Raw genomic sequence first — 239634 nt, 5'->3', positions numbered from 1 at the left:
ATAGCTTCGTTTCACATTTTATGTAGCCAGTAAAACCAGGCTTCTTAGTTATCTTCATCCAGCTTTAGAGACCGAGAGTGCCACTATGAACAGCGGAACGAGTTCGGCGGCCGCTGCATGAAATAACATATTAGACAAATTGACAAAAAATAAATGTAACAGTTACAGTAAAGCATAGACACTGCCATCTTGGGCTTAAAAGTAATTTTTGCTGTTTTTTGTGTCGTAATTAGCCATGATTATGGTGAGACGACGTTGAATGTAATGGCCCAGCGTTTTGATGCGTGCGAGTTCGCCATAGCGCAATTCGAATATTCATACGGATGGAAAACGGCATCATTATCAGTCCAAGATGGCAGCCTATAATTGTGCCCGAAACAGGGCGTATGTAAAGAAGAAATGAAGTGGTAGCAGTGCAGCACGAATGCAGCGCGTTATATGAAGGGAGGAGGAGGAATAAATGAGGAAGGACAGGGAGGTTAGGCGTTAGATGAAGAACTACACAAAACCCCGATGGATGAAATCGAAAGGGAGAAGTTTAATGAAGATTAAAAGCGTCGAGGCATAAAACATGCTCGAACCTACTCAGGGTATATCAGCACCTGTCCGTGGTGTTAAAGTTGATAATTTTCGAGGATGACCACTTGCAGTGTCTGAACATGCTGCAGAAAATGTTCACTATCTGTTTTATTCTTTAACTTATCTGTTTGTACCAGCCTTTTAAGACATTGGATACCCGGGATGAAGATGCCAAGGCAGTAAGATGGCAAGAAAGAGAAAGGAAGGCTGAGATATTAACCATATCTTGGTATCCGGTTTGCTGCCTAGCACTGAGGTTTGAGAAATAGGGGCAAGAAAGGGCGTGTAGAGAGACAGAAAAAAAAACGCATGTGCACTCAGGAGTAAGATGGCAAACTTAACTGAGGATTTATTACATTCTGTACAGACAGGGCGAGAGGTCTCTTGCGAATGAGCTGGGTGGCTCACTATAAAGTGTACGTTTTGACTAAATCAGGGAATGGGTCCAGAATGCGCTGTTGAATCACGAGACACACACACCATTTCTGACGGTGCCGCTCACACTCGCTCAAGTGAAGGTCTTTGATTGGGGCGTGGCCACCACACTGCACCTGTGACACCAAGAAACCATTGTGGTCGTCTCATCGAACGTCTTATGGTGTCGGAATGCCACCCCACTTCCCGGCTAAGATGGACAGTACACGGCGGACAGCAGGCTGGCAGCCCTTCGGTGACTTGTTTGATGAACAAAGAACGCGGCCCTCCCCCGTCGGCCCAGGCGCCGCGCGTAACAACGGCTATCCAGTGGTGAGAAGAGGCTTAATAAGCTTGTCTGAGACCACCAGTTTTAAAAAGAACAAAACAAAATTAAAAAAAAAACTTGCCAGTAGACAATTTACAAAAGACGGCTGGATTCAGCGACATGTCATATATGACATAGTTCAGCAAACTGGTTTTCATCACGTAACTTGAACGGACCTACTGGCACTGGGAGAGGTTAAGAATGATTGTCGCTGACAGATGTACTTCTGTTGCGAAGTTAATGCTCAGAGTCAACCAAATACAAACTTAACATTATATTCAAGTCTTGATAAAAAAATAAGTCAAGTTAGAAAGCTCCTCAGGTGTCCAAATAATACTTTACTTCACCATACTTTATGAAGAAGTAATTTGCAAATAAATAATGCAACCGCTGTTTAATTGACATTCAATGACGTGACCGCAATCAACGGTGTGTCGCCGCTATAAAACTGGAAAGTTGTATGTGGACACGATCGGGCGAATGCGGCGGAGAACGAATATGTCACGTAATAAAAGCGATGTGATGTTGCACATTATCATCTTTACAACTCCGTGCCCTTTTGCTTGCTCGTGATGTGTTCGAAGGAGCTAGCCAAGTCTCAGGTAGAAGTGAAGCAGAGTAGCCGGGGCTGATAAGAGCAACGTTTATGTTCACTATTTACACACTAAATGTAGCATCATGGAAGCTTGATGAGAGCTTCTGAGAGCTGGTTCAGAGCGTCTCGGTGCTCCCGTTTTAAGCCGTGGTCTTCCTAAAATTCTCTGCAGGAGAAAACAATAGACAGCTTGCAATAATCTGCAAGGCAGCTTATCTGTAAGGTTAGTTTTCCAACCATAAACTCTCGTTCACAGACTGCTTTTCTCGCTCATTTTGTTTTTTGCCATTCACCTTTTTGAGATCTTGTTGTGCTCGCGTGCCTTTGCTGGAATTTGGAGAGGTGACATTCTGTTGTACTCGCGTGCTCGCCTGCATTCGCTGGAATTTTAAGAGGTAAACACACAATGATGGAGAAAAGCAGTCTGTGAACTATAGTTTTTGGCTAGAAAATAAATCTTACAGAAAAGCCGCCTTGCAGATCACTGTAAATGGACAGACTGCATGTCCATCCAGTCCAGGGCAGTCCAAAGAAATTGTCGTCGTCATCTCCGTCCCCCACATGGTGGGGGTAGTGGTTAGAAGGCGCCTAATTTCTGCAGCCCAGCAGGGAGCACGGCGCAGTGAATAAAGATAAAAAAACGAGAAGGAGAAAGAGAGAGAAAGTCAAACATTGCCTTCTTTTCTACCCAGGAAATAGAAAGGATGCGTGTTCAGTTCGTCACACGGCGAGAGAGAAACACAACGTAGGTCATAATGCAATAATACGCACAACACAGCACAGTGCAATAACGTTGCATCGCACGTGCAGAATAGGGTCTGCAGCGCTAGGGCCTGGGGGAGTGGAAGACTTGAGAGCACCACAGAGTGTGGGAAACATACCTGACGATGGATCCCAACCTCTCGGCTAATTATTCAGCGCGTCTCGTGGCACGTCGAACAAATCAAGCTGCCTCTATTTCCGACAGCTCTTCCTAGGCCGTCAGTCAGTCAGGCGTGTCCAAAGAGTTTTTGACGAGGGGAGCCCACAGCCCTAAAGAATTCGAAGTATGACTTTCGTGTTGTCGCCTTTTTTGGCGCACCTCGAGAGCGTTGACCCGGAACAAATCAGGGTAGATGAGGTGACTATCCGCGAACCTTACCTGCTTTCCAAACCATTTACTGCATGCAAGCTTCCCCTGAATGGATGAATGTGTGGTTGAAGAAAAAGAAAAAGACACTACCTTTCCTTGCGAGACCACGGCTCAGTCCGTTGAAGGGAAAGGGGAGAGTGGAGAAAATAGTTTAGAAGTAGGTAGGAGGAGAAGGTTTGGAAGAACGTGACGGCCATGGTTGCTAGAGCAGAAAGAGAATAGGGGCCGTCGGCAGGGCAGTCCGAGTCCTACGACTTGGAAATGTGGAGCTGCAACCACATACGCACATACCTATAATCATTCCCACGAGAAAAAAATGTTCTGAATCACCTTTCTTGGGCAAGAATACAGAAAACTAGCTGAACGAGAAAACTAAAATAAATAAAGAAATAACCGATAATCTAACCTCCAATTGTCACCACAGCTGCGGAAGGAAAGAAGGAAAAACGTAACGCGTCACCTTGGCACCAGCGGCTACACAGAGGCATTTATTCGCAGAACACTGTGTATAAGAAAAGACACGGGAAACACGACACCAATGGCGCCGCAACGACGCCGCGTGTCGACCAAACTTGAGCTCACGGAACAGTGAAGGAAGCGCAATGGCAGAACACTGCGAGACCACTCGCAACAAGTTTGCCCCATACCAGTCACGATGGCACAGTGTAGAGCTCGTTGCGTTGTTTTGTAGTCTTTCTGCATTCCTTGAAGTGCACAAAGAGCGTGAAAGCTTCGGTACGAGAAACCTGAGCGTGGAAACAACTTTGCCATCAAGCCTTTTGCTGTGTGGACTGGACGAATGCAACGACTTGCGAGGGGCGACGGGAATTTCTTACTCGCTTCAAAGATGTCTATGAATGGAAAAGTGTCTAAATGGGAACGAAAAAAAATCTACAAAAACACGGTCATTGCTATGTTGTGTCAGTACAACAGAATTGCAAGCCTGTTGGAAAAAGATGGCAGCAATATCTCATAAAGAGACTCGAGAATTAAAAACCTCTCTGATTGCCGAGAGGTAACAGAATTCTTCGACCAGGTAACAGAATTCTTCGACCAATAAATTTTTTTCCGCGAGTGATAAAGGATCACGTACGACATGAACGGTGCGTTTCTGCCTCCTTCCTTCTTGAAATATGACCGCGACAATTTTCGTGGTACCTTAAAATACGCCGCCGCTGTTTAACTGGTGGCAAATGACATGACAAAAACCCATGGTCTGTGCCATTGCTACATTTTAACAAAACTTGAAATTCAGCCAGATGGCGCATTGCTATCGGGAAATTTTGAGCGCAAACTAATGCTTCCACATGACGTTCACAAGCATCTGTCCTGTCACTCTCGTTCTTGTTAACGTCTTGTTTGGCGCTCACAACTTTCCCAATCGCCACAATTATTCAAGAAAAAACTGAAGTGGCATCTGATGGCACAAGCAGTTCAACGCAATCGAAAGACAGAATGGGTGCTCGATTGCTCGCGAATCGTGCTGCTTTCTCGTCCTTGAAGCCACATTAATAATGAAACCGGAGCTTAGCACTCATACTCCGTTGATTAGGTACAAAATCAGAGATTAAGCTCAGTGTGGATTCAGATTTCACGTAATAAATGTGACCTGCAGTGCCACATGCGTCACAACATGCTGCAGAACCCGATTTTAGGCCTTCGTACCGTCATGCTCGTTTACTACAAACGTTTGTAGGTTGGACTACAGAAACAACATTAAAGACCGAGAATTATTTAATTCTTCCGTTCATTAGTAACGCACTTCGTTATGCATTCTTCTGTTCTCTGGGAGCAGGTCACGTGAGTTTTGTAGCATGAATTAACATAAATTGCTGTTTCTATTTTACCACAGTCACCCAACGGTGTACTCTATAAACACATCACCTGCATTAAACTTCGTGTCAGCACAATGTATACAATGCTCAATTACATCGCAAAAAATACGTGTTTCATGTAAAGAATTTCCTAATGCTTCGTTAGTTATTCAACCGTTAAAATTAAAAAATAGCACCACTGTGAACGGGATTAACTCCGTGACCAAATTTCCGTGCAAAAAGCGCTTAAATAACTGCCCCTTGCAGGTATGCAATATACATTGCATGAGGTTTTAGATGTGTGGTGACTTCATTAGTTCAGGTTACATTGTTTTTGTAGAATTAGCTTTTTAGTCACGTTTACAATACTTTTTATTTTAATATTTCACCTCATCAGATATTTAGTGATGGTCATTTCATGTCCACATCCTTAATAGAGAGTTATGAATAGTTAATATCCAAGCATTTTTTAAAGATATATGACTGGTTTTTATCAAAGGACCAACCCTAGAACGAGTTCCGGGGAGGGGGGAGATATCAACAGTCTTATAATTTGAAAAATAAAAATTTCGGCTTTACAAGCCGGAACGTCAATACGACAACAAGGCACGTCATCGTGGGAGGTTTTAAATATTCGGAACAATAGGTCGGCAAAATAAATGGAGCCCACATAGACTCTCTCAGTAAATGTGCTTTTATCTTAGGACTCGATATAGGGCCCATCCTATAGCCGCAATTTCCGTCACATATAAAAATATTTTTCTCTGCAAAACATTTTCGCAATAGACTGCTTTCAATAGAGTAAATAAGCGCGACATTTTTCGAATACACCTGAGATAGTGGAAGGACGGATCAAACTTTACGTGAATACCTATCACTTTTCGTCTCCACTGTCTCTTTCCAAGATCGTGTTCTTCCTTTCTTGACATTGAACTTCACATTTAACACATCCGCATCATATTGGTTCTATAGAAGAAAATAGCTTGTGGTATACGCATCTCAAATCAAGCTTGGGCGTGCACTTACGCCCCATCTCACTGTTTCGTATCGATCATTTCAGCGTTCTCATTTCACTTACGGCAATGTCACGTGGTTGCGACGGCAAAGAATATGGTACGTGGGTTGCTCAAGACGACACTTTTTATTGAGTGAACATGTGCATAGGAAAGTGCAAAGTACTAGAAATTCGTGCTTTACACAGATAGCGGTAATTAGAGCATTGGTCGTCGGTAAAATGATCTGCGTGAAGGTACGTCACCATTTATACACGTAGCATCCATATCGTAGGTGTCTCAAGCTTATAAGAAGATTCTAAAATAATCTAGAGTTTTTGCAGACGGCCAAGCGTCCTTTGTGCAAGGCAACTGATTATTGTGTGGTGTTTAACGTTTCAAAACCAACACATGATTATGAAAGATGCCGTAGTGGAGGACTCCAGAAATTTTGACAACCTGGGGTTCTTTAACATGCACCCAAATCGCAGCACATGGGCCTACAGCATTTTCGCCTCTATTGAAAATAAAGCAGCCGCAGGTGGGACTTGATCCCGCGACGTGCGGGTCAGCAGCCGAGTACCTTAGCTACTGAACCACTATGGCAGTGCCTTTGCGCAAGACAGTGACATAAAAATACAAGCGAGCGTGGCAGTATAATAATGTTGCGATAAAGTTTCAGCAGATGCAACGTGTTTCACTGTGGATGCCATTTTCATACAGAACCGTCAGCGGGTGGCCACGCGTTGCAAGGTGGATCGACGTCTTTAGGTATTTTGAGTAGGCTAAATTTCTACCTAAAACATACGGCGTGACGACAGCACTGACGTTGACTATAAATATTAATGAAACGAAGTGCACGCTTCGGTGGGAAGATATGCATATCATTAAGAAGCTGTTGTGTATTTCTCAAAGGTCGAGCGACCCTTCCCTATCACGTGCTGGGTGAAAGGAATATATCCATGTAATGTCTACAGCTAGCCTATACACCGCAACAACTGACAGTGTGGGCCGACATCACTCCTGTAAGTCTATTTAGTGATGTTTCCGTTACAGTAAAAAGTAACTAAATACCTCACTCGTTACTCAAATAAGAAAAAGGGGAACGTTTCACGGCTCCACGTTATATAGATACATAGAAAAGGTAACGCATTACCGTTACCGTAACTGAAAAAAAAAATAGAACGAGTGTTACCTCTGCCGTAGCTCCGGAGTCATCAGTTTTAATCAATGTGTCTTTGCTGCAGAAACCCACAATGATAATTTTAAATCTCAAATTTATGTTTCACACATACTAACCCAAGCAAAGATTAAGCTCAAAATGTTCAATTAACGAGAATTATTTGCACAAATGTACTGAACCTTAGCAATGTCATATAGAAGCTTAATGATGCCTGCACATGTGATGGCTTCTGACTCTGCAGTGACACAGGATGAAACCATTTTTTTTTCATTGGAGCATTATACACAAAGTGAGGTCCAATAATCCACGGTATTCATGAAGAAACTATCCCTGAACTCTCAAGAAATTTACAAATATCGGCCTTTTCTTGATCCTTCAGCACCTCCAATAAAGCAAATCAAAATCGCCACTGTTGGACCTAGCCACCGGAATGGCCCGCCGCGCGCCAATAGGCAATCACGGAAGCTTACGGAGGCCTACATTGGTGCCTTTTTATTAGAGAGGGGGGGGGATCGGGAGATGTCGTGGGGAAAAGGGGGGACACTTACAAGTTTGTGACACCAGATGTGCCTTGCAGAGACGTAAGTCTAGAAAAATCACGTCTTGCAACACACATCTTGCAATAGCAGCCTTTTTTAATATGTTGCAGGTTTTATTTTTGTTTATATAAGAATTCAAATCATGCCTAGAAATCAAATGTACAAAAGAACAAAGGTTCCCAGCACTCGTAATTGCATTGTTCTATTGTGTCTTTTCCGGAACAAGTCGAGAGGGGCAGTTGCTATTTAGATTTCTCACACATCTGATGGGTACTGAGCACGTGAACACGCTACAAAAAAAGCATTGAAAAGTTGAATGTTTTATACATACTTATCAAGCATTCTTATTTGTGACGTTTTTAAGAGAAATTTTAATGGGGCCCACTTGCAAGAGGTGTTCCCCTCCCCTGACCAAACACCAAGGGGTCGGGGAGTCAACGTTCTCTGCAGGCGTGGTCAACGGACGCCCAGCTCGTGACCAGTATGGGCTGTGTATCTGAGCAAATATTGCATTTGCTTTCATCTGCACATATGACCATCGACAGGTTTTTGTCTTGGGGGGATGCAAAGCCTTCTTTCAACTTGCATCACGACTGAGGGAGTAGGTCGTGTTGGTGTCGCTAGAGTGGGTAGCAAGTGCTGGTGGAGCTTGAAGGGTTCAAGTGTCCTTTTTGCACCACCCGCCTCGCCCACGCCCATGTCTACACTTCATTCATTGAACACCACGCTGAGAACTAGTTGAATAAATGCGCAGATTTGTTTCCTTCCGTATCCTATACCACTGCATAAAAGATTCTCACATTGTGAAAAGTAGGTATTTTGATTCGTTTGAAGAAAAGTTACATTCAAAGCAAGACGGATACTCAAAAAAGCGGTTTCATGCAATCTTAATAACAAAACTCGAAGCAGAGGTTCTTCTTCTTTTGTGCAGCATACAATGTAAAAGTAAGATCAGATCCGGAAAAAGCGAAATGAGTGACGTGCGTCACTGCTTGCTCATTGTTCAATGAAAGAAGGTTTCATGAAGTATGACGTTGCCAACAACAACAACAAACTGATGCATCTTAAACTAAAAAAAAGCAAAGTGCTGCACATTTACCATAGAACATGGACATAGATAGAAATACGCGGTATTTTTTCATGAAAGCAAAATAAATACTATTTTACAAAACGCTTTGCATTCATCGGGATGTCAACACATCTGTGTAGTGCCATTTATGCTATTTGGATTAAAGTTCTTGAATTTCAAAAAATTCAGTAACTCGTGGCAGAAGAGCCTTTTTGATTTTCAGTTTCGGTTTCTGCGCCGCCGGCGCCGCCGCCGCCGACGAAAATTGGCCGCGCGGCGCCGCCGATGAAAAAACCGGCGTGCGCCGACAACGCCGCCGCCGCCGACTCTGTACGACCCCCACGCCGCCGCCGGTCGAAATCGCCTCGGCGCACACCTGTAACCACGGCAACCCGATCTAAAAGCCATATCCATCCATCCATCCTGCGTAGGAAGCCTACATACGCCTAGAGGTGTGCGCCGACTGGTCGGCGCGCCGCCGCCAATAGTTTTCGCCGCGTCGCCGCCGCCGACGCGAACTGATCGGCGCGCCGCCGCCGACGTTTTTCATCGGCGCAATCGGTGCGCCATTTATGCGCCAGTACTGACTTTTCAGAGTGCGGCGATGGCGTAGTGGTTAGAGCATCCGCCTCGCATGCAAGAGGTCCGTGGTTCGAATCCCGGTACCGCGCAGTTCCCAACCGGATTAAAAAAAAAATCCGCGTGTTGATGGAACTGCATTAAGAGGCCTGGGGTGCGGCCTCACCGGCAAACACCGCCGAGAACGCACTCCCTCACCAGAGAAGGATTGGCCACCCTGGTGCAGTATCTGGCCACTACCTCCCACATGATTACGTCAAATAACTCACGGCCCTCAGTCCCCAGCAGCTGCGAAGCAACTGACCACGGCGGCGGTCAGATCTGCAACGCAGCAGAGGGTACTGTTGCGAAAGACGGCGACGCCGACGCGGTCCCGGAGGCGCCACTGCTTTCGACCCCGCCGGGAAGGTCACCAGCCGTTTGGTAGCGTATGTTTCTCAGCTCGCGACTGCTTCTGCGCAGAGCTGAGGAGACGAGCGGACGAGACGACGGTGAGTTAAACAAGGTTTATGTACAGCATAGATACAGAGGCGTTACAATTTCGGCACTGGGGCCGGCAGAGACTCGAAGAGCCGAGCTCCTCTCTCTAACACATAGGTCAGCCTTTCGCCTAAAACCGCTGATCGCGACACGCCGCAGGGCTTCTTTTATTTACACCGGGCCCAACTAAAATGTCCAATCAGAAGCGCCGCTGGTCTTCAGAGCAGGCTCCTCCAATGGGGTTCGCCGCGCGATGCGTCAGGCCACCAGACATGAGGACGCCGGCTCGCTGTCACGTGCGACGCTGACTCAATGCACGTGGGCCACAGATGCGCCGCGCGTGTTCACGCCGTGGAGTTGTTCGCGCCCGGCGGGCTGCGGGCTGGCCTTGACCCAGATTGCCTGTTTCAGAGGCACGGACGTTTGACGAGGACTCGCTGGCATAACAGCACCCCCGCCGCCAGACAATGCACCGGAAAGACGAGCTGCTTCCACGGGGCTCGGATGTCAGGTGCGCTCGTTCGCCAGGTCCCTCCAGGTTCGCCTCCAGGGCCATGGGGAGAATACAGCTCCAGACTGTTCCGGGAACACATCCCATCATTGACGACGGATCCCCGCTCCACTGGCTTGTCGCCACAACTTGCTGGCCAACTTCGCTCGTCTCTTCTGACCATTTTCGGTTTCAGCACTTGTCGATGGTTCTGCAACTTGCTAAGAACGGTTCGACAACAGACAACACACGACACAAGCAAGTGCCCTCGGTCACCCGACAGAACACCAGACAAAGTATAGTACAACATATACCTATCTACGTGTCTATCGGAATTTTGTTCCCTCTACATCAAGAGGCACATGTGGGACAAAAGACCCTTAAAATGACAACTCAATTTTTTTTTTGTTTCCACGTACAACAACGTAACGAATTAGAATACCACAAAGTTGGCCCCTTGAGATCACTCTGAACGAGAGCGCTCAGCCCAGGTCGTGATGAGGTCAAAATTTTGCCCCGAATCGCCAACGAGAAACCGAAAGGTTGAGAAGTTACTAGCTGGAACGCACTGCTCAATGCACCTGCATTAGCGTTTACCTTTTTTTTCTTTAGCGAACGTCAAAGTTGCGCTGTGGAGCAACATGCTCCACTTCAGTAACCGGCCACTTTTAGGCGACGATACCTATGCGGCACCAAGAGCGGCTCACACTTTCGACGTTGCACAGGGGAACAACGATACGGCTTGCTACGGATTGACTCCTCACCGCTTAGCTCGATATCGTGTTCGATCACCCTCATGTTTCCGGGGCGGTCCGAAAACACGTCTCCAAACTCGGAACCAATCTTTCTCAGGTCCTCTTTCTCAGGTCCTCCTTCACTTAAGCTAGGCTCTAGGTTTATCTGCTCCCGGATTACTTTCGATCCCCCTTCGATTACCTCACTAGAACTCAAATTTTCTGCTTCCTCTTCCACTGAAGCATTCAACAGCTGATTTACGATCGCTTGATGTTGAACGTATGGTTTCATCAAGTTGTAAATTTTGTCCGGCCGCCTCCCTAATTTCACTTCATAATTTGTATCGCAAGGCTTCGATAATACTTTGACGGGCCCTTCCCAATCAACCTCAAGCTTGTTCCTTTTGGGTGGCTGCAGCCGCATTACCTGATAACCAACTTCAAAAGCGCGCTTCTTCCCCGATTTCTCGTAGTGCTCCTTCGACAGCACTTTTGCCGCGTTTTTCTGGCTTTCCACGAGCGCTTCAATTTGGCTTTCCACTAGCGCTTCAATCGAGAGATCCTCACTCTGCCCTCGAATGAGCGTCTCTCGATCAACTCTCGGCAGCTCGCTCCAACTTTCCGCTACAGGCGAGAGCGTTGCATCCCTCTCGCTCTGACTCAAAGGCGCCACGTCGTCTCCCCCAGAGCATACCGCGCCGGCCGCTCCCGCGACGGGCCGCTCGCGTGACTGCTCACATGACTCATGCGGAAAATTTCCTTTTTGGGGTTCCGTCGACCCGCCGACAAGGTCACTTGAGAGTTCACCGCATGGAACCAAGTCCAGCTTCCGCGAAAGCTTTCGCGCTTGCGATCGCGTGGGAGCCATGCACGCTAAGTTGGGGAAGAACGATTTGCCCTGCTCTTTGAGAAGCTGCTCCGAGTTGTTGGAGAAAAGATAAGAAAAACGACCATTCAGCGCGGCAGACACAGCCGCTTCGGTGCAAAGCTTACCGAACGGGCCTTCAATGACAACGGTGGCGATTGGTAAGCGAACACTCTGCTCCTCGGCGACTTGCCTGATCCACGCGCATTCTCCTGTGAAGTCATCCGGAGACACCAATGAAGGATGGACAACGTCCATGGTTGCCGCTGAGTCTCTAAGTGCTCGGCACGTTTTCTCATTGACCCTAATTTCTTGGAGATACGGCTCCAACAACCGCATGTTTTTTTCTGATTCTCGGATCGTTGCGAAGGCAAACTTTTCCTGACAGTTTCTCGCGATGTGCCCTTCCTTTTTGCAGTTGTAGCAGATTAGCGGCTTCCGTGATTCAAACGCCCGTGTGGTATCAGTGCGTTGTTTAGAAACCTCACTCGATTTTTCCGCTTCTGTTTTCCCTTCCTCTACAGTGTCCTTCGTAAGAGACGGGTCCCTTTTGAAATTACGGTGCGGAGCGGGTTTCCGTTGATCAGGTTTCTTTGAAAAGCCCTCTTTTCTTTCATCCTTTTCAACGCGCACTGCCCTGCTATGCAACTTTCGGCGAGTATAATACTCCTCAGCTAACTCTGCTGCCTTGTTTAGCTGTACTTCACCAAGTTTGTCCTGCAGCCAAAGTTTGACATCCTCCTCGATGCAGCGGTAGAATTGCTCCAATGCAACGCATTCCACCACTTTATCGCGGTCGTCATAAACACCTTCGCCCTTGAGCCATTCGATCAAATCGGCTTTAAGACGAAACGCGAAGTCAACGTGTGACTCATTCCCCTTTTTAGCATACCGGAACCTTTGCCTGAAAGCCTCGGGTGACAACTTATAACGTCTCAAGAGCACTTCCTTAACCTCGTCATAGCTCTCAAACGCTTCCCTCGACAAGCAAGTTATCGCGTCGGACACTTCGCCGGGAAGAAGAGCTAGCAGGTTCCGCGCCCAAAGAGACTGCTCCAAAGCATTTCGCTCACAGACGTGTTCAAACTTGACGAGATACTTCGCCATGTCCTCGCCCACTACGAACGGTGGCAGTTGATCCCGAATTCTAATACCGCTGACCTGAATCGTCGGAGAAGCTGCGCTAGGCGCCTGCGAACACTGTAGGATTGCCAATTCTATTCGTTTCATCTCGAGGCGCTCCTGTCTCTCGGCCTCCTCGCGCTCGCGACGTTCGCGCCTTTCAGCCTCTTCACGTTCGCGAGCTTCTCGCCTTTCTTCACGTTCGCGAGCTTCGCGCCTTTCTTCACGTTCGCGAGCTTCGCGCCTTTCAGCCTCTTCACGAGCTTCTCGCCTTTCAGCCTCCTCACGTTCGCGAGCTTCTACTTCTCGCCTTTCAGCCTCCTCACGGCGTGCTTTAATATCCACCCAGGCCTCATCGACTTCCTCAGCCGACACTCCCTCATCCTTCATGATCTCAAGGATCGCTTGCTTTCGTTTCGCACGGCCCAAAGTAATGCCGAGTTCCTCACAAATTTCGATGAGTTCCTTCACTTTAAGGTTCTCCATCGTTCACACTAGCCTCTTGCTGTTTGCCCCTGTTAAGAATCTACTTGCCGTACCCACTATAAGCCTACTAGCAAGACGCGCAAGCAATTTTAACACTGCCGTGTTTACCCCCTCTGCATTAACTTTGGTTTCAAAGCGCTTCGACTTGGCTTGAAACGATCAAAGCTTACTTTAATGCTTCACACAGCCCTTCTCTAAACTACTACAACCTGAGCTAGAGTAGTCTGGTGAACTGAGGGGAAAACATCAGGCACTCACCGCATCGATGTCGCTGACGCCGGCCGATCCCGCAGCTGCCAACCACTGTTGCGAAGCGCCGGACCGATCCCGCCGAAGCCACCACTGTTGCGAAGCCACCTCCGAAATCCCACCGCTGCCACCACTGTTGCGAAAGACGGCGACGCCGACGCGGTCCCGGAGGCGCCACTGCTTTCGACCCCGCCGGGAAGGTCACCAGCCGTTTGGTAGCGTATGTTTCTCAGCTCGCGACTGCTTCTGCGCAGAGCTGAGGAGACGAGCGGACGAGACGACGGTGAGTTAAACAAGGTTTATGTACAGCATAGATACAGAGGCGTTACAATTTCGGCACTGGGGCCGGCAGAGACTCGAAGAGCCGAGCTCCTCTCTCTAACACATAGGTCAGCCTTTCGCCTAAAACCGCTGATCGCGACACGCCGCAGGGCTTCTTTTATTTACACCGGGCCCAACTAAAATGTCCAATCAGAAGCGCCGCTGGTCTTCAGAGCAGGCTCCTCCAATGGGGTTCGCCGCGCGATGCGTCAGGCCACCAGACATGAGGACGCCGGCTCGCTGTCACGTGCGACGCTGACTCAATGCACGTGGGCCACAGATGCGCCGCGCGTGTTCACGCCGTGGAGTTGTTCGCGCCCGGCGGGCTGCGGGCTGGCCTTGACCCAGATTGCCTGTTTCAGAGGCACGGACGTTTGACGAGGACTCGCTGGCATAACAGTACCAAGAATCTCTGGATCCGGACAGGCCGCCATTGGAACCTGAACTTGGCAACGTTTAACGCTAGAACCTTATCTAGTGAGGGAAGTCTAGCTGTACTATTCGAGGAGCTAGAGGGTGTTAAATGGGATATAATAGGGCTCAGTGAGGTTAGGAGGACAGATGAGGCCTATACGGTGCTACAGAATGGGCACGTCCTTTGCTACAGGGGCTTGGCAGACAGAAGAGAACTGGGAGTGGGGTTCCTCATTCACAGAAACATAGCTGGCAACATAGAGGAATACTATAGCATTAATGAAAGGGTGGTAGGTATCGTAATTAAACTGAATAAAAGATACAAGATGAAGGTAGTACAGGCTTACGCGCCTACATCCAGCCATGATGACGCTTCAGTTGAAAGCTTCTATGAAGACGTGGAATCGGCAATGAGTAAGGTAAAAACACAGTATACTATAGTGATGGGCGACTTTAATGCAAAGGTAGGGAAGAAGCAGGCTGGAGACCAGGCAGTAGGAGATTATGGCATCGGTACTAGAAACGCCAGAGGAGAGCTACTAGTAGAATTCGCAGAACGAAATAATTTACGGATTTTGAATACCTTCTACCGAAAACGAGAAAACCGCAAGTGGACATGGAGGAGCCCTAATGGCGAAAATAAGAACGAAATAGACTTTATAATGAGTGCACACCCTGGAATTGTGCAGGATGTGGAAGTGATCGGCAAGGTACGATGCAGTGACCATAGAATGGTACGGTCTCGAATTCGCCTAGACTTGAAGAAGGAACGACAGAACTTGCTACGCAAGAAGCCAATCAATCAGCTAGCACTGAGAGGGAAAGTACAGGAATTCAGAGTGTCACTGCAGAACAGGTACTCGGCTCTCAGTGAGGAAACCAACCTTAGCGTAGATACAATGAATGATAATCTGACGAGTATCATTATGGAGTGTGCAGTGGAAGTTGGAGGCAGGGTAGTTAGACAGGACACTGGCAAGCTTTCACAGGAAACGAAGAACCTAATTAAGAAGCGTCAAATCATGAAAGTGTCAAGTACAACAGACAAAATAGAACTGGCAGAGCTTTCGAAGTTGATTAATAGACGTAAAGTATGCGATGTAAGAAGGTACAACATGGAGAAAAATTGAACACGCTCTGAAAAACGGAGGAAGTGTCAAAGCATTGAAGAGGAAACTTGGGATAGGCAAAAGTCGGATGTATGCACTAAGGGACAAAGAAGGCAAAATAACTACCAATATGGATAGGATAGTTAAGATAGCCGAGGAGTTTTACAGGGATCTGTACAGTAGCCGAGACAACCATGACCTTAATACTATAAGAACTATCAGTAACCCAGATTACACCCCACCAGTAATGATAGAAGAAGTCAGAAAAGCTTTGGAGAGCATGCAAAGGGGCAAAGCGTCTGGTGAGGATCAGGTAACATCAGATCTGCTGAAAGATGGAGGACAGATTGTGTTAGAAAAACTAGCCACCCTGTTTACGAGGTGTCTCCTGGCGGGAAGAGTACCAGAGTCCTGGAAGAACGCTAACATCATCTTAATACATAAGAAAGGAGATGACAAGGACTTGAAGAATTACAGGCCGATCAGCTTGCTCTCTGTAGTATACAAGCTATTTACAAAGGTAATTGCTAACAGAGTAAAGAAAACATTAGAATTCAATCAACCAAAGGAACAAGCAGGATTTCGAACAGGCTACTCAACAATTGACCACATTCATACTATCAATCAGGTATTAGAGAAATGCTCAGAGTATAACCAACCACTATACATAGCCTTCATAGATTACGAGAAGGCGTTTGATTCAGTAGAAATATCAGCCGTCATGCAAACACTGCGGAATCAGGGGGTAGATGAAGTATATATAAACATTCTGGAAGAAATCTACAGGGGATCAACTGCTACCATAGTGCTTCATAGAGAAAGCAACAGAATACCAATCAAGAAGGGTGTAAGGCAGGGGGACACAATTTCCCCAATGCTGTTTACCGCGTGCTTACAGAAGGTTTTCAGAAGCCTAGAATGGGAACAGTTAGGGATAAGAGTCAATGGAGAATACCTTAGTAACCTGCGCTTCGCCGATGACATTGCATTGCTGAGTAACTCGGGGGAAGAATTGCAACTCATGATTACGGAGTTAGACAAGGAGAGCAGAAAAGTGGGTCTTAAAATTAATCTGCAGAAAACGAAAGTAATGTACAACAACCTCGGCAAAGAGCAGCGCTTCGAGATAGGTAATAGTGCACTTGAAGTTGTAAAAGAGTATGTCTACTTAGGGCAGGTAATAACCGCAGAGCCGAACCACGAGATTGAAGTAACTAGAAGAATAAGAATGGGGTGGAGTACATTCGGCAAGCACTCTCAAATTATGACAGGTAGATTGCCACTATCCCTCAAGAGGAAGGTATATAACAGCTGTATCTTGCCGGTACTTATCTACGGAGCAGAAACCTGGAGACTTACAAAGAGGGTTCAGCTTAAATTGAGGACGACGCAGCGAGCAATGGAAAGAAAAATGGTAGGTGTAACCTTAAGAGACAAGAAGAGAGCAGAGTGGATTAGGGAACAAACGGGGGTTAAGGATATCATAGCTGAAATCAAGAAGAAGAAATGGACATGGGCAGGGCATGTAGCGCGTAGACAGGATAACCGCTGGTCATTAAGGGTAACTGACTGGATTCCCAGAGAAGGGAAGCGGGTTAGGGGGAGACAGAAAGTTAGGTGGGCAGATGAGATTAAGAAGTTTGCGAGTATAAATTGGAAGCAGCAAGCACAGGACCGGGTTAACTGGCGGAACATGGGAGAGGCCTTTGTCCTGCAGTGGACGTAGTCAGGCTGATGATGATGATGATGACTGACTTTTCACAGATTTGTCTTCTTTTTCATCGTGATTTATAGCTTCGTTTCACATTTTATGTAGCCAGTAAAAACCAGGCTTCTTAGTTATCTTCATCCAGCTTCAGAGACCGAGAGTACCACTATGAACAGCGGAACGAGTTCGGCTGCCGCTGCATGAACTGACATATTGGACAAATTGACAAAAAATAAATGTAACAGTTACAGTAAAGCATAGACACTGCCATCTTAGGCTTAGAAGCAATTTATCTGTTTTTTGGTGTCGTATCAGCTATGATTATAGTGATACGACGTTGAATGTAATGGCCCAGCGTTTTGATGCGTGCGAGTTCGCCATAGCACAATTCGAATATTATACGGATGGAAGACGGCATCATTATCAGTCCAAGATGGCAGCCTATAATTGTGCCCGAAACAGGGCCTACATAAAGAAGAAATGAAGTGGTAGCAGTGCAGCACGAATGCAGCGTGTTAGATGAAGGGAGGAGGAGGAATAAATGAGGAAGGACATGGAGGTTAGGCGTTAGATGAAGAACTACACAAAACCCCGAAGGATGAAATCGAAAGGGAGAAGTTTAATGAAGATTAAAAGCGTCGAGGCATAAAACATGCTCGAACCTACTCAGGGTATATCAGCACCTGTCCGCGGTGTTAAAGTTGATAATTTTCGAGGATGACCACTTATATGCAGCGTCTGAACATGCTGCAGAAAATATTCACCATCTGTTTTATTTTTTAACTTCTCTGTTTGTACCGGCCTTTTAAGACATTGAATACCCGGGATGAAGATGCCAAGGCAGTAAGATGGCAAGAGAGAGAAAGGAAGGCTGGGGGATTAACCATATCTTGGCATCCGGTTGGCTGCCTAGCACTGAGGGTTGAGAAATAGGGGCAAGAAAGGGCGTGTAGAGAGACAGAAAACAAAACGCATGTGCACTCAGGAGTAAGATGGCAAAATTAACAGAGTATTTATTACATTCTGTACAGACAGGGCGAGAGGTCTCTTGCGAATGAGCTGGGTGGCTCACTATAAAGTGTACGTTTTGACTTAATCAGGGAATCGGTCCAGAATGCGCTGTTGAATCACGAGACACACACACTATTTCTGACGGTGCCACTCACATTCGCTCAAGTCAAGGTCTTTGATTAGGGCGTGGCCACCACACTGCACCTGTGACACCAAGAAACCATTGTGGTCGTCTCGTCGAACGTCTTATGGTGTCGGAATGCCACCTCACTTCCCGGCTAAGATGGACAGTACACGGCGGACAGCAGGCTGGCAGCCCTTCGGTGACTTGTTTGATGAACAAAGAACGCGGCCCTCCCCCGTCGGCCCAGGCGCCGCGCGTAACAACGGCTATCCAGTGGTGAGAAGAGGCGTAATAAGCTTGTCTGAGACCACCAGTTTTAAAAAGAACAAAACAAAATTTAAAAAACTTGCCAGTAGACAATTTACAAAAGACGGCTGGATTCATCAAAAATGCAGAGACCGACATTTGAGCGACATGTCATATATGATATAGTTCAGCAAACTGGTTTTCATCACGTAACTTGAACGGACCTACTGGCACTGGGAGAGGTTAAGAATGATTGTCGCTGACAGATGTACTTCTGTTGCGAAGGTAATGCTCAGAGTCAACCAAATAAAATTTAACATTATATTCATGTCTTGATAAAAAAAACAAGTCAAGTTAGAAAGCTCCTCAGGTGGCCAAATAATAAATTACTTCACCATAATTTATGAAGAAGTAATTTGCAAATAAATAATGCAACCGCTGTTTAAATGACATTCAATGACGTGACCGCAATCAACGGTGTGTCGTCGCTATAAAACGGGAAAGTTATATGTGGACACGATCGGGCGAATGCGGCGGAGAACGAATATGTCACGTAATAAAAGCGATGTGATGTTGCACATTTTCATCTTTACAACTCCGTGCCCTTTTGCTTGCTCGTGATGTGTTCGAAGGAGCTAGCCAAGTCTCAGGTAGAAGTGAAGCAGAGTAGCCGGGGCTGATAAGAGCAACGTTTATGTTCACTATTTACACACTAAAGGTAGCATCATGGAAGCTTGATGAGAGCTTCTGAGAGCTGGTTCAGAGCGTCTCGGTGCTCGCGTTTTAAGCCGTGATCTTCCTAAAATTCTCTGCAGGAGAAAACAATAGACAGTTTGCAATAATCTGCAAGGCAGCTTTTCTGTAAGGTTAGTTTTCCAACCATAAACTCTCGTTCACAGACTGCTTTTCTCGCTCAATTTGTTTTTGCCATTCACCTTTTTGAGATCTTGTGCTCGCGTGCCTTTGCTGGAATTTGGAGAGGTGACATTTTGTTGTACTCGCGTGCATTCGCTGGAATTCGTAGAGGTAAAGACACAATGAGGGAGAAAAGCAGTCTGTGAACGATAGTTTTTGGCTAGAAAATAAACCTTACAGGAAAGCCGCCTTGCAGATCACTGTAAATGGACAGACTGCATGTCCATTCAGTCCATGGCAGTCTTGTCTTGTCTTGTCTCCAAGGAGATCTTGGCTCATCAGGGCAGTCCAAAGAAATTGTCGTCTTCATCTCCGTCCCCCAAATGGTAGGGGTAGTGGTTAGAAGAAGGCGCCTAATTTCTGCAGCCCAGCAGGGAGCACGGCGCAGCGAATAAAGATAAAAAAAAAACGAGAATGAGAAAGAGAGAGAAAGTCAAACACTGCCTTCTTTTCTACCCAAGAAATAGAAAGGATGCACGTTCAGTTCGTCACACGGCGAGAGAGAAACACAACGTAGGTCATAATGCAATAATACGCAAAACACAGCACAGTGCGATAACGTTGCATCGCACGTGCAGAATAGGGCCTGCAGCGCTAGGCAGGCTAGGGCGTGGGGGAGTGAAAGACTTGAAAGCACCACAGAGTGTGGGAAACATACCTGACAACGAATCCCAACCTTTCGGCTAATTATTCAGCGCGTCTCGTGGCACGTCGAACAAATCAAGCTGCCTGGATTTCCGACAGCTCTTCCTAGGCAGTCAGTCAGTCAGGCGTGTCCAAAGAGTTTTTGACAAGGGGAGCCAACAGCCCTAAAGAATTCGAAGTATGACTTTCGTGTTGTGGCCTCTTTTGGCGCACATCGAGAGCGGTGACCCGGAACAAATCAGGGTAGGTGAGGTGACTTTCCGCGAACCTTACCTGCTTTCCAAACCTAGTTACTGCATGCAAGCTTCCCCTGAATGGATGAATGTGTGGTTGAAGAAAAAGAAAAAGACACTATCTTTCCTTGCGAGACCACGGCTCAGTCCCTTGAAGGGAAAGGGGAGAGTGGAGAAAATAGTTTAGAAGTAGGTAGGAGGAGAAGGTTTGGAAGAACGTGACGGTCATGGCTGCTAGAGCAGAAAGAGAATAGGGGCCGTCGGCAGGGCACTCTGAGTCGTACAACTTGGAAATGTGGAGTTACAACCATGTACGCAGATACCTGTGGTCCTTCCCACGAGAGAAAAAAAATCTGGATCACCTTTCTTGGGCTAGAATACAGAAAACTAGCTAAACGAGAAAACTAAAATAAGTAAAGAAATAACCGATAATCTAACCACCAATTGTCACCACAGCTGCGGAAGGAAAGAAGCAAAAACGTAATCCGCGACCTCGGCACCAGCGGCTACACAGAGGCATTTCTTCGTAGAACACTGTGTATAAGAAAAGACACGGGAAACACAACACCAATGGCGCCGCAACGACGCCACCTGTCGACCAAACTTGAGCTCACGGAACAGGGAAGGAAGCACAATGCCAGAACACTGCGAGACCACTGGCAACATATTTGCGTCATGCATACCAGTCAGGAAGGCACAGTGTACAGCTGGTTGGGTTGTATTGTAGTCTTTCTGAATTCCTTGAAGTGCACAAAGAGCGCGAAAAGTAGGGTACAAGGAACTTGAACATAGAAAACGACTTTGCCATCAAGCCTTTTGCAGTGTGTACTGGACGAACACAGTGACGGGTGACGAACGACAGGAATTCAGTTCTTATGGGCTTCAAAAATGACTATGAATGGAAATGTTTTTGAATGGGAATGAAAAAATCATAAAAAACATGGGTGTTGCTATGTTGGTGCAACAGAACTGCAAGCCTGTTGGAAAAAGATGGCAGCAATATCTCATAAAGAGACTGGAGAATTAAAAGCCTCTCTGATTGCCGAGAAGTAACAGAATTCTTCAATCACGTTACAGCTTGAATAAATTGATTTCCACGAGTGATGAAGGATCACGTATGGCATGAACGGTGCGTTTCTGCCTCCTTCCTTCTTGAAATATGGCCGCGACAATTTTCATGGTAACCTAAATTACGCAGCCACTGTTTAATTGGTAGCAAATGACATGACAAAACCCATGATCTGTGTCATCGCTACATTGTAACAAAACTTGAAATCCTGCCAGATGGCGCATTGCTATCGGGAAATTTCGAGCGCTAACTAATGCCTCCATGCGACGTTCACAAGCACCCGTCCTGTCTCTCTCATTCTTGTTAGCGCCTTGTTTGGCGCTCACAACTTTCCAGATCGCCACATTTATTCAAAAAGAAATTGAAGTGGCATCTCAGGGCACAAGCAGTTCAACGCAATAGAAAGACAGAATGGGTGCTCATTTACTCGCGAATCGTGCTGTTTTCTCGTCTTTGAAGCCACATTAATAATGAATCCGGAGCTTAGCTCTTATTCTCCGTTGATTAGGTACATAATCATAGATCAAGCTCAGTGTGGATTCCGATGTCATGTAATAAAGGTGGCCTGGAGTGGCACATGTGTCACAACATGCTGCAGAACCCAATTCCATGCCTTCGTACCGTCATGCTCGTTTAATACGAACGTTTGTATATTGGACTACAGAAACAACATGAAAAGACCGAGAAATATTTAATTCTTCCGTTCGTTAGTAATGTACTTCGTTATGTGTTTTTCTGTTCTCTGGGAGCATATCACGATAGTTTTGTAGCATGAATGAACATAAATTGTTTCTATTTCACCACAGTCGTTGAACGGTGTACTCTATAAACGCATCATCTACAATAAACTTCGTGCCAGCACAATGCATAAAATGCTCAATTACATCGCCAAAAAAAAAACGCGGATTTCACCGAAAGAAACTCGTAAGTCTCGTTAGATATTCAAACGTCAAATTTAGAAATAGCACTGTCATGAACGAGATTAACTCTATGGCCAAATTTCACTGCAAAAAGCGCTCGAATAACTGCACCTTGCAGGTATGCAATATACATTGCATGAGGTTTTAGAAGTGTGGTGACATTATTAGTTAAGGTTACATTGTTTTAGCGTTGAATTAGCTTTTTAGTCACGTTTACTGTGCTCTTAAAGTTAATATTTCACCTCATCGGTAATTTAGTGACGTCATTTCATTTCCACATCTTTAAATGAGAGTTATGAATAGTTGATATCCAAGCATTTCTTTAAAGATATGTGACTGGTGTTTATCAAAGGATTACCCTAGAACGAGTGCCGGGGAGGGGAGGGTGGGGGGGGGAGATATGAACAGTTTATAATTTGAAAAATAAAATTTTCGGCTTTACAAGCCAGAACGTCAATACGACACCAAGGCACGCCATAGTGGGAGGTTTTAAATATCCGAACCCATAGGTCGGCAAAATAAATAGAGCCTACACATAGACTTTCTCAGTAAATAGGCTTTTATCTTAGGACTCAATATAGGGCCCAGCCTATAGCTGAAATTTCAGTCACATATAGGTCACCAAAAATATTTTTCTCTCGAAAGAATTTTCGCGATAGACTGATTTCAATGGAGTAAATCACCCCGACTTTTTTTTCGAATACACCTGAGATAGTCGACAAAACGTTTAGGACGGTTAGCGGGGAACGATCAATCAAACTTTACGTCGATACCTATCACTTTTCGTCTCCACTGTCTCTTTCTAAGTTCATGTTCTTCCTTTCTTGACATTCAACTTCACAGTATTTTAACAAATCCGCATCATATTGGTTCTATAGAAGACAATTGCTTGTGGTATACGCATCTTAAACAAAACTTGGCCATGCACTTATGCCCCATCTCATTGTTTTGTATCGATCATTTCAGCGTTCTCATTTCACTTACGGTATTGCCGCGTGGTTGCGACGTCAAAGAAGATGGTACGTGGGTTGCTCAAGACGACACTTTTTATTGAGTGAACATGTGCATAGGAAAGTGCAAAGTGCTCGAAATTCGTGCTTTACACAGATAGCGGTAATCAGAGCATTGGTCGTTGGTAATATGATCTGTGCGAAGGTACGTCGCCATTTATACAAGTAGCATCCATATCGTAGGTGTCTCAAGCTTATAAGAAGATTCTAAAATAATCTAGAGTGTTCGCAGACAGCCAAGCGTCCTTTGCGCAAGGCAACTGATTAATATGTGGTGTTTAACGTTTCAAAACCACCACGTGATTATGAGAGATGCCGTAGTGGAGGACTCCGGAAAATTTTGACAACCTGGGTTTCTTTAACATGCACCCAAATCGCAGCACATAGGCCTACAGCATTTTCGCCTCTATCGAAAATAAAGCAGCCACAGGTGTGACTTGATCCCGCGACCTGCGGGTCAGCAGCCGAGTATCTTAGCTACTGAACCACTACGGCAGTGCCTTTGCGCAAGACTGTGACATAAAAATACAAGCGAGCGTGGCAGTATAATAATGTTGTCATAAGATTTCAGCAGATGCAACGTGTTTCACTGTGGATGCCATTTTCATACAGAACCGTCATCGAGTGGCCACGCGTTGCACGGTGGATCGACGTCTTTGGGTATTTTGAGAAGGCTAAGTTTCTACCTAAAACATACCGCGTGACGACCGCACTGACGTTGACTGTAAACTTTAGCGAAACGAAGTGCACGCTTCGGTGGGATGATATGCATATCATTAAGAAACTGTTGTGTATTCCTCAAAGGTCTAGATCCTCAATGGTGGAGCAACCCTTCTGGATGAAAGGAATATATCTCCATGTAATGTTTACAGCCAGCCTGTAGACCGCAACAACTAACGGTGTGGGCCAACATCACTCCTGTAAGTCTATTTAGTGATGTATCCGTTACAGTAAAAAGTAACTAAATACCTCACTAGTTACTCAAATAAGAAAAAGGGGAACGTTTCACGGCTCCACGTTATATAGATACATAAAAAAGGTAACGCATTACCGTTGCCGTAACCGAAAAATACAGAACGAATGTTACCTCTGCCGCAGCTCCGGAGTCATCAGTTTTAATCAATGTGTCTTTGCTGCAGAAACCCACAATGATAATTTTAAATCTCAAATTTATGTTTCACACATACTAACCCAAGCAAGGATTGTACTCAAAATGTTCAATTAACGAGAATTATTTGTACAAATGTACTGAACCTTAGCAATGTCATATAGAAGCTTTATGATGCCTGCACATGTGATGGCTTCTGACTCTGCAGTGACACAGGATGAAACCATTTTTTTTTTCATTGGAGCATTATACACAAAGTGAGGTCCAATAATCCACGGTATTCATGAAGAAACTATCACTGAACTCTCAAGAAATTTACAAATATCGGCCTTTTCTTGATCCTTCAGCACCTCCATAAAGCAAGTCGAAATCGCCACTGTTGGATCTAGTCACCGGAATGGCCCGCCGCGCACCAGTAGGCAATCACGGAGGCCTACGGATGCCTACATTGGTGCCTTTTTATTAGAGGGGGGGGGAATCAGGAGATGTCATGGGGAAAAGGGGGGGACACTTACAAGTTTGTGACACCAGATGTGCCTTGCAGAGACTTAAGTCTAGAAAAATCACGTCTTGCAACACACATCTTGCAATAGCAGCCTTTTTTTAATATGTTGCAGGTTTTATTTTTGTTTATATAAGAATTCAAATCATGCCTAGAAATCAAATATACAAAAGAACAAAGGTTCCCAGCACTCGTAATTGCATTGTTCTATTGTGTCTTTTTCGGAACAAGTCGAGAGCGGCAGTTGCTATTTCGATTTCTTACACATCTTATGGGTATTGAGCACGTGAACACGCTACAAAAAAGCATTGCAAAGTTGAATGTTTTAGACATACTTATCAAGCATTCTTATTTGTGACGTTTTTAAAAAGAAATTTTAATGGGGCCCACTTGGAAGGGGTGCCCCCCTGCCCTAACCAAACACAAAGGGGTCGGGGAGTCAACGTTCTCTGCAGGCGTGGTCAACGGACGCCCAGCTCGTGACCAGTATGGGCTGTCTATCTGAGCAAATATTGCATTTGCTCTCATTTGCACATATGACCATCGACAGGTTTTTGTCTTGGGGGGATGCAAAGCCTTCTTTCAACTTGCATCACGACTGAGGGAGTAGGTCGTGTTGGTGTCACTAGAGTGGGTAGCAAGTGCTGGTGGAGCTTGAAGCATTCAAGTGTCCTTTTTGCACCACCCTCCTCGCCCACGCCCATGTCTACACTTCATTTATTGAACACTGCGCTGAGAACTAGTTGAATAAATGCGCAGATTTGTCTCCTTCCGCATCCTATATTGCTGCATAAAAGATTCTCACATTGTGAAAAGTAGGTATTTTGATTCGTTTGAAGTAAAGTTACATTCAAAGCATGACAGATACTCAAAAAAGCGGTTTCATGCGATAGTAATAAGAAAACTCGAAGCAGAGGTGCTTCTTCTTTTGTGCAGCGTACAATGTAAAAGTAAGATCAGATCCGGAAAAAGCGAAATGAGTGACGTGCGTCACTGCTTGCTCATTGTTCAATGAAAAAAGGTTTCATGAAGTATGACGTTGCCAACAACAACAACAACAAACTGATGCATCTTAAATTAAAAAAAGCAAAGTGCTGCACATTTACCGTGGAACATGGACATAGATTGAAATACGCGTTATTTTTTCATGAAAGCGAAATAAAAACTATTTTACAAAACGCTTTGCATTCATCGGGATGTCGACACATCTGTGTAGTGTCATTTATGCTATTTGGATTAAAATTCCTGAATTTCAACTAATTCAGTAACCTGTGGCGGAAGAGCCTTTTGAATTTTCAGTTTCGGTTTCTGCGCCGCCGACGCCACCGCCGCCGACGAAAATTGGCCGCACGCCGCCGCCGATGAAAAAACCGGCGTGCGCCGACAACGCCGCCGCCGCCGACTCTGGACGACCCCCACGCCGCCGCCGGTCAAAATCGCCTCGGCGCACACCTCTACATACGCCGCACCGGCGTATGTAGGCTCTCTACCGCGGTGCACACGTGGCGGCCACGGAGGAAGGAAAAGGTAAGGAGAGGCCCTGACGTCACTCGTTGTGAAGCCGCGATGAAGCCGGAAGTCGGCCATATTGACTGGGCGAATTCTCCTCTCTTGTTTACATATGAATGCGAAGCAGAAGGCGCGACTCCCTCTCCGGCTCGGAAAGCACGTGGGCTGCGCAGCGCGTGTGTCGTGACGATCCGAAACTAATGGAACTGGGCTCATCACTCAGAGCCAGCGGGACACCTTCAGCGAAATCGCTTCGTCCGAGTAATAACAGGGAGTAACAGCTCGCCGGCAACGAAGCAACTACGAGAGAACGCGCGCTAGATGCACTGACAACGGCGAGTGCTTTCACGTCAATAATTCAGCAACTGTACAGACAACACGATCGGTCGTGCGCCTTCTACGGTTGCATTCCGCCACGCGGCCGACGCAGCGTCCTGCCACTGTGCCCGTGTTCTGCGTGAAAATCACCGGCGTCAGCATTCTGCGACCGTAGTGACTGAGCACGGTGCTGGTGACAGTTGAACGTGGTTGCTGTTACGTTGAGATTACATGCAATGCTGGTGGAGAGTGTACCAAGCGGAACAGAAAATGTGTTTTAATACGCACATGCAAGTTGTTACTGTACACACACAACACGAAACTACGTATGTGCACATGGTCCTCACGGCGTCTTGCTGGGCTCAACAGCGCCGTCCGTTGTCACAAGCAGGAGCACTGCTCAACCGTCACTGACCTGCAAGGCGTTCGTCGTCATTCAGCTTCGTCATGGTGCCCAACGCAATTTCGCTGAACACTAACTGCTTCATCCGCGTCATCCACCGCACGACACATTGCACTTGTTCTACGCACTGTTGAAACCCCGTGATGGACAAAGGGATTTGTAAACGTTGCTAAGAGTAATGTAACAGCCAGGAGAACACTGCGTAACCAATAACGCGGTGCAGAGCACAGATATTGTCCGCCACAGCTCAGCACGAGACCTGGGGAGGCACACATTCCGCCGCCAGCCGCGGCCGCTCACTGCTAGACCAGCTCCACTGCGCAACACGTAACCATAGCAACGCCGCCATTGTGCCTACTGAATATGGCCGCCATGATGTCATTTCCGCCACACTTTTTACGCCCTGCGCCGGCTGGGCATGCCCTCTCCTTACCTTTTTCCTTCCTCCGTGCGTGGCGGCGCATTTCTTCTTCAAACACCCAGAGTGGATCTACTAACCTCTCTCGCCACTCGCGCTATTGCACTTTTTTGTAGAGGCGCCTTCGTCGGGGCCAAGTTTTATTTTAAAATAATCAAATACTACATGTTTGCGTACCGCTACACATAAAAAACAATTTGTTTTTCTAGCAAGTAGTCTTTCTTAAACATGTGCTGCGTCATTAACCTTTTTTATTAGTTTTTGCTCCAGCTGACTCGATGTCAGTAGCAGCCTGTCGACATCATTATCCTCATTTCAAAGTTTGCGGCGGCCAACGGTTGCGACAGCAGGTAACGGCTCGCGGTACGTTCGGCTGTGTCTCGGACTGTTTCGTTTCGCTGTAAATATTTCGAGCCTCTGCCGACCGGCACATTCTTTCTCATCCTGTTTATTTGACTCGTTCAAATGCTTTCGCGAAGGGAATTCAAGCGACTTTCGGGGAACGAAGCGACCGTTGAAGCTTTCATCGGATGAACACCCGTTGCAAGCCCGGGCCGGTGAGTAGAAACCACTTCAATTTTTTAAGGATGGTTGCTTGCGGGGCTAGCTGGTTCATTTCAACATATGTAGCTTTTTTTTGCCAATGACTCCGTAGGCGTCACATGGTGGCAGCGCATTGCAGTATTAAAATTTAAAATTGTTGAACGTCTCAATCTGTAACCGGAAAAACGTGCGTTACTTGCGGCGTGAATGGCTTCATGTGGGAACGAGTCGCTAACTCAATAATTAATTCTAAAATTCTATCACCAGGTAACACCAACCAGGCCGTTGCTATAAATGAAGGCAAATAAATCATTGTCGCCTCGCTTGTGTCTTCTTAGCTAGTCCATATATTAGTGCGAAAAACCTACTAGTTAATAGTTTACTGCAGTCGCGTTTGAGAAACATCACATAATTATGGGTGTGGTTTTGCTATAGTGTGACAAAGGAAGTGTCTCATAAATTAGAAATACTTCTTTTTCTGCCACAGCCTCCTGGCCCACCTGACATGGAAGCAAATGTGTACAATGGGCAAGGAACCTGCTACATGACATGCCTGTGAAGAAGCAGCCCTGAGTGATATACGTGTTATGAGGTACCACCACATATATGTATAAAATACTGCTGTTTACTCATTAATTGAGTTTATTTGTTTACTTTGGAAAATTTCATGCATTGTCTGGTGATGTTACTTGTTTTCCAGACTGCCATGCAATGACAGGATGACTACCCCCGAATGTCCACTCTGCAAGCACGTTGAAACATATGAATGTCCACTACAACAGGTCCTCTCTAACCTCACACATGTACTGCTGTATTTGTGAATGTTTTACCGCGCATATCGTGGAGAGGTGCTTTAGATTGGCTACAAGCATTGCCTGCCTACCGTGGCATGGAATCTACACTTCAATAATGTTGAAACTGTTTCACTATTAGTTAGATTGTGTGGCGCTGCTGAGCTCAACAACACGCTGTTTGATCCCAGCCACTGTAGCTATATTTCGATGGGGGTGAAACGCTAAGACGCTTGTGTGCTTAAGGGTTTGTTCGATTCGCCTGCACCACATGATCCATTTTACAAAGTGCTCCACCTCGCCATTCGTTTCAGTGGCGCAGCAATGGCATCTTCTAAATCTTGCCATTCATTTCAAAAAGCGCAGGAGAGGTACAGCACCAAAACTATTTCATGACTTTCCTGTACCTTCTGCTCTGACGGCGCTGGTTTGGTGCAGCCGCTCGCACAGCTTAACAAACAACATAGCATTAGACGTAAGTGCTGTACCCACCCCTATAAATGCGGCGTGTTTTGCCAAGATGTTTGCACCTCATTAAATCAAGCGAACAAAAATAAGGATTCCATCTTGTCATTCACTTGTGATGCCGCACAGCTGAATTCCTGCCGCACAAGTTCCGAACTTCTCATGCACAGCTGTGAATTAGCTCAGATCGGTGCAGGTGAACTAAACTGACCCTTAAAAGATGAAAGCTTGAAAATATAAAAAATATGTTAACATAAGGGGTCAAAGCAAATTTTTCGACAAGTAGCCTTGTCTCCTGTGAGGCTACAATGTCATTTGTTTGAACCCCTGGAAGCCAGAATCAATCTAAATTTGCCCACTACTGTACGACTCACGATCACTTCATAGTTGGCATGTGAATCGTCGGAAATTATTAATTGCACTACATAACACACCTGCAGTGATGGGCATTAACAGGCTTTCAGACATTTAGTTGTGCCTTGTGACAGTTTACCAACAACACCCAGAACTGTTTTGTCTTAATTAACTGTGTTTAGCTCATACAAGTTTACAAAAAGATGCACCAAAGCTCATAAAACTGCACTCAATTGCTTTAGCTTTGCACATATGTTCAATGGGCTCCTAAAATAATAAATCATGATGAGCAGTTGCAGCACAGCTTCCTCAAAGACTTGAATGCTGTCATGAAGAGCAAGATTGTGTTCATTGCATGTGGTACTGTTTTTTTTTGGCAGAAAAACGTTCCAGATTTCTTTGTGCACATCTGCTTCTGTTTAAATAAGTTAGGTTGTCATAACTATATTGTCTACCACTACGAAGTGAAATTCTGTGCACTACGGTCATGAAAAAAAATCTAGGAAATTGCACAGGTAGCTGAAACATGATCTTCACTTATCTGCGGCCACACTGCAAGATAGTACGCATTTCAAGTCCTAACCTCTAAAAGCAGCAGGGAGAAAACAACTTCATTTTCAAGCACAAGTATACTGAAAAAGTAAACACAATAACAAGTGTCTAATAAATGTGACCTTTATTAATCCAGTATTCGGACAGATTGACATCATGTACCACCAATTGATTTCAGGAGTGCTTGCTTGCAAGAGAGTACTCAAGTTCTATGGATATGTCTATGCAAAAAAGGGATTGTGCTCAGGGCTGAGCAGATAGTGTGATGTAAGAGTGCCAACAAAGATGTACAGACAACAAAATTGTACAATGCATACCTGAAGCTTATTTTCTTAGAATCGGGCCTTTTCAATCTGTAAGCACACACCTCGTAAGTGTCCATTTAGCATACATGTTCGCTGCATACTCAGCAGACTGGTCATTACCTGCGACGAGAAATTCTAGCTGTAGTAACTGTGTAACTTAACTCTAACAATAAATGTAGCAAGCCTGAAATAACTTTAGGTCCATCCCCTAAATACATAATACCTATGATATGGGCTCACGGCTGAGTTATAAAACTAGTGCCTGTCCTCTCGACACAACACGACATTGCATAATTGTGAAGTACTCATTGCAGCATTGCAGAGCGAGAAAGATTCAGAAAAAATTTAGAAAAACTACATTGCTCTAACTACGCGAGCTATCTATCGGCAATGTGCAAGTTTCCTTCCCGATTCCACATCAGGTATTCGCTTCAAGATCAACACTACGGGGCAAGCGCCGAATCTGACGGCAGAATCGGACACTTGTCCTGAATCCACGCTATTAAACTCGAGCCCCGCAACAAAATGAGAGCGGCGTTCATTCAGCGATTTCGATGTTCAGTTATATGCATATGCTTGTTAGCTTTCAAGAGTCTTTACACATGGGTTGAAAGCTGTCGATATCTATGTGTGGCTTGTTTTGTTGGAACCGACCGCATCCATTGATTATACCGGCTTGGACACTCGAAATAAGCGATGCAAACCTTACTTGATTGATGTTGTTTTTGCCAGTCGAGGCCAGCTAGGTTCCCTGGCAATAATTACAGACGCGAAACGCGATTGGGCAACGAAAGAAGAAAAAACCAGAGGAAGCGAGCAGCGCGAACCAGCCGCAAGCCCCCCTCCCAACCTGCAACAAAAAAAAAAAAAACGTCTGTTTATTGATGATGTTTATTGACGATGATACTACTAGCGCCGTCTCGCCTCGCGGTATTGCAGTTCAGTACGCCGCCACTACGTGTTTGCATGTTATTTTGTGCCTTTTGATACAACAGCCCAAAGGTACAGTTTCCGTTCTCTAAACTGGTAGGTGTTCTGTGGTACGCCCGTAAACTGATGGGTCTGCAAAAAGTAGTGCGGCGAGATGCTTTATATAGGCACCCAAATCAGCCACGCAAGCACAGTAATGTTTCAATAATTAGAGCTCACAAAAACGTTAGGTTGTATTTTTTTATTTCAAACACTGTGAAGATATTTATGCAGCAAGGATACGTTTGTTTAGAATAATATACATTTCATTGTATTTGAAAAAGTTGTGCACTCTTTCTTCTAGCGCGCTTGGTTGTGACACCAGGGCTTCTACGTCACACATCGCATTCTTCCGCGTCGAATTGGCGCTGACGATGAGTGAGAACAGAACATACAAAGAAACCTGTGGTGCCTGTGGGATGGAGCCGGTAAAGTGCCTGGACGAAAGATGTTTCATTAGGTGTTCTCTGCTTTCATCAAGAACAGGTTACATCTATGGACCTTAGGTGTGGGTATATTGGATAAGGCGGCAACGCCCATAATTACGTGTGTCACGAACTGCGGGCTTGGTTTGAACGCAATGTCACACCCTTCGCTGTCTTCAACGCCTTTCGATGGTGCTCGTCATTCTACACACGTTTAATCCCTTTGTAATTGACATTGGCGATGGGCTTACGAGTCAACGAATGCAACGATATAGTCATATGAAATAGGTACTTCAGGGGAAAAGTCGTTGTTGTCTGAACATTTATTGTACGTACACAATGAAATACACTGCAGACATTTATAGGTATGTCGGCAAGCACGAAACGTGCGATCTTATACTCTCCACTCGTGAGACAATTCAAATTTCGTAGTGTTGAACTTGTAGGTATGAAAAAGAAAAATAGAGAAAAACAATGGCTGTGCTTATCTCGAAACCTCGGTTTTACCATGTTTTCCGTTGCCCCATTCCTTCCTCCGTGCGTTGCACCTAGCCTTATAGATAACGACCGCTTATAGAGATTGATTTATTTACCATTCGCATATGTGAAGAACAGTTATATTGATTATATCTTGTTACATCTTTTCAATTCTTCGCGTCAATAAGGTACATAAGTTAAGCACGTGGCGGGTAGAGTAAACATGCCAGAAACGGCATGGCTGGTTTACGAAGTTGATATTTTAAATTTTGAAGATCACCTGCACCACCAGCTGCAATTTGGCTCGTCAAAATGTTTTCGTGCTTTAAGTTCGTTCAAAGGGATCAATATCCCATTCTTTATGTCAATTTAATGCGTTGCAGATTAGGTAACTTTTTTTTCTTGCTCACGTACTCGAGGCTGAAGGGTTCTTTTACAAATCAAGCCTAGTTGCGACATGTAAGAAATTCTCTACCCCCTGCAACTGGTGGTAACCTCCCACTACATTGTACGTAGTACGCGTGTACACCAATGTTTGAAAATGTATCTATTGTAGATAAAGCAAAGAGAACTGCTTAATGCGTACCATATTTGCAAACTTACTCCGTAAAAATGTGTAAGCGCTGATTCAGAGGTTTTGACCCGGAAACAGCGAGACTTCCGTGAACAAGCGTTGTACCCAAAATAACTTCCGGTCACCTCATATACCAGCTCCTGACGTCGAAACTAAAAGCACGTTTTCAAGCGTAAGGAAAATCTCTTTCAAAGTCTTTCACATTAAATAAACGTGCGTAAAGTACAAGGGAATGTTTTAGAACTTTCACATAGCTCTAATATTTGAATTTATTTTGAGAAATATAAGGAAACTGGAAAATCAGCGTGCTAATTTCTGGAGCCCTCGTGGTCCACAATGCTATTAAAGCAAATTGTTGAACAAAACCGGGTCTCATCAAGGGGCTGTGTTGGCAAACAGTGGAAGGGTCTACAAGACAGGCACAGCGATACTGTAGGGCCCCTTTTGCACATGCTCTGTACAGACTTGGGAGGTGGTGTTTTATCATATGTTACCTTCTTTCGAAGATTTAGTGGCATTTTACGTCTTGAAGCTAAGAGCAGCAAAAAAAAAGTTCGCTGTTACAAACAAGCAGCCCCACAAATTCAGTTGCCTGGTCTATCCACGGCTACAAAAAACGAGAGAGAGCACGGAGCAAGACCCCAACCCACATGCATGCTTTTTCGTTGTTAAGACCACTGACAACTTGCATTAGACATGACAGGAGCCACTGAATGGCTAGGACAGATACTAAGTGCTTCAATATGAAGAATCAACAGATCTGGTGCAATGACAACTGCTCTTTTATTCCATGGCCCCGAGCAGGCGGGCAACGACGCCTTTCCTCAAAACTCCTCCCCACCAACATCTTCAGCACCCTCTGCAGAGTCGATGCCAACCTCCTCGTAGTCCTTCTCGAGGGCAGCCAAGTCCTCCCTAGCTTCGGCAAACTCTCCTTCCTCCATGCCTTCGCCAGTATACCAGTGAACAAATGCCCGCTTGGCAAACATGAGGTCGAACTTGTGGTTGAGCCGTGCCCAGGCCTCTGCTATGGCTGTTGTGTTTGACAGCATGCACACAGTACGCTGAACCTTGGCGAGATCACCACCAGGTACAACAGTCGGGGGCTGGTAGTTGATGCCAACCTGCAATACGAATCGGGTGTAGTGATTGAACACCCAAGAACGCACAAAGCCACAATGGCCCATTGTAAACACAAGCTATGTTCGAAGAAAAGCCACTGCTCACACACAAAACCACTACGAATTCTACAAGTCTTTTGAACTCTCTAGCATTTGAGAAAGGGATCAAAATGAAGTTGTGCAGCAACGAAAGACCAAACAATTAAGTTTCATACCGAGCTCCCTGAAGAGATTCGCATCTTTACAATAAATTCTAAGCCAGCGAAAAAAAATGAATGGGGGGGCTTTTTTGTTTTTCAATTTTCAGTTTGCACTAAAATTTGTTATGTGAAGTCCTACTCCGAAATACACAAATAACATCTACGTAACGTGCCAATATTGTTGTTTCTCATTAATATATAGTCCCTTTAGAACTTCCTGGTCCTCTCAATTACGCTAGGCTTGACGCACAAGGTAGCAGCAACTTACCTTAAATCCAGTGGGGCACTAGTCCACAAACTGGATCGTGCGCTTGTTCTTGATGGCCGCAATGGCTGCATTTACATCCTTAGGCACAACATCCCCTCGGTACAGGAGACAGCAGGCCATGTACTTTCCGTGACGGGGGTCACACTTGACCATCTGGTTGGTGGGCTCAAAGCAGGTGTTTGTGATTTGAGCGACAGTGAGCTGCTCATGGTAGGCCTTCTCGGCAGAGATGACAGGAGCATAGGTGACGAGGGGGAAGTGGATGCGAGGGTAGGGCACCAAGTTGGTCTGGAACTCTGTCAGGTCGACGTTCAGGGCACCATCGAACCGCAGAGAGGCGGTGATAGAGGAAACGATCTGGCCGATGAGCCTGTTGAGATTCGTGTAGGTGGGCCTTTCAATGTCGAGGTTTCGCCTGCATATGTCATAGATTGCCTCGTTGTCGACCATGAAAGCACAGTGTGAATGCTCGAGAGTGGTGTGAGTGGTGAGAATGGAGTTGTAGGGTTCCACGACTGCTGTGGAGACCTGCGATGAGAAGAGGTGGAGTGAGGACGAGCACACACCACTGCCAGGCACTTCAATTGAAACCCTACTAACCATGGCAAATACATTGAGCCAATAGCTGCCATTGTAAAGGGCACTCCTTGACTAGACCAGTGTTCTACTGAAGTATCAGCAGGATCAGAACAAAGTGGCAGTAGATCAGCTACGCCCTGCGTGAACTAATAATAACCGAGAGGCAACAGACGTGAATTTAACAAGAACTGCCAATCGGCACAGCATGCAATAGATGAGCATTTACAAAGCAGTGGAAGAAGGTGATGTCTCCTGCATGATCTCTCCACGGTGTACTCGTCCGATGAGACTACACGAAGAACAGGAATATGCAGGAGTGCAGCCCACACCAGCCGCACATGACTGGGGGCAGGTATGCTGTCAGAAACACTGGCGCGGACAACTGACATGAAGCAGCTCCTGGGCCGACAGGATTAGCCAGCAGCAGAGCCAGAAAACCGGGCCGCCGACACCTCCATAGTATCTGTGTACTCTACGCGCAAACCACAGCACAGAATGGGAGGCTATAGGAAGTAAGTACCTGTGGGGCTGGGTAGATGGCAAACTCAAGCTTGGACTTCTTGCGGTAGTCCACCGAGAGGCGCTCCATGAGAAGCGAGGTGAAGCCCGAGCCGGTTCCACCTCCAAGGCTGTGAAAGATGAGGAAACCCTGCAGTCCCGTGCACTGGTCTGCCAGCTTCCTGATCCGGTCCAGCACCAGATCCACAATCTCCTTGCCGAGCGTGTAGCGGCCGCGAGCGTAGTTGTTTGGTGCATCCTCCTTGCCAGTGATCAGCTGTTCGGGGTGGAACAGTTGCCTGCAGCAGTCAACAACGATTAATACATGTCGCGAGTGTCCCGACAAGAGTGATTAGCCACATCAACTGCACAAAATAGGGCTGGTACTTTGGCAACTGCAGTGAACAGCCACAAAGGCATCCTTTATTCTCAATGGCATATTAAACTTTCCTTATCGCAAGCCACATTAAAAATTCAAGAATTACAGTTACAAGCTATTATGTTGCCTCTTAATGACGTTCACCCTAAGCTGACCCCAGAACTTTACTCTGAAGTGCTTTACTACCCACATTATGCGTAGTGTATATTTGGAGTGACATTTGTAATTGTCATGCATTTTGAGAAGTACACATATTCTGAGCTGTCTAGAGTGGCCAGTTCAATGCTGTTCTGATGAAAATATGCCGATAGGCTCTATAATGACACCAAACTGCACTATCACTCAAACAAAAAGAAGCTTGTCGCAGCTATGGGCTGTGCAAGTGTTGATATCCACATGCTCCACCCCTCCAAACAAGAGATTCGAATGTGTCAATGTACAAAAATGGGTTGAAGTTTGTTGACCGACATTCAATTCCTGCAAAGCGGCTACAGCCAGCGAAAGACCCACAGAAGCTGTGCGATCAAAAGAAATCGCTGCACACCTGTAGGTGCCAGTACGGACTTCGTCGACAACCGTGGGTTCGAGGTCAATGTATACAGCGCGGGGCACGTGCCTGCCGGCTCCAGCTTGCTGAAGAAAGTGTTAAAGGAGTCGTCACCTCCGCCGATCGTCTTGTCACTGGGCATCTGGCCGTCGGGCTGAATGCCATGCTACAGGCAGTAAAGCTCCCAGCAGGCATTGCCGATCTGGACGCCCGCTTGTCCAACGTGAACAGATATGCACTCGCGCATTTTCACCGGTTAGCTGAGAGACAAAGAAACAGGCACGTCAGCAGGCACTGACAACAAGCTTCAAGGCAGAAAGTTGCGCACATGTATTGACAGGTCAGCACTGATTCAGACGACTGAGAGATTGTCATAATACTCTACTAGGTCCAAAATTATAATTTCTCTGTGCATCTACGCCAACATACCGACATGCACACTGGGTAATGAACCATATCACTACAGGAAATTGCTAGTGGAAATCCCGCGTCAAGTTCACCGGAGCTAAGCATATTTACGCCTTGCAGAAACAACCCACTCGAATTTACATCACATCGCTCATTTAGCAGAGCATAAGACAAACTAAGCTGTAACCACGCTCACAGGAAAGAGAATTTCAAGTTTGGCTCCATGCTAATGAATGAATGACACCTGTACACCGCATGGTCTTTCCCCAGTGCCATTGTCCAGAAGGACGGGCACGAAGATCAGGAATATGCGGGACCACCACCCACGCCCGACGCAGGCGCCAGGGGACGGCAGTTTAGGGCCAAACCTCATAAGCGCGAAAATGCACGCGACAGCGACGCGACGTAGATCTACGTCGCGCGATCAGTCGCTAGCGCAGGCAAACCTCATTCACGTGACGGCTTCGGCGAGCGAATTCCAGTGTTGCTGGCATGAGGCCGTCAACTCGCACCAAGAAAACCGCGTAGCGAGCGGTTTCCAATTTAAAAATAAGATATATTGTTGTGTAATGGAACGGAAAGTGTTTATTATTGCCTTGCAGCACTTTTTTATATGCACATGCGTAATAAACATTGCGTTAATTTTTGTTGCGCCCACGTGACTTGGACAGGGTCACGTGCAGTGGATCCTTGGCGCATCGTCGAAGCAAACAACCTGTGTAGTGTTTGACTGCGTTGTTTTGCTCGGGTCCGTCAATTTTATTCGTTTCTGACGTCTTGAAATGGAAAGGCAAAGGAAGATAGCTGCTCTGAAGCTGCTCATAATCCTTAAGAGACGGCGAGCTTTCTTGAAAAAGTACTGGGTCTGGCCGACATGGGCAAATCAAGCGGGTGAAAGCGAATTTTTCACAGCGGCAAGTGCTTCGAGACAACCGCGTCATAATTGTGGAATTTAATGCATGTTTGCTGTATTTTGCAGATGAAAGAAATGAAGAACGGTGACGAGTCACTGTTCTACACATTTTATCGGATGTCGCCGGCTACTTTTGACGTGCTGCACAGCTTGGTCAAGGAGGAGCTCACGAGGGACCAATGCCCCTCGAGGGAACCCATTTCTTCTGGGGAGCGCCTCGCGCTGACCTTGAGGTAGGACCACTTTGACTGTGTATACGTGCCTGCCCAGCTTTTCATTTTCCAGAAAGTGAATGTTGGTGATGTGCACTTGTTATACTTGAAAGTATTGTGCAGCGCGTGCCTGGGTTGTCGTGACACACTTCCCCGCATTTACATTGATTTGTATTACAGGTACCTGTCGTTGGGTATGCTGGTGAGGGACGCAGCCATGGCATTCCGTGTGGGCATCGAGACGGCGCGGAACATCATTCACGAAACCTGCGCCGTGCTGTGGGAAGTCTTGGCTCCTGAATACATGAAGGTATGCATACAGCGTCGAGCATCTGTATGCATCTGGGTGCTATATCTCATTCAAAGTTTAATGACATAACTTTGATATGGTTGAGTGAATTAAAGCACATATCATGGTACTGAGTTTGTGCCACTAAGTGATGTAATACCTTATCCCATGCACAGGAAAGGGCGGGCCCATAATGTTAAAAAGGCAGGAGTGCATTCACCTGGTTATGTTTGTAACAACATAATGTATAACTTGAAATTGCTGCTTTTTCAGACACCAACAGAAGAAGAGTGACGGGAAATCGCTGCTGGGTTCTGCAACCGTTGGCAATTCCCAAATTGCGTTGGAGCGGTCGACGGCAAGCATATTCAAATTAAATGCCCCCGCAATGGTGGGAGTTTGTATTTCAATTACAAGGTATGCAGCAGAAAATTGCATCAATGCATGTGGAATATTTGCTGCTAAAGGGTCATCTCCTTTATCAATAGGAGTATCCCAGACCTCAGTACAAGATTATTGCAATTTGGTGCCTAATGCATGCTGGGCAGTTTACAGACCAAAGTTTTCACCTTATTTTTCTGTACTTATCAGTAATGCAGCTAAGTGTTACGCAATATAAGTAGTTATGATGGCAAGTACTTTTGTGACAGTTGTTTCATTGCTTTCAGGGAGCCCATTCCATTGTATTGATGGCTGTCGTCGATAGCCAATACCTGTTCAGGTTGGTGAATGTGAGTGCACCTGAAAGGTTCAGCGATGGGGGAATTTTGCAAGATTCTCCCATCGGCGAGCGACTGCATGAGGGCGAGCTCAGCCTACCTCGAGCAGCCATGCTCCCAAGATCAGGAAGAGTTTGTCGTCATGTGTTTGTTGGCGATGAGGCCTTCCAGTTGCGCCCAGACTTCATGAGGCCACTACCAGGGAGCCGGAGTGTACCTGCGGAGGTGATCTACAACTACCGCCTTAGTCGTGCAAGGTCTGTACCCAGCGCCAAAGAACTCTGTCCTGTCCGCTAAGCTCAATTGTGTCCTTTTCTCTTACTCTCATGCCTTCAGGGTAGATCAACTAACGTGTGGCAAACAAATGTATTTTAGGTGGTTTCATATGCCATTTCCTCGTGCAAAAGTTGCTGCAGCCAGGAAGACTCTTTATAATCAGTTCAGCATCAATCTGAAACCTAGTTTTAGTTCTGCTTAAGTTATGAAGTGCAAGTACTGAAGAGCACCACCCTCAGCGCATGCTTGTCTGAAGCGATGATTTCCTATTTTTCAGTGATCAATACTTTATCAAAGCAAAAACTTTCCTATACAAAGAAATGTGCTAATAATTTTTTAATAACGTATCATTGCACCTTGAATAGGCAGGTTATGATAGATGTGTACTGATTGCAATTACTGTAAGTTTCCTGCTCTAGGGTACGCTACAACAGAAAAGTGTTTTTTTTACAGGCGCTGTGTGGAAAACGCCTTCGGCATTCTTGTCTCTCGCTGGCGGATCTACGAGAGGCAAATAAACTTGGAGCCGGAGAATGTGGAGGCCGTTGTGAAAGCAACATGCATGCTGCACAACTTCTTGTCATCAAGAGTGTTGAAGTGTTGAAGGAGTCGTCACCTCCGCCGATCGTCTTGTCACTGGGCATCTGGCCGTCGGGCTGAATGCCATGCTCCAGGCAGTAAAGCTCCCAGCAGGCATTGCCGATCTGGACGCCCGCTTGTCCAACGTGAACAGATATGCACTCGCGCATTTTCACCGGTTAGCTGAGAGACAAAGAAACAGGCACGTCAGCAGGCACTGACAACAAGCTTCAAGGCAGAAAGTTGCGCACATGTATTGACAGGTCAGCACTGATCCAGACGACTGAGAGATTGTCATAATACTCTACTAGGTCCAAAATTATAATTTCTCTGTGCATCTACGCCAACATACCGACATGCACACTGGGTAATGAACCATATCACTACAGGAAATTGCTAGTGGAAATCCCGCGTCAAGTTCACCGGAGCTAAGCATATTTACGCCTTGCAGAAACAACCCACTCGAATTTACATCACATCGCTCATTTAGCAGAGCATAAGACAAACTAAGCAGTAACCACGCTCACAGGAAAGAGAATTTCAAGTTTGGCTCTCGCCATGCTAATGAATGAATGACACCTGTACACCGCATGGTCTTTCCCCAGTGCTATTGTCCAGATGGACGGACACGAAGACCAGGAATATGCGGGACCACCGCCCACGCCCGACGCAGGCGCCAGGGGACGGCAGTTTATGTTCGACACCATGGCGGTGGACCGACTGCCAGCGCAGGGCAGCTCCGGGGGCCACGCCCGAGAGCGGGAGCGAACGGCCACGCGAAGCAGCAACTCCTCTCAACCACGCCTCAATATGTCGGTTATCCCAACTCACCACCATTATCATCACTACCTAACCGCAGTGTAAGCGACTGTCTCCGACTACCAAGACGAGACGCCTTTGACATGCGAGTGAGCGCGTAAAAACCGCTGACGTGGATGCACACTGGCTTACCAAAAAGATCCTAACAAGGCCTCGGCCTGGAAACTGTTCCGCACCAGGCACCCCCACTCCTCAAAGCTGGTTTCGGAAGACGCGCCGCCCAACACCCCTCACAATACACAGCCGCAACGAACGGTCAGGCACGCCGGCTGACGACCGTTATTATGCCTAGTTCATACTGAAACATCCGCTTTCTACAGCGACCGAAACTCCCCTGCCGTCGAAACGCAGCGTCGTTCGCACTGGACGCGCCCCGCACCGCCGAATATGCCATCTACTACGGGGCGAACGCGGGATAGATGCGCTGTCACCCGGCTGTTGTCGCGGCTCGCAAACGCTACTACGCTATCCGGTGGTGTATACTTCGACGATTCTCGTACGGAAGAAGCAAGAAAAGACAGTACTGCTTACTTTGCTGGCAAGTGGCTGTTTTGAAGAAAAAGAGCAGAAAAACCACCGACGCCAGCGGCGTGGGTGGGTTAGTTTTGCTCTACAAGACCGCAACAAGCTCGGTCACGCGAACAGCAAGCTCGGTCACCTCTTTCACGAAATACGGAGGCGAAGTAGGCACAGAGAAGGTTAAACTCCCGTTGGTTTCAACATTCAATTACGTGCACTGCGTCATAACAAGTGAGTAGGGCTTGGCCGTCATTTTTCAAAATTCCTTGGCTAGCGCTCCTATTGGTCCGTGGTGACCGATTCAGCAGCAGACGCCGCAAAAATCGGTCCGAGAGCGATCGTCGCAGAGAGGGAGAGCGATGGTCACGGAGAGGGCCCTTTCGGCGGATCTCGCCGCCGCCGAACCGGATTCGGAGCACTTTCAGCGGCCGGAATGCTCAGTGTGAACGCGAGACGACGCCATGATGAATTTTGAAGACGTTAAACTAGCCGGGCGGGGACGGGGGGGGGGGAATGTTGATCGCACAGGTGAACTACCTCCGCAAGCAAACTGCTCAGCTCAGTAACGCAGTCAGTTGAACCATTGGCTTAACTTCCAAACTAGATTAATTACCCCACACCCACTCAGCAACCAATCGCACCAAAATTAGGCCTATGAGGAGACGTTTACCGGCTACGACAGGACTTGTATACATTTGCTCCGATTACTGTAAGTGAACACCCACTCACTCTGCACTGCAGCTTGTTCTCAGTAGATTGAAAGGTACTTATCGATTCATAAAAAAATATTAATGAAATTTCCGACCATGCCGGCGCTAGGCTTACAAGAGCCGACGGAGCAATCCAAGCTATAGTGACACGGCGACATTTCCTGGATTACGCGCAAGAATAGAAACTTTCAACAAACTCATCGCACATAAAAGCGCCTCTCCTCTAAAACCAACTTATAGCTGAATAAATACATACTTGATGGGTTTACGGCCCAAAGCAACGTTTACTTCGACGTGGACAAGGTACGCCCGTAAACTGATGGGTCTGAGAAAGTAGTGCGGCAAAATGCCTTATATAGGCATCCCAATCCAACGTAAGTTGCAAAACTGAGCGATGTTACGCGGCGCCGCCGCTACCAGCGACACACGTGGCGTTGCTGTCTTATCCGGATTCACTCACTGCATGCTCGCTCATGTCACTCCTGTAACCTCCGTTGGCTCTGCATGTTGCAGTGCGTCTTTATCCGTGGAGGCTTCTTTCTGCGTGAACAGTTTTATGCTTCAGCACGCCCTGTTCTGCTTTGTATGTGTTGAGTGTTTTCATCAGGCCCAGATGTTGCGTTCTTGGCTATAGAGTAGCTACTGGAAATGACAGACACCACAACATTTCTTTTGTACCCACGTGTACCTGAGCAGCGAGAGGTATGGGACCACGCTATTCTTCGTGCAGATAAGAAACTGCCCAGCACCTCACGTGTGTGTGATATGCTCTTTCATGAGAAGGACATCCTGAATACCTTTACTCACGTCATATGGTAAAAAGGTACAAATCGCAAGAGGAAAGTGGGACCTCGTCGAAGGATGCGTTCCACGAATATTCCCGAATTCGCCCGCTTACCTTTCCCGCTTGCTTTTGTTGCGGGGCCCGCGACGAAGAAGCGAAAGCTGCCCGATAAGAGTGGGGTCTTTTCCAGAATATCATCGGCGAAAAAGAATAGACTATCTCCGAGCACTGAGCTCGAAGACAGTGAAATAAGTCCCGACATGTCGTCAACTAGTGGCGTCATTTCGCTTAAAGACATAGAAAACGTTTGTTTGCATGCTGGCGGAAAGTTGTTGAGGATGGCGAGACAAGATATCTTGTGGTGTTTCTAGGGCTCAAAGAAAAAAAAAAGCGCTATTTTTGCAGAAATGCGTTTTCGTCGCAGAAGACATGACAGTCACCATTAGCAGCCGTCACAATCGCTTAGCCAAGTCGCCTGGCAATGCAGATGCCATCACCCTATGGGTCGAACTTCTGGAACACAAAGAAAAGCGGCAAGTGTGTTCATGTTTTCCCAATGCATCAACAGGCAGACTCGTGAGTAATGACTATGAAGTGCTCACCGATACCCCAAAGTGTGGTCTGTGCTCGAAGCTTTGGCTGCAGCTGTGTTAAAAGGTTTCATTAGAGGAACTCCGTAAGAAGCAGAGGGACGACATACTCAAGAAAATGGCCGCACGCGTAGCTTTTCGACGGTCCAAGTTGCTAAAGAATGTGACTGACATGAAAAAAAAAAGCTGACTAGATAACCAGACAAAAGCTACGAGATTGCGCCACATAGTTGTAATTTATTTTCAAGACCGAAAAACACGGCCACAAAAAAGGTTGCCAGACATTGTAATTGGGTTTTTCGCGTCTAAAAATCTATTGTAAACGTACACTAACTAGCAACTAACCGACAACTCGTATGCCATGCTATATATATCAAGCATTGTTTATTGTGGGCAGTTCAGAAAACCAAAATTATACAGTATTTGCCTTACACCGCTTAATGTTACGCAGTATTTGTATCTGCGGCAACACAACAAATCTCAATAATATACTGTTGGCAAAGCTCTTGCAGAACGGCCACCACGGCGTCTTGCCACGACGACTACGCGTTTTCGTCTGCTAGCGGAAGCTTGTTGCGCCGCCAGCGCCACCAAACCGGAAGCTGTCCTGACGCCGTGTGACGAGTAGTCTGACGCGGGGAGTTTTGCAACTTACTTAGTCTAAAAATGTTGTCCCGATCTGCCGCGCAAGAGCGGTATTTTTTCAGTAAATATAACTCACAGTAACATCAAGTTGAGTTTATTTTATTTTTAACAATGTTTATAAGAATGTTGCAAGCAAGAATGGGTTTGTTTATAGCAGGATGTGCTTTTTTTACTTTGATAAACTGCGCACTCTTTCTTTTAGCGCACTCGGTAGTGACAGCAGGTGTGGCGCGAACCAGCCGCGAGCCCCCCCCCCCCCCCCCCCCACCTGCAAAAAAAAAAAAATGCGTCTGTTTATTGATGATGATAGTACTACTAGCGTCGTCTCGCCTCGCGGTATTGCAGTTCAGTACGCCGCCGCTACGAATTTGCATGTTATTTTGATACAACAGCCCAAAGGTACAGTTTCCGTTCTCTAAACTGGTAGGTGTTCTGTGACGGCGCTCTATGAGGAAGTTGTGCAGCGCTCCTCACATTCTTCCGCGGCAAATTGGCGTGACGATGAATGAGAAAAGAAAAAAAATGCAAAGAAACCTGTGGTGTGGTGCGGGCGCATAGGCAAAAGCGGCAACGCCCAAACTTTGCGTGTCACGAAACTGCGGGCTCGCCCTTCACTGTCTTGAACGCCTCTCGGTAGTGCTCGTCATTCAAAAAACGTTAATTCCGCCATTATCATATACAATTGTGCGCGCTTAATAATAGACATCTGCGATTGGCGTACGAATCAACGGATGCAGTTAAATGCGCTTATTTACAGATGCTTGATATATGTTCTGTACTTCGGGGCAAAAGTCGGTGCTTCTAATCATTTATTGTACGCACAGATGAAATACTTTACACTTCTGAAGACATGCCGGCAAGCGCAACACGTGCGGTCTTATACTCGCCATTCATGAGGTATTTCAACTTTTGGAGCGTTGAGCTTGAAAATATGAAGAAAACTTCCAAGCACTTCCCCGAGGGTGAACATGCTTAAGTTCGAATACACGGGGTGATGCTATGAGGGGTATTTATTAATTCGCACTATTATATTTATTAATCACACTATGGTGCCTTTATGGTGTAATGGTTCCTGGGAATCGCAATTTGATCACACGGGGGAGTTTACGTTAACTCACTGGCGAATGCCAACGGATTTTAACTTTACTCCCCCTCACGACCCGCTCTCGACGGAAGACTGAGAGAGAAGGCGGGCACGCGAGAGAGAGGGGTGCACGCGCAGCTGCAGCAAGCGAGGAGAGCGGAAGAGCGAGCGAAGGGGAAGGGGGTATAAGGCGCGTTACTGACACCGATATCAGCGTCGCGTCCGTGGCTTCTTCGGTAGAGCGTCGCGCTGCGGCCCGCCAAGTCCTCTTTCTTTTAAAGACAGAGAGAAGACTGCGGACGCCGCCGACGGCGGTGGATGGTTTGGGGTCGCTTATAAAGTGTATTCACACTTAAAAAGAACTGGTTCTCTGCCAGCGGGAAGGCTCTAAAGAAAAAAATTCTAGTTGGCGACTTCAATTCTCACCATACATGCTGGGGTTTTAGAACAGATCAATGTGGTCAACGGTTGTTCGTTAGACAATTTATTGTGCCTCAACACTAGAACTCCCACATTTATTCGAGGTCGTTCACGCTGCACCTTAGATTCAAGCTTTGTAAGCTCGGCTATTGCTAGTACATCATGGACAGCCCTTGATTGCGCCTCTAACAGTGACCACTTTCCTATAATGTTCAAGATCACTTGCCCCGTTAAGCCATCATGTTCAATTACCATACCCGGATCTTTATAAATTATCCAAAATTTAAACACGGCCTATATATAAGCTGCTTTAGACTCTCCTCAAGATAGTGATGGCACTATAGCTATGACATTAAGCGCAGTAATTAAGAGAGCATAAAAAAAAGCTGAATTTGCTGCTCAATCGGCGAAAAGAGTACGACGGCAGGCAGCTTGGGAGAAGATAATACATAATGAGTCCCCTAAGAACTGGCCCAATTATAAATTTCTTGCCCATTGCACGGTGGCCCAAGCTAAAGAATAATATGATAAAAGACATTTCGATTTTCTCTCGAAACCTAAAAATAAGAAAGCTTTATTTCGATATATGCGATCTCGTAAAATCCTGCCGTCTAATTAAATACTGATTATGAAAGGCTATCACCAGAAGAAACGACGAACTCTTTAGTGTCAATTGGCAGAGGTCTAGAAATTAGGTTTTCTTCGACTATGGCTTTCAACTGGCAAAAGTGTGACATACGCGCTGACTTCGAAAACGTAACGCTATCTGAAGTATCAAAAGTGATTCGAGATTTACCCTCGTCAGCTTCTGGTCCTGATGAAGTCACAGTTCCTATGATTAAAATTTTATTCAAGCTATCACCCGGCGAAGTCCCCAATCTTGTAAATTATTCTTTAAAGAACGCCTTGATACCGTATGACTTGAAAATGGCTAAGGTAATTCCATTAATAAAAAAAGGAAAAATTAGGCTTTCGCATAGAAAATATTAGACCCATCTCTCTAACTTTTAACATGATGAAACTCATAAAAAGGGTCCTAAATGGCCGAATAAACACCTGGATGAAAAATAAGTCAATATAAAGCCAAACCAAATTGGTTTTTGCAGTGAATGTTCAATTTGGTGTGCCCATGCGGATTTAGAGAGTCGAATACAGCTTGTTCGTAAAAAAAACAATACGCCGCTTTAGTAACTCTAGAGATAGCTAAAGCGTATGACAGTGTCGAGCACTCCATTATACTGAACAACCTACACAGCATAAATTTTTCTCATTATATTATTGAGTGGATAGCAGAATTCTTAAGACCAAGAGAATTTTATTACGTGAAGGATGCATGTTGTTCGCATAAATTCAAACAGAAACGTGCTGCTCCCCAAGGGCCCGTCCTATCTCCAAACAAACAAACAATGCTAATTGTAAACCCAGTAGTTACACCCCGGTTTATCGATAAAGGCAACGCAACGTATCTCTTTTAAGGTTAGGTTTAAGGATGAGAGAGAGAACAACCTTATTAAATATAAACGAATTACAGTACAGGTTCGCCACTAACAAAAAACAACAACAACAAAAAACAAGCATGATGATCGCGGGGAAGTCCAGCCACTCCTCCATGGTCGCAGATTTCAGATTTGTATGACAAATCAAACCTAAACTGTTATTTAGCAAACCTGAAAACTCTTATTTCCACACCCCTTTGCAGGGTAGCAAACCAATTTTTTTTAGGTTCCTGTGCCTTCCTTTTATTTATCTCTCACATAGCAAGCACACCGAGTTTTATCAATTTTATTGTGTTAAATCTACCTTCACGTGCTAGGTACAAACCTACTAGGTACAAAAATTAAGCACGAGCTAGGTACAGTGCACATCACAGAGATCGCATCGCCGATCATGATTCTAAAATTATTCTGTACGGAGGTGCAACTGGTTAAAATGTTTCTACGCTAAAAGTTTATTCGTACAGACGATATTGCACTATTTCGTATCTCATTTAGATACGTTGCATAATGGGTAAGCAGTCACTACATCATCTCTTTATTTTATTCTTAGGTTATTATTTTATTCTTAGGTTTAGGGGACAAGAGCTGTAAGAAAGAATAAAGGGCCGGCTGCTGGAAAAGCAGACGGGATGCTCCGTAGAAACCGGATGGATGCCTTGGGCCAAAACAGCCATGGTTGCCGAAAACACCGCCGGCGACGGAATATTTTGTAGCTGTTTGCGTTTCCCTGGCAACGGTCAAGCTTGCTGCGCTGGTTTGCGTCACCCCGACGTCCCGCCGACGCACCCTCCCCCGGTCTTTTACCTCTCTCAGTCGCCATAACTTGCTTTTTTTAGAGTGCACTTAGATCAAACACCAGCTAAGCCAGAAAACACCTATGACTATAGCTAATAGCCAGTTTGAGAGGGGGGAGGTCATTCAACCATATATGCTATTTGTGTGTTCTAATGTGCGCAAACAAATTTTAAAATTGGGCGAGTGGGGTTGAGTCCTCCTCCCCCGGCTACGCCAATGATGTAAAAGGGCCAGCTACATGCACAGGCTTTGTGCATTCATTGAGGTCAGACACGTATTGTTTGTTCGCACAGTGAGTCCCAGTCTATCCCACCCTACATAGTCTCAAGGAAGTGCCATAAAACACCTGTAGTACGGTAGTACCATAGAATAAAGAACCTTATTACCATACCGTAGTACACTCAGTAAACGCCTACTGTGAGTCATATAAACAGGCCGACACCTATGCATCGATTGCAACGATGCTTGTCGAGCTTCAAAAAAAAAAAACAATATTAACATTAAAACTTCATTAGGCGTGAGGTTTTGTCTGCAAAAAAGCAAGCAAGCGACAAAACATTTTTTTATAGTTTTCAACGACGTTTCATTGGAACCACAGAACACAAAGCTGAACAAAGCGTGGACAATGTTGTAAAAGATGTTGGCGTGGAACAAAGTCGTATGGGCGCCCACAAACAATGAGAAAGTGAAGATGGCGGCGCCCTGTGCGAAATGCGGCGAAATGGAAACGAAAGTTCTGTCGTCAAGCTGGCGTGCATAGGTAGGTAGGTGTTCTCTGTTTAGCATAGGATATGGTGTGAGTACAACTCGGTGATGAATAATACGTGCTTTATTTTCTTCCACAACAAAGTTGACAGATCTTCGTGGAGAGCCAACAATCATGGCAATCAAGCCCCTCATAATGCTCAGCGGCAGGAAAGACAACGACAGATCGCTCCTGCGTGTACCGCAAAAAACACTCGTCGCTCTGTTTACGTTCGCCTACTGTGAGATAGAAGACCTGTGTATCGTCTTGGTGCCACGCGAGCCAGCCAGCGATGGCGGTAGTGACTGTAACGACAATCCACTCTTCCATTTGCCTCTCAGTGTTCTTTCGAAACTCAAGTGCTTCGAGACTAGCGACGGCTCACCTACGCCGCAAGAACTACTCGACTGCGAACCTCCGGCTGTCTATCTACCCAACAATACTACCGCGACTTGCATCGGCGGGCTCGCGGGTGTCCTCCGATGGGTGCTGGGTCAGTTGGGGAGTCGAACCCGGGACCGCGAGTACAAGGCACTGCTGGGTTTCTGCGGCGGTTGCCTCGCAGCCTGCTCCGAGTCTTCTCTCTAGACTCGCTTCTGCGAACTGGACGTACAGAGGGCCCTTCTGAAGCTTCGGAAGTGCTTCTCTGCTGGTAGTGGGTTCGAATCTCCGCCGCTGAAGCTTCCCGAAGAACTTCACCTTCTCGAGGCTCACATGCGACAGCCTGTGAAGATGAACAATGTCCGGAGGAAACAGCAGCAAGTGTTTCGGGCGTCACGTCGTGACGGAGGCGGCTCGCCCGTGGAGCATAAGTTGGTTGATGGAAAACTGCCTCTACTGGAACACAGATTCGTCGAGGGTTTCGACCAGACACTGGCCGACGTAGTGCTTTTTCCCGTCCTTCACCTCATATTCACCGAGTTGGCAGCTGTTGCGAGTAAGAAGGCAATATCCGTAAGGCTACCTCTCACTTCCAAGTGGTACGAAACGATGTCTGCACAGATACAGACTCACCGTGCCTTGGAATCTTTGGAACTGAAGCACATCGAGCAGGTCGAACGAGATGAGTGCAGCAGGCTCATAGAAGAGTTCAAGCACCCGAAGGACAGCCTCTACTCATCTCATCCAGAACGCACAAAGCCTCGTATTCGGCACAAGAACCCAGAGTCCATCATTAACTCCCTCAGGGAGGCCCGCATAATGCCAGACTTGAAGCCGAACCCCGGCAAAAACTCCCTTCTCCTTCCCTGGGAGGATTTTCCAGAAAAAGTGCACCCTCTCGGAGGAGGTCTTCCAAAAACCAGGGTCCTGCGCAAGTGTCAGCAGATCGAGAACCTCGTCGTGTTGGCTCTTCAAAACGTCTTTGATGGCTGCAGGATTGTCGACTTCTGTTCAGGAGGAGGCCACGTGGGCATTGTCCTGGCTTACCTGCTACCGGAATGCCGGATCATAATGATTGAAAACAAGGAAGAGTCAATGCATCGGGCTCGGGAGAGGGTGAAGTCCCTGGGCCTGCGAAACGCTGTCTTTTATCAAAGCAACATGGACTACTTCGTGGGTAATTTTGACTTGGGAGTCTCTCTGCATGCATGCGGCGTTGCCACGGACTTGGTCTTGCAGAAGTGCATCGAACGCAATGCGACGTTCGTGTCATGTCCCTGTTGCTAAGGTGCCATGAAAGCGACAGACCGAATCAGCTATCCCCTCAGTCGTGCTTTTATGGATACGGGCATCTCGAAGGAGGTCTACACGTTGCTGTGCCACTACGCTGACCAAACTGAGGGCGACACGCCTACATGCCATAAGGGTCATTATTGCATGTCTCTGGTAGACAGAGATCAAGCTATGTGTGCGGCCGAGAGTGGCTACGAAGTAATTGTGACACAGATGGTACCGCATGATTGCTCGCCCAAGGGACTCGTGTTAGTTGGCAAACGAACATCAAAAGTTCACTGAAGTTGAAGATGCTTATTACCTGTTGTCAGGCGCACACGGCAAAACTTTCGGTGCACTAAAATAGACAGGGATGAAGATAGTAAAGACAGGACGATGCGCTTAATCCTCCTTTCACTTTCGTCTAAGCACATCGTCCCATCTTCACTTCTTCTGTCTATGTCCTTCTTGGTGTGCTGCAAGTTTTGCCTAGTATCGCCAGCCACCAATGAGCTCATTCTTACATACTTCCAATTTTAGTTATAGAGCTGTCATTGCATCCTCTTTGTGTGAATGGGCTTAGTAAGAATAGATGGATTGTATGAAATAAGTATATTTTGGGAATTTGCATTTGCCTGCCAATTCACAATATTGCCACTGCTACTGTCTCCAGAAAAAGCCATCCAGTGAAAAAAAGTCAGATGAATTAAAGGGAGTTGTTTAATAAACACCACCTCTGTTACTACATGTTGAAAGCGAATAATATTTCTAGGACGAAGTCAATATTTAACATTTGTGGCCATGCCTTGCTCAATCATGACCATAGTTAAGTTGCTTGCTAGTAACACATAGGCAGTGACATTACTTAGAAAAATTTTATATGGTTTGCTTCTGCCTCTTAAAATACTTATGTGTGGGCGACAGAAATGCGGAACTATTGATAACATTTTCGATAGAGCTATTGATAGTTTGATTGTTGAGTATTGATAATATAAAAACAATCATTTGAACTCATTCCAGCATATGCTTTGTTCCCCAGGTATGTGGTAAATGGTGGAGCGGGATGAGCAGGCTGTAGAGCAAGCAAGTTTACATGCTCGTGTTCTTTGACCAGAATGCTTCACTGACTCATGATAATTAAATTGAACTGCACATCTGTAGCAGAAAGGGATCCATGATGTATATAATATCATGGAACTGCGTGGGGCTTAAATCTATATAGTATTTTGTGAATTCAAAGTAAAAATATCAAGTAGTAATTGTTGGAGTTTTACATACTGACATAAAAAAAACTAAGTTTTTTATTTGTAGAAGGTAACTGATGGCTTTTTAGTATGAATATTTTAAATGGATATTATCCTACATTTTCACCCTGGAAATATTTTATTTCTTTTGCCAAAATATTCGTCATAATCGAACTGAGTATTGCTGATAGTTGGCTCCCATCAATGCTTTAGCATTGTCACAGGTCAAAAACGACATAATTATTCACAGGACTATCAAGAGTATTAACTTTGTTAATGCCATTAATGGTACTATTGATTACACTATCGGTAATACTATTGATAGTTCATCAGTTGAAGTACTGTCAGTAGTTTTAAAGGAAATATTCAAGCTTTCGATAGTCGTTTACCGATAGTTCTGCATCACTAGTGGGTGTACACTTCTCAGGATAACTTCGCATTTTTTTTTTTCAAAAATGATGCAAAGTTACCCGAAGTTTGCATCACTTGAATATTTACATAAAGTATGATGCCACTATATCTGATCCAGTGTCAGGAACACAAAGCGATTGATGGTTGTGTTGATTAATTTTCAAGCTGAAAATCTCAAGCGACACAGCAAAATGCAAGAAGCGCCACTGGTGAATGGCTGCAGAATTAATGTGAGAAGTTGAAGTTAATCAGATGCACGTTAACTTCAATATATACATGCAAATGTTTCTGTATTCTGACCACAATAACCAGAAATTTAACTCACGATTTGCGTACATGATAGCCGTGGGATGGCATTTCAGTCTGCAAAAGGTTTTCACTGACACCAACACCACACCGTGCTCAAGGGCACGAGTTTGATTCCTGACCACGCCAGCAGTTTCAGGGGGACAAAATACAAGGCCACTCTGTTGGATAGAAAATAACCAGGAGACCCCTGTTAGGGGTATGCCTCACAATCACTTGGTAGTTTTCACACATGGAATAAGAGACTTTAAAAATATATAATTTTCATTCATTGTTGATTCAAGGCCCATCAAGTAGATCGTATTCTCAGACCTCTTCAGCAGCAGAGAAACATAGGATAGCGAAGTTTTGAAACAATGTTTTTTTTTTGTTTTTGGCTCAAGGCCCTCTGTGAAAATAGTTCTGTACAGATACTAAGTAGGCTTTACTCTTATTTGAACATAATTCCTTCCTTATATTGCTTGTTTCAAGTAAAATTTTGTTGAAAATTTTACTTCATCATCATTATCAGCCTGACTACGTCCACTGCAGGACAAAGGCCTCTCCCATGTTCCGCCAGTTAACCCGGTCCTGTGCTTGCTGCTGCCAATTTGTACCCGCAAACTTCTTAATCTCATCTGCCCACCTAACCTTCTGTCTCCCCCTAACCCGCTTCCCTTCTCTGGTAATCCAGTTTGTTACCTTTAATGATCAGCGGTTATCCTGTCTACGCGCTACATGGCCGGCCCATGTCCATTTCCTCTTCTTTATTTCAACTATGATATCCTTAACCCCCTTTTGTCCCCTAATCCACTCTACACTCTTCTTGTCTCTTAAGGTTACACCTACCATTTTTCTTTCCATTGCTCGCTGTGTCGTCCTCAATTTAAGCTGAACCATCTTTGTAAGTCTCCAGGTTTCTGCTCCGTAGCTAAGTACCGGCAAGATACAGCTGTTATATACCTTCCTCTTGAGGGATAGTGGCAATCTACCTGTCATAATTTGAGAGTGCTTGCCGAATGTGCTGCACCCCATTCTTATTCTTCTAGTTACTTCAATCTCGTGGTTAGGCTCTGCGGTTATTACCTGCCCTAAGTAGACATAGTCTTTTACAACTTCAAGTGCACTATTACCTATCTCGAAGCGCTGCTCTTTTCCAAGGTTGTTGTACATTACTTTCGTTTTCTGCAGATTAATTTTAAGACCCACCTTTCTGCTCTCCTTGTCTAACTCCGTAATGATGAGTTGCAATTCGTCCCCCGAGTTACTCAGCAATGCAATGTCATCGGCGAAGCGCAGGTTACTAAGGTATTCTCCATTGACTCTTATCCCTAACTGTTCCCATTCTAGGCTTCTGAAAACCTCCTGTAAGCACGCGGTAAATAGCATTGGGCAGATTGTGCCCCCCTGCCTTACACCCTTCTTGATTGGTATGCTATTGCTTTCTTTATGAAGCACTATGGGAGCAGTTGATCCCCTGTAGATTTCTTCAAGGATGTTTATATATACTTCATCGACGTCCTGATTCCGCAGTGTCTGCATGACGGCTGATATTTCTACCGAATCAAACGCTTTCTCGTAATCTATAAAGGCTATGTATAGTGGTTGGTTATATTCTGAGCATTTCTCTATTACCTGATTGATAGTATGAATGTGGTCGATTGTTGAGTAGCCTGTTCGAAATCCTGCTTTTTCCTTTGGTTGATTGAATTCTAATGTTTTCTTTACTCTGTTAGCAATGACCTTTCTAAATAGCTTGTATACTACAGAGAGCAAGCTGATCGGCCTGTAGTTCTTCAAGTCCTTGTCATCTCCTTTCTTATGTATTAAGATGATGTTAGCATTCTTCCAAGACTCTGGTACTCTTCCAGTCAGGAGACACCTCGTAAACAGGGTGGCTAGTCTTTCTAACACAATCTGTCCTCCATCTTTCAGCAGATCTGATGTTACCTGATCCTCACCAGCAGCTTTGCCTCTTTGCATGCTCTCCAAAGCTTTTCTGACTTCTATCATTACTGGTGGGGTGTCATCTGGTTTACTGCTAGTTCTTATAGTATTGTCACGGGGTCGTGGCGTGGCCGAAGACAGGAGACTTCGTGTTGGGATTTAACTGTTTATTTGGGCGAACCTGTGCCCGGTAAACGGAAAGTCCAATTACAGCAGCAGTCTCGCACAGATAGCAGTCTCGGACTGATAGCGGCGAACGGAGCGTCGGCCTTCGATCAACAACTGACAAGCGGCGAAGCGCGTCGGCATTTATACTCCCGCCGTCGAATGTTCTAGCGCTACCGCTGGCGGCGGCGTACGTTCCAGAACAATCTGTACCATTCGCACAGTGGGCGTGATCTTATCGAAATGATCTACTACAGTCCGGAACCCTCTCGAAAACTGCAGGCGCGGTTTGCGCTGAGAAGCGTGTGGTGTTTTGGGACGATAACAAAAGCTTGGGAAGTGGAACGTGGCATTGCCCCCCTCTGAAAAAGGCATCGTCTCGATGATTTAACTAAAGATGAAGGTACAATAATAATGCAAGAAAGTACAATGAATAAATTACAATACAACAATAATACAAAAAAAGCACTGTTTCAGTTTGTTAACGCGCATGAAACGGCTTTAGGCGTGCGACATGGACGACTTCACGTCGCGATCGGCGTCGTTGAGAGTTCGTGATGCCGTCGGGGACAACCTCGTAATCAAGTGGGCCGAGACGTCGAACCACCCTGTACGGTCCGAAGTACCGTCGCAGAAGCTTTTCACTTAGTCCACGTCGGCGTATCGGCGTCCACACCCAAACACGTTCACCGGGCTGGTATTCCACGAAGCGTCGTCGAAGGTTGTAACGGTGGCTGTCGGTCGTCTGTTGATTCTTGATACGGAGCCGCGCAAGTTGTCGGGCTTCTTCGGCGCGATGAAGGTACTCGCTCACATCGAGGTTTTCTTCGTCGGTGGCGTTGGGTAACATGGCATCGAGCGTCGTTGTCGGGCTCCTTCCGTAGACCAATTTGTATGGAGATATCTGCGTCGTCTCCTGCACCGCCGTGTTGTATGCGAAGGTCACATACGGAAGAATGGCGTCCCACGTCTTGTGTTCGACATCGACGTACATTGACAGCATGTCGGCGATCGTCTTGTTAAGCCGCTCGGTGAGGCCGTTGGTCTGTGGGTGATACGCTGTCGTCCGGCGGTGGTTTGTTTGGCTGTATGCCAAGATCGCTTGAGTTAAGTCGGCAGTGAATGCCGTTCCTCTGTCGGTGATAAGGACCTCCGGGGCGCCGTGACGTAGGACGATATTTTCGACGAAGAACTTAGCTACCTCGGATGCACTGCCTTTTGGCAGGGCTTTTGTCTCGGCGTAGCGGGTGAGGTAGTCGGTAGCTACCACGATCCACTTGTTTCCGAAAGCCGACGTCGGGAACGGCCCCAATAGGTCCATACCAATCTGCTGGAAAGGTCGGCAAGGTGGATCTATTGGCTGCAGAAGTCCCGCTGGCCTTGTCGGCGGTGTCTTGCGTCGCTGACAGTCCCGGCATGTCCTCACATAACGAGTGACGTCGGTGGTAAGACGCGGCCAGTAGTACCTTTCTTGTATCCTCGCGAGCGTGCGAGAAACACCGAAGTGCCCTGCCGTCGGATCGTCGTGCAGGGCCTGCAGGAGTTCTGGTCGCAGAGCTGAAGGCACCACAAGGAGGTACTTAACCCGAAGCGGTGAAAAGTTTTTCTTTTGTAGAAGACCGTTTCGTAGAAAAAACGACGCAAGTGCGCGCTTGAATACTTTCGGGACTTCGGTGGTCCTGCCTTCGAGGTATTCTATTAGGGCCTTAAGTTCCGGGTCGGCCCGCTGTCGTTCAGCGAAGTCGTCGGTAGTGATCGTTCCCAAGAAGTAGTCGTCATCCGGGTCGTCGGGTAGCGGTTGGTCGACAGGCGCACGAGAGAGACAGTCGGCGTCGGAGTGTTTTTTGCCGGACTTGTAAATGACAGTAATGTCATATTCTTGAAGTCTCAGGCTCCATCGTGCGAGGCGACCTGAAGGGTCCTTCAAAGTGGCTAGCCAACACAAGGCGTGGTGGTCGCTCACAAGTTTGAAGGGCCTGCCGTAGAGGTATGGGCGAAATTTCGACGTAGCCCAGATGATGGCGAGGCACTCCTTTTCTGTTGTGGAATAATTTGCTTCTGCTTTGGATAGCGATCGGCTGGCGTAACTAATAACCCTTTCAAGTCCGTCAGCCCTCTGCACAAGAACGGCGCCAAGACCTACGCTGCTTGCGTCAGTATGTATTTCTGTCTCGGCGAATTCGTCGAAATGGGCAAGTAACGGAGGCGTCTGGAGGCGATGTTTAAGCTCCTGGAAAGCGTGTTCCTGTGGCGTTTCCCACTTGAACTCCACGTCGGCCTTGGTAAGGTTAGTGAGAGGATCGGCGATGCGGGCGAAGTTTTTCACGAACCGCCTATAATAGGCGCACAGGCCCAGAAATCGGCGCACGGCTTTCTTGTCAGTGGGCGGCGGGAAGTAGGCGATGGCGGCTGTTTTCCGTGGATCAGGACGAACTCCAGACTTGCTGATAACGTGCCCCAGAAACAAGAGCTCTTCATACGCAAATCTGCACTTTTCTGGCTTCAGTGTGAGTCCGGACGTCTTGATAGCTTGAAGTACAGCTTCAAGGCGCCGAAGATGCTCGTCGAAACTCGAGGAAAACACGACGACGTCGTCCAAGTACACAAGGCAAGTCTGCCACTTCAATCCTGCCAGTACTGTATCCATAACGCGTTGAAAAGTTGCAGGCGCTGAGCAAAGGCCGAAGGGCATCACCTTAAACTCGAAGAGGCCGTCCGGTGTTATAAACGCCGTCTTCTCTCGGTCTCTTTCGTCGACTTCGATTTGCCAATAGCCAGTCTTGAGGTCCATTGACGAAAAGTACTTGGCGTTATGGAGCCGATCAAGTGCGTCGTCTATTCGTGGGAGAGGATACACGTCCTTTCTTGTGATTTTGTTCAGGCGGCGATAATCGACGCAGAAACGTAGGGTCCCATCCTTTTTCTTCACTAACACCACGGGGGATGCCCATGGGCTCTTGGACGGCTGGATAATGTCATCCCGCAGCATTTCATCAACTTGTCTCTTCATGGCCTCACGTTCTCGCGTCGAAACCCTGTACGGACTCTGACGGAGTGGTCTGGCATTTTCTTCGGTTATGATGCGATGTTTCGTGATTGGGGTCTGCCGAATTTTCGATGACGACGAAAAGCAATCTTCGTATTGCAGGAGCAGGGCCTTGAGCTGTTCTTGCTTATCGTTCGGAAGTCTGGGATTGACGTCGAAAGCTATGGGAGGGGCTTGGTTCCTCTGAGCAGGTTCTGCAGAATCGGCGAGGGCGAAAGCACTGGTGGCTTCAACAATTTCTTCGATGTATGCGACCGTTGTTCCTTTATTCACATGTTTGTACTCATTGCTGAAATTCGTGAGCATAACCGTTGCTTTGCCTCCCCGCAGCTCTGCAATTCCTCTTGCGACGCAAATATTTCGGGTGACCAACAGATGCTGGCTGCCTTCAACGACGCCTTTGAAGTCAGGTGATTCAGGAGCGCCGACTGAAATAATGACGCTTGAGCGAGGCGGAATTGTGACTTGTTCTTCCAGCACATTCAAGGCATGGTGTCCAGACGGCGTAGCGGCGGTAGTGCTTCTTCTGTGGATAACGTTATCGACTTTGTTTTTAGGTTGATGACAGCACCATGGAGGCATAAGAAGTCCATGCCAAGGATGACATCTCTCGAGCAATGCTGTAGGACTATGAAGTCTGTAGGATAAATACGGCCGTTAATGGTGACTCTCGCTGTGCAGATTCCTGCAGGCGTTACGAGATGACCTCCGGCTGTGCGGATTTCAGGGCCTTTCCAAGCTGTCCTAACTTTCTTTAACTTCGCGGCGAACGACCCACTGATGACACAATAGTCGGCTCCAGTATCGACGAGAGCGGTCACACTGTGGCCGTCGATAAGAACGTCGAGGTCGCTAGTTCGCCGTCTCGCATTACAGTTAGGGCGTGGCGTCGGGTCACGGCTGCGTCAGCTTGTTCCGCTGCTTCCATGTTGCGTCGTCAGGCCACCTTCAGTAAGTGAGCTTTCGCCGTCAGGGCTTTGCCTGGTTGGCGTTGTGTTCGGAAAGCTCCGTCGCGGCGTCGACGTCGTCGGAGGATCTTCGGTAGTTCGTCGCACAGCAACCGCACCTCCACCGGTTGCTGCCCTTAGTTTCCCGGATACGGGCTAGGAGACCGGCCCGGAGTTGGGCCAGAGTACTGTCGGTGGTGCGGTGACGTGCGGCGGCTGGGCGACGGCGAACGCGAAGGGCTTCGTGGTGTCCACCGAGTTCCTGTCAGGTAGTCGGCGATGTCACGTGGTCGTTCTCCTGGCTGCGGACGTGGGGCATCGACGGCGAAGCCACGCAGTCCCATCTGTCGGTACTGGCAACGGCGGTAAGTGTGCCCGGTCTCGCCGCAGTGGTAGCACAGTGGGCGGTGGTCAGGGGTGCGCCAAACGTCGGTTTTCCTCGGCGCACTGCGCTGGCCCGCTGGTGAACGGTAGGTCGTCGGTGGGGGTGGTGGCGGCGGTGGTGTCTGGCGACGGATGTGCGACGGGGCGGCGTTTTGGCGTGGACGGGGAGGAGCGTTGTGGCGCACTGCAGCGGCGTAGCTCATAGTTTCTGGCTCGGGCAGTGGTGTATGGGGAATTCGAAGTGATTGCCGAACTTCTTCTCGCACAATGTCGGCGATCGAATCCACTTGAGGTTGCGCCGAAGGCAACAGTTTGCGCAGCTCTTCCCGCACGATCGCTCGAATCGTTTCACGCAGGTTTTCGGAGTCACTGGTTTGAGCAGCAGCGCATTCTGGAGTCAGGCGACGATTATACTGTCTGGTGCGCATGTCAAGGGTTTTTTCGATGGTGGTCGCCTCGGATACAAATTCTTGGACGGTGTTCGGTGGATTCCTCATTAGTCCCGCGAAGAGCTCCTGTTTGACCCCTCGCATGAGGAAACGAACTTTCTTCTCCTCAGGCATGTCTGGGTCAGCGTGACGAAATAGGCGGGTCATCTCCTCTGTGAAAATTCCAACCTTCTCATTCGGTAGCTGAACCCGGGTCTCTAGTTGAGCAGCGGCCCTTTCTTTGCGAGCGACGCTCGCGAACGTTTGCAGAAATGCGCCGCAGAAGACATCCCACGTTCGGAGCGTGGACTCACGATTTTCTAGCCAGGTCCTTGCGGTGTCTTCCAGGTAGAAGTACACACGCCGGAGCTTTTCTTCGTTGTCCCAGTGGTTGAGGGCGGCCACACGGTCGTATGTTTCTAACCAGGACTCCGGGTCTTCGAACGATGACCCATGGAAAATTGGTGGTTCCCTTGGTTGATGCATGACCATCGTGGGCAGGGATGCGGCGGTTGTCATTGTCGCTGCAGTCGCGGTCATGGCCTTGGTGTTCCGCGCCTTGTCTTCTAGAATCCCGTACTCCGGTGGTAGCCCTTGCTGTCGGCGGCTTGTTCGCTGCTCCTGGTTGGCGTCGGTGTCTTCTCCACGACGTGGGCTAAGTTCACGGCTTGACGGGGGCGTGCGGTACATGAACGAAGCAGCACCTCCACCAGATGTCACGGGGTCGTGGCGTGGCCGAAGACAGGAGACTTCGTGTTGGGATTTAACTGTTTATTTGGGCGAACCTGTGCCCGGTAAACGGAAAGTCCAATTACAGCAGCAGTCTCGCACAGATAGCAGTCTCGGACTGATAGCGGCGAACGGAGCGTCGGCCTTCGATCAACAACTGACAAGCGGCGAAGCGCGTCGGCATTTATACTCCCGCCGTCGAATGTTCTAGCGCTACCGCTGGCGGCGGCGTACGTTCCAGAACAATCTGTACCATTCGCACAGTGGGCGTGATCTTATCGAAATGATCTACTACAGTCCGGAACCCTCTCGAAAACTGCAGGCGCGGTTTGCGCTGAGAAGCGTGTGGTGTTTTGGGACGATAACAAAAGCTTGGGAAGTGGAACGTGGCAGTATTAAAGTCGTGGTTGTCCCGGCTACTGTGCAGATCTCTGTAAAACTCCTCCACTATTTAAACTATCCTATCCATATTGGTAGTTATTTTGCCTTCTGTGTCCCTTAGTGCATACATCTGATTTTTGCCTATCCCAAGTTTTCTCTTCACTGCTTTGATGTTTCCTCCGTTTTTCAGAGCGTGTTCAATTCTTTCTATGTTATACCTTCTTACATCGCATACCTTACACCTATTAATCAACTTTGAAAGCTCTGCCAGTTCTATTTTGTCTGTTGTACTTGAGACTTTCATGATTTGACACTTCTTAATGAGATTCTTCGTTTCCTGAGAAAGCTTGCCAGTGTCCTGTATAACTACCCTGCCTCCAACTTCCATTGCACACTCCGTAATGATACTAGTCAGATTATCATTCATTGTATCTACGCCAAGTTTGGTTTCCTCAATAAGAGCCGAGCACCTGTTCTGAAGGGAGACTCTCAATTCCTCTACTTTCCCTCACAGTGCTAGCTAATTGATTGGCTTCTTGCGTATCAGTTTCTGTCGTTCCTTCTTCAAGTCTAGGTGAAATCGAGACCGTACCATTCTATGGTCACTGCATCACACCCTGCCAACCACTTCCACATCCTGCACGATGCCTTGGTGTGCACTCATTATAAAGTCTATTTTGTTCTTATTTTTGCCATTAGAGCTCCTTCATGTCCACTTACGGTTTCCTCGTTTTCGGTAGAAGGTATTCAATATCCGTAAATTATTGCATTCTGCAAATTCTATTACTGGCTCTCCTCTGGCATTTCTAGTACCGATGCCATAATCTCCTACTGCCTGGTCTCCAGCCCGCTTCTTCCCTACTTTTGCATTAAAGTCCCCCATCAGTATAGTATAATGTGTTTTTACCTTACTCATTGCCGATTCCACGTCTTCATAGAAGCTTTCAACTGAAGCGTCATCATGGCTGGATGTAGGCGCGTAAGCGTGTACTACCTTCATCTTGTATCTCTTATTCAGTTTATTTACGATACCTAACACCCTTTAATTAATGCTATAGTATTCCTCTGTGTTGCCAGCTATGATTCTGTGAATTAGAAACCCCCCTCCCAGTTCTCTTCTGTATACCAAGCCCCGATAGCAAAGGACGTGCCCATTCTGTAGCACCGTATAGGCCTCATCTGTCCTCCTAACCTCACTGAGCCTTATTATATCTCATTTAACACCCTCTAGCTCCTCGAATAGTACAGTTAGACTTCCCTCACTAGATAATGTTCTAGCGTTAAACGTTGCCAAGTTCAGGTTCCAATGGCGGCCTGTCCGGATTCAGAGATTCTTAGCACCCTTTGCTGCGTTGCAGATCCGACCGCCGCCGTGGTCAGTTGCTTCGCAGCTGCTGGGGACTGAGGGCCGTGAGTTATTTTACATATGCATGTGGGAGGTAGTGGCCAGATACAGCACCAGGGTGGCCAATCCTTCTCCGGTGAGGGAGTGCGTTTCCGGCGGTGGTTACCGGGCCGCACCCCAGGCCTCTTAATGCAGTTCCATCAACACGCGGATTTTTTTTTAATCCGGTTGGGAACTACGCGGCACCGGGATTTGAACCACGGACCTCTTGCATGCGAGGCGGATGCTCTAACCACTACGCCAGCGCCGCACATGAAAACGCCATCGCCGCACATGAAAATTTCACTTACTGTGGGCCAACACTAAGTCAATACACTACATTTATTCTAATTTGCTACACTGCACTTTGTTGTAAGCTAATTATTGTAAGGTGTTCATTTGCCTGCGCACAGGGGGGGTGTCAGGGGGGGCACAATGTCAAACCTATCCTATACATTCACATGATATGGAGGGGGGGGGTTTGCTGCGATGAACCTTCGTTTCATCCCCCTGAAGGAGAACCCTAAGCATGCTTATAAAGGTGTTCACTTTTCACAAGAGCTCCTCGAATCATTCAGCTATATATGCTAGCCTCAACTGCATTTCTTGTGGCGCTAAAATCTACTCTTACATCAAAAGCTTCCTCACAGACCGCACAGCTACATTAACATTAGGACAAGAACATTCCTCACCCTAAACACTAGGCAGCTTCGGAACACCTCAAGGGTCAGTGCTGTCTCCAATCCTTTTTAACCTGGCTCCTATTGGCGTTGCATAAATCAGTTGCCAGATTTTGGAATGGTTGTTGCCAAACTGCCGCTAAATTTGGCTAAAAAAATTTTTTTGTAGTTGTGGCTTTTTTGTAAGAGTTTGGTGCCATCCGCGGTGCATTTCGCGAGTGCATGAGCGACGCTGGCCGTTTTAATTAACGGAATGAACCGAGCCTCGCAGAAGTCGAGCGTGGTGCTGCCGCGCAATTAAAAATTCGTTTTAATTGCGTTTTAATGAACTGAATGAACCGCACATATAAAAATTCGTTTTAATTAACGGAATGAAGCAAGCCTAGCAGAAGTTGAGTATGGCGTTGCCGTGCAATTAGGAGGCCAATTTAATTAACGAAATGAACCGCGCCTAGCAGAAGTCGAATTCGTTTTAACGGAATGAACCGCGCGTTACAGAATTCGTTTTATTTCCCGTCATCCCTAATACTAAGACGCGATATTTTAATCGCACAGCTGCGCACACAGCAAGAGAACGCGCCTCGACTTCTGCTAGGCGCGGTTCATTCCGTTAATTAAAACAACCTCTTAATTGCACAGCAGCGCCGCGCTCGACTTCTGCTAGGCGCGGTTCATTTCGTAAATAAAGCGAATTCTGTAATGCGTGGTTCATTCCGTTAATTAAAACGGCCAGCGTCGCTCGTTTGCGCAATGCACCGCGGATGGCACAAAATTCTCACAGAAAAACCGCAACTACAAAAAAAAATTGCACTCAAATTTACCGGCAGTTTGGCAACACTGATCCTTCTAGTCTGGCAACCACCAAACCTTGCCAACAACCATAGCCTCCTATATTTTCTGTCCCGCTCGAAGGAGGCAGAGCCTCCGTCCGCGCTTTCCCACTGGCTGACGCCGTTCCCCAAGAGATGGCGCCACCAGCCCTGGGGAGCGTGAAGGCAGTTCGCTTTGGATCGCCGCAGGCCCCAGTCGATGTGCGCGTTGTGTTCCCGCGATTGAAGAACTTGTGCGTGTTCTGATGATTCAATGGCCTACAGCTGTGTTCCAAAGTGCAAATCTGATGCGAAACGTAAGGTACCGGGGATTTCGTTTCATGAAATTTTTAGTGACAGTGAAGCGAGGACAGCCTGGTTGAAAGCCATCGCTAGGAAAGACTGGATGCCGAACACGACATCACGCTACTCCGTTGTGTGCAGCCGACATTTTCTCCTGACGGACTACAAAGAAGGATGTAAAACTCGAAAACTCAAGAGGAGTGCAACTCCCAGCGTGTTCGACGACTACCCGGAGTACATGCAGCCGAAGCCGAAGAAACCGCGGAGTGATCCGTCTGCGAGGAAACGAGCGCTTGCTCCTGACAACGCTGCTGCGTGGCCTCTCGAGACAGGGACTGCAACAGGCCTTTTTGTTGGAGCCGATGAAGACACCGTGCCTGCGGATGGACTTACCTCAAGTTTTAGCTCTCCGGGTCTCGCAAAAGTCCCGTGCTTCACCGTACCACTACAAGTTGAGGTGGATGCTCCTTCTGAACCTACCTCAAAGCACGAAGCCACCCAGGTAGATGTTCGCAGTAGTATTTCTGTTTTAGAACGTCAGATATTCAGACGAAAGGAGCGCGATTTAAAGACGCAAATACAACGGCTTCGTCAAACAATTGACAAATATAAAGAAGAACTGAAGCAATTAAAAGAAGATTGCAATTTGACTGCTTTTGCCAAGGTAGTTGAAGCTGCGCGAGAAAAGCACGTGGGGGCCTGCATCCTCGTTGACCAGGTGAACGATTTCGCCAAAATCAGACCTACTTACTCCGAGGTTACTATTCGTAATTACATTGTGTTGAGAAACTTGTCAACAAAGGCCTATGAATTTATAAGAAGGGAAAATCTCTTGAAGCTTCCAAGCAGGGCCACGTTACAGAGGTTTCTGGGCGTGACTACTGGCGAAGTGGGATTTACAAGTCTCGTGAAAGAGCGTCTGAAAGCGGAACTAGAAAATCTGAGCCCCCAGCAAGCGAAAGTGTGTTCTCTGGTTGTTGACGAAATGAGAATACGGCAACGCCTGCAATACAACAAGCAGAGAGATGCCTTCGTTGGAGACGTGGACTTGGGTAAGGATTGTGGAACACCAACAAAAGGGGAACCAGTCCTAGCAAATTCACTGTTGTGTTTTATTTTGTCAGGGCTCTCTGTGCGCATTCGAATACCCGTGGGGTATTTTTTCACCAAGAACTGCACTGGACAGCAACTGTTCATGCTGATGAAATATGTGCTAAAAGGAGTGGAGACAGCTGGCTTCATTGTAATGCGCATCGTGACGGACAATCACAAAATTAATGTCCTTGCTTTGGAAATGCTTTGCAGTGGCAAACTGCAGCATTCTATAAAGCATCCCGAAGATCCCTACCGAAAGTTGTTCATCGCCTTTGATCAATGCCATCTGATAAAGAATATCAGGTCGCAGTTCCTGGCCCGAGACACGAAAAAAAAACGGTGAAGTTACATCCTCTCATGTGAAGAGCCTGTACAAGATGCAACAGGGGAGTGTAAGCAAACCTGTACGATTCCTCACACGGAAGCATGTATTTCCATCAAGTATTAAAGCCATGAACGTCCACAAAGCTGTTCAGCTTTTCTCTCCGGCAGTTACAGCAGCGTTGAAACTGTTGAAGGAGCAAGCTGGACACACGTCTGACATCACCTTTGCTGATGCAGGCCCAACAATTGAGTTCATGGACACAGTGCATCGATGGTTTGTCTTAATGGACGTGAGTAACTGTGTCCAACACATACACAAGAATATGCCAGACTGCAAGCAGTACGAGTCTGCTTCTTATGAGCGCCTTGTGTGGCTCATGTCATCTTTCCTCGAATACCTTGAAGATTTGAGACGTGACTGCCAGCCAAAGCAGTTCCTCACTAAGGAAACGTATCATGCACTTATGCTGACTACGATGTCTAATGTTGAGTGCACCAAATACCTACTAGATGTACTCTCCTTCAAGTTTGTGCTGACGAGGAAATTCTCGTCTGACCCGATTGAATCCTTTTTCGGATGGATAAGAAGGTCAGCAGGAAGTAATGATCAGACTGACGTTCGGTCTGTTTTGTCTGGTGTTGAAAAGGCCTTAAAAACTGGCCTAATTTCTGCTTCAAAGACCAGTAACGTAGTGGATTCATCAAGCCATGGCTCAGATGCACTTAAAGTTACAAGCAAACAGAAAGAAGTTCAAGCAAGTCAGTTTCCAGTAGAAGCTAGGAAGCTTCTTGACGACCTCCTAAGAAGTCCCGCAAGCTTGCTTCCGACTGTGGACACAGCAGCACTTGCTATGGTGGGAGGCTTCGTGGCCCGTGTCATACAAGAAAAGATTGCTTGAAGCTCCTGCATTTCAGTTGTCACAAAGCCAGCGTCCTCAGCCCCTATTGACAGTCTGATTAGGCACCAAGACAGAGGTGGGCTACTGTACCCCTCAAGTGAGCTTGTTCATGTTTTGTACGCGCTAAAAAAGTACACTGAACTTATCTTAAGCAAGCGCAGAGCAATACCAAGGCCTCTGCAGGAAACAGTCAGCAATGCTGTTTCTGCTATGGCAAACAGTGAAGTTTTTAAGCATGTTTGCATTGAGCACCGCTTGCAGTTTCTGGAGCTTGTTTGCACGAAATTTTGCAAGCCTGTGTTCACGAACTATGCCCTGGGCGTGACTGACAAACACGATGTGAGGAAAGCACTTCACCACAGGCCCTTGTCGAGAATAGTTCTAAAACTGTGAATTGTGTTTTTGCGGCTGCCTGACTGACTGTACTATTTTTCTTTCCTTGATGTTAGGAATTTCCTATGCACCATATGCATCTTCGCAGAATACCAACAAAATAAAAGTTGATGTCCAGAACAAAGTAACAAGCGTTGTCACTTGAGTTTCGGGTTTTACTGCAAAACCGCAATGAAGATGCGAGGCATGCCGTAATATAGGACTATGGATTAATTTTGATCAGATGCGACTCTTCACCGTGGCCGTCAAGACTGCGCGCTGGCAAGAAACCTGCCGGCGAGAAAAAGGCTATGTTTTAGCGCACACGTACGCAGCATATGTGCATTTCATATTCGTCAAAATGCGACTTTGAGGCTGCGAAACCAACCCGCAGCGTAGTGCTTCACAACGTAATGCCGCAAAAGTAAGGAGTTATCATGTGGTGCTGTTATGTCGCTTTCTTATATTTTTTTTAAAGCGGCGAGGCAGCTACAAGTATTGTGGATTCACCTATGAAGCTCTAGGGTACCGGGGACTAATATCCTTGGGGACAAGTATGAGTTTAGCGCATCAGTTTATCGTGAACACGACGCAGCGCGTGCACAGACAACGTGATACGCAATCCGCATTCATACGCTTATGTTTACTTGTATGATGCATTTCTACTCACGGTAATGCTTGCTGACGATGGTAAAGTGGTCCAGGATGAATATAATAGTGCATTTTTACATTTGCGTCGAAGATATTTATGCTTTCTGGGATGCTCACTGAGTAAGCAGAAAAACTACGCGTCGTCTGCACTCCCCAGGGCTGCCGGCGCCCCCTGTCGGCTTGTATCGAACTAGACGCGACGGTGCAATAGAATGGAAAGCGCGGGGATCGAGCGGGCACAGAAAGTATATAGGAGGCTATGCCAACAACAATCACGCCGTAGGTAAGCTAAAAAAAAAAAAAAAAAAGACTGTGCTCTCATGCTCTAATGTCAGTACTGCTCTTGGCTCGACGTGTCAGGTGTCAGAATTAAACTTGATTCGCAGAAAGTTTCAACCATGTCACGGAGGGGTTCAGGGTTGAAAGTCTGCTGGTACTATATGCAAGGAAGGTGCCGCTATGGCGAACGCTGCCGCAACGTGCATCCTGTATCAGAGGATTACTTCGACGACGAATATGAAGAATCTCGTAAGAGTTTTGCTGTTTGAATATGTGTGAATTCGTTGTGTATGTGTCGATTGTTGTGCTGTGCAGTGTGTTATAATTTCAAGTGCCATGTCACTACCGTCCTTACCATCGTCTTCTTTTCCTAGGCCTTTCGAGCGGTAAAAGAGCGACAGACTTCGATTTTAACGGCACTCTTGACAATGTGCTGCGGCAGGAGCAGGCCAAGCATTACCGCAACGAAAGTTTCCAAAGGAGATACGGCGATACGTATCACTCGCCGCAGACGAACCGGTACTCTGGCGGTGATCGCTACAGCTACCAACCGCAACAGCATAATAGGTTTCAAGCCCTTCGAGACACGGAAAGGAACATTCATCGGCACATCGATTCCGGCCAACGCGACCAACAACGGTTTCCGTTGTTTCGGAGTGCTGAAAGAAGTGAAAACAGCCAGAAAGCTGCGGCACTGAAGTTTGACTTCAATAAAACGCTCCAGGAGGTGACCAAGGCCGAAAACAACTTAAGTGATCTGTGCAGGTGAGAAAATGGCTAGTAAATTTTATTCTACGGTGCTTTGTGTTGTTAAAGCAGTGACATAACTGCAGTGACATAATCAAGTAAGGGACGACTGAGGTGTCGATTTGGGCATGTGTGTTTGCCATTGGAATGCATAAAGTGGTGTGTTTTAAGACATGGACAGAAAAAGGAACAATGAAACGAACGAAGTGCTGCATTTCGTGGGTCGAAATGTGCCTCGTTTTGTGCCCGGGCCTTAATCGTGCCACCTTATGCATTCCTAAGTGAAGGCATCTGCAAACCTCAATTGCAAAATAAATCGGCACAAAAGACTGGACGAAAGACGCCATACAACAGGACCAGCAAATGTCCTGTTGTTCTGGGTCTTTTGTCCCATGTTTCGTGCTGATTTATTTTACAAATGTCGCATCAACTTGCCCCAGCAAAAGTACTGCCAAACCTCAGTTCGTCTTAACCTTATCATTGCAGCAATATATGATGGCTAGCATCTAGTGGTCTAGCCTTTTTGCTGACATATTTATGAAAGTGGCCAGTGCTCTAGGAGAAAGAGAGCCATCTGCTTGCATTCCTGTTGTAAAACACCCTTATAGTTGTAAGTTGACCTGCTCCTTCCTCATTTGATGCAATGGTGTGGCTTTTATGTTCATATTGCTGCTGTGTTATAGATAGATTATGCAAGTTGGTGCATAACCTATATTTATTATTAATGTCAGCTAAAGTCAGCTTCTGTTAAGAATTTTAGCAGATCCTGTGACTATATGTATTTGAAATACTAAACTGAAGAGATGGTGTTTAATTTGCTTTTGTGAGTATTGTCATATTTCATAGGTACCGGGAAAAAGGAGACACGTGTATGGTGAGCAGCATCACCTAAGCTGGGGTGCTGGGCTTGCGCGTTGCATGCTGTTTGTTGCAGGCATCTCTCTAAATCATGCTCTGCTCTGACTTGCTGTCTTGTGTTCATAGATTTAGCACAGAAACATACATCCAATAAACCTCTTCTCACTTGCTGGAGGGTGCTGAAGATCTTATGTCAACTGAACCTGGCCCCGCCGCGGTGGTCTAGTGGCTAAGGTACTCGGCTGCTGACCCGCAGGGCGCGGGTTCGAATCCCGGCTGCGGCGGCTGCATTTCCGATGGAGGCGGAAATGTTGTAGGCCCGTGTGCTCAGATTTGGGTGCACGTTAAAGAACCTCAGGTGGTCTAAATTTCCGGAGCCCTCCACTACGGCGTCTCTCATAATCATGTAGTGGTTTTGGGACGTTAAACCCCACATATCAATCAATCAACTGAACCTGGAGCTCTGGGACTGAACACTTCCACCCATCATGACAACCAACAAAGTGCAATCTTTCTCATGTCAACTGAACCTGGAGCCTGAGACTGAACACTTCCACCCATCATGACAACCAACAAAGTGCAATCTTTCTGTCCACTCCAGTAGCAACCCCAGAATCTCTCACCTGAAGGATTCAAAGGTCTTCAGTGGTGCTGATGAGACGGACGTGAATGACTGGTTTACCAACTACTAATTGGTGAGCGCTCTTAACGAATGGGATGATGCTGTCAACTTGACTCATTTCATCTTTCATCTTACTGGCATTGTTGAACTGTGGTATCACAACCACAAAAGCAACATCTCAACATAGTCATTTCGCTGAAGTGTCCGGCCGACCCACTGTTTGAGGACAGCAAACATCTTGACTTCAGCACAGCAAACATCTGAAACATTCACGAGTTACATTGAAGACATTGTTAATTTTTGTAACTGTGCCCAAGTCTGACAAGATTCAGCACATCCTCGGAGGGATTGATGATGGTGCGTTTCAGGTGCTCCTCGCCAGGACTCCTGGCATCGTTGCAGAAGTCATCACTTCATGTCAAAGCTATGACGAGCTCAGGAAGCAGCGCACCCTGACTCTGATGTTCTCATCGGGCGCTGACTCTCCATCACGTCTTGCTACTGTTCCCGAACAATCGCCGCACTTTAGGAGATCAAGGACTTCGTGCGCGAAGAACTTGCTCGTCAACTTTCTGTGGTCTTCCTTTACACAGGAGCCGTCCTCTTTAACTGCCACCAACGCTCCGCTCTGTAATTACTGAAGAGGTCGCTCAAGCTGTTCTTGTTGCTCGCCACTAGCAGCCTGTGACCGCGCCTCTTACGTATGCCAAGATGGTTTGCAGGTCTCCTCAGCAGCCTTTCCCACCCATGCAGCCATGTGCCTACGAGTCCGCCCTTTTTCCTACATGCTCGGCCGAGATGAAAGTCGGAAAATTTTGGCGGACTTCAGACTATCGCCCCATTTGCTATGCCTGCGTTACTCCAGGACACATTGCTCAATGTTGTTACTATCGCTTTCAAACATCTTCTATTACTTTGTGAAAACGGTGCTTAGTACGAAACAAGAAAAGAAACTGAGAAGTCAGAACTAAGGGTCCACAACATAGGATAAAACCAGGGAAATCATAGAAGTTATTCTTGCATTTAAAAAGTCACAGCTCGATAGCAACAAATTGGAAGGTCACGCGCAGAATGGCAAGCAGATCGAAACGTGCCCCGCATTTCTCACGCACAAAGGACGCACGAAACGTACTCACAGGTACAGATAAACGCAAATAAGCGTCTCAGTTGTTGCTTCGCTGTGTCTGAAAAGCGCACCCTTTTCGCAAACGGAGGATATGCAACGATTGCAGTGACCTTTGTGCGCACAGTAAATTCAACAGAATTGTTCCGATGGAACTCAAAGGCTAGCCAAAACGTACGATTCTCCCCACTGCAAGATAAGGGTGCGTGATAGAACGTACACCCCCTTATTCTCTACCTGGGCCAAAGTATAGGCCTGAGAGATGAGAGCAGCCGCGCACTCACTGTGCCATCTTGCCGATAATACTAAAAACACGACAGTTCCCCCCCCCCCCCCCCCAGATGTGCGCCAACTGTGTTAAGTGGTAAATATAAATAGCTCGCCATTTGAACGTTCAAGGAGGTACCTCTCGATGGGTCAGTGGTGTAGCACCTCGCATTCACGATGCGGAGGTCCCACATTCGATTACATATCTTGGTGCACGGAAGGTTCTTTATATAGTGTAGCTAGTTTGATTACTAGTGCTTAATTGTAGGCTTTAACTGTGGCGTCATTGGGATAATTTTGAGAGTGTCCTACTGTGGCGCATGTGTTCTCGTGCATTTACCTTAATTTCTCGGTAAGCAGGACACTGCTATTGACAATATTGTTGTTTTAGACGTTGCCATACATTGAGCTTTCATTCTCATATAAATTATTTGACTTTAGTGTCCCTTTAAACCACTCAAGTTATTTCAGCCAGACTTGGCTGAATGCAGATGCATTCTCTTGATACTTGAGGTGTGTGCAAGCATTTGAAGAACAATCACTTAGGCATCACGCTACTGTCTTGGTATGACTTCTTTTATGCATGGCTGCAAACTTCATTTGGTAGTCGACTTGCTTTGCATTAAGTGAATAAAAAAAAGCAACAGCCTCGCTCGCAATGAGAACTTCCATTCTATGTCTGACTAGGAGACAAGAGAGAAAGTGTGCCTGTGCAACAACTATTCTCCTAGTTCGGGCACAGCAGTGTAGACTAAGATGTGAAGTCGGCATTAAAGTACTCCATCATTTCAGTTTTTGTTTTTCCAACCTTAACAGTGATAAGCCCCAGAGGGAACTGCAGTGTAGGCAACGATATCCTTAAAAAAAAAGGGGGGGGGGGGGAGCAGTTTATCTAATCGAAATACTTAGTTTTATTTCTCTCTCAGAGCGAGCAATCAGTCTTGGTAGTTCAATTCTGTATTTTGAGTCTCAAAGCACTGTACTGGCGTAGTCTTGGTCATGTTTGGCACAGTTATCTATTTTTTAAGTATCTTGAATGTATGAAAACATTTTTTTGATACTTTGTACTCTGCACAGTTGTAAATTTAAAGGCTAATTTTCTTTGGTAGATGCAGTATTAATGAGATCTAAAAGCCAATCATGCCTAGGAAAGTATGTGGGATGTTGTTAGAAGTAATTGTAATGTAAATGTTAAGAAAGAAAAGTGGGTGAAAAGATAACTTGCCCTGGGCAGGGACCAAACCTGTGACCTTCGGATAATGTGTTGTGCTCTACCGACTGAGCTACCATGGTGGCTATCCCTCCGTCCACTTTATGGGGTATATATGTGCATTTAATATGGAAGTGTCGATCAGTGCTGGTTGTAGCCATGACGGCAAGTGTGGAACACTTTTTTTCTGTCCGTTAGGCATCACATAGCACGTGATCTCATTACAACCTGGCAGCTGACCAATAATCCCTCGTATACCACCTAGAGGTACCAAGTCTGCCAGAAAGAGACCCTCGCTATGATTGAAGTAAAGTGCATACTTAAGGGCTCGTTTTCTTTGTTAGATGCTAAATTAATGAGATGTAATAGACAGTCATGCCAAGGAAAGCATAGGGAATATTGTTAGAAATAATTGTATTGTAATTGTAATGTAATGGGAAAAAAAAATGCGAAGAAATAAAAATAGACAAAAAGAAAACTTGCCGTTGGCAAGGATTGAACCTGTTCACTTTCAAATAATGCGTTCGATGCTCTACCATCTGACTGGCGCTGACTGACGCTCCCATGTTTAATGCACATATATCTCCCATAAAGTGAATGGGGGGGATAGCCATTGTAGTAGCTCAGTTGGTAGAGCATAGAACGCATTATACCAAGGTCGCAGGTTTGGTACCTGCCCACGGCAAATTATCTTTTCGTCCACTTTTCTTTCTTCACATTTTATATTACAATTACTTCTAACAACATCCCTTGTACTTTACTTGACATGATTGTCAGTTAGATTTTATTATTATTGCCTCTTCATTGGTACTTAATACTTTATCTTAAATATCTGTAATAGTCCGTATCTCTTGTACGTAAAGTGATGTGTTTGGGCTGCAGCCTCTTCAGTTTGCTTTTCTTTTTTTTCCCAGTTATGAAGTTGCTGTTGTATCTGACATGAAGCAGTGGCAGGCAAGTGGGCAATGGCTATTCACATGCTATGGGCCATTTGGAAATTCAGCATCATACCCAGGATTTTGTGACATGTCAATGGAGGAGTTGCGACTGAACTTCTACAATGCTTTGCAAGCAGGAGCAGTTGGAGATTATGTAAGTGTAATCTAACCAATGTTTGGGCTTGTGGGCGTAATTCATAAGCGGGAGCTCACGGAGATTTTAAAGGAAAGCCATGTATTTGGTAGCATTTGTTTTGAATTTGCCCCCCCCCCCCTTTTTTTTTTCAGGTCAATTGTGTTAAACAAACCACCATAAATGTGCAGCAAAATATTCAGCACTTGCTGTTAATGCCTCCAGATGTAAGGAATTGTTTGGTAAGTGTTGTAGTCATTGCATCCTAAAAAGGGCCCGAGACTATTGACATAATTAAGTTGACTACTGATATGATGCCTCCAAAAAACTAAAGTTTAATCCTGTGTCACATGAACTGAATGCATTTTATGTCCGCAAATTTCTTTAAAAAGCCATGAAACAGTTTCAATTGAAAGATTATTGCCATTCTGTATGTGAGGCTGATGTGAGCCAAATACAGATGCACTGCATGCACCAGGGATACAGACCCTTGTCAAAAACAGCAGAAACTCACTTCCTTCCTTCTTTACAGTATCATGTTTGACTATACTGTAAGTTGGTGATTGTTTCTCTGAATAATATTGACTGAATTCTTGCTTGTGACAACATTCTCAGTAATACTGTCATTGCAGCATATTGGCCTAAGTTATGCATTTCTGCAATTTCAAGAAAAGATGAAGAGTACCTTTAAGCTTCCATAGACAGTTGTCTGCTTAATATTTAGATTTTGTTTGGTTTTATGGGTTTCAACATTCCAAGGCAACTTAGGCTATGATAGATTGCTTGGAAATGCATGGGAAGATGGTCACAAAAGAGAGTGATAAACACAGGACGGTGTGCTACTAACTACTCCAGTTAGTTCCTCCTGTCATCCTGTGTTTATCACCTTACTTTTGTGACCGTCTTTCCATGCATTTCCCAACAACAAATCCGCACCGACTCGCCCAACTTTGAATCATAGTAAAGATAGGCTATTGTAGAGGCCATAGTGGAGGGAAGAGTTGGTAGATGTTTCAATGCTAGCAGGCAAAAAAGTAGCTGTGGGCTCCTTCCCCACTACGGCAGTCTCATTTTGATGGGGATGTAATTCTGGAGACCTGTGTACTGATGTTAAGGCATTATGCACAGGAACCCCAGGTAGTTGAAATTATCGGAGCCCTCCACTGTGATGTGCCTCATAATCATATCATGGTTTTGGCACATCCCAGAAATCATTTTGCCAAGAAGCTATAATTAGTGGAAGCTTAATAAATTTGCTCATTATTTAAATTATATTTTAAATATATTTTCGAAACATTTTAAGTATAAGTCACTTTAGGCAAAGGTAAGGTAATCTCATCAGATTTTCATGTTGCAGCAAAGCTATCTTTCAGGCTCTGTTGTGGTTCAATTTTTCCGAGACAAATACTTAAAAATAGCCCCTTGAGATTTTTTCCAATGCTTCACCTCGTTATACTCCAGTATTGTGGCAAAGCTTCTTTTCAAGCATTGCTACAGTCTCAAATGAATTGACTCAAGAAAACAATGGTTCCAACATGGAGATCATGGGTGTGGCAGAGGTGGGGCACTTAATTACGCTGTTCCAGACCAGAAATTCAGGCAGGAGGCCCAAAAAGTTGACGCTAAATTTTGATCATCTAAAATTTCCAGTGTTCTTATATGTTGATGTCTACAAGGCAAATTTGGAACTCGCAACTTGAAGGGAGCACGACCTTGTCTGCCACATCGGTTGTTATTTCACAGAAGTTCAAAGAGGAGGAGAGGCTGAGGGAATAGCATCTGTACATTTCATGTGTAAAGTATTTTCCGCAATACTTCGGTTGCACCAAATCACATACTAATACCATTTGGCCTGTGCATTGCCTCATTCTTGATAAGACAACTATGAAATACCACCCCAGCAGTGCTGTATTAGCCCAGTGAGAAGAAACACTTCATGTTTAGAAATATACTTGGGAATACTTGGCAACATTTTTTTCATGCAATTTTGCTTCGAACGAATAGAAACATATTCTAGAAATATTCTAAAATATTCGATTTGCACTCACTCTTTAGTATGGTCAAACCCATTTATAAGACACACTGATTTAAGAGACAAATGGCTATTAAAGACATTAGTGAGCCTACATAAAAATAGAGGTTGATAAAAAAAATGCAGACATGGTACCCTGCTTATAAGAGAGACCTCATATAAAAGTCAAGAATTTCTTCCCAGTGCACGTCGCTCGTTGTAAAGGGGTTCAATTGTTAGAATTCGCTTCGCACCCAATATTATGCAATTCATACAGCTCTACATTCTACAATCCATTGAAAAGGGTGTTTCAGGGCCCCTTTAATTTTGTCTTCTCCTTTCCCTTAGCATTTTTTATTCCTCGACATTCATTCTAGGATATTACCTAGTAGCCTTTTATTTCATTTGATATCTAACTCCTGACATTGCTCTTACCATTTTTCACACTATTGCTGATGTATTTCTTAGCAACCTGTCATGTTACTCAGCCGACATGTTTTGGGGGTTATGGTTAATGGTGATGTAATGCAGTGTCCGTACAATGCCTTCAGCATTGATATTTTGCCATTTGTATGAGAAAACTGCAATTTACTCATAGGCTGCTTTTATATATATTATGTTTCTTGGCAGACATTTAGGACATAAACATTCCTACTAATCAAGCTCATAACTAAACTTGCTAATTAATTTTAACATTAATAAATATGAAATTGTAAACAGAAGCAATTTACTATACAAAGCGTTAAGCTACTATTAAAGAGACACTCACATGAAACGATGAATCAGTGTAGATGGATCAATTATTCTGTGAAAACTCTGCTGTTAATTTCACTTTCTTGGAAGTGAAAATTAAGGTCGCAGCTTTATTGTCAAAATTTTGAACCAGAAGCTCTGCACATTAATGTCAGCATGGCGTCACTGGTCTCAGTTTTCTTTTTCTTTTTTTAATGGCTTTCGCCACATTGTCTCAACAAGATTTCCTGATACATACTTAATAGGCTAGCTGTTGAGCCATAATTTTATGTAGCAGTGCACAAAAGACACATCCACACAAGCATAAAGACACAAATGCCACCACTGGCGTTAGTGTCTTTATGTGAGCATGAATGTGTTCTTTGTGTACCACTTCATCAAATTTCTTGAAACTTAGTATATTAAGTCTTTGGACACCTTAGACAACAATGTACTTCTCTCTCTCTTTTTTTGGGGGAGGGGGAATTAAGGACTATGTGGGATATAATAGACTGTCCAAATTTGTGATGTCACCTTTTGCATTTTCTTTTTTCTGCATTTTGTCTCCCACGAAGCGTCTTCTCATAGCAAACTGGTGCTGTTGGTATTAGAAACGGCAGTTTACTAATACAAAAACTTTTTCATGTCAGTGTCGCTTTAAGACGAAAGTTCTCAAAATGAGCGACATAATTTCCGAGATCGAATGGGTGACCTGAGTTTTTGGAGTATCGAATCATGTGCAAATAAAAATGTGTCGGAAGCAAATCGGAATATATTTTTTTTATATTGAGCAGCCATTTATACAATAATTATATAAAATGATGTTTGCACTATAGTATTAATAATTTTTACACTATTACCATGGATGGACATAACAAATAAGCATGTTCTTTGCATGCACATAACTCTTCAGAAGGTGTGTATGACCTAGTCAGTGAAGTGTGGCTCTCCGAGAGCACCCCAGCCTACTGCGCGAAGTGAATGTTTATATGCCTATATACTTAGATTGTGGTGGATGTAACCTGACCTATACTTTTGCTCTAAAATTATGTTAATTTGAGTGCATTTTACATTTTTGAATATTTATAAACTATTAGAAAATATTCTTATTTTCGCATGGTGGCTCTTTCAGTCAAAGACCAAATAGTGCACTATTTTAACTATCAATCAAATATCTCTATTCCATCACATCTCCTCGGCATGTTGCTTGCCTAGCCACTACAGTTTTGTCTTGTCTTACCTTGTTCACTTCCATGTCTTGACTGCAACTGCTGAACCTAATACCGTAAAAGCTTGCATATAGCTAGGACCCGAATATAGTTCAGGGTGTAATTTGAGGATAGCAAATGCAAGAAAAAAAGTTTTCACCCAAATATAGCCCGAGTAAAATGGAAAAATGCATTTATTGACACACTTCATTCATTGCCGTCGTTGGACGCACATCATCCTCAGTGCCATCAAGCGTGTTCAAGATGGAGCACTTTTTCAACGCGCAACAAACGAGCGATTCAGGAACGCAGGCCCAAGCCTCAACTATCCCCGAGCACAGCATTGCTGGTGAGGCCCGTTTCAGCCGTCCAGCAGGGGTCATTTCTGGTTCTCCGGACCTCATTCACTCCGCGTACAGGCGCTTGACATGGTCTTTAAATGGTTTATTAATGCACACATCAAACGGCTGCAGCTGTGATATCGTCCCCAAGAGTCATGCAGCAGTCGCTTTACAGAGTCGGTCAGGTGACACCGAAACCCGTCGAGCACAAGCATTGAAGGGAGTTCCAGCAATGCTCCGGGCCATTGACACCACACGTGCTTTATCCAGTTAAGCACTAGGCAGCGGACGGCGATATTTTATGGGAACTTCTCCCCCTTCAGCAGCGTCTTTCCTTTGACCGTCTGCAGTGCAGGACAACATTACAGTCACCCGCGTTTTTTCTTTCACAGTCGATAGCATGATAGCTTGCCTGGAGCCTTTCTGATGCACCATCAGCGCCGAGGGCATATCCAGGTAGACCGGCGTTTGATCCCCATTGCCGATCTGACCCAGCTGAAAGGGGGACAGCCTTTCGCAATGCTATTACATACTTTTGAAACTTCACAAGGTCCTCTTCGTAGCTCTTCAATAACTTCTGTGAGATCGACATATGTTGACGGAGAGAGAACCCAGCGCAGCACAGGAAGAAAGACACCCATGCTTGCTCGCTTTGAAATCCTCCGGCTTTTGTCTCGGACGATCTCCCTTGCCTTCACTTGTAGCAGCTCGATGCTAACAGCAAGATGTGCAGCTCGCTGCTCCCGCGCAAAGTCTGCAAGTTCTCGTTCCACGTCACGAAACGCTCCATTTTTTGGTCCGTGGAAACTTTTTCGCTGGCCACTGCAAACAAAGAGGGCGTCCTGCATCTTCCAACCGTGAATACTCCGCTCGTTGACTCTGAACTGCCGCTCTGCGGCACAGTTGCTAATGGTTTTGGCAGCAGCGATAACTTTCCTTTTAGAAGCAGTCGAGTACTGCCTGCATGCTGCTGACATGCCACAAAATCACAGGAATTAAATTGTGGCCATTGTTATAGGCACATAAAATCACAGAAACAAAATTGTGGCCATCATTATAGGTGCCAAGTTGAAGCAAGGGCCACTGACCAGTGTTGCACATGTGGGTCTGTAAGGCTAACACCTGCTACCGCCGCTAACACTACTTAGCTCCTAGCGCAGAAGTGCACAAACATCTGAATCATAGCACCCGCTTTGCTGAAACCAAAACTGAATTTCGGTCGAAAATTCTTGGGACTCGCATATAGTACTTGGCCGAAATTTCGTACCGTAAAATCTAGAAAAAAAAAAGAGCTATACGGGCGCTTTTACAGTAATCTATCTGGTGTCAGAGACATTTTCAGGTTCAGAATTAAAATTTCTGTACAATATTTATAGTAGCATCTAGACACCTCCCCTTCTGTAACTAATTACATTTGTGTGTTTCATTTTCTTAGAAAAATCTTTGTAATGATCAAGCCACTGCAAGTCTACCAACATCTTTTAGTACAGGTAATGCCTTTCTTAGTTTTTGGATTGCTTGTTCCACAGGTAACAGGGCAAATTTCTTGACACTAGCCACTGATGTGGTTTGCTTGTTTAGTGCAAAAACAAACTTCATTTTATTTTAGACACTTTTATGTAAACATAATTGATCCTTAGATGGTAAACGTTTCAGCTTTTTTTGATATTAGTGCGAAAAGTTTGCTCAGTGCCTTCAAATCCTTGGTCCTGACAAAAGTGGGAGCCTCAGAATTACAGTAAAATGATGAGTTTTTTTGAAAGGTGCCATCTGCATCTGTATGAAGCAACTGTAACTAGCTTCAGTTGTAAAATGTGTGAACCCCTTATTGCAGGGTGGATTATTTTGATTTAGTGAACAGCATACTGGGCACAAAAAAAAAAAAAACATATCTTGAAAAAGGAGCCATGACTTTCAGTAGCAGGTTGCAGCTCATGGTCTATTCAATTAAATGTGTTATTTTTGTTGTTTTATACTTATAGGCAAAACAAGTGAACTTGCTGAAAGTAATAGTGTCCTATTTGAGCCATCTGTACAAAAAACTGCACATTACCATTTTTCAACTTTTCGAGTGGAGTCGTGAAGCAGTGTAGTGTACAATGGTTGTTGGTACTCTTCACATTTTGCAATGTAGCTTAGTTAAACACACAGTGTAAATATCGACAGAGACAAAGGAAGGAAAAGCACACAACGCTGAACTTGCAACAGTTTATTTGATGAATTTTTCCGAAATGTTACTGACGAACAGCTGCAACATTGGGCATGTCAAAGTAGATATACTTATCTTGAAAGGGCAGAGCAAAAAAAATTTCAACCCTTTTTGATAACATGATCGACACCGAACTCACACATTCATCGCCGAACCTTTGAATGACCTCAGCTTCGATAATATCACGTACGTTTCTTTTATGTTTGCTCACGATGGCACCTTCATTAAAAATTGGTGAACAAGTACAATCTTTACTATGCAAAGCAAGAATACCTCCCTGACCTTGAGAGGCATCCCTGGGGTGGACACTGTTGATTGCTTCACATGAATTTAACAAAATAGCCAGTGCATGCAACATGAACGTGGAGCAGCAAGCAAAGCAAAAAGGAGGGTGTGTGTGTTGTGGGGGGAAGGGGTGAGGACATACATATGGCCACGTGGCTTTGCCTTGATCCAGTTAAAAAATACGAGCAGTAGCATCAGCAAAGGCAGTCGCTATGGGACTGTTTCTGATGAAGTGCCTTTTTTATTGTTTTTAAAGTTACCTGTACTGAGGTTTACAAAGCGACACAACTGTAAAAGCAATTTTGTATGTTCTCTGTTACCACTTTTGTTGAAAACTTGGCTTACACCAAAGTGTGCTTAAGGATGTTCATGCAATCTTTTTTTTTTTTTTTCCTTTTTTGACAGCTCCGTCTAGCCTGCCACAGGTAGCTTCTACAACAGCAGCTTCCCTTTTTACGTTGCAACCCAAGTTGCAAAGTTCAACACAGCAAATTACAAGGCCAGTGAACACAGGCAGGGCCCAGAAAGCCACAGTAGCTTATTACACATACTCACTTGTGGAAAGTCTGGCACCTGAGCAAAAAGAGCAGTTTCTGGCTCAACATTTCACACCTGGAAAAATACCTGTAGTGCCACCGCCCGAGGAGTATTGCGATGCTACTTGAGCGCAGAGAAACAACATTCTGCTTCAGGCTCAAATGTTAGTCTCACACAAACAACAAAGACTTTGAGAACTGTGCCGTCACCGTGAGGAGTGCTTCGGCATGTGATATTGCCACTTACGGCTGCTGCAGTGGTGGCCACAGGGTTTTCAATGCTTGATTCCTTCCATTTTATACATGTGTGCACATAGGTAGATTTTTCACATAAGAAAAGATCTCTTATGTTGATAGTACCACACTTTATCCTTGTGTCGATGGTACTGCATGTTTGCAAGCTTGAAGTCATTTTTTGAAAGAGGAAGTGGAGAAAGCAAGGTTGCATTAATTAGTGCACTGCAGATTTGTGAACAAAAATATTGAAAGGTAGACATATCCAGACTCTTCAAAGTCCTCTGTGATAATATGAATCTAAGTCGGCATGATTAATATGAAAGTTCCTTATTAGTGTCACTTTCTTCCTATTTCACTTTTCTTGTTGTGCATTCGTTTCTCAGTATTTGTGCCCTGTTAGCAAACACTCCACATTTGGTTTAATTCATGAATAAATTTTCACCCACTAGAAAAGCTTGTTTCTTATTAGTCATCTCTTCTTGCGTGACACATTTATTTGAATAATTTGCGAGTTTCACCTGTAGCATGCGGGCTGCTGCTATTGTTTTGTGATCTGTGTTGTCTTGTTCTAATTGTTTCTGCTGGAAGCTCCGAGGATGATGCCAGTGTCTTGGAGTGCATCAGCTTGTAGCAATTACATTATTTTTCCGGTATTTATTTGAATAAACATTTTGCAAACTGTAGAGCTGTAAAAGTGTGGTTTTAGTAGACAGAGTTCGTATGTTACCTTTGCATTTGTGTGCATTTTTGTTCAGTGAGTCGTAGTGCAGTTGACGATCTATATGTTAAAAAAAATGTTGACTGTGATATGTACGTACATACCTTTGCAAGTTTTGAGTGACTTCTTTCAAGTTTTGTTAAATGCCAAGGCTGTTCTGTGGCTGTATTCATTATTGTCTCATAAGCACTGTATTCATAAGTTTATTTTTATAGCATAAAAGTATGTACTTTCACAATGAAACTTTGCTTGTAAACTTAAATAAATTCTGTCAAGCAAGTTTACTGCTGCATACAAAATTTTGTATGGATGTTATAGTGGATCGATACAATGCAGTTGTTCCCCTTCACTCTCTTCCAGTGGTGATTTCTTTGTGCTGCTGCAGTTGTGCAACATGTTCTTAGGTAGTTGGAATGACCAGTGAAAAGTCACTTCTGCAGTCATATTATCCATATGAAGCTGAAAATGTGATTGCCTTAACTGTTACGAAAATACATTGCTCCTCTGGGATATTCGCTGGGAGAAGAAATGAAAAATTACAGGACGCTTGACCTTTGCATTTAAATGTGGAACGTGACAGGGTAGTTGGGCTGTATTCACATTGCCTTTTCATTCACATCACACGCTTCACTTCATGGTGGATGCCTCAACCGTTCCATGAGAAAAGGAGAATCTGTGCGCATGATATATGCTGTTATACTCTCCTAAGGTGCCTACTGTAATTACAGGTACGAAATAACCCCCTACACATCTGTGAAGGAACACACCCATGTAGCTGCACACTTTTGTTGATGCTGCCACTGATAATGATGATGAAATTATCGCTGAGCCCTTTGTATGGGTGGGTAGCTTTGAGCCACCCACTTGTTACATTATATTTCTACAGCACATTATTGTCTGTTAACGTGGCTCTTTGCCTGAAATGCCTATATAGGGTCTATTTCCAAAGTACTTTGGGGCACTGGTATGGCTCTGTGGTTGAACACTTAAAGATTTTCCCTTTCACCTGAACTGTTGCTTGGTCTCTGACTGACACTTGCCTTCCCATTGAAATGGTTGGGTGATTGTACACATGTGTACGTATGTTCATGGAATGAGATGATTGGTAAAATCAGATTTCCCCTTGCAAGACCGGTCGGCATGATTAACGAAAAAGGGGAAAGTGGTCAGTGCAGTGTTTTGGTGGCCAAAGAGGTGGTGGCAGAAACCTTTGGAACGACGGAACAATCATAGACTCTCGGCTCTCGAATGCAGTTGTAAGTAATGTAAACAAACATCTTGCATCATATAGAACCTCGAGTTATTCCTATCGAACTTTTTATGCTATGCAGAATGCCCAAGTTCTGTTGTAGCTTAAACCCCAATTTTTATTCCTGTAATCCTACAGGATTTTCCACTTGTGACCGCCAACGCCAGCTCTGACACCACATTATACTGTTCAAAAGTATTATGTAGTGTTCTATCGATCAAATTCTACTGCACAATCAACAGCAGACTTTCAGAAAATCCTGATAATTCAGATGCCTGTGCAGCATTGCATATTATACCTTACAGGGTACACCGATGTCTAAAGATTCATAAATTGGAACGTCTTGCTGTCCGATGTTCATCACTTTTTTTTTTTTTTCACCGAACAATTGCAAGGATGAACAACGAACACTGCTAATAAGTTTGTAGGCGTGCACGACACAGAGTTTACATGTGGAAACTGTGTTGTGAAACCTTCTGTGGAGTAAGCAATCGCTACTCAGATTGTCATACAAAGTGCAGTATTGCAATAGAAAAAATGCAAATGTAACCGATTTTGGCTAAATTTGTGAAGGCAAATGTGCCAGAAAAGTTGCACAAATGCTACTGAGCTTCAAACACCTTACAAAAGAACCTTTAACAAGTATAGCAAATTTGGTAAAGAAAGAAGGTGCGGTACTTCTAAAATAAATTTTTCCGCAAACAACACCCAAAGACATTCCGGGAAGTTCAGAAGGCAGCTACATGCCCAATTTTTTTTTCTACAAAATATTCTAGCAGTTCACTATTTTCGATGCCGTAAATGAGCACGATTTTTTTCGAATACATTTGAGATGGTTGCGAAAATGGCTGGGACGGTTGGCGTGGAATCACCCAGTGCAAGACAAAGGCCTCCCCATGCAATCGACATCTTGCACCAATAGACTCCATGCTGTTACTGCAGGTCTTGACACCCACTACCCAATCTTTTGCTGTTCTTAATTGAATTTCCCTTACCTTGCACCTATTGTATTCCATGGGCTATCCTAGTTCCATTACGTGGTTTACACATTTCTTGTTCAGTTCAAGTAGAATGCCACAACCAACCTTTTGCTCTATTCCACATCTGCATTGCTACTTGTTTTCGATACGCTCGTAATTTTTCATGCTGTTGCTCGTTGCATTCCTAAGCTTCTTTGTTAAGCTTTCAAGTTCTACCCCATGGACTTGCATTGACAGATTGTGACAATTGAGCACTTTCTTTAGAAGCCACTACTTAGTCATACCATTGAGATGTGTCGCGCGCGTGTTGTGTGCACGTGTGCGCTCAGACTCATTTTCACTCTAAAAATTTTCTTAACATGACCAAGGTTCTCAGCAACTAAGTGTATCACTGATATGTTTTCATAAATAAAATTACGTGATGGTAAAGAACTTGCAACCTGGCTGGCAACTTCACTAGACCTTTCTTGAAAAAAAAAAAAAAAAAAAAACATTAAAACTGGCAACAGCACTCAGGTGCAAACTTTAAAATTAAGTATTCATAGTGTTTAGCATGTCACCATTAAAGAAATGTCATCCTGACAGAACATGCCACTAATCTGGCATCAGTGTACAACAACTGTCGGACACTAAACAGGTTGCCTGACAAACGCATCTGAAAACTGTGCTGGCCATTCGACTGTAGTATTTCAAATGGCATGCTGCAGGTCAGCATTTTTTTTTAAGGAGTACTACAGCAGGCAGCAGATAACGTAATTAAACTGAACAAAAGATACAAGATGAAGGTGGTACAGGCTTACGCATCTACATCTAGCCATTATGACGCTTCAGTTGAAAGCTTCTATGAAGACGTGGAATCGGCAATCAGTAAGGTAAAAACACAGTATTCTATACTGATGGGAGACTTTAATGCAAAGGTAGGGAAGAAGCAGGCTGGAGACCAGGCAGTAGGAGATTATGGCATCGGAACTAGAAATGCCAGAGGAGAGCTACTAGCAGAATTCGCAGAACGCAATAATTTACAGATTTTGAATACCTTTTACCGAAAACGAGGAAACCGCAAGTGGACATGGAGGAGCCCTAATGGCGAAAATAAGAACGAAATAGACTTAATAATGAGTGCACACCCAGGCATCGTGCAGGGTGTGGAAGTGGTTGGCAAGGTACGATGCAGTGACCATAGAATGGTACGATCACGAATTCGCCTAGACTTGAAGAAGGGACGACAGAAACTGATACGCAAGAAGCCAATCAATGAGCTAGCACTGAGAGGCAAAGGACAGAAATTCAGAGTCTCGCTTCAGAACCGGTACTCGGCTCTTAGTGAGGAAACCAAACTTGGCGTAGATACAATGAATGATAATCTGACTAGTATCATTACGGAGTGTGCAATGGAAGTTGGAGGCAGGGTAGTTATACAGGACACTGGCAAAATTTCCCAGGAAATGAAAAATTTCATTAAAAAGCATCAAATTATGAAAGTCTCAAGTACAACAGACAAAATAGAACTGGCAGAGCTTTCAAAGTTGATTAATAGGTGTAATGTATGCGATGTAAGAAGGTATAACATAGAAAGAATTGAACACGCTCTGAAAAACGGAGGAAACATCAAAGCAGTGAAGAGAAAACTTGGGATAGGCAAAAATCAGATGTATGCACTAAGGGACACAGAAGGCAAAATAACTACCAATATGGATAGGATAGTTAAAATAGTGGAGGAGTTTTACAGAGACCTGTACAGTAGCCGGGACAACCACGACTTTAATACTATAAGAACTAGCAGTAACCCTGATGACACCCCACCAGTAATGATAGAAGTAGTCAGAAAAGCTTTCGAGAGTATGCAAAGAGGCAAAGCTGCTGGTGAGGATTCGGTAACATCAGATCTGCTTAAAGATGGAGGGCAGATTGTGTTAAAAAAACTAGCCACCCTGTTTATGAGATGTCTCCTGACGGGAAGAGTACCAAAGTCTTGGAAGAACGCTAACATCATCTTAATACATAAGAAAGGAGATGACAAGAACTTGAAGAACTACAGGCCGATCAGCTTGCTCTCTGTAGTATACAAGCTATTTAGAAAGGTCATTGCTAACAGAGTAAAGAAAACATTAGAATTCAATCCACCAAAGGAAAAAGCAGGATTTCGAACAGGCTACTCAACAATCGACCACATTCATACTATCAATCAGGTAATAGAGAAATGCTCAGAATATAACCAACCACTATACATAGCCTTTATAGATTACGAGAAAGCGTTTGATTCGGTAGAAATATCAGCCGTCATGCAGACACTGCAGAATCAGGGCGTCGATGAAGTATATATAAACATCCTTGAAGAAATCTACAGGGGATCAACTGCTACCATAGTGCTTCATAAAGAAAGCAATAGCATACCAATCAAGAAGGGTATAAGGCAGGGGGGCACAATCTCCCCAATGCTATTTACCGCGTGCTTACAGGAGGTTTTCAGAAGCCTAGAATGGGAACAGTTAGAAATAAGAGTTAATGGAGAGTACCTTAGTAACCTGTGCTTTGCCGATGACATTGCATTGCTGAGTAACTCAGCGGACGAATTGCAACTCATGATTACGGAGTTAGACAAGGAGAGCAGAAAGGTGGGTCTTAAAATTAATCTGCAGAAAACGAAAGTAATGAACAACAACCTCGGAAAAGAGCAGCGCTTCGAGAAAGGCAATAGTGCACTTCAAGTTGTAGAAGACTATGTCTACTTAGGGCAGGTAATAACCACGGAGCCGAACAACGAGATTGAAGTAACTAGAAGAATAAGAATGGGGTGGAGCACATTTGGCAAGCACTCTCAAATTATGACAGGTAGATTGCCACTATCCATCAAGAGAAAGGTATATAACAGCTGTATCTTGCCGGTACTTAGCTACGGGGCAGAAACCTGGAGACTTACAAAGAGAGTTCAGCATAAATTGAGGACGACGCAGCGAGCAATGGAAAGAAAAATGGTAGGTGTAACCTTAAGAGACAAGAAGAGAGCAGAGTGGATTAGGGAACAAACGGGGGTTAAGGATATCATAGCTGAAATCAAGAAGAAGAAGTGGACATAGGCCGGGCATGTAGCACGTAGACAGGATAACTGCTGGTCATTAAGGGTAACTAACTGGATTCCCAGAGAAGGCAGGAGACAGAAGGTTAGGTGGGTAGATGAGATTAAGAAGTTTGCGGGTATAAATTGGCAGCAGCAAGCACAGGACCGGGTTAACTGGCGGAACATGGGAGAGGCCTTTGTCCTGCAGTGGACGTAGTCAGACTGATGATGATGATGATGATGACAGCAGGCAGTGTGGTGATTCAAGGTGGTGTGGTGTGAGTAATATCACGGCCACTCCAAAGCGACCATGAAAGCTCTAAAAGAATCCTCTTTAATTGCAATTTATATATTTCCCTCATAGATACAAGAAAGTATATATACATAGAAAAAATAGAAGCACCATCAATAAATGCACTTTGGGCTTGCTGGCATCCTGTGTTGGCACCGAATGTTGCTTTGAACCATACAAGGCGCAAAAATTGGCAAAGGAGAGTCGCCTCATGGTATTTTGTTAATATATGCACAATGTATACAGCACTTTTCAGCAATCCCTCTGTGAACACCAGTAACCATATTGGCACTAATGCTGAGTATATGCTAAGTATTGTCAAGTATTATTTGACAGTGAAATTAGCACCCAGATGAAAGGAAAATGACTAAGGTATGCACAGACACATAATGGTGCCACTTTGTTACCATTTTGTCTGAGTGCATAAAAGCTTTACAACAGTGCTTTTTAATACCTCAAAACACAATCACCATCTCTTGCACTGCCCTATCCAGTTCACTGTGCACTAAATAAGCATTTTTATTTCCTTTTTCCAAGTTTCTCACTACATTACTCCTACTACAATGGACACAACATGGCTAGTACAACAGACGTTAAGGTTAACATACAACAGGCGTTAACATACACTTGCTCCCACAAGGGCTATAAAGAATACAGTTGAGTACATCACTACGCAGCATTAGATTATTTATTAAGCACTAAGTATATATGAATATTACACAAAATCACATTTGGCTGGAAGAATATCTTTTTGTAAAATAAAGCATTTCTACTTCCGACCTGATGTAGAAACTATTTCCTCAAAATGGAGGCAGTACGATTAAACAAGATGAGACTCCCAGCTAGAGAAGCAAACTAATGTAACTACAGTGTTTTACTGGCTTCAACATATGCCAAGTGAGTCACAAACAGCACACAAACAATTATTTGACTATGACTTAACAAAGGTTGCTCTGAAGAAATGGAGAAAGCAGTATACACAATAACTTGCAGCGCAGTCGTTATGTTGTATGATACACTGTGGTCGTACTAACAGCTCACCAAGAGTAATGTCAACCACATGCTAGCACAAATATAGATACCATTTACACTGAACATGAACACTGAGCTCTGTTACAGTTGAGATGTAAAGAAAAATTTTTATTAATTATAATAACACCAAAAAGTGGCACTTGAACACCTATGGCAATGAGTGACCGAATATGTTACATACACTTGGCAGTTCTAAGAGCCACTTCTTCCATCACTCAAGAGACAGCTACATTATTACACACAAACTTTATGAGACTACAGTGACACAATCTTTCTTGGCAGGTCCTCACAAAGAAAACTATTCTTATTAAAAACAAAACTGCACACATTAGTTACATGTCATTAAGGGGAGATGCAGGTAAAAAAACGATTTTTTTCAAAAGTCAATTTTGTGTTTTGTATTCCTCCAAGTCTTCACCTCAAATATTAAAAAATCAAAGCTGAGAATTAACTAGACGTTTTCGAAAAATACAATTAAAGCACTCGTGGTGGCTTGCAAAAGTGTGAAATTACCCGATTTTCACGCACGCGGCACTTCGCTCTGCACCATCGCCGGCTCTTGAAATTCCGCGGGGATGTAGGCCTAACCCTCTTTTCCCAGAGCCCACTTCGGCAGCGCGACATTTGCGCTGAAAAAAAAAAAAAAATCGTTTCCCCATTGCATTCTAGCATGGCAAGTGGGCTTTTGAAGTCACGTGGTACGATCAGAGCCCTACCATTAGTTGCAAGCATTCCACACTAAAATTGTGCACTAAAATTTGTACGCTTTATGCAGTCGGATTGCAATGAAACTTGGCATGCTTAAAGTTTAACATGTCCTGAATTCAAATAAACAACTTTCAGAGGTCTCCAAAGTATATTCAGCTTGATAATTTCAAAAGCTTGCAATATTCCTCGAGTATGATAAAACTGAAACTCGGCATTAGAATATTTTTCTAGGCCAGCAAATATATGTTACACAATGTTTCTTTGCTTAATTTTGAATTTCTCAATTCATTAGGAGCAACATTTGCTATTTTATTAGCTTTCTTGTGCTTACAATTGTTGCCTTAAGCTTGCACAAAAATGCATTGTTTCCACAAGTGCATGGTTTGCAAAAAATGAACTAAATGAACTATAAAAAAATAAAAGCAGATTTGAAAAGAGGAGCTCGAACTCTATAACCGGTAAAAGTTTCATTGAGCTGTCACAAATATCTGAAGAAAAAGTTTTCCGAAGAGCATGTCCCTTTAAACTGATACTGCACCGACCTGTGCAAAAAAAAAAGGGGGAGGGGCAAATCCACATTGTGTGCTCTTTCATTAGAAACAAAGGTCAAACGGATACCAAATGGCATACCGTAATTACTCGAATCTAACGCGCACCTTTTTTCCGGTTAAGCGAGTTTATAAATTGCATGCGCGTTAGAATCGAGTACAAACAAAAAAATTACGGTCAATCTATTGCCATCGGCAAATCCAAAATGGCCGCCCCCTACGTGCGTCGGCATGGCGCGTCGGCCATTTCTGCCTATGTGTTTCCCATGTGCGGCACTTCGTACGTGTGCTGAGGAGTTCGTCATCTAGTAGTGCATTAGCATCGACGGCGTGGAAGGGCCGACTCCAAAAACTCGATAGCACCACGATGCCGCTTTTAAAAGAAAAGTTATAGCGTGTGCAGAAACGGACGGAAATCGGGCCGCATCGGGGTCGTTCGGAGTTCCCGAAACGTGCGTGCGGGACCGGCGGAAACAAAAGCAGAAGATTCTCGACAGCAAAGCTTCACGCAAAGGCTTCAGTGGACCACAGCAGGGTCGGTTTCCGCAAATTAAAGAGCTGCTCGGCAAGTATGTGCTTGAGCAGCGAGCGGCACAGCGGCCCGTGACGACAGAACTGCTCCAAGTGCGGGCTATGCAATTAGTCTTGGAAAAAGGTCTAATGCAGAGCCAGTTTAAAGCGAGCAGGTGCTGGCTAACTAACTTTATTTAAAGGAAAGGCTTTTCCCTCCGAAGGGGAACATGCATATGCGAAAAGTTTTGCGGAGGAGTACGATGAAAAGCTTCACAGTTTTCAGAGGTTCGTCCTAAACTTGCGGCGCAACAACGGCTACCTGCTTGGGCAAATCGGGAATGCCCATCAGACGCCTCTTTACTTCGACATGCCTGGCACCACAACCGTCGAGAAGAAGGGCGCGAAGCAAGTTCGCGTGCTGACATCGGTCCACGGTAAAACTACAGTGACGGCAATGCTCTGTTACACGTCAGATGGGCACAAGCTTCGCCCGTACCTCATATTTAAATAGAATACGCTCCCGAAAGGAGTAGTTTTTTCGAGTGGTGTGATCGTGCGGGCCGGCGAGAAAAATGGGTGCGCGTTGCAATTGATGTCTTACGTTTTTTTTTTTTTCGCGGTGGAAATCGGGTGCGCGTTACAATCGAGGGCGCGGTAGAATCGAGTAAATACGGTATTTTCTCAGTTTTAACACGAATGCCATTGCAATGCAGTATTAACAACCATGGTCAGAAAAAAAGTGAATCCTTGATTGTGATATGAAACTTCATACCTGCCAAGTTCGAGGATTCTGAATCTGGGAGATTTCTACGACCAAAATCTCCCAGATTTTCAGTTTTTTTTTACAAAAAAAAAAAAATCCCAAGGACAAACAAACAAACAAAAATCGCAAAAACCAAGAGGGAGTGGGGTTCTCAGTCGCAAGCGCCAACATCAGCGTTGCGGTCTTATAGTGGCTTGGAGCGGCCGAACACACGAGGGTAGGGTTTCCCACCATGGTGAGAGTCTCAAAGGATTAACACAAGTAGCAGAATCTATTTCTGTCAAAGCAACTCGCGTATGTCTTCCTGGGACACACGTGAACAGACAGGATGGCGCAGCTGGCTGCCGCAAAAGCTCAGGTCAAAGCTTTGCTAACTACTAGATTCTTTTGCAGGAATGGCAAAATGCGTCTGGCCTTTTTTTATGTATTTACTGCCTTTAATCTACCGCTGCATTACGCATGCCTTCGAAACTAGACCGCTATCGCATCGCCGCGACTCCAGTGTTGTGCGTGGCGCTTACGGCAAACGGTATGTAGTTCCTTTTTCGATCTACGTGTGCTTGGCTGTGCACGCGCCTTCAAAACTAAGTCATTTTATGCCATTTACAATCGCATCTGTTGTGGTTTTGTCCTCAGAGTTTGCGGAAAGCAGCGTTGCTTTGATTGAGTGTTGGACGCACGCACATTTTGGGGTTCTGTCATTTACATCGTCGCCGCACATGATCGTGTGAAGAACGACCGCGGTTTCGTTCACAGCAATCGTGGCAACGACAATCACACGCACTGTAAAAGAAAGTGCGTGCGCCGGCAGCTTTGCTCTCGCCTTCGTCCGACGGTTTTCTTACTAAAGTTTGTGTCAACCGCCGCGATTAGGAAATGTGTTCGGAACATTCGAATTTAGGCCCAATCAGTATAATAAAATTAGGCTGAGGAATTTCACAAATTCGTATTCTGTAGGTTTAGGTGAACGCCTCTTAAATTAATCTATAATAAAATGGGGTAGGTTCGAAAAGCCTGGAGTGAATTGAGCTGCTTTTTTGTCAATGCGGACAGATCATACAAAGAAATTTCAATTTTTGGTAGATTTTCATGACAACCGTACAAACTGAAGAAACGGCTAAAATCTGGGAGTCTTCCGGTCAATCTGGGAAACTTGGCAGATATGCAGCTTTCGCAAAAGTAATACAATGTCATTTTTTTATATGGGTGCATGGTAGTGACAAAGCAAAGCTATTACTGTTGAACTCCTTTATAAGAGACCTGTACCGGGGAGCAGTTCTGGTCCCTTACAGAAGGTGTCTCTTAAAAGAAAGTAGCGTGCCATGTCCGCATCTTCAGTTCAACCCCTATTTCAGTGTTAGCACACTGGTGTCTCTTATAGTATAAACCAAGAGTCTCTTCTAAAGGAAGCAGTATAACTGTAGAGTAATCACGTATCATGAAAATTTCATTGCTGTGACCATGTTGCTCAGAAAAAAAAAATTGGGGGGCATTGGAGCTGCTACTGCAATGGCGAGGCAGATGCCTGTGGCCTCCTGCATGTTAGAACAGAGTAAATACAGCACGTAGGGTGGTCTTTCGCGTTCCTCACAAAATGCATTGCAAAGGTGCTCAACTAGCCTGCAATTCGGGTGTGTGGGTCTTAACAAAAGAAGATTTGCAGCACCAACTAAAGCCGCCACAAGGGAACCTTATTATGAATTTCCCGATGTAATTATACTGCACTGCACCTAAAACTTTTATATTACAAACACCGCCACTAATATTTCATATAAACTAGCTCAACATGCTAGCATAATGTATGAATTTATGTATGAATGTTCACATAATAGTTCGGAATATGGTTTGCAGAAATGTGGCATACAGTCCCTCAATTATGCTTCACCACTGAGGCCAAACGCCAACAAGAATCCACAAGCAGGTCAGAGTTCAAGCAAAAAGCGCATCCTCTTTACATAGCACATGAACTACAAAAGGACATTCACTTGATGTATTCCTCCTATTGGTTAGCGGTCTTGCTAAACTTTGCTGTGTTCGTAAAAGTATGCACAATTTCACCAGTTTATCATCAGCACCATTACCAGGAGCTAAACCAAGCCCAGAAATCTTACTATCTTAGACGAAACTGATGTTGCAGTCATGATTGGTCAAGGAAGTCTTGGCAGGGATGTGTACAAAGTCTCCATGCTCAAGAGGCTTGGCTGCTAAGCCCGGATCCTCGTCATCTGACAGGTAGCCTCCCTGAGGTCGAGAAGGTGGTCGTGGTGGGGGTCCTCGCTGCTTGGCCTTAGGAGGCAAAGGTGGTGGAGGAGATGGTGCAGCTGCATCCAGGTTTCGGACCAGCTCACGGCACACCCATAAGTCACGTGCATCTATAAGAAAGCATAAAAAAATGCACCCACTTAATGTGCTTTAAAAGCCTTTGACTGGCTATGGCCATCAAGCTGTTTCTTCCAAAATAATGCCCTACAACAGGGAGTATATACATTTCAAGCTTACTCTTTCAGAACATGACTGCAGGGCTGCACATAAGTGACACATAAGTGATGTTCAGTTTACCATTTTTTATAAGTGTCTAATAAGGCTTTGCACCAGTTCTGAACTGTTTATAAAAGAAACCATTCTGGAATGCCCTGGATTGTGGAAGGTTCCAGACCATAGAGGCAACAGACATGTATTACCTCACTCCACAAATTCTACTAACTTTAGCTAACTGATTTTAAGTTGGCAGCTTAGTTCCAACATTTTTGTTTCAAACCATTGCATTTAGAACTGAGTAAAGGCTTCTTTTGAAAAGCAACATTCTGTTCATAATGTTTTCAGAAAAAATCAAAACAGAACCTTCAATGGTGGACAAAAACTTCAAATAATGTACAGAAAATCTACACTGACGTCTTTACAATAAGCACCAAAGTACTTAGTATAGTAAAATTTGTTCCTTTTCTTTACAGAATAATGTCTGTGTCTATTCGAAAAAGCAAAAAAGATCAGTAAATACCATGTACCTTTGCAATCGATGTTATACATTATATGAAGTATGCAGAGGGAAGTAGTGACAGCGGTGTAAATTTTTTATTGAGTGAAACACTACGAAATGATGCCAAAGATATGCACAAATGTTGTACGCATGGACATATGTAAACAGCCGCATGTTTACTGTTGCATAACAATGCCAACAACAACATGGGTATTAGTGACACCAGAAGTGGTAAGCTGATATGTAGCACTCACTACAGCCAGCGAGGATGGCGACCCTGGACACTGCAGATAAATGAAATTCAGTGCACGGCACTTCACTACAGTTGTCGATAACCGGACGTGACGGCTGTATAATAGGAGTACGTATGCACTATTTATAAGATTGGATAGCCACAATTGATGTTACACAAACATTACGGTGTATACGGAACAGTTGTACGTGACGGCTGTTTAATAGGAGTACGTATGCACTATTTATAAGATTGGATAGCCACAATTGATGTTGCACAAACATTACGGTGTATACGGAACAGTTGTATGACCTGGCATGGCTCTGTGGTAGGATATTTTTCATTTCATTTATTGATACTGTCAGCCATTTTTGGAGGGCTATTACAGGAGTAGAAAGAAATCGTATTTAAACAGGAATGTGCAAAAGAGAAACACAAAAAAGAATCTTTGTTACTGGAAGACATATCGTTTCACGGCAATTCAAAATTGAGATGATAAATGTATTATAATTGCAAGCTCATCAATGAAACAAGGAAATCAAGCATCACTGCTCAAACATATTATACAGCTTACAGAGGTGCAACAGCCAAAATAGAATTTGGAGCAATTTTTGGAGCAGCGAAATCTTACTTTTAGAGCACTGAAATCTGAATTTGGAGCAGGTAACGGAGAAAATGCAAAGGCAAACAGCCAGGAGACAATTTCCAGCGGACTTTAGACAATGAGCTCTTCTTAGTTTTAGTAGCCACCTTGTGCCTTTTAAAAGCGAATTTCAATTGACTTCGAGTTTGAATACAATCTTAGGTTTTTTTGCCGTGAAAGTAAAGAAACTAATTTTGTGAAAGAAAATAAAAGGCGAAAAATATGTTATTCTGGAAAAAACCGTGCACTTTTTGACTTGCACCTCCTCTCTAACTTTACAATAGGCACACCAAAGAATATCCCGTACCGTGAATAAGAAGCATCGACATTTTTGCAAAATATCACGGACGAATATTCATTTGCGTGAATAAGCCGTTTATAGGCCGCAATGCTGATACCTGTTGCTCATCAGCCATGGTGGCTATGTTGTGTACGGCACTCGCAGTGACTCGGAAACACACACACACACACACACACACACACACACACACACACACACACACACACACACACAAAAAGTCACCTTTCTTTATGCACTTTCGCCAGTCCTCTAAAAAATAAGAGAGGCCATTGACGACATGCTTAACCATCAATGGAGACAACAGTGGCGCAGACACTTTCGTTAGGTTGAATATCATGACAAAAAGCGAATACACTGATGCTACTGAGGTCTAATGATTTGGAGCAATTTTTGGAGCAGCAAAATTTACATTTTGGTGCACTTTGGAGCATCAAAATTTTCCATTTTGGAGAACTTTGAAGCAGAAAAATTTTCTATTTTGGAGCACTTTGGAGCAGCAAAATTTCCATTTCGGAGCGATCCTGAGCAGCTAACTTTACATCCTGAAGGAGAAGCAAGTAGCATTTACATTCAAGGACATGAATAATTATTTTGGGGTTCTTATGAAGAGCTAAAGTATTTTGATTAATTGCAAACCTCATGATGCCTGAAATCTTAGGAGCAGCCTATTTCAGTTGATGCAAAAATAGCGTTGTAATAATGTTGAGAATGCTATAAAAACTTGTTCAGTGATTATTTTTGTAGTAAATAAACAGAATACTGGTTGAATAAAATAGTACTTCATAAAATAACATTCTGAATGCACCCATGTGATTATCAACAGGTCTGGTAGACAAACGCTACAGACTCGCGCAATCCCAACTGCATTTCTCTAAGATGAATTCAAGGATGAAAAAAAAAAAGGGTTCATTTTCTTCCCAACTGATTATATTGCTGGGCATGACATTACGTCATTTAGTTAGTCTCATAAAGCCAACATCCTCCGGCACTCGTCTCTCTGTGCTGAAACTGAACGATTTAAAAAACTGCATTTTTTTTTTGTAGTGGTGTTTTATGTGGCTAGGTGTCTATACACCAAAGACCCCCTATAGTGTCCTTTAAAAAGCAGTGCAAAAAGAAAAAAAATAAACTCAAGGGCATTCGACTAAGACAACTTGAAGGCGAGAGCCATTTTGTTTTTATTGCTTTGCACGAAGAACATATGCGATAATGTATCTGCTTTGCACGAAGGACGGATGTGATAATATCCCTCTGCGTGTCAGGCCTGCCATCGATTGTTACTCAAGCAAAGAGGAACGTGTCGCCCGTTTTCAAGGCGCAGGAAGGAACTAAGACCTCAACGAGGGAGGGGGGGGGGGGGGGGCTTGTTATATGAACTTTGACTTTAAGGGTGTTATCGCTGGCGCACTCGCTATTTCAACACGCATTAAAGACAGCTGGTATATCCTTCTACCTTGTACTCTCAACGCAAAGTGACTGGACGAAAGTGCTTCGTTTTCTGAAGTGGCCATATAGGGGTGTGCACTGAGCCTTGTGCGGTCTCGATGTGGAAAGCGCTACGCTCTTGGAGTGAACAGACACAGAAGACACGGTCGGAGCGAATCAAACAAACAACACATATTTATGTAACTACTTTTAGATCGACGATTTTATGAGCAGAATTAATATACATAATGTAACAGACTAGAAAAAGGTAGAGAAGAGAAGCAGAGGAAGACGAAGAGTCTTGGCACGATCGCAGTGTGCTGCCTGTTCTGAGAAGACGCCCAATAGGACTCGTAGAATTGCACCGACTCTGGCGAGATACGCGGCTGGATGAGCTTCAGTGCCACTTCCAAGTGCCGACCCTCGATGCATGTGGCATCGATGTCTTCCTCGAGGGCGAGCAGCGCCGCTTCTTGGCAGACGGCCACCACCTCTGCTCCAGAGTAGCCACTGGTTTTACTTGCGAGGGCTTCAATGTTCACATCATCTCCCAAAGGCTTTTTTGAAAGGTTCAAGTGCAGAATTTCCTTTCTTGTGTCAAAGTCAGGCAGTGGCACATACACAATACTGTCCAATCTCCCAGGTCGCATAAGGGCCTGGTCAATCATGTCTGGACGATTTGTAGCTGCTACAAAGATGACATCTTCCAGCTTCTCGATTCCATCCATTTCTGTCAGCAGCTGGGCAATGAAACGGTCTCCCACGTTGCTGCTGCCACTTGTGCTTCCTCTGTGCACAGCCAGAGCGTCTATCTCATCGAAAAATATGATGCAGGGCGATGCTGCTCTCGCTTTGCGAAAGAGATCTCGAACAGCTTTCTCAGAGTCACCAACCCACTTGCTGAACAGTTCTGGTCCCTTAATTGCAATGAAGTTGAGGCCACTCTCTGTGGCCAGTGCTTTGGCTATCATAGTTTTTGAACAGCCAGGTGGACCGTAGAGTAGCACTCCACATGGAGGTGTCACTCCAAGGCGGATAAAGGCATCCCTATGTTTCCACGGCCATTCGACGACTTGCTGCAATTTCAGCTTCACCTCCTTCATTCTTCCGATATCGCTCCAGCGCACCTTCGGAATTTCCAAGGCAACTTCACGCATTGCACTTGGCTTGGTATGACGCAGTGCAGTAGCCATATCGGCTTTTGTCAACTGCACAACTTTGGACAAGGCGGCGTCAGAAGCATTCTTACTTGCAATCTTTCTTTCCAGAGCCCACAGGGCAGCATCAGCACAAACAGCTGCTAAATCCGCTCCTGTAAAACCATGGGCAACATCGGCTATTTCTGTGATGTCTTCGTTGCTTAGTGAGTGATTGACATTACTCAGTATTTTCTGAAGAATCTGCTGCCGTCCGTGTGCTGTGGGCACACCGATCTCAATTTCACGGTCAAGCCGGCCCGGCTGTCGCAGGGATGGGTCAACAAAGTTGGGTCTGTTTGTGGCACCCAGCACTAAAACCCACTTGTCTTCGACGAGCGGCAATGAATCGATGAGAGACACAAGTGTGGCCACCGCCCTTGCCTCTTGATTGGAGGTACCAGATTCACGTTTGGGACAAAGAGCATCAATCTCATCAATGAACACAATGCTTGGTGCTCTCTCGGCAGCATCCTTGAATAAACTTCTTAACGTGGCCTCAGTTTCTCCATAGTATTTGCTAAATATCTGGGGACCGTCTATCACAACGAGTGCAGCTTTTGACTCTGCTGCAACAGCTCGTGCCAGCATAGTTTTCCCGGTGCCCGAAGGGCCAAAAAGAAGTGCTCCTCTCGGTGGCTTCAATCCGTCCCAGGATGCTTGATGGGCACTTCAAAAAGTTCTCGAAGTTGTTGTATCTCCTTATCGGGACCTCCAATGAGATCGTAGCTGGCAGATGTAGGCCTTTCACTGTCCTTTTCAGCTGCAGACTTAATGATGATTTCTGTACTAGACCTGATTCTATGAAATGCCACTTTCTCACTTTCACACTGACGGTGCAATAGTGACTTCGGCGTGCTGAAGGCAAGAGGACTGTGAACTGACCATGAAGCATTCCTCTTAGGAGTTCTCGAACGAGGAGACATAGACGTTGCCTTAAAGCTATGGTCGCTGCTTAACTCTTCATGTATCGCAAGTCTTCTCATGCTCTCGTCTAAGCTCTCATCATTATCAGACGAAAGGGGTCGGCATGTACTATTCAACAACGAGCCATCTTCCCCTTGAGTTTCGATCACTTCAAAGTTCACTATTTGGCCGTAAAAGCAGCACTGCAGTGAAGATCCAGGCTTCGTGAACATTCCCATGTTTTGTTGCAAAAGACATTTCTGAAGGCTCGCATCACTTTCCTTGACTGCGTCCCCAGTCCAGATCACTGTAACGCTTCTGGCAGCTACGACTGAGCTGCAGTGCCTCTTTACGGTAACTGCTTTGGACTTGCTTGTTCTGTAGCGCTTGGACATAGCCACACAAGTCAGACCAACATTGCTTGATGGCCACACAATGAGCAGATGTGTCTGACCCCCCTGTGAGACTTCCACGACGTCCTTGATTCCCGTGCTGCACATCTTTATGCACGACGGGTGGAGATACAACAGCTGAGACTTCATCCACTCAGGCACTGTCAATGTCTCGTCACCTGAATAATCTTGAAGAGTACCATGCAGAACGCCATCGTGAATTAAGTCGTGTTCTAACTTTTCACCCTCAAATTTGAATCTTGAGCAGACACGCTCGTGCAAGGCACTATCTTTGGAAGTTACGATCACACCACAGGCATCACACTGCAAAAAGTCGGACTTGGGGCTTTTTACTTTTGGCGGCATGATTTACGCCCAGGTGAAACTTGCCAGGTGAAGTGCCAGGTGAAACTTGCACGACCTACATTGAGGAAGTCATAAAGCTATGTAGGACCACTGACTCCGGAATGTCTGAGGAAGACAAAGTCGGGCACATTCTAAAAGGAATCGCCGAGGATGTTTACAGTTTCCTCATCGCAAAAGACACCTTGACATCTGTCACCGATGTCATTCGTCATTGCCGCAATTTTGAGCAACTAAAGCCAAAGTTCGGCAGGCTACCCAATGTGACGACCATCGCGAGCATAGACAGCAACCAGGCGCTTGATCTTGCAACAACAATTTGGCAGATAGTACGTGAAGAACTCGGCCTGTACGCGCAAGTGGCAAACCGCCCAAGCACTCATCCCCCCTATCAGCCGCCAGAGTTCGAGCGAAACGTTGCTTCATTGTCCTCGCACCGAGTGGCGGAGGGCTTTGAGGATTCTGATGCCACACCTCAGTATCAGCCACGTCTATACGATAGAGGCCCTGCCTATGACGCACGATCACGACGAGCACAGCCACATTCTTATACTCAAGGCTCTCAGCCGGACTACGCCCCGCTGCGGCAAGGACAGTACCAACCCTACGACCAACCCTACTACGAATACAATGAATTCCAGAGAGTGCCAGAAACCCGTTCTTAGCGTGATAACGAACTTCCTCGCCGACAGCAGCGGCCCAGGATTCGTCCCATTGAATATAGTATAAACCGTGACCCTCCCGTGTGCTACAACTGTGGTTTCAGTGGGCATATTGCTCGGTATTGCCGCCAACAACGCCGCCAATCACGAAGGACACCAGCCATGTCTTCGCCACCAAGACCCGGTGCTTCATATGACCTGCGGACAACCGACTTGTTTCCAAGGGACCGTTTTTCGCGCGAGACCAGACCCAGTGATTCGCCAGCATCCGAGCGGAGTTTGACACCACCATCCAACCGTTCTCGTCGCTCGCCGTCTCCTCTGCGTCGTTCTTCTCCGCCGCCGGGAAACTAGCATCCGCGGCCAATGGAAGTGAGGTCGCCGGATGGTCTTTTCAAGATATACCTCTGCCTATTGTTATGATCAAAAACAAAGTGAATGTGTTGATTGATGGAATACCGACGATGGCGTTAGTTGACACTGGGGCGACTGTGTCTGTGATGAGCCTCGCCTTCAGAAACCGCTTAGGTCGCAAAGTTATGTTTTCATGAGACGATACAATCACCTTTCGTGGTGTAGGCGGCGAGTGGGTTAATCCTCTTAGTGTATGTGCTGTCAGTGTTTCATTGGCTGGAAAAGTATTTGTATCGGAATTTCTGGTTCTATCTCGTTGTTCGCACGATGTCATTCTTGGTATCTATTTCCTGGAGCAATGCGGCGCTTCCGTTGACTGTGGTAGTGGGGAAATATCACTAAACAATTTGTTTATACCGTCGCTTTCCGAAGAAGACTACCGTGGCGAAGACAGGAACACACTTAGTGTGATTGATGAAGTGATAGCACCATCTTGGTGCTTGACACCCGTTCGAGTCTCTTCCACAGCGGTTGATGATGCTTGTGTTGACCTCGTAGTGGGACCTCTACGCAAGAACTGTTTTAAGAAGGACATACTTGTGCCTTGTTCTGTGGTGTGCATGACAAAAGGAGTAGCAACATTGTGGGCGCTGAACTGTTCTGCCACGCCGGTTGTGCTTCCTTGCGGGATGAAGATAGCTCTCTTTGATGAAGCCTCATGCAACTCGATAGCAGCAATAGCTACGGACCTCCCCACCTCTTCCTCTACTTGTGATATTCGCCATAATGAAGATCTAATGCTCACTATGATCAACAAGACTCTCAGTACGACGGAACGGCAAGCGCTGGTGCAGGTCCTTTTCCGGCATGTTGCTGCTTTAGACTTCAAACATAGAGATGCACCCCTTCAGTTACCCTCGTCCCGCGCTCGTCACAGAATAGACACTGGCTCTGCACACCCCATCCGCCAAAAGCCCTACCGAGTGTCATCCTCTGAGCGCAAAGTTATCGCCGAACAAGTAAAGGACATGCTGAACAAAGGGGTTGTGCAAGAGTCGTCCAGCCCGTGGGCAGCCCCGGTAATTCTTGTCAGGAAAAAGGATGGTTCCTGGAGATTCTGCATAGATTACAGGCGTCTAAACACTGTGACAAAGAAAGATGTATATCCCTTACCACGGATTGATGACGTCATAGATTGCTTACATGCCGCTTCCTATTTTTCAACGCTTGATTTGCGGTCAGGTTATTGGCAAATACCTATGGAGCCCGGCGACAAAAAAAAGACTGCTTTCATAACTCCGGATGGCTTATTTGAATTTAATGTCATGCCTTTTGGCCTTTGTAATGCTCCAGCCACCTTTGAAAGATTTATGGACACAGTATTACGTGGTCTAAAATGGGAGATATGCATGTGCTACCTTGACGATGTTGTGATCTTTGGCCGTACGTTTGAGGAACATAACAACCATCTCAGTCTTGTTCTCGACTGCATCGAAAAAGCCGGGCTGGTTCTGAATTCTAAAAAATGTCGCTTTGGCGAACGTCAAACTCTCGTGCTGGGGCACTTGGTCGACAAGGATGGCGTCAGACCCGATCCTCGCAAGATAGAAGCAGTGAGCTCTTTTAAATCACCGCAGTCCGCACGAGACCTTCGCTCATTTGTCGGCCTAAGCTCATATTTTCGTCGTTTTGTTCCACGATTCGCGGAGATCGTGTATCCGTTGACAAACGTCTTGCAACAGGATGCAACCTTCAACTGGACGCCAGAGTGTGACCCCGCATTCTCACAACTTAAGTTTGTACTAACGTCAGCACCACTGTTGCGTCACTTCGATCCATCTTGCCCGACTGGGTTCCACACGGACGCTAGTGGTATCGGTGTAGGCGCGGTGCTTGTACAACGTCACAATGGCGCAGAGCATGTCGTGGCATATGCCAGCCGTTGCCTGAGCAAATCAGAACGCAATTACACAGTTACGGAACAGGAATGTCTGGCAGCTGTTTTCGCTGTACAGAAGTTTTGTTGTTATCTTTACGGGAGGCCATCTAAGATAATTACCGATCACCATTCGTTATGCTGGCTGGTCGGTTTGCGTGACCCATCTGGCCACCTCGCACGTTGGGCGCTGCGACTTCAGGAATACGACTTTACGGTGTCGTACAAGAGTGGCCGTCGTCACGCTGACGCAGACTGCCTCTCCCGGATTCCTCTTGCGACTACTGACTGCGATCCTGAGAATTTCGACGACTGCCTTGCTGCTGTCACAAGCACGTTCCCCAACGCGGCTGATTTCCAGAGAGAACAACGCAACGATCTCAACTTGGATCCTCTTTTTGCCGCCGCACGTGCCTCCCAACACAGCGGTCGCTTTACTGTCCGAGACAAGTTGCTCTATAAAACTAACTACACCAGACCTGGAGCACGTTTTCTTCTAGTTGTCCCCGAGAGCCTTCGCTTCGATGTTCTACGTGCCATGCATGACGATGCGACGTCCGGTCACTTCGGCTTTATTAGAACGCTGAACCGCATGCAGGAACGCTTTTACTGGCCCAAGATGTACGAAACGACGAAGCGTTACGTCGCTAGCTGTGAGACGTGCCAACGTCACAAGCGCCCGGCCACCGCTACACCAGGTCCCCTTCAGCCGTTAACACCACCCAGCACACCTTTTGAACAAGTGGGAATTGACATTATGGGTCCATTTCCGTTATCTAACAATAAGAAGCGTTGGATAATCGTCTGCGTAGATCATCTTACGCGGTATGCCGAAACCGCAGCTATTCCCTCTTCTACCGCTGCATCCGTGGCGGACTTCTTGCTTCACTCCGTGGTCTTTCGCCATGGCCCACCGCGTGTTATTATCAGCGACCGTGGCCGCCAGTTCACTGCCGATGCCGTTGAAGAATTACTATGCATGTGCACGACACAGTTCCGTCATTCCACACCGTATCACCCACAAACGAATGGCCTCGTTGAACGGACAAACAGAACGCTGACCAACATGCTTGCCATGTACGTTTCTTCCAATCACAAGAACTGGGATGAAGTGCTGCCTTTTATCACGTACGCGTACAACACGGTAAAACATGAAACAACGAACTTCAGCCCATTTTATCTGTTGTACGCCAGGTTGCCACTAAGCCCTCTAGACACTTTCTTACCCTTCATTCTTCACAATGACGACTCTGTATCAAACACCCTGTGCCTCGCGGAAGAAGCCCGTCGAATCGCTCGTCTTCGTACTTTGGCCTCTCAACGTCGTTCGAAGGAACGATACGACGACCGTCACGAACCGGTTTTATTCGAAAAAGGTGACTTGGTGTTACTTTGGACACCGCAACGCAAGCATGGATTGTGTCAAAAGCTTCTGTCACGATATTCAGGCCCATTTGTAGTTTTGCAGCGTCTAAGTCAGCTCACTTACGTAATAGCTCGTCTTTTGTCCAATGGTCGACGATCGAGCAGAACGCAGCTCACTCACGTTGCTCGCCTGAAACGTTTCTACCCTCCTTGTGCATCATAACTCGCCCTACGGGCTTCGTCTGCTTGCGGGGGAATGTAACAGACTAGAAAAAGGTAGAGAAGAGAAGCAGAGGAAGACGAAGAGTCTTGGCACGATCGCAGTGTGCTGCCGCAAACGACCATCGTTCACCTCCTGTAAATAAAACCATCTTATCACAGCTCGCTGTTACAATATCGTGATCAACACGCTCAACAACCTTACACAATATCACACAACACTAAAAAATATAAACACAAGAACACTCACGAGGCCGCTTTGCCAATGCTTGAGTCACCACCAACGTTTTGATACTTTTCAGTTTGCAAACTCGCTTCGAGAGGCGGCGGCGTTTTGTCGCCGTTGCGAAAGGTGGCGCTGGCGTTCCGTTGAGATCGGTTGGGAAGCAGTGAGTGGCGGTGACGCTTGCTTCAGACACGTGCTTTTGGTGTGTTGCTGGCGCTCGCACGTTCATCACGCCTGTACTTCCAGCTTGGACACGTTCTACAGTGGTATGAACTCTTTGCAGTGGATACCGTGAAGTGTCAGCGCGGATTCTCGACATGCCGACGTGCAGCGCGCCCGGCTGTCGTTCGGGGTATGCTTCGGCAGCTGCAAATCCCGGACCGCGACATTTTTTCAAGCCCCCAAAGGACCCTGACTTACTGAAGGCATGGCAAAACGCGATTCCACGGAAGAACTTTAAGGTAACGCCAAAAACGTACGTCTGTGACATTCATTTCGAGCCTGTAGACATCATAAGCTGCTATGAGCACACAGTGAACGGTCAAACCGTAACGATACCGCGAGGCAGATGGACACTGAAGGAGCGCGCTGTGCCTCGAATTTTTCCGAACGTACCTAAGCATCTCTCAAAACCAACGGTGCCGAAGTCAGCAAGAAAGCCACCCAAAGTGAGGTCAGTGGTTTCCGCCCAAGTTTCTTCCTGCCAAAGTGATGAATATTTGTACGACGAAACTGACGCATGTGACAGCATGGATGTTGATGAATGCACCGATGTTATCACGCTAGGAACTGCGCCCTGGCTTGCTGTTGTGCAGGGCAGCCCGATATTTGATTCGTGGAATGTGAGGGCTTCTACCATCCAAGTTATCTTCTACAAACTCGAAGAGTCTGGGGGCGTTGTGTACATTGATAAGGCGGTTGTAATCCGGCAAGACTTGGCGACTGAAGTTAGTTCAAGAAGTGTGCTTGTCCCGCCGTGCAGCTACATCAAGAAAGATGGAAACATTCCGACCCTGCTAACAAGCCAGAAGAATTTAACAATGTTTCTTCGCTACATCGATGCGCTCAAGATTTGCCCTGGGTGTAAATGTGAGCTGTTTCCAGGTATTTCATCGTCAAAGGCAGCCATGAAAAGGCAGGGTGTATGGCGAAACAAGAAATGCATGGTGCTGTCAGGTGAGCACTTGTGCCCTCCATGCAAAAAACAAAAAAAAAACTTTGGTGATAGAATGAAGCGTCGTCCTAAAAAAAGCACAAAACGGAAGGCTGAACGTGAAATTCAAAACCTAAAGAAAAGGGCCATCGGGGCCACTGTGTTTCGCGAAAGAGCTAGAAGAGAAGTGTCTACACTGAGACGCTGTTTGTCTGAAGTTTCAGCGGGCAAAGTTGAAAAAGCAGTGGAAAGTGTTCCAGAAGCACAGCAACTTGCCTTTAGGTCAGCATTAAAAGTCGCAAAGGCGAAATCGCCGCGAGGAAGGCGTTATGAACAGGAATGGCTCATGACTTGTCTTCTATTGAGAATTTCAAGCCCAAGAGCTTATAGACTAATGTCAAAAATGAAGCTCATGCCACTTCCAACAACCACAAGGCTGAGACAAATGATGAAAGGAATGCCATGTGAATTCGGCTTCAACAAGGTATCTCTTGACAGTACTGGGGCCTTTATGAAGAACAAAGCAGGAGTACAATGCTACGGAACGCTAGTACTAAACGAGATGAAGGTGCGAGAGGTTGTCGCATTTAACAAGAGTACTTACAAGGTTGATGGCTTCGTTGATTATGGAGATGGTCATGACTCAGAAACAACAGCCGACCACGCTTTGGTACTCATGTTTGTGCCTTTATTTCACTCCTGGGTGCAACCAATTGCAAGTTTTGCTACGAGACATGCAGCCCCTGGAAGAGTGCTAGCTAGGCTTGTTTTAGAAGCCATTTTGCAGTTACACAAGCACAATGCAACAGTCGTCGCTGTTATCAGTGATGGTGCCAGCACCAACAAGGCCATGTGGTCATGTTTTGGTATCAAAGGCAAGCTTCATGAACCGAAACACAGAGTTGACCATCCTTGTGTACCTGATCAGCAGCTCTACTTCCTGTGCGATGTACCGCACATCATCAAGTGCATAAGAAACCATCTCATGCGCCACAAGTATGGCATGGTAAGTAGATTAGAATGTTTTTACTTATTTTTCATGCGTGAGCAACTCTGAATTAAGGAGTGGCTTCTGCAATGGAACACCTTTCTTCGTCTCACTGTTGTTTTTAAAAATTGCAGATCGGTGAACACAAAATAAACTTTGACCACTATCGAAGACTCCAAGAAGTAGATGGGAAACAGCAGCTTCGGGTGGTTCTGAAATTGACAAAAGAGCACGTGAGCCCAGACAATCTGCGAAAGATGAACGTGAGTCTGGCTGTACAGGTAAACAAAAATGCCCTATCTACCATATTTAGATGCCTTTCATAGTTGACAACTGCTTGTTTATATGCATAAATGTTTGTTTATAAAAATAAAGCCGCAAATTTTTCATATATGTTGTTCTCAGCTTTTCAGCCGAAGCACTGCCATTGGGTTAAAAGTGTACCAGCGGTTAGAGGAGCCTGACCTGAAAGACTGCCATGGAACAGCTCAATTCACCCTCATGGTGAACAACCTGTTCGATGCCCTGAATGTGAAGCTTCCGAAGTTTGGAATAACAAGTTCGTCAAAGGAAGTTGAGGTAACGATAATACTTTACAGCATCTGTTGCACTGTTGTGAAATAGTACAGATAATGCTTCATAACATCTGTTGCATTGTTGTGAAATTAATTTGCTCACTGGCTTATTTTGAAGGTCATCCAGGAGTTCCTTGATGCTGTAAATAAGACCGAGGAAAACCATATCACCAATGGGGCAGTGATGTTTGCATCGCAAGTTACAATGGAGTCGCTTCGTGTTACGCTTGCATCAGTACGGGACCTCATAACAGATCTTCTCTCTAAAGGAGCGCGTTATGTGCTCACGGGCAAACTAAACCAGGATCCTTTAGAGGTAAGCCGTTTATTCTTTTTGTTTATCACGTTTATGTTTGCGCACATTGCTTTTATAAAAAAAACGTCTTCCTTTTTTTCAGAGGTTTTTTTGGTGTGACAAGAAGTTATGGAGGGGATGAGGATCACCCTCCCCTAATCAGCTTTGCACACATATATAGGCTTCTGAGCCTGTATACACCAATCAGCACTTGTGTCACTGGGAACGTGAGTGATGAACAGACTTTTGTGCTTGCCACTGTTGCAGACAGCATGAAAAGGGGAAGAAAGCACACACTGTCGTCCCACGAAAGACTCCAAGAGGCTATTCGAGCGAAGTTGGCAGAAATCTCTTCTACTGCACAGAATGAAACACTGACAGCACCTGATCATGGGTACTCCACACCAGCAGCACAGGACTGTGTTATTTACTACTTGTGCGGCTATCTTGTCCACTCTTACCTCAAGCATCAGAGGTGTTCTGACTGTGTACGTAATATCCAGTCCGAAAATGCGGAGTGCCCGGAGGCATTTCTCACTTTGGAGAGGGAATTTAAGTACGGGAGCCTCAAATTGCCATCATGGGAGCTCTTCTCTATGTTTCGAGGCATCGAAGCCAAAATTTCGGATGAGCTGCAAAAGAACCGGCTCTGCTCAGAGACATTTTGGAGCCTCCTCGACGCTCTTGAGGACTGCGACATTACTAGTGTGGGCTGTTCTGTTCACAAGGTCACCACTACGGCAGAGCTTCTTCACTCCTACATAGTGCCAAGACTGCATTTCGCTGCCAGAAATACTTGTAAAAGCTTCAGCTCTTCAGAAAAAGTCGCATCTGCTAGAAAGAAAGTGAAGCTGATGTGAAGGCTTGCAGTACAACTCTGACCACTTAACCCTTGTAAATATGTCCCTGTAAATAATGCAGCTGCTGCTTTCAGTTTCATGACGTCAAATAAAAATTACAAAAAAATTTTTTTCTGGCTTCCTTGCTGGTTCTTGATTTTCTAAGCTTTTCAGCGGATTTTGGTCGTGTAACACGTGTTCTGGTAAGGTTAGAATATCGTTGAGCATTACGGGATCCTGGGGTGATTCACACATATACTGGCCAAAAATAAACGCCGGCTACAACGCGAACAGGAATGAAGGTAAGCGCGCTGTTTGTTTCTAGCTATAATGTTGCGAAAAAAACGAAAAAGCTCTTTTCGGTAAAGGTTAAATGCGAGCGAAGTTTCACTTCTGCTTCTCGAATAAAAGAGTTAACCGCTGCGGTAGTCTCCTGTCGGCGCCTTTCCCGTTGTAGCAGTAGCAGACGACGCGCCGAGATCGATCCTAACGCTACCGCAGCGCCACCGCCTGGTTGGCGATTGCGGTAAGCCGCCCCACACCAATGGAATGCCGCGCGCTTTGCCAACTGAAGCTATCTAAAAACGTTGGTCACCACGAGGTACCCCCGGCACATGCCCCACGGTGCCACGCATCGGGAACCCACCGCTAGAGACAACCGTTCGCGCCAACCGCTACCCGCCCGCTCATCTCTCCCGTGCCGCCACTAAGGCTTGCCGCCAGGCGTCCCTGTTCTAACCATGATGATGATGGTGGTGATAAACGCTCCTGAGCACAACGACACCTATCGTTAGGTAGCTGTGAACCCGAAATGCGGCCAATGCGCAAAACACATGCGCCACGAGGTGCAAACGACTTCACAGGAGATGTTAGCACCCCAACAGCTTTGATCACAAGGTGGCAAAAGTGCTTTGCTTTCTGGAGAATCCATATAGGGGTGTGCACTGAGCTTTGATCGCAAGGCGACCACACCATAGTCGCGCCATTTTGGAGGTCGATTCGTACGCGCCTTTCACCGTTCATAAAATCACACTTATCTAAAGCAGCGGAACACGCTCCTATCAACAGTGTTGTTGGCTGCGGCTTCTATCTCACATTAGCTTGCAAGCTCACTACATTACAGCACAAGGACGTAACACGCAGTATAACTATGTTTGGTATCATTACGGCGTATCATTATGCCACCAGCAATGCACGTACTGTACTGAAATCTGCACGTATTAAAACTGAATTGCAGCTGCTCCAACCAGGATGCATGCTTTCATTAATGAAATAACCTTACAGAAAAGCACTCGAAAATTTTGTATTAGCACCCTAGCAATATCGAGTTCGAAAGGACAGGGTTTTTTGGGGGCTTTTACCACAACAGCAATTACAAACGCGGATGTGCTACAGGAAGACAATATGAAAAAGCTTTTCTGAATGAATATACCGGAATAAAGTACATTAGAGGAAAAGTGCGGATGCGTTCCCATTGTTCACGTGTTCTGCGGACATGAAGCACAAAAAATTAGATCGCAATGTCTAGAAGTAGAAGTGACAAATATTCTGGCGGCATGCATGAAGTTATTAGTGAAAATCCCTTTACATACGTGCTGCACAACTCTTCAAACGAGCTACAAGCAGCATTCCTGGAACAGACGACATCTGTTGATAAACCCCCGCCACAGTTTCACGCTAAGAAAAAAAGACAACCACCCGTTCGTAGTACTAAGCACGATACCAATTGGACTAGACGTCACGAGTCCCTGCAGTGAGCGCGTTTCGCTGTTAAGTGGATTTGCACAATAAAAGTAGCGTCGGCAACCAACATAGCATTGCGGACTATTTAGGACACACGCACAACCGCTGTTTATTCAGCACAATTACTCTAGGTACGTGATTGTGATTTTGCCAGCCCCAAGAAAAAGGTGCACATGCTTTGACGCGCCGGCTTGGATATCGCCGGTGATAGACGCTTCCAAATCCAACTTTGGCGCAGTTTGGTGCAATTTCCATTGATATTGTGAGCGCCACAAGCGAATGACTCTTCATTCTCTTTAGATATCATCATCACCTTCATCATCTGTAAATATCATCACCAGTGTGATTTAGCTCGAGCCTGGCTGAATAAACCGGTTCCTCACAAGTGGTGGACGGTGCTTTTCGTTCCCCCAAGTCCTCTCGCCCGTTCTTGCTGGAACTCCGCTCGGGTCGTTGCATACAACCCCTTGCCATGGAGGCCAAAGAAAACCCTGGCCCATCCAACGTCGCCGTCCTACTGCAGCCACCGACAACCGCTTTGCCCAAAGACATTCGCCTGCATGATCCACCAGTGTTTTCCGGTATCTGAGGCGATGATGTAGAATACTGGATAAAGAACTACGACCTCGTCAGCGATTTGAACAGGTGGGACAATCTACAGAAGTTGCGCAGCGTCCCATTTCACTTGTCCGATGTTGCCAAAACTTGGTACTGGAACCACCACCCGGATCTTCCCGACTGGGACACTTTCGAGCAGCAACTTCGTCACATTTTCGATGCCCCTACATTTTGCGCTGAGGCAGCAAACAAGAAGCTCGCTGAACGCACCCAGCTGCCGGGTGAATCTTACACCTCTTATATTGAGGATGTCCTTGCACTGAGCAAGCATGTTAACTCTATCATGTCTCAGACTGACCAAATACGCCACATTATTAGAAGCATTTACACCGCCTTTAACACCCTCCCCACACAAAATCCTGCCACAACCCAGGATGTGATAACCATTTGTCAGCGACTTGACGAGCTTCAGTCTCTTCGCCTCTGCTACGATGCCACCGACATTCGTTTGCCTGCACCCCTCGACTTAAGTGCGCTTATTTGCGGCATCGTTCGTGAAGAGCTTCACGGGCGCTGCTCTTCCTGCGCTGGGGAAGTTACTCTCCCTTCTGCAAAAGATAGCTTGCGAGACCTGATTAAACAAGAGATCTCGTCCGCATCATGTCCGACGTGTTCCAACGGTCCCTGCGTGCGCCAGACGCCCACGTACGCCGAAGTTGCCGCGCTCTCTGCCGCACCCACCATTTCTGTGTCTACACCAGCAGACCATACGCCTGTGGCTTCGTTGTCACCGTCAATGCATGCACCGCCTTACTACGCATCTCAGCGGCCACCTCTGCCAATCTGTTACTACTGCAGCTATCGAGGACATATCGCTCGGTTTTGTCAAAGGCCCCAAGACGTGCAACGCGGCTATGCTCCTGAAGAACATCGAAGCTTCCGTCTGACCATGAACTACCTACGACCACCCTCTCGCTCGTCCTATTACCGTTCACAGTCTCCTAGCTATCATACTGACATGCCTGGGAATTCATGTACGTCTAGCCGCAGGTCGCCTTCACCAGGTCGCCGTTCAGTGTCGCCTCTGCGGCCCGCCTCCCATTCCACGAACGCCCACGCGCAAAACTCCCCGATGCAGTTTTAGGAGGGGAAACTGCATCCACCAGACAGCTAACAATTCCTCCAGAGCGGCCATCGAATATGACAGTAGTGTTTGTAAAAAGTGTACGCGTTGAGGCTTTTGTTGACACTGGCGCTGCCGTTTCGATTATTCATGCTTATTTTTGTTCCCACCTTCGAAAAGTCACCACACCTTATGGTGGCCCACCTCTCCATGCAGCGACCAACGCTCTAATTCGTCCACTTGCACAGTGTATCGTTCGTGCCTGCATAGAAGGCATTAGTCATCACATCGTTTTCGCGGTATTTCGTGAGTGCACCCACGCTCTCATTTTGGGGTGAAATTTCTTGTATTCTGCGTCCGCTTTCATGTCTTGTCATCAGCGGCTCCTGCATCTAAATGCCACTGACTCTTCTCCGCTTGAACACGATGGACACATCCGCCTTGTCACCACGTTAGATTATGTACTTCGGCCATATATCGAAGAAATTATTAGTGTTAATTGCACGGACATTGTGGATGGTGACATACTCATTTTCCCTTACGGCCATATCCTACATAGGGGCATTGTGATCACACCAGGGCTTATTCACTTCTTCGATGAGTCTACCTACCTAACCACCTTAAATCAAACACCCGAGTGTGTACTGCTCCCCTGTGGCTCAACAGTATCTTGCGTGGTCGACAGTGAGCCTATTGCGATTGTTACTCTTTTGAACAACAACCACAACGATGTCCCAAAGTCACAATCACTGCCATTCAATGCCTCTTCCACACCTGTGTCGGCAACCATAAGCACTGACTTGACACCTGATCAAACTGAAGATTTGCTCGCCCTGTTAAATAGACACCGTTCTCTATTTGACGTGAACTCGCCCGCCCTCAGCATGACTACCACCGCTACTCACAGCATCCAGACTGACAACTCTCGTATTGTACATCGGCGTCCATATCGCGTGTCTTAGGCAGAACGCAACATCATACGTCCTTCCTCCAGTCCCTGGTCATCCCCAGTTGTTCTCGTTCAAAGGAAAGATGGGACAGTGCGTTTCTGCGTCGATTATCGTGCGCTAAACAAAATAATGCGCAAGGATGTTTATCCTCTCTCTCGGATCGACGACGCACTGGATTCATTACAGGGCGCTGAGTATTTTTCTAGCCTCGACCTTGGGTCAGGCTACTGGCAGATACCAATGTCGGAGTCTGATAAAGAAAAAACCGCCTTTTCTACGCTAGATGGGTAGTACGAGTTTAATGTGATGCCTTTTGGACTCTGTAATGCACCCGCCACCTTCAAACGCATGATAGACGGCGTATTGCGTGGTTTGAAATGGAAAACTTGTCTGTGCTATCTCGATGACATAGTAATGTTTTCATCTACGCTTTCACAGCATCTACAACGTTTTGACGAAGTCCCCACATGCCTTGCAAAAGCCGGTCTACAGGCTAACACCAAGAAATGTACGTTTGCTAGCAGGACAATCAAGGTTCTCGCGGCCACCTCGTCAGCAAAGAAGGAATTCGACCAGACCCCGAGAAGCTTGCCGCCATCCTGGATTTTCCACGTCCACTACGTCAAAAGGACCTGCGCAGCTTTCTTGGGTTATCTCCTTACTTCCGGTGCTTCATACATGGCTTCGCGAAACTTGCGTCTCCGCTCCATCAACTCCTCGCAAGGTATGTCCCCTTCGTTAGGTCCGAAAATTGCGAAAGCGCTTTCACGGCATTAAAGCAAGCACTCACGCCGGATCCGGTACTGTGCCACTTCGATTCAACCGCACCCACCATCCTTCACACCAACGCAAGTAGTCATGGTCTAGGTGCAGTACTCCTGCAGCGTGACGAAAACTCACGCGAACGCGTCGTTGCTTACGCAAGTCGTGTTCTTACCGCTGCAGAAAAGAACTACACTATCACCAAGCAGGAGTGCCTTGCTGTTGTTTGGGCAGTGCAAAGATTCCGACCATATCATCACGGCCGTCATTTTACCCTCGTTACCGACCATAACGCCCTATGCTGGCTTTCATCGCTGAAAAACTTATCGGGTAACCTCGGTCGCTGGGTGCTTCGCTTGCAGGAGTATGATTTCGATGTCGCCTACAGATCTGGGAAGAAGCATCCAGATGATGATGCTCTATCGCGCTGTCCTTTGCCCAGTGGAGGCCACTCACTATCGATACTCCAAAACGACAGCACCTATCCAATTGCATCACTAAGTTCATCACCTGGCACCCTATCCGCCTTTGTTTCACAACAACGTGTCGACCCATACTGCCGCACCATTGTTGATTGATTGATTGATATGTGGGGTTTAACGTCCCAAAACCACTATATGATTATGAGAGACGCCGTAGTAGAGGGCTCCGGAAATTTAGACCATCTGGGGTTCCCCGCCCCCCCCCCCCCCCCCCCCCAACGACCACAATGGTTTCCGCGGACGCAACATCTTCCTTGGGCGACAAGTCGCCCCGCTAATTGATGATCAAGCAGTTCGGCGGTCCGTTTATATGCACCCTATAGTCTGAGTGTGAGACCCCCTCGCCCAGCGGCACTCACACAAGGAAGAGCCACGTTGGTGCAACACTACAGTGCAGTGACCACGCCTCCATAGTGGACGTTTACCCGGGCGGGTGCGGGCGTCACCCTCGCAAGTTCTATGTGACGTGTGACTGGACAGTGTAATCTGCCCCCATTCCCCTATCTAGGGATCTGGGGAGAACGTACGCTTCATAATGAGTCACCCAGCTCATCATTCGAGAGGACTCGCCAAGCACGGAATGTAAATAAACCCTCTGTTAAATTTACACTCCTCCAGCCTCTACAAGGTTCCTACAGAGTTGCCAATGCCCTAAAGGCCGGTCGCAACAACGCACAGTACGTTAACAGACTCGTAGCGTGTACCACACGCATGCTTTCAGATTTAGCGTTACCGTGTTTAAAAAGACCAGAAAATGGAATGACACGGAGGTGATTACACCTGAGTCACCGTGCGCAATTTTAACATTGCGTGCAATTTATACAGACACAAACTGTAAGCGCCTTGATGGCGTTTGCTCACAATTACTGCCCACTAACGTTGATTGATTGATGTATGGGGTTTAACGTCCCAAAACCACCGTATGATTATGAGAGACGCCGTAGTGGAGGGCTCCGGAAGTTTAGACCACCTGGGGTTCTTAAACGTGCACCCAAATCTGAGCACACGGGCCTACAACATTTCCGCCTCCATCGGAAATGCAGCCGCCGCAGCCGGGATACGAACCCGCGCCCTGCGGGTCAGCAGCCGAGTACCTTAGCCACTAGACCACCGCGGCGGGGCACCGCACCATTGTTGACCGCTTGACTGGCTCTACTACTTCTCCAAACACCAGACTCCGTCGACAACTCAAACAATTTAAGCTTGTCGGTGGTGCTTTATACCGCTAGACTTACCACATCAAAGGCAATAAGTGGGTACCCGTCATCCCACGTTCTCTGCAACGTGAAGTTCTGGAAGCCTTTCATGATGATCCAACCACCGCTCATCTAGGCTATCACAAGACTTACGACAAAATACGAAGTCGTTGTTTTTGGCCTGGCATCTCTTCAGCCGTCGCTAAGTACGTCGCCTCCTGTGTCCATTGCCAACGGCGAAAACGACCGACAACTGCTCCGGCTGGCTTAATGCAACCTCTTCCTTGTCGCGCCTCGCCTTCTTTTGAAGTCGTTGGAATCGACTTGTATGGCCCTCTTCCTATATCATCTAACGGGAATCACTAGATTGTAACGGCCGTTGACCACCGTACTCGCTACGCAGAAACAGCTTCTATATCATCTGGGACTGCCACTGAGGTCGCCGATTTCTTTCTTCGCCACATATTTTTGCGCCATGGAGCTCCATGCATTCTCCTGAGCGATCGTGTCAAAGTCTTTCTCTTTTCTATTGTCAAGCAAGTTTTGCGTGCCTCAAACACTGTTTACAAGACCACTTCTAGCTACCACCCGCAGACCAACGGATTGATTGAACGCAGTCATCGGACCCTATCGGACATGATCGCCATGTACATTCAGCCCAACCACACGAACTGGGATGCAATTCTACTCTTCGTGACATTTGCTTATAATACGGCTGCTCAATGCACTACCGGCTTTTCTCCATTTTTTTTCTCATCCATGGTCGCTCGCCACGTTTCGCTCTGGATGTCTCTTTCCTTTCGGCCCCTGCACCCTGGACGGCTCCTTTCTCTGAAGAATTTTTATCTCGTCTCGCACATTGCCGTCACCTGGCTTGCGTTAACACCGGCCTCTCTCAAGACACTCGAAAATCTCGCTACGACTCGTCTCGCTGTGTTGCGAGTTTTTCCCCTGGTGACTAAGTTCTTCTATGGACTCCACTGCGCGTCTCCGGCTTATGGGACAAATTCATCAGTCGCTTCATTGGGCCATACACGGTGGTCGAACAGACATCTCCTGTCAATTACTGCGTTTCTCCTCTTAGCACTAATCCTGATCATCGTTGCTGAGGGACAGAGATAGTGCACGTATCTCATTTAAAGCCTTATGCGTGACGCATTTCATAATACTCTTGAGCGACCAGGCGGCCGCTTTCACTGCGCGGGGGAATTAGTGTGAGCGCGACAAGCGAATGACTCTTCATTCTCTTTAGATATCATCATCACCTTCATCATCTGTAAATATCATGAACAGTGTGATTTAGCTTGAGCCTGGCTGAATAAACCGGTTCCTCACAATATTACTATCAGGATGGCGCAGTATATTTGATTTGGCGCAGTTCGCACAGGAGTGGGATCACTGGGAATAGCCGGAATGGTGCCTGAGTAGAGGTCATCGGCGGCATTATGGAAAGGCTCTAGTTGTGTTTGTTGCAACCAAGAATATAGTTGAAGGCGATTAACGGTTCGATGCCATGTAAGCAGGCAGACCAGTGAACTTTGAACTTTGGCGAAGTTGGCGCAAGCTGTACTTGAATGTGTGTGGCAAGGCAAAGGGATATAGAATTCTAGCAAAATGGTGGAATTGGATCACCACTGCATTAAGAGAAAAAAATAAAAGACCTGGGTAGGTCACATAACATAACGGCCACAAAGGTAAAATAACTGATGGTCAGTGGGAGCAATGAAATGGACACCAATGATGGAAACATAGCCAAGGATGGCAGAGAGTCAAGTAGTAGAGAACAAGATTTTGTAAAATGCGTGGTGAAACGTAGTTGTAATTTGCTCTTCGAAACCATCAGTTCCCGTTTTTTTTCTTGGTCAGTCCATCATTTATTAACATCTACAAAACACACTCACGACCTAAAAATATTGATAATGGCAACTATTGCTTCCTACTCGCCCGATGCCGCAGTTACTCAGTTTACGTCGTATTTTACCACTTTTCGTGCTTTGTAACATTGTTCTAAAAAAATGCAACATGTTTTTACAGATTAAGTTAGAGCATGTGCTTAGGCTTAATTCTCACGAGTTTGAAGAAAATCAAAGATGGCTTTTTTTAATGCTCTTCAAAATATTGCATTTTCAGAGACATGTCCTCAGTTGAATGCTTCTGCTTAACATTTGACGTCAATCTCAGCAATTACGTTCTGCAAATTTGTTGACCCAATATGTGGCAATGGAAACATAGGAAAGGATGGCAGAGAGTCAAGTGGGGTGATGAAATTAAAAGAATTCACATGGATAAAAAAGAATCAGCTCATGCAGGATAAGTCAAACATGAAACCATTGGGAAAGACCATAATAAACTTCCCATGGTAGTCTCTGTGCATATAAAAAAAAATCATAAACCGTAACCTTTTCTAATGACTACAAAGAACAACGATACACATTTGCCGAATTATTTTTACCTCGTTCAGTGGTATTCACAGATTGACTGGCTCAGTTTCGCACTTGCTTGCATCTCGAAGTCCTGGGGTTTAACATCTCTAACGAACAGCTCACGTGCTGTGATCAAATAGAGATGGAAGTGTGCGAGCCTCAGGATACCACTTACCGTCTCTTTCCCTGGGACTTGTCTCCCTCTGCCGCAAGCGTTCTACAAGAGGGCTCTTCTCAATGGTTGTCCGCAGTGCAGAGGGAGGCAGGTACATGCCATGGCTCTTTCCACACTGGCGCAGCTCCACCTGGGTGAGAGCAAATTCAAACAGGTTACTCATTTCCTTTTCAAACACATTTACTAAATTTGCCTTCTCTGTCACTTTTAAGAACTCACCCATGTTACACCCAAGTGACATTAGAGCCCTGACTCTGCATTCTATGAGAAACAAGCACGAACTATTAGATAGAATAAAAAAACTATCAGAACCTTGAGTCTTCCTGGGGACTTCATAAAACGTTACTCAGGCTTCAACACTCTTCTTCTGGCAGTGACGGAGCACACCTTATGTCATATACCGTTATGGTGCAGTGACACTATGCAAATATGATACTGAGAAGACGACGATCAGTCAACTGGTTAGCAGAACGTGTTGCCCCAAAAAGTGACAACTCATGCCACAACTGTATAAATTAACAGTGATAAGGTTTCATGCTAACAATTATAAAAAGGCTTTTGAACCTGTTATAGCATGATCTCTATGATATTATTATGGTTTATGTGAATTTCACAATGATACAACTTTTAAGGTTGTTTTGGATAGACTAAATTACATAAAACACGCCATGATTCAGAGCTATACGAATGGTTTCCTCGATCACAGCGGATGATACGAATTTGTTGGTTGACCACTGCATGCAAGCGGCGCAAAGCGACTTGTTTGTCCGAGGAAGGCCCGTCCACTCTTGGCCTCTAAAAGAGTGACTGCGACAAAACTTGGCGGAATTTTCCTCGCTTTAGTGGCTGGAAAAACACGTTGCAAGGCCAACATGAAAAGTAAGTCTGAGACCAATTTTCCCACGATAACAAATCACTTTTGGCTTTGGCTACACCGGTTGCTCTAGCTCTCAAACCACGTGATGTAAACAGCCAGCCGCAAACTCAACAAGGCGGCAAAGGCATCAGTGGTGGATCGCGTAGGTGCTATCCCGAACAACCCGTGCAGCACATCAAAACTTACGGCCTTGATGAGGACGCGTTTATAGAGAGCGTACTTTGAATTACAATCGCTGAGAACACTGGAAGTAGACGAAGGTGCAGCAGCAGCGAATCAACATGTCCTAATGTGTCTCACTTTTGCACTGCCGGCTGAATCCGTCGCCACCGTTGCGTCCGCTTGTGTCGTTCCTGCTGGCATATCTTCAGAGACAACATTTGTGAAGGAGTAAACTGTTTCTTTTCAGTGATCTGCATGCATAACTAGAACTCGGTATGAACTTTAATGTTCAGGAAACGGGCAAAATAGAATGAATTCTCAAGCGGCGGCGGTGGCATGTATGAGGGGCAGAATGAATGTGAACGCTTTCGACGAGCATGAATGTGGTTTTCCGGCATCTCTGGCGTTTTCGCTTGATTTACCCAGTGTGAACTCTGCAGGATCGATTTTTTTTTCCTGTCGGCTTCATCGCCCGATGCTTCAGCCGTTAAGTGCGGTGACGCGAGTGAATTTCCAATGAGTTTGGCCGCCTTCACTCCCTTCGATGTAAATGTGAATACGTCGCACCAGCAGCATGAGTCAGGAAACCGTGGCACTTTATAGAAAAGACAGTGAAACCAGAAAAGTTTAAAAAAACATAATCTACTTCTTCAGCAAGAACTAGTTGCCAATGAAGTTCTTGTTAATCTTCATTATCAGTTTTAACTTGCTTTTGGTTCATACGGATTCGGGATGATATCAATAGTTTGCGTGCTTCCTTCAAATTCCTATCATCGAGATTATATTGTACCACTAAAAAGGCTAGGTATAAAAGAATATATGCACTCTTGAATACCTTAGTATTCTACCTGAGAACCTGTATGCCAGGTACTTATTTAAAGGTGATACACAGAATATGCAATCGGAAACCTTGACATGAAAAACGGAGATATACGAGTAAAAATTGGAGGAACAAAGGTAATGAACTTATAGTAGGTTAGTTGGCTACTATAACTTGGTTTATGGGATTCAATGTCCCAAAGCAATTGAGGCTATGAGATACACAAAGTAAAGAACTCGCGATGCACAAACACTACCCGGCAAGCAGAAAGTATAGACTGATGTGGTGTTAGAGGAATTCCATGGAATGCTTAACAAATAAATACCCGTCTTAACAGATCCATTTTGAACATTGTTTCAAAGCAATAGTAATGAAACAAACTTTATTATTTTCGTCTGGCAGTCTTGTAAGCTACCAATTAAATGTAACAAAGATCAATGTTAACCAAAGTTAAAGTTTAAAAAACAATGACACTTATGCCCGTAAAGATTAGACATTATTAAAAAAAAAAAAAAGTGTAGATGAGTTTAAAGAACATGCATTACATAAGTCTGAATTACAGTCATATCTAAACCAGCTTCTCATTAAACGAAATCTCAAGGGACCAGAAAAATATGTTCCATTTAACAAGAGTTCCATTTACAGAGAGATGACCAGGAGAGCAGAATACTAGAATGAAACCAACCTTGTCAGAAGCAGCAGTTCTGTTTAACAGATTTCCATTTACTGAGTCTACTGTACATGCATACTTGTTCTTTTTCTATTAAGATTGTCTGCACAATGCAAAAAGCAATTTCTCTCATGAACACTGGGACACTGCCACTATTTGAAGCAGTGCCCCAATCAGTGTTAATGAAAGAACGATTGGGACACTGCCAGGATAGGGGCACTGCCTTCCATGCCTGATGGACATGTTCACATGAAAAAAAAAAATGTTTCTGTCCGTTTAATAGCCCTCAGACAAAAATTAAATAGTGCCCCTGCAACGTCATAAGCCTATGCCATGCAGAGGGTCAAGTGATTGCAGGGTTGATATTCTTATGCTGCAATAGATAAATCACCATTATCCAAATGCAACCATATGAGAAAGCTATAGGCTTTCAGGAGGTGGGTGGTACGTGAACTCCAGACCTGATAAAAAATAAATTTAATAGCATTCATGATTCTTGAAAAAATTTAGCAAACGAATATATTTTCTCCGTAGATTAATTTTTGTTTTTTGAGGTGCAAATGCAGAATCAGTGTCATTTACCTCTTTTTTTTTTTTTTTGAACTAAAAGCAGTGATGTGGTCAGTCTATGCCATTTTAGAGCAACTAATAACTTCTCTCTGGAGCAGCAAATTTCAAAATATTACATTTTCAGAGACATGTCCTCAGGTAAATGTTACTGCTTAAAGGGCCAGTCAACAGGCCCAGACTTTTTTTACACCCCGCAAACAAGCTCGGTAATTCGTAGAGTAGACCGCAGTGATCCCGTTTTCTGAATATTACAGAGCTGCGAGCCGTGCAGAGCCTCCATTTCAAAAAACAATTCCCATGCTTCTTTCTTACGTCTGACGAATGTTCCTTGCACGCGCAGAGGCGACAACTCTGCGATCGGCGAAGTGACGCAGCACGCAGCTCGCCGATTGGTCTAAAGCAGCAATGACAGTTCCTGTTTCCACCCACAGCTTTGATAGAACTATTCAATCATACGAGTTGCAAAACTCCCCATATGCTCCATGCATCGAAATTGGGACACTTCACCAACGCAGTTTTTGGGAGTGCGCAGATTGTCGCGCCCTCTATTAAGTGCAATATTTGTATTTTGTGCTGTTGCTTCCAGATGGCACGACACTCCGCTCCCAAAAAATCGAACTCCAGAAAAATTGGGCCAACTTCCATGTCCAGGTTTTGCAACACAGTTTTGCTGCTAATTGTTGTCAGCTGCAAATCAGGCGACTGGGCTATGGAGAAGCATCAGCACCGGGTAAACAATAAAACAACCAGGCATCAAAGCAAGCGGAAGTGCGTTGCGACTGATTGAGTTCGCCGATGACGTCAATCGTTGACGTCTTGTCACAACCGCGAAGTCGGCAGAGTCACAATGATGAGCCACGCCTTAATTTCCCTCTGAAGGAGATGTGTGGCGAGGCCGTGCGACAATTTGAAACCAGCTTAACATGATGTTCTAGCCCCAGTAACTACCTTAATATAGCACGTATTCACAAAATTCTTGTGGCAGCATGTTAACAAAGTAAAAATGCATATATTTCTATTTATAACAATTTTTAGACAAGGTTGTTTACTGGCCCTTTAACGTTCGACGTCACTCTCCGCAATAACGTTCTGCAAATTTGTTGATCTAGCATGTGGCAATGTTCTCGAAACTTTTGGGAAGTCTGGGTTTCTGCTGAAAGACCAGGTTCCTCTCTAGGGCCATACGCTGCTGTAAGGCCAGCAGAAATTTTCCTGGAGACCGCACCCTCAATTTCCCCTTTCTTACGCTTGGCGTAGGAGGACGCGCCTCAATGTATTTTCACTTTCACTGGAATTTTCAGGGATATCACATCAGTTGTCTGAATGAACACGTTTAGCTACTCAACAGCACTTTGTTCTGGAACGAAATTTTCATCAGACTGAGATCCTCCCGGAGATTATATGAGGATCCCTTTGAAGCGGTTGAAGCAGTTCTGTCCCAAAATATCGGTTTCTCTGATCGATGAGGCTTTTTCTGGCATGCGCTTTCATGCTAGGGCAAAATTAAAATCTTTCACACTTCGAAAGTTCTGCTTGTAGACAAGCTTCTTTTTATGCCTCTTTAGATAGTCAGTGCAAAACGCTCGCTTTGAGCTCCACAACGTAGCTATGAATCTCAGGGGAGTGCTGTATGTGCACGTGTACTCACATTCGTTGACTAGCGGAAGACTGCCGAGTTGTGGATGATGAACGGATGTGAAGGCTGATGTTCTTTAATGACTTCAACCTTTCTGACCGAGTTAAACAGTTTCCTCTCTGTATTTCTCTTTTTTTAAGGAGCTGGCAAGCATGGTCGGGTTGCAGATGCAACGCTTATGCCGCCACGCAAATTCTGCATTATTAGATTACCGCTGCCATGCCATGGGAAGCAATAAATATCCAGCAGTGGATCCTCTTCATGAGATGTACACAGGCTTGCGTTTGCAAAAAAACCTTGAAAGCGATTCTTGCAAAGCATGTGACTCAGCACTGCGTTATGTTCAGTGGCTGGGATACATGTACAAGATTTTGTAAAATGTGTAGCAAAATGTAGTTGTAATTTGCTCTCTGAAGCCATCTGTTCCCCCCTTTTTTTTTCATGGTCAAGCTGTCATTTATTAGCATCCACAAAACACATTCACGACCTAAAAATATTGATAATGGTAACTATTGCTTCCTGCTCGCCGGATGCTGCGGTTACTGAGTTTACGTCATTTTTTACCACTTTTCGTGCTTTGTACCTCTGTTCTCACAAAAATAATGCAACATGTTTTTACAGATTAAGTTAGAGCATGTGCTTGGGTTTAATTCTGAATAGTTTAAAGAAAATCGAAAATGCAATTTTTAAAATTATTTTCAAAATATTGCATTTTCAGAGACATGTCCTCAGTTAAATGCTTTTGCTTAACATTTGACATCAGTCTCAGCAATTACGTTCTGCAAATTTTTTGACCTAACATGTGGCAATGCTCTGAAAATTTCTGGGAAGTCTCACATTTATACGTGCAGAGGAAAAAAAACTAATATTTGGGCAATATTGAAATGTGCGCCAATTTCACTATCTTTTTGTTTTAAAGAATAGCGCCAAAACTGCTAAGTAATAATGGTTTATCAAATAAAACTATTCTTAGTACGTGGCCTAAACTTTTCAGACCTACAGCTACAACAGTCCCCCCCTCTTGCAGGATCTCATCGAAATCCCATTTTCGCTAAATTTGTGAAAAACGGTTGTAGCTCAGTGGAAACTTTTGAATTTTTTTTTTAAGGTAAAATTTTTTTTCCACAAAATCAAAAGTGGCTTTGGGGTCCTGGGAACTCAAAAAACAAAATATATATATTTTTTGGCGAAATCAAAGAGGGTAGGCAAACATGCACCAATGTTCTTATGTGAACACAACCTCCCTTACAACTTCCAGGCGGACATGCACCAATGTTCTTATCTGAACATAACCTCCCTTACAACTTCCAGTGTCTCAACACCTATCACAAAGTGCTGTTTTCTGCCAAGACTGTTGCACATTAATTAAGTTTTATGCATATTCATTTTCAGACCTACTCTTCTGCTTTCGGTGTCCAGTTCATTAATCATGAGCTGTAATTTGTCCTCTGAATTACTCATCAAGGCAATGTCATCAGCGAATCACAGGTTACTAAGATACTCTCCATTAACTCTTATTCCTAACTCTCCCCAATCTGAAAACCGCCTGTAAACACGTGGTGAATAGTATTGGAAAGATCGTATCTCCCTGCCTTACACCATTCTTTATTGAGATTCTGTCACTTTCTTTATGGAGAACTATAATGGCTGCGGATCCACTGTAGATTTATTCCAGTATGTTTATGTAGGGTTCTTCGATGCCCTGATTCTGTAGTGTTTGCATTACTGCTGATGTCTCAACTGAGTCGAACGCCTTCTCGTGATATATGAAAGCTATGTATAAGAGTTGGTTGTATTCCGTGCATTTCTCTATTACCTGATTGATAGTATGAATATGGTCTATTGTGGAGCAGCGTGTACGAAATCCTGCTTGGTCCTTTAATTGATTACTGTACTGTTGCCTCAATCTATTAGCTATTATTTTTGTAAATAGTTTGTAGACAATGGACAGTAAGCTGATCAGCCAGTAACTTTTCAGTCCTCGACGAGTCTCCTCTTTTGTGGACTAAGATTATGTTGGCGTTCTTCCAAAATTCTGGTACCCTTCACGTAAAGAGACACTTCATATACAAAGTGGCCAGTTTTTCTAACACAATTTCTTCGCCATATTTCAGCAGGTTCGTTGTTTCCTTATCCTCACCAGCAGCTTCGCCTCTTTGCATTCCTTCTAGGGCACTGATTACTTGCCCTGTCGTTACTTGGTAAGATGTCGAATTCCTCTTGTTTATTATTGCTTCTTACTATATCATCCTTATTGTTTTGCCTCCTATACAGCTCTCTGTAGAACTCCTCCACCACCTCAACTATCCTATTCATATTGGTTATGACGTTGCCTTCCTTGTCCCTTAATGCATACCTCCAATTTGCGTCCCTTAATGCACACAAGCTTGCGTTCGCAGCTTTTAGGCTTCTGCTGATTTTTACAGCCAGCTCAATTCTCTCTATGTTATACCTACCGATGTCAGCTACCTTAGGCCTATTGATTTATTTCGAAAGCTCCACTAGCTTTATATTGTCGGTTGCAATTAAGGCTTTCATGATTTGTCGTCTCTTGATGAGATTTTTTCATCTCCTGGGATAGTTTGCCAGTGTCTTGTCTAGCAAGTGTACTTCCACCTTCTATAGCACACTCCTTGATGATAATAGTATGAATATCGTTCATTGTGTCAACGCTAACGTCGGTTACCTTGTTTAGAGCCGTGAATCTATTCTGAAGCAAAACTGTGAATTCCTGTACTTTCCCTCTCATTACTAGCTCAATAAGCGGCTTTTTGCGTATCAGTTTATGCCTTTGCTTTTTTAAGACCGGTGTCGCACGGACAATTTTAATCGCGATCAGCGCCGATTCGGATTATGCACAATAAGGATTAGGAGCTGCCACGCCGTCCCTTTGCATTGCGATCAGGCCCAATCGAGATCAAGACTATCATGATGCGCGCATCACGATCTGGCTGGGAGATCGCGATTTCTCTGTCGTCTGCGCCCCCTGGCCGAGTTTCTTGAAAGCACAATAAACAATAAAATTGAGCTTAGTCAAATAAAAACACACTACAACAGCTAAATTTTTAAAAGGAAGCAATTGTAAACTATTTAAATTGAAACAACATGTGAAATGTTGCATATTTCGAGATTCTTATTGGTAGTCATGGGGGAAGCAGACGATAAGGAGACCACCGTTGTCTTCCGCGCTTTGTTCAATGCTTGCACCCTTGCAGCAGTTGGACAATCCCGAAGCAAACTGATTATGAGTGTCGGCAGCTTTTCAACTGTGTCGCAGTGTACGCGCACTTCATGGTCGAATGAAAAGACCTTTATAGTAATTGACCGCTAGCAGGAGCGACTGGGAGACTTGAGGCTCGAGAAGCGAAACTCAGACGTACAACGAGATTGCCGCTTCGCTGCGACTAGACGGCTTCGAGTGGCTGCCATCACAAATAAAAGAGGAGATAAAGAATCTAACACAGCAATACAGGTAAGGCAAGGAGAACTCCCGAATGATGGATTAATAAAAGTAAGGCAAGGAGAACTCCCAAATGATGGATTAATAAAATTGCTTTTGTAGTGGCACACAAAGTTTATGATGTTAGAGCGATTCTTGCACGAATGACATTGCTGATAACGGGCTCTATAAAAATATTGTACGCAGAGTTTCGTCAATGAAATGTTTTAGGGCACGCAAGCGCCAACTAGTGCATTTTATCTGACTGAAGCTTGAGCTAAATGAGCTTGCGCCGTGTAGCAGTGGCCATAAAGAAAACCGATCCGAATCGCCCTGATCCCGATTAAAAGTGCCTGTGTGACACCAGTATAAATCTAGGTGAATTCGAGCTCTTACCATTCTATGGTCACTGAATCAGATTTTGCCAACTACTTCTATATCACAAGTACTCTACACAGTATACATATAGGATCCTTTGGTTTTTTGGAGGCTAAAGCTTGATAATTCCCAATTTCCAAATCCCAAATGTGTTTGATTGAAATCTACTTGAATCTCAGCTCTTCCGAATAATGTGCGTTTTCTAAAAGACGAGTGCAAGGGACCCCTACACTAAAATTGCCAACTTGAAATACTTGTGTGATTGCCCTGCATATGAAGGCACTTCTGACCAACTATTAGCAGTGAACGGTGCTTTGAAATATTTTAATTTAGCCTTAGTAAGTGGTGATAGAAAATCAATGATGCTACTGGCTTAGGCTGCTTTGAAGCAGCTTTCGGAGCATGCAAAAATGCATTTTGGAGCAGTAAAACTGGCTTTCCGAGCAAGTATTACTAGAAGCAAATTTAAAACGCTTACTGCGTTCACGACAGAAACTGATAAAAGCACAATGGGCTGCACGCTAAGCATAACAAAAATATAGAAGAGCATAGAATCCTGAATAACACTTGTGGCTAATGCGACAGTATTTAGTAGGCAAAGGCAATGGTGAAATTAAGAACCACAGCACTTCCTTATAAAATGACTGAAAGTGGCATGATTATCACACATAAATTTGTTCATAGTACTTGTACACTAACCATCACTGTTCTCAAACTGCTTTGGACACTCGTCCTAGCACAATACATACTTCCCTGTAGTGTTTAGGACAAGAAGCGCTCGTTTACAGCTTAGATTCTGTGTCATTCACTAGATGGAAGCATTTGCTCGGTGATTTAGTTATCTCGCGTGGCAGGAATGCTGTTTTCGTATAGAAAAATGCCGAGTGGTAGTGCCGATCCATGCATAGCTGGCCCATCAACCGTAGAGTTTCCTATATATCCACTAAAGAGAACTCTAGCGCTAGTTTCCATGGTAGCTGCAGCGTATGGCATTTCAACAAGCATGGATATGATAGGTAGTACACGAATTTGTCTAATCTTCATACTTCTGGCTCCATGTGTGTTCATGCGGCTTGGAGCTGTTCTGTCTCACCACCTTAATCTTTTAGGCTTACCATTTCAAATCGGATCACAGAGTTCAAAAGGGTTCATTCTTTCCTTCAAAACAAAATCAAAATACAGCAATAAATGAAGCCACAAGTGCGATTCAACATTTGCGAATACGAAAACTAGACAAATCTGTGCATGTACTATCTATCATTTACATGGTCGCTGAACGATGGCAGCACCAGAGTTCTCTCTAGTTAATTTTAGAAAACTCTATGCTGCCAGTGAGAAAAAGAAGCTGCTTCGAGTGACGATGATATGGATACAGATGTTTATCTTTTGTCTGGAAGTGAAGTTCGCGATGACAGTGAATTGAACAGCTCCCCCAGTGAGGTTGAAAAGAACTCAGAAGTGAACATCGCGAGTGCACGCCAGTGAAGCTGTTCCGAGTTCTTTCGTGTTTTGAAATTTTCCACAGTCCTCAAGTTTCTCAAATCAAATGGCTTAACCAACACAATTGAAGAAATGTGTGGAATCTGCAATTGTTGTCTATATAAGGCTTTTATTTTTATTAGCAGCAGAAACCTGGCCCCATGTATTTTTCAGAAGTAAACTTTTTTGTGTTGGTTTGATTGAGTATGTGACACAAATATTTTTTTAACATCGACTAACTGCTTTCAAGTACATTCAGACTACAAATCAGCAATAAAAAAATGCACTTTCTGCTGCCACATTATACCTGCAAACTTTTTAATCTCATCTGCCCACCTAACTTTCTGTCTCCCCTTCGTGAGTTTGTCTGCTCTGGGAATCCAGTCAGTTACCCTTAATGAACAGCGGTTATCCTGGCAACGTGCTACACACCCGGCCCATGTCCATTTCTTCTTCTTGATTTCAACTATGATATCCTTAACCCTCGGTTTGTTCCCTGACCCACTCAGCTCTCTTCTTGTCTCTTAAGCTTACACCTATCATTTTCCTTTCCATTGCTTGCTGCGTCATGCTCAATTTAAGCTCCTAGTGAGTGCTACTGTTCCTAGTGAGCTCTATTGTTGCTGCCTTTGTCTTGAGCGTACTAGTTTTTCAGGGCTCACTTGAAATGTCACATGATTTCCGATATCGATGACTACAGAGCATCTTAGGATGTGGAGTGCTTTTGATTTATGTTCACTTCCTATTGTCATTTAAGCTGCGTTTAGCAATGAATGTGTGAAATGAGGCCTCATGCAACAGTTCTTGCTGAAACCTAGCCAGGTATCCAAAAAGATTTTGTTTTTTGATCGCGAGGCCTGCATGACTGGAAGGTTATATTAGTTGACTTTTTTTTTTTACTTTATCTTATATAATCCCCACATTGACCCTCATGACTGCTTAGGCTGCTGCACTATCCTTTCCATTAAAGTTAATCTGCGTAATCAAAGTACCAAGTTAAATTTTCGGAATTGGAAGCCCGCTTTGACTGCTATGTTTTGCCCCCATATACGCGAATACTAGCGGTTGGGACGTCACCAGATATTGATATCCTTTCTCAAACTAAGAGTACAAAAAATACGACAAAAAAGAACCAAGAAGCCATGACGATTTTTGTGCTGCCACCAGCCTGGTAAAGTAGCCAAATTGGCCCAAAGTAGCCAAGCCTGGCAACTCTGCTGGTGCTCATCAGCTCAACAGAAGTTTTTCTCTGTAATGTGGGGTGGTGATGTTAAAGGAACACTAAGAAGAAAAACTTTTTTTTTTCGCGTACTAGTAAAAAACAATACGACAATCCCGAAAACACCACTCTTACCACGAGACAACACTTGGTTAGGAAAGAAAATGCGGGTAGAGGTGCCACCTAGAGATCACTGCGCCAAACACCGTGATGTCATAGATTTCAAAGGGATCTACTCTGTCTTAGTAGCTTCTAATTGATAAATATTAAGTACATTGTCATATGCGGGTGCCACAGACCTAGCATATAGAGTTTCAGAAAATTTTTTTGAGCTAATGAAGCAAAAACACGAAAAATACACTTGGAAAATTTTTTACACCACAAGCAAAGATTTTGGTGCAATATTTAAAAATGAAACTTCATCTTTAACCTTTTCTGCTAATGATGAGCTTATGATAATGAAAATTACTGAATCAGAGTTCTCAAACTACAGTTTATCAATCTTAACAAAGTCACTGTTTCCCTTTAATATCCCTAAAGCAAAAATGAGTCTTACAAGATTTCATAAATAGCACTGTAATCTTGCTTTATTTTCTAAAACTTTCTATCTCCCGATCAAACATTGTCATTTCATTAGAATTGAACTATTAGGTGGCTTATCTTATATAAAGAATGGATAATACAGAATATCCGAGAGATATCAAACTTAGATATATCGAATTATCAGCTATATCGAATAGTTGAGAAATCCCCATGAACATCCCAGGTAACAGTATGGGGCTGGTGCACATGCATGTCGAACACCTTCACAGCCAAACATCCAATACGTTGAACACCGCACCAAGACAAAGTGCATTTTTCCTAATAAATATTGATCACTTTTCGGCCGCCCTCTCACAAGTTCCAATTTTTTTTCGTGCTAAAATGGCGAAATGGCGGTGTAATTGCACTGGGAGACTTGGTTGTGTAGTGCTTGCAAGTGCAAAGGCTCGTTTTAATCCGCGATATGCAGGTTGTACCGTGCGACCAGTTTTTCAAGGAGGCTGATGTCCGAGGGCCCCAAAATGAGATGAACACGTATTGACCTCAACGGGACATTTGCATATTGTCGCTGTTTTTCTCATGTATGATGGCATGCCCAAAAGCAGAGCCTTCGAGATCTGCAACCTGGTAAGATGTTTTTGGTTAATAATTTGACATATCAGAGGCACTGCTTTTTCTTGCTTTCAGTGCCAAAGCAGCAGCAGCTAACTACAAAGCCACAAGTGCCATTGCAAAGACACTTGTAGCCGGTGCAGCATTGCGTTGTGGAGTTGTGGACTTGTGAACTTCTCACTTGCTCGCTGACAAATCCTGAGTAGAAAATCGAACTAAATATTTACCTGCTCATAATAATGAAAATGATCAAAAGCGTTTGAAATGCCATCAACCAGAGCACCGTCGTGACCTCCTTGCTTGTGGGCTTTCAACAACTGTTCACAACTGAATTTTCCAACTTGCAGGGTGTGGGAATTGAGGCTAACCCGCCGCCTTTATGCGGGCTTTGCCACCTTTTCTGCTGTTCTCATGTCCCGACATGACTCCCCTCCTCCGCTGTCTGCCACGCTGGGAGAGCAAGAAGTGACGTTTTAACCCCTTTCACCCGGTAGCGAATGTCGTCTGTGGCGCCACGCACGAGGTCTCTTAAAAGGTTTCGCGCGCGTGCGTCAAGAGCAGGTCAGAGATTCTCCGGGACCGCTGACGGTGAGCCACGCATTCCCTTTTCCATTCGTCGACTCCCGTTGCCCGGGGCTCGTCAGACATTGCTGACGGCACCTCGCACCCGAGGCGAACGCTCACCTTTTGTTGCCCCTTTGCGTACGCTCGGCCGAAGGGTGGTAAGGTGTCCTAGTGTGTGGCCAAGCTACGCCGACCCGTCTCTTTCCAAAGCCAATGCGAGCGCCTTTGCCCTCGCTCGAGCGACCGGGCCATGGTCCCGGTGTCTCCGTGAATCACCTTTACCACGGAGACGCACTCGTGGCACCCTGTGTAGTACTTTGCGCCCGTGGCGTGGATAAGCCCATTTGCTTTCGTGCAGCGCCTTTGCAACGGGCTGTACTGCGTTTTGGTGTTGCCACAGACAATAACGTGTAGCGACCTTGAGCAGTATCGTGTTCTCGCCACAGCGACGATTAACGCGTGCCCTGCGGCTCGCTAAGACCGGACCCACGCTAGTGGCCGTACTCCTTCGGGATACGTGTACACCACACTGGCGCCCAACGCGGTATCAAAGGTTCTAAGCTTTTGACTGCTCTTAGAAAGTCAGTTCGCCTGCGCGATTCAGGCTCGTCGCAACATGTCTGCTTCGCGGGATTTTTTTCTGCTGTCCTTGTTAGCGGATGCCGCGTTGCACAAGAAGGCCATTGCCTCTATTGACGCCCTTTGGCATCCCTATTGCGGTGACGACACGAGGCGCCTAGCCGCTCCCTTTGGAGATGGCGCGTCGTTTCGGAATGGGCCTCTTGTCCTACCCGAACGCTACACACAAGCGCCTCTGACTGCTAATGCGCCCTTTGGCATGCATGGCAGTTCGTCTTCACAGCACTCGCAGTCGTTTCCCTGCGAAACTGACGGGGCGCAGGCTTTCAGCCGTGCAACCAACACTTCGAACGCATGCTGAGCAGGCGCCTGAATTGTCGATGGTAGCCGCACCAAGTGCGCATTTTGTTCGACAACAGACCGATCCCACGAGGAGCCTCTTTTGCTCTGGGAGTGGCGCGCAGGGCGATGGTCCGTTTGAAACCGCCCCACTGATCGAGCTGGGCGACTGCTCAACTTCACTCGACCGTGCCGCTAACGCACGAACGACTTCCTACGAAGCCGGTGCGACGACGCAGGGGTTGCTGCAAAGTGCCGTGCAGATGATCCAAGCACTCTCAGGAGCTGTGCAAACACTTTCAGCTGGTCCGAAAAGCGGTCACCCCGCTGTTATGTTGCCCGTGCCAACCTACAGCGGATACGGTGATCTGCTCATCGCCCAAGATTACCGCGACTCTCTGTCCCGTTATTACAGAGCAATGGCTTTGGATGATCAGGTGGTGCTCGAATGTGTTGTTCCAGTTGCATTGACTGACACGGCAGCGAGATGGTATCGGATTACAGGTTAACGTGAAGAGTTTCGTGCGGGGTTTTGCGCGAATTCCTACCCACTGACTACAAAAATAGGATGCGGCGAGAGCTCGAGCTCCGTACAAAAGACCCTCCTGACAAGTCTTTACAGGAGTATTGTACGTGCGATGGATGAACTTATTTCTGTCGCTGAGCCCCCGAGCCTCGAATGAGGAGCGCGTCGAACGGGTGATACGGCAGGCACAACCGACTTTTTCGGCATACCTGCGCGGCGGCCGCTTCAGTGACTTGGAGGAGTTGGCCGCTGAGGCGAAGCGCATTGAAGACGACATTCTTGCCGCGCGTGCCTATTGCCCGCCGCCGCCAGTCAGCGATGCCCTTGAGCCGCGCTGCGCTTGGAGAAGGGCCATGACCCTTCCCCATCGGCAACAGCCTCGCGGCACCGCCTCTGCGTGGGAGTTGAGCGATCGCGCTCTTGATCACTTTACGCATGAAAGGCGAGCAGCCTGCGCTGCTCCACCTGAAACCTCCACACAGGGACGCTTTCCGACCCAACGTAATGTGGGAGGTGAGGCTCGCAGGAACGTATCCTGCGATAATGTAGTGAGCCGATCACGACAACTAGAGGCTGCTCCGTCAGGGAAAACAGACCGTGATGGAGTGCGCTGTTACCGCTGCCGTGAACGAGGGCACATAGCAAGGGAATGCATCGGATCCAGGCCTTCTGCGAGGCAGGAAAACGTGTTTCCGGGTCGTTCGTGAATGCACGAGCGACCCAACTTTTGCTTCTTCCCTCTGCTTGCAGGGCAAGCACTTTTCTTGCTGATAAGCACGCGCCATTCATTCCGGTCACTATTGCCGGCCGTGAATTTTCGGCATTGCTGGACACAGGCGCTAGCGCTTCGTTGTTGGGCGAACAGGTGTTGTCCCACTTGAAGTGCGCTTGCGGGACAGCCGAACGACATTCGCCCTTGCAAAAGGCGAGGCCCATTCGGCGGGAATGCAAGGTTGACTGTCAGAGGGGGAGATTGAATGAGACGCAGCCGTCTTGTTCATCTTCCAGGGCTCAATGTTCCAGTGATTCTCGGTCGGGACTTTCTCCTTAAGACCGGTATTTTTGTGGACATTGCGAATGGCGGCTATCATGATGGTCCATTTTGCCAACTCAAGCCGTTCATCAGCCCGCCAGCGCTTACCGTTGCCTTTGCAACAGAAGCGTCGGAAACATGCCCTATGCAGAGCCCGGGGCCAAGCCCCTGCTCAAGCCCCTGCATTTGCCCTCTCAGAGTCCCCTTCGGGAACGAGTTGCGTGGCACGAACCGTGTCGTGCGCCAACTTCGGGGTCGTACCCTGGCGTTCCGTGCTCGTCGGCTCGAAACCCTTGTGTGGATCGACCGACATGACACGAAGAGGCACTACATCCTTTGGTCGCCTGCGCGACTCAGTTGGATGATGCACAAAAGGCTCGTCTGTCGACACTGTTACGTAAGTACGACGAGCTCTTCACCAATCAACGTGGCTGCACCGATTCAGTGAGCCATGTAATCGAAACTGGTGACGCGTTTCCTTTGAAGTGTAACCCTAGGCTCGTCAGTCTCACCAAAAGGCAGATTATCGATGGGTTGCTAGACGACATGCTTGTGGCTGGCATTATTCGCCGCTCGTCTAGCTCCTGGGTGTCTCCAATTGTGTTGGAGCCTAAAGATAGCAGTCATCACCATTGCGTAGGCTATCACCATCTGAATGGAGTGACTCGTAAGGATGCCTATTTGCTCCTCACGATAAACTCCATCGTAGGTAACCTGGGTGATGCACGGTACTTTACCACGCTTGACGCCTCTAAAGATTACCTACAGGTCCGGATGGCTAACCGTGACCAGTGTAAGACTGCGTTCATGTCTCACAGAAGGTTGCTAGAGTTTACTCGTATGCCCTTTGGTCTTTGCGATGATCCTGTGACGTTTCAATGACTCATGGACCGCGTCCTCAGGAAAGCAATGTGGTCATACTGCATGTGCTACCTCAACGACATCGTTATTTATTCACGAACCTTCGAAAAGAACTTGGCCCATGTTGCCGATGTACTCAAGAGGGTGAGGACCGCCGGGATAACAATAAATCACGCTATGGTCCAATTAGGGCAGACCCATGTTCAGTTACTCTGGTTTACGCTGGGCGAAGGCTCCATAGAGCCGGATCAGGAGAAACTTCGAGCTATCCTCGATTTTCCCGTGCCCAAGAACGTACAAGGCCTTCGCCGCTTTTTAGAAATAATAAACTTTTACCGTTCCTTTGTTCCGTCCTGTGCCCGACTGCAGGCGCCCTTGAGCAAGCTCTTGGGTAAGTCTGCTGAGTGGCAACGGGGACTTGAGCAGCAGGAGGCCTTTTGCCGACTGTCTAATGCCATAGCGGAGACAGTGCAGCTCAAGTTCCCCAACCTGACCAGACCGTTCGTTGTACAAACTGATGCGAGCGATCTGGGTTTAGGAGCTGTTCTCCTACAAGAATACGATGTCGTGTTGCAGTCGTTGACCTTTGCCAGCCGCTCCTTGGTCTCTACAGAGAAAAATTATTTCGTGACCAAAAAGGAGTGCCTTGCCATTGTGTTTGCACTGCGGAAGTTTTACGTCTATCTTGATGGGACGAAATTCATGGTGCAAACGGATCACAGCGCACTAAGCCGGCTGATGTGGCTCCGTGAACCTGCCAGCAGGCTGGCGCTCTGGGCTCTTCTGATACAGCACTATGACTTTTCAGTACAGTGTCGAAAGGGGAGCACCAACCTGATAGCTGACGCGCTATCTCGTGCCCCATTGTCTGCCGAGGACCTTGATCCCGGTGCGACAGCCGCTAGCGGTACCTTAGCACATGCAAGCATCGGAGGTGAAATCGCGGCTTCGCCGCCATTCGGAGAGAAGGGCGAGTCCCCATGCAGACAAACCTTGGCTGCTAACCATGTAAGCGGCGCACCGCGAAGCGGCCGACCAGAGAGCTTTCCGAAGGCCATGAGGCCGAGCGCGAACCCGCGACGCCGACTCAAGCGGTTGTTGCTGCGGTCCTGAGTGGGCGCGATACCAGAGTCCCCCATTTTGGGAGAATGGGAATCGCTTTCAGCAGAGAAGAGCTTCTGAAGGCCCAGCAAAGTGACCCTTTTTGTCAAGAAATGTGCGATGGTCTCAGAAGGATGGAGCGCCGTGACGCTACTTGTCCTGCAGTGGGTGCCAATAGCTACTGTCTTGGCGAGACGGAGCGCCGTGACGCTGCTTGCCCTGCAGCGGGCGCAAATAGGGGGCTCGAACCAGCGTGTGTTGCTGAGTCCCCGGCGGATTCATATTTGCTGGACCACGATGGGCTCCTGCTGAAGTATATAGCCACTGATGACGAGTCCATCGACCCTTTTAACAGGAGACAGACAGCGGCACTGCCGCTGTCTGTCTCCTTCTTGTCCCTCGTTATTGGCGCTGTTTTTTATGTGAATCATGTCATACCAACTCGCCCAAGCAACCACGTTAGCCTTTCAGGGTGGTTATGCCCAAAAGCCTGAGAGCCGCACTGTTGCCATCCTCTCACGACGAACCCATGGCCAGTCACCTGAGTGGCTCGAAAGTTTTTGCAAAACTGAGCCGCGTTGTGACCTGGCCCAGCATGAAGCGAGACATTTTTCGCTATTGCCGTTCTTGCCGCGTCTGTCAAACGGTGAAATCAAGGGGTGGCAAACCTCCCGGTCTGATGAAACCGTTTGTCAGTGAGCGTCCGTGGCAAGTGGCCACCTGCGATCTAATGGGACCATTCCCAGAAGTAAGCAGGGGTTCATCCATCTGACGGCAGTCGTTGATCACTTCTCGAAATGGGTGGAATTGTTCCCACTTCGGAAGGTGACAGCACGAGCGGTGCTTTAGAAGCTGTAGGAAGTGTTTTGCCGGTTCGGCTTCCCGGAAAGGCTTATCACGGACAATGCTTCGTATTTCACCTCTCAGGTATTTGGTGTCACGTGCCGTTCCCTCGGAATCGATCACTGCACCACTTCACTCTACCATTCCCAGTCCAATTTGACGGAGCGCGTCAATCGTACGCTCAAACCGATGTTGGCGGCCTTTGCCGAAAATCAAAAGGACTGGGCAGACCATTTGAGTGAGCTTGCGTTCGCTATTCGAACATCCGAGAGTCGCTCAACTAGTTTCTCGCCCACCTAACTTTGGAAGGGAGTTAGCAAATCCGGTGACCAGCATTACTCAATGCCAGCTCGAAGACAAGGAGAAGCCAGCAGACTGCTCTGCTTCAAGTCCACACTTCGGCACAAGCTTTGTCGAGCTATCTGCAAAGCAAGGCAAAGTTTGGCGTCAGCCAGGGCTCAGCAGAAGGCCCAATATGACCGCAAGCATCGCGACCTAGTTTTTGAGGTGGCCGATCTTGTCCTGAAGCGTAACCATGCTCTTAGCGATGCCAGTAAGGGGTTCTCAACCTCGCTCGCTCCTAAGTGGCTTGGTCCGTACCGAGTAGAGAAAGCTTGCACTCCACTCGCGTACTTGCTGAAATATCCCCATACGGGAAAACTCAGCCGTGCCCATATCGCAGACCTGAAACCCTTTGTATCACGGTCTGACGAGCTCGCGCCAGAGCCCTGCGGCACTTCGCGCAAGCAACGGGGCACACCCGGAGCGGCGGACCGCATTCGGACCCCGCACCGGTATAATCTGAGGAAGCGGTCACCTTTGTGATTTCGCGCCGGACGGCGGACTTCTCCGCAACCGAAGGCCCTTAGTTTACTGTCTAGCCTCAGAATAGGTTAGCTTCTTTACGGCCTTTTCTCGTAAAGAAGTTGACCCCACCCAGTCCGCTGCCAGTGTTTTTTTTTTTTTTAAGTGTTCATGTGTATAGTATGTTTCTTTGTCTTGATTGATTGATATGTGGGGTTTAACGTCCCAAAATGTTTCTTTGTCTTATATTGTGTTATTTGTATTTTCTTTTGGCCAGAGATTGAGTCATTTTGCTCTGTTTTACTTTTTCTTCGTGTTTATTTCGTCTACCACGAAGGGAGTTGTGACCTTGAATATCGTTTATGCATGGAGAGTAGAACGAAGGACGCTTTGCGCCTTTTTTCGCGCAGCCGTCGGCAGTGCGTGCGTGCGTGCCCACGAAGAGTGCGTGTCGTGGCTTTGCCCCTTCGACGTGGACACTAGAGGTGCTCGAGGCACTGACCTACTGACGCTGTGCTCTGTTCTCGGCCGTCGACGAGAAGCCCTGCTGCCTTTTCCACCATGGCTTCTGCGCGAGGCATGCTGACAGCAGTTATATGCTGCCAGCCAACGCCAGGGCACCTCGCAGCCAATTCGGGTTCGGCCTCCCTGATCACTGGAGAGGCCCGGCTTCCCGCAACGTTCCAGCTCTGTCATCGAACCAAAAATGCGGGGCCTCTGAACAACCACCAAAGCGGCGTTCTTCGGACTCGCGGCTAATCAAGGGCCCCAACAAGCCATCAGATAGCCCCCTTCCGTGCCTCTGACCTCGCACTCGGGCATTGCACCTAGCGGACAGTGTCACCCTCTTCCGCGTGGGCCTCTGCGCGGTGGACGCTATCCCTCCCAAGCACCACGAATACTAGTCCCACTTTCCTGTGCTCCCTTTCGCAATAACTTTTATAGCGTCATGTGTTTATTTTTTTATTAATGTTTTTTGTCCTTTGTCATAATTTTTTTAGCAGCAGTTACAGGGCTGGACTGAGGTTAGCTGTTGCTCATAGCAGTGTCATTTTAACTGCATGGGTGACGTCTAGCTGCCTTTTGCAGACCAATAAAGGGCAAATTTAGGAGAGGGGGATGTGGGAATTGAGGCTAGCCCGCAGCCTTTGCGCGGGCTTTGCCGCCTTTTCTACTGTTCTCGTGTCCCAACATGACTCCCCTCCTCCGCTGTCTGCCGCGCTGGGAGAGCAAGGAGTGACGTTTTAACCCCTCTCACCTGGTAGCGGAAGTCAACTAAGCTGCCGCGCGCAAGGTCTCCTGAGAGGTTTCGCGCACTTGCGTCGAGAGCGGGTCTGAGATTCTCCGGGACAGCTGACGGTGAGTCACGCATTCCCTTTTCTGTCCGTCGACTCCCGTTGCTCGGGGCTCGTCGGACTTCTCCGACGGCACCTCGCACCCGAGGCGAACGCTAACCTTTTGTTGCCTTTTTGCATACGCTCAGCCAAAGGGCGGTACGGTGTCCTAGTGCGTGGCCAAGCTACGACGACCCGTCTCCCTCCAAAGCCAACACGCGCGCCTTTGCCCTCGCTCGAGCAAACGGGCCATGGTCCCGGTGTCTCCGTGAATCCCCTTTACCACGGAGACGTCCTCGTGGCACCCTGTGTAGTACTTTGTGCCCGTGGCGTGGATAAGCCCATTGTCTTTCCCGCCGCGCCTTTGCAACGAGCTGTACTGCGTTTTGGTGTTGCCAATGACAATAAAGTGTTGCGACCTTGAGCAGTATCGTATTCTTGCCACGGCGACGGTTAACGCGTGCCCTGCGGCTCGCTAAGACCGGACCCACGCTAGTGGCCGTACTCCTTCGGGATACGTGTACACTACAAGGGGTGGAAGCGGGCTTCAGACTTTTGGAGCAGCTTTGGGAGCAGGAATAATGTAGTTTTGGAGTAGCTTTGGAGCAGTAAAAAAGAAGTTTTGGAGGAGCTCTATAACACTAAAAAGTGTATTTTTGAGCATCAAAATTTAAATTTGGAGCAGATTTCTCTGGTCACACATCACTGTTAATTAAAATTTTTGCTTTCTCGTAAACAAAAAGATTCAGTGGTTTTTTACTAAGCCTGCAATGCTAATGAAGCAACCAGACTTAGCCAAATTGACATATATTAAACCCTACAACATTAAAGCTGAAAGCACAGCAACTCAAAGAAAAAACATAAACGGCAATCTGGACAGCTACTAGAACTCAGAAGAATGAAAAAAATTTAATGTTAAAATGTTGCAATGTTCAAAATGTGATTAAAACACCACATCCAACATAAACAGCAACTCAAAACTAGAGATCAGCTACTATAGTACGTTATCTTCATACTAAACCAATAGAGCTCTATAAAAATAAATGTAAAAGCTTATGTTCTGGTCATTGAAGTGCCACAGATGACATGAGAACCGCAAGAAAATTTAAATGCGCTCACCACGCCATTGCTTGGCAATGAAGTGAAAAATTTTTTATTACGATAAGAATTATATGGTCACTCAATGGGTTTTCGTCGCCGCCACCATGTTTTGGGTAAGCTACAAGTTGGTAACAGTCTCTGCGCATCGTAATTCTACCTGCAGGTAAAATTGCACAAGCTGGGGTGTTGAACGCTGCTCAAGCAGAGATTAAAGGAGGCGGCCGATGTTCATTGTTTGGGGGGCACGCTTAATAGCCTCCCACCATATGGTTAGACCTGCCGTCGAATACTCAGGCAGAGAGGAAACACACTGCTCATCTTGAACGACCCCGAAAAAACGCGAAAGAGAAAAAGGGGATTGCTTGAGAAGCAGCTGCGAACTTTAATTCTAGGGGCGTGATTGCGATAGCTGGCGCGCACTATCAGCAAGCATCAGCGCATGGCTCGTAATTCATTCTACATGGTGCGCTCTCAACGAGATGAGATTGTGCGACAAAAGCACTTCTCCCTAGAGCGGTCGTACTTACCCTCTTAAACCAGCGTTTTGTAAAGTGTCACGATGTGAGATCCAAAAGAGTTAGCTGACAGCCTTCCTACTGTCATGGGGTCGTGATGTTGACGAAGGCACCAGCCGCTGTTTTCATGAGCGAACTTTTTATTTGGGCGAACCTGTGTTATTAGGGCGAACCTGTGCCCTGAAAACGAAATGGCACTCTACAAGCAATACACGCTGCAGACCGACAGCAGCAAACCAGAGCGTTGGCTGTCGATAATCTGCTAAGCAGCGAAGTGCGTCAGCATTTATACATGTGCCAACGAAGATTCTAGCGTTGTCGCTAACGGCCACACAAGTTCCAGAACAAACTCTAATGTATGAGTTGTGCGCGTAATCTCATCGGAAGGTTTAAGATATCTAGATGGTTCCTAGTCATACGGGTGCGGTTCCCGCAAAGCAGCTTTACACACGTAATGGTGCGGTAACAAAAATAGAAAAAAAAAAGGAGCGGATATCAATTAGAACATTAAAAATTGTTCCTATTGCAATCATCGCTTCGCCGGTGAAACAGATTCTTATTTTTCTCAGTCTATATGGTTTGACGGTCTCCATCGCAAAGCATGTGCTGTGCTCGGCAATGGTGTAGCGAGTTTTTTAGCCACACCACTACCGTTTTTATAGTCTGTGGGGGTAATGACGCCCTCTGTAAAGTTATTTGCACCACGTGGTGCACGTGTCTCACACAGAAGCCATATTTCGGGGATGACAACTATCTAGCGATGGATGGCGTGTTTGCGAGCAGTGATCACCACTATCATCGTCATGGTTGGTAGAGTGGTAGCGCCGGTGGTGACCCCCTGACGGAAGGCAAGCCTTGGTGGCGGGCGAGAGAGTTGAGCGAGTCGCTTTTGGCGTGGGGCGGTCACGCGAACAGTTGTCTCTCGCGGTGGGTCTGCCGTGGACGGCACCGCGGGTCGTCGACGGTGGGCCCACGTGGTGAGTCAGGCGTTAGCGACACTGCCTTGTTTGTCATGTTGTTGAACGTTGTTTTAGCGTGTTGATCACGATTGCTGTTATAATAATTCGGCGGACGATAGTGTCGTTCTAAAATTTGTTGAATAAATGTATGTTGTTGTTTGGTTTGTACTGACCGTGTATGCTGTGTCCGTTCACTCCAAGAGCGTGGTGGTGGCGCTCGCCATTTCAAGACCCCACAAGTTTGACTAACAGCTTTGCTGTTAAAACATATACGTAGTCGCATAATGAGGTTTGAACACAAACACCACCTTAACAAGATTGATACATTCTATTCACATTGTGGGGTCTCGAGGAGGCGAGCGAGCGCCACCACCACACTCTTAGAGTGAAAGGATGCAGTATACACAGTCGGTACAAACCGAACAATGCACATACATTTATTTAACTAATTTATAACGATGATATAGTCTGCCAAATGATACATCAATTTTAATTAACAGGCTACCATACTGCCACGTTCCATTTCCCAAGTTTTTGTTATCGTCCCAAAACACCACACGATTCTCGGCGCAAACTGCGCCTGCAGTTTTCGAGAAGGCTCCGGACTGTAGTAGATCATTTCGATAACATCACGCCCACTGTGCGAACGGTACAGATTGTTCTGGAACCTACGCCACCGCCAGCGATAATGCTAGAACATTCGACAGCAAGGGTATAAATGCCGACGCGCTTCACCGCTTGTCAGTTGTTGATCGAAGGCCGACGCTCCGTTCGCCGCTATCAGTCGGAGACTGCTATCTGTGCAAGACTGCTGCTGTAATTAGACTTTCCGTTTACCGGGCACAGGTTCGCCCAAATAAACAGTTAAATCCCAACACGAAGTCTTCTGTCTTCGGCCACGTCACGACCCCGTGACATCTGGTGGAGGTGCTGTTTCTTCCATGTACCGGACGCCTCCGTCAAGCCGTGAACCCAGCCCACGCTGTGAAGACACCGACGCCAGCAACGAGCAGCGAGTTAGCCGCAGGCAACAAGGTCTGCCACCGGAGTACGGGCTTTTACTGGACAAGGCTCGGAAAACCAAGACGTTGACGTCGACCACGGCGACCATGTCAACGCCGGTTCTACCTGCACCACTCCTGCTCTGGCAACCCAAAGAGCCGCCAACTTTCCGCGGTTCACCACTGGAAGACGCGGAAAGCTGGATCGAAAGGTTCGACCGCGTCGCCACCTTCAATGACTGGACAGACGAAGACAAGCTACGGCATGTGTATTTCGCCTTGGAAGATGCTGCTCGGACCTGGTTCGAGAATCAAAAGCGAAGCCTCACAACGTGGGATGCCTTTCCCGCCAGGTTTTTCGCCACTTTCGCAAGTGTGGTGCGCAAGGAGAAGGCCGCAGCTCTCCTTGAAACCCGCATACAGATGCCAAATGAAAACGTGGCGATATTCACGGAAGATATGATTAAACTCTTCCGCCACGCTGACTCCGACATGTCCGAGGAAAAGAATGTGCGTCTACTTATGCGAGGACTAAAGCAGGAACTCTTCGCCGGGCAGATCAGAAACCTGCCTAAGACGGTCGCCGAATTCATTTCAGAAGCATCTATGATAGAGAAGACGCTCGAGATGAGCACGCGGCAATAGAACCGTAGCTTCTCGTCTACAAGCTACGCCGACATTCAAGCGCTCGGAACCACTGACTTGCGTGAGACGATCCGAGCAATCGTGCAAGAGGAGCTGCGAAAATTGCTTCCTTCAGCGCAGTCTCACGTGGAATCCATCGCGGACGTCGTACGCCAGGAGATCCAGCAGTCGCTGGGCGTTCCTCAGCCTCAAGAGCCGCAGCTGCAAGTCATGAGCTATGCTGCTGCAGCATGCCGCCACGCCCCTCCTCCACGTGCACGCCAAAACGCCGCCCCATCGCACTTCTGTCGCCAGACACCACCGCCGCCACCACCCCCACCGACACCCTACCGTTCGCCAGCGGGCCAGCGCAGTGCGCCGAGGAAAACCGACGTTTGGCGCACCCCTGACCACCGCCCACTGGGCTACCACTGCGGCGAGGCCGGGCACACTTACCGCCGTTGCCAGTACCGACAGATGGGACTGCGTGGCTTCGCCGTCGACGCACCACGTCCGCAGCCAGTGGAACGGCCACGTGACATCGCCGACTACCTGACAGGAACTCAATGGACACCACGAAGTCCTTCCCGTTCGCCGTCGCCCAGCCACCGCATGTCACCGCACCCCCGGCAGTACTCCAACCCAACGCGGGGCCGGTCTCTTAGCCCGTATCCGGGAAACTAAGGGCAGCAACCCGTGGAGGTGCAGTTGCTGTGCGACGAACTACCGAAGATCCTCTGATGACGACGCCGCCGCGGCGGAGCTTTCCGAACACAACGCCAACCAGGCAAAGCCCTGACGACGAAAGCTCACTTACCGAAGGTGGCCTGACGATGCAACATGGAAGCAGCGGAACAAGCCGACGCAGCCGTGACCCGACGCCACGCCCTAACTGTAATGCGAGACGGCGAACTAGCAACCTCGACGTTCTTATCGACGGCCACAGTGTGACCGCTCTCGTCGATACTGGAGCCGACTATTCTGTCATCAGTGAGTCGTTCGCCGTGAAGTTAAAGAAAGTTAGGACAGCTTGGAAAGGCCCTGAAATCCGCACAGCCGTAGGTCATCTCGTAACGCCTGCAGGAATCTGCACAGCGAGAGTCACCACTTACGGCCGTATTTATCCTACAGACTTCGCAGTCCTACAGCGTTGCTCGAGAGATGTCATCCTTGGCATGGACTTCTTATGCCTCCATGGTGCTGTCATCAACCTAAAAACAAAGTCGATAACGTTCTCCACCGAAAAAGCACTACCGCCGCGCACACCGTCAGGACACCATGCCTTGAATGTGCTGGAAGAACAAGTCACCATTCCGCCTCGCTCAAGCGTCATTATTTCAGTCGGCGCTCCTAAATCACCTGACTCGGAAGGCGTCGTTGAAGGCAGTCAGCATCTGTTGGTCACCTGAAATATTTGCGTCGCAAGAGGAATTGCAGAGCTGCGGGGAGGCAAAGCAACGGTTATGCTCACGAATTTCAGCAATGAGTACAAACATGTGAACAAAGGAACAACGGTCGCATACATCGAAGAAATTGTCGAAGCCACCGGTGCTTTCGCCCTCGCCGATTCTGCGGAACCTGCTCAGAGGAACCAAGCCCCTCCAATAGCTTTCGACGTCAATCCCAGACTTCTGACCGATAAGCAAGAACAGCTCAAGGCCCTACTCCTGCAATACGAAGATTGCTTTTTGTCGTCATCGAAAATTTGGCAGACCCCAATCACGAAACATCGCATCATAACCGAAGAAAATGCCAGACCACTCCGTCAGAGTCCGTACAGGGTTTCGACGCGAGAACGTGAGGCCATGAAGAGACAAGTTGATGAAATGCTGCGGGATGACATTATCCAGCCGTCCAAGAGTCCATGGGCATCCCCCGTTGTGTTAGTGAAGAAAAAGGATGGGACCCTACGTTTCTGCGTCGATTATCGCCGCCTGAACAAAATCACCAAAAAGGACGTGTATCCTTTCCCACGAATAGACGACGCACTTGATCGGCTCCATAACGCCAAATACTTTTTGTCAATGGACCTGAAGACTGGCTATTGGCAAATCGAAGTCGACGAAAGAGACCGAGAGAAGACGGCGTTTATAACACCGGACGGCCTCTTTGAGTTTAAGGTGATGCCCTTCGGCCTTTGCTCAGCGCCTGCAACTTTTCAGCGCGTTATGGATACAGTACTGGCAGGATTGAAGTGGCAGACTTGCCTTATGTACTTGGACGACGTCGTCGTGTTTTCCTCGAGTTTCGACGAGCATCTTCGGCGCCTTGAAGCTGTACTTAAAGCCATCAAGACGTCCGGACTCACACTGAAGCCAGAAAAGTGCAGATTTGTGTATGAGGAGCTCTTGTTTCTGGGGCACGTTATCAGCAAGTCTGGAGTTCGTCCCGATCCACGGAAAACAGCCGCCATCGCCGACTTCCCGCCGCCCACTGACAAGAAGGCCGTGCGCCGATTTCTGAGCCTGTGCGCCTATTATAGGCGGTTCGTGAAAAACTTCGCCCGCATCGCCGATCCTCTCACTAACCTTACCAAGGCCGACGTGGAGTTCAAGCGGGAAACGCTACAGAAACACGCTTTCCAGGAGCTTAAACATCGCCTCCGTTACTTGCCCATTTCGACAAATTCGCCGAGACAGAAATACATACTGACGCAAGCAGCGTAGGTCTTGGCGCCGTTCTTGTGCAGAGGGCTGACGGACTTGAAAGGGTTATTAGTTACGCCAGCCGATCACTATCCAAAGCAGAAGCAAATTATTCCACAACAGAAAAGGAGTGCCTAGCTATCATCTGGGCTACGTCGAAATTTCGCCCCTACCTCTACGGCAGGCCCTTCAAAGTTGTGAGCGACCACCACGCCTTGTGTTGGCTTGCCCCCTTGAAGGACCCTTCAGATCGCCTCGCACGATGGAGCCTGAGACTTCAAGAATATGACATTACTGTCATTTACAAGTCCGGCAAAAAACACTCCGACGCTGACTGTCTCTCTCGTGCGCCTGTCGACCAACCGCTACCCGACAACCCGGATGACGACTACTTCTTGGGAACGATAACTACCGACGACTTCGCTGAACAACAGCGGGCCGACCCAGAACTCAAGGCTATAATAGAATACCTCGAAGGCAGGACCGTTGAAGTCCCGAAGGTATTCAAGCGCGCACTTGCGCGGTTCTTTCTACGAAACGGTCTTCCACAAAAGAAAAACTTTTCACCGCTTCGGGCTAAGTACCTCCTTGTGGTGCCTTCAGCTCTGCGACCAGAACTCCTGCAGGCCCTGCACGACGATCCGACGGCAGGGCACCTCGGTGTTTCTCGCACGCTCGCGAGGATACAAGAAAGGTACTACTGGCCACGTCTTACCACCAACGTCACTCGTTATGTGAGGAAATGCCGGGACTGTCAGCGACGCAAGACACCGCCGACAAGGCCAGCGGGACTTCTGCAGCCAATTGATCCACCTTGCTGACCTTTCCAGCAGATTGGTATGGACCTACTGGGGCCGTTCCCGACGTCGGCTTTCGGAAACAAGTGGATCGTGGTAGCTACCGACTACCTCACCCGCTACGCCGAGACAAAAGCCCTGCCAAAAGGCAGTGCATCCGAGGTAGCTAAGTTCTTCGTCGAAAATATCGTCTTACGTCACGGCGCCCCGGAGGTCCTTATCACCGACAGAGGAACGGCATTCACTGCCGACTTAACTCAAGCGATCTTGGCATACAGCCAAACAAACCATCGCCGGACGACAGCGTACCACCCACAGACCAACGGCCTCACCGAGCGGCTTAACAAGACGTGGGACGCCATTCTTCTGTATGTGACCTTCGCATACAACACGGCGGTGCAGGAGACGACGCAGATATCTCCATACAAATTGGTCTACGGAAGGAGCCCGGCAACGACGTTCGATGCCATGTTACCCAACGTCACCGACGAAGAAAACCTCGATGTGAGCGAGTACCTTCAAGGCGCCGAAGAAGCCTGACAACTTGCGCGTCTCCGTATCAAGAATCAACAGACGACCGACAGCCACCGTTACAATCTTCGACGACGCTTCGTGGAATACCAGCCCGGTGAACGTGTTTGGGTGTGGACGCCGATACGCCGACGTGGACTAAGTGAAAAGCTTCTGCGACGGTACTTCGGACCGTACAGGGTGGTTCGACGTCTCGGACCACTTGATTACGAGGTTGTCCCCGACGGCATCACGAACTCTCAACGACACCGATCGCGACCTGAAGTCGTCCATGTCGCGCGCCTCGAGCCGTTTCATGCGCGTTAACAAACTGAAACAGTGTTTCTTTTGTATTATTGTTGTATCGTAATTTATTCATTGTACTTTCTTGCATTATTGTTGTACCTTCATCTTTAGTTAAAGCATCGGGACGATGCCTTTATTCAGGGGGGGGGGGGGGCAATGCCACGTTCCATTTCCCAAGTTCTTGTTATCGTCCGAAAACACCACACGATTCTCAGCGCAAACCGCGTCTGCAGTTTTCGAGAAGGTTCCGGACTGTAGTAGATCATTTCGATAAGATCACGCCCACTGTGCGAACGGTACAGATTGTTCTGGAACCTACGCCACCGCCAGCGATAACGCTAGAACGTTCGACAGCAAGGGTATAAATGCCGACGCGCTTCACCGCTTGTCAGTTGTTGATCGAAGGCCGACGCTCCGTTCGCCGCTATCAGTCGGAGACTGCTATATGTGCAAGACTGCTGCTGTAATTGGACTTTCCGTTTACCGGGCACAGGTTCGCCCAAATAAACAGTTAAATCCCAACACGAAGTCTCCTGTCTTCGGCCACATCACGACCCCGTGACAATACAAACAACATAACACAGTAACACACCAAACACACAATAAAATACCCAAGGCAGCATCGCCAACACTTGACTTACCACGTGGGCCCCCTGGCGCGCAGGCCCACAATGCCTCGCGCCGAGGATCCACGCCGAGATTGCCGCGAACGGTTGTTGCGGCGGTTGCCGCAACAACCGTTCGCGGCAACCGCCACGCGCAGAAGAGACTCGCTCTACTCTTGCCCGCCACCAAGGCTCTCTTCTGCCAGGGATCACTGCCGGCGCTACCCCATGATGATGATGACAATAGTGGTGCTCAACGCGAATAGAACACCACCAATTGCCGGCGATCGTCACTCGAAATGCGGCTTTGGGGTGAGACACGTGCGCCACACGGGGCAAACAACTTTACAGGGGGTGTCAGCACTCCTACAACATAGAGGAAGATTCATGCATGAACCAAAATAAAATGTGACCAAACTAATTTGATATGAACGCGGTTATGTCCTTTGTGTAGCCCAAGCAAGTTGCTTGTTTGATGACAAAACTAGACTAAATTAGGCGTTGCACGCGCAAATTACCATATAGGTCAGATTGGTGCAATTGGCGCAGCACTTCCACCCCTGAACTTATCATTTCTACGTGCCATCCCGAATGGGGATACAGCAAGCGACATCATCGATGTCAAGAGTTCTCTAAGCGGCTCGCTGGTGCCGCTAAGAAAACTCAAGCTGGGATGACGATGTCAACAGCGGCTATAAACACAGCCTTTTACCACACTCCAGACTTTGCAGCGGCAGAGCAAAAAGGTAGCACCCTTCCCCCCCCCCCCCCCCCCCCCGGAACATATCGGCATTCAGGGTCATTCACCTATGTTTTTGCACAATGAAAGGTGCTGAAGTGACTTATTTGAAAAGCTTCAATGATATTGAAGATGCCTTGAACTAGAAGTCAAGCTTACTGACTACTTCCGTGTGAGATACAGTCCAGTAACTTGCAAATAAAGAAGTTGTCACCTTGTTCTTTACTGAATCAGCATGTCAGCGCTTGTTACAATTTCCAAAAACCTTTATGAGACCTGCAATGCATTATAGGCTTTGAATACACATATTTTGTATTTCAATTTATAGACATATCAAACTATTTCACAATCCCCTTGAAGTTCAAAGTATCCAGAATCGACTGTAAGTTATTTTTTAAGTGACATACTAATGCCAGCAAAGTGCAGCAGCCTTCCAGCCACTTGCAAAACAATGATAAAAACAAGAAAAATTGAGAAATAAAGATAATGTCGTTACATAAAATATGGCTACTGCACAAGCAAGACATGCCCTGTAAACATACACAAGCACTCTCAATGAATGTGTACCCATCAGAAAAATGAAGAGAGTTTAAGAAACTTACAGTAATGAACTGTTTGATCTCTGGACAAGATACAATAAGCTCTCATTTCTCACAATAATATATATGTCCATGCCATTATCACTGCTTTGTGAGCACCCACTTGTAAACAGCATTTGCATCCCTACGGAAGAGCTACACGAGTGAGCATATCACACTAGTAGTACTTTGAGGGATAAAAAGCAGGACAGAAATGAATTAATGAGTGTACAGTATGGATACGCCGAAGACTCACCACAGGAGGAAATAGAATATCTAGGTCAGTGACACCAAGAACATCGAACTGGACTTTCCCATCATGAATGGCATCCAGAAACCGGGGAACCACACTCTCTCCATGAGGTAGAAGTCGCACAGCAGGTGTACCACGGTTCTCTGCATAGACACAATTGCGTACCATATAAAAATGAAACAAGCTCCTCCGTATAGCATAGAATGAAGACTATCATTGGAAGGTTACTGTCAAACCTTCAATTAAAAGGGATGAATTTTCAACTAATACAGATGTAAGTTAAATGCACTGATTCCTTGTAGATGGCTTTTTTAATAAAACTTCTCATTATGTGATCACACTGACTTTAGTTCAAGCAGCCATAGAGATTATTAACAAGTCCATTACTACTATAATTTACTATAATTTTGTTTCCGCATAACTTTCTTCGAACATTGCTTCACTCCTTCCAAAGTGTGGTCAGCTCAAATGTTTACCACTGAATACCGACTGGTGAAAATGGGTGAAACATGTAGTAAAAGCTCAGTAAAAGCTTGCCAATACAAATTTTATGAAGATGCTCGCTGAGCTCAGGTTAAAGAAATCTTGAGCTGCAAGTAGACTCAATAAGAACATCTCTGAATAATTAAGTATGGCATGCTGAAGCGAATGAGGCTTTCAGTCATGAGAAATGGGTAATTATCTACTTGTACCAGTGTAAAAACAAGATACAGAATTTTAGTGTCAGTACTGTTAAAAAAAGAAAAACAACGGTTAAGCAACAGCCTACATCGCCTGATGCCGCTCTCAAATGTTTAAAGGTTCGACAGAGATCTGTCTGGCTGGGTAAAAATTGTGCAAATAAAACAAAATCTCCAACTAAGAACTAAAAACTGGCCTGACGTTTTGGGACCGATCCAGTCCCTTCCTCACACGTGACTAGCGGGCAGGCTTTGAACCTAGCAACTTTTCTTAGCAGTGTAACCCTCTCCACCGTCGTTCTTGTTGCTGCATTGTCTTACCCACTGGTTTCATAGACACTCAGCAGGGTCCAAGTTGAGCGGTTAATATTTCCAGGGGACTCTAAGAATTGCCTTTTCCTCCGGCTGTCTTCACAGCTGTTGTAGAAGTTGATGCGATGGACGATTTTTTCGCTTTGTTCTGTGCGAGTGTTTCGTAGAGCATTGAAGCTACACACATCATTTTGGTGTGGCCGTATCCTTTCTGAAAAGTTCTTTTGTGTCGCCGATGTAAGTAGTGAAACGATCAGTGCATGGAAACTTGTAGACTAGCCCAGGGAATTTTTCTAGGAGCGAAGCTCCTAAAGTCGTGAGTCTGTCTCTCCTAGCTCGTCATGGTTCGTGACCGCCTAGTTCGAAAGTGTTTCAGGGCCCCTTTAAGTCCCCCTTTTGTAGAAGAGAGTAAGCAGGGGGAATTTTCCCGGCCGTCATGTTGCTGGCACACTTGGCAAGTAAAGCTACAGTCGAACCTCGATATATCGAACGGTGCGGCGATCGCGAAATAGTTCGATATATCCAAAATTCGATATAAAAAAATCACGAAAAAAAATGCGTCAACAGCTTGCTGAAAACAACCAACGAACCGTTCAAGCGTGGTGCAGTAAATACTCACTTGAAGATTCAAACATAGTATTTATTGTGTTGGTTTAAAATATTGAAAAAGAGTAGCCTGCTTTTTGTTGGCCATGGCGTGTTTGATGACTGCATCCTCAATATAGTCCAGCCGATTCATAAGTGATAGGCCGGTGCCTTCGATCGCGCCGCAGTGGCGGCACACAAGGGCCAAGGCAGCTACGACCTGAGCTGATGTCGGGAGCGGGGCACCATCAGCGCTTGCGGGATCCATCTCGGCAGAGTCTTCATTTGGCTGCTCAGCAGTAGCTTCGGCGACAATCTCCACATCCGTGAGCTCCGCCGTTCAGAGTTAGGCCTGTCGCGCGCCACACATCCGTGAGCTCCGCCGTTCAGAGTTAGGCCTGTCGCGCACCACAGCGCGCGACAGGCCTAACTCCGAACGCACGAACACTACGAGCACAACGACCAATGCGTGCCGATGCTACGGGGGAGGAGCTTGCAACAAGTGCGCAGTGTGCCGTTGAAACCATAGAGACTGCAACGACTGCAAGCTGCAAGGCTGGGGCGTGAGTCCGTGTGTAAAGCGCGCACATGGCGCGCCCATGCCGGCTCGCCTGACTGCTTTCCCTTTCCCGGCGGCAGCGCGGGCCGCGTCCGAGACAGTAGTCTGCGTCCTTTCCCTCCTATACTTTCCTCCTCAATCTTTACCTCCCAATCCCCCTTCCCCTGCGCGAGGCCATGTCGGTGCCTTCGTATTAAAAGAAAATAACAGCTCCGCGCTTTTCTCTTCACTTTCCTCATTCAAGAACCTCTACCGCAAGGCTGCGGCACGCGTACGCCGCTACGTTAAAGTGGCGCTCTCGGCGCCACCGATGTGTGCAGCATTCGTAAACGCCCGCCGTTCTACCCCTACTTTCGAGAGTTGTGGGAAAGCTCGCCGCCTGTCAATGGAGCGCGGGCGGTTTGGGGTGGCTGAGTTCGATATATCTATTATATAATTAAAACTTTGTTCGAAATAAAAAAAATCAATAATGCATGCGATTTCCCGCGTGATATAGGAACCGTTTGATATAGGCAATAATTCGATATATCCGTGTTCGATATATTGAGGTTTGACTGTATTCATGCATCCATTGCTCAGGAGGTCAGTAGCGCTTATTTTTTTTCTGCTTTTCCTTGCTTTTTTTTTTTAGTTGAAGATGGACTATGCGTGGTTCGTGAGTGTCTTGACAACCAATGCCTCGTAGGTGGTCAGGTGGTTAGTGCTGAACTACACATTAGAATCTCGATAATACGATTACGGTTTATGGGAATTTCGCGATGCTACGAATTTCAAGGTTGCTTCGGATGGACTACATTATATAAAATACGCCGTGCTTCGGTGTCATACAAACGGTTTCCTCAGCTACCATGGATGATACTGCTACATGCATGCATATTGATATTCTATGAGGCGATGCGCGTGTGTGCCTGATGAGGAAGACGAAGGGTTGTCTCCGCTCGATCGCTAGTGAACCGGTCACGCCATTACCGCTGGTTTTAAATACATCTAATCCCCAGCCTCGTCGATACAGCATCTCTTCTTTTCCATAACATGTTTGGTGGATGTGGAACGTTCCCCGTCTTCACCACGAAGCTTCGCAGTGGCCGCACCGTTCAGTCTCCAGCCATGGCTATCAATGACAACAATCCGTCAGCGTCTCCATCTGTAGCTCCAGCCACTACATACCTGACGATGTTCACCCCCCATGATCCTCCGCACAACCTGAGCTTGAACATTCTCCGCACAACCTGAGCTTGACATTGACTACTGGCTCTGTATATACGAGCGTGTTAGCCAGACACACCGATGGGATCCTACCATGATGCTCGCCAACATAATATTTTACTTGGACGGCACCCCACGGGTCTGGTTCGATGCCCATGACACTGAGCTCACCAGCTGGGATACCTTCAAGGAGAGACTACGCGACATCTTTGGGGACCCGTACGGTCACCAAATAGAAGCGCAAAAAGAACTCGCTACTCGTGTGCAGTCCTCAACTGAGTCATATGTCTCGTACATACAGGACGTACTCGCGTTGTGCCGGAAAGTGGACAAGCAAATGACAGAGAGTGACAAGGTGGGCCACATACTCAAAGGAATCACGGACGACGCCTTTAACTTTACGCCCCCCGGTTCTTTGGTCCAGCTCTGGTCTCCGACCCGTCAAGTTGGCTTGTCAAAAAAACTGCTTACTTGCTGCACAGGTCCATACCGAGTCCTTCGTGTGGTTACTCCTGTAAAATATGAAATGGGTCCTCCCACCCCGTCGCCTTCATGTGCCCAACAGGCTACCGATAGTGTACATGTTGCGTGCTTGAAACCCTACAACTCTCCTAGTAACGTTGACATTTAGATGCGCCGAGACGGCGCTTGTGCCACCGGGGGTTATGCTACATGCATGCATAATTATATTCTAGGGGGCGTCGCGCGTGTGTGCCTGACGAGGAAGACGAAGGGTTGTCTCCGCTCGATTGCTGGTGAACCGGCCACGTCATTTCCGCTGATTTTAAATACATCTAATCCCCAGCCTCGTTGATACAGTGTCTCTTTTTTTCCGTAACAATACGAACACACGATTGACCGCTGCATGTGAGCGATGCAATGCGGCTTGTCTGTGGAAGGAAGGCCTGTTCACTCTTGGCCTCTGAAAGAGTGAATGCGGCGAAACTCACTGGAATTTCCCTTACTTCTCTGCCGCAGAAGCGGCCAGAAAACCTTGCCGAGAGGCCATCGCGAAAAAATCCATCTGAGACCATTTCTGCCACCACAGAAAGCGGATCCCCTTTCTGCAACGGCATTGGCTACATCGACTGCACTAGCATTCAAACCATGTGATGTTAACAACCAGCTGTACATTGAACATGGCGGTATCGCGTTGCCGTCATCGTGAACTACGCACACAGCACCCCAATGCTTTGGCCTTAAAAAGGACTTGTTCATCGAGAGCCTGGTATGAATTACGATCTCAGCGAACACCGAAAGTAGAAGGCAAAGCAGCAGCGAATTGGCGTGCCCTAACGTGTCTCGTTTTGCACTGCCAGCTGAACCCGTCGCCACCACTGCGTCCGCTTGTGTCGTTTCTTCTGGCGTATCTTCTGAAACGTTTGTAAAGGTGTAAACTGTTTCTTTTCAGTGCTTTGCATGCATAACTATAACTCGGTGTGAATTTTAATGTTCAAAAATAAATTCTCAAGGAGGGGCAGAACGTATGTGAACATTTCCGATGGACGCGGACATGATTTTAGAGCCACTCTGGCGTTTTCGCTTGAATTCTCCAGGACTAATTTTTATTGTGTCGACTTCGCAGCGCGGTTTTCCAGCCACTGAAGCGGCGAAGCGAGTGAATTGCTAATAAGTTTTGCTGCTGTTGCTCACTTCAATGCCAAGTGTGAATGCACCTTATAGCACCAGCAGCCTGAGTCAGAAAACTGTGGCACTTTATTGAGAGGCTGTAAAAGCAGGAAAGTTCAAAAAAAAATTAGGGGCGTTTTTTTTAGCAAGAAGTTGACCTCAATGCTCTTGTTCATTTTCATGATCAGCTTAAACTTGTTTTTGGTATCATAAGGGTTTGGGATGATGAGAATATTTTGCATGCTCCCTTCCTATTCGTATCATTGAGACTGCACTGTATAGATATCGTTCGGTGAGCGTTGGTTTTCAGCACATGGAGAATCTAAAATGTCCCCCCCCTCCCCCATTTTTTACCGTGTAACTAGCACATCATCTAGGAAAAAAAGAACAATGTTCTTTTCACATTCCACGATGAATTCAATGGCAGCTTGAGAGAATTTGGGTGTACCAGGAAAATGTTAGACACCTTGATCACACAAAAGACGTCATCCATATATTTCCAAAATGTTTTTGGTTGTTCGATGAACTTGTCCATGGCTTGTTTTTTTATATGCTCTTTCATCATGTTTATCATCATGGCTGAAATGGCGGCTCTATTTGCAGTTCTAATTACTTGTTTATATAGAATTCACCTCCAAAAGAGAAATATGTTGTGTTGAGACAGAATTCCATCAGTCGGCACAGTTCGTCCGTGCTGACGTTTGTCCTTTTGCTGGCAGACCCAAACCATTTCTCAATTCTTCTTTCTTTGGTTAATGAAACCAAACTCCTTTATAACGAATTTGAAATTGCTGTGAAAAGTCACCACTATATCAGTAGATCATTTTATGCTGATTCGCCTTTAAAAAGGTGCATTTAGTAACCAAGTAGTTTTTTCTACAATGCATTTTTATTAAGACTTTTCACATCTTGAAGCTATGTCACCTGCGTCCACTTTTACAATGAACTGACATCGTTTCACATTAAGTGCGGTACTGCCGCATGTAGCCGATGACCCCTGGCTAGTTGCATGCAGCGCATCGCCTACTTGGCTCATTATAAATGCCGGGCCATTTGCCGACACTGCAGCATACCGTTTGTGGGAGTTGGTGCATTCTTCCTTCCCGATTCCCTCCAGACCGTGCACACGGGCGGCAATTGTCCTGTTCATGCAATGCAGTGAATAGAAGCATTTTGCAGGCAATGTGCACTTATCCGCGAAGCTTGACAGTCAGTCCTGCATAACAATGCATGGAGCGCTTGGGTTGTTGCCTAATAATACGAGCACTATATGCTTGCTATCGGTGCATCGGCGCTTCTTGGTGACTGCTACACTTAAAGCCAGCGAGCTACTTTTGCTTCAACATAATGAAACACGCACTAGCAGTCTTGCATGGTGCGCTGGTGCCTCGACTGACCCAAACAGCAATAGGTGCAGCTGAGCAGTGCATTGACGCTTCTTGGTGATCGCTACACTTCAAGTCAGCGAGCTACTTTTGCTTCAACGTAATGAAACGCGCACTAGCGGTCTTGCACAGTGCGCTGGTGTGGCGACTTACCCGCACAGCAATAGGAGGTGGAGTTGAGCAGCAAATAGCTGCAAGTGCCTACAATCAAGTTGTCGGCAAAAAGTCATGATGACACATTCATCACCTGCCACTGCCTCACCTTTGCTATTATTTTTTTTTCTTAATGTTTATCTGTGAAGGCATCGTCGAAGTCGCGTGGTAGTCATTAAATTGATTGACTGGTCTCCAATGCTGCTGAAAAAACTGAAGGCCTTTTCCAGCACAATGTGGCATCGACGAGTTAAGATGATGATGATGAAATAACTATTGAATACCCAACGATAGGAAGGCCTGGGCCTGGGGCCGCCTAGATGGCCGCTTGAAGCTGTTGCTCTCGCGCTGCCTCCAGGGCTCGCTGGACGGTCCGCGATTTCTGAGCTTTGAAGCGCGGCGTACCACCGCACCCACAGATCTTCCGAAGAGACTGCCATTTGATCTTGGTATATGCGACATCCCCACAAAATTTGTTGAAGCATGGCTATACCAGACTTGCATAGCTTGCAAGTGTCACTCTCGTATATGGCAGGGTAGAAAGGCCTTAATTTCACGGGATAGGGGTAGCTTTCTGCCTGTAATCGCCTCCAAGCAACAGACTCTGCTCTGTTGAGTTTAGAGTGAGGTGGTGGATAAATTCGCCTCTGCATTTGGCAGTATTTGGCTATATCACTGAATGTGGTCAATCGATCTTTTTCTCTCCATATCTTCTCCTCCACGTTCTCCTGACCCGTAGAAGTCACTCCTTGCTCAGCTCGGCGAGTAAGACCTCGAGCCTCGCAGTGTGCTACCTCATTGGGGTTGACTGCAGGAATGTCTGCAGTTGTATGCGCTGGGAACCAGAGCAGTTGTCAGTCATTCTTTTCTACAGTGGAAAATTTTGCTTCGTTAACACTCATAATGTGCCACGCCTCCGGGGCTTTTAGCATTATTTCGAAGAGCCGCCTGTGAATCACTAATAATGTATTGAGTATTCGTCGAGACCAGTGCTAGTGCAATGGCTACTTCCTCTGCTGTCTCGAAAAATTTAGTATTAACTGAAATGGTGGTAATGATTTGATTGATTGATTGATATGTGGGGTTTAACGTCCCAAAACCACCATATGATTATGAGAGACGCCGTAGTGGAGGGCTCCGGAAATTTCGACCACCTGGGGTTCTTTAACGTGCACCCAAATCTGAGCACACGGGCCTACGACATTTCCGCCTCCATTGGAAATGCAGCCGCCGCAGCCGGGATTCGAACCCGCGACCTGCGGGTCAGCAGCCGAGTACTTTAGCCACTAGACCACCACGACGGGGTGAAATGGTGGTAACGAGCTGTTGGTTGTGATCTACGACTACCGCAACGTAGCTATTTCTGTTTGGGTATTCTGCAGCGTCTACGAAGACCGCTCTGTCGTCTGACCCGTAGCTCTGCTCAACTCAAGTGTCTACCTTTGTTATAACATGGATGCATGATCTTGGGTATACTAGGTGCCAGAAGTTTCTCATGAATTTCTCTCGTGATCGTCCTCTTTTCTACGTTTTGATTGTGGTAATTCATTCCTAACTTGCGTAATATATTCCGTCCAGTAGAGGTTTTTGTTAGTCGTTCCACACGAGACATTTGTTGTGCTTCTTTAAGTTCCTCCAGTGTGTTGTGGAGTCCTAGCTTTAGAAAAAGGTCTGTGCGCGTACCGATGGAAATTCCTAGCGCTAGTTTGTACACCTTTTTTTATCAGGTTGTTAATTTTGGTCTTTTCAGCTGCAAACCAATTATAGAAGACTGCTATGTATGTGATCTGACTGATTACAAAAGATTGTATCAGCCGTATGATACTTTCTTCCTTTCTACCCTGGTGTTTGTTAGTAATTCATTTTATTAGTCCTAGGGTGTTTGTTACCTTTGCTTCTAACTTTTTAATGGTAATGGTTTCTCCATTTGTACCTTTGTTCTCACTTACAAGGCCCAGTACCTTGAGTTGGTTGACTATAGAGATATTTCGGCCATTCCCTGTGTGTATCTTAATTTCTTCATAAGCCTTGTTTCTGTCATATCCCTAAGCGTGAGAGGGTACAAAAGAAGCTCTAATTTGTCTGCGGAGCAGGTGAGACCTGTTCCTATCAGGTGTTGCTCTACTGTGTTTATTGCGGTCGGCAGTCTTTGTTCTATAGAGCCGTCGCTCCCATCACAAACCCAGATAGTAATATCATCTGCATAGATTGAATGGTGTAGAAATTCAATTTCATTTAGTTTCCCGGGAAGCTCTATTAAGATGAGATTAAAAAGCATCGGAGATAGGACAGAGCCTTGCGGCGTGCCAGCGCCGCCGATGACGATCTCGGCTGATTTTGAGTCCTGCAACGGAGATGACTGCCTTTCTGTCTAACAGGAAGCTCTTAATGTAGCTATACATCCGCTACTCAAGTCCTATTCGTTCAATGTTTTTCCATATTTATTTATTTATTCAAAATACCTTACAGATCCACTGAAGGGCATTGAGTAAGGAGGGCATCAGTATACAAACGAAATAACAATAAAGGAGATAAGCAGACGAAAAAAAAAATATATATATATATATATATATAAAAGATTACAAAAATCAAGGTGCAACAGCGTTATACAATACTAGAGTGCAACGAAATCAGGTTGTCACGAAAAATTTCACAGTTACAAATGAATACAACATGATTCGGAAGACCGTTCCAATATGCAATGGCTCGAGGTAGTGATGATAAGTTAAATGCCTGCGTGTGACCATGAATGCGCATAAAACTACGTGCATTGTGCAATATGGCTGTATGGTTAGCATTATTGAAAGCTTTTTTATGATCAAGACCCAAGATGGCCCTTGTAAAGTGGGTTTCACAGTCTATTATCTGATGCTTAAGTTGAAGCATCACATCTTGTGTCGAAAGGTTTATGCGAAACCCTATCATCGTATCTGGGTAGATGTTGATTAGTAAGAAGTTGTCGACTCTGTCAAAAAGTACATGTTCCAGCAATTTTCCGACGCAGGATGTTAGAGAAATCTGTCTGATGTTGTCGATGGGAAGCTTCCGAACAGGCTTTGGAATGAGCGATATCGTCGCTTTCTTTCACTCAGCTGGTACTTGTCCTTTTATGCAGCACTCATTCATGTATTCTGTTGATTTGGAGATTGATTCATCATCGAGGTTTCTAAGTGTTTTGTTACTTATACCGTCAGGTCCTGGGGCTGATTTGGTGTTTGAATTTTATAAGGCTGCACAAATTTCTGCCTCTGTAATTTCCTCGTCTAGTTTTGAGTTTGCATCACTGTTGTAGCTAGAATGGTTACAAGGAGCTGCCTATGTGATGTATTTCTTCTCTAGTTCCTTGAGAAATTCCTCTTCTGTGCCATCATCATAGTTATTTTCCGGATCAAGTAGGAACGAAGGAAGTGCCAGGTTCTGCCGGTGCCTAATTTCCGGTCCATCGAATTACAAATCTCGTCCCATTGTTGTTTACTGAGTTGCTTAGCATATTGTTCTACTTTTTTATTAAGAAGCGCTATGCGCTTTCTCAACTTCCTGTCATGCTTTTGGCCATTAAGTCTATGTTGAAGTGACTGCTTAGCTTCCCATATGTGGAGAAGTTTGCTATCGCATTTCTTTAAGGGGGGAGGCTACCCGACCGAACTTTTTTATTTTTTAAGATATCTGGATGAAACTTTCAGGGGTTGTTCACTACAATAAAACTAGCACAACTGCTAAGTTTCACGAAGCTGTGTTTCTTAGTTCCAGAGTTATTGAGGTTTAACTGGGTGCTTCACATGGGTGCCCGAGGAAGAGTCGTGAGAAATCCCAGGACATAGTAGAAAGCTGAAATTCATTGTGGTCATTCCTTGATAGCTATCCCAGGGCGCTACAAAGCCGTTTTTTTAATCCCCCCCCCCCCCAAAAATTTTCACGCAACTTTGAATTTGATGTAACCAGTAATGACCAGATTCATCAAAAATTAATTGTTTATTATAAGTTAACAGCACCAATTTTCAAAAAAAAGGAGCTTGTTACGCCCTTGCAAGGTCATTCAGGAACAGAATAAAAAAAACGGCACACAAATCTGATGAACGGTTTTCGAGTTCTTGCTTTCCTCAGCACCACAACTAGCAAAAAAATCCGTTCTGAGAAAACAGGCCGAGAAAGTTCAAAACACGTGTTTTCTTCAAAAAGCTCCAGCACAGTAGCTAGAAGTGTCCTGGCGCACTCTTTTCTTCTTTTGCCTGGCCTCCATCTTCTCTTGGTGTCTTTTAGAAATCTTTTTTAGGCGTAAAGCGTCTTTTTCACGAGCTCGCTGGATGGCCAGATGACCTGGTTGAAGTCCAATGGAGTCCATATCACTTGGGTTGCTTTGCAGCAGCCGGCATTGTAGCGCAGCACTGCTTCATGCAGTGCTGTTTCTACCGCAATCAAGGATGAGTGTTGTTCCTTCGGCATCAGAAACCACAGAATGGAGTGGAATGATTCTGATGCATTTTGCGTCTTCGCTGCCAGGCAGCGCTGAAGAAGCGACTTTTGTGACAGTCTTTCGTAGATGGGCAGCATAGCTGCAGCGACATAGTCCGATAGGCTGTGTTTATGTTTTGGCTGTGGCTCACGCTTTGCCTCTGCAGCTCTATGGCGGCAACACGATTGAGCCCCCTCTGGGCAAAGTTCATGGTGAGGGTCCTGGTCAGTCGATGTGACGTGGTGATATGTTGCCATCACTGCACGCTGCATGGCTGTTAGGTCAGTTGAATTGTTTCTCAGGGCCCAACCATAATATCCTGTCAGCTTTTCAATGAGGGCTTTAGTCAGCTTCCTGAACGTCTCTTTCAAGTGCTTTTGAAACGTCTTGTGGTGAAGACCTCTGTAAGAGACGTTCATGGCAGCCCAAAAGTCATTAAGAGCTGTTTGCCCCTTGCCTATTTGCTTTATAGCCATTATGGCGCGTACATTTACATCGAAGGCCTGCGTGTCCTTTTTGCGGGGTGATGTCCATAATTTATCGACGGTGCCACAAGAGGCGAACACGACTTCAAGTTTTGTTGCAAGTCCAAGCTTGGTGCTCTCTCGGACAGTCATAGCACCTTTCAAACATTCTTAGCACACTGTGCGGCTGAGCACGACGTTAAAGATGTTCATTTGAACGAGCGAAAAATGTTCGCCCTCACTTGTCACTGCAGGTGCAAGAGCCGGCTGCATCAGTTGAAATTTCTTCTGCGTCACCGGCGTAGACTCGAGTTCAGCGCGAACGGCGTCACGACGTTTCGCATTCGCATCGATTTCTTCCTTCATTAAGAAACGCGTCCGCAGATGAAGCGACGGTCCACTCACGCTCGATGGCGGCACCAATTCAGACGAAGTGCTGGGTCCGGCGATATCAGAAGCACTCGGTGTCACACTGGATGGCATCGATTTGGAGCACGTGCCATCGAGAGGAGCGACCGCCCCCGTTGCTGCACAGCAGCAAATGGCAGGCACGCTTTCTTCCGCGAGATATGAATGCGCTGCTCTAGCCAATCAGCGCTCCACATCGCATCGCGGGAAAACGTCAATAGCGTCTCAACTGTGCTGCCGACGCCATTTTGCAAGGCGGCGAACGAGAGAGAAAGAATTCACGGTCAAAACAACACCAAGATGGCACGGGACGACCGCATGGTCTGGGAATGGCGCGCGCGCGAAGTTTGGTTTGATTTCGGGATTTGCGCCTGTTTTGGACGCCACGGCGACCTCGAAAATAGTATTTTTTTTGCACTTTGCGGTTGAATTAGGTGCTGATAATTACAGAATAGGTAGTTTATGAGACATACAACCCAAAAATGTGGTTTTTCAAAAACCGACTTTTTCGCGATTTTTCGGTTTTCAAGGGCCGCGTCCCCCGTTAGATTCAGGTGGCACGATTTTAGTAGCAGCTTTCGCGTTTTCCCCGAGCTGCTTAGTCCATTGTTTTATGTCTGTGATTGGTCATTGTTCTGTCGCCTCTCGCATTCTACAAAGCAATTCCCAGTCTATTAATTTAATTTCCCTTTCTTTGGGGCTACTTGGGCCATATGTGAAGTGTAACTCTGATATACGGTGGTCGCAGCCCAAATCTTGTAGTGTGTTGCGCCACGCTGCTATTTCAATATTTTTGGTGAAGGCTAGGTCTTGGGTTGTGTCCCGTTTAGCGCAGTGCCAATTCTGGTTGGACTGCTGGGATCTGTGACAAGTTTTAGGCCCAACTCTTGCGAGTCATCCCATTAAGGCCCTTCCTTTTGGTCTTGTATATAGTTATCCCCAGGCAGTGTGTGGTGCATTAATGTCTCCTGCTATAACTACTAGATTTTCTCCAGCCAGGCTAAGTGTTTTTTGGAATAGGTTCTTAAATTTGTGCTTATGTTGGAAAGGGTTGCGATAAATGTTCAAAAGAAATAAGCTATGCCCTGTCTTCTTTTGGGGGAGGAGTTCCAATAAAATATTGTCTATGTGCGCTATGCCTGTGTTGTGTTGCACGCACGCGGTGCCTCTTTTTAATGGCGTGGTTAATCCCCTGGTCTCCACTTCGGCATAGCCAAAAGATCTGTATCCTGCTAGCTTTGCAATACCTTGTGTTTCCTGCAAAATTATGACGTCCCGTTTATCTGCTTTTTAAGTACTGCTGAAAAACTGACTTTTTGTTTTTGCAATTCTACAGTTCCATTGCCACATTCGGAAACCTTTCTTAGGCCACGTCATTGCAGTTGTGACCATGGAATGGAAGTGGGAGGTTGGAGAGAGGCTGATCTTATATAATTCTGTGGTTGAGAAATTATGAATTGTGGCACTTCTGCTGAGCCAGAGGAGAGTCCATTCCCTAATAATTGCTTTGTTTTTAGAACGCCTAATCTATTCATAATCGTTGCTATTGCCTTAGCCATTCGGTTCATCATTTCATCCCGTTTTTCATGTGATTTTCGAATCTCCTCACGGGTCTTTTGTATATCGGCTAATGTTTTATCTACCGTCGCGTCATCTTGTTTAACACTTCTCGCTTGAACTTTGCATTTGAGAGGAGAGGAATCATTCCCTTCGTCCATCTTGTTCTCCGGGATTCCAGTTATTTCTTTTGTGCTCGCATGTGGAGCAGGAGTTACCTGGCTTACTGGGCATTTTTTCTCCTTGAGGCTTTTTATTTCACTACTCATGTGTGCTAGCATTATCCTCAGCTGTGCGTTCTCGTGCTTTAGTCCCTTAATTCATTGGTAATGGCAGTCTCCTCGTCAACCCGCAGACGCGCACCCTGGACCACGTCTGCCCCGCTCACCTTAAATTTCAGGTCTCCTGTAGTGGGCGGCCTTGTTGTGGACCTAGTCCTGGATCGGGATTAGCGTCGTGTCCCCAGTTTCCCGGAGTCAAAATGAGATGAGCACGACGGGTCGATGGAGATTGTGATCTCAATCTCGACCTTCTTCTGGGCCTGGAGCGTCGTTTCTTGCTTCTGAAAGACCAGGTTTCCGTGAAAATCAGCCTTCTCTTGATGTAAAGTCTTCATATTCTTGTTGTCACTCCTGTTGAAGCCTTTGCCATTGTCTTTGCTTCACAACGAAGGATTTTTTGAATTTGGCCCTGCATGTCCTGTCTGCGGTGGTATGGTCCACACCCGGCACAAAGCTTGTTGTCGGGTTTGGGACACACGTCTCCCCAGTGTCCAAGTCTTGCATTTGCGACAGAAATCCACTTGTCTCCGGTACAGTAAGCATTGGAGCAGAGCTGCCCTGTATCAGACAAACATGGGCACTTTGTGTCTGTCAAAGAGCAGAATCACTGTGGTAGTGTTACTGAGTCTCTTCGCTGCTATCGCCGTAGGATTTTTGGTAGTAACAATAGCTGCTGTGATGTCTCTCGGACCCTCTTCGAGTGGGATTCCTTTGATGGCTCCTTTGGCCATCATGTCCGGCGCTGTCTCGTAAGCATTTGTCTCGTAAAATCTGTCTTGAACTTTGATACGTCTTATAGTCTGATATTTGTTGGCATGCTCCTGATTCGGTGTACTGGCGATCAGAACATTTTGATAGTTGTTGGGGCAGATGATATCGTCCACCCGTTCCTCTAAAGGGATACCCGACGCATCTTGCACCGCCGCCGTTAAGTTAGCCACACCGTGCTCAGATATTTCGATTCCTCCAGTTGGTCTGATCACAATCTTGTAATCACCTCTTGGCAAATGTGGCATCCTGCTTGCTTTGCATATTTATGCTAGCCTTCCTTTCCTGGGTGCATTGTTGCGCTTGTGGGGCCGCGTCAGCGACGAGTTGCTCTTGTGATATTGGGAGCCTTGCCGGCTTGACCTTCTGTTCCTGACCTCTTTCCATCCCTTGCTCTTATCCATTTCTTCCTCTGTGACGCTGTGTCCCTCTACGATGACTTCCATAATTGTGAGAAGGATCAGCAACGCTGAGAAACTTGGCTCCACGGAACAGTCGCGGCCGCAAAGTTGCAGGCAAGGTGCGTCGCTGTTCACCAGACGCGAGGCTGGGCTGTCGACGCAGCATCAGAGGGAATGTCGGTAGCGCGCCTACGGGCGTGGGACCGGGCTTCTTGCTACGCGTTCCTGGCACAAAAACAGCCATATCTTCAGGACAATCGAAATGGTCACCTGGAGGTTCGTGTCCACTGGTTCCTGCTGATGTAGAGTTTTTGATGACGCTTGGTGATTTTCGCCACGAAAACATGCGAAAAATGCGGAGCCAGCGTGATGCACATCCGCTCGATTTGGCGATCGCAGCGCCTCCCCGAGTTGAGAAACGTAGTGAATTTTAATGCGACAAAAAGTTATCACAGCTATCGCTTCTTGCATTTATAACTTCATGCATTCCAATGATGATGATATATGTTGTTTAATGGCGCAAGGGCCATTGATGGCCAAAGAGCGCCAGGAAATGATATCGGATGAGAGCAATGGTTATGTTAAATGGCTGTAAAAGGGCCTAAGATTCTGCGCTCTAAAGGTGTGTAAGACATATATTTATTAAAATCATGAAAGTGAAGTGAAGCATGCCTGGTGAGAATGAGTCTTAAGTTATCATGACACCATAAAATAGGAGTGTTATATTAGCACCGATACCTCGCCAGCGCCCTTGGTCCCAAGGGCTGGGAGACAGGTTCTCTGTTTGGATGTAGCATCCGCAGCAGCAGCCTCCTTTCAGAGGCCGTGCTACCGATCACTTGAGTAGATAACATGGAAAGTATTTACTTCCTTTAAGAATGCATTCAATGCATTATATTTAAAGAGAGGTTCGCGACCAATAAACATAGCTGGGTGAAGGGGTATGTGTTCCTTGTACGCTAGTGGAAAATGTTTTTTCCTGTAAGCCTCTAGCTCAGAGCATTCAAGGAGTATGTGGAGTACGGTAAGTGGACGGCCACATCGGTGACAGCTGGGTGGGTCATCACAAGACAAAAGGTGTGTGTGCGTGCTGTGTGTGTGTCCTATTATAAGCCGACAGAGACTGACCTCTGTACGACGCGTTTTCGACGTGGGTGGCCAGTTACCGAGGTATGGTTTAATCAAGTGTAACTTGTTATGAGTTTGTAGATCCCATAACTTCTGCCAGTAAGCCCCGAGCTTTTTCCGTATGTTTGGTTTTAGGTTCATTATAGGGACAGCAGCTAAAGAGTTGGCAGTGCTTCCGTTAATTGACGTGGCAAGCTGATCGGCCAACACATTTCCTTCGATATTGCGGTGTCCTGGCACCCAGCACACGACGATATGTTGCTTGGAAGCACAGGCCGCGCTGAGTATTGAATAGAGGGATATAATTATAGGGTTTCTGTGTTTTTTTAAATTGAAAAACGCTTTTACGACACTCAGGGAGTCTGTGTATATAACTACCCTTGGCGTATTCAATTCTGTGATGTGTTTAACGGCTACGAATAACGCGTAAGCCTCGGCTGTAAAAATGCTTGTGCTGGTGGACAGAACGCCGGCATTCGAGAAGGATAGGCCGACCGCCGCATAGGACACGCCAGTATGGGACTTGGATGCATCAGTATAATATTCTGGACAGTCATATTTATATTGCAGCTCTAAGAAATACATCCGAATGTGTATGGGGGAGGCATGCTTTGTGACAGCTACGGAAGATGTGTTACAGTCTATAACCTGCCACTGCCATGGCAGGAGCCGCAGGGTGGGGGGGCTGAGGTGGTATTCAAGCAGTGGGACATCTGTTTCTTCAGCTAGGTCTCTAACACGCAGCGAGAAAGGGCGCGCCATTGCGGGCCGATTGCAAAAAAGTTGAGAGCTGGACAGGTCGTTGAGAGTGGAATATGCGGGTTGCTCACTGTTCGCATTTACTTTAAGGAAATATATGAAGGAAGAATATGTTCTCTGCAGATGGAGTGACCACTCGTCCGATTCCACATAAAGGCTTTCAACTGGGCTTGTTCTAAAGGCACCTGTAGACAGGCGAATGCCTTGATGATGAACAGGGTCCAACATTTTCAGAGCGCTTGGAGTGGCAGAGTGATAGACTATTGCCCCATACTCAAGGCGTGAGCGTATAAGGCTTCTATACAGATTCATGAGGCACTTTCTGTCGCTGCCTCACGTTGTTTATGACAGCACCTTTAGAATATTCATTGTTTTCAAGCATTTATTTTTAAGATGTTTTATGTGCGGTACAAAGGTTAACTTCGCATCTAAAATTATACCTAGGAACTTATGTTCTGTGTTTACGGGTAGACGCTCACCCTTAACAACCAGTTCAGGATCAGGGTGCAAGCCTCTTTTTCTAAAAAAAAAGGACAAAGGTGCTTATCTGTGCGTTCAGTTTGAACCCGTCTTCATCAGCCCATTTGGATACCTTGTTAAGGGCAAGCTGAACCTGTCGCTCACAGATCCCAAGAGAACACGATTGAAAACCTATCTGCACATCGTCGACATATGTTGAATAAAAGATATTGCGTGGGATGTACAGACGGAGAGAATTCATTTTTATAATAAAGAGTGTACAGCTGGGCACCCCACCCTGTGGCACTCCGGTTTCCTGTTCAAATGTTCGGGACAGAACATTGCTCACTCTAACGCGGAATGTACGATCATACAGATAGCTTTCAATGACACTGAACATATTACCGTGTATACCTATGTGTGAGAGGTCTCTCAATATTCCAAATCTCCACGTAGTATCGTAGGCCTTCTCCATGTCGAGGAACACAAATAAGAAAAACTGATTATGAACAAAAGCCTCACGTATGTGTGCCTCGATATGTACAAGATGGTCGGTGGTAGATCGGCCCTCTCTAAACCCGCTTTGGTATGGGTCGAGCAACTTGTTTGTTTCTAAGTAGTGGAGTAAGCGGCAATTAATCATTTTTTCAAATAGTTTACAGAGGCAGCTTGTTAATCCTATAGGTCTGTAACTTGATACAGTAGAGGGATCCTTTCCCTGCTTCAAAATTGGAATTATAACAGCCTCCTTCCAGGAGGAGGGGATCACACCTGAAAACCATATGCGATTATAAAGAGAGAGGAGGGTTTCTTTAGTTTCAGAGGGTAGTTCCTTCAGCATCGCGTACATTACATTGTCAGAACCTGGGGTAGATGTATTACAGCAGCTGAGTGCTGTTCGCATTTCTGTTAAGCAGAATGGTTCATTATATGCCTCATTTCTTGTGGATTTTCTTTCTAACTTTTGTTTTTCTAATCGTGCCTAGTAATTCTGGAAGGATTCGGAGTAGTGCGAGGAGCTCGATATGTGTTCGAAATGTGTGCCAAGAAAGTTGGTTTGATACTCCAAGCTTTCCCCAAGGCTATTTACTAGTGGAAGGGAATACGTTTGTTGGCCCTTAATTTTCTTTACCTTATTCCACACTTTTCCCTCATCTGTGTATGAGTCGATACTCGATATAAACTTTGTCCAGCTCTCTCGTATAGCTTGTCGACGTGTTCTCCTTGCCTGCGATTTGACCCGCTTGAAATTTTGCAGGTTTTCAGGTGCAGGGGAATCGCGAAGCAACGCCCATGCTTTGTTCTGCGTGGTCCGTGCTTTCCTGCATGCGTCATTCCACCATGAGACTCGCCATTTAGAAGACATGCCGCTCGTTTCGGCAATACATTTAGATGCGGCATCAAGTATAAAAGCTGTAAAATACGTGACGGCGTCATCAATGGTAAGGGCAGACAGCTCAGTCCATGTCATGTGTGTAAGAGTTCTATACCCTTCCGAATCAGATGAGTCAATCTTCCATCGAGGAACCTGGGGGGGTAGCTGATCTTTGTTCGGCGCACTCAGGATGATTGGGAAGTGGTCACTCCCATAAGGGTTTTTAAGAACGTTCCCCTTAAAAACAGGTAAAAGGGACGGTGATGAAATGCTAAGATCTATGGAGGAGTACGTGTTGTTTGCAAGGCTAAAATACGTAAGCTCCTTTATATTTAAAAGACAAACTAAAAGAGAAAAGGAGCTGCTCAATGAGACGTCCTCGCGCATCACAGCATCGCCCCACAGGAAATTGTGTGCATTAAAATTACCTAGAACCAGAAACGGCTCTGGGAGTTCATCTATTAATGATTCTAGATCACGTCTGTGTAGCTGTTGATGCGGTGGTATGTACACAAAACATATGGTAATGAGTTTATGAAAAAGTACAGCTCGAATGGCCACTGCCTCAAGGGCCGTTTGGAGCTTCAAATGCAGGCATGCTATACTTTGATCAGCTATAATGGCCACACCGCCAGATGGTACGACAGCATCCTTCCGGTCTTTTCGGAAAATAATATAATAATAAGTAATAATAGAAATAATAATAATAAGTAATAATAATAAAAGAAAATAATAATAAGTAGGAAGTCTTTGTGCTTAGGAGTTAAGTGCGTTTCTTGCACACAGAGCACTTTCGCGTTAAACTTACTCAGAAGTTCTTGCACGTCATCTAAATTTCTAAGTATTCCCCTCACGTTCCACTGTATGATTTTGTCCATAGTGGAAGAAAAAAAAGGAAGAAGTGCTGTGTGCAGAAAAGATGGAGATTAGCTCATTTTACAGGGCCTTTGTCAGGCCCTGTAATCGGCATTTTGTCTTTTTTGGGGCGGTCGAGAGAAGCTCGCCGCTCCTTCGGCGCTTCCTGCGCCGTTAGGCTTGAACTGGTGTCCATAGCCTCTTGCGAGGCACTGGACGCCCGCTCTACAGAGCGATCTGTGCGTCGCTTAGACTTCGCCGCAATCGACGAAGTCTTTGTCCCCACTGAGCTGGGGGTCGATAAAGCCCCCTTGGCCTCGTAATTGCCCTGGCTGCTGCCAGAGCTTGTAGAGGTCGCTGGTGTCGACAGGCTGAATGTGGGCAGGGCAGCGCTGGCTGCTCCCGCCGTAGGGGCTTGTGGCGTTAGCCTCGGCACGCTAGGCGCGGTCCGGACAACTAGAGTGCCTCGATGAGCGCGCCCCCGCTTAGAGTGGTGTCGGCCTTTGTAAGGGCAGGTGCCGCCTCCTCGGCCTTAGCGGCGGCATGGCCGCCATTTTGACTCCACTCAGTCACTTCTGCGTGTTCGCTGCGCCTGAATAATTGTGCTGGCGCTCGCTACCGTCACCGTAGCAGGTATTGCATGCCGCAGGGCACTAATCATTGCAGAAACTCTGGAAGCTGTATCGTTTCCTAAGAGACCCGAAATGAAGGCCTTTTCAACAGTGAAAGTCAAACATGACAAGTGGCATCCGACAAACAGATCATCCATTCACAGCGTAAGTTTCCAGCCGGTATTCCGCATGCATAATTTGTACCGGCACCAATTTCGTGTAAGCAACAGACACGCTGACGGCTGTATGCTTGATTCTCGTGTGCATGAATCGCGTATTTCACTTCGTAAACATTGCTTGCTGCTCTTGGTTGGTACTGTATCTGCCCTTCATTCTTGGTTTCACTATGTGCGATGAGAACTTTATCATTAAATATATATTACACGTGTTTCTTTGCAGATGATATCCTTGTTTTTTTTTCGTAATATTCATTTGTGGGAATAAAGCTTTGTGCAGCGGTGGTGTCGCACCCAATGAAGTTTGAAGAGTGTGTGTACGTTACGGAATCACCATATGATCACGAGAGACGCGGTATAGATTGGAGGACTTCGGAAATTTTGAACAGGTGTTTTTATGTAACTTGCACCTAAGTTTAAGAACTCCGGCATTTCATCTCCATCGAAGTGGGGCCACTGCGGCCGGAATTCGATAACCGACCGTTCGAGCGCCCAAACCATTACAAAGCCACACAGGTTCTTTCTTTCTACGATCTTTTCCTCTGTTTAGGTACGCCTTCTATGCTGGTGTGATGACCCTTGTAAGAATGTGTGCAGTTCAAATTTTTTTCATTGTTCCTGCACTTCAAGTTTTCTTTTCGTCCTGTCTCGAATCATTACGCAATTGATGTTGTTTTTTTAATCATTTACGACCACTGCGGAGCAACTAGTGACAGTACTCAGTGAATTCTGCCATGGAGCGTATAATTTGAATTGCTTCTGGCAGCGTTGCATTAATGCACAAAAATAAATTATTTCTACACTGGATGATAATAGGGGAAACGGCAGGCGTGTACACACGCACACACACACACCGTCAGTATTTAAACTCTTTCAGCACACATTATTATTTAAGTAAATAATTTATTTATTAATACCGTGAGCTATCAGGGATCATACGCAAGTGCTTATGCAAACTGTACTCGCGAAGCGTCCATACAAAGAAGATGCATAAAGACAAGACGGGGCACCGCTGTGTAGAATGAACACGCTATGTCGCAAAAAAAAAAAAACAAAAAAAAAAACAAGTCAAGTTGTGCGATGAGAAGATCGTGGAGAAATAATTAATGCAATAAGAAAGCCGTCCGCCTCAATGGTACCGTGGGCCCGGTGCTCGGCTGCTGACGCGAGGCTCACGCTTTCGATCTAGGCCACGGCGGTCTCATTTTGAATAACGTAAAACACCAGAGGACACCCATGTACTGTGTTAGTGCAGGCAAAAAAAAAAAAAAAACTGATTGTCAAAATTGCTGCAGTCCTGCAATCAGGCGTCATTTTAGAACGTAAAAGCCTCAGATAATAATTAACACTAACAAAGAAAGCATATAAACGACGCCACCGATATAGATTTAGAAGCCCCTCTGTGGTAACCGGCGTAGGGATTTGTTTTCAACATGAAAGAGTCAGCGTCTGCCTCTAGCGCATAAATCATACGCAACCGTCAGCTTACATGAAATATGCGCTCACTGCATGCATTCAGGCAAAATTAACTCTAAAAGATGTCCAAGCTTCAATAAGAAGAAAAGCTCGCTAGCTTGCACATGCTTCCGGGCGTATCAGGGCACCACACGAGCGTTGCGTAGCGGGCTTTGCATACGGTCGAGTTGTGGTGGGGAGGCGCAATGGCGGCGGTTGTAGCAGACGACGCGGCTGTCCTCACCCTCAGCGGAGCGCGCGGGCATCAAGGCACCCTACGGACAACTGCCAAGGGCCTTTGTGGTGCCGCCCCTCGTTGCACCACTTCGGCAAAAGGTGTTTTTAGTGCCAATGTTAACGAGATCCGTTGTCTTGCTTCCCTGAATATGATATTTTCCTTTACTTTTATAGTTATTATTTCTTTTTCTTTTTCCAGGCTGGGCACGCTCTGGAGTATGCGGGGTGACTACCTTCGCAGTTAGCACAGAGGACCTTATCGTGACTACATTCATCACCACTGTGGCCGGTTGTGCCACACTTAGCACAGAACAGCTGCCCTCGGCAGCTCTGGGATGCATGAACAAATCGCTGGCATTTGAAACAACGCCTCGAGTTTGGAATGAAGGGTCGGACATGGAGTTTTATATAGCCAGTTTCGAGAGTCTCAGGTAAAGTGGTTGAGTTGAAGGTGAGTATCAAGTGCTTCGTTGCTATTTCGTTGTTGTTACGTCCGATTTTGATGCTCTGGACATGTATTACACCTTGGTCCTTCCATCCATCAAGGAGCTCTTCTTCACTCAGTGTCAACAAATCTTCGTCCGATACCATGCCCTTCACTGTGTTCATGGTACGGTGTGCGCTCACAGAGACGGGGATGTTACTAAAGGCTACAAGGTGCGAGAGTTTATTGTACTGTTCCTTGTCTTTTAATTCGAGAAGCAGATCTCCACTTGCCATCTTCGTGGCCTTATAACTGGTTCCAATGGTCTCTCTCAAGCACTTGGCCACAAGGAAGGGTGAGATTGCTCTAGCTTTTGTAGATGATTGTTCGCAGTGGAGGACATGGTATTTTGGGAAAGTTTCTCTGTTTTTGGGCCAAAGTAGTGAAGTTGTGTCAGTGCGTACCCTTTTCAAGGCACGATCAGTTAGAGAGGGGGTCGAGGATCCCATGAGAAAATGTGGATTTTTTTGGTAACGGCGCCTACCACCCACCACGGAGTCCAACAAGGGGACGTGGCAGAGCATGTGGGCATGTCTGCGTAACGCCAGCAGTACGCAGTTACTATAACCCAATATGGTTTACCCTAGTTTGGATAGCCACACAAGGTTAACCCTTGCCGCCAGGAAAAACAGAAGTAAATTGAAGAGAGGAGAGAACAAGAAAGATTGAAAGAGGGAAAGACGAAGATGAAGAGAGGGAGAGACAGGAAATGGCGACTGCTGGTTTCCCCTGGGTGGGTCAGCCCAGGGGTGCCGTCTACGTGAAGCCGGGGCCAAAGGGGTGTGTTGCCGCCACTGGGGGGTTTTTAAAGGTCCAATCACCCAGCATTGGCTCAACCCCCAGGATCCCCTTTTCCCCGGACACGGCAAAGCCACGCACGGCTACGAGTGGGAGGGAGTCAAAACTCCCCCGTTAGCTCGGGTCCGCGGTGTCGCTACACACCAAACGCCTACTCGCGCAGGCGCCCCTGCGGGGTTCATGCATTCCAAGGCATTGTTTGGTTCATAGCATGGGCAGCCGTAGCTGCAAATAACAGGGTTAAAAAATGTTTCCGCACGAAAGCTGACAGCAAGACCATGCTGCTTCCTTTTTTTTTCTTCTCACTGACATTCTGCTACAGAAGAAACACCCAAAAAGTGAGCGATCTTGCTCAAGGCATCAGGAATCTGTGTGTAGTGCTCACCGATCTCGGGTATTTTCGTCGCAAATAAATTGTAGGGGGTGCTCACACTCCCACACTTATTTCAGCTTTAGGAGGCAAGTTTTAACTTTTTTTCTTTCCCTTTGTATGCGCCATACTTTTACCGTGACAATGTCTGAAGCGTTCATTGAATAAGTAGGAGGCCTTAAAAAATGTTTGCTATATCTGGATGCAGTTTCAATGGGTAGCATAAGAAAATCATAAGTACACTAAAATATGATTGTTATAACCGATAAATTGTTATATCTGAAATTGTTATAGGTGGGTTCAACTGCATGTCTGTTCTCACTTTGAGCAAAATGTTCCAGGCCTGAAAAAACAAAAGGAGGGGGGGGGGGGGGGGCGTGGGGCTCATTCTCACGTTTCACTTGTTTAGTTGGTAGTTGATTCCACCCACTATACAATAGTGCATACTGGCCTCGCACTCCCCGACATTATAAACATGAACACCATGTGCAAGTGTATGAGAATTTGGTATCACTGTTGATACCAATTCCTATTTTCTCATCAAATATCAGACATCTACTATTTCATTTTTTCTTGCAATGCAACTGTGGTGCCTTTTCAGCCAATCAAAAATGCCAATTACAGAGTAAATTGGGAAGGAATCCTAAAGAAAATACAAGCATATTCCAAAATGAACTGAACACATGCTAGATACAGTGCATTACCAAGAACGGAGTTTCCAGCATGTCAGTTTCTCACCATTTCATTTAATGTCACACCTATCCTAAGAACTGCATGAAGGCCCATTTAATCATATATCAGAAATAATTCCTTGATAATTAAGATACTTGAGTGAAGTTTTTGTCAAAACATCAAATAAGACCATGGTCACTGATCGGATCATCATTAAATGAACTCATTACAATTAGGCACATATATACACTTTCTTTTCTAATGCCTCATGCAATATTCATGAAAGAGGTTTCAATTTACCAGAACCATTCTCCTTGAATTGCACCACGATGTGTTGACCATCAACATCAGTGACAAGGGCACTGGATGACAATGGCTTTAGTGTCACACCTTGCACAGGAAACTGCACATTGAAATCAGACATTAGGGCATTTAGTAAACATTCAGAACATACAATAAAATATGTTTAATGCAGTTCTATGCCGGTCCTGGCATAACTACTGTGAATTAAATATACTCGGAACCCGGCCGTTCTTTCACAACTGCTGGACCGTTCTGTAATGATACATAGTGAAGTGCACTCAGAGTCAATCGAAAAACCCCGAAACAGAACCGCCCCGTTGACTTTTCATGCAGCTTGGCCTGGCTTGACAGCAAGATTAGCCGCATGAGTGGCACAAGCAACACGCACAACATTCTTCGGGTTGCCATGAACAAAAGCATAGCCTTCGAGATCCGTTTTGCAAAGATAGCATGTATGGCGCTATTGTTTCAATTGTTTTCAACTTGTTTTTAGCGCTTACAAAAGTAAGGCCTTTGAGATTGGGGTTTGTTTCCGCTGTCACATTGGCGTGGACTCATCACTCCTAATTGGTAGAAGGAGTTAGTGCAGTTCCGGGTGAAATGTCATGCTGGTCGTTTTGTGTGTGCTTCGTTCCTTCACCCCTACAACTTTTGGTGCCAAAAAAATTTGGTATACTTGATTACATTTCTATGAATGACACTGTGCTCAGCTCTGCAGTTCTATCCACGGGCTAGATCGTGGCCGAGTGCACCAGTGACAAAGTTTGGGAGTTGGTGGAGCAGGGGTTATTTTTTCTTTGATGATCAATTTTAGGGGTAGTTTCACTTTTGTGAGGTGTTAAACCATCTACAACACGGTGGTCCAACACTATGGCAACAGTGCTACATTATAGCTCGGAGACGCCGCCACACCTCATGACAATTCCGTGAAGTTATCACCAAAAGTGATCACTTAAGAGGTGTGGGTTATCGTGGCATTAGGTAGATTCATTAAAAGAATATGACACTGCAGTACTGAAAAAACCTTCTATGCTGCTGTGGCATAAGTAAAAACACCAAGCAAGGGTTCACATTTTTTTTAAAGCGTAAGTACGGTCAAACCTCATTATAACAAAGTTGAAGGGGGAGTCATAATTACTTTGTTATAACCATTAGTTGGTTATACCCAATATCCATTTCTGCTGACAATTAGCCAGCAAGAGAGAACATACTCACTACCAAATATCACAGCAGCCCACCGCGCAGAGAAAAACGGCCGTCGGAAGGCAAAAAACTAACAAAATAATAAAGAACAATGCACTTCATTTCACCTAATTCAGCACACCAGCTGGCAGATCACTTCGAAAAAAAAAAAAATTATCTTTAACATACTTTTACCAAGTCTTCTTCACGTGGATGACTGCTTTTTCAGCTTCAGCAGCTATTTCGAGTCCGTCCTCGTCGTCATTGTAAGCACCAAAGAAGCGGCGCAGCAGGTTTCTCGCATCCAGTGCTTGCGCGGGTTTCGGTACGTCCGGTTAGCAAACATTTGGCTCCGGGGTATAGACACATTTGTCACTGTCGTCATGCCCCCCCATCACCGAGCGCACAATTTTTTCATCTGGGAGCTCTTTCGGTGTCACAGCGTCAGCATCAGCACCGATGTACATGCAGAAAGTGTTGCAGTTAGGCACAACGTCGGCGTAAAGAAGAGCGTTCCACGACGTCTGGGCCTGGTCGCCTGCGGCACCCTCACTGGCGACATCGCCGAAATCTTCGACTACATATTTTTTTTCTCGAAGCCGAACTCAACGGCTTTTAACATTGCCGATTTCCACTCGATTGTTATATTTTTGCGCTTACGTTTGCTGCTGCCATTGTGCATCTCGTGTATGGCGGCGGAAACTAATAGAGTTGGCAAAGCTTTAGTTGGCAAAGCTACAGCGAATGACAAGAATCAAAGCCACAATCTTTGCCGTCCCAGCGCGGAGATGAAGGGGAGAAAGAGGTGGTAGTGGTGGTGGTAGTGGTTAGAAGAGGAAGAAGGCACCTCATTTCTGCAGCACACAGCCAGTAGGGAGCACGGCGCAGTGCCATGGAGGTCAGATGCACGGGCGGGTCAACAAGTTCTACAGGACAGGAGTGGCCGGCTGACGCATACGCTCGCGCGAGATGCAGCACGGGCAAGTACGCTAGTTCCTGAGCAAAGGGGAGTCAGGGAGACTCACACCCACGCGCGTGTTGGCAGGTGACTCCCGGCAAGCACAAGGCGAGAGTTTTGAATAACCACAGCCATGATAAGACGTAAACCGTCGCGCACTATAAGATATTGAATTGACGTATACCGAAATGATCAGTAAATGCCCGTTGTAGACAAAGGATGGTTTATTATATCTATTGTGAGGAAATTTCAGCTTTGTTAAAATGAGGTTTCAAATACATGGACATCTACAGAAATTTCAAAAACATTACAATTGCTTTGTTATATCCATTAGTTTGTTATATACCACTTCGTTATAACGAGGTTCTACTGTATTGAAATGAAGGTCTGTACCAATAAATATTTTGCCATTTTTTTCCGTTTTTCGGACTCGTACTTTTGTTACGGTCACTTCGAAACGTAACTGTAAGGTTCTATTGCACTCTATTTACATAAATTAGTGAAAATACAATCACGAACAACATTGGACCCAATTACTGCACTTGCAAAAAAAAAGCGCGAAGCACCAATATTTATCTCTCAACCTCGAAACATGCTCACAAAATACAAATAAGACTCACCATGCGCAGAGTCACGTGTTCCAATTGGACACTATACTTTGCTAATATGGGACGCAGCACTTCTCCACATGAGCGGCGGGGAACTGCCTTCACTCCAAGCATCTTGCTGTTAGGTAGAATCACACAGAACACTGCCCGTGGCTCAACATGAATTTCCTTGCACCCAACCATTGTAACGTCAACATTTGGACTTATAGGCTGCAAAGGAAAAACAAAGCTGAATTAGGTGAGTCCCATCAATGGTATTCATTCAGCAGCTAACCTTGTCAGAGCCAGCCACAAAGATGTCCACAACAGAGTAAGTCAGTGAGCGCTTCTGCAGCAACAGCATAAGCATGGCACCAACAGTCTCACCCCGATGGACTCGAACTACAGTAGAGGAGCCATCTGGCAGTACGACTCTGCTAAGGATACAGTTGGAGTCTGGAGCCCCTGTCAGTGACTGAAGCAGAACAGAACAAAGATGAACATGAAGACAACAACCAACACAAAATTGAGCTGAATAAATTGTGATAAAGGGAAAAAACATTTAGATTAAGAAATTAAAGCACTACTGAGTATACTATTGTTCCTACATCATTTCACACACACTGTTATAAAAAGTGGAAGGCATGGGACATAAATAAATAGCCCTAGCACTACAATAGGCCAGTTCCAAAGTGGTGTTTTATGTCTGTTAAGTGACATGCGTTTTTTATTTTTCGGTTATATTGTGCCCAAGTTTCTCCAGCTAAAACAGTTGAACATGCTTTTGTTCAGTGCAGGCCACACCTTCATGTATTAGAAGCTCTTCAAGCATTTTCAAATGTTCTACTCAGACTGCATGCACAATGCAAATAGACCGTACATTAATGATAAACTCAAACCTCGATATAAGGAACCTGGATATAAAGAAGTATTAGTTACAACTAAGTAAATGAAGAATTGTCTTGCAATTTGCCGCGAGATCGAGTGGAGTCGCCACCTGGCGGCAAATGGCTGAATCGCGCAAGTGTGGATTGCTTCGTGCGTCATCTGCTAGCCACGTCGTATTTCTATTATGCATACGTCATGAACGTTCTCAAAGCGTGGTTTATCCGGCCATGTCAGCGCGAGTGTAACTGCTTCTACATATGCCTGAAACGATGTATGAAAGCATTTGGTCTTGATCGGCTGCTAATGCATTGTAATAATATCGACGAGTGCAACTTTCCAGAGTGCTGTTTATTGTCGTCATATCCATTCACCAGAATAACTTAAGATTGGGTGCCACTTTCTGTTTTGCAAGCACACAGCAAAATGCTCTTGGGATCCTCCCAAACATGAAAAATATTAAACGGTGTGGGAATGCAGCGTTTTATAACAACTCGGCTGTAAACAAAAACGAGGCTCTTGGCCACTTGCGCGCTTATTGGTAGGTGTACAACCACGACACTGTAGTTTATCGATCAAGCGAGCAGCCTTAGTTGTGTTTATCTGGCCTTGGTACTACTACATAGAAATATTACTACAGTTAAACCTGCTTATAACAAACCTCCATACAACGAATTCCTCAATATAACAAAGTTTTTCTATTCCCCGTCGTTGCTCCATAGAAGTACATGTATTTTTGACCTCTATGTAACAAAGTACGAGTGCAAGACAACCTTGATGTAATGAATTTTCGCCACAGACAATCTGGCTAAGAATTTTGCTCCGCAATTCGGTATTTCGGTGCGAGCATGCGTCTTGTGCAGCTGCCTCGCAGCCGCTTCGGCGGCAGAGGTGCGCACGATGCAACAGGCGAGATTTTTTGCGCGCTTGATAACGCGAGGCGGGTAGGCTGCCCTGCACCCCACGAGCCAGCGTCATTCTCACCGCTGCGAGCGCATGTGCAAATGTGTCCCCTCCCCCCCCTTGCCACCCCCACTCAAAACCAAAATTAAAAAAAAAAAACTACTTTTGCATGTTGGCAATGCCACCCTTTTAGTTACCAATAAAAGTTACAATAAATATTACCATTACAACCACAGTTATATCACATGACCTTCGGGTGAGCAGGCACCAGCTGGGCAGGTAGGGAGTACATTCTGGAAATTGTGCATTTTTACACACAAGTTGCCATCCATGAGGATTTCGCAGGGGGTTTCACAAGGTTGTTAACATGGGTACACACGGCTCAAACAAAAAACGAAATCGCTGAAGCCAGAAGCAGCACACCAAAGCACACGTGAAAGCAACTGGCATTGTTTTTCTTTATACTGCTATCATGACAGAAGGCCACATACGTACCGTATTTTTTTATGTATAAGTCACAAATTTTTTCTGAATTTTTCGTCGGTGCGACTTATACTACGGTGCGACTTATGCAGTTAAAGCTCGTTAATTCGAACCGCAAAGGAAAGCTGCCTCAGTTTGAATTAACAAAAGTTCTAACTAACGAAAGTAAAGGACAACAATTAGTGCACTGTGAGTAGGGCATAACAATTTATTTTTTGAAAAAATCTGTGATCGCGGTCTGCCTTCTTTCCTTGAAAGCGACAGCCAGCACTTTTTGCTCTAACGAGCGAATTTGGCGGAAGGCCTCTTCTCCACCTTCTTCAAAACTTAAAAAAAGACGGGCAGCATTCAATACGGCCATGCCTTCCGCAGCAGAGGGCCGCACTGGTGCTTCGTCCTTCTCCTCATCATCGTCGCTGGCAGTGACAGGTTCTGCACTTCTCACCTGACATATTATGTCGCCATCCGTGAGTGCACCACACACCACTGCACTTGAGTCCACATCGACGTTGTTCGCAAAGCAGACGTCTTCCAAAATGTCCGCCATGAGGGCGGTGACGCCGTGTTCCAGCACTGGTGGCTCGTCAGCTTGCAGAGCTTCGGTGCTGAAGCCACAGTGACGAAAGCAATTTGCTATCGTAAGCGCTGTCACTTCCTCCTAAGCATGCACAAGCATGTGTAGTGCACTTAGGAGCATCACTTGGTAGTTATTGCACAAAATAATTCGTTCCAACATATGACGCCGTTAAAATTCTTTCAAATTTCTAATTATACCCTGGTCCATGGGCTGCAGTACCGCTGTCGTGTTTGCTGGAAGGAAGGCCAGCTCAATGGCCTTCGTCTCAACGTTGACTTTAAAAGCCGAACAGTTGTCCACAAGAAGCAGGACTTTGCGGCAACAGCATTCGAACTTCTTGTCAAGCTTCCCCAGCCACTCCGCAAACAATTCCCCCACCATCCAGGCCTTTTTGTTGGCCGCGTAGTCTGATGGGAGGGACCGGATGTTCTTGAAGCAACGAGGACTTCTTGATTTGCCTATCACAAACAGAGGCAACTTCTCAATCCCGGTCATGTTCGCAGCAACCATCACAGTTATCCGTTCTTTACTTTTCTTCCCTCCCGTGCACTTGTCGCCTTTATACGTGATAGTTTTGGCGGGCAGCAATTTGAAAAATAAGGCAGTTTCATCCGCATTAAATATGTCCTGCAGAGAATACTTCTCCATGTAGCTTCGAAGCACTTCGGAGCGCCAACCTTCACACGTTTCCATGTTGACGGCGTTCATTTCACCCGACACAGTACGGAAAATGAGGTCGTAGCGCTCGCGAAAACGGTACAACCACCCACCTGAAGCAGCGAAGTAGTCGTAGTCTAGCTGCAGGGCGAAGTCCGCCACCTTTGCCAGTATAACTGGGCCACTAGTGGTATATCCTACGAATGCAATTCCTTTATCCACATGAGAAGCGCTTTCTCAAGGTTAGGATACTTTGCGGGCGGCCGCAACCTCCTCCTTTTGCTCGCAACTTCTGCCTCTAAAGGCGTCTTCAATAGTCCTCCCATTTTTTATATAATTAGATAGCGTCGTTTTCGGTATCCCATGCTTTTTTGCGATATCTTGCTTAGGCAAGAGTCCGGCGTCTACTTCCCGCAGGATATCAGCTTTCTCCTGAAGTGTTTTGGCACAATATTTGCCGCGGGCACACGCCATCAAGTCGGAACAGCAGAATCACGACAGACGGGAAGCTACAACCGCCGCTACCACAACAAACGTTAGCCGAGGCCTAACACCAACACAAAGAATCGCGACAGTCGGAAGCTACTCCCAGCACAAACAACCGAGGTGTACAACGCACACTCGAGACAGAGACTGCAGAGAAGGCTGGGCGAAGCTACGACACATGATGATGATGATGATGATGATGATTAAAGGCCTCCCCTTTGAATCGGGGTGACGGCATGCGCCATCTAGCCTACCTTAATAGTTCGAGTTTAAATTTTGTCCCTCAACTCGGATGTCTTTTTAATTTTGCCCAGCCGCTACTCTTGGCTGGGATGTTATTTTATCGACTTCTCTGCTTTTCCTCCAACAATCCTCCAGCCGCTGCTTAGTAATACCTACTGCTGACCAGTTAATGCTTCCATCAACCGCGAAGCCCAGCGCTTCAGGAAGTGTGACCTTCCCCCCATTCCTACCCGGCTGAATCTTTTGGCATTCCATGACTATGTGGTCGATTGTTTCTTTATTTATGCCACATCCAACACATGTCTCATCCTGTGACGAATATTTGCTCCTGTAAGTACGAGTTCTCAAGCAGCCAGCCCGCGCCTCAAAGAGCAACGCACTACCTTTATTGTTGTCATAAAAGTTCTCTTTCCGGATCTCTTGTTTGCTTGCCTTGTAGATTCCCAGCGATCCCTTCTTTTCCATCCTCTCTTTCCACATGAGCGTGTCTGTTTCCCTCACTTGCTTTTTAACTGGCCCCCTTTGCTTATTTGCCGCGGTCAAGTTATATTTAGTCGCCAGCTTTCGCGTCCTCTTCCGCCATTGGGTGTCCACACTTTTCAGGTACAGGTATCTGTGCACTCTGGCTGCCCAGTTCTTCTCATCTAAATGTCTAAGTCGCTCCTCAAACCGTATTTTACTTTGTGCTTCCCTCGCCTCAAATGAAGCCCAACCCATATCGCCTTGTACAGCCTCGTTTGTAGTCTTACTGCGAGCTCCCAGAGCTAACCTGCCGACTGCCTTTTGGTTAACCTCCAGCCCCGACAGGATATCTGACTTTAAGCATAATACGGCATTAGAGAACGTGAGCGCCGGCACCATTACCCCTTTCCAGATGCCTCGTACTACCTCGTACTTATTGTGTCCCCAAAGTGCTCTATGTTTCATTACTGCTGCATTTCGTCTCCCTTTCAGTTTGAGGTGTTCTTCATGAGCATTCAGGTAGCCTTTTCCTTCATTAAGCCAGATCCCCAAGTATTTGTACTTATTTACTAATGGTATGGCTTCCTGTTGTATCCTTATTGGTGCTACATGAGCTTCCTCGTTGAACACCATGACTCCAGATTTCTGTGGGTTAAAATGTAGGCCTAGGTACGTTGCCTCATCACCACAAATGTCAGCCAGTTTTTGAAGTTCTTCCGCATTATCCACCAGCAGCACTATATCGTCTGCGTACATCAATCCCGGAATCCGTTGCTCCACTAACACTCCATTGCTTCGGTGTGACAAATAAAAGCCCAATCCACTCTCCTCTAGTCGTCTTTCCATTCCTCTAATGTACAGTGTGAACAGCAATGGCGAAAGAGGGCACCCCTGTTTTAAACCTCTTTGAATGTACACGGGCTCTGTGTATGTACGCCCTTCCCATGTAATGTGTGCCTTGTTATCCTCATATATTGCCCTTAGAAGCCCTACAAATTCCGACCCAATCCCCTCCTCTTCCAGTATATGCCACAGCAATCCCCTGTCCACGTTGTCATAGGCACCCTTTATGTCCAGAAACAGTAGCCATGTTGGTCTGCCCTGTGCTGCCGAAATTTCGATGGTCTGGGTTATGACGAAAAGATTGTCTTCCAAGCGTTGACCCGGCCTAAATCCATTTTGCAGTTCCCCTAAAATACCGTTACTTTCAACCCACTTCAACAACTCGGCTTTGATGGCTTGTATAGCTAATCTATAGAGCACTGACGTGACTGTAATCGGCCTGTATGAGCTCGCCTTGTCCCTTTCTCCCTTGCCTTTGTAGATCAAACTCATTCTACTTTCGCGCCAGTGCGCAGGAATCCTCTTGGATTTTATAGCGCGCTCGATGGCTCCATACAAGTGCGCCTGTCCCGCTGGTCCCAAATGGTTGATAATCTCTATCGGGATTCCATCCGGTCCTGTTGCCGTACTTTTGGGAACACTGTGTTCTGCCTTTTTCCAGTCCAAAAATTTGATATTAAATTTTTCATCTGCCACTCTTTTATTTGCCACCTGTGTCCAGTTAGCCGACCTCTCGCGTGCTTGGCCGAAAGTATTTCCTATGACTCCATGTAGGTATTCTAATGCGCTGTCCCCCAGGAGAACGTTACCGTCCCCGTCCTGTATCTGAGTCTGCATCTCTTTAGTCGTCGTTCCCAATGCTTTTAAATGGTTCCAGAATTTTGGGGGGGCGCTCTTATCCTTCTTACGTATGTCTGATACCCATTTCTCACTCGCAGCTTTAATCTTCGCTTGTACTAGTTTCTGCACCTCAAATTTCTTTTCCCGGTACCGGCTCCACCGTAACTGCACCTCATCATCCTGATATCCCATTTTCTTTGCTTTTCTGTGCAGTCTAGAGGCCCGTCGTCGCTCTTCAATAGCCAGTTTAATTTCCTTGTCCCACCAGCTTCGTGGTTTCCGTTTATCCCTCCAGCGGTTTTTTTTCCTTACTTTGTTTATTTCCTTTTGTATACAACTAACAACCTCGTCATATTCCCACACCTTTGTTGGCTGTGCTTCTAATTCTCTTTCGATGCTATTGACGATGTCTGCTATCTGCTTTTCGCTTACTTTCGGGAGCCCAACCTCCTGTGTTTTCTTCCTAGCCCCCCCACTGTCAAATTTCAGGATTATACGCCTGTGGTCGCTGCCCAGACTGTTTTCTCCTTCTTCATCTATCGTCATTTGGTTCAACCGCTCGTACGTGTGCTCTGAGACCAGGCCGTAGTCTATGCAAGACTGTCTACTGCCGCTTTGCCACGGTATCTGCCCGTCGCATTTATGCTCCCGGTTAACTATTACCAGTTGCTGTTCTTCACACATATCGATAACCATTGCACCGTTATAGTCTGTATATCCATCTAGATCCTCAATGTGGGCATTTAAATCTCCTACTAATATCACCTCGCCAGATTCTTTAAATTTTTTTATGTCCTTCCTGAGGCAGTCCACCCACTCTTTATTTTGTTCTCTGGCGTCATTCCCTGTCCACAGATAGGCCACTCCCAACAGTGTCTTTTTTCCCCCCACCGTTCCACTAACCCATAAGTGCTCCTTACAGCCCTGATTTTCCCTCTGCCAATTCCCTCCTCGCCTAATCAACATGCCCACGCCTCTACCTTTCCTTTCTCCCGCTGCCCTGTTGCACCCCACCCATACGTAATCATCCATCACTGGTGGCTCCTCCATATCTCTCAGGTGGGTTTCGGTCAGGGCGTACACGTCAATTTCTTCTTTCTCGAGTTGGGTTTGTATCTCAATCCATTTTTTCTGCTTGCGGCCGCCTTGCATGTTTTTATAACTAATTTTAATCCCCCGGTTTATTTTCCTTTTCTTTCCTTTGTGTTTCCGCCGTCGTGCATCAGTGCCCCCTCCTTCCTGCCTTTCACCACCCCCTCCACTCAGTCCGCCTTCTTCTTGAACGTTTGGCCTACCCCCAAAAAAGCCACCGCGCGGGCTGCCAATCGGTGCCCTACATGCTCAGCTAGACGGTTACTGAAGTGTATGCCGTCAGACACAAACGCCCTGTTGCGGCTTGCATGGACCAGGTTTCGGTTCAGGTTGACCACCTCGAACTTCATCGTTTTACCCAGAGTCCAAAGCTCCCTGTTTGCCGTAACCACCGCCCTTTCTACATGGACTCCCTGTTTCTGCACCTCCGGCACCGTGCAGACAGCAATCTGCACATCCTCCGAGGTCGCCCTCAGCTCAGTGATCCCCTTCGCAATCTGCTTTGCGAACCCTCCCCCGCGTCCCTGCAACACATCGTTCACACCCCCCATTACCACTACTAAACTGCGGTCCTCCATTCTATCCCACAGTTGCTCCTTTGCTTGTTGCATCACTTCCCCTACTCTTTTTCCGGGAAGCTTGCTCACCTTCACGCGTTCGTCGTCTCCCACCCTCCCCTTAATCACCTCTCCCACCCTGGCCATGTTGGAGTCGCCGACAACAATCACTTGGCGCCTCCTCTGGTCTTTAGCCGGCACTTTTGCAGGTGTTCGGGGACTACTGTGGTTGATCACGGCAGCCAAGGACCTGGCTGGTGATCCCCCACTTCCCGGCGCCGCCTCGGGGCTTTCTTTGTTACCCGAGTCTGCTCTGCGTTGATGGACACCGCTCGTGCGCGCAGCATCAGTCACCCCCTGTGGGTCAGCGTTCCCGCCGGCGTACCGCTCGTTGTTCTGAGCCCGCGCCCTCGCGTCGTCTCCTGCCGCCGGAGTCACGAGCTCTTCCACCCGCTTTTCAAGCTGGGCCTGCTTTTCCCGAGCTTCGTCCACCCGTGTGCTGGTCATGCCATCTGTCGTCTAACAGCGACAACTACGCAGGATTTTGAAAGGCTCCAAGATTGGCGCTTAAAAAAAAAAAAAAAAATCTTGATGGTTACGTAGGACGGAGAGCAGGCAGCCGCCAAGAAAGCGAGATTGTGGGGGGAGGGGGGGCGAAAAGTAAGTGGCGCTATTTTCTGCACTCTGGCCTCCCTGTCAGTTTCTCCGTTTTTCTCTCCGCTCCCTGTCCACGCCATCTCGTAACTCGGCAGCCACCCTATTGAGTGACTAGCCAAGCCGCCGGTGCGGTGGCGCGTAGTTCGAATTATCCGCAGCGGAATCTACTCGGGTTCGAATTAACGGGCTTTTTTATTTATAGGCTTGTATGGAGCTTGGCCATAACTTACAGTTTGAATTATCCATAAATTCGAATTATTGAGTTCGAGTAAACGAGCTTTCACTGTATACAGTCAAAATCGGATCAGATGCCGCAGATTTGGCGGCCTGATAATACAGCCACGCTTTCCGCATCGGGTGGTTCGCTGTGCGCCCCCTTTTGTCGTGCACGGAAACCACATTTCAGAAGAAAATAAAAAGAGTGGTAAATTAACTTCCTAGCAATAATAGGGCTTATATAGTTTTGCACAGAAAATAAATAATTATTGAGGAGGCGAAAAAAGTAAAGGTATTTAAAATTATAAATAATTGAAAAAAAGTTTGCATTTCAGACAAGAGCCGCTGGAGCTGCTTCGTTTGCTATCACTTCCGCCCGCCATAGCAGTTGCGGTTGCTCATATTGTGCATCGTAGCGTAGGCGTAGCGGCGTTGTCGCAGCATCCTTGCTAACCATGGTGCCACATGGAAAGCAATGTCGGCGAAGCAATGTCGACAAAGAAGGGCAACCGCGGCAAGAAGGCAAGCTGGCCGGACCTTAAACGAAGCCTGCGAACGTGTGTGCTACAACAGCGAGCCGAAAGAAGAGGCCTGTCTATAGTGCAGCTGTGCCTAAAGGCGAAGGCTCTGGCAGCGGATAGTAACACTGAGGGGTTCAGTGGTGGTCCGTTGTGGTGTTTCCGCTTTATGCGGCGGAATCAGCTTGACATGCGAGCCCGGACTACAGTGAGCCAGAAGCTGCCCGACGACTTTCAAGCGCAGCTGGAACACTTCAGCTCATTCATGAGGGAGGAAATTGCGAAGAAGAACGTCAGCGCGAGCCACATCGTCAACATGGATGAAGTGCCGTTGACCTTCGACATCCCACTCGTGAGAAGTGTCGCTGAGAAAGACCAGAAAAGTGTGACGGCGAGGACAACTGGCCACGAAAAGTCTCACTTCACTGTTGTGCTTGCCTGCTGCGCAGACGGCACCAAGTTGCCTCCCATGCTGATATTTAAGCGGAAGACCTTGCCGAAGGATATTTTCCCTCCTACAGAGGTGGTTCAGGCTAACGTGAAGGGTTGGATGAACGAGGAAACGATGGGTGTGTGGCTTGACCGCTGTTTTTCACGTCGACCCGACAGATTCTTTCACATGAAGCCAGGAATGCTGATGATGGACAGTACGCGGGCTCATATCACCGACGTCGTGAAAAAAAAGATCGTTTCGAAGCATTGTGTGCCTGTAATCATTCCCAGAGGCATGACCAAGTTTCTTCAGCCGCTCGACATATATGTCAACCGCAGCTTCAAGGCCGCTCTGCGACGTTTGTGGGAGTCATGGATGCCGGAGGGAGAGCACAGCTTCACTAAAACGGGTCGCATGAGACGCACTGAGTTTGGCGAAGAGGCGAAATGGGTGAGTGAAGCCTGGCATTCCATTTCTGACAAAACAATTGTGGCGGGCTTTCGCAAGGCCGGGTTGATCCCCTGCGTGGCCGATGTTGAGTCCGATTCGAGCGAGTCAGAGGACGACAGTGGCGGGCCAGCAGAGCTACAACCCAAAATAGCTGCAATGTTTGTGAGCGACTCGGAGAAAGATGACTTCGATGGTTTTGATTCATTGGAATAATAAAATATTTTTGACTGGAAATATTGCTTTTATGTTTGTTGAGAGGCCCTCGCACGAGTCTGCTAACAGCTGGAAACTTGCCAAAGCGGCCACCGCCTCAAGCATGCATTTTCACAATGCTTTCTCATGACGCGACACTCGTTGGCCGGATAAGCAGGTGCAACTTATATACGTTTTTTTTTTTTTTTCGGGAACACTGCCTTATTGAGGAGGGTGCGACTTATACAAGGGTGCGACTTATAGACCAGAAAATACGGTAGGTAGGGGTAACAAGGCACTGTGTGAACCAGACCAAGCTCAGGAGTATGAGCATTTAACTAAGAATAAAGACAATAAACACCTGCCTACACAATTCATGGCCTGAAAGTGAAAACCTTGGTTTCACAAGATTAAAATTCTCGGCAGTAACAATGAGTTGCTGGCGTGAAAACATCGATTCGCGGCCGCTATGTTTTCTTGCTTGTGTAATTCTCACACCCACCAAAGTTTTCATCGGTTTCCCTCAAAAAAAAAAAGTGCAAGGATTATGCGAGTAATTACAGTATTGTCAACCTTATGAAGTCGTTGTATCCTTTCATTCATTCTTAAGGGCACACATTTGTTTTGAATATTGATATCCTGCAGGATAATCGAAAAACTAAGATTATAGACAGTGACAATCAGCCTTGCCCAACAAAAGGGTACAGACTGCCGGATTAAGCCCACAGCACGACCTTGTGCCTCTGCGAAGAAGTTAGATTAAATTATTCTTGCCAGTGGCAGCTAATGACAGCATTACTTAGTTGAAAGGGGTGCCAGTGAATCTTTATTGTCAACCTTAAAAAAAATCAAATCTAACGGGCATATTTCTACCGATGATTAAGAGTCCGAAAATTGCCTGCGCATGAAAACGAAGCCGATACCACGTTGCCAACAGCCTCCCATCAGAAGAGCCGGACCCAGTGTCATGGTTATCACATAATGGTGACAAACCACGAGTTAGCGTAGAATGCCTTTGTGCGCGACTTAGCTGTGCGCATTGTAATTTGATTCCTTGGTAAGTGCAACTAGTGGTGTCCTGCTTTTATTATGAAAGTTGACGTTAATTGAAAGTAAGTTTACACGGTGAAAACAGCTGCATTGCCGCCTTATGCGTGCGCAGGCCTGTGACTGCAAGCCCGACAAAGGCAGATCAGCTGTAAGTCAACCAAGAAAAGTTTCCACAGACCAAAAACGTGAAGATATCAGCTTTTCGGCCGGCTGACGCTACTATGTGTGGATAGATCGTGACTATGTAATGAACTCGCATCCATACACACGCGATCAAGGCGTATGTAGAAGCGCATGAACTTCCATAAGAATAAATTTTCTATTCTAAGAAGACATCCTGTCTCACTCTTTACTTTTCCAACCTAGGTGAATGCAAGTTCATATTTTGCACTCGTGAATATTTCTTCAATGTTTGATTCGAGTAATGGTGGTTCTTTTCTTTTGGACGGAATCTGAAAGTCGGCGTAAAACTGCGTCCAAAATCAAGGTATTAATACATTATTTCTATGGGGATTTTGCCGGGACCAAACCGATTAGTCGTAAAATGTGGTAGACGTGGCATGGAAGTTCCTTTGTAGTCAAAACTTCTGGTTGTTATTTATGTTTTCTAGGTGTGCGTGCATGTGTAGGTGCCAAACGTGCAACACAGTCGCTGTTTATGTGTTCCCGCGAAGCCTCATAATGCCGTAGAAACAACTTTAACAATGTGCTTAAAGGTGCTTTCAACGGCGCGGAAAAGTCGCTACGACTGCAAACCCCTCGATGCCACCAACTGAGATAAAAGAATTTTTGACAGTGCATCTGAGAATGTGGCGTTAAATCCTGTGAAATAATTATTGGTATTATGCACCTCAGGACAGCATTATTTACGAGTTTTATATCGATGCTTAGTGATACTCAATGCCGTGCGTGACTATGGATTTTGCAAAGAACATATCCTGCGTGTGTTGTGTTTTATGATGTTGGCAGTGTCAAAAATAGGTGCATCTTATACAGAAGTGCAAACTACATATTTTTTTTTTTCATGTGAAACTCATAAAAAGTAGGGGGTGCGTCTTAGAGAAAAGTGTGACTTACAAACTAGAAGGTACGGTACTTTCACAGTAAGAGTGACTTTCCTTGGGTTGCAAAGAAGAATTTACTAAAACTATTGAACTTGTTTTTTTCTAGGGCATCTTAAAATGATAGAATTTTTGCCCTCACCTTCCTTGGACCTGCATAAGGTGTGCAGAATTGAATAAAGAAAGGAAGAAAGTTCAAGTCTCAGAGAAACCTTACCTCACGGGATGCAGAGCAAAGCAAGCCCAGGCTGGCTTCACTGCTAGCTAGTGAAGAATGGCTGCTGGTGAGGTCTGAAGCTGTGCCTTCCTTAAGCGCTTTCTTCTTCTTGGAAGATCTTCGCGCCCAGGCAGCTCTTTCACCCAACTTGCTGCCCACCAGCTTCAAGTCTGCACAGTAGGAAGGTGTACAGCAGGAAGGTGCACAGCAGGAAGGTGACAGTAAATTTACAATAAATTTGCTTGAAATTCAACAGTTATACTGATTGTACACAGATGATTAGACGGCACACTCCTTCCTTCTCAACTGCAACCAACTCCTTAATTTGCAGCTGCTTTTGCCACAAAGAAAGATATAATCCCTTTCTGGTTCAAAATGACAATTAACATCCAAGTACTCTGCGTGCTTTTCTATCAATCCTTCGCAACCAGCACTTCCAAATCATAAACAGCACGAGCAGTATCACTGCAACATAGAATTTTTGATCAGAGATGCATCAACACAGATAAAACTTACTGTTCACAGAAAATATACACAATATTCGGTGCGAATTCCTTTGAGAATGATTGCAAAAAAAAAGTTAAATCCTGTGAATTTACTACTGGGCCTTAAAGAAAGTAGGTGTGTGCGAATGTTTGAAACTCTAAATATTTTTCTAATAGTGGTTGTTATTCAATTCACACTGAAATTTTTATTACTCGAAGTATTGGATCCTCCCAGATATACACGGTCAACATCAGATTGAATGTGATTCCTTCAGCTTTTTATTATGCTTCACCTCATTACACACTCGTAGTGCGGCAAAGCTGCTTTTCAAACTTTGCTACGGCTGCAAATGTACTAACGAAAACGCTTGTTTCAACATCGAGATTATGCATGTAACAGAGGTGGGGGCTCAATGCTGTTTTGGACCTGAAATTCGGGCAGTAAGTCTGAAAAATCAAACATCAAAAATTTTTAGCATCCAAAATTTCAGATGTTCTTATATATTTAAAACTCCAAACTCTCAGGGAGCAGATCCTTTTCTGCCACATCAATTGGGCTTCCACAAAAGTTGAAAGAACAAGGAAATACCATCTTTACTTTTCATGTCAAAAGTGTTGTCAGCAACACTTTGGTTGCACCAAATTATGCACACAAGTACAATTCAGCCTCTGCATTGGGTCATTTTTGTTAAGACAACTACGATCCCCCCCCCCCCCCCCCCAATTTAATCTACCGAAAAGAAAAACACTTTCATGTTGCTATCTCATAAAATTATGCTTGGGAATCCTCTCCAACATTTTTTCTTTGATATCGCTTCAAAGTATTCTAGCAATATTCGAAAAATATTCCATTCGCACTCACACCTCAATATTTGAATTGCCTTTGCACCCTGAATTTTACTGTTTACACAGCTCTAAAAGAAATCTGCAAGTAAGAAATATGATAAACTCTATCAAATGCAAAACGTGAATGATGCCTCCCCTTTCCCTGCTTCCCTCTACTTAGAAAAAATTGGCCCCGTATCTGCATGTTTCACTGCAAATGTTGTTGACAGGTGATATATCGTTTTGCCTATGGAGAAAGTGAACACAACGTTTATTTGATGTTATGCGCGAGAAAATCAGTGAATTGTATTATGGAAGCGCTGCGTTAGAGAGTCTCGATCCGTGCAGCGAAGGCGAACGAGCGCATAGAGACACGTTGAACACGAGCGCTATCTGGCAGTTACCTTTGAAAACGAAGGAAGGCATGCGCGCCCATGGAGAAAGATGCGCCCCTGTCTTGGAGGCGATAACATGTAGAACGCAAAGCGACGGGAAAGTGCCACCACCTCTTTGCGAAGCGTTGGAAACACTCGCCTTTTTGAGCATCGTGTTGCACTGTCAGTATAGCGTGATAAACGCTACGGTCCTTAGAATTACTTATGTGTGCCTTCTCTAGTATAAAAACACACATACAAAATATTGACGTGTTGTTATGGTGCCTCAGATATGTGCAATAATTGTTTTTAAATTGACAATCACACAAGTATGAGCACTGAAGCTTGAGAAATATTGATGAGCGCTGCGAATGGGGTTGGCTGTTTGGGGTATAGTTACGGCAGACAAACAGACAAATGTATAGACAGACAGACCCAAATTTTTGCGTTGAAGTACCGCAAGAAAGACTATCGTCTTTAAAAAAAGGGAGAACGGGTAGGGGACCATGTTCACATTCAATACAATGTGCCCCAACGGATGCTACGTAGTACCACCATTGTACCACCAGCAAAGCTGACTTAACCCGTCCTGATGAGCCCAATGCTGTGTTGTTCACATAAATGAAGCAAACTTTTTCACCTATAATTTTAAACACAAAAATTGTATTTTTTACATCATACGGCTCTTTTCCATCCTGGTAACTAAGGACTGTTCTTCATAAAAAATAGCCCTGCCTGTATAAGACACTATAAGAGAAACATTTTTCTTCACTAAAAAGTGATATGCACAAAGGAGGAAAATCTTGCAAGATTAATTTTAGCCATAGAAGCTGTCCTTTTTTTTTAGGGCCGAAGCTCCTGAAAGGGCCCGTAAACCACCTCCGATATTTTTCAAAGCATTTAAAGTAAATGTGCGCATCGTGTGCAGAATGCCGACGCGATGAACGATGAAGCATCCCGTACTACTAAAAGACAACACTCTGAACAAGATAAGAACATACTATACCCCGTTTCCCACCAGCCACAGCCCGAAGCACGTGGCCATATACAATAATTTAGCCACACACCATTAGACTGCCATAGGACCACCAGGCACTGAGACATAATTTATGGGAAATACAAACTTAATGACCCCTTCCAAATCACCAGTACAATGATAGTACACATTAGTTTTTCCAAGCAATTATTATTCCGGCAAAAACTACTGCTAGGCAACTCACTTTTGTGCCAAGGCAAGAAAGACCTGCGACGCTTATCCTCCTTGTGAAGTTTCCAAGCTTCCTTCTCGGCTTCAGGAAAGACGGGCTTACCCTGCACCTCGCGCAGCATGCACTGTTTAAAAAGTTCAGACTTGAGAAAGCGCTGGTAGCAGTCAAACTTCATTAGGTTGAATATTTGCTTCTGCGCAGGCACAAAAAGGTCAGGTGCTGCCTCGTCGAGACCTTCTTGCACGGAGAGCTGAGCCCGACTGTCCACATTGACGGGTTCTGGCGCACCAGGGCCCAGGTGCTTTTGGTAGATGGCAGTTGCGGCTGCCTTGCGCTGTAGATAAAGCGAAAAGCAGCTTATTATTTGAGTGAGTGGTTAGAGTCTGCGAGGTGGTACAAAAGTACCATATCTACTTAGTATGTGCACAATGACCGCAATTTTTTCCTCGAAAAATCGGAGCAAAGTGGGGGTGCGTTTATTATGTAGGGCAAATTTTATGAAAACTTTTTTGGGATTTGCAAAAAATGTGGTAATGCAAAAAAGGTTAGGTCGGATACGAAGCTTTCTTTAGTTCCCCAACAGAAGCACCACTGAACCCAATGCAATGCTAAGTAGCCTCAGTTCGATGAAACTTTTCGAATGGCACACTTAAGTTATGCAAACATATTCCATGACACGATACAATGCCTCCCAGGTCATGTTGGTTAAACACAGCCCAATTACTGTAACATAGTTTTGCCATGACCTTCATTAGCTCCGCCAGAGAACTGTAAACACCACTATTTTACGTTGACGATGGTACTTCATTGCAATGCGATGAAAAAATTCATTCCAATCGGCTTTAAAGGGCCACTCATTAGGCCCCATAATAAATTTTTGTTAAACCTTGGAAGTTCTTGTGTGTCCGATGAGGAGCATAACGCCACAAAATTTTTTTCAATCGGTTTATTACGAGCTGAGAAAAAAATTTTTTGGAGTGCCGCGAAACGAGGATGAGAGGAGGCTCTTGAGATCTAAACCCTTGCAGCTCTGCCCCATAGTCTTCACAAGCCAAATCTCTTCCCTACCCTCTCTGACATTAGACCAAAAAGTCATGAGCTCAAACAAGCCCAGCCCCTGAACACACGACCGTTGTTTTGTTGACCAGCGTTGTTTTGAGGTCTACTGCCTGTTTCTTCGGGATGGTTTGGAAACGCTGGCTTATACGCGGTAGAATAGATGAGCACAATGAGAGCGAGAACGCGTAGGAGCGTTACTTGCGCTTCCATGGCTGTCATCTGCTTAATGTACTGACCACGGCGACACGAACGCATGCGAAACGCCAGTACATTAGCCCCGCATCTCGTTGCAATTCATGGGGGAAAAAATGAGAAAAAGACGCACACATTTCCTTATTGCGTCTCATTATTTATCTCAAGTTTTATTAATCTCTTCAAGCAACAAAATAAATGAACTACGCATGTCGTGTTAAATATTTTTCGCCATGTCACGTGCTACTGCTGGCAATGTCAGAGCATAGTCTATGTAGGCGTCAACATCACTGCACTGCCATGTACGTAAGGCAATGCTTAAATGCACGTCATGCCTTCATTCTCTGGGTGCGCACCCGCGAAAGGAAGGGGGAGCAGCGTTCATCTAGAAATTTAACCCATTTCTGCTGAGCGTAGCATTGCAAATTTCGGCAGATGTGATCGTGAATGCCCCATCTACACATTGCGCTTGTCCGCTCAGAATTGTCAAACCTGGTGAGTGGCCCTTTAAGCTCAATTGGCTGAACATATTTTTCAACCAGCCAGAGCGATAGCAGCAGCTTTTGCCCCATTGTGGCATGATTCTCATGAGTGTTTAATGGTAGCGCATATCTGCAGACAAAAATCTAATGTTTTGCAGAGGGGCATTAATGCGCTTGCAGAAACAAGTTATTTTCTACCCCGCAGAGTGTTGTGCAAGAGAAGGTTCATGGGAGCTTAGACACAGTAACTTAATCTATGACCAGCAGCCTTTAGAGCCCAAGTGCAGCAAGTGATTCATTCCAAAATTCTTAAAAAGGATAAATTTACATGCAAATGAGCAGCATGAAAACAAATGGGCTGAAATTTCATCTGAACAGCTCATATAGTTCCTTCAGCTTGTGAGAACAAGCTACAACATAGCTGTGTCAGCTCAGCAAACTTTCACGAACTTTTACTGAGGTCCCTTCAAGTTCGTTCAAGTAAAGCTTCACTGTATTCACATTTTTAGCACAGTCCTACACACACATACATACACACTAATAAAGTAATAAATCACTACGTCAATCATTCAAATCAATTAATCAATGGACTGTCATTCAAGCAAGGCTGTACATTCCCTAATTCTTGTAGACAATTTCTGGCACAAATTTTCACCAAAATATTACATCAAATAGGTGTGTTTATCTAACATCAATGGGAGTATCATTAAAAAAAACTTTACACAAATGCTTACATTAGATATACTTATTGAAAACACTGACCTCACACCCGTCAAGCATTTTTCTGTACTGCTCACACACCACCCAGAAAAAGATGTTCTCTTGGCTGAATTCCTTCTTCAAAAATTCCTGAAAAATTTTCACTTAATTATGTTTTTATACAACTTGCCACACATTAATACATATACAGCATACTGTTTTTTAAAGTGAACAAGTAGATACAATTGTCACATTTGCTTTGAGCTGAAAAACATCAGGATGTATTTATCATGCAGACACTATTGACAAGTGAGCAATGTGTGTGTGTCTACCACACATTGCCACGCAGCCGTGGCCTCGTGGTAGAGTGTCCGCTTCGGCTGCGGGAGGTAGTGGGTTCGAATCCCGCTGCCGCCGGATACCCACCGGTGTCAGGAAAATGGGCACAAGCACTCCCCCGGCCTGACACTCGGCTTTGTTCTGGGGTGAGCCGCTTGGGAAGGGTAGCCTACGCCATTCAAATCCCGTCGAAATATGTGGGCGCGATATGAACCCCGAAGAGAGGTCATTGAAAAGGCAGGCAAAGGAAGTAGAGGTAGTTATGGTACGTGGTGGGAAATCGTCGTTCCCTGCTGTGCGTCGCACGCAGACTCAGAGCCCCACGTTGGGCGCCAGTGTGGGGTCTCGGCGAGGCGAACGCGCGCACCGCCACGCCACGCTCTTGGAGTGACGGACACAGTAAACACGGTCGGAACAAAGCACACAACATACACACATTTATTAACTAATTTAAACGACGAGATCGTCCGCCGAATGATACAACAATTTCAATTAACATGCTACCATACAAACAACATAACACAGTGAAACACTAAACACACAATAACATGATAAACACACACTAACACCCAACACACTAGCACATACCCAAGGCGGCGTCGCCAACGCCTGACTTTCCACGTGGGACCCCGGCGCGAAGCCCGCGGTGCCGAGCACCGGGGACCCGCGCTACAGACAACCGTTCGCGGCAGCCGCCACGCGCAGAAGAGGCTCGCTCAACGCTCGCCCACCGCCAAGGCCTGCCTTCCGCCAGGGGCCACTGCCGGCGCTACCGCTCTACCAACAGTGGTACTCAAAAAGCGAACACAACGCCATCTATCGCCCGGCGGTGGTCACCACCGAAACGAAGCCTTGGGGCGAGACACGTGCGCCACGCGGCGCAGACAACTTTACAGGGGGGGGGGGGGGGTGTCAGCACCCCCACAGTGTCAAAGCAAGTTCTTTATTTTTTTTTCTTCCTTTAAAGAGACTCTGAAAACGGTTTTCTAAACTCCAGCGTTCAGGCTAGAGCATCATCAAACCATTCACACCACAAATTTAGCGATACACGGAGTACCAAGGCCACTATGAAAAATTATATCATACCTTCCTTCTAACTTCTGCCTTGCCTCAACTCACGAGACATGCTGGCGATCGCAGAGCCATAGCAGAGCTCTCATGAATGCACTCGAGGATTCGAGGTTCGCCCAGTCTAGACCTTCGAAACTGCACGCTGACGGGTAGCGCGCAATCTCGGAGGCCACCACACATTGCGCCTGGTAGCACGCACGTTGTCTGGCAACAGAGACGAAGATCGTGGAGTGGTACATACCTGCTTCAACAGGTGCTGCAACCCTACCAGCCCATCTTACTTGCGCGCATTCCAGAATAAATCAGATCAGCAGCCAGGGTGACGTCACTTTACCAGAGCATGTTGTTCTATGACTGAGCGGTTGAAAACGTGTTTGGCCGAGTCACAGATATCTGCAGCGATTCGCAGTTTTAAAGCTTTGCAATCAACTCTTTCACTATTATGCCTATTCGAATCGTTCAACTTGAACGATGCATTTCAAGTTTAAATTTTCGCGCACTTGCAGAATTTGCAGGCACCTAACGCCATGTAAGTAAGAAACGCACAATGAAATATACGGCGTTTAGGTTGTTCTTTGCTTTCGGGAAGTTTCCCTCGCCGCTCAAAGTTTTGGGTGGTTACGCAAGCGCACCGATCATGGCGTCGTTTTCCCATGTGGATGTTCCTCAAATATGATGTGTTTCTCGCAAATCAAGTGCATCAACAGTAGATTTTGAGGGTGAAATCAGCAGCCGTGAGTGTGGACAACATGTTGACACATTTCAGCACCGATGGCGAGGATGCGTCAAGTCAAGCCGCAACTTTGAGTAAGTGAGTGTCGGCCATATGTGGGGTGCACATTTTGTTGTTCAAGGGGAGACACGGGTCTCAAAGGCCAAAAAATTTTCGAAAAATCAATTCTTTTAGGTATTTTTTTTTATAATATATATGGTCTGAAGAAGGTGTTCCGAAAATTCTATTGCCATGTAATGCATATTTGTCGAGTAATCTGATTTCAAAGTCAGTTTCATGACCATTTCCACTCGTGAAACCACCTCAAAAACGGTCATATTTGACGTCGCAGCGCCCGAGAACCACGCCAAGTAGGGCAGTCATTTTGGTCTCATTTGAAAGCCGTATTCTTTTTTTGTGTGTTCCTAGCAGAACGCGTTTTGTATAGCAACAATGCAGCTATCCCGAATAAAGAAAAACCATATACTTGCACATCATTGGTGCGTTTCTATCACGTGGGGCAGTTCCCGGTTCTTTATTGGATGTAAAGGGATTCGTCTGCTAGACAGTGGTCCGCAATCTCCCGTTGTGCGACGAGGCCTAAGTGACGGCTGTACAATCGGTGTGATGGCAGGCGGTCATCGAAAGGTTCATACTACTCATGCGTTCGAAAAGAAGCGTAAACGGCGTCTGAGAGCATGCAGCATCTTATCAGCGAAACCCTCTGCCGCTGAGAACACGGAAAAAGCTGGCTGTGCCAACGCTATCACGAACGCGGCTTCCGCGATCAGAGACACGATAGCCGGGACCAACAATCACACGCGAGACCTGCGCGTCGGCACTACCCTGGTTTCCGACGCTGATAAAGTGGTCCTTGCTTGTCGTGCGAGTCACATTCAAAGAGACCTTTCGTCGACATTAGCCTTACGACACGAGCGGTCTTTTTCGAGACTCGGAAGCAACCGCGACCACTGGCACGCAGTTCAAAGGCGTAAGTTTAGCGATAATGAATGAACTGCTTCAGTGTATGAAGTGTGATGTGTGTGGCGGGCCTGGCAGCATTTTCGAGAAAGATTGGGAATATGGCATTGCCACAAAACTTGTGCCTACGTTGATGAGAGCGGGGAACTGAAATTTGTTACGGAGCTCGCCGAGAGCGGGAGGGGGGATGCGGCGCGCGGCCTGTTTCGAGATCAACATGCTCACGGTTCGCCCGGCACAGCAAACGGACAAACTGCGTTTAATTGCATTTTTTCTCACCCTGTATGTTTCATGAAGATGCACAGAAATATAAAGATTACGTGAAAGTGAGAATGATTCCTGCCTCATAGAAGGCTGCCGCGCACGTTACTGACGACTGCGCGAGCATCGTCAAAACGTTGTATGCATGAAAACTCTTGAATCATTTGGCGTGCAATGAAAAGAAAGCGCACGAAGAATGATGACAACTACACACCCGGTGGCTTCTAGCATTATTACTGTACTGATTTACACCATTACCTGTTTAATATACATGCTCATTGTGTCCCTAAACTTTTTTTCTCGTTTTCTCAAAACAACATTTTTCATCACGTTCGAGGCCATTGCACACAGTATCTTTTGATCTAGTAATTAGACTTTGATAATTTTTGCAATTTGAAAGCTTTTAAATTGAAGAGTGCAACAAAACCAAAAAATTATCATAGTTTTATAAGAACAGAGATTTATTTAGTGATATAATTAAGCAACAGTTTCCAATTTTTTATGAGTCTACTTGTTAAGGCGTAACTCTTGAACTAATGAAGCTAAAAATAAAATTATGGTTTCCTTGCACTCCCTGTTCTTTACAGAACACTGTCATATCTAATTTGTAGCAATCTTTTATGAAAAAGCTGTCTAAACAGTGGGCAGAATGCAAATCTATAGAACAGTGAATATTTTAATATCTGAAAGTGACAGCTGAAAACTAATTGCATATTTGTTTTCAGTTATGAGAAATGCATATCACATAAAAATTTCACCTCTAAATACTCAAAATTAAAAATATGTTTAAGACCAGTGTCTCCTTTTAATTAGTAGTTACGGGTGGCAGAGCATGTACGCACAGCAATTTTACTTATTTTGAGGGTCTCAGCATCCCATGGACACGATCCCTTGCCGGCATCTATCAAGTGTGTGCAATTTCATTCGAGATAAAACCCGGGCAAAGTCGGAGGCGCGCTCCAGAGTAATGCACTGAGCTTCGTCTGGGCCGTCGATTTCTTCCAGTTGTCTTTCACTGCTCAGCTAACCAGCATTATTTGCGACTACACCAACAAATATGCGTGGATGCATATTTTAGAGAGGCAGACATATGTGGAAAGGGACGGTTTGTGGAGAAACTTCAGTCCTGATCGAGTGATGAAATGCATTGGAATGCTCATCTACAAGGAAATAGTTTTTTCGTTCCTTGCTTTTCTAAGTGTCCTTGACTTTGAGAAGACAGACCCCATCCGTGATGACAAGCTGCACAGGATAACCCATCTACTGCTGCACCCTAACTTCCTTTTTTGTGGAAAAAAAAAACAGTTTTTGGCAATTTTTTGAAACTTATACAACCTTTTTGCAGCATAAGGAGCTGCGAATTCTATATCTTGAATTATTTTTAACGTAATTATTTTTTATGTTGTCCTCCTTTTGAGAGCATTGTTTGTATAATCATTGTATAAACTTTTCATTATACTAAACATTTTTCCTTGGTGTGTTTAATAAATATGGATGGAATGTTTATGTTATTGGACAGACCATTCTTTTAGCTTCAGTTTGGTACCAAAGAATGTAAATAAGGCATTATGTCTAGCAAAAAAAAAATGTTTTTTACACCTAGTAAAATTGCCCTTTTTCCCGAGGTAGCGAAAGAGTTAATTACAATTTAAGCTGAGAGCTGAAATCAGTCTGTAAATGACCCTTAGGACTTGGTCTATCGGCCCAATATGTTTGTACAATATCGTCAAAACCGTTTCAGGGTCCCTTCAATAACCTTCACAAGAACATATATGCCCGATGCTGTGCAGTGTACTATCAGCGTTAAATGAAACCCGAACAGCAGCAAGCCAATAGTGTGCGACGTCCAGTAATCACGACTGACAGGCGCATGCATCCTATTCAGCAGCTCTGCGCATATATACGTGGCTGTTCATGATGATAAGTAAACGGCGCCCACTATACCATCGCGATGGCTTGTCGCCGTTCGGGTTTCATTTGATGCACATATAGCAGAAATAGCTGTAAAAGGGGTAACCGAGTAAAGCATACTACATGTGCCTGACATCTAAGTGATTTAAGATACCAATATATCGAACTATTATCTGATACCCTCTTTACCCTTTAATGTGATGCATCTAAAGTTCCTACTGTGCCAGGTTATTACTGATATGCCATACAAAGAAAGTCAGTTAACCTCCAGATGCCTTTTATTATATATCCCTCAAAACAATTAAGGGTTCTCAAGAGGAAGTAATTCCAACACTTTCAAGCGCCTTGAAAACACTTTTCTATTTAAAGGGTTTTTAAGGTATGCACAATGAAGCATAAATATCTTCAGAAGGTCATTTCGGGTCTGTAATATTGAAAGTATTAAAAAGACTAAGCAACTTATTTTAATGATATCTCCAGAACTTCGGAGAGAAAGATGTAATAACGGTCACATAACGACAACATTGGTCATCCAAGGAGGGAACTAAAACAAAAGAACACTCACTGCAAACACTAAGAGACCAAGAGGGTCATGTAGAAGTTCATCGAAACCAGCAAGCCAGCGACCCACTCGACCACGCGGCTGATCGCAGGTGCTACTAGAATCACTAGCTTGCTCCAAGCTTTGCACGCTGCTGGACATGGAAAGCTTCTCGCTTGTCACCTCACCATCGGACACAGTTCCTGCCTAAAAATGCAGGAGAAATAGTGAGCAATTAAAGAAGCCACCCTGACTCAATGTATATAAAGCAAACATTACAAGACAAAAGCAATTACCTCGTGTGTGCTTCTTCGATGATGACTTCGCCGCTGATGCCTCCGAAGTGATGATGACCTCGTCCAATTTTTGTTGCTGCTGCAGCTGCTTTCATTCTGCACCAATATACCGCATTAATTACAGATTTACCAAAGGCCTTTGCAATACTTACAGCCGACTACAGTCAACAACTTTCATGCAGTGAAGAGAAATTAGGCTCGCAATACTACCTGCAGCATTGAAAACTGGTCATGACTGTTCTAGAGATTACATTGTGGTAGGCAAAATTTGAACAAGGAACAAACACCTATAGCTTAGTAATGTTATCCAGATAACATCTGTGCATGCACTCAATACCTAAAAAAATCAGGCAGAAACAGATTCCTTTCTCTTTCAATAGATAGATACTTATCTCATATCATTTAGAATGCACAACCGACACAAGAGATCAGGCACTAAAAATCAACTAAAGCTCGTTATTAGGCATGACAAAGCCATGTACAGTAGAAGCTCAAGTGGACTCACAAGAAACTAGATAAACATGCTGATTTTTATCAAGTACTTGCAGGTGGGCAGTATTATGCGTCATACACAAAAATCCCCTTATGTTACAAAAGTAGCGAAAGGTTTTGATCCAGCTTCCCCACCCTGCGATAGGTTGGTTGGTAACATGTAACTTTTTAGCCTTCGGGACCCACCAAAAGGGTCCAGCGATGGCAGCGCTGTGTCAGCAAGAGGAACAGATGACTGCGTTTTAAAGCATGGAGTTGGAAAATTTTAGCAAGTGGAGTATACTTCACGTGCCTTTGTCACGTTGTTGTTGTGACCTAGAAGCATTTACGTATACTTGAAGTTGAGTGGATACGGGAATCCTATGTTTAAATTGAATTTGGTCCAGTTTGCTGGGCCTCAATGCCTTCAGTTGCCTCAATGCGCAAAGCATGAAAAACAGAAAGCCCCTCTTCTTGTTCTTCGCGGTCACAAACATATATGCTGAAGAAAGATATGGCCTCAAAAAATCAGCCACAATAACACTTTGCTCACAGATGACATCTGGCCATACAAAAAAGGTGAGCTTGGGGAGATGCGAGTCGAAAAATCGCGTTTTTAGCGAAATTTCTCGTATTTCTGATTTTTACTGCATTGTAATCTTCAAACCTTCTTCTTTCATCTGTGAAAATTTCAAAACTAAATTCGAACCGCAAAATGCAAAAAAATGTGTATGAAGGCATCGCGGTGGCTCAAACTTTCGTGAATTTGCGCCGATATTGGCCATCTTTGACTGCGCGCTGCTCCCCGTCGCAGTGCCGCCCGCCATCGCGATCGGTTGGGAAAGTTGCGTCCGGCCTTCTTCTTACAGCTCCGACGACCGCCAGTTTCGTACGTGGGCAAAAAAAAAACGAGGCCTTTTTATCACGTGGTTTGAGCGGTTTGAAACGCGCGGCACCCTAAGCGGCATCGCCATTGGCTACCGAGTCATTGTCAGCTGTGTTGGTGGCGGCCACCGGCATTTGGTCCGTCTGCTTTTCTGCGCGTCTACGCATATTTTTGCGATGACAAGCCCGAAAAAGTGCAACGCGAGACCGCAGAAGTTTCAAACGAAGCACAAGTTCAAGGGAAGGCGGCGTAAAGCGCCCCGAACGGCGGCGGCGAACGAGAACGCGCCTACGTGTGCTAGGCCTGACGGTGGCATCGACGAGTGCGCGAGCGACAGTGGCTGCGATGAAGGGATTGACGCTGCGCTTTCTTTCGTCAGTGCTTCGGAAAAGAAGCTCGGTTTCTTCGAAAAAGACGAAAGACAGCGTGATGAGGTTTGTGCAACGACAGTTTTGTGCGACACCCTCTTGCTGACGGCACTTGTGGCAGGTGCGGCATGCCCTGCTTGCGGTATTCAAAAACTTGCCATTCGGGAGCCGGCAGAAAAGCACAAGGGACTTTCGTCGCTTCTCGAACTTCATTGCGAAAACAGCGAATGCTCAGCGACTGTTCTTTCGTGCTCCTATACGTCCCTGTGTGTTACGGCGAACGGCAGCAGCCGTGTGAGCCAACGGTACGACAGTAAGAGCTCCCGAGATAGTTTCGCTGTAAATGTGAAGGCGGTGGTGGCTGCACCCGCTGTCGGCATTGGGCAGGAGCAATTGTCAAAATTTTGCTCCATTATTGAACTCCCAAAGCCAATGCACCACCGAGGATTTTTTTCGATAGCAAAGAAGGTGCACACCGCTGCCATGGCAGCTGTGAGTGAAAACTTGCGCCGATCCAGAGAGTTGACGAAAGAAGTAGCAGGCGAAACTGATGTGGCTGTTATGTTCGACGGCACTTGGCAGAAGAGGGGCCACAAAAGCCACAACGGGATTGACGCAGATATCTCCTTAGATACTGGCCTCTGCTTAGACTTCGAGGTCATATCAAATTACTGCCTGACATGCAGTAGGCACAAGGATATGGGCCCAGACGAGGAAGTGTGGCAGGATTCCATGGCCCAGTCTGTGAAAAAAATGCAGACTGTTCCTCCCATGCCATGGAAACGGAGGCTGCAATGCGCATTTGGCAGAGAACATTGACTTATGACACCCAACTGCATTTCATGACATTCTTGAGTGACGGTGACAGCAAAGCATATAGTGCAGTTGCAGAGTCAAAAGTCTATGGTGCTGTCAATATAAAAAAAGAAGACTGCACTAATCATGTGGCCAAGAGACTTGGCACCGCGCTACGGAAGCTGCATGTGCCATTACCACGAGGGCAGAAAATGAAAGAGCCAGCCATTCAGAAGCTCCAAACATACTATCAGATTGCCATAACAAGCAACAGGGGGAGTGTACGGGATATGTACACTGCAGTATGGGCTTCGTACTTCCACTCATGCTCTACTGACAATGCTGGCAGCCACAAGTTTTGCCCTGCATGAACAGAGTCGTGGTGCAAACACCAACGCGCTGAAGCACTTGGTGAACCTGCACCACGCCACACACCTCTCCTGACAAAAGCACAGGGATTGGCTGTTTTGCCCATTTATAAGCGGCTAACGGATGAGAAGCTCCTTGCTCGATGCATCAAAGAGAAAACCCAGAACGCATCGGAATCCCTGAACAGCGAAATTTGGCTACTTTGCCCCAAGACTAAGTTTGTTTCCCGAACGGTTGTCGAGACTACCGTAGCTATGGCAATCCTGTGGTTCAACAAGGGTCATGCTACTTTCGAGCACATCCTGGAAGAGCTCAACATACTGCCATCTAGAGATCTAGTTACTTTCAATGATTCCCGCGATGCGAGGCGCATCAAGAGAATGTCCGAGCGTCTGACAGCAGAAGCAAGGGCCCACCGTCGTCGTGGAGTGAAAAGGGCACGGCTAGAAGAGAGTGCTCGCAAGGACCGTGAGGGCACAACCTATGCTGCAGGACAGTTCTAGTAACTTGCAATGCTTTTCAAAGTTCTGTTGAACATTATGGCCAAAGATTATGCATTTCTAACAACTCTGTGATAAAAAAAAAAGGTTTCAAACTTTCAAATGCGTTTTTCTCCTTTAGCAGTTTTGTGTGATCTGTGCTTCTTATACACGCTAGTTCGTATACTTAGAATTGTCATACCTCTATGAAATTTTGCACATAGCATGATGAAGGCCCATAGAGTGCAAGTATCTATTCAGATTGTCAGTGCTGCTTGAATATGTTTTTCAAAAATTACATAACATTGAAAGCCCTTGGCAACTAGAGCCATAGTAAATTTTTCTTTTTTATTATTGTATTTCACCTTTTTACACACAAAATTTATATAGTTTTTTGCACTCTACAGTTCCAAAGGATCATAGTCAGCTATATCTGCATGCTTTATCTCAAATTTTTATAGGTCAGAATTGTTGCATAACAATGGCCATAATTTTGCAGTATCTGACCTGCAGAAAGAAAACCAAGCAATCTACATGAAAATAAATGACATATCTGAAAAGAGGAGAAAAAACTCTATTAGCATGCCAATTTGTGTTAAATTCAGACTATTATTAATGAAAATCGTTTTTTGAGTAGCATCTCCCCTTAATGTTTTATAACTTCAAACAGCCTATCGCCTGGCGATGAGCTTTTGTTTCTACATGTGCACAAACATTATCTCAGATACGCTATTACTGTTTCGGAATTCTCTATGTTGTATATTTGTGTGTCATATACAATGCAGTCGTGCCTGTATCTTCATCAATTTTCAATAACAATTCAGAACCCTATACATCTGCCTTTGTTTTTCTCCCCGAGGTGGCTTCAGCAGTAAAACCTCACAAGAAAAGGACCATTTGGGATTAGTTTTTTGCCACACCTTGCCGTGTTTTGCCGCACTGCTGAGCGCGAGATCGATTAAGGCTATCATATGCGTGTACTGAAATGCATGGCGTGTCGACTGTTATGTACACATGAGCGAATACATCTCCATAAGAACCAGATGCGTGCACTACTATTATGTGCAGGTTGGATTACATGCTAACAAGGTACATTACCAAGACATTCATTGACTTTCGAACATTTCTTTACCTTCATGTTGAGGTTGTTTCGCATGTGCGTATGAGTGTGCTTTTGCATATGTGGCGCTTTAATGTACGAGTTCAACATTCACTCAAGGGCTAAGGAGTAGCCGGCGCCTTACTAGCACGCTAACATCTCCTTATATATCATATCAATAAAAAAAAAGGCTTGTTAGTTGAAGCATTGCACATGACATTTTCCCCAGAGAGCCACAATGCTTTTGGCGAGTTTGGGTAAGTAATACTGCATGGAACTGAGAGGCACAAACCATATACGTTGCACCGAGAATATTTGCTGATTTGCCAAGGCAGAAACAACGGAAGCCACCCTTCAAGCAAATGGGGCGAGAAAAGTGTTCACAACAAACCTTCCAAAGAAAAACTTCATCATGAACTCGTGCAACAAAAACCATTTTCAATAAGAGCTCTTTATACTCTTGCATCGGTACAAAAAATTATCTAACTCAGCTTTTCAGGATGTAATATAGTTTTAGGACATGTAGGTGTACACATGCCTCAAGTTTATTTGAATTTGGACTAGGTAACATTGCAACAATCCTTTATATCTGCAGGACTCAATGGCGATGGCAGTAGCAAAAGGGGGACGGCTTTGAATAAATGTATGTCTTTAATAACAGTTGAACATTAAAATAGGCAAGATACTAATACCATAATTACTCGAATCTAACGCCCACCTTTTTTCCGGTTAAGCGAGTTCATAAATCGCATGCGCGTTAGAATCGAGTACAAAAAAAAAAAAATGAATACGGTAATTCTATTGCCATCGGCATTTCCAAAATAGCCACCCCCTACGTGTGTCGGCATGGCACATCGGCCATTTCTGCCTATGTGTTTCCCATGTGCGGCATTTCGTACGTGTGCTGAGGAGTTCGTCATCTTGTAGTGCATTAGCATCGACGGCATAGAAGGGCCGACTCCAAAAACTCGAGTGCACCACAATGCCGCTTTTAAAAGAAAAGTCATCGATTGTGCAGAAACGGACAGAAATCGGGCTGCATCGCGGTCGTTCCGAGTTCCCAAAACGTGCGTGCGGGACTGGCGGAAATAAAAGCGGAAGATTGTCGACAGTAATGCCTCACGCATAGGCTTCAGTGGACAACGGCAGGGTCGGTTTCCGCAAATTGAAGAGCTGCTCGACGAGTATGTGCTTGAGCAGCGAGCGGCACAGCGGCCCGTGACGACAGAACTGCTCCAAGTGCGGGCTATGCAGTTAGCCTCAGAAAAAGGGCTAATGTGGAGCCAGTTTAAAGCGAGCAGGTGCTGGCTTACTAACCTTATGAAGAGGAAAGGCTTTTCCCTCCGAAGGCGAACGGGCATATGTGAAAAAGTCTCCAGAGGAGTACGATGAAAAGCTTCACAGTTTTCAGAGGTTCGTCCTAAACTTGCGGCACAACAACGGCTACCTGCTTGGGCAAATCGGGAATGCCGATCAGACGCCTCTTTACTTTGACATGCCTGGCACCACAACCGTTGAAAAGAAGGGGGCGAAGCAAGTTCGCGTGCTGACAACGATCCACGGTAAAACTACAGTGACGGCAATGCTCTGTTACACGTCAGATGGGCACAAGCTTGCCCCGTACCTCATATTTAAATGGAAGACGCTCCCGAAAGGAGTCATTTTTTTCGAGTGGTGTGATCGTGCGGGCCAACGAGAAAAACGGGTGCGCGTTGCTATCGATGTCTTACTTTTTTTTTCCGTCGTGGAAACCGGGTGCGCGTTACAATCGGGGGCGCGGTAGAATCGAGTAAATACGGTAAGCATGCTATATTTTCTAGATCTTGAAAGGCTGCTGATATTCCACCCATGCACTGTGACCCTTTCCACTAAATATGCTTATTAAAGTACTCTAGAGAAAATAAGCTTAGTTAAATATACTAGGCAGTCACGAGAATATTTCTGAACTCTGACAAACACAATAAAACCAATAATAGCACGTTTCGCACTGCACACAAGTGACCCATGAAGTTTCCGAAAAAATCAGTAAGCTCACAGCCTGCCTATTTTTTCGAACTAGAAAACAAGTAGGACTTCAAGTTATGCTGAATTTGATAACACACAAAGAACAAAAATATAAATGCCATGCATGAAAACTTCGGTGGGATACCTCTCAGAAGTTGCTTTAGAAAGGCGTGCGTTTTATTATTCCAATGTTTAGCAAACTCCAGGATCGTTAGTTGTCATGGTTGTTTAAAGTTTTCTGAGCAGCTTATGCCATCAATGACAATAATTCACCTGGTCAAGCGCGCACTGAGAGGTGTTTCAGGCATGTGCCGAATGTACGTGAGCGAGTGGCGCATTGTCTGCTAGCGCTGTTCCTGAGACTCCTCCAGAGGGTTTGCATGTAGTTGTCGCTACCTTTAAGGGGGCAGACTGGTCTTTGGGACCAAAAAGTGACAAAAAAATTCATTTTTTAAAATTGACATATTTGGTTTCTGTAAGTATTTTTCTATATCTCTGGAAATTTTCACACACCAGAAAGTGGCAATTTTTCGGCAATGTCACTTGAACTGTCCAGATTTTTGGTGCTGTTAGCATTCAGAACCTGCAAAAAAATGCAGAACCGACTTCGAGGCTTCTTTATAATTTGCCGACACCTGTGTTAGAAGCTCTGCTACAAATTTATGAGCACCTTTATGAGGATTGCAAAACATGTGCACCAAGATTGTTGCTTTTTGAAGAAGCTGTGTGTTTTCAGTTTTTTTTTTTTTTTCATTTTTCTCGAAAAAGTAAATTTACGACAGTTACATTTAGAGGCCTCAATATCTCTGCAGCTAGGGCTGGCACAACAATAGTTCTTTATGCAATGGAAACCTGTACCTGTGTAGAATGCAAGTATGGGAGCAGAATTTAGATCCCAGGCCTTTTTAATTATACTACTCATCAAAATTGTCACAAAATTCTAACTGCTTCTGAAAATGGATAGTTCATTTTGCTGCAAAATAACCAAAAAAGGCCTAAAAACAAAAAAAAAACTCTTGCATACTTTAAATATAACATATAACATTTAATTAAGCACTTTTTTCTATGGCAGCCTTAAACAATAGGGGGTGAACTTAAGCTATCTCAGGAACAAGATGAGTTACAGTAAAACTAATTAAATATTTGTAATCAGTAAAACTACTGTTTATTTCTGTGCAGTTTGATCAAGATCACTGAAGAAACAAACAAAAGAATGTATAAGACCAGTCTGCCCCCTTAAGGGGGAAGGCTAGCTTGGAAGGGCAACTTTTTTTATTGATGAGACATCCTAATAAAAATTTCAGGATAGGCTAATAGCAAAGCCGTTTCAATAATCACGAAATTTCATGCATTTACGTTCTCTGGTTCAGTAGTTACAACCATTTATCAGGATAGTACACACGAGTTTCTTAGTCGAGCTCTGGTGAATTTGATAATGTGCTCGCGCTGAGAAATTCACTATGATGATTCCTAGACGGCTGCTCTACACTAAGACAGAGCCCTTTTTTAAAAATTTCATCGCTGAAAAGTTTTAGCGAAGCACTGGATTTTGTTTTTGCCACTGGGCTTTTATAAAAAAAAATTTTTATAAATTATCACAAATTAGAAATAAATTTTAAAAGTCGCTGTGCCTTTGTGTGGGCAATTTACTAAGGAACATAATAAAACAAACCTGATAGAAATCAGATGAACGGTTCCAGAGATATCATCCAACTAAACAGCCTCACTGGCCAAAAAAGTCATTCTGAGAAAACGGACTTCAAAAGTTTCAAACACATATTTTGGTCTAAAATGACCCTGCAAGGTAGCTAGATGTGTCCTTTGGAGTGCTTTTCCTTTGCTACTTTTCCTGCTTGTGTTGCATGTATTTTTTAGCCTTTTTTCAGGCGGAGACAGTCTTTCTCCGCAGCCTGTCGGTTGCCGGCATAGCACCTAGCTTTTGTTGCGTAGCAACATGCTCGCTATTCTAAACAGCTGACTCTTCGGAGGTCTAAAAACGTGCCTGCAAATGCACAGCTGACGACGCGGTCGCACTTTTCAAGGCCGTAATCACTGCAGTTAGTGAGGGCGATACATCTGGTGCACTTGAGCACAAAACACCAATGCCAGCCTCACTTGTGATGACGCAGTCTTGCGCTGATGGTGTAGCAATCACAACATCGCGATAAGCGTCGATGTAGTCGTTGCAATGAAGAGGCGAAGCAGAAGCTACTGAGCATCAATGCAACTGTTTCTGCGAGATGGCGCGTGCTGGAACCTCGCCATGTGTACGAGTTTCATCTGACCCTTTCTTGAACCGAATGCGTGCAGAGTCCCGAACTTTGTTGTGCCCATCGTTACCTACAGCACAACAATCAGAGTCCCATGAACATGGCGAAAAATCGTCTTATAGATACGGTGAAAGATTGAAGAGCACACATGAGAACCGATCGCGATAATGGCAAATGGGACACACAAAGAATGCCAGCATTGCAAGCGCCGGAGCAGACAAGCGGGCGAATACCCGGTGAACAGATGCCAATAAGAGCCACGTGATTCCCCACTCCCTTGAGAGGTGCACGCTCCCTCCAATCGCGGCTTCGCATCCGAGCCACAAAAGACTTTAAACCTTCTTCGAGCCCCCCGATCATAAAAGATTCCCGCTTCGGCCACGCCGCTGCTGCCGTGGGCGGCAAAAAAAAAAAAAGAAAAAAGCACTAGAATTCCCGAGCAAAAAAATACCAAGACGGCGGTGCTAGGCTGCGTGGTTCCGAAATAGCTAGCATGCGAAGTTGGGGTATTTTCAGCGTGTGCTCGGCGCTCGCCAGCTGTTGACGCATGTTATATAATTTATTTGATGAACTTTTACAATAAATTAGACATTGATATTTACAGAATAGATAGTTTATGGGACATACTACATGAATATGTGGTTTACAAATTACCAACTTTTTGGCAATTTTTCAGCATCGTGCCTTAAAAATATAGGGACCTTATTATACACACTCCTGAAACTGTTGCCAGAGACATGTAAACTCTTTACTGCATACCAGTTTATTTAATGATAATATTTCAGGAAGAGTGTGTTGCCATCGAAAACATCATGCTGCAATGGAATATTTTCCTGAAGGTTGCACAAGAATTAAAAAAAAAGGGGGGGGGGGGCAGATTTTCAACAACATGCAAATGCAGCGGAACTTTTAGAAGACTATCAAATGTAGCTGATGATAAATATTTGAGAAGGATTTTTAGCACAAAAAGATTAACATATGCAAGCAAAATTCAAAAGGAAACAAATTATCTAACCAGTTGACATTAGCTGGGAACCAAACTTTCTGCCGTATGGTTCAGCTCATTACGACAAAATGTTTCTCCTTTGCATGACTAATATCTACCTACACATTCCTATAAAAAAACGCAAATTTTTTCATCTGACAGAACAGCTAGTCCAAATCTCTCTCTTGTGTCAACAGTAGTAAGGACAATGCATGGATTGTATTTTCAAGTTTGCAGTTATCGAAATCATAGGGTTAGTCAAGAGGAACGTCAAATGGTGAAGCAACCTCAACTGCTCTAATTAGTATCTTGGGAACCTCGAGTTTACAGAAAAACTAAACTGTGCGACAACAATGCTTGAGATCCACCCTCTTGCAAACACTAATTTTCACCTGGTTCAGTCCCAAAGGTGATCATAATATATAAAACTTTCCTCCTTCCCAGAGCCTATACTAGACTCATTAGCAGGTGCAATGCTTGTTTCCAATGGCACATGGTTAAACACGTGATATACAAATAGGACACAGCACCAAATTTAATAAAAAAAGATGCAGCAGAATAAAAACGAAACAAGTAAAGGGTTAGTTCAGGTTTCAAAGATGCGAATTCGAGGGCTTTCGAGGACTTTGCAGTTGCGGTCAAAGGTTTTGCAAGGATGCTGAGCACTAGTCCAGACGTAGAAATTGTTTGCTATAACATTGTTTAGAAAACACTATGGATAGCATGATTCCTTTTACTTCCAATGATGCACAAAAGTTCACAACATTAATGTAGCTGCTAGGGTACCTCCTACATTAGACAGGTAGCGTCCTTCAGTTCTCGAGCAGAAATATGGCGAGAGTTTGTTAGTTTATGATGATGAGCGAGTGTTTTCCAGCACGAAACAAGCGAGTACTGACTTTCAACAGTTTACTTTGAACGTCCAAGTAATTTTTATATTTATCTCTCAAAAAGATAACTGCAAAAAAATTTTCAGGCAAGCCGTCTCTGTGCATAAGCATTGCTGAAATAGTTTTAAAAGACTATCAAGAAATTTTATCTTCTTTTAAGAGAGTGACAGCAACAAAGTGCTGATCACTGTATGAGAATGTGACAGAGGAGAGTCATCTCCACATTGTTTAAAAACCTCTGTTTTAGTGCATACTGAATCTCTCATTCAATTCGGAAGTAAATCAGACAAATTGATGGCGTATTCGGTTGGCCGCTCTGGTCCTCTGGCTCAGAGTGGTCAGATGCAGAGGCAGCTCGCAATCGGAGCCCAAGAGGCAGCATACCAACCGAATACATCGGCGATCTCAGAGCGCTAAAGCAGCGTGCCTGTAGCGCCACCGAGCAGCCAGCACAAGAAGCTGTTGGGTAAACATGGCTGCGCAGCGTCAAAAATAGTGGCGATCACTTTAGTGGACATATCTGGCCTTTGTTATATTCTTTATTTTCATCGCTGACATGTCTGGATGTAGTGAAAGCCTTCTGAGCTCAGCACATAAATCCTGCTGTCGTCCTCGTCCGAGCTGCTATCTTCAAGGCAAGTCACGAGGCTGACTGCGAGGTGCTGTAACGGCAGCATTATTGACGTTTCGTCCGCCTTCGCTAGCCGCCTCGTTATTGACATAGTGCACTTATGGCTCCGCAGATGTGAATTCGCCCCACACAAGCACAAAAATGCCATTACCAATGCACGTGCAAGAAGTATTACACACTCGCCGATACCATTTTCCGAAATGCACGCTTGCACACCTCGCCACATTCACCTGCCTATAGCCACATGATTGGCTGGCTTTTGTCACGTGATCCGTCCTCCCGGTCAGATCGTGCCACGCTCTCACTTCGAAGTCAGAGCGGTCGGGAGCGCTCCGAGTCAGAGACTGACGCTCTTGAAGAACCAACCGAAGGTAGTACAAGTGCTCGAATTCTATTACCCAAGGCGCAGCCGCTTTTCAGAGCACTCTAGAGCACTCGAAAACGCCCAACTGAATACGCCATGACTTTGTGGCAATATAATATTGGCCCATTAAGCAATAAACTTTCCAGGTCAGTTCAAGAGGATTAGAGATTTCACCAATGCCAGTTTTAAGGAGCCAACTTCGTTGCAATTTTTTCCCATAACAAGGCTGCCTCCTTAACAACACTTTTTGTGTCTTATTACTGCCTTTGTCGCCCCGAAGTTTGAAAAATTAAGTTAGCGTCCTTTGAAGCTGTTTTATTCCGGTTAAGCGAAGGCAAGCAGAAAGGCAGATGTTACCCTTCGATATGTGGACAGTACCTTCTTGAAGCCAGAGTTAGTAAGGCCTACTCATTTCATGTGTTGATTTCTAGCATCAAACCATGGCACAAGCAAAGCTAGACAGCTAAATTGTTAAAGCTGCAAGAAAGAGAAATTAACAACAAACCATTAGTAACAAGCCACAAGGAAGTTCATAGAGATTTTTTTCATAAGAAAGTTTCTTAGTTGCCAAAAAAATTCCTCTTTGTCCGGGGCTCGAACCAAGGACGAACGCCTTTCCTGAGTGGTCACACTTCCAATTGAGCCAAACAGGAAGCTAGCAACTTGCCGGCGCAAGGGCGAATTCATCGGCAACTTGAAGCACATTATATCAAAGCTGCACATGCAGTCTTTTATGTGTGTGCATATGTGGCCACATTTCCCTGATATTTTAAGCAGCAGAACAATATCGACTGACATATTTGGCTGTTCAGAATTCTGTTAACAGTTTCACAGACCAGAAAATACTCACACTTCTGTACTCGTGGACCACTTTTCTTAGCAATGAAGGAAGAGCTACAGAGGCGGAGGTACTACACATGTACTTCTTTGCAAAGTAGTCCAGTTTGGCTTGCATTTTGAACGACAGCAGTGTTCAAATAACAACAATGCATATGTTTGCTTCGCTTGCTTAGACAGTCATTTCAGAGTGAAATTCATCCCAAGCTTCAGCGGTAAGTCATCGGAAATACTGCAGGGCGACGAGCGTTCACCTGAAGACACAGACGCCATTTTGATTGTGAGGAGCGCGTAAAATGTGGGGGAATTTAACACGTGCAAAAATGCGAAGTGACACTGCATAAAGTAAACAAATATGAATATCTCCTTGGTTGTGCTGTGCCTATTTATAAACAGCATCCTATAGAAAATGAAGTATAATGTTTTTGCGATTGCTAAAGCGGAAAACACTGTCACCATTGTGGGACTATATTTTTCAGCAGTGGCACACGCCCGTTTTGGTTGCCAAAAAAAAAAAAAAGTTGTCCGCAAGTATAAGTGCTTCATCAGTCATGTACGTTTAAAAGGCTTGCTCTTGTGCAGCTAACTTAGGCATCCTTTCATCTGGACTTTTCTACATGCAAATAGCAGATATGGTGCAATATATATTCATATGGCACTACACACCCTTCGTGGGGTAGCTGAGGAACTACCATCTTCTCCTTTTGTAGATGACTGGAGGTCAACACTCTCTCCATCAGGACAATGGTCTGCAGCTGTGAGTGTGTCATCCAGCAAGGAGCCTCCAAGTGGGCTGCTGTCCACCCAATCTGGCAAGACGAGGGGAGCCTCGCTACCGACTCCAGCAGGATCTGGCATGGCCCTTGCCCGCAACCGCTCAGTGTCTGGGCACGCAGGTAATGCTCCCTGCCTGTCCAAGCTGAAGCTTTGGAAGCGTGGCTGGCCTTCCACGTCCACCACAAGCACACGGTCGCTTGCATTACCTGTTCCCAAATCGGGAAAGGGAGATGAGCAGATGTCTTGCCAAACAAGGCAGGATGCAATGTACAAATATTCGCAAAGTGGTCATGATGAGAAGGGCACACAATGGGAAAATTATGAAACAACTTCAGCTTAAATACAATACTTTCAAGATGAACTGAAAGATCTATACACAATCTAAACATTGTCGATAGATTCAATGTAACCGATGCAGATAAAACAAATTACTGCATATCCCCTTCGGCGGCCGTGGCAACATTTGTGTATGTAACTTTTTTATGCTAGTTGTGTCAACTTGTGCCCAAAGGAGAGCAAGTTACATTGCTCAAATAATGCACTTAATCCCCTGCATAGTCAATTTTTCTCGACTTAAAGTCAGTGTTCTGCATATGACTGTAGCCGAAAACTTCGTTGAAGGCACTAGATGTCAAGGTTTGTGCTGTGTTCCATACCAATGCAAAAAGCATAACTTTTTGTTTTGCCACATGAATGCAACCCAAAACTAATTATGCACACATTAAGAGCCTATGATTTCATTCTTTCCATGTCAAAATAGAATATGACTAACTGCAGAATATTATTCCAATTCATCTAATTACAATTACAGAAACTTGCACAAAACAGCACATTACTTACTTTTATTCTTTGTAATGTAATTATTGAGTGTCTTGACATTATGGTACGTTAATATCGTACATTCATAGACAGTGCATCCTAATTCGCGCCTCAAGGGGATATAAAAAAGGAGAAGCACAAAACTCCTGCATCATATCTCTCTCTTAGATGGCAGCCACATTCACCTCAGATTTCCCTCCTCAACAGACACCCTCCCCAGTTCTCAAGTATTCAACCTCCCCCTGCACCCTTAAAGCACCTACCCTTGATTTCCCTTGCTGCACATGAGCATAAAGACTCTGAGCTTTCTTTCGTATATTTTCACTCAATGTCACACAGTAATGTGTAACCATAGATACAGAGACACATTGCATACATTTTTGTGCACTATATCTGTACTGTACCAGCAACATCTAGTTTTTATACGAGCTGGCCCCATTTCACAAGTTCACCCATTTCTACCCTTATTAAGACAAAAACACTATGCCTACCCTTATATGTACACAATCGAAAAGCATAGTTCTTTAAAAGGGCTTCCTAAAGAGTAAATGAATCCATTTTCACAACAGCAACTCGGCAATGCTGCCAACCGATGCGACAGAACTTTTGACAGTGCGCCACAGGATGAGGCTTCAAATGCAATAAAATAAATATTGGTTTTCAGCACTTTAGGGCAGCGTTTCAAATTTTATACTGCTCCTTACAGATATTCAACGCTGTGCACGACTACACATTTTGCGATGAACGTACTCTGCATGTGTCATGTTTTATTGTGTTGACAGAGTTAAAAACAAGTGTATCTTATACAGAGGTGTGTCTTACATATAAATTTTTTTCAGCAAAAGTCGTAAAAAGTAGAAGTGTGTCTTATACAAAGGTGCAACTTATACACAGGAAAATAACGCTACGTGTGCACAGACACATACTAGTTCATTGCAGTTTCCTCAGCCTTATATTATTATTATTTATTATTTAACAATACTGCCGATCTCACAAGGAGGTCATTACAGGGCGGGCATACATATGATACAAAAAATAAACACGAAGCAATCATTTCTAGCATACAAAACAATAAGCAATCGATACATGAGAAGCAGTAGTAGTAGCAATGAGCAAGGTCATATATGAAAGCAAGTAAGCTGCCTTGAACTTGTAAACTTTCAGAAGTACTACCTTAGACAAAAACACATGCTCACAATTGTCGATGCATAGATAAGCACTTACTTAAAATGGCAAGTTTCAGAACACAGTTACGGCACAAATAACATTCCCACAGCAATGCCACAAAATCCAGTGTTGACAATGGCAGCCTCGTGATTATTTGCAAGCCTGCTGCGTCAGGTACTATCCCCTCTACAGATACTTGTCTCTTGCAAAGGCCACAGGACAACCACAAAAACACCAAATTGAGCTTTGAAGCAAGGGATGCACAAGATTTCATACAGGACTACATTGCTGTAAAGATGATGCAATACCAATAATACAATGTGTTTAGGTACCTATGTGCTCTCCTTCTCAACTGCCAGGCAGTAGCAAGGCACAGAAAACACCCTGAAAACTTGCCCACTCAGCCAGTGCCGGAAAAGAAGCTGCTCCGCTCTGGCAGTACTGCGATGCATGCAATTCTAAATAGGCATTCACAACAACCATGTGTAGCTTAACCATTTTACTACTGACACAAGCATAAGTCTCAATTTACTGCGTCAGCCTACCTTTGCAGCAGTAGAGAAACTGTTTTATATATGCTGCAGATAAACACACATCATTTTATTGAGGTTCAAAAGTACATGATGCTCCAGAGATATGTCATTGGGCAATCATGTGATGACAAAGACAAACATTTAATATATATCCACATCTTTTGCCATTCAGCTCAACCACTCAATGATTCAGCTCAATGATGTGATTAGCTGCAGCTGTATGTTCACATATACAAGCTCTTTTAGCAAGTTCCCAAGGCTGCTAGAGGTATAAATACCGATAAAATTTCTGGAAAATTTCAGTTTCATTATGCTAACATGCTATCAGGTATTAAAGAACACACACACATTATTCTCATGCATAATTTCAATCACACGCTAAATGCCTATACTTCTCAATTTCTTCTCAAAGTGCACAAGTAGCTGTGTACTCCATACCTTGTCGTCCCATGCATGTAAAGAAAAAAATACTGGAACATGCGTCATTTCACCTACCTTCATCCCTGAAGCCAATGCCACTGTCACTGTTGCTGCTATTGCTGCTGCCCGCCTGGCTGGGCTGGGGAGAGGCATTAGGGCCATCTGCACGATGGTAGAGGGCTGCCACAGCACGTAAAATAGGCTCTGCAGATGTGTGCAGAGGTGCTGCCCGCAATACACCTGGGGGAAGCCTCAGCCGTGAGTCCACCATGAGTACATGGCATGAGAGGGCACCATCTGCTCCCTTGGTGACCAAGCCAAGAAATCGGCTATCATCAGCATAAGCAGCACTGAATGCAATGCGCTCGGCTGGAAAACGTGCCAATGCTGCGCCCCGTAAGTCAGCCAACAACACACCATCCCGCAACACCGACAACTGAACCAGTGTGTGCACTTTCTGCTCCAGCCGCAGGCGACGTACGCAACTGCGGATAGCCTGAAGCCGTGAGCCAGCCACCTCACGTGGAAGTTCGATGGTGCCCAAGTAGCCCACCACTGTGCGCAAGACCAGAGATGTGCGAAGCCCCTTTTGCTCCAGGATAAGCTCCAGCAGTGCCTTGTTACTGTCCGCTTGATTAGTCTGCACAAAGCATCAACCAGTAGTTACTAACTTTGACAAGACAAAAAATTTGCAAGAAACTATTTCTAGGACTAGTTGAGAAAAAGAAAATGCCATTCCTTGGTGCGAGACACCAGGAAACAAACTGAGCAGTAGCACTACAGTTGCTCAGAATGGTCTTGAATGAGGAAAAACACAAACTAGCTAGAATATGTTTTCGGTGGCATTTCTTGAAAACTGGATTTGCATGAAGTTAGCAGCAGTGTTGATTGTTACAGATTTAAATTAATTGCTCCTGTCAAGAGCAAGAGCCCATAGGAAAAAAGCAGATGATGAGGAACGGACAAGATTCGAAATGGCACGAGCGCGCGCACCGTAACACAAGGCCCGAGGCCCGTGACACGAGCTGCGGTCAGTGCCCGAGCAGCGATGCACTGGCATTGTCGACGTGGACTTGCAAGGAAAAGACCGCATCACCAGCAAGCGCACTGGCGACGGGAGCATCAGGGCAGTGCCTTGGCAACCTGTGATGCAGGCGTCCCGAGAAGTAGACGGAGATCTCGACCTACTTCGAAGGACACTGCTCGGAATGCAGCAGCCGCGCACAGCAAGGGCCGATATTCCTGGTACAAGCCCCCTTCGAATCAAGGTACCAAAGACAGCGCCCAAGTGGCCACGTCAGTGTGCAGCACTGGGTATCGCCTGCCTCCACTGGGCAAGTGTGGTGGAGGCAGAGGCCTCCGCCACGTCAACAACGATGTAAAGCAACGACTACGAGCGAACACGTCGGCAGCAGCAAGGATGACAACTTTTGTCAAGATCCTCGAGAACCCCGACAGGTACCCCACATGAGAGATCGGGACACTGAAAAGAAACGTGTCTGCCCTGACAAGTAAGGTCACGAAGAAGCATTAAGCCTACTCACGGCGATACCAGGCTATAGGTGGCAGTACCATTCACGCGAAAGTGTGGATAGGCGGTCAGCGGTGCGTATACAAATACACGAAGGTTGCCGCTTGTACCGACTTCAGATGTCTTCATGAATTCACTTCTTAAGGCCATGATCCTACTTTCACATCCTTCAAGCAACTGCTTTATGCAGCCAGATCGGACAGTGTGATACAAGCTTTGCATCATCGATGGAGGGAGGCCTTGGGCTTGCATGGCTTGGACTTTTGCAAGCCAATCTGAGCATGGTGTTCTACCTCAGCATCCATACTTGGTAAATTTTGGCCTGCTATAAAGCTATCAACAAATGCTGTGCTCTTCGGTGAGTTATGGCAGCACAATGTGCTCTTGATTCAAGCTTGTACTCACTGTCTTTCAGGTAGGGCCCAAATACTATTTCTCTTGCTATTCACAACTACACCAAACACTCTGTGCCTGCAGGTCACAGGATTAAATCCTGGCTTCGGTGGCCGCATTTTCGATAAGATTCGAAAATGCTGTAGGCCCGTGTGTTCAGATTTGGGTGCACGTTAAACCCCAGGTGGGCGAAGTCTCCGGAACCCTTCACTACGGCGTCTCTCATAATCATATGGTAGTTTTGGGATGCTAAACCCCTCATATAAATCAAAACACTCCATGTGCTGGCAACACTGGGCGAACAAAAAAAAAAAAGAAAGATGGCTACGCTCAACAGGGTCAATGTGGCCCTTTTTGCTTGGCGCCGTGCTGAAGTTTCTTATCATGGAGTCGGGCCGCATTGCTTTGTCGAAGGCGTAAGAGTGCTGGCTGCAAACCACCTCATTCATTTTTTTTAAGTTCATTATATTCACATGATTATAATACTCTAGCACTTTATTGTCACCGTCTTGCAACACTGCAGGCTCACTACCAATGACGGTACTTACGATACAGCATTGTTTATTGTGGTGAAGGCCTTAGATAGCCTTAGATGCCTCATCAAATGCGAAATATGATTGTCGGCGTCCCGCATTAGCGGCGTAGGGAACCAGCTGCGTAATATATACTGCTTTAGGTAGTGTGCTCGCTTTCACTGTCTGATAAGCACTGTATCAAGTTGAGGTCCACGTGGATTAATAAAATAGTGCAAAATATGGCTGATGGCACTGGCCCGACAGTTTTGACATGGGTGTGGTATGATTTAGCCCAGGGTCGACCTTCGAGACCCAATAAAGTTCTTCCCACCATACCCTGTTGCTTACACCGCCAGAGGCCGAAATAGAGTCATCTGCGTAACGCTAACAGCAAGGACTGCCAATGGCAGTGTGTCGGTTTAGGTTATTAATAGAACACGTGTAAGTTTCATGATGCATAAGTTGGAAAGTTTTCAAAGTCTTTCACTAATTTTGCTGAGCAACCAGAACGTGACAGCAATATTCGTTCATGCGCGCGTGCGCACACACACACACACACACACAGACACACACACACAGACACACACACACACACACACACACACACACAGAGGCCCCCATGCACTCACATACATGCACACGCACACATACAGACTGTCGCCTTCCTGATATCTAGTGTGGCTCAGCCCTGGGGCTGCTAGGCTTATTGCACTTATTACAAACACGTCAAATTTTCTCTCACGAATGCGGCTTTTTGTTTTGAAATAAAGTTGCCGACGCCGCCAACACCATGATTTTAAAGAAACGAGGCCTTTAGCGCTGTCACGTCAAAATGCGACCGCTCTCAAGGCCAACGTTTGCTGCCGTCTGAGCATTTATATCCCAAAAACACTGTTAGTAAATATACTGCACATAAAACTAAGAAATCAATTTCGTTACAGCCGAGTCATCATGTATTAATTTATTGACATCCATGTACATGTGCATATCAAGTGTAGTAAACAAGCAAAGAGGCTCCGCAGCAAATAACTTTTTACACTCGGATCGGAGCCGCTCCCCAGAGAGTGCCCTGACCCACCAGTTACTAAACAGTTATAGTTTACTGTTAGCGTGATAGCCGGGTTCAAGGGAATGGTGTTACCATTCAGCAAACATTGACTACGGACAATATCTTATTCTTTCGCGGGATAGCGTTTACGTGGTTTAGGTGCCCCAGCTGGGATGGTGGTGCCATCTATCAGAGGGTTGATAAGTTAAAGAACGGTGAAAAGTAAAAAAAAAAAAACGAGAATGTTTGCCTGTGTCACCGTGTGAAGCATTATAACGAGTTAAAAGAAAAGAAAATGAGAATGTTTGCCTGTGTCCCCGTGTGAAGCATTATAACAAGTTTATTTTAGTAATAGTAAAAGTAAATAAAAAGAAACTGTGCCCCAAACTCAAAAACATTTAGGTTGCCAATATGTTTACATCAATCTTTTAGTCAGGCCTAGAGACGTTTGAAATGGAAAGCTATCTCAAAAATCACGCAAGCTTATCAGTAATACTCAGTCATCAAAGCTAACTGAAGGCAAGCGAAGTCATTTTAAACAGTCATTTGCTGTGAACGAAGCGACTCTTTCAACAACACGCCAAAATCATTTATAAGTGGGCGTCCGAAAGTGCCACCATGTTTACGCACACCCCGCTAACACGGTAACGTTAAATCTGAAAAATTGCATACGTACAGTAAGCGGTAAGGGCAACGTACGTATCTGCGCATTCGCACTTCGATCCCGCTATCCCGGTAAGCCCACATTCCTGCTAAGCCTGGTATACTATATATGTCTACTGTATATGCTACCTTTAGGTAAAGGTAACATATACACTAACTCTATGACCCCCCTCTGTGAGCGCCATCTGTGGCATCAAACGGAAACAAGCCAGGCGGCAAACACAATCAGGACACGGCGCCGGGCGCAACGTCATCACCTAACTTATTCTTACACCGTTGTCTGGAGATTGAACCGAACCATATGTGGGTCTTGAGTCAAACAAATGCAGGAACTCCTAGTCGTGAGCGTCTCGCAACATAATATAAAATGAACCTATTTGGTGGATTCTATAGTTTTCTTTTTAACTTTATACTGCCCCACTGCAGTACATCAGCTAAACGAAAAAAAAAAAAAAGGTCACCCGGCTGACTTTCAGCATGATGAATTATTTTTAAAAATAAAAAAACGTATACAAGCTTTTCTCTAAAAAAAAAACTTCGCAGTTAAAAAAATATCGATTCCCGACTCGGAAAAAAATGCCAGACCACTCTGAAAAGGTGCTTTGCCAAAACAAGCTGAGCCTTCATTTGTCCAGTGTCTCCATCTTCCAGTTCCCAGGTGCAATGCCCCAACACACAAAACAACAGCACCGTGGTGACTGCAGTTTGAGAGTAAGACTGTAGTCTCACCAGATCCCTCGATCTCAAGGGCATGGAGGAGAGTGCTATACCAAAAGTTAACAATGCAGCAGTGGCCTCGCTCCAAAGGTCGTGCTATGCATTTTTTGAATCGATAACATGAAGTGTTTGGATGTCATTTATAAAATCTAAAACTGATTAAATGTTAAACAGAGGTTCAAGACCAAAAAAGGATGGATAGTGCAGTAATATATGCTGTTCATATGCGTCATTAAAATTTTTTTTCTTCGTCTCTCTCTCTTTGTTGCCTCATGTTTCCCAGCAGTCCAACAAGAGTACAGCTGCGGCTACGTCTGTATGGAGCACGCGAACAGCCTGTTTTTGCTCTGCGGGGCGAAACCTTGGGGCAGTATCAGGCTCTGACGTGGTCAGCCTGACAACTAGGCCGTGCATGCTCCTGATACACCACTTCAGAGCCTGAAACTGCCTCAAGGTTTCGGCTCGCAGAGCAAGAACTGGCTGCTCGAGCGCTCTACACAGACGTGGCTGCGACTGAACATGCTAAAACAGTCTCTCTCTACATGTCCGCTGCAGATTGGAGGATCACCAGCAATCGGCAACTGTGTGTAGTGTAAGCATGGACCATTATAAGCAACAGAGTAAACCATAATTTCCATCTAGCCTGGTTAAGTGATCGCTGATCCCCTAAAGATGGCTTAATACCATGCAGTGACTAACAATTCTTGTGTCCCAAATATGTTGCCAGTACATTTAAAGCATTTTCGCCCAAGGCAGGGACAGCGATGTCGAAGTTTGCAGCTTTAGTCTCTATGAATATGACAACTCAGGCAACACCACACTTGATTCTATCATACTTTGTCCAGCTTCACACTACCCTCTAAACAAAAACAAAAAAAGAGATGTTGACGAGTCTAAACAAATACTTAAGAAGTTGGCTTCCAGCACGAAAACCATGTTAACAATGAATGCTTCACTCTACACTGTGGCTAGCGTAAGTTGGCAACAAAAAAATCATACTCCTATTTTGCCTTGGCCTGCAGTAGTCTACTGAAGCACAAGATTAATACGAACTGAAAAAGCAGTTGGTATTAATCTTGATGCTTTAATGCCATATGGAGTTGCATAACATGCCTCCTCCAAAAATAATTTAGAGAAATTATGTTACACTTCAAATAACAGTAAATATTTAGTGAAAATAAAAATGTCTATAAACTATTCATGGTCTCAACATCCCAAAACTGCTCAATGGGTTACAATTAAAGAAGCTTCAGGTTAACCTTGACTACCAAGGATTCTTTAAAATGTACCCAAGGGTTCACAAATGTTCTTGCGTACGAGTTCCATCCAAATTTGGCAACTGTGGCCAGGTGCTGCACCCGCAATCTCCTACTAAGCAGCATAATAAAACAGCCACTGCACTACCATGACATCTATGAGAAACTATAAAAAGATTGCTGCAGTGGAATGAAACTACACAAATGCCTTTCAAGCATGCCACTTACATTTGGAGGAAAAAGTCCATGGGCATCCCGTGCAGCCAAGCGAGGCACGTGTCTATGTCGTGGTCGTGTGTGGTGAGTACGGCCAGGTGTGGTGGCTTCCTCCTCCGAAGAATCGGAGTAATAATTCTCTGCAATCTGAAGCTTCAGAGGACCCGATGAACTCCCAATACGCCGCACCACATCGTCATGGGGTGCCCGCGATACATTGTGTCCATTCACCGCTACAAGGAAGTCACCTGGCCGCAAACCCACACGCTCTGCTGGGCTCCCGGCGACAATACAGCTGAGGATGCACGGTGCCTGTCCAGAGATTGTGAAGCCAAAACCTTTTGTGCCCCTAGACAACTCCACAGTTCTAACCCCATAGCTGGGTCGCTTTTTCCTCCGCCTTGTTTGGTGCATGGCTTGACAACTTCTGGGTCCTGCAAAAGAGACAGTTAACTATCTACTTCCTTGGATATATGTATACTTGTCAACCTATGAAATCAAAATTTGAAAAGTGCCACAGACATTGAAAAGCACTATAGATAGGAAAGGGGAGGGTGTTGAACCCCTTACCCCCTTCCTACACCACTAGGGGATAGGGTGGAAGAATGAGAGAGAAGGTACAAGCACATACAAGCACCAAAGAACTTAGAATAGCACAGTGTGTTCAACTATTTTTGCTTTTGAACACAAATTTTGCATGCCTTAGCGTAAATGATTCACACACAAACAGCTTACTTTATTTAGGATAACATATGGTTGGGTGAATTTTATGACATCACGGAATAGACACACAGCACTAAACACAAGGACAGACTAAAAATAGGGGCTACCATGAGTGCTCATGCGGAGCAAAGCATAGCATGCACTTTGTGGCCTGTAAATGGGGTGGTGTACCACATTCCTCTCTCATGTGGGTGGTTATATTAAACAGTCAGGCCGGTTCTTGAATTTAAGCCTCAGAGAGCACCGCAGCTCGCTTATAAGAGGTACTGAACCAAAAAATTTTCAATTGTTTTTCTGTGTCAAATTAAAGGCCAAGCACTTAAGAGCTTAGAAAATGTCCTACCAGCCGGGAGTGCACCCTAGAAAAGTAATTACAGCATGTTTTTAAAAAATCTAGCTTAGGTTCCTACTGTGCCCTGACGTCACAACACTGTATGAGCTTCTGGTCCCGTGCTAGGGCAAGATATAGTGACACAGCCGTATCGTGGCTCCCTCCGGCTCCATTGGCGAGGTAGAAGGGGTCATTTTGGAAGTTTTTGAGACGCATGAGCGGCCATCTTAGAAGTTTTGGTACCTGATGTCATCACAACTAGCCAGACTGCTTCGTGAAGTCACTAGAATCAGTACTGTAGCCCGACATCAAGGTAGAGCCGATGTCAGAAGGTGTAAGATGAGAAAGATGACCTTAATACCAAAATAAAAAATTACAGCATATCCACGGAGTGAATGATGATGAGTTGGGCAAAGCATTCATCCGTATGTCTGTGGATATGCTGAGCTGGCTACGGCGGAGGGACGGACTGCCCTGGACCATAAGGCGCTTCGCCCATGAAAAATCTGCATTTCTCGAGCTTCACACTTGCTCAGAGCCGTTGCTATACGCAGGATGTTTGTATGGCAGAGTAAACTCTCCTCCAAAAAATGGCGTCAGAACCCCTTTAAGGGCATGGCCTATTCCCCCACCTTGCATTGCACTGCTGTGATTGCAGATGTAAACCTGGGCTAACCAACATTGTCTGTGATTTTCGGACACAATAATAAACTAACAAGGAAGATTGTTGAAGCCTTTCTAATAAAAATAAAAGGCGAGGCACATGTCAGCCAATCTTCACCGAGTTTGCTGGATAGCGAATTTAATCTAGTGCAGAAATTTGGTGTCGCACCAGAGTGACTTTGCTCGTGTTTTTGTGGGCTGTTTCTGCACGTGTGTGCTCATGGGTGCAATCTAATGTGGTTTACTTTTCTAACTCATTTATGTAATAAAAGTTCAAGCAGCGCTCATGGTGTTCTTACTTCATCTCTCCTTGTTTTTGGCACTGTGAATTTAGTCTATGAAGCTTACTTATTTTGTACTGGTGCATGCCTTTATTACACCACCAAACAAATCTGAGCTTGGAGTGCAGATTTGTTTCGTAGAGCAGCTTACAATGTTTCAGAGCATTTCAAATGCACGAAATTAACAACAATTAAAACCTTTTTCTACACTTTTGTTCATTTTACACTAATATACAATAATTTTTACAATGAAAATGAAATAAACTGCCTGTGCAAGTCCATTCCTGGTGAGTGACAATGCTCCAGCATACAAACATGTCTCTATAGCACATCGATGTAATTCCAAAAGCCCTGAATGCACCCATGCTCACGAGCTTATGAAATTCAGCTTTTCAACTTAACTAAAAATAGCTGTTTCACAAACTACATGAACAAGAGCATTCAAGATGTTCAGTTGTTCACAAACTACATGAACAAGAGCACGCAAGATGTTCAGTTGTGCCACAAGCTACTATGTTCTGAGATGTGGTGTGCTAAATGAACACAGATGGTGGATGAATTAATAAGGCAGTACTTTTTAAGCAAGTGGTGGCTCACGCTACGTAGCCATAACTAGTATGTAGAAGTGGCATACTAACCACACATAATGAACGGTTAAAGTTCACTCTCGTGTAAATTTTAGCCACAAATCAGATAGCCTCCTCCTGGTTGCTTCCAACCATTTTCTATTTCACTTACACTATTCCTAAAGCGAACTGTTGACGAAATTCCCCCCCACTGCTGTGAATTGAGGCATACAGCCCTTTGCAAAAAGCTATCTCCTCCTCCCTACAAGCATTGGATGGTGCGTCTATCCATTCCTACTCGTCTAAGTCCACCTTAGTTCACAACACTCCCATCATGCATTTAAACAAAATAGAAATATCCTTACTATTACCATAGATTTTTTTTTGGCAATTTCATGCGCGAAAGTTCAGTAGGTTTCCAGTGCTGATTCCATAACCACCCTTATTTCCTGCAGACTTCTTCACCTTTTCTGCTTTGTCTCCTGCTGTTTTTTAAATACTTTCCTTAAATTTTTTTGGTTCGCTTCCTCCATTTTTCTATTGACATTCCTCTACTCCAAGCACCTGAAAAAATTACCATGCCACCACTCCTCTCCTATTTCTCTCAATAGCTCCTCTAATTCTACATAGCTACTAGCTATCTGCCCTTGAACGACGTCCATCTCATGTCACCTTGTACCCTCCAATTTAGTGTACCCCCTAAGCAAGTGTGCACCTTGCTTGAACCTGTGATCTCACGCACGAGGCGGCATTACCAGACAGACCAAAAACCATCCTCCCTTTCCAACACCCCCCCCTGTGTACCTATTGCAATTCCACTGTGATATATATTCTTCCTCTTAGCTGCATTCCTGTTACCTTTAGTCATTATGTGTTATGTGTGCTGTCCTTTTCAGCATTCGGGCCCACTGTTTATACAGTCACCAAAATAATAGGGAGTCTTCAAATAGGGGCCCCAAAGCTCTCTCCATATGGACGCTTTGGGTCAAGCAAGAGCGATGAATTTTCAAATATGGTCTGTGGCACTTTGGACACTCCACCTATTCTATGCCACTCTAGTCTTGGCTGAGAGTCGTCACTCCAGTGGGTGCCACCACATCTGTCTGAACCAAAACTTTTGCGGCAGGCTTTGGGGCTCCCGCTAAATTCGAAAAATAGCATCCCGAACCCAAACCCAGTTTGGGTTAAGCACATGCGCAGTGGCCTTGACGGTGTTTCTTTGGGGCCCCTATTCGAGAACTCCCTATTATTGCTGATTGATTTGATTTGTGGGGTTTAACGTCCCAAAACCACCATATGATTATGAGAGACGCCGTAGTGGAGAGCTCCGAAAATTTTGACCACCTGGGGTTCTTTAACGTGCACCCAAATCTGAGCACACGGGCCTACAACATTTCCGCCTCCATCGGAAATGCAGCCTCCGCAGCCAGGAATTCCCATTATTGCTTATCCACTACCTACACTGTGACCTTCTGAATCCTATGCTCCCCACTTTTACTATCATTAAAACTCGTGACTGCAGATTTTTCATTACTTAACCTATCTCGCTCTTGACCCCAGATGTCCAGATATACCTACGAGCCTACCTTGTTGTTGGCCATTAATGCTATATCTGCAAACATAAGTCCTGGTGACAAAGCATCAATAAATTCTTCCTTGCTTGACAAAAGAAAGGGTGAAGAAAGTCGTCTAATCCTTGTTCAGTACAGCATCAATAGCACCTTGCCTTAAACCCCATTTTATTTCAGATACCCGTTTTCTCATAAATTCAATGATTGGTCCAATGCAATAGCACATCCCATATTGTATATGGAACGTGTAGTAATAACATGTCCCATATCTTGAAGGGTGCCCTTGCATTGGAACAGTGCTCCGGAAAAAAGTATCATCATAAAAAAAAAATTGTTAACAGCCCTGGTGAAGGTTTTTTTTTTTTTTTTGCTGTTATAATGTTCAACACATTTTTTTTTCCAAAGTTGCAAGCGAGAGCAACGTACGTCGAAAAAAGAAAATGAGATAGAAGTGTGAAAACCAGCTTTCACCTTTTTCGGCGACAACACACAGCAGTCCTCTAGGTTTCCTAGCAGGTGAAACTAAACACGGAACATCTGTAGCACTGAATTCGGGTCCGAGAATAAAATGGCTAGTGAAGAATTCGCTGAAAAATTAACCGTTGACATTGTTTGGTCCTGCTTAAATACACACCTTGACATCTTTTCTAAATGTGACAATTACCACGTTCGTATCGCTTCTATTAGCAAAGCACCGAAACATGGCAATACAAAATAAAGGAAACCGAAGGAGCGCTACATTCACCCATTTCACCACTTGCAAAATGAATAGAAGCATTTGGTGCGCGCAACATGTCACCTGACGGCCATCCTGATGCGTGCGACAGGATGACAAGCACGCACATTGCAGCAGGCAAAACCACTTCCTTCGCAACACGCACACAGGGACAACGGAAAGGCATAGTAGAGATAGGCGAAAACAAAAGTTGTCAACGACAGAATGCCACTATTATTCTTCCTACCTGTTCAGATTATGGCGAATAACATTGTCCGTTGTCAAATGCACTGAATGCGTCAACGTTTCCAACTAGCGATGTCATCACGGGAGATAGCGGAACAAATCGGCCCTCGACATCAACTTTACGACACAGGGAAGGGTAAGGTCGGGGCAGCATTCCAGCGGGGATCGGGTCACAATAGTTGATCTACTGCGTCGGTCGCGCTGAGCTGTCTGAACTCTTGAATCAGCGCATGACTAGAGAATCACACAAGCCGTTTCACTCGTTGTCAATCCATGCTATTGGTAAACTGTTACGGCGACACGCAGTTCTCTTCTTTTTTCATTGACCTATCAAGGATCACTTATCTACCAGTGAACTTCACACACTTTACAAAATGGTGACCGTTTTGGGTCACGTGGCGTCCATACTCTACGCTGATAGGCTCAAAGTTTAGGGTGCAAGCCTGTTTAGTAATATTACAAAAAGAAACGTTTAAGTATTTTAATTATGTGTGTAGGGTAATAAAATAGCTGTCAATGTTACTGACTTAACATACAGAACTTAAACAAGCGGATGCGGCACGACAAACATAACACTTGAAACGCCTACAGCGCCCCTACCACGATCCACAGAGAACGGCCAGAGCGGCACATTAGAGAACACCTACCACACTAGGCACACTACTGGCTACCTGGCTACTGTAAAGTGATAGGTGTTTTGTGGTAGCGATACGTGGGGCGTGCGTAGGTGTCGCAGCCTTGGGCCTTAACGCATGACGAACTTCGTGTGTACTACATAAATGTCTGCGTGATTTCAGCCGAGAACATCGATCGGTAAAGTTCAGATATTTAGGTACTCTGCCGTAGTGTGCCATCGGGACTAGTGGCGGTTCTGGAGTGCGGCTTCGTCCCGACATTTTTGTACGGAACAGTTCTGTGCGTCACCCGACTCTCCGTACGTATTTTCCACATACAACCACCCTGGCATTTGAAAGTGTATAGCCGTTAAGAGAATTCACTTGCCCATTGTCTCACAAGTGACTTGCAAATAGTTACCCTTTTTTTTTTTTTTTGAATAGGTTTGCTAGTTGCCGCTATGTCGGAAGGACGAAGGGATGAAACTTCGAACGTTGAACCTGAACCAACCAACGGTGTGCCGACGCTGACCGACCAGTTGAACAAGCGGTTGTTACAATCGTTTCTTCAGCGATTAAACGAGACTTGCGAAGCGCCAACAGTGCCCCAGATGGACTCTACCGCACCCGACGACTTCGACTCTTGATGCCCTGTCCGCGAATTGTATCGCAAATCCTGTCTGCCTGTGTTCCCACTGTTACCCGGCATCGGAAGTTCTAATACATGGCACATCGCGTTTCACTTGAGCACTATGCAGATAAAGTGACCTTATTTAGGCCGCGCAGCGTCCCTTAATATGGGGCGTGGCCACGTTGCAACCCGTCAAAGAACAATGCACAGTTTTTGTTTTTTTAGCAAGCTTTAATAAAAACAGTTGAGAAAGCACACTTTATACACGTGATGAAAACGCTTGCTATTGTTACTCCTCCACTTCCTATACAACCAGCAAGCTTAAGAGGAGAAACAACGCCTGGCTCCTGTGCAGTGGTCAACACCACAGTCTTGACCACACAGAGACTTCGGCCCTTGGCCTGATCCATTGCAGGGCACACGTCGAACTGGGCACACACGTAAACGAGGGAACTGGGTGCTTGGCTGTGACAGACCACAGTGAGAATTCACGGTAAACCATTGCAGCACGGGCCAGACCAGGCTTCAATAATGGCCAGGTTATGCTTGTGATCATGATCGTGCACTTTGTTCGCTCAAGATGGTGATTTCTATCTGGAGTCTCAAGTCAAGGTTTTGTAATTCAAACATGCTACAACAAAGGGGAAAAACAAAGATCAACAATTGAACAATGAAAGTTTACTCTCACTGAGGTCTTGCAAAGCCAAGGAGGCTAGGGCCTTCCATCAAAATTTAATGGGGAACGCTGAGCCCAGCCTGCAATACATGGAGCTAGCCCAAATATATGTGTGTGTGTGTTCCCTATTTGAAAGGAAATATTTTCAAATATAGGATAGCTACATGCAAGATAACTGTACCAACTAAATACTTTTTATTGAACTTGATCACTCTTCTAGAAATGTACAACAGTGCGGGTTCAATACATTCACATGGACCTAATTCTCGATCTCCCTAGCGGCATCAACTTCGGAATAACGTCCCCACTACACTATACCATACTGTTTAATCTATGGTTCTTCATTGCACGAAGCATTTTGTTTCCACCAGTAGGAAGTACATGAAAGGCAGGTTAGCAGATAAAAAGCAGTTCCTACCCCCCCCCCCCCCCCCAAGTTCTTTTTCACAAATACTAGTCGCACACAGTAATGAGAGCAACCGAACACTGACAAAAGGCTTTTATGCAAACACAACTAGCTTTCACAAGATCGCGACATTAGTATAATGGATCTCACAAAGTAAAATTGAATCATTTCGTTTCACTAAAGAGCCGTCTTACCACACCCCATCGCCAGTTTTAGTTGTACAGTGTTGCATGGGGAACACTTGAATTCAAGTGTTCAAATGTGCTCACTATTTATTATTTTAGCAGCAATTTGTCTATACTCTAAAAAGTGCACATAAAAAGTGAGACGCGAAACTACTCCTCAAAAAGCAACCACAAATAATGGTATCTCCTCGGGGCGTGCAGTGGCTCTTTATAAACAGCATCTAGTAGAAAATAATGTTGTTCTTTTTCATTACTTTCACGCAAAAAAAAAAAACAGATGCATTCGAGGGACTATATTCTATTGTGGTGGCACATGCCCAATTTGGCTTCGTAGCCTTCCCTTCATTGCCACATAAAGTTGTCCCCGAGTATAGTTGGCAAGCTTTCAGGAAGCAGCTTCAGTGAGTTGACTCTCTCGCCATTGCTTCATCTACCATACACATGGATAGCTCCCTTGTCTTCTCTCAATTTCCAGAGGAGAGGAGCCAATTACGTTCATGTGACAAGTCCCACCATTCATTTTCTAAACTGCTTTTCGATGCATTTGCAGTAACAGCATTGGATGAACTGAGGTAACACGCTGTAATTGTTAAGTATTACCCCAACTGCAGCTGTGCACATGCATCTCAAGACTGGTCATAGACATTCCAATAAGTGCACACTGCATGGGCACACATATTAGTTGGTAGCTGTTACGCTCACTCATAAGTAAGGGCGCGATTTTTTAAAATATTTTGACAATTTCCCCACCACATGGCAATTCAACAATCTTAGGATAGAATCCAACCATGTGATCTAATGATTGATATGTGGGATTTAACGTCCCAAAACCACCATATGATTATGAGAGACGCCGTAGTGGAGGGCTCCGGAAATTTCGACCACCTGGTGTTCTTCTGAGCCAATGCTCAGAAAATCATGGTTGCACAAAGCCAAAAAAAAAAGGGGGGGGGGGGGGGGGGGGGTCCTTTGCCACGAATTGGGAGCATGCTTGTGTGCTCTCTGTACTTTCGGACATGTTTAATTTCCATCAAAGCAGCCAGACGCTACCAAGGTAACCACTGATATGTGGGGTTTAACGTCCCAAAACCACTATATGATTATGAGAGACGCCGTAGTGGAGGGCTCCGGAAATTTAGACCACCTGGGGTTCTTTAACGTGCACCCAAATCTGAGCACACGGGCCTACAACATTTCCGCCTCCATCGGAAATGCAGCCGCCGCAGCCGGGATTCGAACCCGCGACCTGCGGGTCAGTAGCAGAGTACCTTAGCCACTAGACCACCGCGGCGGGGCCAACCAAGTGATCTATGCAACACAGTTGTTTGATGGCAATTCCGAAACCTTACGAAAGGATCTTTAAAATAAGCAATACAATTTAACATAGTTAAATAATTATGTTATAATATATAACAAGAACTGCATATAACACAAGTGCTTAATGTTAAGTCAACTTCATTACACATAAGGGTCAAATGTACTACTAAACAGTGTGCTGAACATACAACTTGAACATATAATCATAATTTTTTTTAATTCCGCGAGATATATATTTTAGCCTAGCTGCAGTTGGACTTCAGGACACCCTAGCATGCCAGGGTGGTGCCATCAATTTCCTTTACCGCATGAGAGGAGGCATGAAGCCAGCCCACCTCTATTCCTTATAAGCACAAAATACACATGAGGGTAGAAAAAAAAAAGTGAAGTTAGGTAGTCGGGGCAGTGCTGAAACTTAGCCATATAACAACAAGGCTCATTCCCAACATTGTCTTACACAACCAACTAGCCCAACTCAAGTATTGCAGTATTTCTTAGCCCAACTGAGTGTACTAACAAATTTAGTAGTATGACTTTACCATAATGTCATTTTTTTCACCTGTGTATGCAATGCCAGCTCAAGTACTTCAGCACACAATAAACATGACTAATCACAGTGAAACTGCCAAAGTCAACTATTTCGGATAGTAGCAAAAAAAAATGTAGCATGCGAAAAGAAATGCAAGTACATTTGTGGCTTACCTAATCACGTGCCAAGTCTTCTTGCACTACAGTTTAAACAAAACAACTTATGGCAACCTGCTCAAGTTTTTAGTTTGCTTAGCACACAAAGCTTTTTCAGCTGGCCTGGGTGTCAAAGAAATCTGTGAAACTGAATTTGGGGGCTATAGGTTTTACAAGGCTAACCATAAACAATGTGCCCCAGGTAAAGACATTTCAATAGAGAATCTAAAGCAGACGCAAAAGTAAAACCTTGCTTCAAATATAAAACTAAGCGCCTCTTTTTATCTCCCTTTAAAGCATGTGCCATAGTAAATGGTGGTTATATATGAAAGTGCTTAGCTCGGCTTTGCCAGGACGTACGTAGAGTGAGCTATGGATGGACTAGCGAGCAAGCTCATGCGAGTCAGCCCACTAATGACACGGAACTTACGGAGCTTCCAGGACTTCTCGGCGCACCACTGCTTCTTGGGCATGCGTAGCACGGCTCTCAATAAACCACACAAAACTGCTTAACTTCAACAAGTGTAGCTTGTGCTAAAAAAAAAAAATGCAAGAGCTAGACAAGATAGAGCACACAGTTTCTTCATCACTAACTTAACAGCATTCATAGCTCAAGCCCACTGTTATTAGCTCGATTTCTCGTGTGTTTATAGCTTAAGTGCATGCTCGAAAAGCTGGAACTTCCACCCGCAATATTGTTGCTGCATATAAAATAATGCATTATGTTTTTAATATTTTTTTTCAATCATCTGCGAGGAACGTTTCATGAGAGTTTAAGAAAAATCGAAGATGCGGTTTTTCAATAGGCTTCACTGTCGACGAAATTGAAGTTTGAGGCGATTTATAAAATTATGCGTTTGAGATAGAGCAACAGTATTGACAGGCAGTATTGTAAACAATTTGTTGCGATAAGTCACCAAGTTATGAAATAATAGCTAGTTTAGCTTAGGAGGAAAAAAATCTCAAACCAAGCAACTTTTAGAAAATGTCACCAGTTCAGACACTTTTCAGAAACAGATTGTTTCAGACCCGAGCTTCAAACAATGCTGCTTCACTTTTCATTACGTGTACATTTATTAGAAAAAAAAGATAAGTCTTCATCAAGCTCATATTCGTATTTATATATCGTCCTTAATTTTTGAGAATGACAAGAGATGAAATTGATCCCTCTGTACAAAATAAGTTCAATATTTTTTTCCTCCTAAATTATGCAGTTAATAAACAAACGAAGTTCACTTTCAACCTGTGTCAATCTATCGTAGAATCACCCCCCTCCTCCCCCAACTACAACTTAGCTATTTATTCAGTCACGAGGGTGTTTTAACGCGATAGTGTTAGAGAGCTTGTGTCGCAGAAATACTGCCGTCGGCGTCAGCCCTATTGGTTGTGAGCGAAAAATCGTCCGTGAGCGAAAAAGCAAGTTACAGAGATCGCCGCAGGAGGCCGCTACTTGTCTACGTGTGCACGCATTCCCCACTGAGAAAAAAAATGCCAATTCGAAAAAAAAGAAGTTCTCAAGGTCACGAGGCGCAGGTAACGAGTTTCCTTACCCCTGCCACCCCTCCCTCCTTAGCTTTCAGCGCTTTCGTTGGGACAAGAGAAGAGACAATACTGTAAACCTTTGAACCATCGGACAGATTCCTAAAATTTTTGCGGTGTTGAGTTCGTGAGGCAATAAGGACGCAATAAACTATTCTAATGAATTTATTCCGTGGTTTCTTGAAAAAAAATGTTTCAGGGCCCCTTCAACGCATTTTGTTTGACAGGTGTCACGCCGAAAACGAGTCCATTCGGCAATTTGTAGGCGCACTTGGGAGGCCTCACACTACGCCGAAAAAGGCCGGGATAGTGCAGCCATCACCGCTCAAAACACACAGGAACTTTCAAACAGCTCTAAAAATGGACAACTATGTCCATCTAGCGGAAAACATATCATGCCTTTCTAGAGGTGTTGATCAAGCGAACAGCAAACGCGAGATAATGTTCTGCTATCTGTGAGGCATTGTGAGACTATGACCTCCAAGATGGCGAGCGCGTGGCGTGCGTCTTGGAGGCCATGCGACTATTGCTTTAGATGAAAAACCTGTATGTAACGTTTGCACGGGCACACTGGTACAATCTACTGTGTGTGTGTATGTAACAAAACATATTAATAAGTATGCACTTAGTGGTTGAAGGGCGCACTAGGGGCCGGATTTAGCTATCGCGTTCAACTCTTAAAAGCGAAGCTTAAGGGTCCCCCACTTTTTACACCGTTTTGAATATCTATTTCTTACACTGAATAAGAAATAACAAAAACCAATTAAGTCACACTTGAAGAAATGTCCAACGCCAATACACCCTTGCTACCAGAAAAAAAAAAGATTACAACAGGGCTATTAGTGGTCACATTAAACGTCACAAGTTGGGTAAGTGTTTTCGCACATGCCAGTGTTAAAGCCAAACCCCATATGTGCGATAATGCACGCGACAGTGACAAGCATTAGCACGACACCTTGCGTGGTCGATATTGCGCGATAGCTCACTTTATCAGATTTGGAAATTCTCCCGAGTCGTCCGGAAATGCTGTGCTAAAGCAGCCAATACAAAACACTGAAACAAGATGTACTACTGGTTGTTGCCATTTCCTTATTGACGCGCACCAGCAATAACCTTCACTAACATGGCCAATGGGGATGAATGCAATGCTGACGTCGTTGAGCGCCAACGTTTGGGATCTCAGGGACGGTACCTACAAATCCTGGGCTGTCTGTGACGCAGCTTGGCATCATGTAGAAGCAGTGATGGGATCGAAACAAATACTGCAAAACCATGATAAACATTGGATCTATCATTATGAAACAAAACACTATTTTGAATTGCATCCTGCTAACAACATGCCACTTTTGGTATGAGTAATTGCCCTCATTGGAGATCACTCGCCTAAGCAGTCGCATGAATGGGGTTTGACCATGCAAGCGACAACTTACACAAAGGCGATCTACGTCTCGTCCCTGTTGCGTACATTTTCGTGCATATGGGGTTTGGCCTTTATGCTTCAAATATGCTCCAATCTGGTGATGATAAACAATATTGTGTAGCCAAGAAAGTTGCAGCTTAAGTATCAAAACCACTGAAAATGAAAATAGTCAAACGGAACAATTAAAATATTCTGTTTGGAGGTGAAAAGAATGTATATATGCCCAGATTCATTTAGGAAAAGCAAGAGGCAAGAAATATCACATGGATTCAGCCGGACAGAGAGAAGTGCACTTTTTATCCTGGCAGTGAGTAGCCACTTCAAACAATCGCACACCTCAGCCAGAAATTTACAGGTAAACAATTAGTGTGTTCACTAAGTATGAGACACATTAAGTTCTCAAAATGTTAGCGTTGAAATTAACGAATATTCAAAACTTCAACTGGCTTAATGTTTGATTTGATCTGAAAAGCACTATTACCATTGGAACACCACTTAACTTCGTAACTAGTAGTAAAATCACTACAAGGAATTGGATACCTGTACTAAATTTCAGCAAATCGGATGTCAAATAGCCAAATTTGTTTCAGTAGCCTGATTCCCCCACCACCTACCTGCTGCACTTTTGCAAACAATGTGCTAGTATTCAAGTGGAGTGGCCAGAGCATGACATTGTGTATGCAGTTGAGCAAGCTGTTGCTATAGGGTACTGAAATTAAACTGAACAAACCCTCCAAAACAAGTGGGGAGCTATTGCAAAATTAAGACATGCCTGAAAATGGGAAAACCGAGAATTATTCTGAGTTATTATGAGAAGAGGCACCTGCAATGAACATTATGCTAATAAGCTGCCATTGCTCCTCCTAAAAAAAGCATGTTGAGATGATTAAACCATGATGACAAGATTGATGCATCAGCACAAGTGTGTTTAGTAACCAGCTGTTTTCATTGGAGAAATGGTGACATGCCTAATGGTATTACAGATTCCCAAACATAAGCTATCTATACTTTGTGAAAATATTAAATAACAGTGTACGTGGTATTGTCATGCAATAGTGTTGTACAAATGCATACATTTTCTGCATGTTATTTTCTGTACAACAAACTTACTTTTTCATATCTGGTTGTTAAAAAAAATTTAACAATATTCAGTAGTTTTATTTGTAGTTGAATATATAATAAAAATATTTTATTTGGCTTGCACTTGGTTTTCATTATTTGAATTCGCTTTGAAGTCAAAAATTTGACAATAGCACACCCCTACTTTGCATAAAAAGGGAGGATACTCAATGTATATCTCTTATAAAAGTAGCTTCAAGTTCCCACTTGTGCCTACTGTTGCTCATATTGAACTTATCTACAGAAATCACTGCTCACAACAGCATAGCAATCAATGCAGAGTAATGCGACAAAAAGGATACAACTCGCAGGCCCCTTTCAATGGGATCTGTGATGTGGAGGCCACGTGGGCCATAAACAGTCTCATTCTGTTCGTGAATGTAAGCAGTGGCTTGCTTCAAAAACTGCAACAAAACGGCACAAAATAAAATTCAGCATGAAGTGAAAAGTGCAGATTTGAACTGTCATACCTTCTCGTAATGGGTTTCAGTACACATGTATAGTAAGTATGCAGTGAGGCATGCCATGAAGCCTTCACAAAATGTCTTGCTACTCATTCTTTCAGCTTCAGAGTATATAGAGTTGATTGTGGTGACCATCTGATCGAACATGTGCCTTTCTATCTGGAAAAGAAAAGAACAGGGGACCAAACATTGCACAAACGCCCCAATGAGACACAGATAAATTTAATACAAATGCAATAACTACTGGACAGGTACCAGGCCTTCCAGCTCTTGTGGAAACTTGGTCTGGAACTTGACCGATGTTCCCTCAGAGTAGTCCCTCTGAATGAACACCTTGTTTGGAATGCGGCTTCCCTCATGGCCTGCTTGGTTCTGCAAAAGTGAAGACACCTGCTGTTGCGAGAGAGAGAGATTCAAAAATTAAAACAAAGTCGTAGCAAAGTAGCTATATGTACAGGATAGATCATCTAGCTAGCTGCTTTGTAGTTTACAATTTGTAGGACAAAGTATGTGCCTCTCCTTTCGCCCCACAGTAATGCGATACGAGGCACTGCCCACTAGTGAAGTGAAAGAAAGCTACAGCTAGTGCACAATTTAAAAAAAAAAAGAAAGCATACCATCAATACCTTCCCCATGATTGGGTCTGATTGTGTAATGTTCATTCTCAGCAAACGATTGTCTTCTGCCTTTTTCTCCTAACGGGAGATTGCTGTTTCACCGTGTATCACAAGTACCATACTTTTTTTTTTTTGATACCTAATACAAACTACTTGGTATATAGGTAAGCCGCATAGTATCACGCTCTCGTAGGCAGAATACATCACACCCATGGTACAATACCTTTGCTCTCGTTTTATATCATCTAAATGGCGACTACTGTTACTGTTGCGCATCGCTCCTAAGAAAGCTCAAACACTGCCCTCAATGTTCTGGCAATTACACCGTCCACAGTGCCAAAATATCCAAGTTCATCGAAATTCGGTGCTTAAGTTTAGTTTCCCTGGCAAGAATTTCCTTAAGTGTCGCTCCGAGAGAAGTCCAGTTTATCCACTCTCTTGAAAGTGGCAGGCCGAATATATGCTTCTGATGTTAGATCTCCCACTAATCTTCATAGCTGGAAAGCTCTGAAAAACACGACTTTGGCAAAAGCCGTATGCAACGTACCTAAGCAAGAAGTCTTCACAAATTATAGGTTCACAAGACATTCTTAAGGCGCGCAAAGCCACGCCATGAAAACCGGTTTTTAGGTTCAATTTTCCCATGTAAATCATGAATGGGCGTCTCGGATGCTGAATCTGAACAGCTGAACCACAAGATAAGTGACGGCCAGACCAAGTCGTAAGCCTAACATTCGCATTTAAACATACAACTAATGTTACAGCACGAATAAGCAACATCCAATGGAACACTTACCTGGCCCGATGCCATTCCGGCACGCTTGATTAAAACATAAGATTAAGCGTCGGCAAAATTACAAACTGAAATGTTCTCCTGATCGATGCTAGTCATAAGACGGCCTCGGCTCAAAACGTGCCCGCGTACTTTGGCGAATTTGGCCCATGTGACAAGGTCACGACGCTAAGCTTAACTAACCGTCGATTATGGTAACGAAACTATTGCAAATAATAAACAAGGAATGCTACAATATCGACAATACAAACTCCACGGCACAGCTTCGCACAACGCGCACCGTGCTGCCAAACACGACCGCTGTGGACAAATTCCGCGCATGCGCGGCCCAACAAACGCACGACGTCTGCTGCACGTCGTCTGCAAGTTGGGTTTCATGTGCCTACTTTCTCACGGCGCACTTCTTGCTAGCGTTACAGCATACGCTATCGGGAAATTATTGCTTCGTAACGTAGCACTAATCACAGTAAAAAAAAGTGTTAGATGTATAGGTAAATGGTGAGTTTTATTCTGTCAGAAAACCTAGGAGAAAAAAATAATCCCCTTCGTTAGAGAGCGGTAGTGATGTCACCGACGATCCAATAATGCTATTATTCTAGCTGCTAGATTTTGACACAATCGAGGGCCAAATAGAAATAGAAGACGAAACTGTATAAGAATCATCAATTTGTGCTTGCTAGTTTGTTCACTAGTGACCGAGACATTACGGCGAGTGACTCTAACGGCGAGTTAATTGGTATGACTCCATGACGCGATTAGAGTAGTAAACCATCCTCTATGTCATACAGTTAATATACGGCGCTGTATATACTGACTGTTATTATACCCTGTCTGTATATTAACTCTATGTAGTACACTAACGAAACTGAAAAACTTCCAGGATCCTAGAAGTTTTTCAGTTTCGTTAGTGTATTACATAGACGCGTGTCCTGTCCTTTACACCACTTAGTTTGTGTTGCACTACATCCATCACATATCGTGCTACAATATGATATATGTAAAGATGCAGAACATGACGTTGGCCACATGCAGGCACCACCACCATCCTCATTGAAAAAATAAAAAATAACTGAACAGAACGCTGGAGTCTGCAGCGATACGAAGGGGTAGACACAGTATGCAGTGCGTGTGGAGAGGAGAAAACTGCCTCTGTAAAGGGCTGTAAAGGAGGAATGCACAGAGTTTTTCAAAGCACAGGGGTTTAGGGACAGGGAGGGCAAAATAGGCTTTAAGCGGGTAGAAATAACTAGAAGGAGGTTATCTGATTGGTGGCTACAATCAAAGCAAGAGGGGAAATTGAATCCTTCACGGCAAATGCGAGTGTTTAAATCCACTATTTAAAAGGAAAAAAAAATAAATAAATCCAGTTTAGTGCACTAAGTATTACGGCTAGGTGGCGTTAGCCACCACTCGATCTAAAGAGTACAGTTGTATTAACTCATATATATTTTCATACCGATTGCGCAAGGAGGTTATACTAAATCTTTTGAAGTGGCAGAGGGGTTCTGTAGCTAACGCCGGCGCGTGCCATATTGCTCAGGGCAGAAAGCGGTTGGGCGCATTGTAGCCTACGTGGCTTTAGCGTTTTTGTGCTAGTAATGTTGCGTGTGGTGCCTCTAATTGGACAAGGCTGTTCTGAACACGTCTGTGATCATTTTTTGAGACGACGACGGTGGGCTTTTGGATAGCATTTTGCTGCGCGAATCTTGTGAAGCGGACACCGGGCCCAACTTTCGGTGTGTATTCGCTCGCTCGCTTTTCCTCAGATATTTTCGACTGCATTCGCGAGTACATAGATTTCATTTCTTGCTTTCGGATGCACAGAAACACTTTGAATAATTTTTTGTACGTTTCTGGACTCATAAGACGTCATATTGCGCGGCACATGAGCGTGCGCTTTGAGGCGGAAAGGTTAAGCGCCTAAAAAGAATGACGACTTATATTCAGTACACATGTTGAAGCAGGGAGCTTCGATGAGACAGTCTAGATAACCATATGACGGACTTGTAACATTACTACCATGTTTGCATCGTTCCAATGGAACTTACAAAAGTCAGTACACATGAGTATGCCTAATACAAGTGAGCGCTTCGTTTTTGAAAGGTAGTTAATGTAGCACCGGCTCTTGCTGTGTTTCTGGGATATTGAGTTTCTTACATTTGCA

The 239634-nt window shown here is 45.5% G+C and overlaps 5 protein-coding genes, 2 long non-coding RNA genes and 2 pseudogenes across 13 annotated transcripts; 4 read left to right on the top strand and 5 right to left on the bottom strand.

Annotated features, from left to right (window-relative positions):
- Positions 1 to 27958: 27958 nt before the first annotated feature.
- Positions 27959 to 30365, top strand: LOC142776821 (uncharacterized). 2 transcript variants are annotated; one of them, XR_012887821.1, is made up of 3 exons: positions 27959 to 27996; positions 28664 to 28768; positions 28877 to 30365. It is a non-coding gene; the product is annotated as an uncharacterized LOC142776821 (long non-coding RNA). The 2 variants fall into 2 exon arrangements; XR_012887822.1 differs by lacking the exon at positions 27959 to 27996 and adding an exon at positions 28112 to 28190.
- Positions 30366 to 33912: 3547 nt separating this feature from the next.
- On the bottom strand, positions 33913 to 34275 carry LOC142761723 (tubulin alpha chain-like). The gene has a single exon (XM_075876311.1). The coding sequence runs from the start codon at positions 34273 to 34275 to the stop codon at positions 33913 to 33915; it is 363 nt and encodes a 120-aa protein (XP_075732426.1).
- LOC119186058 (tubulin alpha-1 chain-like) lies at positions 34096 to 36822 on the bottom strand. Its single transcript, XM_075876310.1, has 4 exons — positions 36678 to 36822; positions 35777 to 36108; positions 34678 to 35205; positions 34096 to 34212 (listed from the first exon to the last, which is right to left on the bottom strand). Exons 1-3 carry the CDS (start codon positions 36820 to 36822, stop codon positions 34696 to 34698), a joined length of 987 nt encoding a protein of 328 aa, XP_075732425.1. The 3' UTR covers positions 34096 to 34212; positions 34678 to 34695.
- An 11641-nt stretch (positions 36823 to 48463) lies between these two features.
- On the top strand, positions 48464 to 51082 carry LOC119186057 (glutathione S-transferase C-terminal domain-containing protein homolog; annotated as a pseudogene).
- Positions 51083 to 67092: 16010 nt separating this feature from the next.
- LOC119175805 (nucleoporin NUP42) lies at positions 67093 to 81558 on the top strand. 2 transcript variants are annotated; one of them, XM_075876216.1, is made up of 6 exons: positions 67095 to 67348; positions 67474 to 67864; positions 72841 to 73018; positions 73153 to 73239; positions 78725 to 78779; positions 80189 to 81558. In XM_075876216.1, the coding sequence occupies exons 1-6, from the start codon at positions 67219 to 67221 to the stop codon at positions 80446 to 80448; spliced, it is 1101 nt and encodes a 366-aa protein (XP_075732331.1). In that variant the 5' UTR covers positions 67095 to 67218; the 3' UTR covers positions 80449 to 81558. The 2 variants fall into 2 exon arrangements, with proteins under 2 accessions (XP_075732332.1, XP_075732331.1); XM_075876217.1 differs by lacking the exon at positions 73153 to 73239 and having other exon boundaries at positions 67093 to 67348.
- A 5316-nt stretch (positions 81559 to 86874) lies between these two features.
- On the bottom strand, positions 86875 to 227373 carry LOC119175804 (regulator of G protein signaling family member locomotion defects). 3 transcript variants are annotated; one of them, XM_037426786.2, is made up of 16 exons: positions 227007 to 227373; positions 221922 to 222343; positions 215646 to 216210; positions 212521 to 212837; positions 199407 to 199502; positions 199135 to 199317; positions 193358 to 193444; positions 190875 to 191196; positions 187971 to 188140; positions 175444 to 175623; positions 175182 to 175379; positions 172419 to 172521; positions 147902 to 148041; positions 116877 to 117006; positions 92529 to 92789; positions 86875 to 88514 (listed from the first exon to the last, which is right to left on the bottom strand). In XM_037426786.2, the coding sequence occupies exons 2-15, from the start codon at positions 222321 to 222323 to the stop codon at positions 92533 to 92535; spliced, it is 3150 nt and encodes a 1049-aa protein (XP_037282683.1). In that variant the 5' UTR covers positions 222324 to 222343; positions 227007 to 227373; the 3' UTR covers positions 86875 to 88514; positions 92529 to 92532. The 3 variants fall into 3 exon arrangements, with proteins under 3 accessions (XP_037282683.1, XP_037282682.1, XP_075732329.1); XM_037426785.2 differs by having other exon boundaries at positions 86875 to 92789; XM_075876214.1 differs by lacking the exons at positions 86875 to 88514; positions 92529 to 92789 and adding an exon at positions 105434 to 105967.
- LOC142775002 (ATPase family gene 2 protein homolog A pseudogene) lies at positions 92798 to 102693 on the bottom strand (annotated as a pseudogene).
- Positions 227374 to 227386: 13 nt separating the features above from the next.
- Positions 227387 to 228512, top strand: LOC119175803 (uncharacterized). Its single transcript, XR_005110354.2, has 2 exons — positions 227387 to 227939; positions 228064 to 228512. It is a non-coding gene; the product is annotated as an uncharacterized LOC119175803 (long non-coding RNA).
- Positions 228461 to 237800, bottom strand: LOC119175802 (golgin subfamily A member 7). 3 transcript variants are annotated; one of them, XM_075876218.1, is made up of 5 exons: positions 237474 to 237800; positions 236316 to 236453; positions 236067 to 236219; positions 235899 to 236000; positions 228461 to 228840 (listed from the first exon to the last, which is right to left on the bottom strand). In XM_075876218.1, exons 1-5 carry the CDS (start codon positions 237486 to 237488, stop codon positions 228826 to 228828), a joined length of 423 nt encoding a protein of 140 aa, XP_075732333.1. In that variant the 5' UTR covers positions 237489 to 237800; the 3' UTR covers positions 228461 to 228825. The 3 variants fall into 3 exon arrangements, with proteins under 3 accessions (XP_075732333.1, XP_037282681.1, XP_037282679.1); XM_037426784.2 differs by having other exon boundaries at positions 228461 to 228844; positions 236316 to 236450; positions 237474 to 237797; XM_037426782.2 differs by having other exon boundaries at positions 228461 to 228844; positions 237474 to 237796.
- Positions 237801 to 239634: the final 1834 nt, after the last annotated feature.

Source organism: Rhipicephalus microplus, chromosome X (assembly GCF_043290135.1).
Source record: "Rhipicephalus microplus isolate Deutch F79 chromosome X, USDA_Rmic, whole genome shotgun sequence".
Lineage (NCBI taxonomy): Eukaryota > Metazoa > Arthropoda > Arachnida > Ixodida > Ixodidae > Rhipicephalus > Rhipicephalus microplus.
Note: the sequence above shows the minus strand (reverse complement) of the source record. Positions and strands in the feature narration are given on the sequence as shown.

Excerpts from the sequence above, each read along its gene's own strand:
- LOC142761723 (XM_075876311.1), bottom strand. The coding sequence starts at position 34,275 with ATGGGCCATTGTGGCTTTGTGCGTTCTTGGGTGTTCAATCACTACACC.
- LOC119186058 (XM_075876310.1), bottom strand. The coding sequence starts at position 36,822 with ATGCCCAGTGACAAGACGATCGGCGGAGGTGACGACTCCTTTAACACT. Across the intron at positions 36,109-36,677 it reads GTCCGTACTGGCACCTACAG|AATCACTCTTGTCGGGACAC; the intron begins GTGTGCAGCGAT and ends GTTGATGTGGCT. Across the intron at positions 35,206-35,776 it reads CCATCTACCCAGCCCCACAG|GTCTCCACAGCAGTCGTGGA; the intron begins GTACTTACTTCC and ends TTCTCATCGCAG.
- LOC119175805 (XM_075876216.1), top strand. The coding sequence starts at position 67,219 with ATGTCACGGAGGGGTTCAGGGTTGAAAGTCTGCTGGTACTATATGCAA. Across the intron at positions 67,349-67,473 it reads CGACGAATATGAAGAATCTC|GCCTTTCGAGCGGTAAAAGA; the intron begins GTAAGAGTTTTG and ends TTCTTTTCCTAG. Across the intron at positions 67,865-72,840 it reads AACTTAAGTGATCTGTGCAG|TTATGAAGTTGCTGTTGTAT; the intron begins GTGAGAAAATGG and ends TTTTTTTCCCAG.
- LOC119175804 (XM_037426785.2), bottom strand. The coding sequence starts at position 222,323 with ATGCACCAAACAAGGCGGAGGAAAAAGCGACCCAGCTATGGGGTTAGA. Across the intron at positions 199,503-212,520 it reads CCTCAGCTACCCCACGAAGG|AATGAAAGCAGCTGCAGCAG; the intron begins GTGTGTAGTGCC and ends ATATTGGTGCAG. Across the intron at positions 117,007-147,901 it reads ATATTCTATTTCCTCCTGTG|GTGGAGCTGCGCCAGTGTGG; the intron begins GTGAGTCTTCGG and ends GCTCTCACCCAG.
- LOC119175802 (XM_037426782.2), bottom strand. Across the intron at positions 236,220-236,315 it reads CACAAGAGCTGGAAGGCCTG|ATAGAAAGGCACATGTTCGA; the intron begins GTACCTGTCCAG and ends TTTCTTTTCCAG. Across the intron at positions 228,845-235,898 it reads TTGAAAGGGGCCTGCGAGTT|ATAGAAATCACCATCTTGAG; the intron begins GTATCCTTTTTG and ends TTGAGACTCCAG.